The 221,814-nt window shown below is 42.9% G+C and overlaps 3 protein-coding genes and 1 pseudogene across 3 annotated transcripts; all 4 read right to left on the bottom strand.

The window, feature by feature from the left end:
* Positions 1–204: 204 nt before the first annotated feature.
* On the bottom strand, positions 205–162,480 carry LOC115110616 (diacylglycerol kinase gamma-like). The gene is made up of 25 exons (XM_029636431.2): positions 161,918–162,480; positions 130,838–131,291; positions 119,801–119,877; positions 109,613–109,763; positions 105,152–105,415; positions 103,469–103,609; positions 102,017–102,066; positions 88,549–88,623; positions 88,254–88,373; positions 87,731–87,848; positions 87,291–87,379; positions 86,243–86,359; positions 83,560–83,658; positions 83,079–83,186; positions 82,870–82,943; positions 81,139–81,213; positions 63,127–63,212; positions 62,941–63,030; positions 60,759–60,919; positions 53,258–53,322; positions 33,618–33,708; positions 30,118–30,319; positions 7,480–7,600; positions 6,587–6,647; positions 205–5,884 (listed from the first exon to the last, which is right to left on the bottom strand). Exons 2-25 carry the CDS (start codon positions 130,911–130,913, stop codon positions 5,780–5,782), a joined length of 2,616 nt encoding a protein of 871 aa, XP_029492291.1. The 5' UTR covers positions 130,914–131,291; positions 161,918–162,480; the 3' UTR covers positions 205–5,779.
* A 43,910-nt stretch (positions 162,481–206,390) lies between these two features.
* LOC115115712 (gamma-crystallin M2-like) lies at positions 206,391–208,210 on the bottom strand (annotated as a pseudogene).
* Positions 208,211–210,814: 2,604 nt separating this feature from the next.
* On the bottom strand, positions 210,815–211,713 carry LOC115115703 (gamma-crystallin S-1-like). Its single transcript, XM_029644193.2, has 3 exons — positions 211,677–211,713; positions 211,308–211,550; positions 210,815–211,146 (listed from the first exon to the last, which is right to left on the bottom strand). The coding sequence occupies exons 1-3, from the start codon at positions 211,683–211,685 to the stop codon at positions 210,865–210,867; spliced, it is 534 nt and encodes a 177-aa protein (XP_029500053.2). The 5' UTR covers positions 211,686–211,713; the 3' UTR covers positions 210,815–210,864.
* A 6,029-nt stretch (positions 211,714–217,742) lies between these two features.
* On the bottom strand, positions 217,743–219,386 carry LOC115115693 (gamma-crystallin M2-like). The gene is made up of 3 exons (XM_029644184.1): positions 219,331–219,386; positions 218,798–219,040; positions 217,743–218,154 (listed from the first exon to the last, which is right to left on the bottom strand). The coding sequence occupies exons 1-3, from the start codon at positions 219,337–219,339 to the stop codon at positions 217,879–217,881; spliced, it is 528 nt and encodes a 175-aa protein (XP_029500044.1). The 5' UTR covers positions 219,340–219,386; the 3' UTR covers positions 217,743–217,878.
* Positions 219,387–221,814: the final 2,428 nt, after the last annotated feature.

Here is a 221,814-nt window from a genome sequence, read left to right as displayed (position 1 = left end):
AGTAGTCCTTATCGTCAACATAACAGCTCTACAATATCTGATTACATTTAAATCCAATACATTTAAGTAGAAGACAGAGCCAGTGTGTGTGTGTGTGTGTGTGTGTGTGTGTGTGTGTACGTGTGTGTGTGTGTGTGTGTGTGGAAATAAAACAAATATCTCATTGGACCATATCACCAAAACAAAACCCAACAGAGTACATAGCATATTCAACCTCTGTTTATTTGATACATCTTTTGTCCATCAAAATGGAGGATGCCAACATACAGCTAACAAACATTCCGGCGAGGAAGAATGACAGACAGTAGACACAGCTAGGGCACAAGATGAGAATATTGATTCACAGTCCTCTTTTTGTCCAATCACAGAGAGGGAGTGGGTGGGGGGGGGCTACTGTCACTGTCTGCCCTTGATCCTCATTGGGTGCTACAGGCGTATGGATAGCTACATACCACACTGACCCTGAGGGGGTAAACACCACAGAACTAGAATAAGTAGAACGGGCCTCCCCATTCAAGTCAATGATGCAATAATGGGAGCATTGGCAGCAATTTTGAGTGTACCCATGAATTTAGCAGTCAAATTGCTATTGTCAAATGTTCTAAGCCCTTTCTATTAATGATATTTCTATGGTAAACACAACAGCCCTATGGGTTTATGCATACATGTAGAACATCACACTCAGGAATGAAATGGACTGTATGCATGGATCTACTGCATGTGTCCTGGCCGCTAGTGTCACTCAATACTGTTAGTTAATCTGCCCATGCCTAAGAATAGGATTGCACCAACGACAGTGACAGTACGATACACCTCACTGCCTATGTGAGTCTCTGAAGGTGGAAATAAAACAAGGTCGGAAGCGGGAGCGACAGTGGAAACAAGGGGATAATAGTTACACATGGGGAGGATGGTGATGAAGACTGTCTTTGGCTCCATTCCAATAATCCCAACTGAAATACTATTTAAAATGCAGCAACGTATTGGCCATATTCTAAATGGTATGCTTGCGTGGATATGGGAGACTTTTTTGTGCCCGGTTGTCTCAATTCAGTGGAAGAATGTAGATATTAGTGATATTAGATATTAACTACACAATCCTAATTGTAATAGACTGTGTACACTATCATCATAATTGGTTTATTTGATATACCACAAACACCCCCTTTAACCACCACTCAAACTCCCTCCTCTAGGTCACCTCAGAGGTAGCCTCTGCCGAGTTCCCAACAACTGGATGTTCCGGTTTTCAGTGGAAATGAAAAGACAACCTGTGACTCGATTTCCGCTTTTGGACATTAGCAAGGTGACACTCCATCTTAACTCCTCCTCCACATTTACTGGATTGGTTGAACAGTGCAGAAGAGAACCTCCCCTGACAGTTTTTTCTTCTTCTTCTTGTCAAGACCAGTATGTCGGGGATCTTTTACACCTCCTACATTAGGTTACCTCAGAGGCAGCGTGGTTTCAACAAGTCACATCACATCATGTACATCAACAAAGACAGTGGCCACGGCCACACACTATGGCTATGTTTATAACAGTGGATGTGGTGCAGTACATAGAAATTCCTGCTGCATCACGGTGGAAAACTTACTGGTGTCGTCCCAAACGGCAGCCTTTTCCAGCACCCGCCAAGGGACACTCTGTCAACAAGAAAACAGATGTTTTCACACCGGCCCTCCTACTTTTTAAAATGATGAGAGGCCACATTCTACAGACGTCGTTGACAACCTGGGCTAAACCAAATCCTCTTAGAAGTGGATGTAGTTGGAAGTGGAAGTGGACTAACACCATAGGCAGTGATGGTACAGACCAGGCGGGTAGTTGGTGATGGCAGTTATTGCAACACAGAGTAAGAGGAGATCATCACCATCATTCTTTGACTTGTTTCTATTTTTTTTTTTACTCCTTCTAAGTCGGTGGCTTGTATTGCAATTGTGCTGTTGTTGTGTCCTGGCAGAGAAAGCAAGAGAAAGCCGCTCCTTTTGTTTGTTTGTTGGTTAAGGATATTGGTCATTTCTGATGACCGGAATTGGAGATGAGTGGTAACTGGTGAATGACACAAACATTGAAGATTGATATAGCGTCTGATAGGATTAAGTTCTGTGGTTGTGATGTCGTGTCGGTGTCTCTCTTCCATCTCTTGATGATGAAACACAAAATGGCCGCTTGGCAATGGTGTACATTTCTCCTGGAAAGTCTCTCTATTTGACCAAGACAAGCCATCACTGTCCTTTTCTTGCACAGAAGTATCAACATGTTATGTTAGCTACCAACAGGGAAAGACAAAGTAAATACACAAGATCATGGGTTTTTAAGCAAAGGATTGGTTGAGGGGGTTGAATAGCTAATATCACCCGACAGCAGGACAGGTCCTAGCTTGAGGGAGAGGGTTGCAACAATCAGCGTGGTCTCTCCTCAAGCAGACAGACATTTCTTTCTGTCTCCTTTGTTTCAACAGGCATGCGGTGGTGAGATAAAATATATAATCAAGTATCTATTTACACATAATTAAAACGGTTTCAATTTAAAATCATCCTTTTCCCATTAATGAAAAGTAAACTGTAAACATGCACACTTTTTACTGAGTCGCCTCGATCCAGGCTCCGTAAGGACTACACACAAAAAATGTGTCCAATGACCGTCGACCAATGATGCTATGTTATGATTGTAGAGGTGATGTGGTCATTGAAATGTTTCCCATACGTACTAGTTAGAGGTGTTGCAGGGTCAGACAGACCCTGTGGTCCACAGAGATAAAGGTTGTGTCCCAAATGGCACCCTATTCCCTATATAGTGCACTACTTTTGATAGGATTTTGGTCAAAAGCAGTAAACTATATTAGGATTAGGGTGCCTTGGGACTAAACCAATGTTTTACCTCTACCCCATGGTCATTGGACATGTGTCTCTGTTTAGTGGGGCCTGGACACGAGAGTCTCGGCTCAGTGTGGTTTTAAAGGGAACTCGGGGCGAAGACATCAAAGCCTCGCCCCATGAGTGGTGCTCTGGTGAGTCCTAATGGCACCTAATGGAATAGGGTGCCATTTGGGACAAACACTCAGTGTACCATGGAGGCTCACTGCCCCCACCCCCCTGGGCCCTGCACCCTAACCCCTACATCCTAGGGTATGAGGGTGCTCGACACCAAAGGGAATGTGTTGTGAACCAGCCCCAGACAGTTATTCAAGTGACCCACTGAAGAACACTGATCTGTATGTACTCTTCTAAACTATCCCACTGGGCACAGATGTCAATTCGATGTCTATTCTACGTTGGTTTAACGTGGAACAGATATGGAAACAACATTGATTCAATCAGTGTTTGCCCAGTGGGATGCCTCAAAGCTCTACACTAATAATATATTATAATATATTATTAAAAACACAAAAACTAAATCTGTCATTCTGCCCCTGAACAAGGCAGTTAACCCACTGTTCCTAGGCCGTCATTGTAAATAAGAATTTGTTCTTAACTGACTTGCCTAGTTAAATAAAGGTTCAATAAAATAAAATAAAAATGTATGTGTAATACACATCTTCCAGAATATACAAATACTGTATCTGCACATATATAGTTGGCCACTATAGTTGGGACAGTAATATTTTCATACGGGTAGTGGTATATCTTAGTAGATGGATACCACATTCATACGGGTAGTGGTATATCTTAGTAGATGGATACCACATTCATACGGGTAGTGGTATATCTTAGTAGATGGATACCACATTCATACGGGTAGTGGTATATCTTAGTAGATGGATACCACATTCTGCCACACGGGTGTCTTGCCTGTTCAGCTTTTGCCGTTAGGTTTGACTCCTATGTGTGATTTTCAGTTCAGCCCATTTCAATTGATATGTTGTTGCTTCAATGGTGCCATCCAGCAACAAACATGATTTGAATAACACCCACCATTTTACAGCCAGCGAGCCCTCATCCCTGGCCTCCTAGTTTTGCACTCTTGGACACTTCACATTGCGAGCTAATGTTTTTACACTGTAATTAGGAATAGTGTTTCACAGGATAGATCCTCCCGAAATAGCAGGTTAAATTTAGTTCCTGTCCACGCTATGGTAAATCAGACCCCTAAGGCCTGGGGCAGTCAGGGCAGGCTGTTATATACCAGCACTAGCTAGCTGAATCCATTTCAATCTCTAAAAGTCTTCTGGGACATCTGTAGCTGGATGAGGCTTGTTGATTCAACCTATGGATGAGGCTTGTTGATTCAACCTTTAGATATCCTACTAGGCAGCAGGTACTAATGCTTATTCAACCTAAAGCTATCGTAGTGGGCACTTCTGATCGGGACTTCTCTCATCTCTACGGTGATACATGTAACATTACAGTAAGGACCTACCCTCCTTCAGTCTCCTCTTCCTCTACACTGAACTCTGCTCTTACAGAGGTCCTACTGGGCTCTTCTGATTGGGCAACAGACTTATCTCACATTCTCTAGTGATATATATCTAGTCCACTCCTCACTCCTCACCCCAAACTCCTTTGGTCTTCTCTACACTGGGTTTCTTTCTTCAACCTATAGCTGATCCTACTCGGCACTTCTGAGGGGGACATGGGACTCCGCTCTCATCTCACGTCGCTACAGTGATACATATAAGTAAGGTCCACGTCTCTCTCCAACCTCTTTTGGCCTCCCCTGTACACTGGGCTCTGTTCCACTGATCTGGCTCGAAGGACCAATGGCCTTGCCATTTGGAGGAGAACAATAAAACCAGTCTAAGTTGAGGACCTGTGTGACTGAGTCTCAGAGGGGTTTATACACTTACTAAGATGGTGGGTGACCTGTCTACAGTATGTGAATAAGCCACGTGAAGATAAACAGACAAACCTCCAGTCCTTGCCATCTGTTTGACCTGACACCAGATCAGCTATTGATATTCTACAAAACTAGGCTAAAGATGGTTGTTGTGAGCAAATATGCTGGGGGGCAAAAATCGCTGCATGTTAGTTTGAGTTTCCCATGCTTCCCAGGCCATTGTTACTGTGTGTTTTGCCCTGCTGCCACCGTCAAGCGTAAACGAAGCAGTCAATAATAGATGATCTCTTTCCGTTTCATCTCTCAGGCAGTGCAGTGTTCTGTGCCATGGAGAGACACTGGAGTGAATACTCTACAAGCTCTGATCCATTATTCAACAGGCTCCTCAAAGAGAGAGGAGAACTTGCACACACGCACACACATACGCACACATGCACACACACACACGCACACACACGCGCGCACACACACACACACACACACGCACACGCACGCACACAACACAGCCATACTACTTTCATCTGCTGTATGTCAATCATCCCATCCCTTGCTCTCGCTCTTTTGCACTCTTTCTTTTCTTCTACTCTTCTCTTCCCATTCCCCTTCTGCTGCTTCTCTCTTTGTCTCTCTCTCTCTTTATGTGTTTCCTTATCACTCCATCTCTCTATCCCTCCATTTGAGAACCAAGGCAGTATCCTAGATGAACCTATATGCTGCTGGCACTGTGTTTTGCCAAGGCAGTGTGGCATTACTGAGTCTGGAGCTGAGGTTGACTGAGCTAGTGTGCCAGTGGCAGGGTCAGAGTTCAGAGTTCACAGGAAGTTCTAGAAGCTAGAACATGGATACACAGGAAGTGGTCATTACACTGAGAGGAAGTCAGTTCATTCTGAAGTGGTACTGTAGGTCCAAGGGGCAATGCCTTGGTCTGTGGGACCTATTGAGTTGTCCCGAGGGGTTGGTGAATGTGTTTGTGAAGAGGGGGGAGTTTGAAGTGTCGTCCTCACTCATAGTCCCGACTTCTGTTGCGTCTCTTGAAGAACAAGAAGGGGGTCTTCTGAGGAGGGCCCAGTAGCATGGGAACCTGGTTCTTATGTGTGATCTTGATCTGTAAGGGGAGGAGGGACAAGATTAAACGATATTCAGCAACTCTTGTAGGACAATGGAAGTTTGCTTCAGAAACCAATGTGCCTTCATCCATAGGAGGGACAAGAGGACATTTGACCAGGAAGTGTCCAGAAGTCTGGTCCTTCTTTTCTATTTCTAAATCCTTAACATATAATGTTATGTTATTTTACCATCATTTCCTGCTAAAGAAATAGCCAGCTTTTCATGCTAACCCACAGATAGAAGATTCACTTTTCAGAGCAACTATCTGACCTTGAAATTCAAATAACCAACAAAGTACAGAACATCGAACACTGTGCCTCAGCTCAGCCTGACATCCCCGCAGGTTCAACTGCATAAAGGAGGATGGGGCGCTGAGGTTTAGGGTGACACACTTATTTTCTCAACACTATTTAAATTGAATTGTTCTATATATAGCAGAGGGCATTTTGCTGTTGCTACGTGATGTGTGAATGGATTCCAGCGAGCATTTCCTCCTCCTCTAATGACATAACCAGTCAGTGGTCCGCTGTGACAAAACACTGTTTCAATTAACACAGCTGTCACAGTGAAGGTGGGGAGTGTGATGGAGAGGGATGGAGGGAAGAGAGAAGGAGAGAAGGAAATTGAAAAGGCATAGGGAGCAGGAAGGGAGGCAGGTGGAGGTGTAGCGTGGGTGTAGGGTGTGTGGTGAGTCTCTGACCGTGCATGGGGGCTGCATCCAAGGCTCCCCATCAATCTGCATGGGCAGCAGCCGGGATGTCCTGTGAGTAGAGAGATAGGGGGTCAGAGTCAGATCACATGCACCTCTGAGGCTCGATTTTCCCATTCATACTGTCCATACCATCCCAGGACCAGAGTCAAACACTGCTGTCTTTGTTCCCACGAGTACTTTTCCCAGAACAGGCCCCCACTCTAAACAAACTCACAGACCCCCAGACCCCCCCCCCCCACACACACACAAAGATAGTTTAAGCCTTTCATGTATGCCTCACCAGCTAGGGAAACTCAGTATGGGAGAATGACTGATGAATGTTATTTTAATTCTGTTTTCGGAAAATATTAAGGGTAGGCTGAAACAGGTGAGGGGAAAGCTTTGACTGAGTCCACTATAAACTGTACTTTAACTGGCCTTACTGTGAATGTTTAATGGAGCGGGAACTGCTAGAGCAACAACAACATGTGAACTAATTCCACTTTTCTAAAACAGATTGGTTGGTTGGCATATCCAAAAGTGGCCTGAGTGCCCTCAGACGTGTGAAAAAGCTCATCTGTCAGGCCATGATGGCCAGACTCTCTGTGGCTGTAATGAGTGAGTCAGCAGGTCAATGTTCTGTTTACTGGACACAGAGGTTCAGAAGAAACTTCTGTTTTAAAGAGTGTGAAGTGAGGAAGAGAAGGGAGCAGGAGACACTTCTGTTTTAAAGAGTGTGAAGTGAGGAAGAGAAGGGAGCAGGAGACACTTCTGTCTGCGGGACTCAGCTCTGGTTTTGGTGACAGAGACACAATGGGATGGAAGTGGGGAGGAGAAGGGAGGAAGAGGGGTGGAGGGATGGATGGAGAGACAGAGGGGATAGTTGCAGAAAGAGTCCTGACCTGATGGTGACGTTGGCACATTGGGCCAGTCTGCGGCCAGCACTCTTCAGGCCTGAGTAGATCTTCCCCATCTCCATGGCACCCTCCAGACCCACCACCTCTAGCAACTGGTCGCTCAGGTCTGGGAGAGGGAGAGGGAGATCAGTTAATACTTTCTGAGCAAAGAAAGAACAAAGGAAATGGAGAATGGTAAAGTGCATTAACAAGTTTTGAAGAGTTTTAGTTTAGGTCATAGAAGGGCACTAGAACAGCTGACAGGCTGTAGTACTTTTTGATTGTGGCCCCTATTTTGTAAATAAATCAAATCAAATGTTATTGGTCACATACAGATATAAATCAGATGTTATTGCGGGTGTAGTGAAATGCTTGTGTTCCTAGCTCCAACATTGCAGTAGTATCTAACAATACGCACAAATCTAAAAGTAAAAGAATGGAATTAAGAAATATATAAATACTGGATCGACCAATGTCGGAGTGGCATTGACTAAAATGCAGTAGAATAGAATACAGTATATACAAATGAAATGAGTAAAGCTGTATGTAAACATTATTAAAGTGACTAATGTTCCATTATTAAAGTGACCAGTGATTCCAAGTCTATGTACAGTAGGGCAGCAGCCTCTAAGGTGCAGGGTAGCATAACCAGTGGAAGGTGGCTAGTGATGGCTATTTAACAATCTGATGGCCTTGAGATAGAAGCTGTTTTTCAGTCTCTCTGTCCCAGATTTGATGCACCTGTTGAGGAACTTGAAGCTTTCCACCTTCTCAACTGCTGTCCCGTTGATGTGGATAGGGGCGTGCTCCCTCTGCTGTTTCCTGAAGTCCACGATCAGCTCCTTTGTTTTGTTGACATTGAGTGAGAGGTTATTTTCGCTGTCTCGTCATTGTTGGGAATCAGGCCTACTGCTGTTGTGTCGTCTGCAAGCTTGACGATTGAGTTGGACTCGTGCGTGGCCACACCGTCATGGGTGAACAGGGAGTACAAGAGGTGGCTGAGCACCCTTGTGGGGCCCCTGTGTTGAGGAACAGCAAAGTGGAGATGTTGTTTCCGATGTTCACCACCTGGGGGTGGCCCGTCAGGAAGTCCAGGACCGAGTTGCACAGGGCGGGATTCAGAACTAGGGCTCCGAGCTTAATGATGAGCTTGGAGGGTGCTATGGTGTTGAATGCTGAGCTATAGTCAATGAACAGCATTCTTACATAGGTATTCCTCTTGTCCAGAGGGATAGGGCAATGTGCAGCGTGATGTGATTGCATCATCTGTGGATCTTTTGGGGCGGTAAGCAAATTGAAGTGGGTCTAGGTTGTCAAGTAAGCTAGATGTTACATGATCCTTAACTAGCCTCTCAAATCACTTCATGTTGACAGAAGTGAGTGCTACAGGGCGATAGTCATTTAGTTCAGTTTGCTTTCTTGAGTACATGAACAATAGTGGACATCTTGAAGCAAGTGGGAAAGCGGACTGGGATAGGGAGCGTTTAAATCCAGCCAGCTGGTCTGCGCATGCTCTGAGGACGCGGCAAGAGATGCCGTCTGGGCCGGCAGCCTTGTGAGGGTTAACACGCTCAAATGTCTTTCTCACATCGGCCACGGAGAAGGAGAGCCCACAGTCCTTGGTCGGTGGCACTGTGTTATCCTCAAAGAGGGCAAAGAAGGTGTTAAGTTTGTCCGGAAGCAAGACGTTGGTGTTCGCGACGTGGCTGGTTTTCCCTTTGTAGTCCGTGATTGTCTGTAGTGTCACATATGTCTGTGCCGTTGAATTGCGACTCCACTTTATCTCTCTACTGATGTATTTTTATTCATCCTCTCGTTAAGAATACACACATCCTCATATGCTTATGGTTCAGGAACTTTAGATAGCTAAAGAAGGTAATTAATGCCTTCATAAAGCACCCAGGAAATAGATTTTCCGCATACAATTTAAATAGATTCTTCAACTATTCAGGTCTGGTTTCTTCCTCTACTTTCTACCCACTACAATCTCAATGTCTCTCATTTGCTCCCTCTCACTCTCTGTCTAACTTAACCATATCCCCAGTTAATCAGCCATGTCAGTGTGAGCAGATCTCAGGTGCTCCTGAACTGATTAACAGTGCAGGGCCTGTGCTCTGCCAGCTGACCACCTAAAGATATCCTGCCTAGTTTATCCACACAGAGAGAGCTGAGCCTGCCTGTCTGTCTGCGATAGTGAATCACTGGAGCCATCCTCAGCCCAGTGAGGGACATACACACGCAGAGACACGCACAAACACATACACACACAGCACTGATCGGACCATCTCAAAGGGCCCCGTACCTAATTTCACTCCTGTCCCATACAAGCCCTAACATGCAGGGATGCCTGTTTTGACTGACTAGGTTATAGTCGAATTGTGACAGTGTGTTTGTGTGTGTGTGTGTGCAGTCATGCCTGTTTTGACTGACTAGGCTATAGGGGGACTGTGACTGTGTGTGTGTGTGTGTACGGCCCTTGGCAGTTTCACATCGCTGTCACCCGAACCGTTCTGCCTTTATGCAACAAACAGGAAACGGTCGCGTGGCTGCTTTATTTGAGAGGGAGGGAGGAGACGACTGGCTTGGCTTGCACAAGGGATCTGATGCATGCTGAAGCTTGTGTGAGATGAACTGTCATTGGTGGTGAACACTTAGTAATGTACACAAAGGAAATGAGATTACTTCCACAAAAGTCTGTGAGAGGTCAAAGGGGCTACATTGTTCTCGCTAAAATTATCTATATCTCCAGCACAGCTGAGCAGATGAGACAAAATACACACACTAGTGTGAAGTATTGGATTTGTACTTCTTTAGAGTTTATGCTTCTTTTAAGTTAGATTTTGACTACTTAAAGTCTTTATAAACATATTTGCTGTGCTGCATTCTGTGGAATCGCAATACATAAAGTACAGGTCATGTGTGTTCCATTTTTAAGAATTTAGCCATTTCGTGCTTCACGCTAGATGCTGTTAAAGTTCATATGGGAATAAGTAAGTCAGTAAGTCTCTCGCACTCTTAAATATTTTACATGACAATTTTGCAGCAAATGACAGATGAGGGATGGGGTGAACCATTCAAAATCACCAAAGGTAAAACACAAGTAAAGATGCTGGCTCCACAGCATGACACATTACCTATGGGGTTAAAGCAAATACAACTGTAAAGTATCATTAATACACTGGAAACTACAAACACACAGTGTAAGCCTACAGCGAAATCTGATGTTTATGTACTTCTGCTTCGACTTTCGTTTTCAGAGTGAGTCATCCTAAATACATTTTGTGGTCTCAATTTTTTCTACACAACTGAAATGATGCTTGGGCTGAGAAAGCAGTTTTTGACATGCACAGAAAATAACTGATTGCTGTGAGAATAGATCTGCTGGGTTTGAAGAGGGGACAAAACACCCTTGCCATGGGGACAAATGGGAACAAATAGCCCTGTAGCCTCTCCCCTTTACCCCTGTGCCCCGGGTATATGCCCACTCATCAGTTATGGTCACACCGTCCTTAATCAACCAGCGGGGAAACCATCCTAAATCCGTCAGAGCAGGGGAAATCACTCTAAATACAAACATCCCCCATCCCTCTGCCTGCCTGCCTGCCTGCCTGGCCTATGGGGGCCATTTTGTGCTCCTGTGCCCTGGATGCCCACTGACTGATCAGACATGGGACACATCCTAAATACAAACACCCCCATCTTTCTGTTTCCCTGGTCCACTGGGGACATTTAACCCAGGGCGTCCCAGTGGTGGTGGCTATTTTGTCAGCCAATGCCTCGTCCTTCCACAACCCAGGGGACTAGACTGGAGCACCAAGGACGCGTCCTAACTAAACCCTTGGCTTGTGTCCCAGCACCCTATGCCCTAGGTGTCTGGTCAAAAGTAGTGCACTATTTAGGGAATAGGGTGCCATTTGGGATGCAACCTCAGGCTCAGTCCCAGTAGTTTTTCCAAGAAAGAATAATAGGATTGCGATCCATTAAGAGAAAACTGGGCATGAATAGCCCTGGATTAGTGGCGGAGGGACTAGTGACACTATGGACGCTATGCAGCCACTAGTACATACGCAGGTTTCACATGACAGATGGGACTCTACAGGGACTGGACTATCCAGAAACAGCAGAGCTCTTCTTGGTACATGAGATGATTTAATAAGAGCAGAGCTGAGTAAATAAACACATACAGAATATTCAACCTAATAGAACATGTTCTATATCTAATAGCTGGATATATTCATTGCCTAATAATTATATAGCAAAATGTTAGAAATGTTATACAAATGTTAAATATTTACATATTGTATTATGTTACTTTTGTTTATTACATTGATATATTCCTATATCCTTATAATTAAAATTCCTTGGACACACCTACTCATTCAAGGGTTTTTCTTTATTTTGTATATTTTCTACATTGTAGAACAGTGAAGACATCAAAACTATGAAATAACACTTATGGAATCATATAGCAAACAAAAATATTTTAAATTCTTCAAAGTAGCCACCCTTAGCCTTGATGACAGCTTTGCTCATCCCAAAACATCTCAATTTGGTTGAAGCCAGGTGATTGTGGAGACCAGGTCTTCTGATACAGCACTACATCACTCTCCTTCTTGGTAAAATAGCCCTTACACAACCTGAGGTGTGTTTTTCATGTGGAAAAACAAATTATAGTCCCACTAAGCGCAAACCAGATGGGATGGCGTATCACTGCAGAATGCTGTGGTAGCCATGCTGGTTAAGTGTGCCTTGAATTGAAAATAAATCACCAACAGTGCCATCAGCAAAGCACCCCCACACCACCACACCTCCTCCATGCTTTACGGTGGGAACCACGCATGCAGAGATCATCCGTTCACCTACTCGGCGCCTCACAAAGACACGGTGGTTGGAACCAAAAATCTCAAATTTGGACTCATCAGACCAAAGGACAGATTTCCAACAGTCTCATGTCCATTGCTCGTGCTTATTGGCCCAAGCAATTATTTTCTTATTATTGGTGTCTTTTAGTAGAGGTTTCGTTGCAGCAATTCGACCATGAAGGCCTGATTCACGCAGTCTCCTCTCAACAGTTGATGTTGAGATGTCTTACTTGAACTCTGTGAAGCATTTATTTGGGCTGAAATTTCTGAGGCTGGTAACTCTAATGAATTTACCCTCTGCCGCAGAGGTAGGGCTATCTTCTGTTTACCACCCCTACCTTGTCACGACACAACTGATTGACTCAAATGCATTAATGCCAAAAGATGGCGCCGAAGAACATGGCTGACGTTTTACATTCTCCCAACCAATTGTGCTATTTTGTCATTTTCTTTGCGTTTTGTGTAACTTATTTTTTAAACTTATTGTGTACACAATGTTGCTGCTACCGTCTCTTATGACCAAAAATAACTTCTGGACATCAGAAAAGCAATTACTCACTGTGGACTGGAAAAACTTGTTCCTTTAACGAGTCCGACGAGCAGGTTATCCTGCTGTCACTGGAACAGGCCCAGATCCACACCCTTTGCGTGAAGAAAAGACGCCAGAAAAGGGGCCGCAAATCGGGCATCCTTTTGAGAATCCGGAGGCGAGCGAGTAACTTCCACTGCCTTCGATTCTTCTTGCTAACGTGCAATCATTGGAAAATACAATCGATGACCTACGATTAAGATTATTCTACCAACGGGACATTAAAAACTGTAACATCTTATGTTTCACAGAGACGTGGCTGAACGAAGATACGGACAATATAGAGCTAACGGAATTTCCCATGCACCGACAGAACAGAGACGCTACCTCTGGTAAGACAAGGGGTGGGGGTGTGTGTCTTTTTGTCAATAACAGCTGGTGAGCGATGTCTAATATTAAAGAAGTCTCGAGGTGTTGCTTGCCTGAGGTAGAGTACCTTATGATAAGCTGTAGACCACACTATCTACCAAGAGAGTTCTCATCTGTATTATTCGTAGCCGTCTATTTACCACCACAAAATGAGGCTGGCACTAAGACCGCTCTCAACCAGCTCTATAAGGCCATAAGCAAAGAAGAAAATGCTTACCCAGAAGCGGCTCCTAGTGGCCGGGGACTTTAATGCAGGCAAACTTAAATCAGTTTCTCCAAATTTTTACCAGCATGTCACATGTGCAACCAGGGGGGAAAAAATCCTATACCACCTTTACTCCACACACAGAGATGCATACAAAGCTCTCCCCCGCCCTCCATTTGTCAAATCTGACCATAATTCTATCCTCCCGATTCCAGCTTACAAGCAAAAACTAAAGCAGGAAGTGCCAGTGACTCGCTCAATACGGAAGTGGTCAGACGATGTGGATGCTACACTACATGACTGCTTTGCTAGCACAGACTGGAATATGTTTCAGGATTCATCCAATGTCATTGAGGAATACACCACCTCAGTCATCAGCTTCATCAATAAGTGCATCGATGACGTCGTCCCCACAGTGACTGTACGTACATATCCCAACCAGAAGTGTGAAGTGTGAACTGAAGTGTGCACGAGAGCACCAGCTATTCTGGATGACTGTGTGATAATGCTCTCAGTAGCCGATGTGAACAAAACCTTTAAACAGGTCAACATTCACAAAGCTGCTGGGCCAGACGGATTACCAGGACGTGTACTCAAAGCATGCACGGACCAACTGTCAAGTGTCTTCACTGACATTTTCAACCTCTCCCTGACCGAGTCTGTAATACCTACATGTTTGAAGCAGACCACCATAGTCCCTGTGCCCAACGGAAGCTAAGGTAACCTGCCTAAATTATTACTGCCCCGTGTCACTCACGTCAGTAGCCACGAAGTGCTTTGAAAGGCTGGTCATGGCCTACATCAACACCATCATTCTGGACACCCTAGACCTACTCCAATTCGCATACCGCCCCAACAGATCCACAGATGATGCAATCGCAATCCACACTGCTCTTTCCCACCTGGACAAAAGGAACACCTATATGAGAATGCTATTAATTGACCACAGCTCAGCATTCAACACCATAGTGCCCACGAAGCTCATCACTAAGCTAAGGACTCTGGTACTAAACACCTCCCTCTGCAACTTGATCCTGGACTTCCTGATGGGCCGCCCCCAGGTGGTAAGAGTAGGCACCAACACGTCTGCCATGCTGATCCTTAACACTGGGGCTCCCCAGGGGTGTGTACTTAGTCCCATCCTGTATTCCCTGTTCACCCACGACTGCGTGGTCAGGCACGACTCCAACACCATCATTAAGTTTGCTGACAACACAACAGTTGTAGGCCTGATCCCCGACAATGATGAGACGGCCTATAGGGAGGAGGTCAGAGAACTGGCAGTGTGGTGCAAGGACAACAACCTGTCCCTCAATGTGAGCAAGACAAAGGAGCTGATCGTGGACTACAGGCGGGCCCAACAGGCCCCCATTAACATTGACGGGGCTGTAGTGGAGCGGGTCTAGAGTTTCAAGTTCCTTGGTGTCCATATCACCAACGAACTACCATGGTCCAAACATAGCAAGACAGTTGTGAAGAGGGCAAGACAAAAACTTTTCCCCCTCAGGAGACTGAAAAAATTTGTCATGGGTCGAGAGCATCCTGACTGGTTGCATCACTGCCCGATATGGCAACTGCTTGGCATCTGACCGTAAGGCGCTACAGAGGGTAGTGCGACCAGCCTAGTACATCACCAGGGCCCAGCTCCCTGCCATCCAGGACCTATATAATAGGCGGTGTCAGAGGAAAGCCCATAAAATTGTCAGAGACTCGAGTCACCCAATTTAGACTGTTTCCTCTGCTCCCGCACGGTTAGCGGTACCGGAGCGCCAAGTCTAGGACCAAAAGGCTACTCAACAGCTTCTACCCCCAAGCCATAAGATTGCTGACCAATTCATAAAATTACCACCGGACAATTTCAATTGACCCCCCTCCCTTTTGTACAGTGCTTCTACTTGCTGTTTGTTTATTATCTATGCATAGTCACTTCGCCCCAACCTCAACTAGCCTATACCCCTGACTCTGTACCGGTACCCCCTGTATATAGCCTCGTTATTGTTATTGTTATTGTGTTACTTTTTATTTTAGTCTACTTGGTAAATATTTTCTTCTTCTTGAATTGCACTGTTGGTTAAGGGCTTGTAAGTAAGCATTTCATGGTAAAGTCTACACTTGTTGTATTCGGCGCATGTGACAAATAATGTTTGATTTGATTTTGAATGAACTTTAACACAGCACAACTGTTAAATACATTCCAGGTGACTACCTCATGAAGCTGGTTCAGAGAATGCCAAGACTGTGCGAAGTTGTGATCAAGGCAAAGGGTGGCTACATTGAAGAATCTCAAATAAAAAAATATATATTAGATTTGTTTAACACTATTTCATAGTTTTGATGTCTTCACTATTATTTTACAATGTAGAAAATCGTTTTAAAAAATAAAGAAAAACCCTGGAATGAGTAGCTGTGTCCAAACTTTTTACTGCTACTGTATATATCTCAATCAATTCACAACTTCTGTGCATTTACTAATGACACAAAACTGGGAATTATTCTGGGTGAGGAAGAAATCACAAATGTTCCTGCCAGATATGTATATGATTGCCATAGCCTGAGGTACATCCCATGAACATTAAGTCCCTGAAGTATTTACATTGTATATAACTTACAAGGGATACACAGTGTAACCATCATCCATGTACATTTTGTTTTTTATTGTTTCATTTTTTCATAATCATATTTGTGTTGAATTAAATGTATCAACTAAAGATTACACAATACAACAGCAGTAGTGTTGTACCTGTATACATGATTATTATAAACTGGATTTCATTATCCTCATTGCATTTACTGAAATGCTGTACCACTATACAGCTTTGGCAATATCTACAAATTGTATTTCAAGCCAATAAAGCAATATGAGAGAGAGAGAGAGAGAGAGAGAGAGAGAGAGAGAGAGAGAGAGAGAGAGAGAGAGAGAGAGAGAATCACCATGATACTTTTTTCTCTCCTCTCCAATGTTTCCCGCTCCATCAGATCTGAGCTGCTGTACTGCAGCGCTTCGACAATGAGGTAGAACTAATAATAGAGCAGAATAGAGCTCTTACATAACCCAGAAACCCAGTGCATTGTGGGATGGATGGCGGGTAGCTGGCCAAACGACTTTTGCTCCTGCCGTGCCACGGGCAAACCCACGCTGGGTATAGTACAGAGATGCTCAACAATTAGGTTAAGACTAATGTGATGCAGTGAAACATACTGTTCACAAAACAGTTCAAAGGACTACATTTTTGAATGGGATGTGTTTGTGAGAGAGAGGAGAAAAGGAGAAATATGAAACAGTTCTACAAAATAATGTTTGAGGATTGTGATCAGTCCTTTGCAACCAGTCCTGCTATTCTCCACACCAGTTCAATAGATTTCATAATGAACCACTTGGATACAATTGCTTTGATGATACTATATGTAGATGTGAACCCCCTGAGAACAACCAGAACAGCCCCCAAGTACAGTACTTGTTCCAATAATTGCTCTGGTATTTATTTATAAACTAGTGTTTGTTGTTGTTTCCTTCCTCTGTCCCCTAGCTCCTGGCTCAGTCCGGATGTCATTGTCTCGGGGTGGCCGCAGTGGAGGCCGGAGTGAGGACAGATGGTCAAGAGGAACTAGACCCCACCATGAAACTGTTACTCCGGTAAAGTAAAGGTGCGTGGGCAGTAAAGGTGTGTGGGCAGGTGTGGCCTGCTTGGCCTGCTGACAGTATACAGGAATGATACACATACCCATTATTAGCTCCTCTCCTCTCACTAACCTTTCCTACATCTTCCTTTCTCACATGCTGTATATTTATACACGTTCTGTTCACATAACACATGCTATCTAATATAACAATAATATTCACATACTCTTTAGCTGTCTATGCATCTCTTGTTAAGATGCTCCAAACTATGTTCTAATGTCATTCCTAAACGACACTGATCTTTTAGGACTCAGTTCTCAAGGGAAAAAAACGAATTGAACTTCAAACTCTTCAGATATGAGGGACACTTCTGAAAAGGCTCCTATTATCCCATAAGAAAGCCTGGCTCATTGAACCAGAATTTCTAGACTGTTGTAAGTATGTGCCAGGAAGCAATAGCTCTTCCCACAATCCTCTCTGGGTGGGTAGTTTTATTATATTTGTATCTATTTCTGTCATGGCAAACAACACAGGAGGGAAATGAAAAATTAACCCTTCTGTTTTCGCTGTGTGAGAGAGAGCAATAACAATAACCTGTATGGCAGAGCCCTGAAATAGCCCACACTATTGCAATGGGGGGACTTAAACTAGGAGCTGTTCAGGGGGAGGGTGGGTGGAGATGAGTCCTGCAGGGGAGAGGTTGTGGGAACCTGGCCAGGCTTTAACCTGCAATGGCACACCTTTTACAACACACACAGAGAGAGAGCGGGAGAGAGAAAGCGAGAGAGAGAGAGAGAGAGAGAGAGAGAGAGAGAGAGAGAGAGAGAGACCCAGGACAACAGCACAATTAGACCCAATCAAATCATGAGAAAACAAAAAGATAATTACTTGACACATTGGAAAGAATTAACAAAAAAAACAGAGCAAACTAGAATGCTATTTGGCCTTAAACAGTGGCGGAATACCTGACCACTGTGACTGACCCAAACTTAAGGAAAGATTTGACTATGTACAGACTCAGTGAGCATAGCCTTGCTATTGAGAAAGGCCGCCGTAGGCAGACATGGCTCTCAAGAGAAGACAGGCTATGTGCTCACTGCCCACAAAATGAGGTGGAAACTGAGCTACACTTCCTAATCTCCTGCCCAATGTATGACCATATTAGAGAGACATAAACCAATTTTGATAAACTCCCATATCTACTGGGTGAAATTCCACAGTGTGCCATCACAGCAGCAAGATTTGTGACCTGTTGCCACAAGAAAAGGGCAACCAGTGAAGAACAAACACCATTGTAAATACAACCCATATTTATGCTTATTTATTTTCCCTTGTGTACTTTAACCATTTGTACATTGTTACAACACTGTATATTATATAATATGTCTTTATTGTTTTGAAACTTCTGTATGTGTAATGTTTACTGTTCATTTTTGTTGTTTATTTCACTTTGTATATTATCTACCTCACCTTGCTTTGGCAATGTTATCACATGTTTCCCATGCCAATAAAGCCCCTTGAATTGAATTGAATTGAGAGAGACAGACAGAGAGAGAGAGACAGAGAGAGACTGAAGAGATAGAGTTGGGGAGAAGGAGGGTGGTAACAAGGGTGCTTCCTGCCCTGTCCCGGTCACTAAAGGACCCGTCAGCACCTCCTCTCAAGTGTTCCCCTCCTCTGACCATTATCCATTTCCTCCCCATCAACAGCAGTAAATAACCCCTGACTTAATCTATAGACAGACAGTATTTTACACTCACCACTTTCCTTCCTTGCTCTGTAACTCGAGCTGGCTTGACTCTAGCTATCTCCTGTTCCCAGTTGTGTGACACTTCCATAGGGTGAACCTTCTAGTTGTAGGATATTTGTAGGAGGTGAATCAGAAATTTGAGGTGTCAGTCTGGAGAATCAGGCCAGCAGGGTTTTCACTCTGTGGTAAACTGACTGATTGTATTATCTGTAGAGCACAGCTTAAAAAAGAATGATCTTATTGCTGCAGATTAAACAAGTGTCATCAACAATTAGTCATAAGCTGTACACACACACGTACATGCACACAGCTGTGTTTTCTGGAAATGTCTGGATTTGTAAGGGTTGTAAAAATGCTATCACCATTAAAAATCCGATGTTCCCTTACCCCTAAACCTAACCCTTAACCTAAACCTAACCCTTAACCTAAACCTAACCCTTAACCTAAACCTTTAAGCTTAAAATAGAATTGGAACAAATTCAGGACCTGATAAAAACCCTCTTTTCCAAACAGTTTTTGTTTTCCAACCTTTTCAGGACATTAAGGTGAAATGTTAGGACATTGGGGCCCTGATAATGTAGGAAAACAAGTACAAACACACTCACACACACTCCTTTCCCTCTGCCTCTCGAAGAGACGTCCTTCTCCGCCCTTCTCTGCATTCTGTTTCCCAGAAGTTAATTTAATAAAGGTTCAACTCTGTGGGATGTAGCTAGACTAAAGCACAACATTCCCTCACATGCACATGCACACACAAACACGCATACACACGTGCACAAGAAAGACACACAAACACAGTGCTGAAGAGTAAATGACAATAACCATTCAATTGCAAATGCCTAGAAAACATTCAAAATGCAAAAACTCCTCACCCACTCACACACATACTGACACAGACACTCATACACATACTGACACACAGACACTCATATACATACTGACACGTGGAACTCATACACATACTGACACACATACACTCATACATATACTGACACACATACTGACACACAGACACTCATACACATACTGAAACACAGACACTCAAACACATACTGACACACAGACACTCATACACATACTGAAACACAGACACTCATACACATATTGACACACATACTGACACACAGACACTCATACACATACTGAAACACAGACACTCATACACATACTGACACACATACGGACACACAGACACTCATATACATACTGATACACAGCCACTCATACACATACTGACACACATACGGACACACATACACTCATATACATACTGACACACATACTGATACACAGACACTCATATAAATACTGATACACAGCCACTCATATACATACTGACACACATACTGACACACAGACACTCATATACATACTGATACACAGCCACTCATATACATACTGACACACATACGGACACACATACACTCATATTCATACTGATACACAGCCACTCATATACATACTGACACACATACTGATACACAGCCACTCATATACATACGGACACATGGAACTCATACACATACTGACACACATACACTCATACATATACTGACACACATACTGACACACAGACACTCATACACATACTGAAACACAGACACTCAAACACATACTGACACACATACTGACACACAGACACTCATACACATACTGAAAAACAGACACTCATACACATACTGACACACATACTGACACACAGACACTCATACACATACTGAAACACAGACACTCATACACATACTGACACACATACTGACACACAGAAACTCATACAAATACTGAAACACAGACACTCATACACATATTGACACACATACTGACACACAGACACTCATACACATACACATACTGATACACAGACACTCATATACATACTGATACACAGCCACTCATACACATACTGACACACATACTGACACACATACACTCATATACATACTGACACACATACTGACACACATACTGACACACAGACACTCATACACATACACATACTGATACACAGACACTCATACACATACTGATACACAGCCACTCATATACATACTGACACACATACGGACACACATACACTCATATACATACTGATACACAGCCACTCATATACATACTGACACACATACTGACACACATACTGATACACAGCCACTCATATACATACTGACACACATACTGACACACAGACACTCATACACATACTGACACACATACTGACACACATACACTCATACACATACTGACACACAGACACTCATATACATACTGACACACATACACTCATATACATACTGATACACAGCCACTCATATACATACTGACACACATACTGATACACAGACACTCATATACATACTGACACACATACTGACACATACATTCATATACATACTGATACACAGCCACTCATATACATACTGACACACAGACACTCATATACATACTGACACACATACACTCATATACATACTGATACACAGCCACTCATACACATACTGACACACAGACACTCATATACATACTGACACACATACACTCATATACATACTGATACACAGCCACTCATACACATACTGATACACAGCCACTCACACAGACACTCATATACATACTGACACACATACACTCATATACATACTGATACACAGCCACTCATATACATACTGACACACATACTGACACACAGACACTCATATACATACTGACACACATACTGACACACATACACTCATATACATACTGATACACAGCCACTCATATACATACTGACACGCATACTGACACACAGACACTCATATACATACTGACACACAGACACTCATACACATACTGACACACATACACTCATATACATACTGACACACATACACTCATACACATACTGACACACAGACACTCATATACATACTGACACACATACACTCATATACATACTGATACACAGCCACTCATATACATACTGACACACATACTGACACACATACTGACACACAGACACTCATATACATACTGACACACATACTGACACACATACTGACACACAGACACTCATATACATACTGACACACATACTGACACACATACTGACACACAGACACTCATATACATACTGACACACATACACTCATATACATACTGATACACAGCCACTCATACACATACTGACACACAGACACTCATATACATACTGACACACATACACTCATATACATACTGATACACAGCCACTCATATACATACTGACACACATACTGACACACAGACACTCATATACATACTGACACACATACTGACACACATACACTCATATACATACTGATACACAGCCACTCATATACATACTGACACACATACTGACACACAGACACTCATATACATACTGACACACAGACACTCATACACATACTGACACACATACACTCATATACATACTGACACACATACACTCATACACATACTGACACACAGACACTCATATACATACTGACACACATACACTCATATACATACTGATACACAGCCACTCATACACATACTGACACACAGACACTCATATACATACTGACACACATACACTCATATACATACTGATACACAGCCACTCATATACATACTGACACACATACTGACACACAGACACTCATATACATACTGACACACATACTGACACACATACACTCATATACATACTGATACACAGCCACTCATATACATACTGACACACATACTGACACACAGACACTCATATACATACTGACACACAGACACTCATACACATACTGACACACATACACTCATATACATACTGACACACATACACTCATACACATACTGACACACAGACACTCATATACATACTGACACACATACACTCATATACATACTGATACACAGCCACTCATATACATACTGACACACATACTGACACACATACTGACACACAGACACTCATATACATACTGACACACATACTGACACACATACTGACACACAGACACTCATATACATACTGACACACATACTGACACACATACTGACACACAGACACTCATATACATACTGACACACATACACTCATATACATACTGATACACAGCCACTCATACACATACTGACACACAGACACTCATATACATACTGACACACATACACTCATATACATACTGATACACAGCCACTCATATACATACTGACACACATACTGACACACAGACACTCATATACATACTGACACACATACTGACACACATACACTCATATACATACTGATACACAGCCACTCATATACATACTGACACACATACTGACACACAGACACTCATATACATACTGACACACAGACACTCATACACATACTGACACACATACACTCATATACATACTGACACACATACACTCATACACATACTGACACACAGACACTCATATACATACTGACACACATACACTCATATACATACTGATACACAGCCACTCATATACATACTGACACACATACTGACACACATACTGACACACAGACACTCATATACATACTGACACACATACTGACACACATACTGACACACAGACACTCATATACATACTGACACACATACTGACACACATACTGACACACAGACACTCATACACATACTGACACACATACTGACACACAGAAACTCATACAAATACTGAAACACAGACACTCATACACATATTGACACACATACTGACACACAGACACTCATACACATACTGATACACAGACACTCATATACATACTGATACACAGCCACTCATACACATACTGACACACATACTGACACACATACACTCATATACATACTGACACACATACTGACACACAGACACTCATACACATACTGATACACAGCCACTCATATACATACTGACACACATACGGACACACATACACTCATATACATACTGATACACAGCCACTCATATACATACTGACACACATACTGACACACATACTGATACACAGCCACTCATATACATACTGACACACATACTGACACACAGACACTCATACACATACTGACACACATACTGACACACATACACTCATACACATACTGACACACAGACACTCATATACATACTGACACACATACACTCATATACATACTGATACACAGCCACTCATATACATACTGACACACATACTGATACACAGACACTCATATACATACTGACACACATACTGACACACATACACTCATATACATACTGATACACAGCCACTCATATACATACTGACACACAGACACTCATATACATACTGACACACATACACTCATATACATACTGATACACAGCCACTCATACACATACTGACACACAGACACTCATATACATACTGACACACATACACTCATATACATACTGATACACAGCCACTCATACACATACTGACACACAGACACTCATATACATACTGACACACATACACTCATATACATACTGATACACAGCCACTCATATACATACTGACACACATACTGACACACAGACACTCATATACATACTGACACACATACTGACACACATACACTCATATACATACTGATACACAGCCACTCATATACATACTGACACACATACTGACACACAGACACTCATATACATACTGACACACAGACACTCATACACATACTGACACACATACACTCATATACATACTGACACACATACACTCATATACATACTGATACACAGCCACTCATATACATACTGACACACATACTGACACACAGACACTCATACACATACTGACACACATACTTACACACAGACACTCATATACATACTGATACACAGCCACTCATATACATACTGACACACATACTGACACACAGACACTCATATACATACTGACACACATACGGACACACATACACTCACATACATACTGACACACATACTGACACACATACTGACACACAGACACTCATATACATACTGACACACATACTGACACACATACACTCATATACATACTGATACACAGCCACTCATATACATACTGACACACATACTGACACACAGACACTCATATACATACTGACACACAGACACTCATATACATACTGATACACAGACACTCATACACATACTGACACACAGACACTCATATACATACTGATACACAGACACTCATACACATACTGACACACAGACACTCATATACATACTGATACACAGCCACTCATATACATACTGACACACATACTGACACACAGCCACTCATATACATACTGATACACAGCCACTCATATACATACTGATACACAGACACTCATATACATACTGACACACAGACACTCATATACATACTGACACACAGACACTCATATACATACTGATACACAGCCACTCATATACATACTGACACACATACTGACACACAGCCACTCATATACATACGGATACACAGACACTCATACACATACTGACACACAGACACTCATACACATACTGACACACATACGGACACACAGACACTCATATACATACTGACACACAGACACTCATACACATACTGACACACATACGGACACACATACACTCATATACATACTGATACACAGCCACTCATATACATACTGACACACATACTGACACACAGCCACTCATATACATACTGACACACAGCCACTCATATACATACTGACACACAGCCACTCATATACATACTGATACACAGCCACTCATATACATACTGATACACATACTGATACACAGACACTCATATACATACTGACACACATACTGACACACATACACTCATATACATACTGACACTCATACTGACACACAGACACTCATATACATACTGATACACAGCCACTCATATACATACTGACACACATACACTCATATACATACTGCCACACATACTGACACACAGACACTCATACACATACTGACACACATACACTCATATACATACTGACACACAGACACTCATACACATACTGACACACAGACACTCATATACATACTGACACACAGACACTCATATACATACTGACACACAGACACTCATACACATACTGACACACAGACACTCATATACATACTGACACACAGACACTCATACACATACTGACACACATACACTCATACACATACTGACACACATACTGACACACATACTGACACACAGACACTCATACACATACTGACACACATACTGACACACAGACACTCATATACATACTGACACACAGCCACTCATATACATACTGACACACAGACACTCATACACATACTGACACACAGACACTCATACACATACTGACACACAGACACTCATACACATACTGACACACAGACACTCATACACATACTGACACACAGACACTCATATACATACTGACACACAGACACTCATACACATACTGACACACAGCCACTCATATACATACTGACACACAGACACTCATACACATACTGACACACAGACACTCATGCAAAACAAAAAGTCGTAAAACACAGTGCTGTGAGCTTAGTGCAAATAGCAAGCAAGGCAGATCGTTTAAAGGTAAGTCATGACCTGACAGCTTAAAAGCACCGTTAATCAGTGTGCCTGAGGCAAACAAACATTGCTTGACATTTGATGATATTGATTTTTCATTGACCTGAAAAGGGCCAGGAATGCCAGACTGTAATTAGGCTAGTAGTAGGAGTAGTAGTAGGAGTAGTAGTAGGAGTAGTAGTAGGAGTAGTAGTAGGAGTAGTAGTAGGAGCCATGACAGTTCACTGTTGCGGTGTTCAGGAGTCAGAAATGCAGATGGGGCAACACCACTGATAAGATGCAATGGACATAGTCTCATGTCAGTTGACGTCACATTGAGTGTGTGAACAGGAGTTGTTAGCATCCCCGCCTTTTGTTTCATATGGATTGATTTGAGACTGGTTCAGACACTTAGTTAGATCATTTTCATGCACATTTCAAATTTCATAAATACTGATTCTACCATCACAAAACACCTTAGCTAAATGTAGAATTAGGTAATGAATACTTTCTCATTAAAAACCGTTCATATTAGATACAGGTTTATAGTTTTTTGGTGAGATTAACTCTGACACTTTTTTTGACTGAGGATGAAAGAGGGTTCAGTGGACGATGGCACCTTTGTGACATTTTTGAATGTTAGGACAGGATATTGTATGAGTGTTTGCGAGTTATCAGGCAGATCAGTGTAGACGGCTATCTGACATGAGACAATGATGTTATGGAACTTCACAAGTTACAAAACAGACTATTTGAGAATGAAATTAAAGAATGAAATGTCTTCATGTCTCAGTTAACTGGTCAATTACCAAAGTTATTGCCAAAACACGTTCACACCATAGTCCACAAAACACGTTCACACCATAGTCCACAAAACACGTTCACACCATAGTCCACAAAACACGTTCACACCATAGTCCACAAAACACGTTCACACCATAGTCCACAAAACACGTTCACACCATAGTCCACAAAACACGTTCACACCATAGTCCACAAAACAACAACAAAAGCTACTGTGCTCACAGCCAATATGACATTGTGTGAGATGCATTGATGTACACTCTGTTTGTGTGTATGCATCTGAGAGGGGACAGGAGGGGACAGGGTTGTCACTCAGTAATCTCTTGAGAGAGAGAGAGAGAGAGAGAGAGAGGCTGGGGCGTTGGCCTCGGAGGGAGCGTGTTTAGGTGGTCAGGTGAGAGGCCGGGGGGGAGGGTGACAACGTGAGAGCGTACTGTACAGTATGTTACAGTACGGTAGTGCTGAAGGGCAGGTCATAGAGGCTCAACTGTTGCTAAGGCAGCAAGCAGTTGAGCCCGGTGAAGGCTGCCTGGAGGGCAGTTAAAGATTAATGATATGAGTCACACAGCTGGCAGCAGCCTCCTTGTTTGCTCTCTCTCTCTCTCTCTCTCTCTCTTATTCACTTACTCTTTCTCACTTCTCTCTAGCTTACTCTCTCTCTCTCTCTCTCTCTCTCTCTCTCTCTCTCTCTCTCTTATTCACTTACTCTGTCTCCCTTCTCTCTAGCTTACTCTCTCTTCCTCTCTCTAGCTTTCTGTCTTTCCCTCTCTCCACCCCTCTCTCATTTCTCTCTCAGTCTCTGGCTTCCCCTCTCTCTCCAGCTTTCTCTGTCTTTCCCTCTCTCCACCCCTTTCTCATTTCTCTCTGTCTCTTTCTGCCTCTCTCTCTGGTTCAGTGGAGCCGAGGGTCTCCATGGAAACAGGATTCAAACTAGTTCAGTCAGGAACGAGAAGCACAGATGCGGGGTGGTTAAGGAAGAGAGAGATAGAGGATGAATGAAAGAGGAAGAGCGAGGAGGAAGAGTGAGAGTGTCATAGACAGGAAGTGATGTAACAAATAGAGGACAAAGAATCTGCCTTTTCACTGCAAGGAATCTGCCATCATCATCATCATCATCCTCACTGCCATCGTCATCATCATCATCATCACTGCCATTATTATCATCATCATCATCACTGCCATTATCATCATCATCATCCTTAATACCATCATCATCCTCCTCACTGCCAACCTCATCATCATCATAACCACTACCATCATCATCATCATCATCCTTAATACCATCATCATCCTCCTCACTGCCAACCTCATCATCATCATAACCACTACCATCATCATCCTCACTGCCATCGTCATCATCATCATAACCACTACCATCATCATCATCCTCACTGCCATCGTCGTCATCATCATCACTGCCATTATCATGATCCTTAATACCACCATCATCATCATCATCATCCTCTCTGTCATCGTCATCATCATCATAATCACTACCATCATCATCATCCTCACTACCATCGTCCTCACTACCATATGTCTGTCTGCTTACACACAGGGCATGTTTTGGGACAGTAATAATGAGGCCAGAGAAGACTGTAGGCACAAGAGAAAGAGAGATGGACAGATAGAGGGGGTGCGGGGCAGTTAAATAAGGGGAAAGGGAGCTTCTGTTTCCCTCTCTCCTTCCTTCCCTCCTCTCCTCCCCTCTTTCCTTTCCTCTTCTCCCCTCCTCTCCTCTTTCCTCCTCTCCCCTTCTCTCCTCTCTCTCCTATTTCCTCCCCTTCTCTATCTTTCCCTCCCCTCCTCTCCTCTTTCCTCCTCTCCCCTTCTCTCCTCTATCTTTCCCTCTCCTCCCCTCCTCTCCCCTCTTATCCTCTCCTCTCCTCCTCTCAGCAGAGTGAAACAGACCCGCTAGCCCAGCATCCAGCAGCCCAGCCTCTGAGGAAGTGTTCAGTGTTCTAGGTTAATTCATGGCATCCGAAAACAGCTGCTTGTCACCGACTTTGGCCAGTGTGCGCCAGGTCCTGCAAGCACAGCTCGTCCCCAATGTGTGTGTGTGTTAGCGGCTCGGTGCAGCTCGTACCCAATGTCCTCTGGGACAGATGTTCATGGGGGCCACAGCATCACGCGGGTGGCGCAGCGGTCTAAGGCACTGCATCTCAGTGCAAGAGGTGTCACTACAGTCCCTGGTTCAAATCCAGGCTGTATCACATCCGGACGTGATTGGGAGTCCCATAGGGCGGCACACAATTGGCTCAGCGTTGTCCAGGTTTGACCGGGGTAGGCCGTCATTGTAAATAGTAATTAGTTCTTAACTGACTTAAATAAAGGTCAAATTAAAAAGTAAATTAAAAAAGAGCTGACATTCTACTGGTTGCTGGCTGGTGGGTGAAATTGTGACAGTATGAACACTTACAAAATGACACTAGAACTGTTTAGTGATCCCTCCCAGTCTCTCACAGACAAACTTCAACAGAAAGTGCAGGCTAACTCGTTCCATATGACAAGCCTGGGCTACGGAGCAGAGGGAAGGGAATACAACACTTCCCTAAGTGTGGAAATGACATAGTGTTTGTCAAACAACTACGAGGCTTATGTGGTCAAGAAATGGCAGGCCAATCAGACACAATGGATCCTTTGACACCCATTGAACCACATTACACTAAATCCTAATGGCTGAAATCAAGAACATTATATAGTGGTATGAAGAGGCCAGAACTGGTCCCACTTCCCAACTTAGGCCTTTTCCCACTACTGAGCCGAGGCAAGCCAAGCTGAACCAAACTGTAGTGAGCTGGCCTGGTTATGCATCCACATTAGTTACTGGAACTGTTCTGAAAAGGACACGGAAAAGATCAGGATAGTGTGAAAAGGGTACATCACACTGGTGTTGCTGAGGGCGAGTTTAGTTGACTCACCCTGAACACAGAATTTGAGCTCCTTTATATCGGTGACGGTACTGGTGGGCATCCTGTCTGGAACCTTCTTGCTCATGCGGCTGTAGTTCCTCCTCTTCTTGGTCTCGCCCCACAGGTTGGAGCCGCCATGCATGCTGGGTATGTTGAGGACGGCGATTCCTTCCAACGACGTGCTGCTGAGGTCCAGGATGATACCATCACACTGAGGGAGAAAGAGAGAGGGGAAGTGATGGAGGATGGTAGAGTGAGGGAGAGAGGGGGAGGGAAGGAGAGAAAGAGAGAAATAAATAAATAGAGGAGGAGAGGGAGATAAAGAGAGAGAGAGGGAGAACGAGAGAAAGAGAGAGGGAGAGATAAAGAGAGAGGTAGAAAGAGTGAAAGAGACAGAGGGGAGATGAGAGAGAGAGATCATGAACAAATACTTGAAACAATGGCTGAGACAGAACTGTGGACCCTAATAGATAGCCTAGAATATCTTCAAGGAGGCTTCGCAGCGCTGCTACTTGCTAATTACAGGCGCAGCGGTCTAAGGCACTGCATCTCAGTGCTAGAGGCGTCACTACAGACAACCTGGTTCGAATCCAGGCTGTATCCCAACCGGCCGTGATTGGGAGTCCCATAAGGCGGCGCACAATTGGCCCAGCGTCGTCCGGGTTTGGCCAGTTTAGGCCGTCATTCTAAATAAGAATTTGATCTTAATTGACTACCTAGTTCAATTTAAAAAACAGTGTCAAAAAGGGCTCCTCTTCAAAAGGTACTTAGAGATAATTGTCTTTTCTGCACATCCATTCAAGGCAAGAACTATAGAGATTACATCCTTGTGTTTTCATTGAAGCTATGCTAACGATTGGTGTCACCTGACAGTATGTTTCATGTGAACCACAGACAGTATAAGGCTATCTGATACATATTGAAAATCAAAGAGGCCTTCCACTGTGATGGAGAATAATAGAATATTGTTTATAACAGTATCCATGTGTGGATATTGGGAGGAGCAATGGTATACAATGAATCATTTTTACAGTAGCATCACAGTGCATGTTTGTATCAATACATTACATAATGTTGCCTTTGAGCGTTCTACCAGACTGTGTGTCAAAATTCTAGAAGAAAACAACCTCTGTGTCCCAGCTAGTGATTAACTAGAAAATGTACACATTCTTTGTGTACACTTCGATATTGTCGGTCCAAGTGTGCACTTTTCCATAAAGTCCCTATCAACAAATGTGTTCAAATAAGCTAAAAAAAAGAAAACACATTCACAATATTCAGCGACCACCCTCGGTGAAAGCAAATGATGTTTGAATGTACCTCAACCCACAAGTGCTGTCAGAGCAAAGAAATATTTAGGTTTGAGTGCCCATGAAAAACAGTTTCAGGAACACACACAGAATATGACTCACACATACTCTCACGCGCATACGCACGCACGCACACACGCACACACGCACACACAGTCTAGAAAGTGCTTTCATTGTCAGTCTACTCTGTGAAGCTTTTAATAGCCCAGTTTAATTACATCTTGCAGGGCGATATAACTTCAGTGGTGAATCCTGCTACACCACATTTCACCACCCATCACTCTGTTCTCTGCTTCAAGGCATTAAACCGGTGATTTGACTGCTTGGCAGACTGTCTGTCTGTCTGTCGGGTCTGTCTGTGTGTGTGTCTGTTACACACTGAAAATAGTGGAGGCTCCTCAGTGAATTTCATAAAAATAAAAAGTGAAACATTAAAGGTATCCTTTTTGAATGCAACTATACTAAATATATTCACATCACCAAATAATTGATTAAAACACACTGTTTTGGAATGAAGGTCTACAGTAGCCTCACAGCACTCTGTAGGGTAGCACCAAGGTGTAGCCGGAGGACAGCTAGCTTCCGTCCTCCTCTGGGTACATTAACTTCAATGCAAAACCTAGGAGGCTCATGGTTCACACCCCCTTCCATAGACTTATATAGTAATTTTTACAACTTCCAGAGGATGTCCTCCAACCTATCAGAGCTCTTGCAGCATGAACTGACATGTTGCCTACCCAATCAAAAGATCAGAGAATTAATCTAATACTAAAAGTGTAAGCTACAGCTAGTTAGCACTGCAGTGCATAAAATGTGGTGAGTAGTTGACTTAAGGAGAGAGAAAGACAATAGTTAAACAGTTTTGAACAATTTAATTTATTCCAAAATTAAGGAGAAGCGAGAGAGAGAGAGAGCTAGCTATATTTGGTTGTATTGTTTTTGCCTACTCAAACACCTGGCTCAAACAGAGAGGGATGCTATGTTAGCTAGCAGGCTATCCAACACCGGAACTCTTCCAATTCAAGGTAATCTTTTGATTTTTATTAATTTATTGCCACTGGGGCCCGCCGGTGTAATTGCTAAACTACTTTCTGACTGTACACGGTACTTGTGTTAGTTCTAGTAGATACAGTATGTTGACTATGACGTGACAACGATGTAGGCTGTGTGTAGTGGTTAGCGGTCATTATATGAACGTTTTTTCACCTGGTCACAAACAGCTGATGTGTTGTGCACTGAAGTCCACAAGCGAAGGAAAAAAGTGAGAGGAGGAGAGCGTGTAGATAGTGGCTGCTATGAAAGTGAACTGTGTTTGCGTGTGATCAGGGGTGTATAGATGCAGTGTGCAAGGCGGTATTGAATGTGTCACTGTCTGTCACCTTGATTACAAAACATTATATCGACCTGTGCACCTACGTTGTAGCAACCTCATGATGGGTACAGGGAAAATTTGAGTATAATGTAGTAGCCTAAACCTATAGATGTCACATTAAGCTGGGTGAATGGAATATGAATGACAGTCATCCAATTTGCTGCAATAGAAATAAGGCCATGCTCACAAAAACAGGATCATCCTCCCTAATCTTACTGTTGTGTGTGAGTGTCTCATGCAGTACAGAGTCAGTTACCTGACAGACTGGCATGATGAAGCTTTCGCTGAGAGATAAGAATAGCTAGCTACCTTCCCCATGGGATTAAAATAATTTGTTTTAATTTCACTTTGATGTCTTTTAAGATGTCTTTTTTTGTTTGCAGGTTAAAGTCTGTCATTTAAAAGAAAATTAAAACAACAGCGGTGAACTGTTTAAAGAGAGAGACAGAGAGAGAGAGAGAAAGAGAGAGAGACAGAGAGCGTGAGAGAGAGAGAGCGTGAGAGAGAGAGCGTGAGAGAGAGAGAGAGCGTGAGAGAGAGAGAGAGAGAGAGAGAGAGAGAGAGAGAGAGAGAGACAGAGCGTGAGAGAGAGAGAGAGAGAGAGCGTGAGAGAGAGAGAGAGAGAGCGAGAGAGAGAGAGAGCGAGAGAGAGAGAGAGAGAGAGAGAGAGAGAGAGAGAGAGAGAGAGAGAGACAGAGCGTGAGAGAGAGAGAGAGAGAGAGCGTGAGAGAGAGAGAGAGAGAGCGAGAGAGAGAGAGAGAGAGAGAGAAAATAACATTTTGGTGCTGTCAAAAAAAGTCCAGCTAAAGGGAATACCGGTGACTCACCTCCACTTCGATACACTCGTTGAGTTTCTTGCAAGTGGCGGAGATGGTCTCTGTGGTGCCAAACTCAAAGTACCACAACTTGTTCTTCATTCTGTCAATCAAACAGGAAGGAACATCAAGAGAAAGAGAGGAAGTGTCATCAGGGGTACTACAGTTGCACTGGTTTTTACTGTATTTCCATTATTCATTGATTCTTTGGCAGAATATGTCAACGCATAGGAAGCCTACGGTACATGGAATAAACTGTGTTAATATTCAGCAAACTTAACATGTGTAAATATTTGTATGAACATAACAAGATTCAACAACTGAGACATAAACTGAACAAGTTCCACAGACATGTCACTAACAGAAATGGAATAATGTGTCCCTGAACAAAAGTAACAGTCAGTATCTGGTGTGGCCACCAGCTGCATTAAGTACTGCAGTGCATCTTCTCCTCATGGACTGTACCAGATTTGCCAGATCTTGCTGTGAGATGTTACCCCACTCTTCCACCAAGGCACCTGCAAGTTCCTGGACATTTCTGGGGGGGAATGGCCCTAGCCTTCACTCTCCGATCCAACAGGTCCCAGACGTGCTCAATGGGATTGAGATCCGGGCTCTTCGCTGGCCATGGCAGAACACTGACATTCCTGTTTTGCGGGAAATCACGCACAGAACGAGCAATATGGCTGGTGGCATTGTCATGCTGGAGGGTCATGTCAGGATGAGCCTGCAGGAAGGGTACCACATAAGGGAGGAGGATGTCTTCCCTGTAACGCACAGCATTGGGATTGCCTGCAATGACAACAATCTCATTCCGTTGATGCTGTGACACACTTTCCCAGACCATGACGGAGCCTCCACCTCCACCTCCACCTCCACATCGATCCAGCTTCAGAGTACAGGTCTCGGTGTAACGCTCATTCCTTCAGCGATAAACGCGAATCCGGTCATCACCCCTGGTGAGACAAATCCGTGACTCATCAATGAAGAGCACTTTTTGCCAGTTCTGTCTGGTCCAGCGACAGTGGGTTTGTGCCCATACGCGACGTTGTTGCCGGTGATGTCTGGTGAGGACCTGCCTTACAACAGGCCTACAAGCCCTCAGTCCAGCCTCTCTCAGGCTACTGCGGACAGTCTGAGCACTGATGGAGAGATTGTGCGTTCCTGGTGCAACTCGGGCAGTTGTTGTTGCCATCCTGCACCTGTCCCGTAGGTGTGATGTTTGGATGTACCGATCCTGTGCAGGTGTTGTTACACGTGGTCTGTCACTGCGAGGACAATCAGCTGTCCGTCCTGTCTCCCTCTAGCACTGTCTTAGGCGTCTCATAGTACGGACGTTGCAATGTATTGCCCTGGCCACATCTGCAGTCCTCATGCCTCCTTGCAGCATGCCTAAGGCACATTTACGCAGATGAGCAGGGACCCTGGGTATCTTTCTTTTGGTGTTTGTCAGAGTCAGTAGAAAGTCCTCTTTAGTGTCCTACGTTTTCATAGCTGTGATCTTAATTGCCTACTGTCTGTAAGCTTAACGACCGTTCCACTGGTGCATGTTCATTAATTGTGTATGGTTCACTGAACAAGCATGGGAAACAGTGTTGAAACCCTTTACAAAGAAGATGTGTGAAATTATTTGGATTTTTACGAATTATCTTTGAAAGACAGGGTCCTGAAAAAGCAACGTGTCTTTTTTTGCTGAGTTTAGTTGTCTGCTATCCAAGTCCTGTCAGGGTAGGGAAATTAAACACAACAACTTTTGACAGTTTTCTGTCATGTTTGCTGTCGTGAGGATCAGTTCGAAGCACTGCTAATGCAGCCCAACACTTAAACTCAACTAGGGGACAGCATTTCATTTTCAGAGCAATGAAGCACACAGGACACCTCCACACGGTCATTTTCGCTTCAGCCAAGGCTGGCATGACAACAATGACTTTGGGTGTGGAACAGCGACCAAGCCTACCATAAGATCATGTTTAATGACCCCCCCCCCCCCACCACCCCATTTCAAAAACATACAACAACCTTTAGCCCTACAAAGTTGAAGTTCATGTTTAGTTCTGCCCTGGAGTTTGGCTTGCCAGAGGAGACCTGTGTGGCCTTTTTGTAAATGTAGATGTATCACTTTTTCTGTGATTTACACTAGTAACAAAGATGCATACAGAGGTGATATGCACATCCCAAACTTCAGAAAACCTGTACTGGGCAAAACATACGGTAGATTAAGAAAGGGAAGCCCTACACACTGTCCAATGATTCTCCCTAGTGCTTTAGTCCTGCATCATGATACAACAAAGAATCATGTAACAAAAGACAAAGGATTAATGCTTCTGACTGTCAACACAGCCTGGATTCAAGAGAGAGAGAGAGGAACTGAACAGAGAGGTAAGGAAATTAACTTAACTGCAATTACATTTAACTATAATGAATCATTTTGATTTCCTCCATTTTATGATCAGATTACAACATCCTTGTCCCCAGGGGAAAGAATTGCCTATCTAAATGGATCTGGATTGTAAAGACATGGACTCTACTGTCCTACTGAGCCCTGCTATTTCATCTCTTCTACTGTACCTCCCCAGTCCTGGTGAAAGGTTGATGGGCTACACAAAGAAACCTCAGTGAGACAGCTGTTAGGTGTGGGAACGGAACATCACTGGCTGTGAAGAGAGATTCAAATCCCCAAGGGCAACATGAACCAGTATTGGGAGTGTGTGTGCTGTGTGTGTGCTGTGTGTGTGTGTGTGCTGTGTGTGTGTGTGTGTGTGTGTGTGTGTGTGTGTGTGTGTGTGTGTGTGTGTGTGTGTGTGTGTGTGTGTGTGTGTGTGTGTGACAGACAAACAGACAGACAGACAGACAGTCAGTGTCTCGATACTGATCAATCAGACAGACAAGGCTGTACATCTCAGACTGCAAGAATCAGCCTTCAGTCGTTCACTGCATGGTCCTACACAACACCTCTGTCTGCACCTCATCCTGTACCAGGCCTCAGAACATTTACTGCTTCCCTGAGGACTTGTTCTACTCAACGACTACAGTGAAAGGCACAAGTATTTCACGGTCAGTCTGGTCAAAACAAAAAGTAATGTGTTTGTACTTCTTCTATGCTAACAAGAAATCAGGTCCGTTTTACAGTGTGTTCCAGAAACATGGAAAACACAGGTCTAGCTGTCTTGCTGATATTGACAACATGGTTATTGGGAAAGCGAGCTCTGTTGCCATGTGGGCAAAGCCATGTTACTGTTACACAGTGGTGCAGCAGGGCTCTCTAGACTAGACATCAGTGTATTTCAGTACAGTGGGAATAAACCAAACAAACACAAAGTGTCAATAAGCTTTAGAGGGAGATATACACTACCGGTCCAAAATGTTCTAACACCTACTCATTCAAGGGTTTTTCTTTATTTGGACTATTTTCTACGTTGTAGAATAATAGTGAAGACATCACAACTATGAAATAACACATATGAAATCATGTAATAACCAAAAAAGTGTTAAACAAATCTAAATATATTTTATATTTGAGATTCTTCAAAGTAGCCACCCTTTGCCTTGATGACAGCTTTGCACACTCTTGGCATTCTCTCAACCAGCTTCATGAGGTAGTCACCTGGAATGCATTTCAATTAACAGGTGTTTCTTGTTAAAAGTTCATTTGTTGAATTTCTTTCCTTCTTAGTGTGTTTGAGCCAATCAGTTGTGTTGTGACAAGGTAGGGGTGGTTTACAGAAGACAGCCCTATTTAGTTAAAGACCAAGTCCATAGTATGAGAAGAACAGCTCAAATGAACAAAGAGAAATGACAGTCCATCATTACTTTAAGTCGTGAAGGTCAGTCAATACTGAAAATTTCAAGAACTTTGAAAGTTTCCTCAAGTGCAGTCGCAAAAACCATCAAGCGCTATGATGAAACTGGCTGTCATGAGGACCGGCACAGGAATGGAAGACTCAGAGTTACCTCTGAGGATAAGTTAATTAGAGTTACCAGCCTCAGAAATTGCAGCCCAAAAAATGCTTCACAGAGTTCAAGTAACATACACAACATCAACATCATCACATCAACTATTCTAAGGAGACTGTGTGAATCATGCTTTCATGGTCGAATTGCTGCAAAGAAACCACTACTAAAGGACACCAATAAGAGGAAGAGACTTGCTTGGGCCAAGAAGCAAGAGCAATGGACATTAGACTAGACATTAGAATTCAAGGCACACTTATCCAGCATGGCTACCACAGCATTCTGCAGTGATACGCCATCCCATCTGGTTTGAACTTAGTGGGAATTTCATTTGTTTTTCAACAGGACAATGACCCAACACACCTCCAGGCTGTGTACGGGCTATTTTACCAAGAAGGAGAGTGATGGAGTGCTGCATCAGATGACCTGGCCTCCACAATCCCCCGACCTCAACCAAATTGAGATGGTTTGGGATGATTTGGACTGCAGAGTGAAGGGAAAGCAGTCAACAAATGCTCAGCATATGTGGGAACTCCTTCAAGACTGTTGGAAAAGAATTCCACTTGAAGCTGGTTGAGAGAATGGCAAGAGTGTACAAAGCTGTCATCAAAGCAAAGGGTGCTATTTGAAGAATCTCAAATATAAAAATACACTATTATCCTGCAATGTAGAAAATAGTAAAAATAAAGAAAAACCCTTGAATGAGTAGGTGTTCTAAAACTTTTGACCGGTAGTGTATGCTTTTTACTACATTAGCTAGGTACTTGTAATATACATGTATATCCCTCCAGAGTCTCAAACTGTAAATATAGTTCAAAGCAGCTTGCCACCTCAATAACTACCCCATAATCATCCAGTGTTACTTGAAGACATAGTTCAATGTTCAGTCTTCCTCACACTCACCTCACGGTTCACTAGAAACCTCTGCTCTGTCAATTATAGGATTATGAGCATATTTGAGATCACAATTAGACACGGTTTCAATTCTCAATGAGCCAAACTGCCTAACCTCATTTGCTAGCTTCCACTTGAGAAGCCCTGTAAAAATGCAATTAACTGAAATGTTTTTTTCTCTCTTTTGTACAGAGGAGAGCGCCAGGGAGAGAAAGGTACCTCCACAAGCCCTGCTTGTATCCCCCTGAGTGCTGAGAAAAACCTTCAGAAAATGTACTGAATAAAAGCTGCATTTGGCCTAGGCTCACAGCCTTCTGGCACTAGTGTTTCAGACTCAGAGACCATTTTGTATACTGATGAGAAAAGGGTTTTTCATTCATATGCTTTGAGAGTTCCAGCTCAACATGCAAGGCTGTGCCTGTCTGTATGTAGGGCTGGTGAATGGAAAGGAATGGGTTCACAGGTTCAAACTGGGCTAACTGTGGCCTCAGGAGGCAAAGACTGATCAGTCTTCCTGATTGGAGCTCAGCCAAAAGACACTAGAGAGAGAACCAACGTTGATGGATGGATTGATATTTAATTACGGGAGGGAGGACATTGTGGCTAGCAGCATCTTAAGGATGGGAAAGGGAGGGGGATACAAACGTAGACCTAGATACAGGTGGTATGAAATGACAGTGTTGTGGTTAAAACAGTGGCTTCAGATTCACAGAAGTCCTTGGGGCACTAAACCCCTACGCCCACTCATCCTTCAACCCGCCCCTCCCCCCACCCCCATCCCCACCCCCATCAGAGTGATAACCATCTCTCCTAATCCCCAGTGAGAGCAGTGACCAACTGACCTCCCCTCTGCTTCCTCATCACTCCCTCCCTCCCTTCCTGTATCTCTGGTACAGATCAGTCAAAGCTTACCTCGGCTTGCATGGGCAGCAACAGTAGGGTTGTTCCACGAAAATAAGACATTGTGCACCAATATTTCATTTTCAAATCCTGTTATATTAAATGAAGTGCCCTTTAATATAGACCACATGGCAAATTCAATTAATCTGATTTTTAATATGAATAAAGACATCCGCATTTTGACGTTCCTCTGTTTTAACCCCAACATTTCTCCAAGTTTTCACCATCATTGTAAAGCCCTGGTTATTTTGGTGCTTTGACAGTCATTTCTGAAGATGATGATTTATTTAATGTGATTAGTGATGAATCTAATCATACGAAATGTCTATCCCTCACTTTAAGGTCAACCCTGTTACGTGAACTGAAGTTTCATATAAATGGTGAAACTATTCCTTTTGAAAAAAAATATATCAAAAGAAACATTGAACAACTAACAGTCAAATCGTAGTGGAAAAGCAGGTGACCTGGTTCTGCTCTTTTTGGCCATTTTGTGGGCCTCATTTATCAACCGTGCTACATTTCTTATTAAATTCTGGCATACAATGAGATTCTAGGTCTAGGAGTTTTGTGGGCCACAAATGATTGGGATTTATCAAACTGTCGCACGCAACATACAGTATATACATATTTTCATTGATAAACTAGAGCCATATTATATTTGTGCGGTGGTGAACGAGTGCTACAATACCTCCTGGAAAACGCCCTCCATTCACATTTTATGGTAACAAAAACGCCCTCCACTCACATTTTATGGTAACAAAAACGCCCTCCACTCACATTTTATGGTAACAAAAACGCCCTCCACTCACATTTTATGGTAACAAAAACGCCCTCCATTCACATTTTATGGTAACAAAAACGCCCTCCACTCACATTTTATGGTAACAAAAACGCCCTCCACTCACATTTGATGTTTGCTGTATTATTTTGAGATGTTGGAACTGGGCCATGATAGTTCCTAAAAGAAAGTGCAATGGCAAATTTGATCACATTTCTGTAGAGGTGTGGGCAGAATGTTACAGTGACCCTTCCAAACAACAAAATGCACGCTGCCTAGCGAATGCCAAGCACTGGCCGTGCATTCTGCAGGATTGATTGTCCTTTCAAGCAATTTAAAAGTAAATGCTACACTCCACACTTCCATGCAAATTATGAATGGTTGTTCAATATTTTGTATATAAACACAATCCTATATTGATATCTCCTGGCTTAGTATAGGCTCTGAAATTAAATAGGTTAGGCTACGATTTCACGCTCCTAATCCTATTGCACAGCAATACTGGAGCCTACCCATACTGTCACATAGGATTAGGTCTACTGTCAAGGCTACCTGTCTATTTACTTTCCAGCATGCTTGGCTATTGAATGAGCGATTGATAAATGGTAGCCTGCAATATGATTATGATTTAAGCCTATATAATACAAGTAAAATAAACTTATTAGAGGACATGCAGCTATGCGATCTCCTTACCAATGGAAAATGCATCTGTTTTATCAATAGGCCTACATTTTAATGCTCTTTTTAGCATACCATGATTATGGGAGGTGCATCAAACACCTCCCATTTCCCCCAAACTAACAATAAGCCTATTTGCTTGCAATACAGTTGATCAACCTTCTAGAAGTTGTGTTCAAGCAGGGTTTGAGATTTGCGCGGAGATATGCACACTTTCCCGTCAAGGTCAACATTTAAAAATACCAACCATTGCGAGGAAACAATGATGCATGCAAGGTTACTTTATAGGCACTTACTATGCTTTTATTTAACCTCTAGAGATGGAATTTTTTTATTTTATTAACTTGAACAATTTATGACAGAAAGTTAAAATTAGGTGAAATAAAACTTTGTTGACTGAGGTACACAACCCAAAAGGTACTTATTTGATGGAAGGACCCAGCAGCCTTTATCTGGTTGATCCTGACTGAGATACAGACAGAGGGAGGCTTTGTGTGTATGGCTGTGCCATGGCTTGCACTGTTACACCCAGAGATAGGAGGGGGTGGGAGGCAGAGAGAGGGAGGTGCTGATGATAAAATGGGCATGGGGTGTTTGGTTTGGAAGTGGGAGATGAGGCGAGAGTAGGGTGGGGCTGTGCGTGTGTGAATGCTGGGGAATACTAATCCCAGTAACTAACCCTGTTCTGGGATTTCAGTTAATCCAATCAGAAGACCAGTTTACATCAACCTAAAGACCTGCAGTTGATAAAGGTGCTTATTAAGTAAGAGTGATACAATGGTTATCCCAGTTCCAGATCAACTATACTGATTCGTTGGGAGGAGATTAAGTTATAACTCAGGGAAGCCATGTATGAATAACCATTTAAAATGTTGTGTTGACACAACCCCACCCATGGTTTTATAACCTCTGACCCTGGCTCCTGGCTGTAGACAAGCCCTGATGACCCTCTCCTTTCCCCACTACACTGACAGGTTCTGCCAATGACTGACGAGGTAGCTTGCAGCAGCAGACAGAGAGTCTGTGGGGTGAGGAGAGGAGCCACAGGGTTCATACAGATCTGAGAATAGAAAAGACAGATAGAGTAAGTGACCTGGCTCACCTATTGTATAAAGCTCCCAAACTCAACTCTGTACCTTGAAGCCAGTTCCACTGTATTTTTTCATTGTTCCCCTCTAGTCAAAGACTGAGTTATACCTGGGACACCAGGGGTGTGCAATTAGTTATCAGGTAGAACAATAAACCAGCAGCCTCTGGACCTTGTAGGGTAACAGTTGATATGAAGGGACACACACACACACCAAGAAATCTGACACAGATCCACTAGTTATAAAGGCACATGGTGTATGATCTTTCTTAAGAGTCCTAAAAATAAAAACACCATATGAAACATGCCATATGATCTGAGGAAGCATGTCAGTGGAGAGCTAATGTCTGGCAGCGAGTCAGAGAGTCAGGCAACAGAGAGGACTAGGTATATTTATCCTTTACACCACAGGAACACAACAGCACGACATGACCGGTTTAAACGGTTAAAAGAAACTCTAACACACAGTGTGCTGTACTTATCTGGACACTCAAAACCATACTGTAGGCCAACACATGACCACACACTACATAAACAGAGAGCTGGAGCGCTACCATGGGAGGCAGACAGTAGCAACACGCATGCCCTGCCCACGTGAGGATCTGTCTTTTGCAGCAATCTATTTATTTCCTGTGTTTGAGACATGACAAATCCACTTGTCACTTAAATCTCACTGGATTGATTGCTTTGTTTTAACCCGTTAATGTTACGACCACGGAAATATTTGAAATGACCTGTCAAACACATCCTGGTAATGGCTGAAATGGGCTCAGTGCAATACAGTACATTGTCATTCGGAAAGTATCCAGACCCCTTGACTTTTTCCACATTTTGTTAGGTCACAGCGTTATTCTAATATTGATTAAATAGTTTTTTCCTCTCATCAATCTACACACAATATCCCATAATGACAAAGCAAAAGCACGTTTTTAGAAACGTTAGCAACTTTGAAAAAAACTGAAATATCACATTTACATACAGTTGATGTCGGAAGTTTACAAACACCTTGCCAAATACATTTAAACTCAGTTTTTCACAATTCCTGACATTTAATCCAAGGAAATATTCCCTGTTTTAGGTCAGTTAAGATCACCATTTTATTTTAAGAATGTGAAATGGCTGGGGTGTTTGGTTTGGAAGTGGGAGATCAGGCGAGACTAGGGAGGGGCTGTGCGTGTGTGAATGCTGGGGAATACTAATCCCAGTAACTAACCCTGTTCTGGGATCTCAGTTAATCCAATCAGATGACCAGTTTCCATCAACCTAAAGACCTGCAGTTGATAAAGGTGCTTATTAAGTAAGAGTGATACAATGGTTATCCCAGTTCCAGATCAACTATACTGATTCGTTGGGAGGAGATTATGTTATAACTCAGGGAAGCCATGTATGAATAATAGTGGAGAGAATGATTTATTTCAGCTTTTATTTCTTTCATCACATTCCCAGTGGGTCAGAAGTTTACATACACTCAGTATTTGGTAGCATTGCCTTTAAATTGTTTAGGGTAGCCCTCCACAACCTTCCCACAATAAGTTGGGTGAATTTTGGCCCATTCCTCCTTGCGCGCACACGCTTTTTCAGTTCTTCCCACACATTTTCTATGGGATTGAGGTCAGGGTTTTGTGATGGGCACTCCATTACCTTGACTTTGTTGCCCTTAAGTCATTTTGCCACAACTTTGGACGTATGCTTGGGGTCATTGTCCATTTGGAAGACCCATTTGTGACCGAGCTTCAACTTCCTGACTGATGTCTTGAGATGTTGCTTCAATATATCCACATAATTTTCTCCCTCATGATGCCATCTATTTCTGAAGTGCACCAGTCCCTCCTCCAGCAAAGCACCCCAACAACATGATGCTGCCACCCCCGTGCTTCACGGTTTGGATGGTGTTCTTCGGCTTGCAAGCCTCCCCCTTTCTCCTTCAAACATAACAATGGTCATTATGGCCAAACAGTTCTATTTTTGTTTCATCAGACCAGAGGACATTTCTCCAAAAAGTACGATCTTTGTCCCCATGTGCAGTTGCAAACCGTAGTCTGGCTTTTTTTTAATGGTGGTTTTGGAGCAGTGGCTTCTTCCTTGCTTGAGCGGCCTTTCAGGTTATGTTGATATAGGACTCGTTTTACTGTGGTTATAGGTACTTTTGTACCCGTTTCCTCCAGTATCTTCACAAGGTCCTTTGCTGTTGTTCTGGGATTGATTTGCACTTTTCGCACAAAAGTACATTCATCTCTAGGAGATAGAGCTTCCTGAGTGGTATGACGGCTGCGTGGTCCCATGGTGTTTATACTTGAGTACTATTGTTTGTACAGACATTCAGGGGTTTGAAAATTGCTCCTAAGGATGAACCAAACTTGTGGAGGTCTGCAATTGTTTTCCTGAGGTCTTGGCTGATTTCTTTTCCATTGATGTCATGCAAAGAGGCACTGAGTTTGAAAGTAGGCCTTGAAATACATCCACATGTACACCTTCAATTGACTCAAACAATGTCAATTAGCCTATCAGAAGCTTCTAAAGCAATGACATTATTTTCTGGAATTTTCCAAGCTGTTTAAAGGCACAGTCAACTTAGTGTATGTAAACTTCTGACCCACTGGAATTGTGATACAGTGAGTTATAAGTGAAATAATCTGTAAACAATTGTTGGAAAAATTACTTGTGTCATACACAAAGTAGATGTCCTAACTGACTTGCCAAAACTATAGTTTGTTAACAAGAAATTTGTGGAGTGGTTGAAAAACAAGTTTTAATGACTCCAATCTAAGTGTATGTAAACTTCCGACTTCAACTGTAAGTATTCAGACCTGTAGATTGATGAGGAAAATGTTTTATTTAATCAATTTTAGAATAAGGCTATAACGTCACAAAATGTGGAAAAGGGGAAGGGGTCTGAATACACTGAATGAGTGTCTTCTAAGAAATGTTAGAATAAATTGAATACCTTAATTCTCACAAAAATCCCTGAACTCCATTAATTATTTGTCTGTGCCAGTAAAATGTTTTATGTGCAACAATTCAGTCAATATCTGATGGATATCTGATGGAGTATCTTCATATATTGTCCAAGCATTACATTAATTATATATATATATATTATATTTATATATATAAAACCTATATATATATATGTTGTAAATGTAACAATTTTGATGACCTTGCTATAGACAGTCTCTTTCTGCTCATCACACACAAAGCAAAGCAGATTGCATTGATTGAACTTGATTAATCAATGTGAAAATAATGAAGCAATGCCCCAATTAGCTTGAGAATAATTCATATTGACAGCAGCTGGCACAGCAGCACAGATCCAGGTCAGTGCTCTGTGCTTAGACTGTGAATGCTCTTGGTAGTGCCCAACAAAAGTCTATTGTAGTCTACTACATATTGACTGTAAAGGGATGAATAAAGGAATAAAGATCTTCTCCCCTAGAGAAGGAGGAGCCCCATTAGCCCATTCTGGCCAGGAGTGTTCCATTCTCACATCTAGGTGGGTGTCATTCCCAATTCCTGTCAAAGCCCGTGCCCCCTCCTCTTTCTGTGGTGGCTGAATTGTAAGAGTGAAATATAATATATCATAATGTCAAAGGTGAGGCTCGGTCTTTTGTTACTTTACTTTCTTTGACTAAATACAGCCTAGACGCCCTGCCTCTCTTCTAATCTGCATTGTTACCGCTGGGAAACCATTGGGAAACCGATTGTCCATTGGACTTAACCAAGACCCTACAGTGTCATTGTAATGAGACCAACAAAAGCATCAAGAGATGTTTTACTTTTTTCTCACAGGGCAATCTGACACTGATCTAAAACTTCCTCTCCACCCCTTCCCCCTGGGGCCCGACACACACACGCAAGCACGCACACACGCACACACACGCACGCACGCACGCACCCCATTGCATTGTGCTATGTCTCTGTGGTCATTAGCACCAAGGTTCCATGCTCCCTGTGGTCTGACTATTGGGGCTACTGGAACTACTGGGGCTACTAGGGCTTACACATGCTGATGGCTCCTCCGTTGGCTAAGGTGTCAAATCTCACACAGTGGCGAGAGGGGTCGTGTGTGTGTGTGTGTGTGTGTGTGTGTGTGTGTGTGTGTGTGTGTGTGTGTGTGTGTGTGTGTGTGTGTGTGTGTGTGTGTGTGTGTGTGTGTGTGTGTGTGTGTGTGTGTGTGTGTGTCACATGGAGCACAACAAAGCACTCAGGCATATAGTCCATTAGGCCACTCACTCTCTGAATTCAGCCATGTCAAAGGTCACTCATTGAGTGATATTTTCTCACCAGTCCCCTCTCTCTCTCTGGCTCTCACAGTAATGGGAGACCAAAGTGCCTGGTAGTCTAATCATCTCTAGATATAGAGCCACTGTCCCGCACCAAAAAAGCCCCAGATGTTTTACAAACCAAAGTTGATGTGTTACAGCCTTGTTGCAAACATCCTTGGCCAGCAGTGCTACCATTGTCTCTGTGTCCGGAACACCAGCCAAATGGCACAGACAGAGAGTCAGTCAGTCACAGAGTCAACAGCATCACAGTGTTGATATTCTGGGGAATACTTTCAGAACCCTATGGTCCAAGTAGTGCCCTAGAATAGGGTAGTGCACTAGAATAGGGTGCCAATTGGGATGCCCAGACAGTGTCTATCTTCTGTTAAATAGTTTTACAATGTGACAAAATAACAATCATGATAACCAGCCATTCTGTCAGCAGGTTATCTCCATGGCAACCTCTCTCCTTTTCGTAGGTCCAGTGGCATTTGGGAACAGCATAAATATAATGATTGACTTGGTAACCCACTGACTGGAATTGTAGCAATAATCAAGCCACATGAAATAAAACACAACTCCCCATGCAGAAGTAGATTTTATTTTATTTCTAAAATTAGAATAGAACTGAAATAAAGACTAGAATGTGTCCTCCACATATCTCTTTATCCACTGCTCGTCTCTAGCTCTTGGTCTCAATCTGGAAGGCACCTAAGTGCCAAGACAGCACAACCAGATCTGGGTCCAGGCTATCAATCTGTGGCAGTTCACAACAGTTTTACGACAACATCCTGATTAACCTGAGGTATGCTGTTATATCTCTGCCTGTCTGTTTCAACCATCCTTCTACCTCCTGTTGTTCTGCCACGTGTCTTTGGATGAATGGGGAGAGGAAATCTAGGTCTGAGACTTAAGTCTTGTCTTGCGCATGAATTATTAAGTTTCAAACTGTTAACAAGCTTCCCCCCTCCTTCTTTAGAACTTCCATACATGGACTAGCCTACATATGGCTAATTAGACACAGTGGTAAACAACAACAGAGGCACCCATGTGTGTATGTGTGTGTCATAGATACAACATGAAGAGCTGCAACAGGGAGATAGGACTCTAAATCAGTCACTGTCCCTCTCAGTCACAGACCACCTGCTGACACAGACTTCACTGAACATCACAACAAAGACAAAGTAAAAGAACATCCCCTAGTCACCAAGGTAAAGGTTCAGTGTTGGCCTAGATTAATGGTCCCACATACTGTACCTACCAACTCACCGACAGACACACACACAGGTACACATTAGCACGCACCCACACCCACACACGTTCACTTCCGGTTGTGTAAAGCACCCCACCGAGTGCCTTGTAGATCAGTTCCAAACAGTCTGCCAGGCTCACTGGCAGCAGCAGCAGTAGCAGGCAATAGTTCTCCACTCATCTCTCCTGAACCAGCCACTACACGCAGCCCTCTTTGAACCAGCCGCTGCACGCACGCACGCACGCACGCACGCACGCACGCACGCACGCACGCACACGCACACACACACACACACACACACACACACACACACACACACACACACACACACACAGCGACTGCCATCAAAGAGGAAAGACAGACAGGCCATACACTTCCAACTGCATTCTCAAAAGCCCATCCAGCTTTGGGCTATGTTATGTGTGCTTTTTACTGCGCATCTCAATGGAAGTCATCAGTGAGCAGAGGAGGCATCGGGGGGGGTTAAAGACAAGCAAAGACTGGAAATGAAAGAGATGAACATCAAAGGACTTACGATGCACTGTAAAAGACCACTGGGACGGGGTGGGGGACAATCCAGTTCTGAGAAACATCTTTATTTTAAAAATCCACAAGGTATTTAGTACATACAGTACAGTTCAGTCACACATTGAGACATCATGACATCACTGTTGCTGCCCATTAAGCCCGTCAACCTCCCAAATGATGTTCCTCTTTCCCTCAATTGCTGCAATTTGACACAATGGGACATAATTGAGCTGAGAACTGTGATTTGGTTCTTACACTTTGTTCCCTTTCCTTAAATAGAGATGACAGCTTCAACCTCAGTCAGTCAGGGAGTCTCTCTCTCTCTCTAAGGGGCTTTATTGGCATGGAAAACATGTTTACATTGCCTTTTCTCCCAATAGATATGGGATTTCATAGAAATTGGATTTGTTTTTGAATTCTTTGTGGATCTGTGTAATCTGAGGGAAATATGTGTCTCTAATATGGTCATACACTTGGCAGGAGGTTAGGAAGCGCAGCTCAGTTTCCATCTCATTTTGTGGGCAGTGTGCACATAGCCTGTCTTCTCTTGAGAGCCAGGTCTGCCTATGGCGACCTTTCTCAATAGCAAAGCTATGCTCACTGAGTCTGTACATAATCAAAGCTTTCCTTAATTTTGGGTCAGTCACAGTGGTCTCTCTCATTCTGACGGTTTGGTGCCAGATAAACAACCTCTCCCTCAACGTTAGCAAAACAAAGGAGCTGATTATGGACTTTAGGAGGAACCAGGCTGAACACGCCCCCATCCTCATCAACGGGGCCACCGTGGGAGATGGTCAATCACTTCAAATTCCTCTGCATACACATCTCAGAGAGGCTGAAATGATCTAACCACACGGACACCGTAGTGATAGTCAACTACATTCTTTCTCCTGCTGCTCCCCCCCCCCCCCCCATTCATCACTGTTGCAGTTGTTAATATGTATATCATTACTTTTTTATTACAATTAAAAAAAAAAAATTATGGTCATGCTGCTCCCCCTATGGCCATTCCCCCCACCTCTTCAACAGTCTTTACTCTGTCTCCACCAAATAGACATTAATTTATTCATCACTGCCACAGTTGTTATTTAAATGATAATGCCTGAGAAGCCGGTGTTTGGAGGATATATCGGTATGGGTGTTGTTATTTAAATGATAATGCCTGAGAAGCCGGTGTTTGGAGGATATATCGGTATGGGTGTTGTTATTTAAATGATAATGCCTGAGAAGCCGGTGTTTGGAGGATATATCGGTATGGGTGTTGTTATTTAAATGATAATGCCTGAGAAGCCGGTGTTTGGAGGATATATCGGTATGGGTGTTGTTATTTAAATGATAATGCCTGAGAAGCCGGTGTTTGGAGGATATATCGGTATGGGTGTTGTTAGGCCCGAGACGAAATGGAGGGCTGGCAAACCGTACCAATATATCCCCAAACACCGGTTTTGAGTGCATTATCACTTTTAAACAACTGGTTACCAACATATTCGAATAATGATTGACATGTTTTCATTAAAAACATAATTTTTCTGAATTTATTCATACTATTTCATCCTTCCAAAATATATAGTCCCGACCCAAATCTAGGGTTGCTACCCAAGCAGATCGGTTCGGTTGCCAGAGACGTGTCCCAGTCGTTCATTCTCAATGTTCCACTGTCATACTGGCTGGCAACGTTCTTATCCCTTGCTTGCTAGCTAGCCAACTAAGGGTAACTTACAGTCACATCAAATTGCAGCCAGAATAACAGCAAAGTAGCAGCATTTGCATTTGTTTCAGCTGTTTTCTAGTGACATGTATTTGGATAATGAGCTAATGTGGAGCAATTTCACCTGGAAATCGAAAATGTTTTGTTTGACCTTTTTTCAATTTTCATTTCGTTGTATATATCCATAAAAATTATGTCAGCTGATTCATGATTTCAACTGGCTGATTTCTCAAGGATGATCAAATGGAAACAGGATGCACCTGAGCTCAATTTCAAGTCTCATAGCAAAGGGTCTGAATACTTATGCAAATAAGGTTTATCTGTTTTTTATTTTTAATACATTTGAAAAAAATTCTAAAAACTTGTTTCCACTTTGTCCTTAAGGGGTATTGTGTAAAGATTGATGAGGAATAACATTTATTTAATACATTGTACAATAAAGCTGTAACATAACAAAATGTGGAAAAAGTGAAGGGGTCGGAATACTTTCTGAATGCATTGTATATAGTAATATTTCTATTGTTATTTTTTACGACCATTTTCAATATTTTATTTCACTTAGTCCTGCATATTGGAGCTCAAAGCCTAAGATGTTCACTGTACCCTACAATCACACCTGCAACCCTGTACATGTGACTATTAAACGCTCGGAATCTGAATCTACCTCCGTCATGTGAAGCAAGCCTCCATTGTGTGAACTGACATTGACAGGCAGCATTTAGTCATAATGTCTGTCTGTCGTAAGGAAAATAACCCTTTGATTAAATATAGTATAATGTGAGGTAATCATAAAAAGTTTAAAAAAAACATTATGCAAGGAAAGTTGAAGGCCAGAGCTGGAGCCGGTGTTCTAAATGATTCATGTCATTCATTTGACTGGTAGTAAGAGTTGCGTGGATTCCGGCTGCTTCTAATATAAGCATTTCTATTACACAAGGACTGACTGGCAAGGAATTCAATGGACAATATTCAGTCCCGTCAGGATTTTGTGATTCTGTGAGGACTTGTAAATTTGTCCAATCACTGCACTATTACTGCATAAAACAGTTAAATCAGCAACAAGCTCTCACACTGCAGAATGAGACATTTATCCACATTCCTCCAAATGTCAAACTTCTAAGTGTTTCTGACACCCTGGGTTGACTCCTCCTACTCAGTATTATTCCGTTTCTCCAAAAGTCAAATTTCTAAGTTGCTTCAAACGTCAAATTTAGAAGGTTGAGGGTTAATGTTTTTGGATAGGGTTAAAACATGAAGTTTAGGCACTCATTCCAAATGGTTAAGGTAACGGTTAAGGTTTGGGATAGGGTTAAAACATGAAGTTTAGGCACTCATTCCAAATGGTTAAGGTAACGGTTAAGGTTTGGGATAGGGTTAAAACATGAAGTTTAGGCACTCATTCCAAATGGTTAAGGTAACGGTTAAGGTTTGGGATAGGGTTAAAACATGAAGTTTAGGCACTCATTCCAAATGGTTAAGGTAACGGTTAAGGTTTGGGATAGGGTTAAAACATGAAGTTTAGGCACTCATTCCAAATGGTTAAGGTAACGGTTAAGGTTTGGGATAGGGTTAAAACATGAAGTTTAGGCACTCATTCCAAATGGTTAAGGTAACGGTTAAGGTTTGGGATAGGGTTAAAACATGAAGTTTAGGCACTCATTCCAAATGGTTAAGGTAACGGTTAAGGTTTGGGATAGGGTTAAAACATGAAGTTTAGGCACTCATTCCAAATGGTTAAGGTAACGGTTAAGGTTTGGGATAGGGTTAAAACATGAAGTTTAGGCACTCATTCCAAATGGTTAAGGTAACGGTTAAGGTTTGGGATAAGGTTAAAACATGAAGTTTAAGGCACTCATTCCAAATGGTTAAGGTAACGGTTAAGGTTTGGGATAGGGTTAAAACATGAAGTTTAGGCACTCATTCCAAATGGTTAAGGTAACGGTTAAGGTTTGGGATAGGGTTAAAACATGAAGTTTAGGCACTCATTCCAAATGGTTAAGGTAACGGTTAAGGTTTGGGATAGGGTTAAAACATGAAGTTTAGGCACTCATTCCAAATGGTTAAGGTAACGGTTAAGGTTTGGGATAGGGTTAAAACATGAAGTTTAGGCACTCATTCCAAATGGGGACGGTTAAGGTTTGGGATAAGGTTAAAACATGAAGTTTAAGGCACTCATTCCAAATGGTTAAGGTAACGGTTAAGGTTTGGGATAGGGTTAAAACATGAAGTTTAGGCACTCATTCCAAATGGTTAAGGTAACGGTTAAGGTTTGGGATAGGGTTAAAACATGAAGTTTAGGCACTCATTCCAAATGGTTAAGGTAACGGTTAAGGTTTGGGATAGGGTTAAAACATGAAGTTTAGGCACTCATTCCAAATGGTTATGGTAACGGTTAAGGTTTGGGATAGGGTTAAAACATGAAGTTTAAGGCACTCATTCCAAATGGTTAAGGTAACGGTTAAGGTTTGGGATAGGGTTAAAACATGAAGTTTAGGCACTCATTCCAAATGGTTAAGGTAACGGTTAAGGTTTGGGATAGGGTTAAAACATGAAGTTTAGGCACTCATTCCAAATGGTTAAGGTAACGGTTAAGGTTTGGGATAGGGTTAAAACAAATCACAACAAAAATCTTCCGATCCACATCGCCCTAACAAAACCCAAGCCTACTTGATGGTTATAGAGCTCACTGTTGCCCCTAGTGTCCGGTTTTGAAGGCACTTCCCGCTGAAGCCACTCTTGTGCGATCTGCCTGCAATATTATTGTAAAAATCTGACTGATCACTATAGTACAAACAAAGGGCTTGCCATTTCAACCTATCATCACACATTTAATAAAAAAAACATTTTTAACTAGGCAAGTCAGTTAAGAACCAATTATTATTTAGAATGATGGCCTACCGGGGAACAGTGGAACCGGCCTTGTTCAGGGGCAGAACGACAGATATCTTTGACCTTGTCAGCTCAGCACCGTTCGGGTACTGGCTCAACGCTCTAACCACTAGGCTACCTGGCTCCCCACATTTACTGCATAATATTGTTCAATCAAGCCACAAGTTAACAAATGTTTTCCTTCGTCAGCGAATTTGTGACAAATTGGACAATATCTTTGCATATTACCATATTACCATATTACCAGTAAAATAAAATATTTTTACAAATTGTGTACAAACCGGTGTGCATAACTACTTCCATAAATGTTTGACCCATGTACAAAATTTCACAGCCATTGCATCAGAACAGGACTCAAAATGGTAGTAAGGCCCGGCCAGCCAGCCAGCTTGTCAGTTAGCATAGACACTGTACTTTGGCTGCATGGATCTCTTCTTTATGTCACAAAATCAGTTAGCTAGTTTCCATTACCATCATAGACAGAAGCCAGGCAATGCCAATCTATTGACGTCACTAAGCAGGCAGGGTTTTTCCTGACCATTGATGATTCATTTCTTCTAATATGCTATAGGTTTTCCCAGCATGGAGGGACTCTATCTGGTTGATGGAAGTTGAGAGCAGCTAATGAGTAGTGACCATTCACTGTGTCAGTAGCAGCTTGAGACAATACAGTGACACCAATATACCTTAAGTTAAGTGAAACAAAGTCTATATCAATCTCTCACCTGCTGTTGAATTTCTCTGGGTGCTTCTCTCTCATCAAGTGGAAGCGATGAGCGATAGACGCATCCTATAGTGGGAGACATAGAGCAGTTTTAAGCTACTACTGGGGCATCACCTTTGTGCTTGTGATCCTGTGCCTATGTGATCCTAGGACTGCGCTAGGGATGATAACAGGGTTAAAAAGTCACCACCTATCCCCCTGCCCTGCCTACCCCCTGTGTTGTGTGTTTGACCCCAGCCCTGGATGACCTCTGGGGGTAGGGGGTCAACGTAATCAGTCAAATGGCTCCAACACTAGGAATGACCCCACTTATAAATATGGGGAATGGGTGTGTGTGTTCTCCAGAGCCCGTCTTAGCTCTGCCATGACCTGAGGCCTGAGGGCAGGGTGATCTCACTCAAATTAGTCTTGTGTGGTGGACAGAGCACAGAATGAGAGATGGTGACTTTGTACTGTAGGATAAAAAGCATCACTCTGGATGAATAAGTGATTTTACTAGATGGGGAGGAGAGGTTATCCGATAATGGACAGGCTTAGAAGATGGGGTATGGAGGAAATGGTCAATGCGGCGATGGACGTCATGTCCTGAAAGATTGACAGCTGGCTTCCTACCAGTTGTGGTGATGGTGATGAGGGTGGCTATGAGAATAGTTACTAGACTGCAATGAAGATGGCAATTACTTTTGGCATTTTGATCTGCTCATAGAAATAAATGGACAACGAACCTTTGGAAAGGCCATCAGGTCAAACCTATTCTCAACAATAGAAAAAAGTCTTGGCGACATTGCTGAAATTGAAACTAGAGCACATTCTGCTAACACAAAGAATGATTAAAGCAAAGACAGAATGTCAAAAGAGAGAGAGAGAAGTGGAAGAAGAGAGAGATAGAGAGAGAATGAGATATTGCCAGAGAAAAGACGAGGGAGAGATCCAGAGAGCAATAGAGAGAGAGAGAGCGAGAGAGAAAGCCATAGAGAATGAAGGAGGGAATAATTGACAAATCAGACCTGTCATTGTAACAGATCTGCTCCTATATTTAGACTGGAGGCAGGCAGGCAGTCGAATGCTGACTGGCAGGCAGCTCAACACTACCACATCCTGCAGTCAGCAGGTCTCTCTCTCTCACTCTCCCCTCTCTCCTTCCTTCCCTTTCCTTTCCCACCACATGGGACAGAAGGAGGAAGTGGGACCAGACCCCTGCGTGCCAGCCACTGCCCTAGGGACCAGAGTTCAGGTCGCCATTCAGCCTGGCACAGGTCATGGCACTAATAGGAAACGGACCTGGAGCCCTACAGAGAGACCAACCATCGGTTGTTGGGGCATTGGTTGGTTTCCTGCCCGCCTGTGCAGGTGTTTCAGCGGTCGCCAGAGAGGAGACCGGAAAAGATTGGAAGGTTGGGGGTAAGGCACGCCGCATCACCCTCACCCCGTCACCCTCCCCCCACTATCCTTTGGAGCCTGTGTCATCTCCAGGGCTCTCCCTCCATCAAACTTAACACATGTCCCACAACATCATCAACTAGTGGGTCCCAAAATAGCTCTGCACCTGCCCACTTGGTCAGGCTCTTTGGCTGTGAATATGTGATGCATTTAAACTGGAACCTGGGGGGACAGGTGTTATTGGAGGTCTGGATGAAAACCACACACCATACGCCAAATACTAGGCATAGTGATTAGAACATAGGTGGATGCAGGGAGTTGGTTTGTTGTTAACCTCTGGGCCTTGAGCCATGTCTAAAAAAGGGAGGGAGAGAGGTGGGAAAGAAATCATGACATTTGTTTTTATTGAAGGACTGCATGTCTTGTATCTAGGGCAATACCTTAATGTGACTCGCAGGGTCACAGTATCACAACAGCCTCCGAAAAAACACAACAAATAGCAACTATATGTGACACTGGATTGTGTCCAGTGCTCCTAGAGCAAGCACCGGCCAGTAGCCTATACTGTCCCCAAATACTGTTACTGTAAATATGTGACATTTGCTATCCACCATAGTTGACTCTGTGTGACGAAGGTTGTTTTGATCTTGCCATTTGATGTTTGGCACATGGTGGGGGCGGGGGTGAGGATGGGGACAAACAAACAAATCACTCGCTGGAAAATAAATGTCACCTCAGAACCATTTCTATCACAGCCCCCAGATAGAGGTAGAAATAGGTTGCTTTTTCAACCCATTTTGGTTGGTGCCCTTTCGGGAACATCAAAGTGTGATCTGGGGAAAAGTGGGTGTCACCCCTATCTCCCCCCTCTCAACCCTCACCTCTATCCCCCCTCTCAACCTCTCACCCCTCATCTCCCCCTCTCAACCCTCACCTCTATCCCCCCCTCTCAACCCTCACCCCATCTCCCCCTCTCCCCTATCTCCCCCTCTCAACCCTCACCCCTATCCCCCTCTCAACCCTCACCTCTATCCCCCTCTCAACCCTCACCCCTATCTCCAACCCTCACCTCTATCCCCCCCTGTCAACCCTCACCCCTACCTCCCCCCCTCACCCCTACCCTCACCCCTACCTATCCCCCCGTCAACCCTCACCTCCCCCCTCAATCTCCCCCCTCTCAACCCTCACCCCTATCTCCCCCTGTCAACCCTCACCCCTACCCCTATCTCCCCCTCAACCCTCACCCCTATCTCCCCCTGTCAACCCTCACCCCTACCTCCCCCTGTCAACCCTCACCCCTACCTCCCCCCGTCAACACTCACCCCTACCTCCCCCTGTCAACCCTCACCCCTATCTCCCCCCTGTCAACCCTCACCCCTATCTCCCCCTGTCAACCCTCACCAACCTCACCCCCTCAACCCTCCCACCTCACCCCCCCCGTCAACCCTCACCCCTACCTCCCCCGTCAACCCTCACCCCCCTATCTCCCCCTCTCAACCCTCACCTCTATCCCCCCCTCTCAACCCTCACCTCTACCCCCCCCTCTCAACCCTCACCCCTACCTCCCCCTGTCAACCCTCACCCCTACCTCCCCCGTCAACCCTCACCCCTATCTCCCCCTCTCAACCCTCACCTCTATCCCCCTCTCAACCCTCACCCCTACATCCCCCCGTCAACTCTCACCTCTATCCCCCCCTCTCAACCCTCACCCCTACCTCCCCCGTCAACCCTCACCCCTACCTCCCCCCGTCAACCCTCACCCCATTCTGCAGCACTGGGACATACTTCAAAGCCATCCATCCAGTCCAGTCACCCATTGGTTAGGGGCATCACACTCTGCAATTTGACAAATACAGCTCTACAAAACTGTTATTGGTTGGTTTCCTGGACACAGATTAAGCCAAGGCCTGGACTAAATTCTAAATTGAGATTGAAAATGGCTTTGAATAAGATAAATTAGGATGGTCAAACGGAACCGGAGCTCTAGATCTGAATGCCCATACAGGGTCATAGTGAGCCTATTGTAGCAAGCTGCTGTGCCACTGTGCCTGTGTAGAGTCCATCTGTGCCCCTGTCATCATAGCTGTAGGTAGCAGGTGCTAACGCTAACGCTGGGGACCTGTTCCTGAGAGAATTGTGTTTTTATGTAAGCAATGCATTCTGCTTATATACAGTATCTTTGTGTGTTTGTGTGTGTGTGTGTGTGTGTGTGTGTGTGTGTGTGTGTGTGTGTGTGTGTGTGTGTGTGTGTGTGTGTGTGTGTGTGTGTGTGTGTGTGTGTGTGTGTGTGTGTGTGTGTGCATGTGTGGGTTCATTTTGTAAAAGGGTTTATACTGTATCTTTGTGTATGATGTGGACAGTACCTATGATGTGTATCTGTGTGAGTGCATGTGTGTTCCGACAGACATAGAGAAGAGTACTGGGTGGGGGGGTTGTTTCCCTCTCTATCTTTAAGACCCAGCCAGGTGTCACTCAGCACTGTCATTCATTACCGCGGTAACCTGGTCTGAACCTGGCAGACGCTAACTTCCTGTCACTGATACTTCCCCTGACCTTTGGTGTTGCCAGCACTACTCCTCCCCCTGCACCTCTCTCTATCCCATCTTTATCCCCTCAGTCTAACCTTCACTTCCCTCTACCCTCCCTAGAGGCCTGGCCTGGCTGTCCCCTGAGCAAGCACTACACACCCTGCTGTCAACACACAGGACAGGTCACTGTGGATTGGATCCACAGACCACAGAGTAACACGGTGGGTAAGTAGCAATAGCTAACACATAGCTAGAGAGCCAGAGAGCATTACATGGTAGAAGGGTCAGAGCCAGTCCCATGCAATCTCAACTTCTCATAGCTAGGCATAGAGCCACGCTCGGAGAGCAGCTTGTTGATAGCTCTCATTCTCTCTCCCTGGAGAGATCGGCTTCCTCAAGCTAAGGGGCTGGGGTGAGGAAGGGGTGAGGTGGCTTCTTTAATGGCTGCTGACATGGTGTGATTTCCCTCTCACTAATTCCTCACACAGATTATTTTCAGGGTGAGGGTTGGGAACGGGATCACTCAGGGTGCAGGGATGCAATACATTATAGGAGTATATGGAGTGCCTAATACATACAGTACTGTAAAGGCACGGCAGGGAGGGAAGTCTTGGGGATTTCCGTGGGGATGTGAGACTGAAGTGGGGCTGAATTGTTTGAATTACAGGGGTTTTAAGAGGGCAAGGCAAGGTAGGGAAGGAAGGAAGGAAGTCTTGGAATGCAATATGGGGATGTGGGATTGAAGTGAGGCTCAGGATTTGGGGTTGAAACCAAAGGCGCCTGCCATATGTACATGTAGACTCCTCTCCCATCTGATCAGTGTGTTAGGGTTACAGTAATGACTGAGGGTTAATGTTAATGTAGTGTCTATATGGTGAAATAGATCCAGAATGGCTGACATGAAGCCGTCTTGTCAAAGAGTTGGTTTCCTGTAGACAAGCTTCAGTCATTGTATCCAGACTAAAGTTTGACAGTGACCAGAGAAGGATTTTATATGAAACTCTTCTCAACATGGATTTATGGTTGACTCTTCTTAGGATGTATGTTGTATGATTTTGTTAGATTTGATTTGTTATTTAATATGATCAAGTTTTAGTGTTTTTAGTGCAGAGCACTGATGCCCAAAAGCAATACAAAGTCATCTGAGGCAGGGAACAAATTAGCAATACCACAAAACACATCTTTATCTCTAGCCTAGAGCATTCTCTTAGTGACAGTCAATATGGCTACCACGTCATCCTCAATTAACTCACTGCAACAAGAAACAGATGACAGTTGAGATTCGAAAATTGGCCTTGAGAGCGCCAACGCCATGGCAACCCAATCCCTGTCCCGGGAGGGGAAGGTCTGTGACTGTGATGGCAGGAAGTGATGCCCCAATATGGATATGGACATTGAACCTGATTCGGGGCTGCTAATGATTACATCATGATACGGCGTGAGTCATCGCGCTAGCGCTCGTTTGCTCAGGTGTCATTGGTGCACAGATATGCAGCCATCTGTCCCTGGCAACTGAAGCCATGGAGATGAGATCTGTTGCCCTGTTACAGGGCCATGCCATGCCGCATTAGATCAGGGCAGAGAGCTAGGACTAGCCTACAGCAGACCAAAAGCGCCATCAACAACATGGGAATGGCATTGGGCATAGTGGATTACGTAAACACAGAATCCTTCGAAGGGATCAGTTTGAGCTTAAAAGGTCCTCTCAGGAACACAGAATTGAGATATATTTGAATGTAAATGGACTGTAAATCACTGTTATATCATCAATAACAGTTTTAAATGTAGCCAGCACTTCTTTAGAAATGGTGTACAGCCAGGGTAAATGCTTGACAGTGGCTGCAACCAAAGTTTGGACCATCCTGGCACTGGCACTACCACCCACCCGGCCCACATCTGAATCCCACAGAGAGGGCATTGTCCCCTGGCCACCCCCTAGCCTGCATCCTCTGGCCCTTCTGACACAGGCATTACACAGTGGAGAAAGACCCATTGTCTAGATAGAAAGGTCAGAGGGTTGGTCGTTTGCTAATAACATCCACATTCTAATTAAACCATTTTGTCTTTCCATTCGATCAGCAATATGCTGAAAATTATGAGACAAAGTACTGATCCCAGTCAACTGCTTTCAATATTGTCATTGTTGGCAATACAGGACAAACATACAGTATATGGGTCCAGCAGGCTAGGGTGTACTCATAGCACAGCAGTAACAGGATGGTAGATTCATGTGTTTGGCAGAAACCTGCTGAATATGTGGCAGGCTTGGGACCAGTGGGAGGCCGGGTTGCATAACATCACAATAGTGCCTCATATCCCTGCCAAGTTCGCCCCTTCCTCCCTCATCCTTGTCCTACCTGTGATTGGTACATAATATGTCTGGACCAATCAAACTTCGGCAAAGTCTCACTGTCTACTCCTGGCTGTTTGTGTATTTTTAGGCTTCCCTGCAAAGGAAAATAAAGAGAGGAAAGACCATAAAAGGGATTGCTTTCTCAAATGAGGTGCTGCAGGCACCTTACTGTTAAGCAACCATAGATTTGATAACAGAGATATAAAACATCCATCTGAAGTGTCAGGGGTTGATTGAGAGCGACATCAAGACAACAACTGAGACAGCACCCATTTGACCTTGTCCTTCTGGTCCCTCTAGTCTAATACGTTTGAGGCATGCCCATGGTAATTTGTTTTGAACAGTGGGACCGTGAGGAGAGCGATAAATGGTTGCTAAGCAACAGGGACCAGGCGATGCTGGTTCCTTCCCATTAAAAGGGGAAATACAGTAATTAACCTGCCTGGGAGGCTTAAAAACCTCAGGCGATTCTGCAAATTGTTTAACTCCTGCTGGGATAGGCTATCCCGTACTGTGGCATAGTACTGAGACTATGTCCCAAAAGTGAAATTGCCACGGGGGATGGGGGGACATGTGGACTGGGCATAAGGTAGTCGAAGTCCGACTATAACACAACTCAGTCTTCATCTTTTATGGATTCCTAATACTTGCCTTGAAATACCTTCATAAAAGATGGTGAAGAATTGTCCTTCCACGTATCCTTCCACTTATACTGTGTTTTCAAAATACCCATGTACCCCTCAAAATACCCATGTACCCCTCAAAATACCCCCCCTCAAAATACCCATGTACCCCTCAAAATACCCATGTACCCCTCAAAATAGGCATAATAAGTCATGTCGTACTGTGTAGAATTGTAGGAAATTTGTTTTAAAATGTCAAAGCAATTCTGGGGAAGGACCCACGGAACCCTGTCTACTGTTCCCCCCCGCCCCAATATCTACACCACAATTTGACCATTTCTATGTCCTGCTTATGGTTTGAACTGATTATGGAGAGCCAGGCATGTAGGATTGTGTGTCTGTTTTAAGGATAAGAATTTGAGGGTGAAAATTGGTTCTGCATGTCAACGAACATTTCCTGGTGAAAGAAATAACTAGAGTGTGTGTGTGTGTGTGTGTGTGTGTGTGTGTGTGTGTGTGTGTGTGTGTGTGTGTGTGAGTGTGTGTGTGCATGCATGTATGGATGTCTGTTTATGTGTGTAGCGTGTCTATGTGTAGAGGTGTGTGCTGTTCTCGCACCACTCCGATGGAGAAGTAGTTGTTGACGATGCTGTTGGGGACAGGGTCTCCCTTCTCCTCCTTGTCAACAGGGACGATGTCGATGTTCCATCGGTCCAGAACCATCTCTGTGCTGTGCTCTATGTCCCGCAGGAACTTCAGAAGACTGCCTCCTTCATAACCTACAGGAAAGAGGAGAGAGAGACACTGAGAAGTCAGACATAGGACACAATGAGATAAAGCCATCAAAGCCATCACACACACTAAGGTCACCCACACTCTCAGACCCGGGCTCTCAGACCAACTTTTATAAATGCAAGTAGGTCTAGTATTCATCAAGTTGCATAGTGCTTTCGGTATTCAATTTAATGTGAGGTCAGAGGCCTTCGATTCCTAGAAACAAGCAAAGAGAAAAAGGAAATGGTTTCAAGGGAGTAGATCTGAAAAGACCCACAGCCCTCTCCTCCTGCGTGTCTCCAGAGGACTAAGAAGTCGTCACACAGTGAATGTCAAAACAGCCTAATGGTATAAGTTTACACAGTAAAGTCCTCATTGTGGCCTTATGTCCCAGAGGGGATGAAGAGGAGCAAGTAAGTGAGTCCAATGCCAGGAAATAGATCTCCAACCAACTGACGGGCTTCTCTGAGAGAGTGTTGGTAAACAGTATGAGCCTACACAATAGAGCCATCATTACACTGTGCCATGGGATAGAACCCCACCTCGGGCTCCGGTAACCAGGTCCTCTGTGTCTGAGACCCAGTGGGTCTGAACCACAATGACTCTGATGATGATTGTGCTCAGTGCTGCTGAGAGGTGGGCCGTTAGTGTTATATCACTGGCTGTCATGGGGGTGTGAGCGTATAATGAGGACCCATCACACTGAGAACACCAGGGGGACTCTGGCACTTACGTCCTGAGAGCCGGGGCCAATGTGTGATGACACATGTTCCCCCCTCCTGTGCTACTAACACATGATGACGGAAGGGAAAGGAAAACTATTGCTACCTCCCTCTCTAAACAAGGCGCATGGGGAGCTCCAGGGTTTTGAAGAGGGCGTCACGCTGAAACACGTTCCTTGTAATAATAAAGAAACATCTGAAATCTACTTCTACTATTTGTCCTCCAGGAGAGGCTGAATACTCTCCTATCTCCTATCACCTAGCCAGGGGCCATGTGTGATGACACTTGTTCCCCCTCATGTGATCTCCAACAGTCTGAGCTCACACTTATACCAAATCACAGAGGGAGAAAGCAATGAGGATGTAATGTAAGAAGTCAATTAGCATACTTCATACTCTGAATATTAAACAAACAATTCACAGACTACTTATACTCATTCATGTTTGCAAAAGCATACAAGTATATTCCAATACCCATGACACACACAGGCTAACATACAGCCCAATCCTGCCTCATATAATTACAATAGGCCTATACCATCTGTCAAATAACATCTACCACTTAATAGGAGACCAATAGGAAATTGTATCACCAAACACAATTTAGATGATTGGTTTACTGTGCTAGGAATTAAAAAGCATGTGCAATATGTTTCCACAAAGACCGCTCTCACACACAGCTACCGCTCTCACACACAGTCACTCACAGCTACTGTCTAATACTGTACAGCTGTACATCTGGTCAGAAAAATTCAAAGAATCCAGCTGCTTTTTAAATGATTTTTCCGAGAACATAATGTATTCAACTTGTGCTTGGTCAAAAAGCCCCTGGGAACTATCTGTCTATTTAGTTTACAAGCATCATAACATCATATGCCTGCCGCCCTGGCTAAAGTGCTCTGCTGGCCTCTACAAGCCAGGGTCAGGTCAAGCAGTCAGTCATAATCAGGGTCACAACTATTGGCCCCAAAACAGGCCCAGCCAATAAGCAAACAGGGATTATATAAGAACTCTGCTTTGCATTATATAGCACTTTCATATATGGTCTATGAGGATGGGTTAGGGACCACAAGGACACAACAGGAGCATTGTGAGAATATTGGGGAAAATAATGCTGACTGAAGCTTTCAGTGAGCAGGAAAAAGTAAAACAAGACTCTCACTGCGTTCGATGTACACACACACACACACACACACACACACACACACACACACACACACACACACACACACACACACACACACACACACACACACACACACACACACACACACACACACACACACACACACAGAGCTCCTCACCTCCGCCCCAGCGTAGGCATCTTGCCAGGTCGTTCCCTGTGCCCAGAGGGAGGATGGCCACAGGGGGATCTCTGGTGAAGTTGGCCTTGTCTGCAGATGGACAGATAACAATAAGATAATGATTACAATTCTGATGGATTGCATCACATGAGTACATGAGTTTAATCCAATAGAATTGAGACACACCAATACAGTCTAAGATCCATCCCACTGTCCCATCCCCTCCACATGCCAGCACCCGGAAATCAGGGACATCATGGAAGAAGTTGAGCCTGGAAGACATAAATACATAAATATGTAAATACACACGCACACACACAGTCACAGAGAGAAAGAGAGATAGAAAGAAAGTGAGAAAGTGAGAGACAGATGCATTAATGTGGCTGGTGTCCAGCCTTACAGAGTGTCTGGGTCACCTTCAAAGCAACCTTTAATCTGGGCCAGGACAAAGGTGTTGACGGGGGCTTTCATGTGCCCCCAAATAACAGCTGCAGTGCAAACATCACAAACACCCTGTGTGTGTGTGTGTGTGTGTGTGTGTGTGTGTGTGTGTGTGTGTGTGTGTGTGTGTGTGTGTGTGTGTGTGTGTGTGTGTGCATTAGTGTGCTTCTGTGTCCACAATCATGTGCGGCTTTGTCAAAGTCCACAAAGTGTGCGGCTGTAGTCCACAATCATCTCCAAGACAAAGGAGATGATTGTGGACTACAGGATAAAGAGGACCAAGCACGCCCCCATTCTCATTGACAGGGCTGTAGTGGAACATGTTGAGAGCTTCGCATCACCAACAAACTAACTTGGTCCAAGCACACCAAGACAGTCGTGAAGAGGGTACAACAAAACGTATTCCCCCTCAGAAGACTGAAAAGATTTGGCATGGGTCCTCAGATCCTCAAAAGGTTCTACAGCTGCACCATTGAAAGCATCCTGGTCGCATCAAATCAAATCACTGCCTGCTATGGCAACTGCTCGGCCTTCGACCGCAAGGCACTACAGAGGGTGGGTGTACGGCCCAGTATATCACTGGGGTCAAGCTTCCTGCCAGGTGGTCAGAGGAAAGCCCTAAAGATTGTCAAAGACTCCAGCCTTCCTAGTCATAGACTGTTCTCTCTGCTACCACACAGCAAACCGGAGCGCCAAGTCTAGGTCTAAGAAGCTTCTAAACAGCTTCTTCCCCCAAACTATAAGACTCCTAAACATATAATCAAATGGCTACCCAGACTATTTACATTGCCCCCCCCCCACTCTTTTACACCACTGCTACTCTCTGTTGTTATCATCTATGCATAGTCACTTTAATAACTCTACCTACATGTACATATTACCTCAACTAACCAGTTCCCCTGACTGACTGCCCTCGACCAGCACAAAAACATCCTGTGGCGGACTGCAATAGCATCGAACAGTCCCCGCGATATGCAACTGTTCAGGGAAGTCAGGAACCAATACACGCAGTCAGTCAGGAAAGCTAAGGCCAGCTTCTTCAGGCAGAAGTTTGCATCCTGTAGCTCCAACTCCAAAAAGTTCTGGGACACTGTGAAGTCCATGGAGAACAAGAGCACCTCCTCCCAGCTGCCCACTGCACTGAGGCTAGGGAACACGGTCACCACCGACAAATCCATGATTATCGAAAACTTCAACAAGCAGTACTCAACGGCTGGCCATGCCTTCCGCCTGGCTACTCCTACCTCGGCCAACAGCTCCGGCCCCCCCGCAGCTCCTCGCCCAAGCCTCTCCAGGTTCTCCTTTACCCAAATCCAGATAGCAGATGTTCTGAAAGAGCTGCAAAACCTGGACCCGTATAAATCTGCTGGGCTTGACAATCTGGACCCTCTATTTCTGAAACTATCCGCCGCCATTGTCGCAACCCCTATTACCAGCCTGTTCAACCTCTCTTTCATATCGTCTGAGATCCCCAAGGATTGGAAAGCTGCCGCAGTCATCCCCCTCTTCAAAGGGGGAGACACCCTGGACCCAAACTGTTACAGACCTATATCCATTCTGCCCTGCCTATCTAAGGTCTTCGAAAGCCAAGTCAACAAACAGGTCACTGACCATCTCGAATCCCACCGTACCTTCTCCGCTATGCAATCTGGTTTCCGAGCCGGTCACGGGTGCACCTCAGCCACACTCAAGGTACTAAACGACATCATAACCGCCATCGATAAAAGACAGTACTGTGCAGCCGTCTTCATCGACCTTGCCAAGGCTTTCGACTCTGTCAATCACCATATTCTTATCGGCAGACTCAGTAGCCTCGGCTTTTCGGATGACTGCCTTGCCTGGTTCACCAATTACTTTGCAGACAGAGTTCAGTGTGTCAAATCGGAGGGCATGTTGTCCGGTCCTCTGGCAGTCTCTATGGGGGTGCCACAGGGTTCAATTCTCGGGCCGACTCTTTTCTCTGTGTATATCAATGATGTTGCTCTTGCTCCGGGCGATTCCCTGATCCACCTCTACGCAGACGACACCATTCTATACACTTTCGGCCCGTCATTGGACACTGTGCTATCTAACCTCCAATCGAGCTTCAATGCCATACAACACTCCTTCCGTGGCCTCCAACTGCTCTTAAACGCTAGCAAAACCAAATGAATGCTTTTCAACCGATCGCTGCCTGCACCCGCTTGCCCGACTAGCATCACCACACTGGATGGTTCCGACCTTGAATATGTGGACACCTATAAGTACCTAGGTGTCTGGCTAGACTGCAAACTCTCCTTCCAGACCCATATCAAACATCTCCAATCGAAAATCAAATCAAGAGTCGGCTTTCTATTCCGCAACAAAGCCTCCTTCACTCACGCTGCCAAGCTTACCCTAGTAAAACTGACTATCCTACCGATCCTCGACTTCGGAAATGTCATCTACAAAATGGCTTCCAACACTCTTCTCAGCAAACTGGATGCAGTTTATCACAGTGCCATCCGTTTTGTCACTAAAGCACCTTATACTACCCACCACTGCGACTTGTATGCTCTAGTCGGCTGGCCCTCGCTACATATTCGTCGCCAGACCCACTGGCTCCAGGTCATCTACAAGGCCATGCTAGGCAAAGCTCCGCCTTATCTCAGCTCACTGATCATGATGGCAACACCCATCCGTAGCACGCGCTCCAGCAGGTGTATCTCATTGATCATCCCTAAAGCCAACACCTCATTCGGTCGCCTTTCGTTCCAGTACTCTGCTGCCTGTGACTGGAACGATTTGCAAAAATCGCTGAAGTTGGAGACTTTTATCTCCCTCACCAACTTCAAACATCAGCTATCTGAGCAGCTAACCGATCGCTGCAGCTGTACATAATCTATTGGTAAATAGCCCACCCATTTTCACCTACCTCATCCCCACAGTTTTTATTTATTTACCTTTCTGCTCTTTTGCACACAAATATCTCTACCTGTACATGATCATCTGATCATTTATCACTCCAGTGTTAATCTGCAATATTGTAATTATTCGCCTACCTCCTCATGCCTTTTGCACACATTGTATATAGACTCCCCTTTTTTTTCTCTACTGTGTTATTGACTTGTTAATTGTTTACTCCATGTGTAACTCTGTGTTGTCTGTTCACTCTGCTATGCTTTATCTTGGCCAGGTCGCAGTTGCAAATGAGAACCTGTTCTCAACTAGCCTACCTGGTTAAATAAAGGTGAAATAAAAAAATAAAAATAAAAAACATTGACTCTGTACGGTACCCAACCGTTTATAGTCTCGCTATTGTTATTTTACTGCTACTCTCTGTTGTTATCATCTATACATAGTCACTTTAATAACTCTACCTACATGTACATATTACCTCAACTAACCAGTTCCCCTGCACATTGACTCTGTACCGGTACCCAACCGTTTATAGTCTCGCTATTGTTATTTTACTGCTGCTCTTTAATTACTTGTTGCTTTTATTTCTTATTCATATTTTTTTTAAATGCATTGTTGGTTAGGGGCTCATAAGTAAGCATTTCACTGTAAGGTGAAACAACCTGTTGTATTCGGCACCTGTGACTATTAAAATTGGATTTGATTTGTGTGTATCACTGACATGGTGGTTGACAACAGTGCGACAGACTGCCCTCTCTCCTGGTAGTTGAAGTGAACTGCACTCTCCCTTAGTGACGCACAACACAAGCATGCCAGCACTCCAGGGAAATCTGTAGGTACAGCACCGAGCTGCGTATGTATCACATTTAACAAAACATTTGCACATCAACATTAAACATTAATATCCTTTAACCTCACCGCATGAGGCTTGACAAATCGTGACAATGTTTTATGCATGTGGGCTTAGTTGGAGAAAGCACATCAACAACGGGGCCAAACGACCATCTGCATTAGGATGGAGACATCACTCTTAATCAACACAAAACAACTAATTGTATTCTCTAAACAAATCACTCAGCTTCAATCTGCCACTCGAAAAGCCTGGTGGTGACTGAGCCTGTTGCCATGGAGCCCATGGTAACGACACTGGATAATTTGTCTGGGTCTCTATTAACACTGTGTCTGCTATGCTATATAGCCAGACAACATTAGGCCTGTCTTTGGCTGTACGCATTAAGATATGTATCCATAATGTCCTGACAAACATACATTTGGACAGTGTTTTTACAACTCTACATACAGTATTGAGATATGTATCTATCCACACTGTCCTGACAAATATGCCTTTGTAAGTGATGCAAGGATGACCAACAATGGAGGAGTTATACAGGAGACGAGGAGAGAATGAAGATAGCAACTTATTTGTCATGACATCAGATTGATCCACCACGCTGGCATGTATTGATGACATTAAAAGAAGAGGAAAAGCCTCAAACTCTGGAAGCTCAGACGCAATCATTTATTCAACAGCAAGCTGTCTTCAACACGGGTTTATTGATGACATGACATGTGCTGAGGCCCAGCAGGTAATTACAATAAAGCATGGCTAAACTTCACCCACGACTCCTGTGTGTTCCCTAACAAACCCACGCATAACATTAGCTAACAACAAAATAGGTTAACACATATGATGAGTAAAGCTATCAAGAGCCAGACTAATGGCTAATGGCTAATGGCTAATCCAAATAAAAGTCCTACATAACAATCACACAACAGCAGTCTCACACTATAATATGTTTTCCATGTCAGGATACCCCGTAACCACCCAGACTGCTATGTGAATAGTGGATTATCTTCCTTATAATCTCCAACGCTCATCAATATTAAACTCTCAAAGATTGTTGACATTCATTGGACTGCACCTTACACTCGAATGTCAATAAAACAGCATATGAACAAACAGCATTTAAAGTTATTGATATTTATAGTTTTAGAATCCTATATGACCTATCCTATAGAACTTTATCCTATAAGATTTTATAGAATTCCATAGGACACAAATAAGATTGGTTCCAAAATATGATATGATTGAATCAGCAGCGCAAGATAAATTGAACTTTCAAAACACATTTCCAATATTCTATGTACTTCTATGTGTGCTATTTCTATGCTTCCCAGTCTTAAGTTTTGTTTTTGCGTCCTTTACCTTCAGTTTTGTACAATATTTCTGATTATGGAAAATATATTTCACAGCGGTTCAGATTTTACAATTACTCTCTACACTATGCTCGTTTTCCATGATCCTATTCCACTTTAACTTTGAATGCCAGGGCTCTCATGAAGTGTTTGCATTTGTATTGATGTCAGAGTTATTAGAGGGACAATAGCGCACTGAGTATCGGCCATTAGCGACTGGTAGGCTACTAATGACCATCAGCATTATCAGAGCACAGTTTTGGAGAAGCCTACTTACCAAGATGGAATTTGACTGCAGTCATGACTCCTGACTGCTGGTGTAGCGGTAATAGGGCCACTGTAACAGCCCTACACCCAAGTGATAAAACCTCACAAAGGTGGAGAACTCCAACTCGCTGCAGCACAGATATCACCAATCGTCATGCCCCTGAACAATGCCCAAGAAGCCTCCAGACCCATAGTGGAGTGAACCTTTGTCCTTTGCTGTCATATGTCTCCACAATCCAATGAGAAAGACACTGTTTAGAGAATGCCCTACCCCAAACTGGATTAGAGGAAGAAAAAGTTGTCACAAACTCGGAAATCCTTGGTCCTATCCATATACCTGCGTAATGCGCGCACCGGACACAGGCCATGCAACCTCTGTTGTTCACTGGAAGCAAACCGAGGATGTGAGAAAGGAAACAGCTTGAAAGCCGTGGGACCTATAAGACATAGGCATATCCTTGGGAGCAAAAGCTGCTTTAAGACCTACCGTCACTTTGGAGTTGCCAGGCGCAAACTCCAAACAGGAAGGGTGTACTGATGCGTGGAGATCCCCAACGCGCTTGGGTGATGCCAAAGCCATGAGCAGGACAGTCTTGTAGGAAAATACCTTCAGGTCCACAGAGTCCAATTGTTCAAACGGAGCGTCCAGGACCAAAGCCAGGTCCCAGGTCGGTGCCGTAGGCTTTGACAGTGGTCTGAGCCAACGCATGCCTTTAGGGAACATCACCACCAGAAGATGAGACCCTGGGGTAGAGCTATCAATCCCTACATGACACGTCAAGATGGCTACCATTATAACCTTCAATGTGGAAAAAAAAGGGCCTGTTCAAAAAGCTCTTGCAAGAACATAACAATGTCCACCAAAGAGCTTTGAAAAGGACAAACTCCTTTAACCTGACATCAACCCTCAAACGCATCACTTATATGTGTACAACCCTCTCATATAGGGGGCACATGCTGTCAAAATTCAACCTTTCAGGGACCAAACCCACAGATTCCATATCTGCGTTTGTGGGTGCCAAACTCAATAGATCCCAGCGACACGGAATCCTCCATGAGTCCGGGAACCAGGGTTGTCGGGGCCAACAGGGAGCAACCAGAATAAAAATACCCTGCTGTTGGACCCTCTCCACCGTAGGCTGAATCAGGTCCATCGGAGGAAACTCATAGAGCAGGGCCCACAGACACAGATACGCCAAAGCATTTATTCCCAACCAGACCAAGAAACTGAATGCATTGAGCCGGAGTGAGGCAACTTTTCTTGTTATTCACTATGAACCCCAGAGACTGAATATGGGAAACTAGCATGGCAGTGTGGAGCTCCACCTGTTCTCTCGACTCCGTTACTACCAGCCAATCATTCAGATAGGCCAATACTCTGATCCCCTGGCACGGTGCCAAAGCCGCCTCCACCACCATAGAAAAGGTGCGGTGTCGATAGGGTGAGCCCGAAAGGCAGGACCAGAAACTTGTAGGCCACATCCTCAAAATGAAATCTCAGAAACTTTCTGTGGGGAGGATGTACAGTATAGCCACATCTTTCAGATCTATGGATGTGAACGAATCACTGGGACGCACCGACTGCAATAGCCAGCGAAGTGTCAGCATTTTGAACATGCAAACCTTGAGGTGGTTGCTCTTAGGAAGTAAGAAGTACCAGCTGCACCAACCGCTCTGTACTTCTGACACGGGCACCACCTGAATAGCCTGTTGTTGAAGGAGAGAGGAAATCTCCTCTCTAAAGACAGGCGCTAGGACCTCGGAGACCATTGACGTAATGACACCACGAAAAGGAGGAGGATGAACTGCAGACCGTACCCTTTTGTCACCGTCCTCTTTACCCATGGTGAAACTGTGCATGCCCGCCACTGGACGGAGCACACTGCCAGTCTCCCATACATTATCTCCTGAATGGGCAGAGTGCCACCCTGAGGATTGGGGTAATTCGTTTTTTATGCCATTCTTGTTTTCATATCTACCACTCTTGACAACCGTGTCTGAATGTGAGAAAGGAACTGTGTTTATTTTGGTGTGAAAAGGAGAGCTGATTCCTATTTTTGTTTCTCCTTGAAACGGGCCGGTAAGGATTACATAACAGAGCCAAATAACCTTATCCAAATACAGTGCCTTTGGAAAGTATTCAGACCACTTGATTTTTTCCACATTTTGTTACGTTACAGCCTTATTCTAAAATGTATGATTCCACCCCCCCCCCCGCCATCAATCTACACACATTACCCCATAATGACAAAGCAAAAAACAGATGTTTAGACATTTTTTCTAATTTAAAACAAAAATCGGAAATATAACATTTACATAAGTATTCAAGCTCTGTCAGTTTGTTTGTGGAGGGTCTTGGCACAACTATTTTCACGTCTCTCCAGAGATGTTTCGATCAGGTTCAAGTATGGGCTCTGGCTGGGCCACTCAAGGACATTCATAGACTGGTCCCGAAGCCCCTCCTGCATTGTCTTGGCTGTGTGCTTAGGGTCATTGTACTGTTCCAAGGTGAACCAACCCCCAATCTGAGGTCCTGAGTGCTCTGGAGCAGGTTTTCACCAAGGATCTCTCTGTACTTTGTTCCGTTCATCTTTCCCTCGATCCTGACTAGTCTCCCAGTCCCTGCCTCTGATAAACATCCCCACAGCATGATGCTGCCACCACCATGCTTCACCGTAGGGAAGGTTCCAGGTTTTCTCCAGACGTAACGCTTGGCATTCAGGCCAAGTAGTTCAATCTTGGTTTCATCAGACCAGAGAATCTTGTTTCTCATGGTCTGAGAGTCCTTTAGGTGCCTTTTGGCAAACTCCAAGCGGGCTGCCATGTGCCTTTTACTGAAGAGTGGCTTCTGTCTGGAAACTCTACCATAAAGGCCTGATTGGTGGAGTGCTGCAGAGATGGTTGTCCTTCTGGAAGTTTCTCCCATCTCCACAGAGTAACTCTAGAGCTCTGTCAGAGTGACCATTGGGTTCTTGGTCACCTCCCTGACCAAATCCCTTCTCCCCCGATTGCTCAATTTTGGCCAGGTGGCCAGCTCTAGGAAAAGTCTTGGTGGTTCCAAACGTCTTCCATTTAAGAATGATGGAGGTTCACTGTGTCTTGGGGACCTTCAATGCTGCACCTTCAGAAAGCTTTCACACCCCTTGACTTTTTCCACATTTTGTTGTGTTACAGCCTAAATTTAAAACGGATTTAAATGTAGATTTTGTGTCACTGGCTTACACACAATACCCCATAATGTCATAGTGGAATTCTGTTTTTTGACATTCTTACAAATGAATTGAATATTAAAAGTTGAAATGTCTTGAGTCAATAAGCATTCAACCCTTTGTTTTTGCAAATCTAAATAAATTAATATTTTAAAATGTGCTTAACAAGTCACCTAATAAATTGCATGGACTCTGTGTGCAATCATAGTGTTTTCAATTTTTTTGAATGACTATCTCATCTCTGTACCCACACATACAATTATTTGTAAGGTCCCTCAGTCGTGCAATGAATTTTAAACACAGATTCAACCACAAAGACCAGTAAGGTTTTCCAATGCCTCTCAAAGAAGGGCACCTATTGGAAGATGGATATTTTTTTAAGCAGACATTGACTATCCCTTTGAGCATGGTGAAGTTATTAATTACACTTTGGATGGTGTATCAATACACCCAGTCACTACAAAGATACAGGCGTCCTTCCTAACTCCGTTGCCGGAGAGGAAGGAAACTGCTCAGGGATTTCCCTTTGAGGCCAAAGGTGTCTTTAAGACAGTTACAGAGTTTAATGGCTGTGACAGGAGATGGATCAATCAACACTGTAGTCATTCCAAAATACTAACCTAAATGAAAGAGTAAAAAGAAGGAAGCTTGTAGAGAATAAAAATATTCCAAAACATGCATACTGTTTAACTAAAGTAAAACTGCAAAAACAATGTGGAAAATAAATTATCTTCATGTCCTGAATACAAAGCGTTATGTTTGGCGCAAATCCAACAACAACACATCACTGAATACCACTCTTCATATTTTCAAGCATGATGGTGGCTGCATCATGTAAAGGGTATGTTTGTCCTCGGCAAGTACTATAGAGTTTTTTTTAGGATGAAAAGAAACGGAATAGAGCTAAGGAGTGACCTAGTTACAGTTTAGACTTAAATCGTATTGAAAATGTATGGCAAGACATGAAAATGTCTGTCTAGCAATGGCCAACAACCAACTTGATAGAGCTTAAAGAATAATACAAAAAATTCAAATATTGCACAATCTAGGTGTGCAAAGCTCTTAGAGACTTACCCAAAAAGAATCACAGCTGTAATCACTTCCAAAGGCATGAATTGTCTCAGGGGGTTGAATACTTATGTAGTCAATTCGTTTTATTTTTCATAATTGTTTTCTTCCTCTTTATTTCACTTTGACATTAGAGTATTTTGTGTATATCGTTGACAAAAAATGACAATGAAATCCATATGAATCCCACCTTGTAAGAAAACTAAATGAAAACTTTCTGAAGGCACTGTATATAGCAAGATACGGTAAAGTCCATTCTTCTTCTGAAGAGTACAAATTAGGCTGTTTGAGAAGGTTTGAATTTCAAGCAACCTGCATACACATTGTACAATAGACCGACATAGCTACTGTAGTAGATCCATGTTGTGTACTGGAAAATCTTGGTAGAGCATGGGTGTCGGCATTGTGGTGCTCATGTGGATTTCCTTTCTTTTTCGGCCAATCCCTACTTCTCACTTAAAACATATTTGTTTGTTTTTAATTTCCATGGTTTTTACACCGGAAGGGGATTATACAAAATGATACAACATTTCCACATGCAAAAGGTGTCTTTCGAAAATTTAAGTTGAGCTTCAAATTATGTAAAAATTTTAAAAAAAAAAAAGACAAATAAAAGACGTGTTTAGTCACACATAATTTAATGTCCAAGGCCCAGTTTCCCAAAAATATCTTAAGACAAAGTTCATCGTTAGAACCTTTGTTAAATCTTCAGCTGTTTCCTAAAACCACCGTTACTAAAGTTACTAAACCACATAGCATATCATTACAGCAGTATGTGTATGTTAGCTAGCTACCTAATGTTAGTTGGCTACTAATATATCGAACTTGCCAGTATATTAACTATATTGTATCAAACTAACTACCCAACGTTTATTGACTTGATTATTCCCATCATTCATAGTTTAGCTAAGGTCTATAGTCGTTGGGGCGGCAAGGTAGCCTAGTGGTTAGAGCGTTGGACTAGTAACCGGAAGGTTGCGAGTTCAAACCCCCGAGCTGACAAGGTACAATTCTGTCGTTCTGCCCCTGAACAGGCAGTTAACCCACTGTTCCCAGGCTGTCATTGAAAATAAGAATGTGTTCTTAACTGACTTGCCTGGTTAAATAAAGGTAAAATTAAAAAAAAAAATTAAGTTGTGTGTTTTTAATGGACATTTGGGTACCTTCGGAATTCTCTGGTTGGAACCTTATTGATGATTTATGTTAAAGAAATCCTAAAGATTGACTCCATACATCGTTTGACATGTTTCTAAAGGACTGTAATGGAACTTTTTGACATTTCATCTGCAACTAGTGAATGCGCTTTGTGAGTTTTGATTTGTTTACGAAATGCGCTAACAAAATTTAGCTATTTGGACATAAATGATGGACATTATCGAACAAATCAAACATTTATTGTGGAACTAGGATTCCTGGAAGTGCATTCTGATGAAGATCATCAAAGGCAAGTGAATATTTATAATGTTATTTCTAACTTCTGTTGACTCCAACATGGCGGATATATATAAATGTTTTCTAAGCGCCGTTCTCAGATTATTGCATGGTTTGCTTTTTCCGTAAAGCTTTTTTAAAATCTGACACAGCGGTTGCATTAAGGAGAAGTTTAAATCTATAATTCCATGTCTAACACTTGTATTTTCTTCAACATTTATGATGAGTATTTCTGTAAACTGATGTGGCTATGCAAAATCATTGGATGTTTTTGGAACTACTAAACGTAACGCGTCAATGTAAACTCAGATTTGTTTATATAAATAGGAACTTTATCGAACAAAATATATATGTATTGTGTAACATGAAGTCCTATGAGTCATCTGATGAAGATCATCAAAGGTAAGTGATTCATTTGATCTCTATTTGTGCTTTTTGCGACTCCTATCTTTGACTGGAAAAATGGCTGTGTTTTTCTGTGGCTTGGTGGTGACCTAACATAATCGTTTGTGGAGCTTTCGCTGTAAAGCCTTTTTGATATCAGACACTGTGGCTGGATTAATGAGAATTGTATCTTTAAAATGGTGTAAAATACTTGTATGCTTGAGGAATTTTAATTATGAGATTTTTGTTGTTTTGAATTTGGCGCCCTGCACTTTCACTGGCTGTTGTCATATCGATCCCGTTAACGTAAACATACCAGTTTATGTAAGTGACTCTCAAAGTACTGATAAGTTTGCCGAGTGAGCATTTGGAAAGAAATCCCTGCAAATATCTGTGGGAGTTCCCCCAGAACCCCCTCCAGTTTATTACTTGTTACTTCTCACTAAAGGGACCTACGGAGGATGTCTTTTGGACCTCTTTTTATGGTCCTGTCCGGACCGGCCACCTTTTTTTCCCCGACGTCCACAGACGTGACTCTAAAAACACGTGAGAAGAGCATTTTTTGCTAACCCTAACCCTTTTCCTAACCTAATCCTAACCTGATACCTTAATTATCCTATCCTGCTGCTTAAGTTCTCCTAACCTGCAACGAAAAAGTCGTAGCTCTATCCAAGTGCCGTGTTTTCAGGGAATCTCGTCAGATTTTTGGTCCGATCCGGACCAACATCCGGAATATGCATATTTTCAACGTCCGGAAAATACATATATTTTAAACTTCCTGAAAAGAGGTCTTTTCACCTTTCATTTATAACCTAAAATTAACTGAACTTCAAAAGTCTGTAAAATACATATTTTAAACATAATTGTGCTGACAGGGTTCAGATTTTTGAGAACACACTGAAAAGTAACTTGCCACGGTTGTTCAGTCAGCTCAAATTTGGATTAAAATGTCATGAAGAAAATTGCATTAACAGAGGGCGTGTACTGAATTAATGCATCATAAGGTAAGGGCTGGACTTGTTCTGGATGCTCCAAGAGTGACGTGTTATGTCTCGTATGTTGATCAGGCTAATTGGATCCCCCGATATTAGGGAGAAAAGGGGGTAATTTAAAAAAAAAAGTTTTTTAAAGCTAGCTACGTAGCATGTGTACACTCACTGCAATGCACAGCAGATGTGCATTGGCCATATTTAGATTCAACATAGTTAGCAAAACCATTTGTTTTATAATCTAGTTTGTGTAGTGAGAGGCTGGTCTTGGTTGAGGAAATGTAGGCTAAGTAGCAGTTGTTTGTGCTGAAACTGACATCTGGTTGCAGTTTCCCAAAGTTGTTGACGATGAACTTTACTTAGCTAGCTATGCTTTATGGAAGAATGTAGCTAGCTAGGATATATTGTCAATGTTGAGTTGTGGTCTACGATCTATACAGTTATGCAACAGTCTCGTTGGCTAGTAGCTAACTGGCTAGCTATAATAGCAGCCAAGGACATAGCTATATTTGTGCTCTGGTTTAGTTTACACCAATGACTTCAGTCATATAAAAACCTCTATAGCAAAATATAGCTACCTCCTTTGCTTGTAGCTTGCTTCTCATTCCTACAATGCAGTGCCGTTTTCTGTCCCCAGGAAATATCAGATCTTATTTAGTGTAAAATTTGAATTCCAAAAGGCTTTAAATATAAGGTCAGGTGTCCTTTACCTTAAAAACACCAAAAATATGGATCCTGAAAGGGAATTCTATGTATTTTAAACACTTGACAGTGGATTTAAGCGGTTTTGCCATGTCCCCAGGTGTTAATCATCAACTTCCACAAGAAATATTAGCCATAAAATAATTAAATGATTAAAATCTGTCTTCATTATTTTATAGTCCTAGTTAAAGTCTCTTTCATCAATAACATTTTTTTCTCATGATTATTGCATTTATTATTATTTTATATTTTATGTGTGTCCCCGATATCACTTTCCACACTTTTAGTTTGCTGTAATTCTCCATTTAAGAAAACAACCCTTTCCTACAATGACACCAATTATTATTTGGTGGGAAAACTATGGTGCAAAGCAAAAAATATATATAAACATTCAGTTGTATCTATTTGTCCATGTTTCATGTTTATAGTCTGTATATATATACACACACACTACTGTTCAAAAGTTTGGGGTCACTTAGAAATGTCCTTATTTTTTAAAGAAAAGCACATTTATTGTCGATTAAAATAACATCAGATTGATCAGAAAGACAGTGTAGACAATGTTAATGTTGTAAATGACTATTGTAGCTGGAAACGGCTGAGTGATTTTTAATGGAATATCTACATAGGTGTACAGAGGCCCATTATCAGCAACCATCCCTCCTGTGTTCCAATGGCACATTGTGTTAGCTAATCCAAGTTTATCATTTTAAAAGGCTAATTGGTCATTAGAAAACCCTTTTGCAATTATGTTAGCACAGCTGAAAATAGTTGTCCTGATTAAAGAAGCAATAAAACTGGCCTTCTTTAGACTAGTTGAGTATCTGGAGCGTCAGCATTTGTGGGTTCGATTACAGGCTCAAAATGACCAGAAACAAAGCACTTTCTTCTGAAACTTGTCAGTCTATTGTTGTTCTGAGAAATGAAGGTTATTCCATGCGAGAAATTGCCAAGAAACTGAAGATCTCGTACAACACTGTGTACTACTCCCTTCACAGAACAGCTCAAACTGGCCCTAACCAGAATAGAAAAGAGGAGTGGGAGGTCCCAGTGCACAACTGAGCAAGAGGACAAGTACATTAGAGTGTCTAGTTTGAGAAACAGATGCTTCACAAGTCCTCAACTGGCAGCTTCATTAAATAATACCCGCAAAACACCAGTCTCAACGTCAGCAGTGAATAGGCGACTCTGGGATGCTGGCCTTCTAGGCAGAGTTGCAAAGAAAAAGCTATATCTGGCCAATAAAAAGAAAAGATTGAAATGGGCAAAATAACACAGACACTGACAGAGGAACTCTGCCTAGAATGCCAGCATCCATAAGTCACCTTTTCACTTTTTCCACCACTGACTTCTTCTGATAGAATACTAAAACAATACATTTTTCCCAAAAAGTTTGAGGTCCAAATGGCATTGCATAGTAGGAATGGCCCAGCTAGCTCCTGTTGTGCAGCAATCGAGTTGCTGGTCCGGTTTTAGAACTGAGATTCAGCTGAAAAGATATTAGCATTGTCAGAAATGCTACAAAAAAGTAGCACATCTTTGGTTCTCTATTGGCACATGAGAGCAGTAAATTATACATGTAATTAAAGCTGTTGCCCTTACAAATGTATTCAGTCCGAAAGGTGGCAAGTCTAAGGGTCACTTTATGGATGCTGTAATCTTGTTCTTATCCAACACCTAGATATTGAGCTAGGTCGGGACAAGAAATTGTATTTTTTCTTAATGCTAAAGACCCCGTTAAAAATCTGGTATTTGGTTCTCGGTAATACAAATCAAGTTGATTTTGCCAAGTTATGTCGACATTGGTGTCCTATTGGCTTAAATATGATAGTAGGGAGATTTGAATTTAACATTGAGCTTCAATTAATCCCTACTATATAATGTTACACAGAGTGACCGACTGCACTGTTCCTTGGTGTCTTACTACCCCATACATACACCATCATCAGTTTCATCACTGCTCTCGTTATGACAGGCAGTGCAACTTATCACAAATAATTATACAACTACCACAATAATGGCATTACATCATGTTCATTTAACCTGGACTGTCCTGATGCCCTGTCCATTATCTACTAGTGGTCATCTTCGGGAGAGAAGTGCGTCACTGTAGTCTGTCTCTCCTCCTACAATGGGCTATTGAGAGAGAGAGCAGCCCTAGTCGTGACAGCAGAGGGAGGAGTGGGGGAGGCAGGGATAGAATAGGTTGGCCGCTCTCAGAGAAAGCATTCATGTCTATTGATGTTGTATAGGGCATTTCTCCTGAATGAACTGTTCCATATTGCACAACTCAGGTACAAGGTGTCCCTCTGGCTAGGATGATACGCACATCAGGTGTGTGTTTGTGTGTCAAGTGGGTGAAGTATGCATGTGTGTGTGTGTGTGTGTGTGTGTGTGTGGAGAGGATAGAGGTTGTCTGATGGTGCAGTAGCTTACTGCCAGGGTTGTGTTCAGTAGGGAGAATACACTTTGAAGCCTAGTAAACCTTGGCCTATGTTCTGTTGCACAACCAAGTTTCATCTGGGACAGAACAAAATTCGAAAAATAATAACTTTCTATGGATCCAAGATTTCAACAATTTCAGTATTTCAATCCAAAACGTTTTTTTTTTTTACATGGCACACTTCATTACTTTGCATGTTGTCATGATTTTGGCCTGGGGGGTAGGTTTATGACAGTCATAAATACCTCTTCCCCCCTTTTTCCTCTCTCTACCCTACTGAGGTTACATTTACAAAACCCTTGGTTAACATAGATTCTGGGAATGTCAGAATGTGGGGGGAAATGAACTATATTCTGGTAATCTGACAAATGGAACATATGCGGTGGTACTTACATTTACATTTAAGTCATTTAGCAGACGCTCTTATCCAGAGCGACTTACAAATTGGTGCGTTCACCTTAAGACATCCAGTGGAACAGCCACTTTACAATAGTGCATCTAAATATTTTAAGGGGGGGGTGAGAAGGATTACCCTATCCTATCCTAGGTATTCCTGAAAGAGGTGGGGTTTCAGGTGTCTCCGGAAGGTGGTGATTGACTCCGCTGTCCTGGCGTCGTGAGGGAGTTTGTTCCACCATTGGGGGGCCAGAGCAGCGAACAGTTTTGACTGGGCTGCGCGGGAACTGTACTTCCTCAGTGGTAGGGAGGCGAGCAGGCCAGAGGTGGATGAACGCAGTGCCCTTGTTTGGGTGTAGGGCCTGATCAGAGCCTGGAGGTACTGAGGTGCCGTTCCCCTCACAGCTCCGTAGGCAAGCACCATGGTCTTGTAGCGTACTTAATGAATATGATGTCAGTTCGGTTGTCATCTGAGACATTCTCATCAATGATAAGATGACATAAACTCTACAGTGGAAAGTCTACACATCAGAGTTATCGGATTCACATGGAATTGTTGTTCAATTGAAATGTTTGAATATGAAATTATTCGATGGGATGAAATGTGATCTTAGCTTCTAAAATGTGAGATTTGGGTTTTCATAAGATATGGCTCTGCTCAATCAGTGGCCCGCCCTGTGAAGGGACAAGGGCTGTAAAACTTTTCAAACACGCCCCCCGCTCCCTTCCTATATAAGCCCTTGACGACAATATAACTTTCTGTTCCAATGATGTGAGGACGATGGTCCAATGTCAGAATGATTCAGATAATAACTACAGAACGAAGCCAACATCAGCGTGAGCTTGGTTGCGAATGGTATGAACTTTGAACTCTTATTCATTACAGAACTGATACCTCCTAGACGTTGAGTTAGCAACAGCAGATGCAACGAGGGTTAGGAAGGAACAGACAGAGTATCCCGTCTATCACCCAACAACGTTACTACAACGTATCCAATTGACAACCAGAGACATTCTTCAAAGAACTCGGTTTGGCAACATGGCCTTCCATCTACCACCAACCTACCGAAGCGCAGCTCAGAGCAAATATTTATTGCATTTTCCTTTTCCAAATGGGCGGTAATTTAGAATGCATCAGGTACTGTATTTACGATTGCACAGCTTCGCCTTTGTTCCTGTCTTCCCGCACCTTCACTCAAACCCAGCCCCTTTTCTTTTGTATAACAAGCTGTCATATCTGTTCCGCCCGCTAGGGACGTTTTCCTTTATGATGTCATTTGTAATCAAGTTATGATTTAATTATGTGTATGGGTAATTCTGTGTGATTAGTTAGGTATTTAGTAAATAAATCATTAAACCCAATTTTGTATTGCTGATTAAAATTGTTAGCCAGGGTTCGTGCCGATAACCAAGAATTTACAACTTTCAGATGAGACTGAATTAAGATGAGGATTAATATTGACTGCTATTGATGTAAAATATTACTAGGTCTTTAAGAGTTTATTCGGAAGAGAACAGCTCTATAAATATTATTTGTGGTGCCCGACTCTCTAGTTAATTACATTTACATGATTAGCTCATTCAGGTGATATTAATTACGGAGAAATTATTTTATAGAATAGCATGTCATATCACTTAATCCGGCATAGCCAAAAACACGACCATGTTATAACAAACAAAACAATATTTTTGTATAGATCCAATCATAGAGCAAGTGTTGCCTTGAGAAGTGGCACCATCCATTTTCTGGGCTGTGTCTACAGGTGGGACTTTGAGTGATGAGGATGAGACTTACCCCACCATGGGTCCCTCTCGGTCTAGACTGTACACCTGTCTGGGGTTCAGCAGGTACTGGAACTTTCTCAATACCCTGCAGGAGACATAACAGCAGTATTAGAGTTACTGCACACACACACACACACACAAACTGACAAACTCACAAACTGTCTGTGCACAAATGGAGCCAGAGAGAGAGGGAAAGTGAGAGAGAGAGGTAATACTTCACGGATACAAAGACAGACATATAACATGTAAAGAAGCACCATCCAAATAGTACAAGTTTTACTTAAAAGCACCGTCTACAGTAAATGTTCTGCTCCACAAATGGTCAATATCTCAATAGCTTACTGTGCCCAATGACACAGTAGTTTCCTGTAACCTTGAAAAGCGGGAGATGCATCAGAGGGCTATTCTATTGAAGCCTCCACAGTGTTCTTCATGGAGCCTTACACTGGTAATTGTGTTAGCTTCCGATACCCACACAGCACTTTGGTCAGAGTGAGAACAGAGGATGAAGAGGAGTGGGTAGAGGAGACAACGGAAAACCGACAGCTAGGTTAGAATGTGTCACTATGAACTAACCATTTGTCCTAGAATGCAACTCATACTATGTACAGTAGTGTGGCAGATTACTTGGGCAGTAAACGTGTTAGGATACTGTTATGAATGTGTCATAAAGAACACTTTCATTTAAGTGTTACCAAGTTAACCCATGAAGAGAAAATAGTAGAGATATACTACTTAATTTAAGAGAACTGTATGTCATTTAAAATGCTCATTTACAAAAACAAGACCAATCAGTGACACCAACATTTCCTTATTTACATCAAAGGGAGAAATAAATAGTCTTGCTTTTGGTACTCAGAGAGTAAATGCATATTTTTGTTATGAGAACACATCTATTAATAGAGAATAATTCTACCTTTAAGTGGTATTTAAGACTATGTTGCTATGGTGATGGTGTTTCTGAAGCCAAAATAGTGTCCTCACAGTGCTATGAAAAGCATGGTGGGAGGACAGAGGAGAGAGAACTGAAACAGTGAACACATTCATTTACAGCCAGAATGGCACTTGGGACTTTAGGACTGTGTCGGAACAGCGAAATGACCATAATTATTTACCAAATTTTAAATCCTCTGCAATTACAAAGCCTTAAAATTCTTGAATGTAGTCATTGTTGTTAGCAATGTTAGCTTCACATTATTTAGATAATATGATGAGTAGCTAGCCAAAGGATTAGAACACTTTGGCAGTAGCATTACAGGACTCTATAAAACACATATTGCAGGAGTGTTTCAATCAGAGTGAATAATCTGAGACGTTCTATGTCAGCCATTCTCAACTGGTGGACAGCGCTCAGGATCCGGACCCAGAATGGGGTCAATACGGACCACAGGTCGTGACCAAAAAAATAAATATTATACAGGACCTTCAAAAAGTATTTAGACCCCTTCCCTTTTTCCAAATTCTGTTACGTTACAGCCTTATTCTAAAACGGATTATATAATAATAATGACTAAGCGAAAACAGGTTAAGGGTCTTGTTCAGGGAGGTTCAGATACTATGTCAAAATTGTCGAATTGCAGGAAATTAGCTTTAGAATGGCAATATTTTCTTTGTGCCAACAAGAGGGGAGCGAACAGTTTGGGGTCACATGGGTCACGAGATGGGGGGGTTTGTTACTTTGCCGATAGACAATATCCCTTCGGACCTTTACCACCTAGGAAATGTGTGCTCTGTCACTTACCGCTCCCCTTGTCTCCCACCACTCTTTGGGTTGACCAGGACCAGGAGGGGATGTGTGCCTGGGAGAGGAGTGATCTGGACAAGAGAGCAGAGACAGTCTAATGAGATGATCTTGTATATCCATAGATACACAATCAACATTTTAGCCTGCCATGAGCGAACACAACAGACTCCAAGGCTCTGAAGATGCTCTGGGCTCGATTCACTCACCTGCAGTGCTTGTCCGTCTCCTGTGAATTTGAAGCTTTGACTCGGGTCGTCAGGGCTGGTGCTGGGCGGGGAGTCCCCTTCACCCCGCTTCACAACAGAATGACGGTCCTATAGACAGATAGATAGGCCAGCAGGCATAGAGACACATAAATAGACAGAAATATAAATGTGTTAATGCGTATATGAATTGTGGACCGAGAAATTGGACAAAAGATGTATATCACAGATGGCCGGTGGCACCTTAATTGGGGAGGACGGGTGCATAGTAATGGAATGGAATAAATGTACATCAGATAGATGGTTTCCATGTGTTTGATATCATTCCATTCACCCCATTCCAGCCATTATTATGAACCGTCCACCCCTCAGTATACTTTTGTGGGTCTATAATTATATATTTCAAGGTTTTTTTTCAGCATTGAAAGTATTGGAGATAAAACATTTAGAGATTCAGAGTGTGATTTACGGCATGTGATCTCACCAGGACTACAGGGCAGATGTAGGATGGGAGTAGAGTGTGGTCTCTAAGGGCTCCTCCATCACACTCTGGTTTCATGTTGGACGCACACTTATTATGGAGCTGATCAGGAAGGAGGATGAGGAGGATGGAGGGAGGAAAGGAGCAGAGAAGGAGTAGAAGAAGGAGAATGAGGCGAAGGAGAAGAGTGGAAAAGAAAAACTAAAATAGGTATTTGACACAGTGCCAGATATTGCAGAACAGTACCAGATATAATGTAAAGTACAGTAGCTGCTTCTAAGACTGAGGATGAATACATGCCTGCTGTGATGCTACAGAGATGAGCACATTACTAAACTATATATACAGTATATATATAAATTGACAACCCTAGAAAGATCTTTGAACTCCCCTTACTGGTGGTTTGAGGTAGCACAGTTTGAATTTTCATCTGAGCATTTACCTAATGGGGACATCTAGTGGACATATAAGGTAAAGTAGAAATGAGAAAATAGGTAGATTACAAACTATTCCCGTGAACTTTCTCGGGTTCATTGTTATCAACAGAAGCTCTCTGAGGCATTTGAGGCACTATGAACAGAAACATTGCCCCAATTCTAGGAGTTCTCCAGTAGAAGGGAGTGCGTACAGGGCCATAATCAGGGTTTGAGTTTTAGTGAAGCTTTCACTTTGTATTCGTAGGCATTACTAATCAACCCCCGCACAAACAGACATCAATGGAGCACACAGATGATTGTATTAATCACTTACGATTCTATATTAATATCAGTGATGTGGTAAAAACAAGCTGGGTAATGGGTAAACTATCAACTCCAGTGGGTGATCGAGATTAAGACAAACAACAAACGATATAAATGAAAACGTATGACATTTTTAGAACTGTATTTTTTGCATTTTAATATAGGCCTATGACACGGTCGCCAGTTGTCCGGTGTTTCCTCCGACACATTGGTGTGGCTGGCCTCCGGGTTAAGCGAACAGTCTCCCGACCCCTCCTGTCTCAGCCTCCAGTATTTATGCTGCAATAGTTTATGTGTCGGGGGGCTCGGGACAGTCTGTTATATCTGAAGTATTTCTCCTGTCTCATCCGGTGTCCTGTGTGAATTTAAGATTTAAGAGGACCTGAGCCCTAGGACCATGCCTCAGGACTACCTGGCCTGATGTCTCCTTGCTGTCCCCAGTCCAGCTTGTCGTGCTGCTGCTCCAGTTTCAACTGTTCTGCTTGCGGCTATGGAACCCTGGCCTGTTCACCGGACGTGCTACCTGTCCCAGACCTGCTGTTTTCAACTCTCTAGAGACAGCAGGAGCGGTAGAGATACTCGGCTGATCGGCTATGAAAAGCCAAATGGCATTTACTCCTGAGGTGCTGACCTGTTGCACCCTCTACAACCACTGTGATTACTATTTTCTGACTCTGCTGGTCATCTATGAACATTTGAACATCTTGGCCATGTTCTGTTATAATCTCCACCCAGCACAGTCAGAAGAGGACTGGCCACCCCTAGCCTGGTTCCTCTCTAGGTTTCTTCCTAGGTTCTGGCCTTTCTAGGGAGTTTTTCCTAGCCACCGTGCTTCTACACTTGCATTGCTTGATGTTTGGGGTTTTAGGCTGGGCTTCTGTACAGCACTTTGTTACATCAGCTGATGTAAGAAGGGCTTTATAAATATATTTGATTGATTGTCAAGAAGCAGTGCGGCTTGTCAGGGTCGTGTTTCGGTGGATTTTTTAAATTTTACCTTTACTTAACTAAGCAAGTCAGTTAAGAACAAATTCTTATTTTCAATGACTGCCTAGGATGACAGATTTGTACCATGTCAGCTCGGGGATTTGAACTTGCAACCTTCCGGTTACTAGTCCAACGCTCCCTAACCACTAGGCTACCCTGCCGCCCCAGGATGTGTGGCTCTCGACCTTCGCCTCTCCTGAGTCAGTAAGGGAGTTGCAGCGATGGGACAAGACTGTAACTACCAATGGGATATAATGAAAAAAAGGTAAAAAATAACATTAAAAAAGAAAAAAAACTAGCCAGAGCAATTCAACATTACTGAAATAGAAGTCTCTGCCGGCAGCTAGCCACCCGACTGACTGACACATTTTTAAGCAACTATTTTCCAAGTCATACTCCGAGAGTTGCTTTTTGTTTGTTTGGGGTATGTCTGTAGACGCGACACGAGTTGCGGGCAGTTCTAAAGTGGCCTTTTGTCTGGCATCTGGCAAACACACTGTCAGCAGCTTGCTTGCTTGACCGAGCTGGGGTAGTTCGTTTCATGTCTCAGGCCCTCGGCCTGTGCTGCTAAAAATGCAAATCTGCGAAGCAAATCCAGGGGACGCAGCCGAACATAACGAAAAAAAAAAAAACTGTTCATGATTCCACTAGTTCGCAAAGAGGCAGTCGCGATTAGAACTCAGTCAGATCAAGAATATAAGTGTTCTGAGCTTTGATCAATGCTGGGAGCAATATTTTTATGTTTACTCGTAATTGAGTTTCTTTATTGTGTACAAATATATATATATGTATTATCTAAGGGTCCTCATATGTAGTTATGGCCCTGAGTGTGTACTACTTACAGTAATCTGACACCACACACAGTGTCCTCATATGTAGTTTTGGCCCTGAGTGTGTACTACTTACAGTGATCTGACACCACACACAGTGTCCTCATATGTAGTTATGGCCCTACTTACAGTGATCTGACACCACACACAGTGTAGGCCCGTTAAGCCCTGGTAGCACTTGATACTTCTGTGACAGCGGTCACACTTAGTGGGAGAGTTTCCCTCCATCCACACGTGCTGCATAGCCTGGAGGGAGGGGGGTGGGAGAGAGGGAGAGAAAGAACGAGAAAGATAGAGACAGTAACAATCACCAGGTCATAACATAAATCCAGTGCTAAACATGCTATATTTAGTGCCAGATATCTACAAAATAAAAGGCCTTCTGAAAGGCATCATCTGCTAGTGAACCAGCGAAGTGGAGCTGAAACAGAGTAGACCTCCATCTGGAGAGAGAGAATGGGGGCCTTAGAGGGACAATTTCAAGGTCTGTGAGTTCATTCCAGAAGAGGTCTAATTAAATCAGAGGTTATATATAGAGACCGGTTAACAACATAAGTAGCTCTGCATGATCTCCCTGCTGCCATGATCCTGTGTGTGTGTGTGTGTGTGTGTGTGTGTGTGTGTGTGTGTGTGTGTGTGTGTGTGTGTGTGTGTGTGTGTGTGTGTGTGTGTGTGTGTGTGTGTGTGTGTGTGTGTGTGTGTGTGTGTGTGTGTGTGTGTGTGTGTGTGTGTGTGAGAGAGAGAGAGAGAGTGTGTGTGTGAATCCCTGTTCCCATGATCCTCCTGCTCCTCTCCAGTCTTTAGCACTCGGCTAACTGCCAGAACAGGTTGCTTAGCAACGACAGGGCGTTCTATTCACACAACGTTAGTCAGATGGTGGTTAGGGGTTAGCTGTGGGTTAGCTCTCAGCTTAAGGCATCACACTAAAGAGTCACTTAAGGTAGGATATTGTAGGCCTGAGTCACAGTCAAGCTCACTGACTGAGAGGATTACACTAGAATGAGTAATGCACGCAAGAGAATTGTGAGTCATATAGTAAAGTGTAGACCTACATTTCTCAATATTTGTCACACTTTTTCTAAAACATAGGCACATAATAGATACTGCAATGACACACATGACAATATCATTACTGTCTGTGTTTGTGTGTGTGTTTAGTTGTATGTATAGTACTCACATTAGTGTGTCTGCGGGACTTGGCATAGGTGCTGATGCAGGCAGCGATATCTTTGGACACACAGCGTTCATGGACTGTGTACTTGCATACTGAAACACAGAGGTACACAGAGAGACAGTTAACCAGTGGATGAACACCAAACACCAGACCAACCCTTTCATTGAAACATGTAATAAAATGACCCAGCGATAACATAACATTTGCCTTGATAATAGATAATTAATTAGTCACGCAATCATGTTTGTTATTCACAGAATGGAGGATGGGATAACAGAGTCAGAGAGAAATAGAGACAAGCATCTGGTTGAAAGAGAGAGAGGAACTGAAAGGCACCCAGGAAGCGACAGAACAGAGAGAGTAGAGTAGTGAATGCCAACGAGGGACAGAAATAGGGACTGAAGGAGAGAGAGAGTGGAACTGAGGGCCACACACAGACTCACTAGAGCAGCAGAGGCCCTGCTTGCGGACTCCCAGCAGCATGGTGTGACAGTAGTTACAGTAGGCTGGCTTGTTGAAGTGCTTTAATTTCCACACATGCTGCCCATCCTCTTGCACATTCTACACAGAGAGAGAGAGAGAGAGAGAGAGAGAGAGAGAGAGAGAGAGAGAGAGAGAGAGAGAGAGCGAGTGAGAGAGAGAGAGAGAGAGAGCAAGAGATCAGTGAAGAGAATGGCATGATAGACCAGAGTGCTTAAAAGAGGGCTAATCCATTTTTTGTTAAAGTAATCCATCACCACAAAAAGATCTTTCTGAATTGATTTTTTTGGAACTGCCGCCCCAAACGCACTCACAGAGACACACAAACACTTTCTCTCTCTCCCCACAGGGATCATACACTTACTAAAATGTATGCACTCATGTATGCACTCACTGTACTGCAAGTTGCTTTAGATAAAAACATCTGCTAAATGGCATCCATTATCGTATTATATTACACACACACACACACACAAAGTGCCTCACCGTCTCCATGCCCAGCAGGACCAGCAGAGGGATGGTGGTGAGGCCTCCCCTGATCCACTCCTCCAGGGTGACTGTTCCGTCCCGGTCATAGTCTATCTCTTCCATCATCTCCTTCAGGATCTGGGAGGAGACGGGGAGGAAAGTCCAGTAAAGTCTTGCCAAATTGTAATACTGTAACGTTCCGTTATTTCCTTGTCACTGTAGTTAAGCTAGCCTGTTCAGGTCGACCTACTCCAACGCTGCAATATGTTGGGACCAGGGAAAATAAGACACATAAGGCTGTGTGCATTCTTACTGGTCGCAGCTCTGTAGAGTCCCATTCCAGGTACTCTGCCACGTGGACCATCTGATTGATGATGCGGTCCAGTTCCTACACACACAGGAAGAGGGCAAAACGTTAGACCACAACAACAACAACATTGTGGTAGTCTTCTTGATAATAAATGACCTCATCTACACATAAGGCAAAGAGTGGCTACTTTGAAGAATCTCAAATATAAAATATATTTAGATTTGTTTAACACTTTTTTGGTTACTACATGATTCCATGTGTGTTATTTCATAGTTTTGACGTCTTCACTATTATTCTACAATGTATAAAACAGTAAAAATAAATAAAAACCCTTGAATGAGTAGGTGTGTCCAAACGTTTGACTGGTACTGTATATTGAATTTGTACCTTTAAAACAACGTCACATGATATCCACTATAAGAAGAAGAAAAAAACGGGAGATTTGATCTATCTACAGCTATTAATTCAGTCTCCCATTCAGGGTTTCAACCTAGCCTAGCCCTGCTTAACCTCAAATAGACAATACAGTGCTTTCAGAAAGTATGCATACCCCTTGACTTATTCCGCATTTTGTGGTGTTACAGCCTGAATTCAAAAAGGATTAAATAGATTTTTCCCCACACACATCTACACACAATACCCGATAATAACAAAGTGAAAACACATTTTTAGCACATTTATTGAAAATTAAATACAGAAGTATCTCATTCATGTTAGAATCACCTTTGGCAGCAATTACAGCTGTGTCTTTCTTGGTAAGTCTCTAAGAGCGTTGCACGCTTGGATTGTACAATATCTGAAAATGATTCTTTAAAAAATTCTTCAAGCTCTGTCAAGTTGGCTGTTGATCATTGCTTGACAAGTCTTGCCATAGATTTTCAAGCCAATTTAAGTCAAAACTGTAACTAGGCCACTCAGGAACATTCAATGTCGTCTTGGTAAGCAAATCCAGTGTATATTTGGCCTTGTGTTTTAGGTTACTGTCCTGCTGAAAGGTGAATTTATCTTCCATTGTCTGTAGGAAAGTAGACTGAACCAGGTTTTCCTCTAGGATCTTGCCTGTGATTAACTCTATTCCGCTCTTTCTTATCCTAAAAAAACTCCATAGTTCTTGCTGATGACAAGCACACCAATAACATCATACAGCCACCAACATGCCTGAAAAAATGAAGACTGGTATTCAGTGATGTGTTGTGTTGGATTTGCCCCAAACAAAACATTTCGTATTAAGGACATAAAGTTAATTTCTTTGCCACATTTTCTGCAGTTTTATTTTTATTTTTTTATTTTTTTTATTTCACCTTTATTTAACCAGGTAGGCTAGTTGAGAACAAGTTCTCATTTGCAACTGCGACCTGGCCAAGATAAAGCATAGCAGTGTGAACAGACAACACAGAGTTACACATGGAGTAAGCAATTAACAAGTCAATAACACAGTAGAAAAAAAATGGGCAGTCTATATACAATGTGTGCAAAAGGCATGAGGAGGTAGGCGAATAATACAATTTTGCAGATTAACACTGGGGTGATAAATGATCAGATGGTCATGTACAGGTAGAGATATTGGTGTGCAAAAGAGCAGAAAAGTAAATAAAAAAATAAAAAAAAACAGTATAAAAACAGTATGGGGATGAGGTAGGTGAAAATGGGTGGGCTATTTACCAATAGACTATGTACAGCTGCAGCGATCGGTTAGCTGCTCGGATAGCTGATGTTTGAAGTTGGTGAGGGAGATAAAAGTCTCCAACTTCAGCGATTTTTGCAGTTCATTCCAGTCACAGACAGCAGAGTACTGGAACGAAAGGCGGCCAAATGAGGTGTTGGCTTTAGGGATGATCAGTGAGATACATCTGCTGGAGCGTGTGCTACGGATGGGTGTTGCCATCGTGACCAGTGAACTGAGATAAGGCGGAGCTTTACCTAGCATGGACTTGTAGATGACCTGGAGCCAGTGGGTCTGGCGACGAATATGTAGCGAGGGCCAGCCGACTAGAGCATACAAGTCGCAGTGGTGGGTGGTATAAGGTGCTTTGGTGACAAAACGGATGGCACTATGATAGACTGCATCCAGTTTGCTGAGTAGAGTGTTGGAAGCCATTTTGTAGATGACATCGCCGAAATCGAGGATCGGTAGGATAGTCAGTTTTACTAGGGTAAGCTTGGCGGCGTGAGTGAAGGAGGCTTTGTTGCGGAATAGAAAGCCGACTCTTGATTTGATTTTCGATTGGAGATGTTTGATGTGAGTCTGGAAGGAGAGTTTGCAGTCTAGCCAGACACCTAGGTACTTATAGATGTCCACATATTCAAGGTCGGAACCATCCAGGGTGGTGATGCTAGTCGGGCATGCGGGTGCAGGCAGCGATCGGTTGAAAAGCATGCATTTGGTTTTACTCGCGTTTAAGAGCAGTTGGAGGCCACGGAAGGAGTGCTGTATGGCATTGAAGCTCGTTTGGAGGTTAGATAGCACAGTGTCCAATGACGGGCCGAAAGTATATAGAATGGTGTCGTCTGCGTAGAGGTGGATCAGGGAATCGCCCGCAGCAAGAGCATCATCATTGATATATACAGAGAAAAGAGTCGGCCCGAGAATTGAACCCTGTGGCACCCCCATAGAGACTGCCAGAGGACCGGACAGCATGCCCTCCGATTTGACACACTGAACTCTGTCTGCAAAGTAATTGGTGAACCAGGCAAGGCAGTCATCCGAGAAACCGAGGCTATTGAGTCTGCCGATAAGAATATGGTGATTGACAGAGTCGAAAGCCTTGGCGAGGTCGATGAAGACGGCTGCACAGTACTGTCTTTTATCGATGGCGGTTATGATATCGTTTAGTACCTTCAGCGTGGCTGAGGTGCACCCGTGACCGGCTCGGAAACCAGATTGCACAGCGGAGAAGGTACGGTGGGATTCGAGATGGTCAGTGACCTGTTTGTTGACTTGGCTTTCGAAGACCTTAGATAGGCAGGGCAGGATGGATATAGGTCTATAGCAGTTTGGGTCCAGGGTGTCTCCCCTTTGAAGAGGGGGATGACTGCGGCAGATTTCAATCCTTGGGGATCTCAGACGATATGAAAGAGAGGTTGAACAGGCTGGTAATAGGGGTTGCGACAATGGCGGCAGATAGTTTCAGAAATAGAGGGTCCAGATTGTCAAGCCCAGCTGATTTGTACGGGTCTAGGTTTTGCAGCTCTTTCAGAACATCTGCTATCTGGATTTGGGTAAAGGAGAACCTGGAGAGGCTTGGGCGAGGAGCTGGGGGGGGGCGGAGCTGTTGGCCGAGGTTGGAGTAGCCAGGCGGAAGGCATGGCCAGCCGTTGAGAAGTGCTTATTGAAGCTTTCGATAATCGTGGATTTATCGGTGGAGACCGTGTTACCTAGCCTCAGTGCAGTGGGCAGCTGGGAGGAGGTACTCTTGTTCTCCATGGACTTCACAGTGTCCCAGAACTTTTTGGAGTTGGAGCTACAGGATGCAAACTTCTGCCTGAAGAAGCTGGCCTTAGCTTTCCTGACTGACTCGTGTATTGGTTCCTGACTTCCTGAACAGTTGCATATCATGGGGGCTATTCGATGCTATTGCAGTCCGCCACAGGATGTTTTTGTGCTGGTCGAGGGCAGTCAGGTCTGGAGTGAACCAAGGGCTGTATCTGTTCTTGGTTCTGCATTTTTGAACGGAGCATGCTTATCTAAAATGGTGAGGAAGTTACTTTTAAAGAATGACCAGGCATCCTCAACTGACGGGATGAGGTCAATGTCCTTCCAGGATACCCGGGCCAGGTCGATTAGAAAGGCCTGCTCACAGAAGTGTTTTAGGGAGCGTTTGACAGTGATGAGGGGTGGTCGTTTGACTGCGGCTCCGTGGCGGATACAGGCAATGAGGCAGTGATCGCTGAGATCCTGGTTGAAGACAGCGGAGGTGTATTTGGAGGGCCAGTTGGTCAGGATGACGTCTATGAGGGTGCCCTTGTTTACAGAGTTAGGGTTGTACCTGGTGGGTTCCTTGATGATTTGAGTGAGATTGAGGGCATCTAGCTTACATTGTAGGACTGCCGGGGTGTTAAGCATATCCCAGTTTAGGTCACCTAACAGAACAAACTCTGAAGCTAGATGGGGGCGATCAATTCACAAATGGTGTCCAGGGCACAGCTGGGAGCTGAGGGTGGCCGGTAGCAGGCGGCAACAGTGAGAGACTTATTTCTGGAGAGGGTAATTTTCAAAATTAGTAGTTCGAACTGTTTGGGTATGGACCTGGAAAGTATGACATTACTTTGCAGGCTATCTCTGCAGTAGACTGCAACTCCGCCCCTTTGGTAGTTCTATCTTGACGGAAGATGTTATAGTTGGGTATGGAAATCTCTGAATTTTTGGTGGCCTTCCTGAGCCAGGATTCAGACACGGCAAGGACATCAGGGTTAGCAGAGTGTGCTAAAGCAGTGAGTAAAACAAGCTTAGGGAGGAGGCTTCTGATGTTGACATGCATAAAACCAAGGCTTTTTCGATCACAGAAGTCAACAAATGAGGGTACCTGGGGACATGCAGGGCCTGGGTTTACCTCCACATCACCCGCGGAACAGAGAAGGAGTAGTATGAGGGTGCGGCTAAAGGCTATCAAAACTGGTCGCCTAGAGCGTTGGGGGCAGAGGATAAGAGGAGCAGGTTTCTGGGCATGGTAGAATATATTCAGGGCATAATGCACAGACAGGGGTATGGTGGGGTGCGGGTACAGCGGAGGTAAGCCCAGGCACTGGGTGATGATGAGACAGGTTGTATCTCTGGACATGCTGGTTGTAATGGGTGAGGTCACCGCATGTGTGGGAGGTGGGACAAAGGAGGTAACAGGGGTATGCAGAGTGGGTCTAGGGCACATATGTCAGAGTCAAGGCCCGCGGGCCACATCCGGCCCGCAAGAAGGTTTTTACGGCCCCTGGGATGATCTTGATTTATTATTAGAACCGGCCCGCAGCAAGCCGGCAGCCCGCAGATCTTTTACACGCACCAATACTACATTTCCCACAATGCAAAGGTGACGCACCGAGCAGTAGGCTGCTTCATTTCAATATTTATTGGCACAGCAGTCGTCAGCATCACAGTAAAATTAACTTTCAGATACCCATCAAAAATGGCAAAACGGAAGGTGGATACTGAGAACCGGGGGTTTCAAACAAGGTGGGAGTCGGAGTATATGTTCACGAAGGTAGCTGGAAAACCTGTGTGTCTTCTGTGTGGAGAAAGTGTGGCGGTACTGAAAGAGTATAATCTGAGACGACATTATGAAACGAAACACGCGGACAAAAACAAGAATATGGACATGGAACAAAGGCTACAAAAGGCAGAGGAATTAAAACGAGGCCTCAAATCTCGACAGGCTCTGTTCAAAAAAGCCAAATCACAAGGCCAGGCTGCTGTCAAGGCCAGTTTTATTTTGGCAGAAGAGATCGCTAAATCAGCCCGGCCATTTACGGAGGGGGATTTCATCAAAAACTGCATGATTAAAGTTTGTGACGAAGTTTGCCCAGAAAAAAGGCAACTCTTTTTAAATGTGAGTCTGAGCAGAAACACCATTGCCGAGAGAGTAGACCAGTTGTCCATCAATCTAAAAGAGCAGCTTGTGAAAAAGGGAAAAGATTTTATTGCATATTCCTTGGCTGTGGATGAGAGCACCGACATTTCTGACATTGCCCAGTTGTCAATTTTCATCCGCGGAGTGGACTCCAACCTAAGCGTGACAGAGGAGTTTTTGGCTTTACGTCCTATGCATGGCACAACTACGGGGCATGATTTGTATGAAGAGGTGTCAAGATGTGTAAATGAGATGGAGCTGCCTTGGGAAAAACTCGTGGGTTTGACAACCGACGGAGCACCTGCGATGTGTGGACACAGGAGCGGACTGGTGGCGAAGATACGGGAAAAGATGCAAGAGGAAAACGCGACAGGTGAGCTGACAGCTTATCATTGTATCATACACCAGGAAGCGTTGTGCGGTAAAGCCTTGAAAATGGAGCATGTAATGAGCATCATCACGCGCACAGTTAACTTTATCAGAGCCAAAGGTTTGAATCACCGCCAGTTCAAGGCATTTCTGACGGAGTTAGAAACGGAGCATGGTGATTTGCCTTATCACACAGAGGTGCGATGGCTAAGCCAGGGAAAGGTGCTTCAAAGATGTTTCGAGCTTCGTGAGGAGATTTGTCTGTTCTTGGACAGCAAAGGGAAAGACACAACACAACTCCGAGACGAAATGTTTCTGTGTGAAATGGCTTTTCTGTGTGACATTACGAGTCATCTGAATGCAATAAACTTGCAGCTGCAGGGTCGGGATCGTGTCATCTCTGATATGTACAGTACAGTGAAGGCATTTAAAACCAAACTGACTCTGTGGGAGACGCAGATGCGGAAAGAAAATTTGAGCCACTTTCCCAGCTGCCAGACCATGAAAGAGAAGCTCTCTACCAGTGCGTTCCCGAGCACACAGTTGGCTGATAAAATAGGTATGCTTGCCGCTGACTTTCGACGCCGATTTGCTGACTTTGAAGCACAAAAAGCAGGTTGGAACTGCTCGGTAACCCATCATTTGCTGTTGACGTGGAAAGCTCACCACCAAACCTCCAAATGGAGTTGATTGACCTCCAATGCAATGATGCACTGAGGGCAAAATATGCGGCAGTGGGTGCTGCGGAGTTCGCCCGTTTCCTCCCGGCACAATGCCCCAGCTGCGCATCCAGGCTGCTCAAACGTTGTCTATGTTTGGCAGCACATACCTGTGTGAACAACTGTTTTCTTTGATGAACCTGAACAAAACATCACACAGAAGTCGACTTACTGCTGAACACCTCCACTCAATTCTGAGGATTTCTTCAGCTCAGAGCCTTACCCCGAACATTGATGAACTTGTGGAAAAGATGGGACACCACCAAGTATCACCTCAACCTCAAACAAGTGAACATTACTGTGCAATCACATATTTAGAGTTTTTACTCAGTTCAAGTTTAAAAGTTAAAATTTAATATTTGTTTTCACTGCATGTTACTTCTCCTTAAACAAAGTGTTGTTTTTGATTAATAGATTTTTGCAGTTTATTTTTTTGTATTTCAATCCAATTATATTTTAAAAATATTTCAGTTGAGTGGATGATAGAAAATTGCTATTATTGTTTTTTCTTTGAAGTAAATTTAGCCCACTTTTGCTAAAATAGAAAATATAGTCTACTGATGGTGCCTTGAATACCGGTTTCTTTCATTTAATGTTCATGTTATGGGGATATTTATATAAAGGAAATTTGTCTTTTGTGTCTGTTGAAAATTAAAGATTACTGACAGAGCCATAAGAAAATATTGCTTTATTTATCTGATCATATTGTAATATATTTGTTAGGTTTTCAGTAGGTTCAATTAGGTTCACTAGACTATATGCGTCATTTAAAAAATTTTCAATGAACATTCGAACAGTCCGGCCCTCGTCTTGTAGCTGATTTTTTTATTTGGCCCTCCGTCCATTTGACTTTGACACCCCTGGTCTAGGGGCTCCATTGTGAACTAAAACAATTATAACTAACCTGAACAACAGTATACAAGGCATATTGACATCTGAGAGAGACATACAGCGAGGCATACAGTAATCACAGGTGTTGAATTTGGAAAGCTAGCTAAAAACAGTAGGGGGAGGCTAATCCGCTAGCACAACAAACAGCAGGTAAAATGGCGTTGACTAGGCAACGGGGCCGACAGGTAAGACAAACAAGCAGAAAGGAGTACCGTGATTAATGGACAGTCCAGCGTGCGTCAGCTATGTAGCCAAGAGATCAGTGTCCAGGGGGCAGCGGTGGATGGGCAGGGGGGCTGGCGAGTGTTATCCAGTTTTTTTTTAATTTTTTTTATTTTTATATTTTTTTTAAACTAACAATGACTAACTAGCTTGTAGCTAGTTAGCTGGTTAGCGTCTGGAGGTTCTTGAGTGTGTCATAAAAATAAAAATAAGAGTAAAAGTAATAGCGATTCCGTATCACATTGGGTGAGGCAGGTTTCCGGAAGGTATAAACAAATTAAAAATCAAAAAGAGATAGAAAGTAAATGGGGTCAGAGAGTGATTGGGACGCGGTGGTACAGACGGTTAGCAGGCCTGTGCTAACAAGCTAACAGTTCGTAGGCCCGAGCTAGACAAGGTAGCAGTTAGCGGACCGGAGCTTGACAAGCTAGCCGTTAGCAGGCCGAATTAGCAAGCAGGGAGATAGCGAGGGCTAGAGAGTTAACCTTTGGGGGACGTCGCGATGGGGTGAGTCTGTTTATTTATTCCTCTTCATGCGGTGAGCTGGAGATACAGCGATTCAGAAAGCTCGCGGGCCTTGGCCAGCAGATGGATCTTTGGCGATGTCGCAGCGGAAAAGCCTGTTGAAACCCCCTCGGACGATTATGTCGGCGGACCAGTCGTGATGGATCGGCGGGGCTCCGTGTCGGCAGTAGAGGGTCAGTAGAGGGTCCAGGCCAATTGGCAAATTAGGTATTTTTGGACCTCTTCGGGTAGTCGGGAGATGGGCTTAGCTCGAGGCTAGCTCCAGGCTAACTGGTGCTTGCTCTGGGACAGAGACGTTAGCCAGGAGTAGCCACTCGGATTGCAGCTAGCTATTTACGATGATCCGGTATAAAGCTTCAGAGCTTGCGGTAGGAATCCGGAGATGTGGTAGAGAAAAAGCAGTCTGATATGCTTTGGGTAGATGTCGCGCTGGTGTCCTAGTTAGCGTTGAAGACCGCTAGCAGTGGCTAGCTAGTAGCTAGTTAGCGGCTAGCTTCTGATGAGGGTTCCGATTCTAAAGCATAGAAAAAGCAGATCCGTACCACATTGGGTGATGCGGGTTGCAGGAGAGTATATTCAGCCTGTGGTTGGGAAGTGAGATTAAAATATGTACGAAATATATACAGAAAAAAAAGAGGAAAAAAACTATATTTACACTATACAGGACGGGACAAGACAAAACACACGTCCGACTGCTACGCCATCTTGGATCAAGAAATCCCTAATGGCTTATTGCAAACAGGATGCATGTTTTGGAATATTTGTTTTCTGTACAGGCGTCCTTCTTTTCACTCCATCATTTAGGTTAGTATTGTGGAGTAACAACAATGTTGTTGATACATCCTCAGTTTTCTCCTATCACAGCCATTGGTGAAATCCCTGAGCGGTTTCCTTTCTCTCTGGCAACTGTGTTAGGAAGGACGTGTCACGCCCTGACCTTAGTTATCTTTGTTTTCTAGTCATATTGCGTCACTGTTTGTTTTGTTATTTTGTATAGTTTTGTTCAGTGTTGCATTCGTTTAATAAAATAGAATGTACGCTTATCACGCTGCAGTTTGGTCTCCTCCATACAACGACCGTGACAGAATAACCCACCAAACCAGGACCAAGCAGCGTGAAAAGGAGGAACAGCGCTTAATGGGGAAATGAACCTGGGAGGAGATATTAGATGGAGCAGGACCCTGGACACAGCCGGGGGAATATCGCCGTCCTAAGGAGGAGTTAGAGACAGCGAAAGCGGAACGGCGATACTACGAGGAGAAATACCGGAGAATAGAGGAACAGCGACGATATGAAGATACACGGCTAGCACGGAAGCCCGATAGGCAGCCCCAATAAAAAAAAATTGGGGGGCACAGGAGGAGATTGCATGAGTCAGGTCGGAGACGTGAGCCTACTCCTCGTGCTTAATGTGGGGAACGTGTTACTGGTCAGGCACCGTGTTATGCGGTATTCTTGCCCGGTGCGCTCTCTTTCAGCTCCTCGTATTGGCCGGGCTAGAATGGGCATCCAGCCAGGAAGGAGGGTGCCGGCTCAGCGCTCCTGGTCTCCAGTATACCTCTTTGGCGCCGGCTCTGCGTACTGTGTCTCCGGTGAGTCTGCACAGCCCAGTGCGTCCTGTGGCAGCGCCCTGCATTTGCAGGGCGAAAATAAACATCCAGCCAGGACGGGTTGTGTCAGCTCTACACTCCAGACTTCCAGTGCGCCTCCACAGTCCAGTCCGTCCTGTGCCTGCTCCCCGCACTCGCGTCCGACGACAGTACCCAGTCCAGAGCGTCCGGTGACAGTACACAGACCGGAACCTCCAACGACGGACCACAGTCCGGAACCTCCAACGACGGACCACAGTCCGGAACCTCCAACGACGGGCCACAGTCCAGAACCTCCAACGACGGGCCACAGTCCGGAACCTCCAACGACGGGCCACAGTCTGGAACCTCCAACGACGGACCACAACAGTATTGGGGGTGATCTTGGAGGGCTGGTGGCCTGGCAGTTGGGAGCTTGGGCCTGTGGCTGATAGTTCACTGAGATCTGTCTACATGCCCTTGAGCAGGGCGTTGACCCTGGTTGCTTCTGTGGGTCGCCCTGGATGTTAGATGACTGAATTTAATGTAAATGCTGAGTGGCTTCACTGCAAGTTACATCATATGTTTTAATATTCAATACACATTTTACAAAAAATTTAAACAAACTGGAATTAAAGCTACACAGATGGAACTATCAATGCAGAATATACATCTTCAAATGTTGATATTCTGTTGCTTTGACAACCAAACACAATGCAATGTAACTAAATATCATTACATTTGAAATCAACCAGAGCTTGAAACCCTCCAAGATCACCCCCCCCAGTTTCTAGAGAGCTGCCCCTCAGCCATCCGAGACCCACCCCCACAGTCCCCCCCCTCAAAAAATGATTCAGAATAAACCAATTCCGCATCCCAACCCTCAGCTTCCCTTAGTCCATCCCACCTATCTCTGCTGACCACCCTCTTCGGATTTCTATGCATCATATATCTTTCAACTATGCTGTGATGTTTAACATACAATTTGTATCTATCTAATCGAATGGAATCCACAGATTGCGAGATAAAGATTTATAATTTAAGATGAAAGCATGAATTCTTGAATCTTGCTTCGTTTTATATATCAACTCATACATGCTCTACCATAGAATTGGTCCATCAAATCTCTTCTCAAGTATTTTGTAATCTGCATGGCACAGCTGTCAACATCCTGGTCCTCAAATGAAACTGGTATACTTTCCTATTTATGCTATTTTTATTCCTCCCGCTGCCACCTGCCTCCATTTTTTAGGTAATGCTGTAATCAATTGGTTGTAATCTTGGATTGAGCAGACCTTTCCAACAATAAAGATAACTGCATGAAAGACATAACTCTAACGTTCCAATGTACAATATATCTTCTTTTGTTATTCCCTTTTCAAACATCTTTTCCATAAATACAGGTATTTGAGTTCAGACATAGTATTTGTTGTAACATTTGTTCTATTTTTCAGGGAGATGAAATTGAAATTGCAACCAACTCTGCAATGCTGGTTTGGAAAAGAGAGAGACTTTGAAAAAGGTTTCATTTTCAATTAATTGAAAATGAGACATGGGAATCTGCACAAAAAGCCATTTTTAAACAATGAATGAGCTTTTCTCAATAATCTACTTGAGAACCATTCAATTAAAACTTTTTTTTATTTTTTTACTAGGCAAGTCAGTTAAGAACAAATTCTTATTTTCAATGACGGCCTAGGAACAGTGGGTTAACTGCCTGTTCAGGGGCAGAACGACAGATCTGTACCTTGTCAGCTCGGGGATGCGAACTTGCAACCTTCCGGTTACTAGTCCAACGCACTAACAACTAGGCTACCCTGCCGCCCCATAAGTATAAGTGAAACTTTTAGAGAGGTTTAGTGTTTTAATATTTAATCATCTCAACCCACCCAGTTCATTTTCATTATATAGATATGCACGTTTAATCTTGTCTGGTTTAGCATCCCAGATAAAGCTAAATATTTTTTGCTCATATGATTTGAAAAACGAATAGTCATAAGTAGGCAGAGCCATAAGTGAGTAAACTGAGATATGACTAAGGAGTTAATCAGTGTCATTTCTTCATAAATAGACAGGCATTTACCTCTCCATGGTTGCAGGATCTTGTCCATTTTTACTTGTTTTCTATTGAAATTGATTGTGGAGAGTTCATTTATGTCTTTAGTGATATGAATGCCAAGTATGTCTACTTCACCGTCAGCCCATTTTATAGGTAAACTGCAAAGTCATGTAAAATGTGTATTTTTTTAAGATCCAATACGTAATATTGTACACTTACCATAATTAGGTTTTAGTCCAGAGAATCCAGAAGTTATCTAGATCTTCAATGAGACATTGCAGGAATATAGCTTTCGGACTTAAGATAAAACTTGAGTCATCAGCATACATGGACACCTTTGTTTTTAAGCCTTGGATTTCTAATCCTCTAATGTTGTTATTTGATCTGATAGCTTGCATTTCAATGGCCACAATGAATATATATGGTGACAGTGGACACCCATGTTTAACTCCTTGACAAATCAAAACTCTCTGAGAAGTAACTGCTATTTGCTATTTTACACCTGGGGTTGCTATACATAACTTTTTCCTATTTTATAAGAGACTCATTGTAATTGAAAAAAATCCAGGTATTTATAACTAGAATCGAGTCTTATTTCATCAAAATCCGCTATAAATACCAGGCATGGCTTCTTAGATGTTTCATGTTGTTCTATTATTTCTAGTAGTTGTCGATGTAAAAAAAACCCTGTCTGATCAGGATGAACAATACATGGTAAAACCTTTTTAATTCTGAGTGCTATGCATTTCCCTGGTATTTTTGCATCACAACATTGAAGTATAAGAGTCCTCCAGTTTTTTAGATAAACTAGATCTTTCAAATTAATAATTGATATGTTGGATTCACATCTCCATCTCAACCAACAATCTATGCTAAAGAATAGGACTAAATCAAATGAAACTTTATTTAAAACGTGCATTTAAAGTTTGATTTGATAGATTTTTGGTTGAAATGGAGAAGTTACTGTAACTATAAATGTATTTTTATGTAATCATATAAAGCGTGAATGTTCAAGATAGCAGACGTAGGTTGTCGCAAGTCTGTGGAGATCTTCACAATTGCTATAATAATCTGTGCAGAATCTCAAACGGCATTGATCACTTGCACCATGTACTTTTAATGTAATCTCAACTACAATCCAGGTCATTTGGTTCTGCTATTAGATGAAGCACATTGATAAGTAACACATTAATCTGTTGTATAAATTAACAAGATATGTGACATTGTATTCCCACTTGAAATGTGCTGTGATTTTAAATGGTTGAAAGTGTGTGAGACATTTGGGTGACAACTAAACAAAAAATCTGATAGTTTATTCTTTGGAATTTGGTTGTGCTTTTAGATGGTTGAAAGCCTAGTGGTAACACATTTGAAATTCAACTAACTTTTGGCGCTTCTTGACTGGGTGAATAAAGGTTGTAATCTCATTGATCAACGTCTCAGCCAAATATTACCCACGTTGAAATTACGTGGTGTGCCCAGTGGGAAGGTTGGTATGTAATTGGACTAGAAAGGGGAGAGAAGAGGAGATGAGAAAAGAGGAGAGAGGGCCAGACTTACCGAGCTGTCCAGTACTCCATTGCCATCTGTGTCGTACAGCCGGAACATGACTAGAGGGGAAAGAGAGAAAAGAGACCCCATGATTCAGCTATAATGAGTTCTTGTTAGCACCGCTAACATCCCCAGTCAGACCCCCCTCTGGAGAGCAGGGGAAATATTAGAGCGCTACACGACACCACTCCTGTGTTGAAGCAGGGGGAGGTAATAGAGCGTGACATGTACTTCTGTGTTGTTGAGATGTCGGAATCGGTTAGCTGAGATTAGCTGTGTCAGGGTGTGCAGATATAGCTCCCGATGCTAAAGAAGACTATTAGACACACCACGGCTTAGGATGTCAAGGGGCTAACAAGGACAGGTGCTGAGATAATCCCCAGGGGAGCCCTGCTCCTGATTTACTGCTAGCAACCAGTCACTCCCTTACACTGTACTGCTGAGTGTTGAGGCCACTGCAGGTGTGTGTGTGTGTGTGTGTGTGTGTGTGTGTGTGTGTGTGTGTGTGTGTGTGTGTGTGTGTGTGTGTGTGTGTGTGTGTGCGTGTACGCGTGCGTGTGTGTGTGTGTGTGTGCCTGTGTGAGAGCTCGACTGTATTTGGCCACATAAATATGGCTGTAAACATGATTTGCTTAAATAATTAAATGTATGATCTAAAAAAATGGTGTGTTTTTTGGATGTGACCCAACTGCTGGTTTGCAGGCATTGGGTCACTTAGTTGGGTGGTTTTCTTTAAAAAGAGTGAGGTTGGGTTGTTGATGCTGGGTTATTGAAATATGACCCAGTGGGTCAGATCAGAAGACTGGAGGTGTGGCTTAGTAGGGTGTAGCTTTCAGATAGTTATTTTTGGTCACCCGCAAGAGTAAATGTCATTCTGGTTTATCTGTCTGTTGTATTGTTATCACATGATAAAGTTGAACACTGACACTTTTGTAGCTTTAATGAGGCTTACACATATGAGTTCCTCAAGAGCGTATGCATATCCCAATGTTGTAATTTTATTCTAAAATATGTAATATGCAAAAATATGAATGTGCAGTGTACAAACAACCTGAGCAGGAATTACATTTGCACTCACATGTGGCTCCATAAAACGATCTGAAGGCCACGCCCCTAATAACCTATTCCATTAAAAAAAGACCCAGCTGTTGGGTCAACCCAGTATGAAAGTGAATTAAAACCCAACTGAAAACCCAACCTGTTGTGTTATTCACAAAATCACCCAGCTGTCCAATATTTACCCAGTGCTGGGTTACCAAATAACCAAAATTGGGTTGTTTAAAACCCAGGATTTCTTTTGAGTGTATTACCTGAATTAATTAATTAGACTAATCCTCGCAAATTATGGTAGGATGTCTTTCTGAGTGGTTTAGGGACAGACCTTTTGACTCCACATGACCCTCTTGGTCTTTCAACCACAAGTCATTGCATTCTTGCCTCCAACCAACCCCTATAACTCACATTCCAACTTGTCCTCTGGTGTGCCCCTCTCCAGCAGGGACAGGTAACACACAATGTCCTTCAGAAACACCACCTGGGGGGAGAGTAAAGGGGAGCCCTTCTGGGGTGATGGACTCCTCCTCTTCTCCGCTCTGATCCTCTCTATGGATGTAATGTAACAAGAGATCAATGGATGATGGGGATGTCATACAGCAATGACCATGAGCATGACTAAGCAACATGGCAGATTGAAATGTGATATGGCATGGTGATATGATGTGATAGGCACATAAATCAAATCCAATAAATACCATAGCCTGTGTAAAGCTGGTAAAGCTTAGGTAGCTACCAATACACATGCCCTACATTGCCATGCAAAGTATTGAGCTAACAGAAACCAATGGCCACAGCTCAGACAATATTAACCAGCACACTTTATCAAACTGCTAGCTAAAATGCCTTGCTGTGAGTGATAATCAGTACAAAAGTATGTGGACAACCCTTCAAATGAGTGGATTCGGCTATATCAGCCACATCCGTAGCTGACAGGTGTATAAAATTGAGCACACAGCCATGCAATCTCCATAGACAAACATTGACAGTAGAATGTCCTTACTGAAGAGCTCAGTGACATTCATTGTCATAGGATGCCACCTTTCCAATAAGTCAGTTTGTCAAATTGCTGCCCTGCTAGTGTTGCCCCGGTCAACTGTAAGTGCTGTTATTGTGAAGTAGAAACGTTTAGGTGAAACAACTCCTCAGCTGCAAAGTAGTTGTCCACACAAGCTCACAGAATGGGTCCCCCGAGTGCTGAACGGGAATGTCGAGAGCTTCATGAAATGTGTTTCCATGGCTGAGCAGCCGCATACAAGCCTAAGATCACCATGCACAATGCCAAGTGTTGGCTTGAGCAGTGTAAAGCTTGTCGCCTTTAGACTCTGGAGCAGTGGAAACGCATTCTCTGGAGTAATGAATCACACTTCACCATCTGGCAGTCCAACAGACGAATCTGGGTTTGGCGGATGCCAGGAGAACCCTACCTGCCTGAATGCATAGTGCCAATTGTAAAGTTTGGTGGAGGAGGTATAATGGTCTGGGGCTGTTTTTCATGGTTCGTGCTCAGCTCCTTGGTTCCATTGAAGATAAATCTAGACGATTCTGTGCTTCCAACTTGAAACAATTTGAGGAAAGCTCTTTCCTGTTTCAGCATGCCAATGCCCCCGTTCACAAAGTGAGGTCAATACAAAAATGGTTTGTTGAGATTGGTGTCAAAGAACTTGACTGGCCTAAACGGAGCCCTGACCTCAACACCATCGAACACCTTTGGGATTAATTGGAACTCTGACTGCGAGCCAGGCCTAATCGGCCAACATCAATGCCTGACCTCACTAGTGCTTTTACGTGGATTCGGCTAGTGGAAAGCCTTCTCAGAAGAGTGGAGGCTGTTATAGCAGCATAGGAGGTACCAACTCCATATGAATGATTCTGGAATGAGATATTCGAGGAGCAGGTGTCCACATTCTTTTGGTCATGTAGTGTATTTTAGTGCTGTGGCATTAGTAATGTTCCAGGTACAACATTTCTCTAACATTGATGTCATTGGAATTCATTGTTTACGGCAATACCATAGTCTAATACAGCATGCGTCACAACTTTTCCAGGAAAACAGTGTAATTGCCTACAGCACCTGAACAAGGTATTTACCTGGGGAGAGGCGAGGGGAGGCTGGGGACTTGGCTGGGGTGGGGGTCAGAGCATTACTACTGCTACCTGTGGAGAGTTTGGCTTGGGTGCAGGCAGGTGAGTGGTAGGAACCCCCGGGTGTGTGGGCCCCTGTCCCAGAGTGCTGTGAGGAGGAACGGGAGGAGCAGGGAGAGGTAGACACGGCACCTGAACATGTGGCCATCACAACGGAATGCTCTGGTGTGTGCCGGCCCATTGCTGTCAGGATGCTCTTCCCATTCATTCCTAGAAGACAGATAAGGGGGAAAGATGAGGAAGGATAAAGCAAGATAGGTAGGCAGTGGACTCATTCATTTGCAAACAGTTGTGTTTACAGAAGCAGACCTTGAGCATTGAGGATTAAGCCTACACAACAAAATACACAAAGTAAAGATACCTCACTTTCCAACCATGGGTCATGAAGAGAGATTCAAAATGACAAATAGAAAAAGTTTCAGCATTTCACAACAACCAAAAACCGGACATTTAAAAAAAAAAATCACAACAATAACAAGGATGGTACAGATGAAACAAGAAAGGTCAGGTGAGATATACTCCACACACACAAAACAACCATTTACAACAAACGAAATTCCACTGAGCCATGGTACAGACTACTATCATGTCACCTGCTCCAAAACACAGATCACAAGTCACTTTATAACAGCAGTCAAACACTGTTGACAGACAGTAGCTGGACCATGAGTCTTAGTAGGGTTATCTAAACATTGCCCTGTTGTCCTGCAGTGGTACCTGTTATGGGGGCACAGGCCACTTCAGTCTGTATAGAGATGCCTGCATCAATGGAACGTGGCTCTGCAGACACATCAGGGCAAGAAAAGCAAGACAGAGAAAGTGAGAGGATGTGAAATAGAGGAAGGGAGAGAAATGAATGTGATATAGGCTGTGTTAAAGGGGAAGGAGAAGGAGTGTGATATAGGCTGTGTTAAACGGGAAGCAGAGGGAGTCTGATATAGGCTGTGTTAAAGGGGAAGGAGAAGGAGTGTGATATAGGCTGTGTTAAAGGGGAAACAGAAGGAGTGTGATATAGGCTGTGTTAAAGGGGAAACAGAAGGAGTGTGATATAGGCTGTGTTAAAGGGGAAAAAGAAGGAATGTGATATAGGCTGTGTTAAAGGGGAAGGGGAAGGAGAAGGAGTGTGATATAGGCTGTGTTAAAGGGGAAGCAGTAGGAGTGTAGCATTGGATAGAAAACACTCTGAAGTTTCTAAAACTGTTAAAAATAATGTCTGTGAGTTTAACAGAACTGATATTGCAGGTGAAAACCAGAGGAAAATCCATCCAGAAGTTGTTTGTTGTTGAGCTCACTGTTCATTACAATGATTGTCTATGGGATATACAAATAAATAGCTTCCAGATTGCAGTTCCTATGGCTTCCACTAGATGTCAACAGTCTTTAGAAAGGGTTTCAGCCTTGTTTTCTGAAAAATAAATAGCAGTTGTAGTTTTTCAAGGTGGCTCTCATTCTGACTGTAGTCTTGTGGCGCGCGTGGATGAGGGTGTGCACCTCGTTATTCTCTCCGATATTGAACATACTACATTTTGTCTGAAATTTGATCATTTATCTACATATTAGGGTACCTGAGGATTGAATAGAAGCGTTGTTTGACTTCTTTGGACTAAGTTTATTGGTAACTTTTGGGATTCCTTTGTACGCATGTTGAACTAGTGGAACGGGTGGATTACTGAATCAAACGCGACAACTAAACTGACTTTTTTGGGATATAAAGAAGGACTTTATCTAACAAAACAACCGGTTGTTGTGTAGCTGGGACCCTTGGGATTGCAAACAGAGGAAGATCTTCAAAGGTAAGTGATTTATTTCTGACTTTTGTGAGGCCTCTGTTGGTTTGGAAAATGTTTATAATGCTTTTGTATGCGGGGCGCTGTCCTCAGATATTCGCATAGTATGCTTTCACCGTAAAGCCTTTTTGAAATCTGACAACGCGATTGGATTAACAAGAAGTTAAGCTTTTAAATGACGTAGGGCCCTTGTATGTTCATGAATGTTTAATATTACAATTTTGTCATTTGAATTTGGCACGCTCCAGCTTCACCGGATGTTGTCCATTTTGATCCCATTAACAGGATCCGTGCGCCAAGAGGTTTTTAAAGGGGAAGGAGAAGGAGTGTGATATATGCTGTGTTAAATGGGAAACAGAAGGAGTGTGATATAGGCTGTGTTAAAGGGGAAGGAGAAGGAGTCAGATATATATAGAAATGTCTGGCAATATGAGGGTGGATTCTATTTATAGCCAAGGCAAAATTCAAAACATTTCCAATTCAATAAAACCCTATAATAAAATACAGTAAAAATGTATCTGGTGACATTTTAAAGAGAAGAGAAAGCTATATAAAAAGGCAAAGCAGATTAGAGGTTGCAGTAGTCTAAAGGAGCGGACTAGTGCTTCAATGACTATTGACAAATTATGGGACCTTGTCTATAGTCAAACAACAAACATTCTTATAACCAGTGCATTGCTAGGGTCATGAGGATCATTAATGAAGCAGGTTCCTATTGGCCCATATAGTAAAATCCTCTACTGGTGCTGTAGGCAAAGAAGGACATGACAGGAAGTCACGAAAGTCATAAAAGAAAGACAGATCGTCTGTTTGGCCCTGAGAGGAAAGCAGAATATCAACCTATTAGAGAACTGTGGCCCCTGCCTGCCCAACACACAACAAAAGAGACCTTCTATCAAGACAGAGGAGTGAATAATAATGTCAACAACACACTAAAAATACTTATTTCTCCCTGTCTCTTTTTGTTGGGGACTGGGAGATTGATTCAGGCAAGGAAACGCAAGCATCTCTGGTCCTGAATGATAAAACAATGAATGGACTGACAGAGGGAGAGCAAGAGAGAGAGAGAGAAAGAGAGGACAGGAGAGAGAGAGAGAGAGAGAGACAGAGAGAGAGAGACAGACACAGACAGACACAGAGAGAGAGAGAGAGAGAGAGAGAGAGAGAGAGAGACAGGGAGAGACAGAGAGACAGAGAGAGAGAGAGAGAGAGAGAGAGAGAGACAGCGAGAGAGAGAGAGAGAGAGACAGACAGACAGACAGACAGACAGACAGACAGACAGACAGACAGACAGACAGACAGACAGACAGACAGACAGACAGACAGACAGACAGACAGACAGACAGACAGACAGACAGACAGACAGACAGACAGACAGACAGACAGACAGACAGAGAGACAGAGACAGACAGACAGAGACAGAGAGACATAGACAGAGACAGAGACAACCACAGAGACAGAGACAGAGACAGAGACAGAGAGAAGAGAGACAGAGACAGAGACAGAGACAGAGACAGAGAGACAGAGAGATAGAGACAGAGACAGACAGAGAGACAGAGAGAAAGAGAGACACAGAGAGAGAGAGACAGAGAGAGACAGAGACAGAGAGAGACAGAGACAGAGACAGAGACAGAGAGACAGAGACAGAGACAGAGACAGACAGACAGAGACAGACAGACAGACAGACAGACAGAGACAGACAGACAGACAGACAGACAGACAGACAGACAGACATATTAGGAAAACAAGAGAAGGACAGACACTAGCTGGGTAAATGTGTATCTATCTATCTGATCCTCTCATTTCTGCACACCCACGGAGGTTAGTAGAGAGATCAAACACCAGATGGCAGTGTAGGCTGTGTCCTTTTTCTTCTTCTCCACATCTGATCAAATGAAGAGGCTCAGGAGTAACACCCCCCTCTCTATCGTTCCATCTCTCCATCTCAGATGATTGGGTGGGCTCGCATGCAAATCCCTCCATCTTTCCATTTGGAGAGGGGTTAGATTACTCCCATCTGTCCCCTAGTGTTCAGCTGTTCAGCAGTGAGGGACAGCCAGGCAGGCTGATAGAGACCACATATAAACCCATATGGTGGAGGAGGACACACAGTTTACAAGCTGTCCAGGTGCAGTGGAAGTAATGAACCTAAACCACTCCATAGCTGTCATTGTTTGTGTCCACTCCAGCACCACTTTACGCTTAAACAGTTCAATCAAATGGTACATGAACATGTGTGCGTGTGTGTATTCCTGAGGGATCTGCCATGGCAAGTAAAGCAGCAGTGTTTGCATTGTGTGTTTTTTTGGAAAGTGTTTTGAGGAATTTGTGAGTGCAGACTACAACTAACTCCATTGACTACCATCTGTAGCGAGGGACACTCTCCCTGAGACAGGCATTAACCTGCGAGGGAATCTCATTTGGGAGAAACTCCAAAAAACTTTTGAGGGCCAGGAAAGACACTGTTGATATCTACCAGGGTCATGTTCAGTAGGGAGAAAACTTCTCCAATAACACAAAAAATAAAAAGAAACCCTACTGCCCTACTGAACACAACCCAGGTTTTCACCAGTCCCAGCCAGAGTAAATCACCACCCGGTTGAAGGAGGCCACTACTCACCCAGCAGTCCTGCTCCAGCACGGGGCACCTCAGGAGAGCAGCCCCCTGTCTTGCTCTTGAAGGAGGTGAACAGGTGCTGACACAGCTCCTCAGGGATGTCGTTCTCCAGGTATGTGGTCATGAAGAGCTGGAAACCCTCATAGTCTATGGGCTGCTCACACGGATGGATGGAGAGATAGAGAAAAAAAAGAGTCAGATACCTTGGATATAAATATTGTAAACAACAGAGTCTGGGCAGCAAAAAAGTACACAATGGTGACATTGAGTAAAAGGCTATCATCATACGTCCCTAATTTGTTTATGTGGGAAGGCAACACCTGTGACGTGTTGTAAAACCACATACTTCTGCAGTAGAAATAATCTGTTTCAGTATATAAAAGGAATGAATCCTTTAGAAAAGTTGTTTGCCTGTATGCTGGAAGTTCTATTGATGGTCTGCAGTATTGTGTTTTAGATAAGTATGTCGTATTCAATCATCTCTCTACAACACAGACAGAGCATGATGATAACACTTATCGCTTTGGGCCTTTTTTGAAAAAAGCTTTACGGATTGGAGGAGACTGGAAATGGCCAATTTGGAGAAAACATAAATCAGTTGATTTCATGGTTTTCAGACAGGGTGGTGGTGCGCTGGCTGTGGTTTTAGCCGTTAAAAGTGTAATATTAGTATAAACCTTCAAACTTAAAAGGCATACAGACAGTACACAGAAACAATCCTGACTCACTTTCTCAGCAAGCAGAGAGAGTAAAATAATTGACAGAGATTACTCAGGGCAGATACCTTTACAGAAACAACATGAGGTTGTCTGAACTGGCTTTCAGACAGTGATCAGTGCCATTAGTCTTGCGGTTGAAAAACAAATGAAAAAGAAAGAGAAAAAAACGGCACATCAACATTCCTCTGTTATGGGAAACACTGTTGATACATGTTGGTAAATTGAGCGTCACAAAGACACATAGCTGGCAAACTGAAGCACTTCACCTGACCCCTTTGACCTCTGACTGTGGGAGAGCATTATGAGTACTGTAGTACAGCATGCTATAGGTGTCTGATGGGATAAGGTTATGTGCTGTATACTACATGCATTCTGTAGTGTTAGACACTGAAACCACAGGTTTCTGACCCCTGACCTTTGACCTTTGCCTAGGTGCCTCTGATGATGTAAGGTTAAGTATGTTACATGTTACATGCAGTCTGTAGCGTACATGTATACACAGAAACCACAGATCATGCAGACCCCCAGCAGTGGGTGTGGCTTACTTGGTTGAGAACGTCTTGCTTCTGTTTGACAGAGGGAACAGGAAGAGGTAAGAAGGAGACATAGGGGTTACTTTATAGTGGTCTGGCAGCAGTAGTAAAGGGTGTGGAAGCAGTTAGAGCTAGGGTTAGCCAGGGGTGAGGCCACACCCTCTTTTGGAAGCTAGTCCTCGTTCCCTTCCACACACGCATGCATGCAGCAATATCTGCCATAGTTAACCTCAAAAATGTATCAAATGAATTAACTTCAAGATAAATTCAAGATAAAAACGACGAACAAGCTATGCTGTGCCTATGGCAAGTTTGTGGGACATAATGCATCTATTCAGGTTACCTATCAACCCTTTGTATCAGTGTACTACCTACAGTATGCCAGTACCAGTGTGCTACCTTGCACTATGTACACATCCACAAAACACTGTATATGCACTGTATATATTCGCCACAGCAGCATCCCTCCCTCTGCTTATATAGTGGCTGCCCACGACTCCAACACCATCATTAAGTTTGCTGATGACATGCCGGTGGTAGGCCTGATCACCGACGATGACGAGACCGAGAACAGCTTCTAACCCCTAAGTCATAAGTACAGGACTCTAATTTCCCGGCTGCATCGACGGCCATAATGCCTGCTACAAAAAAATAATGCCTTACGGCCACTTTGGCCATTGTGCCCTTGGGCTGAATATAATAATTAGAATTCCCTTCTCCCGGCTGCAATACGCCGTGATCCGAAGCACCTCTCACTCACATTTGATTCCGAGGGGCATGTTGAAGATCTGTCCACATTTACTTTTCATCAACCAACAAAAGATGTGTAACGAACAGAAAAAGCACTAGCCAATCCACTATGTCAATCTAATATCACCAATAGTACAAAAGTTGACCTATTCTATTAAATTAAATATTCCAAACATACTCTGGGACAGTTGTGGAACGCGATAGATCCCAAATTAATACAATCCCTGTACATAAAACAAATATTTTAATACCAAGTAGGCTGATGCAACAGATAAGAACGTTTAGCTTATATGTTGATAAACTATTAAGCTGTTTCTTCGCATTAAAAGTGCAGCACTGTGCACATGGCAGTAGGATATAATGTCCCAAAATACAATGAGCTGGAAAACCCTGTTGTCAAAAGTGCACCGCAAATGTGAGTGTTTTTTAATGACAGCGATGAAAATATAGTTCAAAAATGTAGATTTTTTTTATTTTACTAGGCAAGTCAGTTAAGAACAAATTCTTATTTTCAATGACGGCCTAGGAACAGTGGGTTAACTGCCTGTTCAGGGGCAGAACGACAGATTTGGACCTTGTCAGGTCGGGGATTCAAACTTGCAACCTTTCGGTTACTAGTCCAACACTCTAACCACTAGGCTACCCTGAAAGAGGGAAGATCTAAAGATGCAACAACAAGTGTGGGTTGTTAATAGGACTAGGAGTGTGTCTTTGGCTGCTGGACATCAAAGAAAGTTCAGAACATAAGATAAATACTGGTTTCAATGGCATATGAGGAAGTCTTTATAAAACAATCCCCTTAACATTCCTACGATTGGAACAAGGTGAGACATACCTCATAAAATGACCCAAAAATTATCCAGGTTTTAAACAATTAAGTTGATGTTTAAATAGTTTGAAAATGTTGTCTGCCTCCGCTCAGATTGTAAAGTGGGTGATGTTTAAATAGTTTGAAAATGTTTTCTGCCTCCGCTCAGATTGTAATGTGGGTGATGTTTAAATAGTTTGAAAATGTTGTCTGCCTCCGCTCAGATTGTAAGGTGGGTGATGGTTTAAATAGTTTGAAAATGTTGTCTGCCTCCGTTCAGATTGTAAGGTGGGTGATGTTTAAATAGTTTGAACTTTACAGTTGGCACTATGCATTCGGGCAGGTAGCATGCTCCTGGCATCCGCCAAACCCAGATTTGTCCGTCAAACTGCCAGATGGTGAAGTGTGACTCATCACTCCAGAGAATGCGTTTCCACTGCGCCACAGTCCAATGGCGGCGAGCTTTACACCACTCCAGACGACGCTTGGCATTGCACATGGTGATCTTAGGCTTGTATGCAGATGCTCAGCCATGGAAACACATTTTATGAAGCACCCGACGAACAGTTCTTGTGCTGACGTTGCTTCCAGAGGCAGTTTGGAACTCGGAAGTGAGTGTTGTAACCAAGAACAGAGTGAAGCTACACGCTTCAGCACTCGGTGGTCCCGTTCTGTGAGCTTGTGTGGCCTACCACTTCACGGCTGAGCCGTTGTTGCTCCTAGATGTTTCCACTTCACAATAACAGCACTTACAGTTGACCGGGGCAGCTCTAGCAGGGCAGAAATTTGACAAACTGACTTGTTGGAAAGATGGCATCCTATGACGGTGCCAAGTCTAAAGTTACTGAGCTCTTCAGTAAGGCCATTCTACGGCCAATGTTTGTGTATGGAGATTGCATGGCTGTGTGCTCGATTTGAAACACCTGCCAGCAACAGAATCCACTAATTTGAAGGCGTGTCCACATACCTTTGTATATATATAATGTATATCTCCTCAGTAAATTGTATATTCCCACTGTAATCAGCCTATACTTCAGAGTTGTATGTTTTATGTTTACTGTTCCAATACTGTATATTCTTTATGATGTCTATGTGTCTTTATTGTTTTTGTATATTTTCTATTGCTGGCAGCACTTTCTCACTAAGGCAAATTCCGGATATGTGTAATTGTACTTGGTAAATAAAGGTGATTCTGAATCTGATTATATCTTATTAATGTGTTGTATGATTGACGGACCTCACAGCAGTGGTTCTGTGCTGTTGATCTAACCCAAACAGAGAGACAGAGAGCACTGGGCTGGCAGGCCAGACCCGCTGAACCATCATTCATATCCTCTCCTCTCCTCTCCTCTCCTCTCCTCTCCTCTCCTCTCCTCTCTCTCCTCCTCTCCTCTCCTCTCCTCTCCTCTCCTCTCCTCTCCTCTCCTCTCCTATTTGGTGAAGCTTTACTTTGCATCATGTAACAGCAGATTTTGAGAAAAATGCACACACAAACATGCACACAAGTTCCAAAAACGTATCCAAAAAAAGAAAAAAAGATGGAGCCATAAGGTCACATATCATAAGACAGACAAGCTTGTCTGCAATAAGAACACCCAGAGTGATTTGATAGGCATTTCTGGAAGGTCTCCATCCAGCTGTCTCCATCTCCCTTTTAGCATTGATGGCCTCGAGAAATCAATCAAATCCATTCTGGAAGCCATGCGAACACAACAGGTAAAAAAAGAATGTGCATACGCTAGCTAGGTGTGTCATCATACTCGCCCTTCGGATATATTTATGATTAAAATTGGAGGGCACATGCAGTCTTGACAGAGAGAGGTTATGATGGGGGTAAAGGGTAAGGATAAGGAGACGCCATGCTATCTGAGCCAAGAAAGCCATGAGAAAGAAGTAAAAACTGCAGAATGTTGCATAAAAAACTCAAGTATAGACCTATCACCAGAGCACAAGTCAAACCACCACACTATGGCAGCACAGCAAACCCTGTCTCTCCACCCTGCCTGTGCTCTCAATACATATTAACGGAACACTTGTTCTTGTCACTCCTCGGGTCCTCGTCACTAAAGTGGCATACAGTGGCAAGAAAAAGTATGTGAACCCTTTGGAATTAACTGTTTTTCTGCATAAATTGGTCATTAAATTTGATCTGATCTTCGTCTAGGTCACAACAACAGAGAAACAGTGTGCTTAAACTAATAACACAAATTATTGTATTTTTCTTGTCTTTATTGAATACATCATTTAAACATTCATAGTGTAGGTTGGAAAAAGTATGTGAACCCCTAGGCTAATGACTTCTCCAAAAGCTAATTTGAGTCAGGAGTCAACAAACCTGGAGTCTAATCAGTGAGACGAGATTGGAGATGTTGGTTAGAGCTGCCTTGCCCTATAAAAAACCCTCACAAAATTTGAGTTTGCTATTCACAAGCAGCATTGCCTGATGTGAACCATGCCTCTAACAAAAGAGAGCTCAGAAGACACCAGGACTTGTTGACTTGCATAAAGCTGGAAAGGGTTACAAAAGTATCTCTAAAAGCCTTGATGTTCATCAGTCCACGGTAAGACTAATTCTATAAATGGAGAACGTTCAGTACTGTTGCTACTCTCCCTAGGAGTGGCCGCCCTGTAAAGATCACTGCAAGAGCACAGCGCAGAATCCTCAATGAGGTTAAGAAGAATCCTAGTGTCAGCTAAAGACTAACAGAAATCTCTGGAACATGCCAACATCTCTGCATAAAACGCTGAACAAGAATGGTGTTCATGGGAGGACACCACAGAAGAAGCCACTGCTGTCCAAAATAACCATTGCTGCACGTCTGAAGTTTGCAAAAGTGCACCTGGATGTTCCACAGCGCTACTGGCAAAATATTCTGTGGACAGATGAAACTAAAGTTGTGTTGTTTGCAAGGAAGGAACACACAACACTATGAGATGTAATTGTCCTCCAATTAAAGCTCAACAGAAGTTAGGTGATGCAACAGGACAACGACACAAAACACAGAAGTAAATCAACAACAGAAGAAAATACGCCTTCTGGAGTGGCCCAGTCAGAGTCCTGACCTCAACCCGATTTGAGATGCTGTGGCATGACGTCAAGAGAGCAGTTCACAGACATCCCAAAAATATTGCTGAATTTAAACAGTTTTGCAAAGAGGAATGGTCCAAAATTCCTCCTGACCGTTTTGCAAGTCTGATCCACAACTACAGAAAATGTTTGGTTGGGGTTATTGCTGCTAAAAGGAGGGTCAACCAGTTATTAAATCAAAGGATTCACATACTTGTTCCACCCTGCACTGTGAATGTTTACATGGTGTGTTCAATAAAGACATGAAAACATATCATTGTTTGTGTGCTATTAGTTTAAGCAAACTGTTTCTGTGTGTGTGTGTGTGTGTGTGTGTGTGTGTGTGTGTGTGTGTGTGTGTGTGTGTGTGTGTGGAAACCCATCCACCCTTAGTTTACAGTCCCCTGTCTGCCTTATCGCTCATCCATCACGGAGAAATACAGTCGGAGATGGGGAAGGCGAGGCCATTGATGGTGTGTCACTGGCGTTTAGGGCAGCTTCCAGGACAGGCGAGAATTGGTGAGTCACCAAGTGCACGAATAATTGATGACACGAGTACAACTCACTGGGCACACCATGTCATTTCAACGTGGAGAACTGGGTAATATTTGGTAGATACGTTGATCAATGAGATTCTAACCTATTTTCACCCACTCAAAAAGACAGCCACAAGTTTGTTGAATTCCCAATATGTTATCACTATGCTTTCAACTATCTAAAAGTACATCAAAGTTCAAATGGGAACAAGATGTCAGATCTTTTGTTTATTTACACAGCAACTTAATGTGTTATCACTGTGCTTGATCTAATAGCACAACCAAATGACCTGGATTGCAGTTAGTTGAGATTACATGGTACAAGTGATCAATGCCGTTTGAGATTCTGTGCAGATTATTATAGCAATTGTGAAGATCTCCACAGACCTGTGACCCTGAACACGCACGCTTTCATAAGACATGTATTGTTACAGTAAACTCAAAATGTGGCCATGGATGTGTTACTCATTTTAAGGTTGAGTAAATACTGTTACATTAGTTTGGAGGACAGCCTTAACATTAGGCTATTTACTGTCTTACAAAAGTAGTACATTGTTAATGTTGTAAATGAGTATTGTAGCTGGAAACGGCAGATTTTTTATGGAATATCTACATAGGCGTACAGAGGCCCATTATCAGCAACCATCACTCCTGTGTTCCAATGGCACGTTGTGTTAGCTAATCCAACTTTATCATTTAAAAGGCTAATTGATCATTAGAAAACCCTTTTGCAATTATGTTTGCACAGCTGATAACGGTTGTCCTGATTAAAGAAGCAATAAAACTGGCCTTCTTTAGACTAGTTGAGTATCTGGAGTGTCAGCATTTGTGGGTTCGATTACAGGGTCAAAATGGCCAGAAATAAATAACTTTCTTCTGAAACTTATCAGTCTATTCTTGTTCTGAGAAATGAAGGCTATTCCATGCCAGAAATTGATTTGGAAAGGCACACACCCGTCTATATAAGGTCCCACAGTTGACAGTGCATGTCAGAGCAAAAACCAAGCCATGAGGTCGAAGGGATTGTCTGTAGAGCACCGAGACAGGATTGTGTCGAGGCCGAGATCTGGGGAAGGGTACCAAAAAATGTCTGCAGCATTGAAGGTCCCCAAGAACACAGTGGCCTCCATCAACCTTAAATAGAAGAAGTTTGGAACCACCAAGAGCTGGCTGCCTGGTCAAACTGAGCAATCGGGGGAGAAGGGCCTTGGTCAGGGAGGTAACCAAGAACCTGATGGTCACTCTGAGACAGAACTCCAAAGTTCCTCTGTGGAGATGGGAGAACCTTCCAGAAGGACAACCATCACTGCAGCACTCCACCAATCAGGCCTTTATGGTAGAGTGGCCAGACGGAAGCCACTCCTCAGTAAAAAGCACATGAAAGCCTGCTTGAAGTTTGCCCAAAGGCCCCTAAAGGACTCGCAGACCATGAGAAACAAGATTCTCTGGTCTGATGAAACCAATATTGAACTCTTTGCCCTGAATGCCAAGTGTCACATCTGGAGGAAGCCTGACACCATCCCTACGGTGAACTGTGGTGGTGGCAGCATCATGATGTTTTTCAGCGGCAGGGACTGGGAGACTAGTCAGGCTTGAGGGAAAGATGAACAGAGCAAAGTACAGAGAGATCCTTGATGAAAACCTGCTCTAGAGCGCCCAGGATCACAGACTGGGGTGAAGGTTCACCTTCCAACAGGACAACGACCCTAAGCACACAGCCAAAACAACACAGGAGTGGCTTCGGGACAAGTCCCTGAATGTCCTTGAGTGGCCCAGCCAGAGCCCAGACTTGAACCCGATCTAACATCTCTGAAGAGACCTGAAAATAGCTGTGCAGTGATGCTCCTCATCCAACCTGACAGAGCTTGAGAGGATCTGCAGAGAAGAATGGGAGAACATCCCCAAATACAGGTGTGCCAAGCTTGTAGCGTCATACCCAAGAAGACTTGAGGCTGTAATCGCTGCCAAAGATGCTTCAACAAAGTACTGAGTAAATGGTGTGAATACTTTTGTAAAGGTGATATTTCAGTGTTTTTTAGTTTTTTTTATACATTTGCTTAAATTCCAGGGGTCTGAATAGTTTCTGAATGCACTGTATCTACAGCTTGGATAGTTCCATCTGAGCCACTGTCTTAATCTTAATCCTATACTTTAACTTTTAGTTTTGGTTGAGATGGAGATCCAGTCCAACCTATCATTTGTTTGTCTTCTGCATGGATAGCTCCATCTGTGCCACTGAGTCTGGCTTTATTTCCAGTTGGTCTAGAAATGAATAATGTGTGTGTTGGATTCACTTATCCATTTGAACCAAAAATCTAAGGTAAAGAATAGGACTAAATGTAGTCTTTAAATGCACTTTAAATACAGTTTGATTTGATTTAAATCCTCTTCTTCAACTTTTGTTTTTGGTTGAGATGGAGACGTGAATCCAACATATTTATTATTAAGTTGTAGATTCCATTTGAAATCAACCCAAACTTTAAACCCTAGGCCAATATGTATTGTCTATGTTGAGTTTAATCCTGGGCTGAATTGAAACAATAGCTGTTGATGACTTCCCAAATGCTATATAGGCCTAAATAGCATCATTGATGATATAGGATTGCTATAGTATGGTTACATTTCATTTGCTTTGTTGAACCTACTTTGATAGCAACAGTGAATCTATTAAGTGGAGATTTCTAAGCAATCATTCTCACGATAGCACATTGGTAGTAGTCAGTGACAGATAGAAAAGCTAAGCAGGACTGGGCTTGGTTAAAACCCTAGATGGTAGACTGAATTAATAGCTGTAGATAGATCAACTCTCCAAGAGGAGGTGCTGCTCTGCCTATTGTTTTTTTCTTATAGTGGATATTATGTTGAAGATCTGACATCTGACGTTGTTTCAAAGGTATAAATTCAACATATTTTATACAAGGTTTGTCAATGTTAAAAATTGGTTACCATGGTGACATAATCCTGTGGTTGAAATCTTACCCTCAAAACAACAGTATGTTGATTACTTTTTTCAAATCCAATGTATTTTCCACGTAGATTCCATGTCACAATACTTTGACAAATTATGTTGAAACAATGTTGATTCAACCAGTTTGTTCCCAGTGGGAAGAGTCACCTCGCTCGTTCCCACACAGTGCAGAAAATACCACCGGCCTGGCGCCTGCACTTGCTGGCTTTGGTGATCACACCACAGGCCACATGATGTCTGAATCCAACAGGGCTCTGATGGCGCCAACCAGCCTCTGTGAGGCTGTTACTCATATCACAGTGCTGAGTTATAAGGAGGAAGAAGGGATGCACCCTGGCTGGGAGAGGAGTAGGGTGGTGGGGTGGGGTGGGGGGGTAGGGGGAGTGGGGCGGTGACCCATTCAGACAGACCATAATAAAAATGTCAGCTCCACTTGTCCTTCATAACTCGTCGGCCCTCTGTCGTCACTTCGAAGTTAAAGGGCGTCAGTTGGACGTTGATGGTGAGTGCGAGGGAGGGAGGAAGTGTTGCTCACCTTACTACTGTCTAAACACAGCGGATGACTTAGCGTATCAGTGATGGAGCAGGGACTGAGTCAGGGGATTGCCAGGGTCTTAACAAAAAATAATGATGATCTCACTCAGGAAGGGGAGGAAAAGAGAGGAGGGGAGGAGAGGAGAATAGAGGAATGGATAAGAATGACAGTGAGGAGAGGAAGGGAAAGGAGAGGGAAAAAATGAAGGGAAAAAGGAGAAGAGAAGAGTGGAGAGGTGGGAGGGAGAGAAGGGTTGAGGTAGTGACGTACTGTACCTGCTCGGGATTGTACTTGGAGAGGACTCCTTCACCGTGAAACTCCTCCAGAACATCCTTGAGCTTCTTGGTGGAATCTGAGAATGAGACAGGGATGAGAGAGGCTTTATAAACCTCATCATTTAGTCATTTTGGCACCAGGCGATGATTGTCTTTTGGGCGCTAGCTGTATCTGAGAGGAACATCCGGGTAGATCATGAGGCAAACATTTCACAGAGGTGAAAATAAGTTTAGCTAATTAATTAAACAAATAGACCAATTAAGCCAGGACATTTCCTTGGAATACAAAAAACCCTCAGAGCAAACATTATCTGAATGTATCAACTCTGTGGAGTTAGACTGGACACCCCACTCTCTCTTCTCTTTCTAATACAAGAAATAGCACATTAAATAAGAAATATAGACCCCAGAAATATAATAGGTTGGATAAACACTCCACTCTCTCTCTATTCTCTCTAGTACAAAATACCTTAAAATATATGGAATAATCTCTGGAGTTGGGTATAGAATTAGATCTATGGTTTGCATGCCTCACTCTTTCTCTCTAATATGCAGCAGTCCAGTTCGTGTTAGGTGAGCTGAGTAGTTTAGATTTGGAAAAAACATAGCATACCTTATCTAAGTAAATCATCTTTGTGGAGTGAGGCTGGACCCGCTCTCTCCTCTCTCTAAAACAAAGGCCAACGAGGTGTTGGGAGATCTGAGGAGACTGACTGACCAGGCAGGGTGTGAGTCACAGGGACCAGGGTAGGGTGTGTTCCTACCGGCCATGGGTAATGGTGATTTACACCCAGAGATGCTAATCTCTCTCAGGGCTGAAAGACGCTACAGGAGGCTTCCCCCAACAGACCCAGAGATAAACTGTCCTCCTCCCAACGCCAGTTACGTCATACTGAGGCAAGGCAGGGATGCAGGGAATGCAGTGTTAAACCCTTATCTAACCAGGTGAGTCGACTTAACGGCGTCCACATGCTTCCCATCGAAAAATGTTCGAAACAGGTCATGCATATGTTATGACGACATTTTGGGAAGATTTTCTCGAGGCAAGCTGAAGTCTACACCCCTTCATCGGTGATTGGCCAACAGTAGGGATCATTTGAGCTAAAATGTCAAGTTTACACAAGTCACACAAGTAGAACAAAGCCTGTAAAGTCTGTGGCACACAGCTCTTCTCAACGTTCCCAGCACTGGATGTTCAAATAGAATGCATTGAAACATCTTGTATTTAGATGAAGAAACATAGCTATTTCTGCACACAAACATAAACCTTTATTATGCATATGGTCTCAATGTAAACCACAATTCAAAAGTCTCTGCTAAGAACATACATGTAAATAGCAGGTGTCAATTAAATATAATTAGTGTCAGAGTGTAGATACAAATATTCCTGAACAATAGTACAAATGTGTCTGAAAAACAGATCTATACAACATTTTTGTTGTTTACAATAAAATGAAAGTGTCTAGTGTCTGACTCCTGGGATGTCTGAACAACAACAGAACAAGTTGTTAATTTTACTGTGGTCCCAGTTGTTCGGTCCATGTCCTCTTCTTGAAGGTCATGCCCTGCGTACCCGGTTGGTAATTCGACCATGATAACTACAAGTTTAGATAGCTGGGTCCACAAAATGAGTGCCTTTGGTGTCATTCTGATATTTTAAGTAATGCAAATTTGTGCATCAAATATTGAATTTTAAAAGCCTGACAATTTAATGAAGAGACCTTTAATATAGACCACATGGAGAATTCAATAAATCTGATTTGTAATATGGTAAAGACTTCCGAAAGTGCGAAAATTCAGCATTTTGACATGTTCCTGTCACGTCCTGACCATAGAGAGTCCTTATTTTCTATGGTGGAGTAGGTCAGGGCGTGACTGGGGGGTTAGTCTAGGTTATTATGTCTATGTGGGGTTCTAGTTTTGTTTTTCTATGTTGGTGATTTTGTATGATTCCCAATTAGAGGCAGCTGGTAATCATTGTCTCTAATTGGGGATCATATTTAGGTAGCCTTTTTTTTCTCCACCTGTGGGCTGTGGGATATTGTTTATGTGTTTTGTGCATGTGCACCACTTAGTCACGGTTCGTTGTTTCTTTATTGTTTTGTTTTGCTTAAGTTTCACTTAGAAATAAAGATGTGGAACTCAACCTCCCCTGCGCCTTGGTCCGCCTCTACACACGATCGTGACAGTTCCTCTGTGCATCCTCTGAGACATCCAGTAATATTTCAACCCCATTAACCCCAACATTTCCCCAAGTTTTCACCATCATTGTAGAGCCCTAGTTATTTTGGTTGCTTTCACAGTCATTTCTGAAAATGATGATTTATTCTGTATAAGGTCATTAAGGTCAACCCTGTTATGTGAGCTGAACTCTCATTTTAATAAGGTGAAACTTTTAATTAACATTTAAACAAATAAACATTGAACATCTAATAGTCAGATCATAGTGTGGTTCTACTCTTTTTGGCAATTTTCTGGTGTTTTGTTTTGGGAAACTGAGTGAGTAGAGCATATATACCTGCTGGAGCACGTGCTACAGGTGTGTGTTGCTATGGCGTCCAGTGAGCTGAGATAAGGCAGAGACTTATAGATGACCTGGAGCCAGTGGGTTTGGTGACGAATATGTAGCGAGGGCCAGCCAACGAGAGCATACAGGTCGCAGTGGTGGGTAGTATATGGTGCTTTGGTGACAAAACGGATGGCACTGTGATAGACTGCATCCAATTTGCTGAGTAGAGTGTTGGAGGGTATTTTGTAAATGACATCGCCAAAGTCAAGGATCGGTAGGATAGTCAGTTTTACAAGGGTATGTTTGGCAGCATGAGTGAAGGAGGCTTTATTGCAAAATAGGAAGCTGATTCTAGATTTAATTTTGGATTGTAGATGCTTAATATGAGTCTAGAAGGAGAGTTTACAGTCTAATCAGACACCTAGGTATTTGTAGTTGTCCACATATTCTAAGTCAGAACCGTCCAGAGTAGTGATGCTAGTCGGGCAGGCGGATGCGGGCAGCAATCGGTTGAAGAGCATGCATTTAGTTTTACTAGCATTTCAAATCAGTTGGAGGCCACGTAAGGAGTGTTGTATGACATTGAAGCTCGCTTGGAGGTTTGTTTACACAGTGTCAAAAGAAGGGCCAGATGTGGATCAGAGAATCACCAGCAGCAAGAGCGACATCATTGATATACTGTATACAGAGAAACGAGTCGGCACAAGAATTGAACCCTGTGGCACCTGTCGTGACGTTGTATTAGTTAATGTGACGACGAATGATTAAAGTTTCTAACTGCGTGATTAACTGAATCAAGCAATTATTTAACTCATTAACCTGGGGCACCATGGGAAAAGTAGTTTTTATTGAGTTTCTATTTCCCAAATGAACTCAAAGAATATCAGAATATCGATTTTACCACAGCCGCTAATTAACCAGTTGCCTCTACCAATCTCGTTCTGAAAGTCGTATAGCCCGTGAATCTGCACGGACCCGGGTCTCACCAATGAGTTCGTAAAACACCAATCTCTAGGTTGATATCGCGCTGTGAAGACTGGCAGGTATCGACCGAGCTGAAGCTGGCTGGTGTCAGAGTTAACGGTGAAGTCCGCTAGCAGTGGCTAACTGACTACTAGCTAGTAGCTAGTTAGCTGGCTTGCTTTTGATGGGGGTTCCGATTCTAAAGTATAAAAATAGCAGATCCATACCACATTGGGTGAGGAGGGTTGCAGGAAAGTATATTCGGTTCGTAGATGGAAATTGAGATTAAAATATATACTAAGTATATACAAAAAAAACAGAGGAAATTACTGTACACGGGACAAGATAAACACATGTCCGATTGCTACGCCATCTTGGGGGAAAAAAAGTGATTGACGTAACAGGAGAAAAACTTGTACAACCAAATTTAGAAATTGCACTTAAAAAACTAAATTCTGTTTAGTTTTTTGCCCTAGCACTAGAACGCTGATTCAGATAATCAAAGCTTGATGATGAGTTGGTTATTTGAATCAGCTGTGTAGTCCTTGGGTAAAAACAAAACGTGGGGTGCAGAACCGAGTTTGGTAAACCCTGCCCTAAGCGGTCGCTTATGTCGCTCAGTGGCTAGGGCCGGCTCTGGAGAAGGCATTCTCATTCACTAAATTGCTCAAACACATCTATGCATGCAGGTATAAGTGTATGCAAAGCACAGGTACACGCACCGAGGCAAATCTCTGATCTGAGCAATCATAAAGTATTTGCTCGCTGAATCAGTTATTAATAGATCATGAACTGAGACAACATATGCTACAGTATGTCCAGTGTATTTACCATAACAGCATCCATTAACCAGATCAGACAGCTAACTAGACTGTAGCTGTAGCTAGTTTCATTTGTTTTCTTTGTTGTCACTACAACTCTGGATAAGAGCATCTACTGAATGACCAACATTTTGATGTAAATGTAAGCCAGACTCTCATTGAATTACAACAGAACAGAAGCCAGTAGGCTAAATGCAGTGGGGACTGAAGAATCACAGCCAATAGCTAGAAGGTTAACAGTAAATCAGCATCGTACGTCACCAGCATTCCTTTGCCTTCAACTTCATTTCCTTTATTAATTCTTTATAGAAGAGAAAAACAGCACTGAGCCAATTAGTATGTAACGCAAGGGGAAGATAAGACCAGAACACTCAGTAAAAGAATGGCTGCATCTCAAACGGCACCCTATTCTCAATACAGTGCAGTACATTACGCAAGACTACTGTGGGGGAATAGGGTGCCATTTGGGACGAAGCAAGCTTTTCAGTGTAGTGCAGCTGGGCTCATTGAACTGACATGTGGCTTTGTAATGGACACTAACCTTTCACCTCACATATTATATCTCTCCTTTATTAACCCATATTGGAAACAGACACATGTCATGTATATAGTAACATGAACACAGACATGGTCATCCATCCAACACACCAGACCTGGGTTCAAATAGTATTTGCATTCTTTCAAATACTTCATATGCACTTGACTGAGCTTGTCTCGCACAATGGAACAAATGGAATAGTCCCAAAAGTGCAAATCCCACCTACCGGGTCACTCAAGGCAGGCTCAATAAAACACAAAAAGTATTTAAAAGATAAACAAGTACTTAATTAACTCCAATCTGCTGTACGGTATAACAGACACTGCCACCCACCCACCCATCTACCCACCCACTCAGCCACCGCCAGCATTGTGGTCCCTGACAGCAGGTCCCAGACACATCTCCATCACCATCACCAGGGGTCTAGGTGCTACAGTACATGTGACTGAGGGCCCATTAGCAACCCAGCATAAATAGATATAAAATATCCTCCTCTCATTAGCACAGCAGCATCAAAATAAACAAGCCCTTTATCACTCTGCTCTGCGGAGAGGGGATGTTCAGCCAGGGATAGAAAACAGGCCTTAGAATGTGAATGGAAGAGCTGGGATCTTTTTCACCTCAGAGTGGAGCTCTGGATAAATAATACATATACAGTGCCTTCGGAAAGTATTCAGACTCCTTCTTCCACATTTTCTTACGTTACAGCCTTAATCTAAAATGGATTATAATAGAAAAAAAATCCTCATCAATCTACACATAATACCTCGTAATGACAGAGCAAAAACAGGTTTTTAGAATTTGTTAGAAATGTATTAAAACAAAAAACAGAGGTGGAGGTAACCAAGAACCTGATGGTCACTCTGAGACAGAACTCCAAAGTTCCTCTGTGGAGATGGGAGAACCTTCCAGAAGGACAACCATCTTTGCAGCACTCCACCAATCAGGCCATTATGGTAAAGTGGCCAGACGGAAGCCCCTCCTCAGTAAAAGGCACATGACAGCCCACTTGGAGTTTGCCAAAAGGCACCTAAGACTCTCAAATCATGAGAAACAAGATTCTCTGGTCTGATGAAACCAAGAATTAACTATTTGGCCTTAATGTCAAACTTCACATCTGGAGGACACCTGGCATCATCCCTACGGTGAAGCATGGTGGTGGCAGCATCATGCTGTGGGGATGTTTATCAGCGGCAGGGACTGGGAGACTAGTCAGGATCGAGGCAAAGATGACTTGAGCAAAGCATAGAGAGATCCTTAATGAAAACCTGCTCCAGAGCGCTCAGGACCTCAGACTGGGGCGAAGGTTCACCTTCCAACAGGAAAACGACCCTAAGCACACAGCCAAGACAACATATGAGTGACTTCTGAACATGTCTCTGAATGTCCTTGAGTGGCCCAGTGATACGCCAGTGAATTAATACTGGGTGATATTTAGCATCCACACAAACGCACCTACGGAGTGTGTACCTTTCACCTGTTTCAACGCAGGAGTGTACAGTGCCACTTAAGTGGTTTAGTTGACTGTAGAGATTGACTGTTCACCATGGACACATATGGAGTCACCTACAGTGCCGCTTACTTCCAGCTCGTCTGGATCGCAATATAGGCCTATGTTACTGAGCCAAACTGAGCCAAAAATAAACCAAAACAAACAAGTGTTTCTGGATAGAGAGAATGAAAAAGAAAGAGCCAGGAGTAGTATTGTTAGCTGTGGCTGTCAATAAATTACACAGATGAACAAGGCAAAGATATACAACAGCAATTTGTCCTTACTAGAGGTGATGTAATCTAACACAGAACCGTTTATTTGTTAGACTTTGTATTTAATCCATTCTGTTTCAATGACAAGCTCACTCAACACTTGAGTATATCCCTAGACAACAGATGTACTGCATATGTCCAAGGAATATAAGTACTGTGTTCTTAGGTACAGTAGGTCTATGCATATAGGAATCCTCAGATAGAAAAACTAGGTTTCTCTCAGACACCACAATCTATTTAGTTGTTGTGTAGCTTTGTATCTGCTCAATAGGTTGTAAGGACGTGAAAAACGAAACCTAATCTATTACAGGAAAAGCCAGACTAGTGATGTATTCTCTTTTGACTAGCAAATGTCTGTGGTGGGAAGACTGCTGATACGGATGAGTCACCTCATTAAAGGAAAAATCAAGCAAAATAGTGTAATGCTAGAAACAGTCAATTGGGAGGGGAAAAATACTAGTCTGCATGAATCACTTAACTTCAAGCACAAAGAAAAACAACAGCCTAAGGTATAGCACCTAGGCAAATGGGTAGGAAGTTAGGCTTCAAAGGGGGAGCTGCATTGCTTTGGTCTCTCCTTACTCGGAATAGCCATGGTTATTCGAATATTTCTTTCTTCTCTTTCTTTGTTCTCAGGCAGGCCAAGTCTGAATATTTTGTCTGTTACCACTGATAACCTGAATGACCCTAGAAAGTTTTGGAAGGCTATTAAGTCTATGTCTGGTAACAGTAATGTTAATGAATTACCGTTATGTGTTTTGATGGACTCTGTTGCTGTATATGACAAAACTGAAATGCTGAATTGTTTCAATGAGCACTTTGTATCATCTGGTAGGCTGTTTGATTCAGTGTCCTCTGTCTCTGTACAACCCTGTGTGGATGAACCAGTGAGAGCTGGTCAAACCTTTGGCTTTTCTCAGTGCAGGTGGTACATAAAGCCCTGAAATCCTTAGATCAGAGAAAGCCTGCAGGTCCTGATCTTTTGGATCCCTGCTTTTTAAATCTGGCAGCTGATTTCATAGCTGAACCACTTACATATCTGTTCAATCTAACCCTGGAATAATCTAACCCTACCACTTTTAAAAGGGGGAGATCAACTCTTTTAAATTATTATAGGCCAATCTCAAAGCTGTCACCCCTGGTGAAAATACTTGAAACGCTTGTGAACAGCTAAAATAGTTTTTATTTACCTAACTCTATTTTATTAATGTACCAATCAGGCTTCAGTAAGAAGCAGAGCACAATTACAGCAGCCATGAAGGTTTTAAATGATATCACTGAAGCCCTTGATAAAAAAAACAGCACTGTGTCTCACTTTTTATTGATCTCTCTAAGGCTTTTGATACAGTTGGTCATGCTATACTAAGGCAGAGATTGTCGAGTGTAGGTCTTTCAGAGCATGCAGTTGCATGGTTTGCTAACTATCTGTCTGATAGAACTCAGTGCACTCAATTTGATGGTCTTATGTCTGTTAAATTGTCTGTCTTTAATGGTGTGCCCCAAGGCTCTGTACTTGGTCCTCTCTTATTCACTATTTATATGAATGATTTAGACAAACATATCCAAATGCAAAATTTCATTTTTATGCTGATGATGCTGTTATTTACTGTTGTGCCTCGTCTCTTACAAAAGCTTTCCAGAACATGCAAACTGCTTTTTATACTATTCAACATTGTCACGCCCTGGTCTAAGTATTTTGTGTTTTCTTCATGTATTGGGTCAGGCCAGGGTGTGGCATAGAGTTTTTGTATTGTGGTGTGTTTTGTCTTGGGATTTTGGAATGTGTGTATAGTGGGATTGTAGCTTAGTGGGGTGTTCTAGGAGAGTCTATGGCTGTCTAAAGTGGTTCTCAATCAGAGGCAGGTGTTTACCGTTGTCTCTGATTGGGAACCATATTTAGGCAGCCATATTCTTTGGTTGTATTGTGGGTGAGTGTCCTGTGTGTCTTGATGTCCTGGTTAGAGGTTAGTAGACACTTGTATAGGCTGTTTTCGGTTTTTGTTTTTTAGTGTTTTGTTGTGTGTTACGTTGGTTTATTAAAGATGAATCAAAATAGACACGCTGCAGTTTGGTCCGACTCTCCTTCACCATTAGAAAGCCGTTACAAACATACCTTGTGTCAATTGAAGCTCATCCTCAATACTGACAAAACTAAGCTAATGGTGTTTTCTAAAGCAAGAAATAGACCTCTGAACCTTTCACCTCTTACTACCCGTCAGGGCAAGGAGATTGAATATCTTGGATGTCACGACTTCTGCCGAAGTCGTTGCCTCTCCTTGTTCGGGCGGTGCTCGGCGTTCGACGTCACCGGTCTTCTAGCCATCATTGATCCATTTTTCATTTCCCATTCATTACCTGTTGTGTATTTAACCCTCTGTTTCCCCTCATGTCTTTGTCAGAGATTGTTTATTGTCAGTGTAGTGTTTTTTGTATAGGTGCGTGACGGGTCTTCGTACCCATATTTGTTTATATTCATTTTTCTATTTAGTGTTATAGAGCATGTTACTTGGACATTTATTAAAAGACTCCATTTTACACTCCGTTTGACTCTCCTGCGCCTGACTTCCCTGCCACCTATACACATATATCTGACATTGGAATTTTAATTGATGATGGCCTCTCTTTTAAATTGCATATTCAACCACCTACAAAAAAAATGAAGCTGAAATTGGGATTTTATTTGAGAAATAAGGCCTGTTTTTCTTTTGAAGCCAGAAGAAGGCTAGTATCAGCTACATTTATGCCTTTACTAGACTATGAGGATATTTTATATATTTGAATATTCCCGCTCAGTGTTTGAGATCAATTGACACCCTTTACCATGGCACTTTGAGATTTATTTTAAACTGCAAAACCCTTATGCACCACTGCACTTTGTATACCAGGGTTGGCTGGCCTTCTCTAGTCACTCGTAGGCTCAGGCACTGGTATAGTTTTATTTACAAAGCCATTTGGGGGGTTTACTACCTTTTTATTTGGGCATTTTTATTGTTCAGAAATGTGGTGGGTACTCTTCGTTCGCTGGACTTTATCCTGCTAACTGTTCCAGATGTCCAAACTGAATTTGGTAAAAGGGCTTTTATGTACTCTGCGTGTTCTTGGAATGCCTTACAAAATACTTTTAAACTGTAAGAACTTGTCCCGATTAGTATTTTTAAATCACTGATGAATGATCTTGAGACTGATTCCCTGACCTGTCAATGTTTTTAATTTGCTGTTTTTGATTTTGTTATACTCTTGTGAATTCTATGGTTTTTAATAGATTCCTTGTAGTTTTTCATGTTTAATGACTTGGTGCAGCCTATCTTGGCCAGGGCGCTCTTGAAAAAGCCATTTTAAATCCCAATGAGCCCTTCCTGGTTAAATAAATTAAATATTAAAATATCAGAACGGATGTTAGTATTTGATCACTTACTTGATTACATGATCCATGTGACATTGCTACACACAATGATATAACATGACATTTCAAGCTCTTAATTTGATGAAACACACTTTTGAATGTAGTTTTTATGACGTTCGCCCCATAAGACAGTGCAGCCCACACAGGTTTCACTTGTGAAAGTTGTTATTGTCAGCCAATCAAAGTGGCACTGCAGTCAGAGACTCCATTCGAATCCATGCAAATTGGAATTAAAATTACATAATGAAGTTAGCTAAATGTTCCTTTTAATTTGACCCTTTTTTAACTTGGCAGGTCAGTCAAGAACAAATTCTTATTTTTAATGATGGTTGTATGACAGATTTCTACCTTGTTTGCTCAGGGATTTGATCTTGCAACCTTCCGGTTACTAGTCCAACGCTCTAACCACTAGGCTACCTGCCACCGCTGTTCAAAGGCCATCATTGAAAATAAGAATTTGTTCTTAACTGACTTGCCTAGTTAAATAAAGGTAAAATTAAAATAAATTTAAAAAATAAAAATGAGAAGGAGTAGGCTACAACGAGCAACTGACAGGTAGGCTGATGTTTATTCTGAATGGAGTTGCTGTAGACAAGAACGGGGAGTACACCAAAATATCCCAAGCCTCTGCCTCCCCCTCCCCAGCCCCGCTGCAACAGCAGCAAGCCACTCTCCCCTGTGTTTCGCAGCTTCAGCAGCATGCAAGTACCCCAGTATAAACAACTTTTATTTTTAAACACATGTATTTCGACTATCCGGCTATCCCCTCCAAAAATCTGGATATTATTCGAATAGTGAAATTATTTCAAATTTCCATCCCTACTCCTTGCACAACCTGGCAATTGACTCTCATGCTGGTTACCTAAGGGTATCACAGGTATCCGACCTGGGTCAAATACATTGATTTAGTTTGCACTTTTGGCGAAAATTAACTCAAGATCAGTGTTTGAATGTGCAGTATTTGACCCAGGTCTGACAAAGGTATTGGCATTTTTAGCTCAATTTACCTATGGGTATAACAGGTATTGCTAGTACTCACACTCGCTGTACTGCTGCAGCTGTCCAAACTCAGACGGACTCAAACACTCCCAGTTCCCAACTCCATCTCCCATCATGATGCCAGCTGGGGGAGGTGAGGGAGGATGGTAGTGTGCCTCTCAGGGTACAGAGGTTCTAGTGCTGGTTATCCCTGGGTGGTGAAGAGGAGTGAGGTAGAGCTGAGGAGGTTAACTGTCATCCCAAATCCTTCCCAGTGAGTGGAGGTGGTGGTAGAAACAGATGCCAGAGATTGTGGGGTGGGGGAAGGGGGATAAGGACGGGCAGTATGTGATATGGAGGTCCAGCTAGAGGCAGGTCTCTAGGTCTTTCCCGCTCTCTGACGTCAGACTCAAGCTGTTCCCCTCATCTCTGGTAGGAAGTGATATGTCCACAGCCCACAGTCAGTCCACACAGGGTCCCTTAGCAGGTCTGCTGCACCAATGTCCTATAATGACCTAGATAAATAGGGGAGGGGGGGGGATAGAGAGAATGTGCAGCTTAGCTTTTATCAAACCATCTTTCACCATTTAATAACACAGAGTACATACATAGAATACAAACACAAAGGTTATACCCCTGTTGTTTATCCCGTCCTGGATAAACAAAAACCACATACAGTACGTAGAGTTAAAAAGTGTGGCTCCTAAATGGAGCCAGCTCTGCTCTGTGGAGGAGAAATCAATACATCTCTCTGGGTGGACATCCTCACAGGGATGCAGCCAGATGGAAAATGCACAGCAGTTTACCAGTTCATAGACACACACACACACACACACACTCACACATGCACACACACAAATGCGCACATGTTTGCGCACACACACACACTCACACAAAATGTACCCGTTCAAGGACAGGGAGGAGGGTGGGGAGAAAGATTCAAGCATCAAACATCTGTAAGGTGTAAATCAGGCGTGTCAAACTCATTCCACGGAGGGCCGAGTGTCTGCAGGTTTTTGACTTTTCCTCTTAATTAAGACCTAGACAACCCAGTGAGGGGAGCTCCTTACCAATTTGTGACATTCATTTATCAATCAAATGTATCAATCAAGAGGGGAAAGAAAACCCACAGGCACTCAGCCCACCATGGAATGAGTTTGACACTTGGTGTAAATGCAACAGAAGGAGAAACAGCAACACAGGGGAAGGATCGGGGAGAGGACCTATAACTGAGGCCAAGGTTGTGTGATGATAGCTGCCCTACCCTCAGTGAGAGTTAGGTGATGATGTTAGCCATGGGAGCTCATCACAGAGGTGTAGATTGGACTCCTGGGGTTGGTGTGGAGAGATCAAAATTGAATCTCGTCAACCACATATATACTAACACAAACACACACACACACACACACACACACACACACACACGCGTATACAGATGCACAAACGCAGACACACACACATTCATGTTCACATACATGCATGCAACATGTACAAGAATACTGAATAGACACACACTGTGATTTGCAACTGAACCAATTCTATGAGAGTTTTTCTGATGCATTCTCTTCCTAGAAGTTGTAAAGATGAAATGACTTCTAGGTAAAACTACAATATTTAACAGTACTGTGGCATGGGATGACTTTATTGGCAGAAAGAGGGGAGGGAAATTACAAGAGAGATTTACAGTGCCTTGCGAAAGTATTCGCCCCCTTGAACTTTGCGACCTTTTGCCACATTTCAGGCTTCAAACATAAAGATATAAAACTGTATTTTTTTGTGAAGAATCAACAACAAGTGGGACACAATCATGAAGTGGAACGACATTTATTGGATATTTCAAACTTTTTTAACAAATTAAAAACTGAAAAATTGGGCATGCAAAATTATTCAGCCCCTTTACTTTCAGTGCAGCAAACTCTCTCCAGAAGTTCAGTGAGGATCTCTGATTTTTTTTTTTTTTTTTTTTTTTTTAATATTTTTTTTAGACAACACTAGTTGAATCATCATTGTTTCCACTTCATTTCAATGAAATTATGTTGAACCAATGTGGAATAGACATTGAATTGACGTCTATGCCCAGTGGGTTGTTTCTAGGAAACCAGATACAAAATGAATTATGTGGCAAATAATTAGGAAGAGATCGTCATTTCATGGAGGAGATGAAGGAAGAAACCACATGGAAAAAGTGGTTTACAAGTTAGGTAGAGAAAAATGACTTTCCAGACAGGTCTCATAGACTAGATGTAACATAGCACATGAAAATCCAGGACACGCAAAGACAGAAGGTTACTTCACAAAAATGAAAGGAGGGTGGTTTGTCAGGGTGTATGGGTAGGTGTATGAAGCGAACAACTAGCAACCCAAACGTTGCGTGTTCAAATCTTATCATGGACAAGTTTAGCGTTTTAGAAACTATGCAATTAATTACTACTGTTAGTTATTTTGCAACTACTTTGCATGTTAGCTAACCCTTCCCCTAACCATAATCTTAACCCTTTAACCTAATTCCTAACCCTAACCCCTAGCCTAGCTAATCTTAGCCACCTAGATAACATTAGCATTAGTCACATAGCAACCTAACTAACGTTAGCCACAACAAATTGTCATTCATACAAAATGGATGATGGAGATCCACAAATTAATACATACCATAAAACGTTACATATCAGACTATATTGAGTTTCCCCAGATGTAATTTTACTATGTTATGTCTACCCCTGAGTCCAGGTTAGATTTTCACAAAGTCAAATGAATGTATTGTGTTATAGGTTTCATGATGCTTGTATCTAAACCAAAGTTGAATGTTTTAAGATTGTTTTGTACAGCATTTGAGGTTCCAAACCTAGCTTTTTTTAATATAATATAGTCAGAATACTTGCCTTGTGGTATGTTGAGCCAATAGCCAACATACAAATGATTATAACATGTTGCCAGTTTAATGCACAATGTGGTTGCAATGTGTCATGCATATGAACTCAGGATAGTGCATTGTTATAGAGCAGATATCATCATGCCCTGTGTTCACAGACGTAAAACAAGCAGGGGTCTGGCCCCTTCAGGTTCTTGAGCGAGCAGGCAAGGAAGTGAGAGAAGGGAAGAAGTCCATTCGAGCAGCATCAAGGGATGAAAAAATCAACTGAATGGCACTGAAGAGGTACAGTACATGAACAAAACAGAAAACAAACATGTACCTGTTTCGAAGGAGAGGCAATGATACAGTAGCAGAGGCACACAAGGTCTTTTCTGACTACATGAAGGCTGAGCTTGCTAATTATATTAAGAATCTTGTGGACCAGTTTCATGGGCTTAGTAGCCTCAAATGCAGAGAACTTGTCCACGAATTGGCACATTGAAACAACATCCCCGTCCCAGACAACTGGTCAAGAATTGGAAGGGTAAGTGATATTTAACAGAGAGATCTATATCTAAATATAGGCATACATTTAAGATATGCAATATACCACATCCCCATGAATTAAACCTTGACCTACCAGCACCATCACCCACTGTCACAGGACACCACCACCCACTTACCCCAAGGCGGCTCAACTTACCCTGTCCCTATGCCAAGAGACCACATTTTTGGAAAAGCTTTGTTTTCAAAACTGTGATGTTTACATGAATTCCAAGAATACACAACATCCTGAAATATACACTGAGTGTACAAAACATTGCACCCTCTTTTGCCCTCAGAACAGCCTCAATTAATTGGGGCATGGACTCAACAAGATGTTGAAAGCGTTCAACAGGGATGCTTACCCATGTTGACTCCAATGCTACCCACAGTTGTGTGAAGTTGGCTGGATGTCCTTTGGGTGGTGGAACATTCTTAATACACATGGGAATTTTTTTAGCGTGAAATACCCTGCAGCGTTGCAGGTCTTGACACTCAAACCGGTGCGTACCCCATTCAAAGGCACATAAATATTTTGTCTTGCCCATTCACCCTCTGAATGGCACACAGATACACAATCCATGTCTGAATTGTCTCAAGGCTTAAACATCCTTCTTTAACCTGTCTCCTCCCCTTCATCCACATTGATTGAAGTGGATTTAACAAGTGACATCAATAAGGGATCTAAGCTTCCACCTGGATTCACCTGGTCAGTATATGTCATGGAAAAAGCAGGTGTTCTTAATGTTTTGTAGACTCAGTGCATGTAAATATCTTTGTTAGAAGGAATATTATATTTCCCTTAACTTCTATCAAGTTAAAGTAGTGATGCTCAGCATACCCCATTCTCTCCTACTTTACTGAAGAGGTGGTCAGACAATATGGAGGATCCACTACTCTAATGGCATTAGAAAACATAAAGAGACCTTTGTCTGTACATAGACATATGGGGCAGCATCTAGGCCTATTTTCAGTACCTATTCTCAATACAACCTAACACAGATGGTCTGATCTCTATGAGTATGGTCTGTATTTGTCCATGTTCCTGTCAAATCATCCAGTTCCTTGAACGTCATTTGAGAGCAGATTGTCTGAGCTTGTGTGTGTGCTCATCCAATATTTTCTTACTATTTGAGGGAGCCTGGCAGGGAGCCAGGTGGGTGTTAGTGTCCTGATATAATTAAAGTGCCCAGTTGGTGTTTGATTTGGGCAGTACTTTGCCAGCACTGGGCCAGGTTACATCTGTCAAGCTAGCCTGGCACAGCTTTATCAAACCTGAGGTACAATATCTTCTTTCCTGTTCATTTTGATCATTAGTGTGATCCAGAGTTTCATAACATCATTTTTCAGTTTGTCCATTAATCATGGCTGGTGTTATTTCTGTTACTCTCCCATGACAGCAATAAATATGAATATGTTTCCCCACAGGAACAGTTTACTTCCAACTCGGAGTCCCCAAAAAATAGAATATTATCATATTCCTTTGAGAGTACCAAGCTAGTGGAATATATGGTAATCATCATATTTGGAGCTAGCGAGGTCACGTCTCAGTTTTCCTGCCTATCGGTTCTTAACAAATGACTCGATTAATCAATCAATATCCATTGCTCAAGTTCTATAAGTATGACTTTTGCTCAGGTCGACACCTGGTTATGCCATTACTTCACAAATTGCTGAGTGGACTATCCTGACTAAATATAGATTAATTGATTGAATACACTTAGACTAATGGAGATTTGAGTTTGTGTAGGCCTATCTCAAGGGTGAATGGATGTAAAAACCCAACTGTGAAGTACCACAGTGTCACTTTCAGACAGTGACATTTCTTGGCATTTTCCCAGACACGGCCATACTGTTTCTGTAAACAGATGAGTTGACTAAAGGTGCTATGGGTTTGAGAATGAAGGAAGGCAAAAAAAAAGAGAGAAAAAAAAAGAAAGTATGAATCCCAATTATTGGATAATCAAGCCTGGAAGGAAGTCTAAAAACAGAAATGTGTTCAAAACTGGTCAGCCTGCGGTCATGTACTTTGTAAATATGCTAAAATAGACTAAACAAGCATTCTCCATGTGTAGCCTATCAGTCTCCCCTTTCTCTCCTCTGTCTCACAGCCAGTCACAGGCTGTAATGAGTGCGTACTGGCGGCAGAAAAGTCAGATGCAGGAGAGCAAAGACTGTGTTACAACGGCGCAGTTTAACAATAAAAATCACCGTGAACAAAAACAATATATACAATGGGACAAAACCCCTTCGCACGCCAGACATAACATGCACAAACACTTACAATAAATAATCCCGGACAAGGACATGGGGGAAACAGAGGGTTAAATAACCAACATGTAATTATGGAATTGGAACCAGGTGTGTGGGAAGACAAGACAAAACAAATGGAAAATGAAAGGTGGATCAGCGATGGCTAGGAGGCCGGCGACGCGGACCGAACAAGGAGAGGGACCGACTTCGGCGGAAGTCGTGACACAGGCAGACAGGGAGAAAAAGATGTTGTTCCAAAATGAAAGTTCTGTCGTACCTGATAACTTTCCACGTCCAAACAACGTTCAAGGGTGGCATGTGATAATGGGGCAGAAGCACAGCATGCATGCTTGGATATTGGAGACGTACAGTGGAGGTGGAGGACAGAGAGAGGAGTGGAGCTGGTTGTCTGTGTGTGTGTGTGTGTGTGTGTGTGTGTGTGTGTGTGTGTGTGTCTGTGTGTGTGTGTGTGTGTGTGTGCGTGCGTGTGTGCGTGTGCGTGTGTGCGTGTGTGTCAAATTTGATCTTGTTACTTACTTGGAGTTCCCCGAAAAATCCTAGAATGACTATGATGCATGTGTATATGTGAAATGCAAACCATGATGCCTTCACTGCACGTCATCAGAGTATGTGGGAAGACAGAGCATACTATGAGCTCAATTATACAGACTAGGAATCGGGGCGTTTGTCAACCTCCCCAGTCTGCAGGACAATGATCTTGTTAGGGCTTCTATTTTTAAGTTTTTCCACAGGAAGAAGAGTCAGGTCTTGTGGTCCCTCCTGATGATTGAATGAATCATGCAATGAGCAACATGTATATGTGAAATGCAAACCATGATGCCCACACAGACACAGACAGAGAGAATCAATCTAACCATCCTTTTGCCAGATCTCCTCTCTCTATTTAGTGTTCTAATGGACTGCGTGCAGTAAGTTGTTCAGCCATTTAGACTGTTGATTTTGCGAAGAAAAAAGAGAGGAAAGGAGAGTGGATATTACCACCTCTAAGTTTATACTCAGCCTCCCATCTCTCAGCTCTGTAGAGCACTACCACTACTACACTGTGATAATGAGGCTGCAGCAAGGCTAGTTCAGATGTAGAGCATGCATGCTTGGAGATTGGAGATGTACAGTGGAGGTGGAGGACAGAGAGAGGAGTGGAGCTGGTTGTGTGTGTGTGTGTGTGTGTGTGTGTGTGTGTGTGTGTGTGTGTGTGTGTGTGTGCATGAATCCGGGGGAAGGAGAGAGGGTAGGGTAGGGGAAATGAGGGGAGGGGCCGAGGGGGAGGCAGAGGCACTTTCCGATCAACGGGATGGGACTTCCCCTCTGTGCAGAGGGATTCTGTTTGCTCACAAGGTTGCCTAGCAACTCTGACGTCATACAGTAAGTGTGCACACAACAAGCACAATAGGAGGAGGGGGAGGTAGGGGGAGGTTCAGCAGCAGAGTGGCACCTTGTGGATCAGTACTCTCGACAGTTTATATGTCTAGAAAGGTACAGTACCAGGCCAGTCTGGCTGTATTTTTACTTCTGATACTAAGATGCTCTGTCTGTTGCAGATCATCATTCTCCCAAGTCGTCCTATAATAACCTGGCAGGCCCCGTTTTTCAGGAAAGCTTAAGGTGCGCTCTGCCTCCTCTCCAATCCAAGCAGCTTTTCCACACACCTAGAACCTAATGCTTCAATATAGTCAAAATATTTGTTGTTTAACTTTTCAAATGTGTTACATTTTATATGTGGCATAATCACAACCAGTCACAGTGTCTTAATCTGATTAGGCTACTGAAAAAGTCTCCTGTAAGCATGCACACGTTCGTCCAAAATATAATTCCACTATCATCAACATGGCCTGACATTAACCTGGTTTCCAACCAACCTTTTTATGTGAGTAAAGTACATGTCGGATAAAAAGGTCACAACATCATGGGAAAGCGTGCAATATATTAGGCTAGATTAAACAAATGATTATGAACTTCACAGGGTGGTGAAAGTGCATGTTGATGAGCTTGATGCTCCTTTCAATAAATACTGAGGGTCTTATTCTGGTGACATGATAATCGATGCTTGGCTGCCGTTTGACAAAAAACCCCCACTTTTTTCCATAATTATCTCATCATGTAGTAGGCTATACCTGCATTGTATCTGCGAGCTGTTCGCTGGAGCACATGTGTAGTACCAGAGTGGGCACACTCGCTGTACCTACGCAACATTTCTTTGTGACAAAACCATCAGCCTAGAGATTAAAATGCGATGGAAACCCATTTAACTTGTATTTTTTATTCGGTAGCTGGGAATTTATGCGATAAAGTTATTTTTATGTGCACTACATATTTACTCACAGAGTTTTATCCACAGGTCAATTTGATGGAAACAAATCTGATGGGAAAATGCGCATATTGTTTTTATGCAGATTTTAGAATATTCACATGGAAATCTGGCTCCAATTGGATGGAAACCTATAGACACCCTAAAGACAAGTGTTCTAGTCCAGTGTCACTTTGATTAGTCCTGCACATCGTGGTTCACCAGCAGCCCTAAACATCTAAACAATAAGCTACAGACCAGCCAAAACAAGAATTGTAAACTCCCCTCTCATTCTCTTCTGGAGTTTGAGCATTTTAAGCGGCTAGGCTGTCTATCTGTGGGAAAAAAGTAGTATTTATTCAACTTTTTTTCTTGTTGTTGTAATTATTACGCTCCCCAATTGATTCAACTTGGTCTGGTCCACAGACTTATCACGGACTCAGCCCCCAGGTACTTAACTATTTTTCATTTGTTAGAGATGTACACCAGCGTATTACCAGAGCCAGAGACTCTAATATTCACTGTTTTAAATCATAAATGAACTAGCCTATTTATTGTGGTGCTGAAAATGCAAGCCATGATATTGAAGCATCCAAAGTCAGTGTGCTTTGTTTATTGCATTGTCACAAAAACCTGTTGGTGGAACATTTGTTGCATGTAATTTATATAATTATAAATATGGCATCTTCATTTGGAAAATCAGATTTCCCACTAGCTGATCATTGTCTGATGCCGGCTTTGGTCATAGTGTAAGCCTAATGAAACAGGCAGGGAGAGGGTGCTTGTCCGCAGTGGTCGGCAAACCCTCAACCTTCTGTCCCGTAGCCCTGCGTGACATCGACTGTGCCACAAAAGCATGCTGAAGTTGCAAAGTTAATACCACGTTTATAAACACAGGGTCGCTACAGTTATTGTTATGTGTGGTCGTAAACATTATTCTTAGTTAATTCTATGATGGGGAGGGTGTGCAAAAAACATTTCAGTACAAAAGAAGTGCTGTCCTAATGAGCTGCAGTGAGTCAATCAGCCATTCAGACTGTTGATGTGGGGAGGAAAAGAAAGAGGAAAAGAGAGTGGATATTACCACCTTTAAGTTCATACTCAGCCTGTCGTTCCTGCAGAGCACTACCACTACTACACTGTGATAATGAGGTTGCAGAAGTACAGACGTAGAGCATGCATGCTTGGAGATTGCAGACCTACAGTAGAGGTAGAGGACAAAGAGAGGAGTGGAGCTGGTTGTCTGTGTCTGTGTGTCTGTGTGTGTGTGTGTGTGTGTGTGTGTGTGTGTGTGTGTGTGTGTGTGTGTGTGTGTGTGTGTGTGTGTGTGTGTGTGTGTGTGTGTGTGTGTGTGTGTGTGTGTGTGTGTGTGTGTGTGTGTGTGTGTGTGTGTGTGTGTGTGTGCGTGTGGGGCCGAATGGGAGACAGAAGCACTTGCCAATCAATAGGATAGGACCTCCCCTCTGTGCAGAGAGGGATTCTGGCTTGCTCACAAGGTTGCCTAGCAACTCTGACATCATACAGTAAGTGTGCACACAACAAGGAGATGTACAATAGGAGGAGGGGGAGGTAGGGGGAGGTTCAGCAGCAGAGTGGCACCTTATGGATCCGTTTCTGTCTTAGTGTGGAGTATGTGTGCATGGGCATGTGAATACACACAAAACATGATCGTTTGCAGTGCAAGTCAACCTGTGACGCCCACACACGATGTGGAAGGACCAATCCACTATCACAAATTATCGTGAAATAGACACAAATTACTTTTGCTAAATTCGTAATAGAAAAACGAAAAGAAAAAATGGTGTCCACCAGACTTATTTTTATACAGTGCATTTCAATCACAGATGAAGGTAGTAAGTTATTAAGGCAGAAACAATAGGAGGAAGGTTGGTTGGGGAGGATGGGTAGGTGAATACGCAGCCAAAATGTTGTGTGTTTGAACCACATGATAGACAAATTTAACATTTTAGCTAATTACCAACTTTGCAACTACTTACTACTTTTTAACTACTTAGCTAGCATGTTACCTAACCATAATCCCTACCACTAACACTCATACCTAACCATAACCCCTAATTCTAACCTTAAGCCCTAACCTAGCTAATGTTCGACACAACAAGAAAAATGTGAATTGGGCACGAATGCTTTATGAAGAAAATTTTGTGGTGGACACAAAAAAACTTTGTGTGCCTGTCACAAATTTCAAACAAGTAATTTGTGTTTATTTAATGATAATCTGTGATAGTGGGTTGAAAGGACAGAGTGTACTGAATTAACTCAATTACAGTGCATTCGGAAAATATTCAGACCCATTTGACTTTTTTCACATTAAATTACAGCCTTATTCTAAAATGTATTAAAATGTTGTTTTCCCTCATCAATCTACATACCATACCCCATAATGACAAAGCAAAAACCAGTTTATACACATTTTTGCTAATAAAAAACAACAACAACAGAAATCACATTTACAGTACTTTGTTGAAGCAACTTTGGCAGTGATTACAGCTTGATTACAGTGATTACAAGTCTTCTTGGGTATGACGCTACAGGCTTGGCACACCTGTATTTGGGAATTTCTCCCATTCCTCTCTGCAGATCCTCTCAAGATCTGTCACATTGGATGGGGAGCGTCGCTGCACAGCTATTTCCAGGTCTCTCCAGAGATGTTCAATCAGGTTCAAGTCCGGGCTCTGGCTGGGCCACTCAATGACATTCAGAGACTTGTCCCAAAGCCACTCCTGCATTGTCTTGGCTCAGGATCGTTGTCCTGCTGGAGCAGGTTTTCATCAATGGATCTCTCTGCTCCATTTATCTTTCCATCGATACCGACTAGTCTCCCATTCTCTGCCACTGAAAAACATCCCCACAGCATGATGCTGCCACCACCATGCTTCACCGTAGGGAGGGTGCCAGGTTTCCTCCAGATGTGATGTTTGGCATTCAGGCCAAAGAGTTCAATCTTGGTTCCATCAGACCAGAGAATATTGTTTCTCATGGTCTGAGAGTCCTTTAGGTGCCTTTTGGCAAACTCCAAGAGGGCTGTCATGTACGTTTTACTGAAGAGTGGCTTCCGTCTGGCCACTCCACCATAAAGGCCTGATTGGTAGAGCGCTGCAGAGATGGTTGTCCTTCTAGAAGTTTCTCCCATCTCCACATAGGAACTCTGGAGCTCTGTCATAGGGACCATCGGGTTCTTGGTCACCTCCCTGACCAAGGCCCTTTCCCCCGATTGAACAGTTTGGCCGGGCGGCCAGCTCTAGGAAGTGTCTTGGTGGTTCCAAACTTCTTTCATTTAACAATGATGGAAGTCACTGTGTTCTTGGGGACCTTCAATGCTACAGAAATTTGTTGGTATCCTTCCCCAGATCTGGTCTCGGAGCTCTACGTACAATTCCTTCGACCTCGTGGCTTGGTTTTTGCTCTGACATGCACTGTCAACTGTGGGACCTTATATAGACAGGTGTGTGCCTTTCCAAATCATGTCCAATTAATTGAATTTAACACAGGTGGACTCCAATCAAGTTGTAGAAAAATCTCAAGGATGATCAATGGAATCAGGATGCACCTGAGCTCAATTTCGAGTCTCATAGCAAAGGATCTGAATACTGATGTAAAAAAAGAATACATTTGCTAACATTTCTAAAAAACAGATTTTGCTTTATCATTATAGTGTATTATGTGTAGATTGATGTGGGCAAAAAATATTGTATCCATTTTAGAATAAGGCTGTAATGTAACAAAATGTGAAAAAAGTCAAGGGTTCTGAATACTTTCCGAATGCACTGTATACAAAATGTTAAACGGCACTTGAATCTCCTTCCTGACAAAACAAGGTCTATGAGTGGTGTAAAGCTTCTATATTTCTGTAATTTCACGAGAAAAGGAGATATTGTTAATTGGAGTTCCCCGAAAAATTATAGATTTAATATGATGCATGTATACGAAATGCACAACATGGTGCCTTCACTGTCATCAGAGTACGTGGGAAGACAGAGCATTCTTTATGAGCACAATTATACAGAATAGGAATCGGGGAATCCTTGCATACACACCTCCCCCAGTCTGCATAACAAATTACAAAACATGGCCTGTGAGTGGTATGAGTAAGGCTTCTATTTTTAAGTCGTTGCACAGGAAGAAGAGTCATGGAATGAGCAACGTGCAACCCTTTTATTTATGAATCAGAAACTTGCCAAAATGAAATGAGAAAACAGCTCACACAGACTTCCTCTCTCTGTTCAGTGTTCTAATGGACTGCAGTGAGTTTTTCAGCCATTCAGACTGTTGATTTTGTGATGAAAAGAGAGGAAAGGAAAGTGGATATTGACGACTTTGTGATCATACTCAGCCTCTTGTCTTTTTTTTGTCTCCCAGCTCTGCAGAGCACTTCCACTACTACACAGATTAGGCAAGGTTTTCTCCACTCAACATGCTCTATCTGTTCCCTGGTAAAAGTCGGCTTTTGGTCGATAAAAAAAACATAACATAACATAAATGCACAACTTGAAACATAAATGCACAACTTGAAACATAAATGCACAACTTGCACTGGAGTGAGCCGTTTATGGATGGAGCATAAAAAAAAATGAAAAGCCGCTAAGTAAAACTGCTGTCTCTGAGAATTTTTTTTTTTTGTCTATTCATTGATGTAAATACCAGTCGATGTAAATACATTTCACTGGTCATGTTTATCGGTCCATAGGTTAATTTGCACAATTTAGTGGAATTTATAGGTTAATTTGCATAATTTAGTGGAATTTATAGGTTAATTTGCACAATTTAGTGGAATTTATAGGTTAATTTGCATAATTTTAAGGTTTTGTTTTATTAAACGTTTCACCTGCTTCCGACTCACAGTTCCATTATTACAATAATGTAGCCTAGGTCTAGTGGTTGTATGAATTTGGGATCTATTGTCCTACAACTGCCCCAAAGGTTGTTTGGAATAGACAATTTCTTTCTCGCACAGAACGACAAGATGACCAATATAATAAGTTAACTTTTCTACTATGGGAGATATTAGTTTGACATAGGCTAGTGATTTTGCTGTTCCTTACTCGTCTTGTTGGCTGATGAAAAGTAAATGTAGCAGTTTTTTAAAGATCTTTAAAGTGCCCATCGGAATTAGGTAAGAAGGATGCACGCTGATTCCTTGAGTTGCATTTTCTGTTAAGATGAATAACCATAATCAAAATTTGATTTCTGTCATTCTGAGCACCATGGGTGGTTACGCACCCAATGCATATGGGTCTGCTAAATTCCTCAAATGTCCGTTAAATTAAAATGATGCCAGTCAACCCCTGACCTGTCTGGTACTGTATAGACAATGGTGACTCAGAGGTTTTCTATGTCCTCAAGCCATATGCAGTGTCGTCAGACAGTACACCGAATACTACTCTCTCCAGACTCACTGACCACTGTTTCTTCCTCTACTGTAAGCTTTAATATTTCATTCGGCTGAGGTTTTTGAAAGCTCTATATCTTGCAATAATGTGTTGATGTGATTTAAAAACAAAATTGAAAGGAACATATTTACATGTATATACTGTAAGTTGATTCTACCTCTCTCTCTTACACACACTCACCTACAGTCTTTCTTTTGAACACAGCAATCAAAATAACACTCACACTTTCCTCTTCCACCTGTGTGTGTCCAAATTCTGAGAGCACAATCAGCCACCTACTGATCAGCATCTGAATCGTATTCCTCTCCAAGGGTAGCCTAGTCCCAGATCTGTTTGTGATGTCTTGCCAGTATTCAAGGTCAAGACAGCGCAGTCTGATCCCGGATCTGTTTATCTTTACACTGCCAAGGGAAACAAACTTTACCGTCCCTCCCTTGTTCTATTACGACCAGGGCAAATGTTTACCGGTTCTCTCCCATTTCAGGAAACAGACATGCAAAATGTGTTAAGAACGACCTGCAAAACGTGTAAAGAAAAATCACGGTAGGACTAAAGGGAGTGAGCGTGCACTCCACCTCGAGTGTACTCTACCTCGCTAGTACCTACTGAAACATAAATGCACAACTTGCACTGGAGTGAGCCGTTTATCTCGCCTGACTGGCTGGAGCATGTTAGAGAGACAGCACTGCCAAATTAGGACACTGATCACCACGACGATAAAAGAGGAATGGAGGTGCAAGACATCACCTTCCCTAGAGAGAGAGAACGAGGGAGAAGGGGAGAGAGGGGAGGAGGAAGAAAGGAGAGAGGCAGAGAAAGAGGGGGAGCGAGAGAGGGGGAGAGAGGTAGTGGGAGAGCGAGATAAGGAAATACATGGAGTGAGGGGTAGTTTGAAAGAGCATAATCAGTCAAAGGTAATGAGAAGACAGCCAATGCCAGACAGGCACAGCTAGGACTCAAATCCACAAGCATCTCAGTACTGATCTAGTATCAATTTAGATCATAGTGAATAAGATTATATAGACGGGGGGGCTGATCCTAGGTCAGCACTCCTGCTCTGAGACTCTTGATACACGCATGTTTCACCCAGTATTCAGTTCATCTTCCATTCAGATAACACGGGCTAGCCTAAACCAGTCCAACATGAGCTAGCCTACACTAGCCCAGCACAGGCTAGCTCACATCAGCCCAACAAGGCACTAGCCCATATTAAGCCCACCACAGGCTAACCCACACGAAGTTCATACCAGTCACAGGCTAGAGGACACCAGCCCAACATGGGCTAGCCCACACCAAGCCCAGCACGGGCTAGCCCATACCAAGCCCAGTTACTTCATAATGTAGAGATGGGTGCTCATTAAAATATTTGAGGGCGTGGTTTGCAAATTACCCAATGTTTATTAAAAATTGCTGACATCATTCAAACCAATGAGTGTTCTGAACTTTAAAACCAATTATCTTGGAAACATATTTTTTCAGATAGAACCTTATAGTTCTAAGGTCACTAGTTATTTTTGTGCAACCATTACTGAGAGTGCCATTCCAGTTTAAACGTTCCTTGGTGTAAAATCCTCAAAAAATGAAATTTGTACACTGCCAATAATAAAGTACATGTGACATATGAGAAACATCTCAATTATAGAAATATATTCGATAGCAACACATTGTGCCAATGTGGACATGCTTGCTGGCAGGAAGCAACAATGGAATGCAGGATCCCCTCTTCAGAAAGTGACTGTGGTACTCATGATAAAAGCATCACAATGTCTCCTCATCAGTCAGTATAGGCCCTGACCCTCTATCGGCTGTCAGCTTGAAGTGACTTGTTTGTATGAGTGTGGGGATGTGGCAAGGCTTGCAAACTATCACAAATTATAAAGGGAAACCCAGCCGTGAGATGTCCAGTGATGCTAGCCTACCAGACTAGCTAAAATCCTTCTATATTTGCTTTGAGGCAAGCAACACGGAACCATGTCTGAGAGTACCTCACATCAACACCATCATCCCAGACACCCTGGACCCACTTCAATTTGCATACCACATCAACAGATCCACAGATGATGCAATATCTATTGCACTCCACACTGCCCTCTCCCACCTGGACAAAAGGAAAACATATTTGAGAATGCTGTTCATTGACTATAGCTCAGTGTTCAACACCATAGTGAGCTACAAGCTCATCACTAAGCTCAGGACCCTGAGACTGAACATTTCCCTCTGCAACTGTATCCTGGACTTCCTGATGGGCTGGCCCCAGGTGGTGAGGGTAGGCAACAATACATCCTCCACGGTGACTGTCAATACGGGGGCCCCTCAGGGGTGTGTGCTTAGTCCCCTCCTGTACTCGCTGTTCACCCATGACTGTGTGGCAGCCCACGACTCCAGCACCATTATTAAGTTTTCTGACAACACAACAGTGGTTGGCTTGATCACCGACGACAATGAGACATTATATAGGGAGGAAGTCAGTGACCTGGCAGTCCCACAACCTCAGTAAAGGAGCTGATCATGGACTACAGGAAACGGAGTGCCAAGCACATCCCCATCCACATAGGCTGTAGTGGAGGGGGTCGAGATTTTCAAGTTCCTCTGTGTCCACATCACCAAGGAATTATCATGGTCCACACACACCAACTCAGTCGTGAAGAATGCACTACTAACGCCTCTTTCCCATCAGGAGCCTGAAAAGATTTGGCATGGGCCCTCAGATCGTCAAAAAGTTCTACAGCTGCACCATTGAGAGCATCTTGACTGGCTGCATCATCATTTGGTATCGCAACTGCTTGGCATTCGACCACAAAGCGCTACAGAGTGTAGTGCGCATGGCCCAGTACATCATTGGGGCTGAGCTGACATCCATGACTTCTATACAAGGTGGTGTCAGAGGAAGGCCCTAAAAATTGTCAAAGACTCCAGCCACCCAAGTCATAGACTGTTCTCTCTGCTACCGCACGGCAAGCGGTACCGATGTACCAAGTCTGAAACTTAACAGCTTCTACCCCCAAGCCATAAGGCTGCTAAATACTAAATGCTACTGTTTATTATCTATCCTGTTGCATAGTCACTTTATCCCTACCAAAAAATATATGAATAAGTGTTTTTATTGTCACATTCACTTAATGTACAAAACATTAGGAACACATTCCTAATATTGAGTTGCACCGCCTTTTGCCCTCAGAACATCCTCAATTAATTTGGGGCATGGACTCTACAAGGTGTTGAAAGTGTTCCACAGGGATGCTGGCCCGTGTTGACTCCAATGCTTTCCACAGATGTGGCAAGTTGTCTGGATGGGGGTGACGGAACATTCTTGATACACACAGGAAACTGTTGAGAGTGAAAAACCCAGCAGCGTTGCATTTTTTGACAGACTCAAACCAATGTGCCTGGCACCTTCTACCTACTACCGTTCAAAGGCACTTAAGCCTTTTGTCTTGCCCGTTCACCCTCTGAATGGCACACATACAAGATCCATGTCTCAATTGTCTCAAGGCTTAAAAATCCTTCTTTAACCTGTCTCCTCCCCTTCATCTACTCTGATTGAAGTGAATTTAACAGGTGACTTCAATAAGGGGTCATAGCTTTCACCTGGTTGGTCTATGTCATGTAAAGAGCAGGTGTTCCTAATGTTTTGTACACCAGATAGGTGCAGTGAAATGTGTTGTTTTACAGGGTCAGCCATAGTAGTATGGTGCCACTGGAGCAAATTGGGGTTAAGTACCTTGCTCAAAGGAACATCAACAGGTTTCCACCTTGTCGGCTGGGGTATTTAAACCATCGACCCTTCGGTTACTGGCCCAATGCTCTAATCATTAATGACCTCGTATCCCTGCCAGTCGACTCGGCACTGGTACCTTGTGTATACTGTATAGCCAAGTTATCGTCACTCACTGTCTATTTATTCCACTTTGTATTATGTGCCTGTGTGTGTGTAGGGAAGAGAGATGAGATGGGGACAGAAATAGGAATAACTGCTGGTCTGGAAAAAACATAACCAATTTACTGGGTAACAAAAGAAAACCATGTCAACAGTGGGGCACTCAGGAAAGAGGACAAGCTGATGTTGAACCGAAGTGTCACTGTGTCAAAGGCTTCCGACTGTAACCAGGGTAAGGGTCAAATTAATTTCAATTCAGCCAATTCAATAAATACACTGAATGAGGAAAACTCTTCCTGACTTGACTGAATGGAATTGACATGAACCCTTTCCATAACCCCAATGGCCTCAGTGTGTGAGAGGGCAATCGAGGAAAGAAAATTACAGATGGTTGAGGAAGGAATTTTGACTGGCAGTTGTCATGGCAGTTGCACCTAAAATCTAAAGACAGTTTCTGTTTACAGACAAGCTGGAGGTCCAGATGACTTTCTGGGCAATTAACTGAATCCAAACAACTGAATACTAAATACTAAACTGCAATTGTGTAGTCCACTTAGTGTTAAAAGCAATGCAAAGAAGGAATAAAGATCAACTTTTTCAAATTATTTTTTTCATTATGAATGCTGAGCCTCAACCAGCTACTCACCAAAAAATCAATGCCCTAAAGAAAAATGTCAGTGATTCTTTCATAGCTTGCAAAATACATTTTCAGGTATCATAGCTAAAGATCACTAGCACGCAATTATCTCTGATATGCACTGACCCTGAACCTATAAGGTCACTATGAACATCCATCCGTAAGGAATGGGCCTGACCTGCGCACACCTGCAATCCCCCTACTGTTTATTTGGGTGCCACCTGCTTTGCATGTGTGTTCTTCATCATTGTGAAGACCACATAGGCAACACCTTAAAATATGTCATATATTAGCTTATTCTCAAACGTTCACAGTCATTGATCTAGGATCAGTTCCATGAAGCTCTATGAACTGCCTTGCCATAACTCAATTTGAATGGGACTAATAGTACATTTGAATGACACACACACTCGGATTAATACACAGAGGAAAAAGCATCATGCCTTATTAATTGAGCATCCAGCAGCCCACTGAGGTCTAGTAGGGGATACAGGTCAGTCTAAAATGGATTGAACCACTTGAGCCCTGCTCTTTGATCGTCCTTCCTGACTCAGCCAGGCTCATTATCAGCTACAGTATAGCAGCTCATCACTCTTGTGCTGATAACTGTGGATTGGAGGACTGAATTTCATTAGATGTTCTGACAGGACATGAGGAAAGGGGTACAGACCAAAGGCAAAGTTCAAGTCAAATCTTTCATCTCCTGTTAGTTTAGTGAGAGAACTGGAGCATAGTCAACCTTAGGGCCTTGGACCGAGGGAGCTTGGACTTTGCCCATAAATGGTATTTGTCCATGATTTGCTCTGTCGGTACGTCAGACAGGATGCTGAAACAGTCCAACACACACATGCACGCATGCGCACACACACACACACACACACACACACACACACACACACACACACACACACACACACACACACACACACACACACACACACACACACACACACACACACACACACATACACACACACACACACACACACACAATCCTTCTTCTTGATCTGAGACAAACACAGAATTAGCACCTCTCATCCATGTAATCACGACTCATCTTCGTTATCTTTCTAAATAGGATCTTGTCCTTAGTGCCTCCCCTAACTCCTCATCACACAAAATGTAGCTTGACTGTTTTTATTCAGCTTTCTCCCCCCTGTGCACCTCCTTAGCTGAGAAAGCATCAGAGCTCAGCAGCCAGGCTGTTAGGGCTCTCTATTCTCTTGAGGGCGGGGGGAGGCTCAGAAATACCCCAAGTATTTATGGAGGGGCTGCTGGGTGTCATGGCAACAGGGGGATTGGTATGAAATTGTGGAACTGTGTCTGTTGTGGTAGTGGTGAAGCCAAGCTACAGTATACTGTACTAGATACTAAAGGCCATGCATGGGCAAGCAAGACCAGGCCTGTTCACATCCCAGACTCAGGTTGTTCCTTATCCCTTCTGACCAGCTCCAGCATTGGGAGGGCTGGTTCTGAAGAGGCCTGGGGCTGGGAGACAACCAGACTGAGAGGCAAACATTTATATGATGAAAATGAACACCTGTACATCAGAGGTAAGAGGGTTTTTTATGGAACATGAAAACATATTTTAGATTTAGTCATGTAGAGTATCTTACTACGGGCTCTGAATATAAAAATTCACAGGATGGGTTATTCATTACAAAAGCAATAACTAACTCGATAATTCAGCACGACTCCACATTAGATCGAGTACCCAAGAGAAACATGTATAAACCACAAGTTACAACTATTGTGTCCAATTACACTTGACTTTTTTGACAAATCAAATCAAATGTTATTTGTCACATGCGCCGAATACAACAGGTATTTCACCTTACAGTGAAATTCTTACTTACAAGCAAACCAACAATTCAGTTTAAAAATATATATTTTAAAAAGTAAGAGGTAAGAATAACAAATAATTAAAAAGCAGCAGTAAATAACAATAGCGGGGCGAAATACAGAGGGTGTCGAAGTAATTGAGGTAATATTTACATGTAGGTAGAGTTAAAGGGACAATGCATAGATAATTACAGAGAGTAGAAGCAGCGTTGGGGGGGATGCAAATAGTCTGGGTAGCCATTTGATTAGATGTTCAGGAGTCTTAAGGCTTGGAAGTAGAAGCTGTTTAGAAGCCTCGTGGACCTAGACTTGGCGCACTGGGACCGCTTGCCTTGCGGTAGCAGAGAGAGCAGTCTATGACTAGGGTGGCTGGAGTCTGACAGTTTTTAGGACCTTCCTCTGACACCGCCTGGTATAGAGGTCCTGAATGGCAGGAAGCTTGGCCATGGTGATGTACTGGGCCGTACGCACTACCCTCTGTAGTGCCTTGCGGTCGGAGGCCGAGCAGTTACCATACCAGGCAGTGATGCAACCCGTCAGGATGCTCTCGATGGTGCAGCTGTAAAACCTATTGACGATCTGAGGACCCATGCCAAATCTTTTCAGTCTCCTGTGCAGGAATGGGTTTTGTCGTGCCCTCTTCACGACTGTCTTGGTGTGCTTGACCATGTTAGTTTGTTGGTGATGTGGAAACGAAGAAACTTGAAGCTCTCAACCTGCTCCATTACGGCCCCGTCGATGAGAATGGGGGCATGTTCGGTTCTCTTTTTCCTGTAGTCCACAATCATCTCCTTTTTCTTGATCACGTTGAGGGAGAGGTTGTTGTCCTGGCACCACACACGGTCAGGTCTATGACCTCCTCCCTATAGGCTGTCTCAAACATTGTCAGTGTTGTGTCATCAGCAAACTTAACGATGGTGTTGGAGTCGTGCCTGGCCGTGCAGTCATGAGTGAACAGGGAGTACAGGAGGGGACTGAGCACGCATCCCTGAGGGGCCCCCGTGTTGAGGATCAGGGTGTTGGATGTGTTGTTACCTACCCTTACCACCTGTGGGCGGCCCGTCAGGAAGTCCAGGATCCAGTTGCAGGGGGATATGTTTAGTCCCAGGGTCCTTTGCTTAGTGATGAGCTTTAAGGGCACTATGGTGTTGAACGCTGAGCTGTAGTCAATGAACAGTATTCTTACGTAGGTGTTCCTTTTGTCCAGGTGTGAAAGGGAAGTGTGGAGTGCAATAGATATTGCATCATCTGTGGATCTGTTGGTGCAGTATGCACATTGGAGTGGGTCTAGGGTTTCTTGGATAATGGGGTTGATGTGAGCCATGACCAGCCTTTCAAAGCATTTCATGGCTACAGACATGAGTGCTACGGGTCGGTAGTAATTTAGGCAGGTTATCTTAGTGTTCTTGGGGACAGGGACCATGGTGGTCTGCTTGAAACATGTTGGTATTACAGTCTTAGACAGGGAGAGGTTGAAAATGTCAGTGAAGACACTTGGCAGTTGGTCAGCGCATGCTCGGAGTACACATCCTGGTAATCCGTCTGGCCCTGTGGCCTTGTGAATGTTGACCTGTTTAATGGTCTTACTCACATCGTCTGCAGAAAGCATGATCACACGGTCGTCTGGAACAGCTGATGCTCCCATGCATGTTTGATTGTTAATTGCCTCGCTGTGAGCATAGAAGTTATTTAGCTCCTCTGGTAGGCTCGTGTCACTGGGCAGCTCTCGGCCGTGCTTCCCTTTGTAGTCTGTAATAGTTTGAAATGAAATCACTATTATCTACCATTGTAATGAAATCCCTATTATCAGACTATTGATCAACTTCCCAAGAGAGAAAGCAACAACATGTTAATCAATCACCACCTTCCGGAGACACCTGAAACCCCACCTCTTTAAGGAATACCTAGGATAGGATAAAGTAATCCTTCTCCCCCTCCCCCCTTAAAAGACCTAGATGCACTATTGTAAAGTGGCTGTTCCACTGGATGTCATAAGGTGAAAGCACCAATTTGTAAGTCGCTCTGGATAAGAGCGTCTGCTAAATGACTTAAATGTAAATGTAAATGTTACCCAACATTAGTTACAGCCGTAGAATTAGAATGAGTAAAACAAGATTCCCCATTCAATGGCAAAAATGATAAGCGGAAACCACACACGTAGAACCTCTCATTCTAATAATATGGTTACAGATGGGCATCTTTTCCTTTTCTGATAATTGGGCTTAACAGATGTCTTTGTTTGAATCCCAAATGGCACCCTATTTACTACGCAGTGCACTAAGCAAATATAGTGCACTACATAAGAAGTAGCCATTTGGGATGCAATTTTCTGTTTGTAATCAATCACCTGGAGACATCCTATGAGATTGGTCATGTTAATCACATGGAACCACTGGAGGAATATTCTTACTCACTTATTGATTCTTTTTCACTCCATGTCACAAAACAGGAGCTGTCCACAACGGCTACAGTGGGACGTCACTGTCAATGTCCCCCATCTTTTCACTTCCTTAACCACTACCTGCTATTACAAACCTAACCTAACCCTGACAACCTCCCTTTATCGTGGATGATTGTAAACAGTAATCTAAGTGGCACCACAGACCCTCCTACAGTATAAGCACACATAACAAACACACTTACACTCACCTACGCAGGCACACACACTACGCATGCACACACAGGCATGCGCACCCTCTGATTTCCCAGAGGTCTCTATCTCTCTGAACAGATTCCAGATGCCGACCCAAAATAAAGCCGTTGGAGAAGAGGGTGCCGGAACAGTCTTCTAGTGAGGCTTCGGATGCGTGCACACCACCCACCGCTTCCACGTATATTACTCGCTAATGTCCAGTCCCTAGGTAACAAAGTCAACGAAATTAAGGCAAGAGTTGTTTTCTAAAGAGATATCCGGGATTGTAACATACTCTGTTTCATGTAGACATGGCTAGCTGGGGACATGCTGTTGGAGTCATTACAGCCAACAGGATTTTCAGTGCATCACGCTGACAGGAACAAACATCTCTCCGGTAAGAAGAAGGGCGGGGGTGTATGTTTCATGATTAACAACTCATGGTGTAATTGTACAAGAACTCAAGTCCTTTTGTTCACCTGACCTAGAATTCCTCACAATCAAATAGGCAGAATCTAAAACAGGAAGGGTAGCTTCAGACAATAACATTGATGTATACGCTGACTCGGTGAGCGAGTTTATAAGGAAGTGTATAAGAGATGTTGTACCCACTGTGACTTCCCTAACCAGAAACCGTGGATTGATGGCAGCATTTGCGCAAAACTGAAAGCATGTACCACCACATTTAATCATGGCAAGGCAACTGGAAACATGGCCGAATACAAACAGCGTAGTTATTCCCTCCGTAAGGCAATCTAACAAGCAAAGTATCAGTATAGAGACAAAGTGGAGTCGCAAATCAGTGGCTCAAACGCGAGACGTGTGTCTCAGGGTCTACAGACAATCACGGATTACAAAAAGAAAACCAGCCCCGTCGCGGACATCGACATCTTGCTCCCAGACAAATTAAAACAACTTCTTTGCGCGCTTTGAGGACAATACAGTGCCACCAACAAGGCCCACTCCCAAAGACTGTGGGTTCTCCTTTTCCATGGCCGATGTGAGTAAAACATTTAAACGTGTTAACCCTAGCAAGGCTGCCGGCCCAGATGGCATCCCTAGCCACGTCCTCAGAGCATGCGCAAACCAGCTGGCTGGTGTGTTCACGGACATATTCAATCAATCCCTATCTCAGTCTGCTGTTCCCACATAATTCAAGATGACCACCATTGTTCCTGTTCCCAAGAAAGCTAAGGTAACTGAACTAAATGACTATCGCCCCATAGCACTCACTTCTGTCATCATGTAGTCCTTTGAGAGACTAGTCAAGGATCATATCACCTCCACCCTACCTGTCACCCTAGACCAACTCCAATTTGCTTACCGCCCCAATAGGTCCACAGACGATGCAATCGCCACCACACTGCACACTGCCCTATCCCACCTGGACTAGAGGAATACCTATGTAAGAATGCTGTTCATTGACTACAGCTCAGCATTCAACACCATATTACCCTCCAAACTCATCATTAAGCTTGAGACCCTCGGTCTCGACCCCGCCCTGTGCAACTGGGTCCTGGACTTCCTGATGGACCGCCCCCAGGTGGTGAAGGAAGGAAATAACATCTCCACTCCGCTGATCCTCAACACTGGGGCACCACAAGGGTGCGTTCTCAGCCCCCACCTGTACTCCCTGTTCACCCACTACTGTGTGGCCATGCACGCCTCCAACTCCATCATCAAGTTTGCAGACACCATTACAGTGGTAGACTTGATTACTAACAATGACGAGACAGCCTACAGGGAGGAGGTGAGGGCCCTCGGAGTGTGGTGTCAAGAAAATAACCTCTCACTCAATGTCAGCAAAACAAAAGAGATGATCGTGGACTTCAGGAAACAGAAAAGGGAGCACCCCCCTATCCACATCGATGGGACAGCAGTGGAGAAGGTGGAAAGTTTTAAGTTCCTCGGTGTACATATCACCGACAAACCGAAATTGTTCACGCACACACACAGTGTGGTGAAGAAGGCGCAACAGTGCCTCTTCAACCTCAGGAGCCTGGAAAAATGTGGCTTGTCCCTGAAAACCCTCCTTAACTTTTACAGCTGCACAATTGAGAGCATCCTGTCGGGCTGTATCACCACCTGGTACGGCAACTGCACTGCTCACAACCGCAGGGTTCTCCAGAGGGTGGTGCGGTCTGCACAACGCATCCCCGGGGGTAAACTACCTGCCCTCCAGGGCACCTACAACACCCAATGTCACAGGAAAGCAAAAAAGATTATCAAGGACAAACAGCTTCTATCTCAAGACCATCAGATTGTTAAACTGCCAGCACTAGCACAGAGAGGCGGCTCCCTATCTACAGACATTCGCAGGATGGGTTATTCATTACAAAAGCAATAACTAACTTGATAATTCAGCACGACTCCACATTAGATCGAATACCCAAGAGAAAAGTGTATAAACCACGGGTTACGACTATTTTGTCCAATTGCACTTGACTTGTTTGACAAATGAAATCACTATTAACTACCATTGTAATGAAATCACTATTATCAGACATTGCATTATCTTAATTTTACCTATGACTATTGATTAACTTCTCAAGAGAGAAAGCAACAACATGTCACCCAACATTAGTTACAGCCATAGAATTAGAATGAGTAGAACAGGATTCTCCATTCAAAGGCAAAGATGATAAGCTGTAACCACACAATTAGAAATGAATAGAATGGACATAGAACCTCTCATTCTAATAATATGGTTACAGATGGGCATCTTTGCCTTTTCTGATAACTAGGCTTAACATATGTCTTTGGTTGAATCCCAAATGGCAGTGCACTACTTCTGTATGGCTCCAAGCAAATATAGTGCACCACATAGAAAATAGCCATTTGGGATGCAATTATCTGTTGGCCACTTTAATAAATGGAAACCTAGCCACTTTATTAATGTCACTTTAAGAATGTTTACATATCTCGCATTACTCATCGCCTATGTATATACTGTATGTACTTCCGGCGCCGACAGAGATGGCCGCCTCGCTTCGCGTTCCTAGGAAACTATGCAGTTTTATTTCTTACCTTAGTACCCCAGGTCATCTTAGGTTTCATTACATACAGTCGAGAAGAACTACTGAATATAAGATCAGCGTCAACTCACCATCAGTACGACCAAGAATATGATTTTCACGACGCGGATCCTGTGTTCTGCCTTTCAACCAGGACAACGGAATGGATCCCATGCGGCGACCCAAAAAAACGACTCCGTAAAAGAGGGAAACGAGGCGGTCTTCTGGTCAGACTCCGGAGACGGGCACATCGTGCACCACTCCCTAGCATTCTTCTCGCCAATGTCCAGTCTCTTGACAACAAGGTTGATGAAATCCGACCAAGGGTAGCATTCCAGAGGGACATCAGAGACTGTAACGTTCTTTGCTTCACGGAAACATGGCTCACTGGAGAGACGCTATTGGAGGCGGTGCAGCCAGCGGGTTTCTCCACGCATCGCGCCGACAGAAACAAACATCTTTCTGGTAAGAAGAGGGGCGGGGGAGTATGCCTTATGGCTAACGAGACGTGGTGTGATCAAAGAAACATACAGAAACTCAAATCCTTCTGTTCACCTGATTTAGAATTCCTCACAATCAAATGTCAACCGCATTATCTACCAAGAGAATTCTCTTCGATTATAATCACAGCCGTATATATTCCCCCCCAAGCAGACACATCGATGGCTCGGAACGAACTTTATTTGACTCTTTGCAAACTGGAATCCATACATCCTGAGGCTGCATTCATTGTAGCAGGGGATTTTAACAAGGCTAATCTGAAAACAAGACTCCCTAAAATGTATCAGCATATCGATTGCGCAACCAGGGCCGGAAAAACCTTGGATCATTGTTACTCTAACTTCCGCGACGCATATAAGGCCCTGCCCCGCCCTCCTTTCGGAAAAGCTGACCACGACTCCATTTTGTTGATCCCTGCCTACAGACAGAAACTAAAACGGGAGGCTCCCACGCTGAGGTCTGTCCAACGCTGGTCCGACCAAGCTGATTCCACACTCCAAGACTGCTTCCATCACGTGGACTGGGATATGTTTCGTATTGCGTCAGATAACAACATTGACGAATACGCTGATTCAGTGTGCGAGTTCATTAGAACGTGCGTTGAAGATGTCGTTCCCATAGCAACGATTAAAACATTCCCTAACCAGAAACCGTGGATTGATGGCAGCATCCGCGTGAAACTGAAAGCGCGAACCATTGCTTTTAATCAGGGCAAGGTGACTGGTAACATGACCGAATACAAACAGTGCAGCTATTCCCTCCGCAAGGCTATCAAACAAGCTAAGCGTCAGTATAGAGACAAAGTAGAATCTCAATTCAACGGCTCTGACACAAGAGGTATGTGGCAGGGTCTACAGTCAATCACGGACTACAAGAAGAAAACCAGCCCAGTCACGGACCAGGATGTCTTGCTCCCAGGCAGACGAAATAACTTTTTTGCCCGCTTTGAGGACAATACAGTGCCACTGACACTGGCCTGCAACGAAAACATGCGGACTCTCCTTCACTGCAGCCGAGGTGAGTAAAACATTTAAACGTGTTAACCCTCGCAAGGCTGCAGGCCCAGACGGCATCCCCAGCCGCGCCCTCAGAGCATGCGCAGACCAGCTGGCCGGTGTGTTTACGGACATATTCAATCAATCCCTATACCAGTCTGCTGTTCCCACATGCTTCAAGAGGGCCACCATTGTTCCTGTTCCCAAGAAAGCTAAGGTAACTGAGCTTAACGACTACCGCCCCGTAGCACTCACTTCCGTCATCATGAAGTGCTTTGAGAGACTAGTCAAGGACCATATCACCTCCACCCTACCTGACACCCTAGACCCACTCCAATTTGCTTACCGCCCAAATAGGTCCACAGACGATGCAATCTCAACCACACTGCACACTGCCCTAACCCACCTGGACAAGAGGAATACCTATGTGAGAATGCTGTTCATCGACTACAGCTCGTCATTCAACACCATAGTACCCTCCAAGCTCGTTCTCAAGCTCGAGACCCTGGGTCTCGACCCCGCCCTGTGCAACTGGGTACTGGACTTCCTGATGGGCCGCCCCCAGGTGGTGAGGGTAGACAACAACATCTCCACCCCGCTGATCCTCAACACTGGGGCCCCACAAGGGTGCGTTCTGAGCCCTCTCCTGTACTCCATGTTCACCCACGACTGCGTGGCCACGCACGCCTCCAACTCAATCATCAAGTTTGCGGACGACACAACAGTGGTAGGCTTGATTACCAACAACGACGAGACGGCCTACAGGGAGGAGGTGAGGGCCCTCGGAGTGTGGTGTCAGGAAAATAACCTCACACTCAACGTCAACAAAACTAAGGAGATGATTGTGGACTTCAGGAAACAGCAGAGGGAACACCCCCCTATCCACATCGATGGAACAGTAGTGGAGAGGGTAGTAAGTTTTAAGTTCCTCGGCATACACATCACAGACAAACTGAATTGGTCCACTCACACAGACAGCATCGTGAAGAAGGCGCAGCAGCGCCTCTTCAACCTCAGGAGGCTGAAGAAATTCGGCTTGTCACCAAAAGCACTCACAAACTTCTACAGATGCACAATCGAGAGCATCCTGGCGGGCTGTATCACCGCCTGGTACGGCAACTGCTCCGCCCACAACCGTAAGGCTCTCCAGAGGGTAGTGAGGTCTGCACAACACATCACCGGGGGCAAACTACCTGCCCTCCAGGACACCAACACCACCCGATGTTACAGGAAGGCCATAAAGATCATCAAGGACAACAACCACCCGAGCCACTGCCTGTTCACCCCGCTATCATCCAGAAGGCGAGGTCAGTACAGGTGCATCAAAGCTGGGACCGAGAGACTGAAAAACAGCTTCTATCTCAAGGCCATCAGACTGTTAAATAGCCACCACTAACATTGAGTGGCTGCTGCCAACACACTGACACTGACTCAACTCCAGCCACTTTAATAATGGGAATTGATGGGAAATGATGTAAAATATATCACTAGCCACTTTAAACAATGCTACCTAATATAATGTTTACATACCCTACATTATTCATCTCATATGCATATGCATACGTATATACTGTACTCTATATCATCTACTGCATCCTTATGTAATACATGTATCACTAGCCACTTTAACTATGCCACTTTGTTTACATACTCATCTCATATGTATATACTGTACTCGATACCATCTACTGTATCTTGCCTATGCTGCTCTGTACCATCACTCATTCATATATCTTTATGTACATATTCTTTATCCCCTTACACTGTGTATAAGACAGTAGTTTTGGAATTGTTTGTTAGATTACTTGTTGGTTATTACTGCATTGTCGGAACTAGAAGCACAAGCATTTCGCTACACTCGCATTAACATCTGCTAACCATGTGTATGTGACAAATACAATTTGATTTGATTTGATTTGGTATACTGTATCCTTCACTATCTATTCTTTACCATCTATTGCATCTTAGCTGCTCTGTCACTGCTCATCCATATATTTTATACTTATATATTCTCATCCCATTCCTTTACCAGATTGTGTGTATCAGGATTTGTTGTGGAATTGTTAGATATTACCTGTTAGATATTGCTGCACTGTCAGATCTAGAAGCATAAGCATTTCGCTACCCTCACAATAACATCTGCTAACCATGTGTATGTGACCAATAACATTTGATTTGATTTGTTTTGAGCTCAGAGAACGTGATCAGCATAGTCAATTAGTGGTGGTGGTGGTGAATGAGACTCGTTCCTCCTCATTCTCTGTAGGCAGGCAGGTCTTCACTCGGTGTATCATGCAAGAACAGAAGCATCCTACATTGTTTATTACCCAGCCTGCGATTCAGGCATCCGGTCCGGGCGTGAATAACCATTGCTTTCAGTAATTGGATGATGAGGCGTAATTAAGAGTGCTGATTCGATTTGATCAAAGTCTGGCGCCTGAATCACATGGTACAGAGAGAGAGAGAGAGAGAGAGAGAGAGAGAGAGAGAGAGAGAGAGAGAGAGCAAAGCTTGAGGTAAACGGTGACAGCCTTGACAAACAGAGGTGAGGACTGGAAATCTGTGACAGCTATCACTCGACTCGTCCCACAGCAGCACAGTCAAAAATGTGCTGCATGTTTTTTAATGTGTGAAAATGTGCAACATTAGAATCTATTTATGAGAATGCAACTCTTCTGACAACACAAGTTCTTGTGAGAAATAAACCATGACAAAAAGGGGGTAAGTTGAGCCACCCTTTTTTCTGGCAAACCATACACAAAACGGATCATTTGACAAAATATTTAGTCTGTAAAAGAAGAAACCACTTGGAAAAAGTGATAAGCAAATGAATGTATCATGTCAGAGGTTTCCTGGTTGTTCTAAACATCAGTTAGGGGGATGCAATATAAGCGTGAATATGAAGTCCCTTAACCTAACAAGAAAATGCATCCTTATAGCTGTATGGGCTAATATTATCAACATGTTTGCCTTTGGGTAAGTTGAACCAATGGTCATGAGGTAGGTTGAGCCAATGGTTGAACCAATGGCCATGAGGTAGGTTGAGCCAATGGTTGAACCAATGGCAAGTTGAGCAAGTGGTTTCTTCCCAGGCGTATTGCAAGGCATTATCGCCTGAATATGAGGCAACAATAGAGCCTGTGTTAAAAGTGTTTAAAAAAATAACAAAGATGTTTTAGGTGTTAAGCCTGTTTTCAAATATGCTTAAAAGGATTAAAAGACGAAAACGTGATTGGGATTGTCTTGAACTGTGTTTGGGAAATAAAGATCTAGAGGCGAAAGAAACGCACACCTATTTAGGCGAGGTGCTGGCTAGCGGAGTGGAACACAAAAATAAATAAAAGAGAGCCACACACTCTAGGAGCTCAGATGCAAAAATATTTATGCCCAACGTTTCGACAGGCAATCTGTCTACATCAGTGTATAAAGATAAAATAAATAAAGATGGACATGGTTTAAAAAAGGTAGTGGTAATATTTAATTCAGTACAGAAAATTTTAGACGGCTTAACTTACCCTGAGCTGTGGCTCAATTTACCTAAGTAAAAGTTGTGCCAAGAGACCACTTATTTTGGACAATACATTTTTTCAAAACTGTTTTGTTTACAATAATTCTGATTATTTCCATACACAACATCCTAACATATATGTAGATATCTTTGATAGAAAGAACACTATATTTCCCTTGACGGAGTGATGCTGAATGTAAAAAATATCTCAACTTACCCCACTCTCCCCTACTGTTCATCCACATTTTTGTGTATGTAGACATTCTACAAATATGTCCAAAACATGACTATCCGTCTTAGACATCATCCAACATGGCTAAATATAAGAAATAAAATCCTGCTTGATGTGTCTGAGAGAAAGGACAGTAGGGTGAGTTCAGTGGAATGACAGAGTAACTGTGTTTCTTTATGGCTCCACCACAACAACCAATATATCAACACACACTGTTACTTAGGACAAAACAGAATGAGTGAAAGTGAAAGGCACTTGGCAAGATGGAAGGACAAATAAACGCACACACACTCACACAGACACACACACACGCACACACACACACACACACATTCCAGCGAAACAGGGACAGATGCGAGAGCGAGAAAGCGGTCAAGGGCTGGTCAGAAAGTAATAATCAATGGACAATGATTGTCCGCGAAAAGAGATGGAGAGAAACATGGAGTTAAACAGAGAATGAGAGAAACATGGAGATAAACAGAGAAACAGAGAGAGAAACACAGTGACAGAGAAAGAGATAGAGAATCACAGCTTGTCCCATACCTCTGCCCATCCCAGTAGTTTTGCTGTCTGTGTGTGTGTTCCTTCCTTCAGTATGGGTTGATAGGCAGTCCGTGCTCTCCCTTCCCCCGTGAGCAGAGCAGCGAGCCCCTCACAACACAAACCGGCAGCTACAGCTACAAAGAGCAGAGCCACAGCTACACAACACAGCTCCAGCTACACAGAGAGGCACAGCAAAGGCACTGGAGCCCCGGCAGAGGTAGCAACATCCCTCCCTCCCATTCAGCCTGAATTAATTAAGCTTTTTTCCTCTCTCTCCCTTTTGCTTAGTTCCTCTCCTTCGCTCTGTTGCTATATAGCTTCCTCTCTCTCTGTCTCTCTCTCGCTCTCTGTCTCACTCACTGTCACCGACTCTCTCTGTTCAGTTCCGTCACTCTCTCTCTCTTCTCTCTGTTTCTCTCTCTGCCCTAGTGAGTGCTGCTTTGCAGATCCTATGTGATTATTTTCCCAGCCTTAGCAGGCTGAAAATGTCCCTGCACTTTCTTTTCTGACACCCTGTTTACATAGAGCTGTTCACTCTCCCGCTCTCTCCATCAATATCTCTCTTTATCTCTCTCGCTCTCTCTCTCGCTCTCTTATCGACACTGCTTTGCCAAAGCGCCTCCAGCCCCCCTACCCTGTAAACCACTAGAGCTCGTGCCTCTCTCTCTCCCTCTCCCCCTCCCCTTCATCCTCTCCCTCCCCATCTCCCTCCCTCCCTCACACACTCACAGTGCATCCTGTGTGTTGGTAGTATATCTCAGAGAATTCCAAATATATAATTTCAATATATTGGCCTATTGCGCAGGCCATTTCTTAGAAAAAAACAAAAACAACCAACATCACAAACATGCACAGCAACACACACTGCCGTGACTTCCACCGAAGGTGGTTCCTCTCCCTGTTCGGGGGATGCTCGGCGGTCGGTGTCACCGGCCTACTAGCCATCACCAATCCATTTTTCCTTTTCCGTTTGTTTTGTCTTTGTTTCTTTCACACCGGGTTTCATTTGCTTTCATTTCTGTGTGTATAATTACCCCTGTTGCCTGCCTAGGTTAGTGCGGGATTATTCGTGTCATGTTGCTCGTTAAGGTTGTGCCTTATTTATTTTCACGTATTATACCGAGTGTGTATAAGTTTAGGAGCGTAGTTTTTCCTCTTTCCGTGAGTAACTGGTTTCTCTTTTGTCGAGGGCGTTATTTTGGTATTGTACCTGACCTATATGTTTGTGGACTTGCCTAGTAAAAAACGCTACTCGGACATCTCTGCTCTCCTGCTCTTCACCTACCTCTAAACACAATCACGTAACACACACACACAAGTTGATGTTAATTTGACAGAAATCCTGCATTATTTCCTGGCAAATGTGAGCTAAATAGGGATAATGTATAGTCAGAGAAACAGGAGAGAGCATGCCCTTTCTCTCTCTCTCAGTCTTTTCTATCTCTTCTGTTGTCTCTCACTACCTCACCTCTGTTTGTTTGCCAATTAATCTTACACTGAACTTATTTCAGCTTCATTAAAGTAGCTGTCCAGTGAAAATCTTTATTTTACAAGTTAATATTCTGTTAACTCATACCCAAATAATGTTGTTGACTCGTCTTCTACTTGTATTTGTGCCCAAACCATACAAACCAAAACACTTTTAAAAAAACACCTCAAACTTGCTATTTCCTCATAGAGAATTATGTCATTGTGCTGGCTGAGTTTGCGAATCAGCAGTCTACTCATGTGAATATTTTTATGACCGATATACACCCACTCATACTTAGAAAAGTACGTATTTCACTCATATTGTAATTAATTATAGGTCATATTTCATAGAAATCTGGAAACACTGGACAGTTACTTTAAATAAATAAACTCAATACATTTGTAACTATTAAAAGAGTTATGGCTATTTCTATGACACAACTAAAAGGACATCAGCCAAACAAAACAAGAACTAAAGTGATACAAGTAGCCATGCACACTTAGAAAAAAGGGTTCCAAAGGGTTATTTGGCTGTCCCCATAGGACAACCATTTTTGGTTCCAGGTACAACCCTTTTTAGTTACAGGTAGAACCATTTTGGGTTCCATGTAAAACCCTATGTTCTACATGGAACACAAAATGGTTCTACTTGGAACCAACAGGGTTCTACCTGGAACCAACAAGGTTTATTTAGGTTCTAGATAGCACCTTCTTTCTAATAACGTGGGTAGGCAGGGGGCATAATGCCAAGCACCTAGAAGGGTGGTAGTATACAGAGAGAACAGCCCTATACCATGAGTGCTCTGTAGAAGGACATACACAAAGCCCTAAGAAAGCCTCGTCCCAAACAGAACGAGCCCCTGGACAGGCAACAGTCACAATACACTAGGGGGGTGAATACGTACTCAAAGGAACATTACTTTTGTTGATTTCCTCCACAGTGCCAGTAAAATGCTTTAGCATCAGAAAAAAACAACTTTTATCTAAAGTCTTTTCCACTTTCTAAAGAATGTTTTGATATTCAGTGAGACGTTCAGAAGATTCTAGGCTGTTAAAATGTCATGAGGGATGATGCAACTTAACTTAAAGGTCAGATTGGGAGGATAACAATAAGGGTTTTCTTACCCTCCTGGACATCAGCCAAATAATGTTCTTATCAGCTCAAATATTAGCTATGTTTTTACCACTCTGAATAACAGACAAAGCTATATGTTCTTATCACCCGAATCTCAGCCAGCCTAAAGTTTATCAAAGTGCAAGGGGCTTTAGTAATACCAGTAATGCTAGTAATGCTTTATTTGAGTGGCAGACAAAGGGATAAAAATAGGTCCAGAGTGCTCCGCCCCTCCTGCCTGATCAAAAGCAGACTGTTTTAATCTGGCTTGTTCTTTCTTTCTTTTTTGGCAAAGCCGCAATTACAGTACAGCTCTACTCTTAGAGAACTTTATTTAGCTCAAGTCCTTCATGTTGGTAGACAACCTGTAGTCAACGCTCCATGATGCAACAACTGTCAAGGAAAGTAGAAGAAAGGTTACTGCTTCAGTTACAACCTCACATCTTCTTGTTCTGTGGAACAGTTTACCAAGCTACCAGAAAACTGTCATAAGAGTATAACTGTAATATGTCAATGAGAAATAACATGGTGATTTGATTAGGGGTATTCTTTTACGAGGTGACTCTTAAACGGGCTCTGGGCTGTTGATATGGCTGTAAATTGTAAATATTTTTAATTGGTGCTACTGTTGTTGTTTTTGATTGAATTGAGTGTAAAGTGTCCATCTTGCCCACCTGCCACCTTGCTGCCAAAGAGGACAATGGAAATAAGCTTCCAGTCTTTATTGTGTTTTTATTTACATTTACATTTAAGTCATTTAGCAGACGCTCTTATCCAGAGCGACTTACAAATTGGTGCGTTCACCTTAAGACATCCAGTGGAACAGCCACTTTACAATAGTGCATCTAAATCTTTTAAGGGGGTGAGAAGGATTACTTTATCCTATCCTAGGTATTCCTGAAAGAGGTGGGGTTTCAGGTGTCTCCGGAAGGTGGTGATTGACTCCGCTGTCCTGGCGTCGTGAGGGAGTTTGTTCCACCATTGGGGGGCCAGAGCAGCGAACAGTTTTGACTGGGCTGCGCGGGAACTGTACTTCCTCAGTGGTAGGGAGGCGAGCAGGCCAGAGGTGGATGAACGCAGTGCCCTTGTATGGGTGTAGGGCCTGATCAGAGCCTGGAGGTACTGAGGTGCCGTTCCCCTCACAGCTCCGTAGGCAAGCACCATGGTCTTGTAGCGGATGCGAGCTTCAACTGGAAGCCAGTGGAGAGAGCGGAGGAGCGGGGTGACGTGAGAGAACTTGGGAAGGTTGAACACCAGACGGGCTGCGGCGTTCTGGATGAGTTGTAGGGGTTTAATGGCACAGGCAGGGAGCCCAGCCAACAGCGAGTTGCAGTAATCCAGACGGGAGATGACAAGTGCCTGGATTAGGACCTGCGCTGCTTCCTGTGTGAGGCAGGGTCGTACTCTGCGGATGTTGTAGAGCATGAACCTACAAGAACGGGCCACCGCCTTGATGTTAGTTGAGAACGACAGGGTGTTGTCCAGGATCACGCCAAGGTTCTTAGCGCTCTGGGAGGAGGACACAATGGAGTTGTCAACCGTGATGGCGAGATCATGGAATGGGCAGTCCTTCCCCGGGAGGAAGAGCAGCTCCGTCTTGCCGAGGTTCAGCTTGAGGTGGTGATCCGTCATCCACACTGATATGTCTGCCAGACATGCAGAGATGCGATTCGCCACCTGGTCATCAGAAGGGGGAAATTTATTTAAATAAATTAAATTTATCCTCGATAATTTTGTATGTAAATGGTGTCTCCGGTTGGAGATGCCTACTACTTTTATTTATCTAATCAATTCAAATCAATCAATTCTGATTCACTGCAGTGCTGTTCACGACTCTCTCACGACTCCACTTGCACACTATCCTCCCTCAGCCTCAGACATTAAGTTCAAGTTGGCTAATAAGGGTGGGGGCACTGGGCACGTGTGGACTCTGTCGTTGATGACCTTTAAGTGTCTAACCGTCTTGGGAAGGTTTGGGAGGCGTGCCTGATAGGGTGGTTTTCTCTGAATGTTACAGAAGTGTCACCGCACTAAATAGAGATGGCCTGCCTCCCACGCAACACCCACTAAACATCACAACAATACAGTTCCTCTGGAGAGCTTACAGTGGCTTCAGAAGGTATTCGTACCCCTTGAATTATTCCACATTTCATTGTGTTACAACCTGAATTCAAAATGGATTATTTTTGTGTTTGTTTGCCCATGTACACACTATTCCCATAATGACCATTTTCAGGTCTTGCATAGATTTTCAAGTAGATTTAGGTCAAAACTGTAACTTGGCCACTCAGGAACATTCACTGTCTTCTTGGTAAGCAACTCCAGTGTAGATTTGGCTTTGTGTTTAAGGTTATTGTTCTGCTGAAATTCTTCCAGTATCTGGTGGAAAGCAGACCGAACAAGGTTATCCTGTAGGATTAGCTCCATTCCGTTTCTTTTTTATCCTGAAAAACCCCCAGGTCCTTAACGATTACAAGCATACCCATAACATGATGCAGCCACCACTATGCTTGAAAATATGGAGTGTGGTACTCAGTAATGTGTTCATTTAGATTTTCCCCAAACACAACACTTTGAATTCAAGAAAGAAAGCTGTCAATTAAGTTAGTATTATGGAACAACCACAGTGTTGTTGATATAGCCTTAGTTTTCTCCTATAACAGCCATTAAAATCTGTAACTGTCTTAAAGTCACCATTGGCCTCATGGGGAAATCCCTGAGCGGTTACCTTCCTATCTGGCAACTGAGTTAGGAAGGACGCATGTATCTTTGTAGTGACTGGGTGTATTGATACACCATCCAAAGTGTAATTAATAACTTCACCATGCTCAAAGGGATATTTAATGCCTGCTTTTTTATTTTTACCCATCTACCAATAGATGCCCTTCTTTTCAAGGCATTGGAAAACCTCCCTGGTCTTTGTGGTTGAATTTGTTTGAAATTCACTGCTCGGCTGAAGGACCTTCCAGATAATTTTATGTGTGGGGTACAGAGATGAGGTAGTCATTCAAAACGCATTATTGCACACAAAGTGAGCCCATTACGTGACTCATTACGTGACTTGTTAGGCACATTTTTACTCCTGAAGTTATTTAGGCTTGCCATAACAAAGGGGTTGAATACTTATTGACTCAAGACATTTCAGCTTTTCATTTTTTATTAATAAAAAAAAAAATGTTGATTCCAACATGGGTTATTGTGTGTAGGCCAGTGACCCCCCAAAAAATCTGAATTTAATCCCCTTTTAAATTCAGGCTGTAACACATCAAAATGTGGAAGAAGTCAAGGGGTGTGAATACTTTTTGAAGGTACTGCATGTGTGTTGTGTCCTAAATGGCACCCTATTCTGTACTTAGTCACTATATAGGGAATAGGGTGACAAAACCAACTACTGTATGGGTTTCAGAGTCCAGAACAAGAACCTGATAAACAACTGTATATAACATATGAGAAATTGAATATACTGTAAAAGAATATATACAAAAATGTACATAATACTGTCTACGTAATACAATAGAAACATTGAGTTATAAACTACAAGAGTGAAGGACAGCACTTAACGCACACTGTCAACAAATGCTCTAAAGGGCATGCCAAGGTGTGTGTGTGTCATTGTGTATGGGAGGTGTATGTGTAATATTGTGGTGTGCTGTTTCACTTCCTGCCATGTTCCTATTCTCATGTGTCTGTTCTTTTTCAAATGAGTATCACCGATAGCATCACAAACCAGAAACCACACACAGTTTTAGTTTACAATCAAAATTGTATCACATACACATGCATTTCCACATACGAACACACACAGGGGTTGAGGGGGGGGATGACTGAGGTGAGGGGTTGATTGTCGTGGGGAGAACCTGCTGCTATTGTAACAGCGATTGTGTGACCCTACGTTCCCTATACATCCCTATGTACGTTGATCTACGGCCTCTTACTTCCTCCTACGTCTTACGTGGTGGCTGTAACATCCTGTGTGTGGGTGTGCATGTGTTATCATATGTGCATGCATACAGTATGGGCGTGCATGGTACATACGTACATGTGCATGCGTGTGCATCCCTGCAGTGCGGGGGGTTTGACTGTGACTGAAACCTCTAGTAATCCCAGTAACACATGGTAGAGCAACGTGGTTCCCTGGCACCTCAGACTGGACCACAGAGAGAGCAGAGAGAGCAGACCTGGAAGACAAGGGTTCAATCAGACAGTTAAGGGTAGGTGATCTGAACTGAACCCCCATGGATTGGTACAGCAAGTGTGCACAGGGAGAAATTGGATGCTTTTGTTTGTTTGTGGGTTTGTTGAGAGGAAAAACAGAAGAACAATGTATTTGTTTACTATAAGACATTGGAGTGTAAATATTTGACCCGCTGAGTAGTGTGTTGGATGCCTTTGAGATCTTCGGTTTAGTTTCACAGGATTAGTTTCACAGGATGATTATGTCTAAACTTCACTCAAGCCATTATATTCATCAATGTAGGCAAGGAACAAAAATGTAAGAACACACCATCTCAATAATGCTTACCAGTAATATAGGTGGGAGAAGGTACTATAATAACTACCAGCTTTCTAATGCCAAATTACAATTTACTGGTTGACAGATTAGATAGAAAATAGATTTGATATTGATATTTTAAAAATATAATTACACAATCCAGTACAAAATACAACCACTTTGGCCACTTAGTCCCAATACATCCATCCCTGTCACAACTCCCGCCGAAGTTGGCTCCCCCGCCTGTTCGGGAGGTGCTCGGTGGTCATCGTCACCGGCCTACTAGCCGCCACCGATCCCTTTTTCTTTTCGGTTAGTTTTGTCTCATTTGTTACACCTGTTCCCATTTTGTGTGTGTTTGATTTGCTTCCCTATTTAGCGTGTGGAACCCGCCCCTTTGTTGTGTGGGATTATTTTCATGTTCACGTTGTGTCGTTGGTGTTGTTTGTGCTCTGGACCGTGTTACCCGTTGTTTTGGGTTGGTCAGTGTTTTGGCGCCCTGCGTGTTTGGGCATTTACTTTTGGTGCCGCATTAAAGTGCATCTTTCCCCTGGACCTCTCTGCTCTCTGCACCTGATTCCTCTCTACACACCTAGACAGCCGTGACAATCCCTCACCAGAGTAGGACCATGGCTCTACCTATGATAATGTATGAGTCTCCCAGCTGGGTGATAGCCAGTCTGAGCCCAGCCATGCAGATACATTACACTGCAGCCAATAATCAGATCCATATCCGGCACATCGAGCAGCCAGTGGCCCGTGACGCCCCACGGGAACAGGGCAGGGGGAGAGACAGGAAGCTAGGTCATCAAACTGTTTGTACATCTGTGTGTTTGTGTGTGGACTACCCACACAGACTGTGTGGCGAAGAAGGCGCAACAGAGCCTCTTCAACCTCAGGAGGCTTGTCACCTAAAACCCTCACAAACTTTTACAGCTGCACAATTGAAAGCATCCTGTCGGGCCGTATCACCACCTGGTACGGCAACTGCACCCCCCGTAACCGCAAGGCTCTCCAGAGGGTAGTGCGGTCTGCCCAACGCATCACCGTGGGCAAACTACCCTCCCTCCAGGGCACCTACAGCACCCGATGGCACAGGAAGGCCAAAAATGTCATCAAGGAAATCAACAACCCGAGCCACTGCCTGTTCACCCCATTATCATCCAGAAGGCAAGGTCAGTACAGGTGCATCAAAGCGCGGATCGAGAGACTGAAAAACAGCTTCTGTCTCAAGGCCATCAGACTGTTAAACAGCCATCACTATCACATTAGAGGCTGCTGCCTATAGGCATACACTAGAAATCTCTGGCCTCTTTAAGGAATAGAACACTAGTCACTTTAATAATGTTTACATATCTCATCTCGTATGTATATATTGTTTTCTATATGTTGGAGGAAATTATGGTTGAAATGACTAATTATGTATACATTCCAATCAGAACTGACTAGTCCAAATGCTATAATGTACTGTACATATATGCATTTTCTCTCTTGCTCCCATTCCCAATTGTATATAATATAGTCAGGAGTTTAGTAACAATGACGGTCTGTTCCTTGTACAAATGAATGTACTATCTCCAGATGGCAGGGACGGACTATCTCCAGACTGTCTAGAATGCTGATTTATACTGACTGACCTTGACTTCAGGCGTGGAGCGAAGGCTCGAGAACTATAGGGCCTCTCTACCGGTGTCATGAAAGAGATAGAACATTTAGAAAACGCTGATGTCATTTTCAGTTAACGCTGACGTCATTTTCAGTTTATAACCTGTGGAAAAATGTGTATGTGGCAGTATGCTCTTGTAATAAACGCTGTTACCTGACTTTTAAGACTGGTCTCGATCTATTTCATGCATAATTAATGAATTTACAACTCATTAATGAAATAGAGAGAGTGCGAATTTGGTTTTGGCTACAAAACATATAGGAATTTAGAATTCCTCTAACACTATACTATTCTACTGTATCTTAGTCCGTTCCGCTCTGACATCGCCCGTCCATATGTATATAGTCTTAATTAATTCCTACTTAGATTTGTGTGTATTGGGTATATGTTGTGTAATTTGTTAGATATTACTGAACTGTTGGAGCTAGAAGCACAAGCATTTCCCTACACCCACAATAACATCTGCTAATCACATCTATGTGACCAATACAATTTGATTTGATTTGATGTGTGTGTGTGTGCAAACTAGAAACAACCTAGACAGCAAAGGAGGAACTGAACTCACAATTCACATTCATGACAATCGATTGGATTTCAAGTGTCACATTAGGTGAAATTAGATAAAGAGTTACTGAGTACTGTCAAATCCTCACATGGTCTCTCCTATCATTGCTATACGGAAAAATAATGTGGGCATTGAGAGACACAAGTGATCGTTCAGCGCGCAGAGTTGCTTGCAATCACATACTCACATTTGTTGATATTCCTTGCTAGTGAGTGAGTTATTTGCCCAGTTATATAAATGTTTTTGTCAGCAAACAGGTTTCGTATGCTCATGAAACGAGCGGGCTGTGGCTTGAGGAGAGAGAGAGACACTGCAGCAGCAGGTAGAGTATCCTATAAAATATATAATGATAGATATGCAACAGACTAACTAGATAGCCAATTCAACTCAGTAGTTAACTATTTAGCTACTAGCACGTATTAATGCCATTGTCATGTACTATGTTCTGTATCTGCCCTGCCCCTGTTTCACTGCCAGCTCTCACTCCCTCTCCTCGCACAAGCAAACAAAGCTTGAGCAAGATTTCACAATGTACTTGAGGGAAAAAAAGTTTTGAAACATCTACTGTTACTGTTGTACTGTAAGCTTTATGTGAGTATAACAATTATTTCACAACACTCAGTTTTGAGGAAATACCACCACTTCACAAACAGAGCAAGTCATTGAGATTATGCGCACCATTTGCGGTGAATATGCCTACATCAATTAGCCTATATAAACCTACCAATAGCCAGGGCAAAGCCATTTGTACCTGATTAAGTACAATCCCATTGGAAATTAATGTTGAAAGTTCTATTCATATTCCTAAAACTGGTGCTGTCACTGCTCCTGTTGACAACACATATTAATAAATAGCCCAAAGTCAAAACATAGTTTTAAAGTGTCTAAATCAATAACCAATATGCAGAAACAGTTTGTGATATATTGAAAACCTAAACGTAAAATCTAATATCTACACATACATGTGCAACATCATAAAATGCAATAAAATGCAAATGAATTACTTAAAAATCATACAATGTGATTTTCTGGATTTTTGTTTTAGATTCCGTCTCTCACAGTTGAAGTGTACCTATGATAAGAATTACAGACCTCTACATACTTTGTAAGTAGGAAAACCTGCAAAATCGGCAGTGTATCAAATACTTGTTCTCCCCACTGTATTTATTGGATAATGGCACAACCATTTGGGCTTTTTTGGGCTTGGGCTCATTATATTTCGTTAATGTATTTAATATATGACTTATCAGGCTCCGGTAGCATCAGATTTGAATTTATAATGCTTTTGAATGTTTTAGCGGGAAAATACTGTGTTACCCGCGAAAAAGGGATTTATTCTCGGGATGGAACATTTGTAAAATACTGGGAAAATATTCGACCCTAGTCCAAAGGGACGTTTGATGTCCCTACTACCAATGGGAGGTTTGTGTTGGACATAGCCATGTTATTGATCTACAATGGCTTGCAAAAGTATTCCCCCCCCTTGGCATTTTTCCTATTTTGTTGCCTTACAACCTGGAATTAAAATATTTTTGGGGGGGTTGTATCATTTGATTTACACAACATGCCTACCACTTTGAAGATGCAAAATATTTTTTCTTGTGAATCAAACAAGAAATAAGACAAAAAGACTGAAAATTTGAGCTTGCATAACTATTCACCCCCTCAAAGTCAAAACCTTTTGCAGCAATTACAGCTGCAAGTCTCTTGGGGTATGTCTCTATAAGCTTGGCACATCTAGCCACAGCAATCTTTAAGTCATACCACAGATTCTCAATTGTATTAAGGTATGGGCTTTGACTGAGCCATTCCAAGACATTTAAATGTTTCCCCTTAAACACTTGAGTGTTGCTTTAGCAGTATGCTTAGGGTCATTGTCCTGCTGGAAGGTGAACCTCCGTCCCAGTCTCAAATCTCTGGAAGACTGAAACAGGTTTCCCTCAATAATGTCCCTGTATTTAGTACCATCCATCTTTCCTTCAATTCTGACCAGTTTCCGAGTCCCTGCAGATAAAAAATATGGTGTTCTCGGGGTGATGAGAGGTGTTGGGTTTGCACCAGACATAGTGTTTTCCTTGATGGCCAAAAAGCTTGTCTCATCTGACCAGAGTACCTTCTTCCATATGTTTGGGGAGTCACCCACATGCCTTTTGGTGAACACCAAACGTGTTTGCTTATATTTTTCTTTAAGCAATGGCTTTTTTCTGGCCACTCTTCTGTAAAGCCCAGCTCTGTGGAGTGTATGTCTAAAGTGGTCCTATGGACAGATACTCCAATCTCCGCTGTGGAGCTTTGTAGCTCCTTCAGGGTTATCTTTGGTGTCTTTGTTTCCTCTCTGATTAATGCCCTCCATGCCTGGTCTGTGAGTTTTGGTGCGCAGCCCTCTCTTGGCAGGTTTGTTGTGGTGTCATATTCTTTCCGTTTTTTTTATAATGAATTTAATGGTGCTCTGTGGGATGTTTGTGGGATATTTTTTTATAACCCAACCCTGATCTGTACTTCTCCACGACTTTGTCCCTGACCAGTTTGGAGAGCTCATTGGTCTTCATGATGCCGCTTTCTTGGGGGTGCCCCTTGCTTAGTGGTGTTCCAGGCTCTGGGGCCTTTCAGAACAGGTGTATATATACTGAGATCATGTGACAGATCATGTGACACTTAGATTGCACACAGGTGGACTTTATTTTACTAATTATGTGACTTCTGAAGGTAATTGGTTGCAACAGATCTTATTTAGGGGCTTCATAGCAAAGGGGGTGAATACATATGCATGTTTTTTTATTTTCTGAAACAAGTCAAGTCAAAATTTCACTTTAACAATTTGGACTATTTTGTGTATGTTCATTAGATGAAATCCAAATAAAAATCTATTTAAATTACAGGTTGTAATCCAACAAAATAGGAAAAACGGGGATGGGGGGGGATGAATACTTTTGCAAGCCACTGTAACAGTAATTTATATCTATTAACAATATCATATATTCTATCAGTGGTGGAAAAAGTACCCAAAGTCATACTTGAGTAAAATTAAAGATACCTTATTAATAGAAAAAGTGAAACTCACTCAGTAAAATACTACTTGAGTAAAATTCTAAAAGTATTTGGTTTCAAACATTCACTACCATTCAAAAGTTTGGGATCACTTAGAAATTTCCTAGGTTTTGAAAGAAAAGCACATTATTTTTGTCCAATTAACATAACATCAAAATTGATCAGAAATGCAGTGTAGACATTGTTGATGTTGTAAATTACTATTGTATCTCGAAAAGGCTGATTTTTTTAATGGAATATCTACATACGCGTACAAAGGCCCATTCTCAGCAACTATCACTCCTGTGTTCCAATGGCACACTGTGTCAGCTAATCCAAGTTTATAATAAGGCTAATTGATCAACAAAAAAACTTTTTGCAATTATGTTAAGAAAATGTTATTGCTAAAATATACTTAATTATCAAAAGTGAAAGTAAAATAACAAATAATAAAAAAAATCCTTATATTAAGAAAACTAGATGGCAAAATGTTCTTGTTTTTAATTTATTTATGGAAAGCCAGGGGCACACTCTAATGCACAGACATAATTTACATATGAAACATGTGTGTTTAGTGAGTCTGCCAGATCAGGGGAAGTAGGGATGACCAGGGATGTTCTCTTGATAAGCGCGTGAATTTGACCATTTTCCTGTCCTGCTAAGCATTCAAAATGTAACAGTACTTTTGGGTGTGAGGAAAATTGTATGGAGTGAATGTAGTGAAGTAAAAGTAAAAGTTGTCCAAAATATAAAGAGTCAAGTACAGATACCCCAAAACTACTTAAGTAGTACTTTAAAGTATTTTTACTTAACTGCTTTACACGATTGTATTTAAGGTTAGCAATCTAGATAATATGTTTTGCGTTCCCACTCCCTGAAATACAGTATGTAGCATGGGGCCTATAGCTTAGGCAACCATGCACCAAAAATATTAAAGAAAAGGTATCTCTTCAGACCCCAAAATAAATCTGATCATTCTGGATCCTATTTTGACAAAATATCCATCATGCATTCCCTGAACATGTTAGTTAAATAGCTAAATTATTTCATGTCCGACTTGGCACTGGATAAAGTACTGTATGTCTACTTTTCTGCCACTAATGGAAAGTAACTGTGCATTTAAAAGTTAATGAGCTCAATGGGTAAATGTATCATGATATGACTTTTTGGCCCTATTGCCCAGCTCTAGGCAGAGGGCAGCCTACATGTTGTCTGATTCTCGGTAGGGTACCGTAATAATAATAATAATAATTAACTTTATTAAAGTGCTCCTTGCATCATACAGCACAATTTTCAGTCCATGGCGTTACAGACCAGTCTATTTTTAGTGACGTGAGCTTTCAGACAAGAAAAACATCAGTCCTACCGAAAGATAAGTGGCTAAAAAAGTTTATGGCAAGCCCTGCTAATGTATTCAAACCTATAAAACTACCCATAAATGGTAGTGCTCAATCTCTTTACATACAACTACACATCTGACAGGAAACCCATCTGTACATTTAAGTATTGGCTCCACCCAGGCGATCAATAAAGCCAAGGCAGCATATTGATGAATGGTTTTATGAATTATGTTTTCCATCCACTATTCTTTAATATTGTCCAACCCAAAGGCTTTATTGGGAAACCTTGACCTTTGTCTCTGGAGGTGAGGAGGTGTGTGTGTGAGTGGATCTAGTTGACACTAAGTTTAGAGGCTATAGGGAATCCCGTGTCCCTGGAGAGGATGGTCACCCGGTGACATACACACACACGCAGACAACCTACACTAATGAGGAGACTTCCAAGTATAAGTAGCATGCAGGACTCTCCAGGAAGAACAGGCCTTGTCAAGCCTTGTCTCCTTCCCCATAACAACTCCTATTGAGAATGTATTCCTTCTAATTTATTTTACCTTCATTTAATTAGGCAAGTCAGTTAAGAACAAATTCTTACTTTCAATTACATCTCAGGAACAGTGGGTTAACTGCCTTGTTCAGAGGCAGAATGACAGATTTGTACCTTGTCAGCTCAGGGATTCGATCTTGTAACCTTTCGGTTAGTAGTCCAATGCTCTAACCACTAGGCTACCTGCTCTAACCACTAGGCTACCTGCCTCTAACCACTAGGCTACCTGCTCTAACCACTAGGCTATCTGCCTCTAACCACTAGGCTACCTGCTCTAACCACTAGGCTACCTGCTCTAACCACTAGGCTACCTGCTCTAACCACTAGGCTACCTGCTCTAACCACTAGGCTACCTGCCTCTAACCACTAGGCTACCTGCTCTAACCACTAGGCTACCTGCTCTAACCACTAGGCTACCTGCCTCTAACCACTAGGCTACCTGCTCTAACCACTAGGCTATCTGCCTCTAACCACTAGGCTACCTGCTCTAACCACTAGGCTACCTGCTCTAACCACTAGGCTACCTGCTCTAACCACTAGGCTACCTGCTCTAACCACTAGGCTACCTGCCTCTAACCACTAGGCTACCTGCTCTAACCACTAGGCTATCTGCCTCTAACCACTAGGCTACCTGCCGCCCCGTTGCTGCCAGCGTCCTTATTATGGATCACTGGCCCTATCCTTCAAACCTTGGCTTCCTGAACACCTCTTAATAATTCAACACCCAAGTTTCAATTATTCAATCTTTAATTTTTTTAAAAATGCAGAAATTGCATAAAAACATTCAAGTGCATTAGACCCCTCAAGCAAAGGATGTTTCGATAGTGCAGAGGTTTTCAAGACTCAAGATAAAGCACGTGGGGAGCAACTCTAAAGCTTTATCATTGGTTGAATTGGTGCTTCTGACTCTTGGTTGACAACTTCATAACTTGCATAACAAAACATCACCCGTAATAAACTGTCAAGTAACACCCACATTTGCGCAAGGCACTCCTTATCCATTTGGTGATATCGCCCATTCTGCTTCAGATTATCGCTGTGTGTGTGTGGGTAGACCAACGGAAAAATAACCCAATGAGGTTTTTCCATTTACAGTTCCATAGATAACCATTGTTTAGCTGGTAATGTAATAAAACATAGTGTTGGGCCGTGATTAGTTACAGTAGGCTATATCATTTAACTGCTTTTTCCACAGTTCCTCATATTGTTTTTACTGTCACCTTGGCTGCAACAGCAGCTGAGAGTCAATCCAGCCCAGTGAGTGTGTTTGCTACTCTCGTAATCATATCTTTTGGGGGTTTGTGTGTATTTGCATGGAACGACTGAACTGAAGATGCTGCTGTTTATTGAGAGGCCGCTGTGGTCGTGGTGGAAAGATAAACAGTGTTGAGTGTAACAGGGGGAGGGGTAGGGAAAGGACAGAGGGAGAGGGAGAGGCAGGGGAGGGGAGGGGAGGGGAATGAGAGAACAGAGGGAGGGGTATGTGGAGGTGACGGGAGGGGTAGGGAGAGAACAGAGGAGAGGTAAGGGATGCGAGGGGAGGGGTAGGGAGAGGACAGAGGGAGAGGTAAGGGATGCGAGGGGAGGGGAGGGGTAGGGAGAGGACAGAGGGAGAGGTAAGGGATGTGAGGGGAGGGGTAGGGAGAGGACAGAGGGAGAGGTAAGGGATGCGAGGGGGGGGGTAGGGGAGAGGACAGAGGGAGAGGTAAGGGATGCGAGGGGAGGGAGGTGTAGGGGAGAGGACAGAGGGAGAGATAGGGGATGCGAGGGGAGGGGTAGGGAGAGGACAGAGGGAGAGGTAAGGGATGCGAGGGGAGGGGAGGGGTAGGGAGAGGACAGAGGGAGAGGTAAGGGATGTGAGGGGAGGGGTAGCGAGAGGACAGAGGGAGAGGTAAGGGATGCGAGGGGAGGGGGGGTAGGGAGAGGACAGAGGGAGAGGTAAGGGATGCGAGGGGAGGGGAGGTGTAGGGAGAGGACAGAGGGAGAGATAGGGGCATTCTTTATGCAGTCTTGTAGTATTTAATAAACCGTTTTTTCTGCTCTCCTGAAACACACTTTCAAAGCCATTCAAAGTAGTCTACATGATGAATTATTGAGTTAGGCTGCACCTGGCTATTCAAGGACAAAACGGAACAGGGCAGTCCTGCACCAGGGCTTGACTGGGAGTCCCTTCACGTTCACAGGGACAATGGCCCCATGTGGCACAGATAGCCTACCTCTATTCAAACATTGAAATGTCACGACGATGGGTACTTCCTCAAATTTGCCATTCAAATCAGACCAATGGCATTTTCAAACCAGGTACATGCACACAATGCAGAACACACCAGTTCACCAGGGCAACCTGCATCATAGATAGATGACTCTTTGATTAACTTATGGTCGATCCTTACCACACCCACTATCTTCGTTGACCATTTCCTGGACATGAGAGACATAGAGAGAGAGACATAGAGAGAGAGACATAGAGAGATAGAGAGAGAGACATAGATAGAGAGAGAGAGAGAGAGAGAGAGAGAGAGAGAGAGAGAGAGAGATTGCTGTACTTGGTCCATTGAGTTTGCTCTGTAATGACTACAGTGGGGCCTACCCAATAACTTAAGTCACAGCGACTCACATTTTAGTTTGCTGCCTCTCTCTGTCTTATTACAGTGTGTAGCCTGTCAATGGCAACAACACTGCCATCATAAGACACACCAGGACTGGAATTGCAGGAAGAAAAAAAATACATTAAGCCCTAATGGACAATTAGCTGCCCGGTTTAATGTCCAAATTAATGGGAACCAAATACACTTGGTTAGAAAGACATCCTAGGAACATTTCCTTGCATTTCCGCTCACGATTATTGATGTGTTCCAGCTGCACCCTAGTAAATATACACCCTGTCTGTCCAGCCTGACCCTCCCATGCCAGTAAATATGGCTGTAATGTGATTACCATGCTTCCAACCATCGTTATGAAGGGGACTTGATTACCAATCTGAGGGGGGGGGGGGATGTAGGAAATGTACCCAAAAGAACCACCTTGTTTCGTTTTTCCAATTATTCACTTCGAAAATTAGTCATGTGAAAAGAGACATTTAGAGAATGATCTCGTTTTAATCACCTTACTCTTCATCAATGATGTTGTAACCAACCCATCAATGATGTTTTGGTTTCCTCAATTTCCTCACTGGAGAAGGGGAGGGAAAGAAGGGAAGACGGGAGGGGGGAAAGAAGAGAGGGAGGGAGGGGGAGAGAGGGGGAAGCACACTGCCCACCTTTGTCCAACCTGACGAACTGGCCGAATTACATCAGCAGCTTTCCGTAACCATAACAACGGTAATCTCCCTGGATTTGGCCGTGCAGAGATGGAGGAGGCCAACGCGCTGGAAAACATCTCAATGGACACGTGCATAACGATGCAATTTATTGGAAAACCATGATGAACACTAATCATACAGCACAGTAGATGAATGGATGGACATGTTAACATCATAGAGGTACCATGCACATAACATACTATAATAACCACAATATACACAAACATGCTTTATGGTATAGGACAGGTTTATAGAGGAATAACATCTTCGTGATAAAACAGAATGCTTCATAATGTTAGAGGTTGGGCCACATGCTCCAACTTCTCTAACAGGCAACGTGGCTGTGGATGGCCTGTCTGACAGAAGAAACACATGCAGTGAAGTTACAGTGTAATTTCTCTGTCCTTTTATGAGCCATCTGGTCAGCCTAAGGACAACAAAGTCAAGGTATTGAGTGGTCATCACAAAGCCCTGACCTCAATCCTATAGAACATTTGTGGGCAGAACTGAAAAAGCGTGTGCGAGTAAGGAGGCCTACAAACCTGACTCAGTTACACCAGCTCAGTCAGGAGGAATGGGACAAAATTCACCCAACTTATTGTGGGAAGCTTGTGGAAGGCTACCCAAAACGTTTGACCCAACTTAAACAATTTAAAGGCAATGCTACCAAATACTAATTGAGTGTATGTAAACTTCTGACCCACTGGGAATGTGATGAAAGAAATACAAGCTGAAATAAATCATTCTCTTTACTATTATTCTGACATTTCACATTCTTAAAATAAAGTGGTGATCCTAACTGACCAAGACAGGGAATTGTTACTCGGATTAAATGTCAGGAATTGTGAAAACTGAGTTTAAATGTATTTGGCTAAGGTGTATGTAAACTTCCAACTTCAACTATATATATATATATATATATACAGTGGGGCAAAAAAGTATTTAGTCTGCCACCAATTGTGCAAGTTCTCCCACTTAAAGATGAGAGAAGCCTGTAATTTTCATCATCATCATCATCATTTCATCACTTCAACTATGACAGACAAAATGCGAGAAAAAAAATCCAGAAAATCACATTGTAGGATTTTTAATGAATTTATTTGCAAATTATGGTGGAAAAAAGTATTTGGTCACCTACAAACAAGCAAGATTTCTGGCTCTCACAGACCTGTAACTTCTTCTTTAAAGGCTCCTCTGTCCTCCACTCGTTAACTGTATTAATGGTACCTGTTTGAACTTGTTATCAGTATAAAAGACACCTGTCCACAACCTTTGGCCAAGACCAAAGAGCTGTCAAAGGACACCAGAAACAAAATTGTAGACCTGCACCAGGCTGGGAAGACTGAATCTGCAATAGGTAAGCAGCTTGGTTTGAAGAAATAAACTGTGGGAGCAATTATTAGGAAATGGAAGACATACAAGACCACTGATAATCTCCCTCGATCTGGGGCTCCACGCAAGATCTCACCCCGTGGGGTCAAAATTATCACAAGAACGGTGAGCAAAAATACCAGAACCACACGGGGGGACCTAGTGAATGACCTGCAGAGAGCTGCAGAGAGCTGGGACCAAAGTAACAAAGCCTACCATCAGTAACACACTACGCCGCCAGTGCCAGACGTGTCCCCCTGCTTAAGCCAGTACATGTCCAGGCCCGTCTGAAGTTTGCTAGCGAGCATTTGAATGATCCAGAAGAAGATTGGGAGAATGTCATATGGTCAGATGAAACCAAAATATAATTTTTGGGTAAAAACTCAACTCGTCGTGTTTGGAGGACAAAGAATGCTGAGTTGCATCCAAAGAACACCATACCTACTGTGAAGCATGGGGGTGGAAACATCATGCTTTGGGGCTGTTTTTCTGCAAAGGGACCAGGACGACTGATCCGTGTAAAGGAAAGAATGAATGGGGCCATGTATCGTGAGATTTTGAGTGAAAACCTCGTTCCATCAGCAAGGGCATTGAAGATGAAACGTGGCTGGGCCTTTCAGCATGACAATGATCCCAAACACACCGCCTGGGCAACGAAGGAGTAGCTTCGTAAGAAGCATTTCAAGGTCCTGTAGTGGCCTAGCCAGTCTCCAGATTTCAACCCCATAGAAAATCTTTGGAGGGAGTTGAATGTCCGTGTTGCCCAGCAACAGCCCCAAAACATCACTGCTCTAGAAGAGATCTGCATGGAGGAATGGGCCAAAATACCAGCAACGGTGTGTGAAAACCTTGTGAAGACTTACAGAAAACGTTTGACCTCTGTCATTGCCAGCAAAGGGTATATAACAAAGTATTGAGATAAACTTTTGTTATTGAAAATAAAAGAAAGCCGCACACTCTTGGAGCTCAGATGCAAAAATGTAATACCAACGTTTCGACAGCCAAGCTGTCTTCATCAGGGTATAATCCCAAACACTGCGGGATGACTCGTTTATATAGTGTCAAAAGACACAGGTGTCTGTAATCATGGCCAGGAGTGGCCTAATATCATTGGTTAATAATCAAATATTAAAATGTCATACAAAGAACAGCATACAAACAAATGGATAGCATACGATCATAGATTAATTTGACTATACAAGTTTACACACAATTACAATGGCAAAGTCACAATAATCACAAGAATGGCTTCAGATCAAAGTCTACGTTGAGACCGAAGGGCGCAAGGGTCTTTAAATTAAAGATCCAGGCAGCCTCTCGTTTTAACAATAAATTATCAAGGTCACCCCCTCTCCTAGGGAGGGTGACATGTTCGATGCCAATATAACGCAGAGACGAAATCGAGTGGCCTGCCTCCAAGAAGTGTTATTGACCAAATACTTATTTTCCACCATAATTTGCAAATAAATTCATTAAAAATCCTACAATGTGATTTTCTGGATTTTTTTCCCCTAATTTTGTCTGTCATAGTTGAAGTGTACCTATGATGAAAATTACAGGCCTCTCTCATCTTTTTAAGTGGGAGAACTTGCAGAATTGGTGGCTGACTAAATACTTTTTTGCCCCACTGTATATATATATAATTATTTTATTTTTTATATACTTGTTTATTTTGTTACGTATTGAAAATCATAGCATTGGTATTTGGAAAAAAACCTGAATACGGTATAAACTGTATATCACCCAAGCCTAGTGTGTAGGCTAGGCTATGTGTGGGAGACCTTGGCACTGCTCTGCCAGCCTGTCTTCATCCTGGTTCACTGTGTCTCAGCAGTTTTTAAAAAATTAAAACGCTCCATTTGTACCAACTACCCACGCTTGGCAGGGAGAATACACCAGAATATATTAGTGTATTCATCTCCAGACAGCTGACTTTGTCCTGTGGTTTCACCACAGTGCATTAGAAACAATACCATCCCGGTCCTTTAAATACTTTGTGGGTTTGTTATACCGTTATTGACTGGAACTAAGACTGATTGTCCATTTAAGAATAAGGAGGAAATAAGCTATTTCATTTTTGACTTACTGGCCCGTTCTCAAAATGTACTGAAGATATATAGTATGAATAGAAAATAACATAATTCTCTTAAAACAATGAAGAAAAGCGCAAAGTAGAAAGCACCCATTGTGGGGATGCATCAGTTTTAAATGTCGGATTTGCAAATCGTCACACACTACCATGACATGATGAACATTCCCCTGAAATATGAATCAATCTACTAAAGAAGCAGGCTCTTCACAACGTAATCCCTCAGCCCTTCCAAAACACACACGCACGCATGCACATGCACGCACACACACTTAAACACACTTGTGATCCATACTTACTGAGTAGATTCATTTGATGATTAAATCCTGCGCTGGCCTGATATGAATCTCCTCTACTGGGATCTTGTCACAACCAATGTAAATCATTTTTCTCTCTGTGATTGGAGTGCTCTCTTCTCACATGGTCATTTTCCTCTCCCTCGGTTTGGCAGAGGATGTTCTATACGTCAAACACATTGTTACACTTATTATCTGATCTGATGGACCACGCCCTGGTGCGGCAGGGTAGCCTAGTGGTTGAAGTGTTGGACTAGTAACCGGAGGGTTGCAAGTTCAAACCCCCGAGCTGACAAGGTACAAATCTGTCGTTCTGCCCCTGAACAGGCAGTTAACCCACTGTTCCTAGGCCTTAATTGAAAATAAGAATTTGTTCTTAACTGACTTGCCTAGTTAAATAAAGGTCAAATAAAAATAAATAAAATTGCCTTCAGAGTATTATTGTCTGGAAATAGATTAAGGTTCCCTACATTTCTTTCCAATTTCCACTTGAACCTAATGACCATACAATTCTATAATGAGGGGAGTGGATACCGGTTGGATGGATTTCCAAAAACAAGTTATCATATTTCCTAGATGATCATTCCAACCCCTAATCAAATTTGCCCCAATGCAATCTCCCAGCGAATGCTCCATTCGTACCCTAATAAATCATAAAGCCAAAAGAGAATGCACACGGGAGATGGATAAGATACACAGGGATGGGATAAAAGAAGAAGAAAAATAAGAGATATGTCATGCCATAGAGAGGCTTTTATTCTCTATTTTGGGTAGGCCAGGGTGTGACTAGGGTGGGCATTCTAGTTGATTTATTTCTATGTTTTGGCCGGGTATGGTTCTCAATCAGGGACAGCTGTTTATCGTTGTCTCTAAAAGGGAATCATACATAGGCAGCCTTTTTTCCTTTGTAATTTGTGGGTAGTTGACCACTACTTTGTTAGTGGCACTATAGCCCTAGTAAGCTTCACGGTCATTTCTTTGTTTCTTGTTTTGTTGGCGACATTTACATAAAGGAAAATGTATGCTCACCACGCAGCACCTCGGTCCGGTCATTTCCACGATGACGTCCGTGACAACATACTACACTAACTCCCCTCTTCCCAACCTCCAGTCTGCAACAGCAACCACAACTTCATAACAAGCCCTCTGTTTTTCCAACAAGCCAGAGACTGAACAGGGGACAATCATTATTTTCTTGTCCGTAAAACATAATGTATGATGGTCCTGTGTTTGGTGTCTCTGAACTCTGTTTGAACTGTTAGTTCATGTGTACTGAACAAAAATATAAACACAACATGTAAAGTGTTGGTCCCATGTTTCATGAGCTGAAATAAAAGATCCACGAAATGTTCCATGCGCAGAAAAAGCTTATTTCTTTCCGATTTTGTGCACACATATGTTTACATCCCTGTTAGTGGGCATTTCTCCTTTGCCAAGATCCATCCACCTGAACCATGTGGCATATCAAGAAGCTGATTTAACGGCATGATCATTACCAGGGGTGTAACTTTGGTTTTAGAAGTGGGGGGGACATATATACACTACCGTTCAAAAGTTTGGGGTCACTTAGAAATGACCTTGTTTTTGAAAGAAAGGCACATTTTTTGACCATTAAAATAACATCAAATTGATCAGAAATACAGTGTTGTAAATGGCTATTGTAGCTGGAAACGGCAGATTTTTTATGGAATATCTACATAGGCATACAGAGGCCCATTATCAGCAACCATCACTCCTGTGTTCCAATGGCACATTATGTTAGCTAATCAGAGTTTGTTATTTTAAAAGGCTAATTGATCATTAGAAAACCCTTTTAGAATTATGTTAGCACGGCTGAAAACTGTTGGCCTGATTAAAGAAGCAATAAAACTGGCCATCTTTAGACTAGTTGAGTATCTGGAGCATCAGCATTTGTGGGTTCAATTACAGGCTCAAAATGGCCAGAAACAAAGACCTTTCTTCTGAATCTCTGAGTCTATTCTTGTTCTGATAAATGAAGGCTTTTCCTTATAAAAAATTGCCAAGAAACTGAAGATCTCGTACAACGCTGTGTACTACTCCCTTCACTGAGCAGCACAAACTGGCCCTAACCAGAACAGAAAGAGGAGTGGGACACCCCGGTGCACAACTGAGAAAGAGGACAAGTACATTAGAGTGTCTCGTTTGAGAAACAGTGTCTAGAGTCCTCAACTGGCAGCTTCATTAAATCGTACCCGCAAAACACCAGTCTCAACGTCAACAGTGAAGAGGCAACTCCGGGATGCTGGCCTTCTAGGCAGAGTTCCTCTGTTCAGTGTCTGTGTTCTTTTGCCCATCTTAATCTTAATCATTTATTTTTGTTGGCCAGTCTGAGATATGGCTTTTTCTTTGCAACTCTGCCTAGAAGGCCAGCATGGTGGCGGTGGGGTTATGGTATGGGCAGACATAAGTTACGGACAATGAACACAATTGCATTTTTATCAATGGCAATTTGAATGCACAGAGACACCGTACCAAGCTGAAAATGTCTCAGTTCTTCAATAGCCTGCATACCCAGACATGTCACCCATTGCTCATATTTGGGAGGCTCTGGATTGACGTGTACAACAGTGTGTCCAGTTCTCGCCAAAATCCAGCAACTTTGCACAGCCATTGAAGAGGATTGGGACAACATTCCACAGGCCGCAATAAGCAGCCTGATCAACTCTATGCAAAGGAGGAATGTTTGAGGCAAATGGTGGTCACACCAGATACAAACTGTTTTTTTTAATCCACGCTCCTACCATTTTTTATGGTATCTGTGACCAATAGATACCATCTGTATTCCCAGTCATGTGAAATCCATAGATTAGGGCCTAATTGATTTATTTCAATTGACTGATTTCCTTATATGAACTGTAACTCAGTTACTACATTCCTCATTTCACTTTTTCACTTTTGTCACTAAAAGCAGCCTCCCGCGCACGCACACGCACACACACACACACACACACACACACACACACACACACACACACACACACACACACACACACACACACAAGCTCACAGAAATAAAGAAAAAATACATACACATACACAGAAGTAAAGACAAACACACACACACCTCCCTACCCTGTTCAGAAATACTTTATCTCTCCCTCCTTTCCTATGTGTTTTTCACCCACGGTGTTCTCCCCAGCCACTCCAGGCCATTATAACAATAATGCTGCTAACACTGTCCTAAAATTATCCTCTTCTGTACCAGCCTCGTTGCCTGCTGTACCTGGGGAGCCAACTTCTGTCATTATCTTTGTCCCAAATGGCAACCCATTACCTAGTGTATGTAGTGTACTACTTTTGACCAGGGCTCATAGGGCTCATCAGAAGTAGTGCCCTATATAGGGAGCCATTTGGGACGCAAATATTATCTCCTGTCAGATAAACATCACTACACGGGAGCCATATCTGCCTGCGCTCAGCCCCACCCGCTCTGGCGACCCTCACCTTGTCAGCGATGTCAGAGTAACTGCAACTACTTAAGAGAGAGACGCTCTGTAGTGTCCCACACGATTACCCCTGTCTCCAATCTCTTTAGAACACACCATCAATCGTCCTCTGTGTCTATTGTGTGTGTGTGTGTGTGTGTGTGTGTGTGTGTGTGTGTGTGTGTGTGTGTGTGTGTGTGTGTGTGTGTGTGTGTGTGTGTGTGTGTGTGTGTGTGTGTGTGTGTGTGTGTGTGTGTGGAGTGCAGGTTGTTTCACATAGCGTTTCTACTCTAGCCACCAATGTACAGTTTAATGAATGTATATGAGAGAAGCTGTTTTGGCTAGTAAGGCTGATTAACATTGTTTAGATAGATAACAAGCCATATTATGTGGCTGAGCAATTTAACCAGCTGTACTGTACACTTTAATTTAGGCTTTATGCTTCTTTTCGACCATAGAGGCAGGGACTATTGATTCCAGAGAAGCCAGGCACTGGCATTATACTGCGAAATCCCACTTTTTAAAAAATCTTATTTTATTTGTGGGCTCCTTCTCTTTGGTGAAACTGACTCATCTGCCCTAACCTCCTCTGTTATTCCATGTTGTAAATCAAATTCACACACATTCAAACAAGACGAGCGCAGCTGTATTTAGGAGGATGATGGATGATGACCTTAACCAGGCTCTTCTTTTCTCTGTCTTCTCATCACAGCTATATGTATACCAATAAAGGAGAACAATTGGACTTTAAATGATCGCCTGACGGTGTTATTGGCTGAGTGAATCCAAGTCACATTTACAAAGACTAAAACAACACTATCCTTTGAAATCACTAACCAGGTTTCCATCCAACCTTTTTTATGCAAGTAAAGTGCAAGTCCGATAAAACATTTCATGACAGGCCTGATGGAAACAGCAACGTTTTCTGTAAACATTCCAAATTTCGACAAAACTAAGTACGCTAGACAACGTGGGATCTTTTCGTGTCTGCAAAATGAATATATATGACCAATTACAGTGGAAACGCCTTCATGTGCAAATATTGATTTAATAACCATCATATCAAAGCAAACTTGGAGTCATGCGATGATGTGCTGTGAGGTCCTCCCACTATGACTTGGGAATGACTCAGGAAAGCATGCAGTTTGTTATGCTACAAATTAAATACAGTATGTTATGATGAACTTCACAGGGTGGTGAAAGTGCACGGTCATGAGCTAGATGCTCCTTTCCAATAAATACATCTAACTTATTCTGGTGACATGATGACCGATGCTTGTCTGCCGTTTGTGACAAATAATCTAGTTATTTTGGGATATAATGAGACAATGAAAAACAAGGTGTTGAAAGAGTGATGAGGTTGGTGGTGGGGGAGAGAAGGTGAGAAAAATGACGACTAAAATATATCAACTTTCTTTTAACCTGCCTGTGGTTTCACTCAAACAGCCACATAACATCCAGCAGGATATTCTTCAGTCAAGAGCCTTGGCAAGATTGCCCAGCGACCTCGGCACTCTCATCACATGATGGAAAATCTCAGTGTGTGCCTCCCAAACGGCAGCGTATTCCATATATAGTGCGCTATGGGTCCTGGTTAAAGGTAGTGCACTATATAGGCAATAGGGTGCCATCGGGGATGCAGACAAGGTGTTTTGAAGGTGTAATGTGTCTATTTAGCTTTCACTGCAGGGACTTTCTAGCCCATCTAGCCTAGTCCTCATGAGGACATTGTTTTCACAGAGAGTGTCAGCTATATTATAACTGTCCCTGCTTTCTACCCTGTGATGCAACCTGCCACGAGCCACAGACAAATACGTGCTGCTGAATCCTGAGGCATTTCGGGAGGTCGGACTTGTCTGTAAACTCAATTTAGGTTACTGAGAATAGTTCTGCTTGGTAACGCTTCTTGTTATAAATCCTTCCAGTTTAAATGAAGACTTCAGATAGAACAAAAGCATCCAGTTAAAAGACCTGGACAAACAGAACAGAGGGCAATAGTGACAGGAGCAGAGGTTCAAAACACACCACTCTTAATGATCAAATAGATATCTGTTCTCTTCCCTCAGACCAGAGGTCTAACAATAGGCCTCGACTGAGGGAACTTTGTTTCCATTATCTGCTTGTTTTGCCATTTATCTCCATGGTGATTCCTTCAGGACATGTTATAGCTTCACTTTAAATACATCCAAAAATACACACACAGAGGATGGACTGACTGGCAAGGCCAGGGAGGTATTGGTTAGATTCTTATTTCATGAGTATTCTCTCATGCTCCAATGGCCCTCCATAAGGGGTTGAGGTGTGTGTGTGTTTAATGTTTCTAATTACAGTCAAGGGCCTTAACCAGCATACATCTATATACCAGAGCTGAGGGATATACTACATACAAAGCAATATCAATAAGTTAACCAGCTAACTTTGACAAACAACCAGAAATAACTATTGATTTTCAGGTTAATTAAGAAAGCTAAACTTAGATATGTATTTTTGGTTGTTGAGTAGACCATGCCCATCTCAAAAGTATCTTTCAAAAAATAAAAAGTTATTTCATAATATTTAGGCATGTTAGCTGGCTAACTAATTTATCCTGCTTTGTATCCTACCCATCTGGTCACAACCTCAGAAAGGGAAGATTAGCCTACTCTTGTCTTGTGATTATGTTATGAAGTGTATTGTTTAAAAATGATATATGAAGGGGTTATTACGTCATTTTAAAAATCATAAAGAGCAGAAAGAGCACTTTACCGTCTGTTGTGGCAACCTGAGGAGAAACACTGGCTGGGCAGCCAGAGTGTCACTGAATGCATTACACAAGACTGCACTACATGAAGCTGTCTGCCATCCTTCACAATAAACCCTAACACTGCTTGGGGTTCCAATGTGTCGCTCTACAAGACACACAATAACATAGCTTGTTCTACTGTAGTAGTTGTTCAACAGATACAATTCGAACACCATTACATCATCCTGATTGTGTGATGCACTTTCACTCTCAACGCAGCATAAATAAACAGTGAGGAAACAACATGCAACAAAATAACAAGGGAAAGAAAATGAAAGGGACCAAAGAGTGGTTCTTAATTCCCATCCCATCCCCTCCTCAGCTAGCTCATTCCATGGATTTACAACCATCATCAACGTTGCTATAGAGAGAGAAGGGGCCCCCCTTTGCAGATGGAGTTGTTTCACAGCTGACACACACACACACACACACACACACACACACACACACACACACACACACACACACACACACACACACACACACACACACACACACACACACACACACACACACACACACACAACACACACGCGACCTTACAGAAATAGTTGTTTTATAGCTGCCATCCAGATTCAGCTGTCATATTCATTAGAATGCAGCCCGGGGCTCCCTCCCACCATCCCTTCCTTCCACGCTGCCAGAGCAGAGAGGTATGATGAAAGCAGAGCTAAAAATAGCAGCCTCCTAGGAGTCCCCCCCTCACACTATAAACACTCTGAGCCAGCCCAGCGACAGCAGGCAGCATCACTGCACAGGCAGACACTCTGCAGCCCTACAGCCTGGGCTGCTCTGCTCCTCATCCCATTTAAACCAATGTTTAGATTGGCAGGCAATGTATAATCAAGCGGGAAAGCGAGGACGAGGTAGGATACAATGAAAGCCATCTGTGGTGTTACTTAAACAGGCTCTGAGGCATTTACTGTACAATCAATGTTACTACAATCACTACAACAACATATGTCTAACCAGTATAAATAAAGGTTAAATTTAGATAATTCAAGACGTGTAATGCTGATGCATTTCATCATCTCAATTGAATTAAAGAAAAATACAAAATGAAAGTGAAAAGCAAGATTGCCAGTCATCGGTTGATTATGGTAGGAGGATCTCAGATGAATTTACTAGGCTCATATAAAGATGATATCAAGCCTTTTAATGACTGGAGCTGGACAAGCCCTGTTATCTTATTGATGTAGTTTTTATGGCTCAGTTCAGGTGGTTTGAAAAACAACAATATTAATCTACCCTAAAATCTGGGACACCTTGGCTCTGATACAGCACATCACAGTAATGTCAAAGGAAAGTTGAGCAAAGGTTATCTTCTTCATGTAGACTAGGCTATGTGTTGAATGGGAGTAAATTCATTTGATACTAAACTTGCAGATGTTGGAGTCACTGCCAAGCATGTACTGTATGAAGAGAACTGGTCTTCTGTTCTTCTTGATGTTTTGAAACCCCTATGGACAGGATATTTACATGTAATCATTTCATATTTGTTTGTACTGGTCCCCCGTGGGAATCGAACCCACAACACTGGCATTGTGAGGTCCATGCTCTACCAACAGAACAAAACATATAAGATCTCCTAAGCATGTGTTAACCTACCTCAGACCTTATTTTCGGTGTTTATCCCATAGAGCTCGCCAGCTTGTAGTCCTAAAAAACGGAAATTAGTTGAGTTGGTAGAGCATGGACCTCACAATGCCAGTGTTGTGGGTTCGATTCCCACGGGGGACCAGTACAAACAAATATGAAAATATGCGCACTCTCTACTGTAAGTTGCTCTGGATAAGATATGACTAGAATGAATGACCTTTTGAATTATGAATACTTTATGTGCTTTTTTTGATGACATAAATCCTTAAAAATGAACCAAAAGTGATGTTAGCTGATGAAGATTAAATAATAGAGCAAAACATATAAGATCTCGTAAGCCTTAACCCTGGTTTCTCCTGTGGGTCGCTCTGGATGGGAGTGTCTGCCAGATGACTGACTGTAAATGTTTGAGCGTCTTCACTGAAGGTAGATTGTATGTTTTAAAATTGAATAAAGTAAAGATCTCATTAGCCTGTGTTTTACCATGGACATTGTCATTGAGGCCTTCCACCATTTTAAAGTAGTCAATGTAGACAACTGGGTGTGGATTCCTATGGGTTGTAGCCTCAATGGCGCTGCCCATGCTGTCACAGATGCTTAAAGGCACATTATTTACTGATGAGTCTTCTATCTATCTCTATGTATCACGTTTCAGGTAAAACCCAAATGTAGACTGTGTTGAAGTAACAATGTTTATTGCAGCAACAGGGGCAGGCAAGCGACAGGTTAAGGCAGGCAGGGGTCGATAAACCAGAGCAGTGGGGCCAAGGTACAGGACAGCAGACAGGCTCAGGTTGGGCAGAGAGGTCAGGCAGAGAGGTCAGGCAGAGAGGTCAGGCAGAGTGGTCAGGCAGAGTGGTCAGGCAGAGTGGTCAGGCAGAGAGGTCAGGCACGCGGGCTCAGGGTCAGGGTCAAAACCAGTAGGGCAGAAAAGAGAGAGTGGGAAAAAGCAGGAGCAGATACAAACCACTGGTTGACTTGCACAAACAAGACGAACTGGCAACAGACAAACAGACAAACAGAAAACACAGGTATAAGTACCCAGGGGATAATGGGGAAGATGGGCGATACCTGGAGGGAGGTGGAGACAAGCACAAGGACATGTGAAACAGATCAGGACGTGACACTATGGTGCCTACAAAAAGACGCCATTACTATTGTTCTCTATAGATGGGTTGTCTGACAACTTCATGGAAATGATGCTCATGCATTGATGTGGCCGGAAGGCGTGAGTTGTTATGATTCTGAACATTCAGAGAGCCAGCAACAATGACAAGATGCTGCCATGTTGGGAATCGCAGGTGGCTCATTTCATGGTGCTGAAAAGAACTAGGTCAAATCATGATGGCTGTGATCTTCAGGTCGGCAAGACAGTACTCTAGAAAGAGGCCAGAGTTCCCATCTTGGAATTCCGAGTTGGAAGACCGGTGAAAACAAATTTTCACATTCGGAGCTTATTTTTTTGCGAGTTCCCAGTTGTCAAGAACGTGGCATTCATCCTTCAGGTAACAAACGCACAACATTTGAAGAAATTCAACCCCTTCGTTGACTGTTTGAAATGTCCTGCTGTGTCTGGTTGACTATCTGTGTAGAGTTAGTCTCAATCATTTTCCCGCAAAGTGAGTCCCAGGTATGGAGATATTTCAGTGCCAACAGAAACTGTACTTGAATTTCATCATTTAGAATTTGTATTAGGATGTTGAATTTAATATTTTTGAATTTGTAATGCACAAATTGTATCATTGAATGCGTATTTCATGATTTGAAATTGAATTAATATTGCATTCAGTTTTCAAATGAATGTTCTTTCTAATTGAATATTCAAAATCGATATTTACATATTCAGTTTCAATATGGTAGATATTAACAAACTATAATTTAAAGTTGAATAGTTTCATATATTCAACTTCTCGGATGCATTCAGATTCAGTTTTCAAATTCAGTCATTTAAATTCATATTCAAAACCAGAGACAAAATCCTGGTACTTTGCCAGCCAGAAAAGGTAGCACAGATCAACAGAAGCATTCTGGTGGTTTCTGAAGCCAATGTGGCATGTTGAATTTAGTTTCTTGCTATGAATTTGGCTCTAGCGTTTGGACCGTTTTGGCTATAAGCTGTTATGACCCCATTCCTGAAAGCTTAGACTCTCTGGAACATGATTAACTTGTCTGAGACCTGAAAAGTTTGGCGCACAGGATACCTGGGTTAGAACCCCATCAGTCAAACTAACACGTTTATCAGGTCTCAGGCAAGGTTGCTCATCACATGCATGGATAACCAAACCACCTCTGTTGCGCTCTCATTAAATGGGGCGCACAAATCTGTCTGCTTCGGTTTGCCACAAAAAGTGTTGCTGTTCTGCCATAGGCCTAATTTCAAGCCCAGTTAGTTATATTGGTGCTGTTATTTCTGAGTATGAGGTCAAGGAATGGTGCGGTGGGGGGACTTGAAAGCTAAAGCCTATAGGTATGAGTTCAGGAAGCTATGTGGGCTAACAGAGTCTGGTGACATGCAGGAGACCTGGTTTTAACCCAGTCTGTCGCAAGATTAAATAGGGAGTGGAAAGTCCTCAGAAGGGCTATGACAGTACTATTTAACTAAATTCTTATGGGGCCAAATTGCGTTTTGTGACACCTCTTATAGGTTGGAGATCCGAGACCTGGCAGAGTGGTGCCAGGACAACAACCTCTCCCTCAATGTGAGCAATGCAAAGAAGCTGATTGTGAACTACAGGAAAAGGAGGGCCGAACACGCCTCCATTCACATCAAGGGGGCTGTAGTGGAGCGGGTCGAGAGCTTCCTGCCATCTAGGACCGCCACGCTAGGCGGTGTCAGAGGAATGCACAAAACATTGTCAAAGACTCCAGCCACCCAAATCATATACTTTTTTGTTTGCTACCACAAGGCAAGAGGTACCGGAGAACCAAGTCTAGGTCCAAAAGGCTCCTTAACAGCTCCCACTCCCAAGTCATAAGACTGCTGAACAATTAAGCAAATGGATACCCGGACTATTTACATTGACTATGCATAGTCACCCCCTGTGTATATATAGCCTTGTTGTTATTTTATTGTTACTTTTATTCTACTTTAGTTTATTTAGTAAATATTTTCTTATTGTCATGCTGGAGGGTCATGTCAAGATGAGCCTGCAGGAAGGGTACCACATGAGGGAGGAGGATGTCTTCCCTGTAACACACAGCGTTGAGATTGCCTGCAATGACACAATCTCAGTCCGATGATGCTGTGACACACCGCCCCAGACCATGACGGACCCTCCACCTCCAAATGGATCCCACTCCAGAGTACAGGCGTCGGTGTAACGCTCACTCCTTCGACGATAAACGCAAATCCGACCATCACCCCTGGTGAGACAAAACCACGACTCGTCAGTGAAGACCACTTTTTGCCAGTCCTGTCTGGTCCAGCAACAATGGGTTTGTGCCCATAGGCGACATTGTTGCCGGTGATGTCTGGTGAGGACTTGCCTTACAACTCGCCTACAAGCCCTCAGTCCAGCCTCTCTCAGCCTATTGCGGACAGTCTCAGCACTGATGGCTGGATAGTGTGTTCCTGGTGTAATTCGGGCAGTTGTTGTTGTCATCATGTACCTGTCCCAAGTCGGTACTCTAGAAAGAGGCCGGAGTTCCCATCTTGGAATTCCGAGTTGGATAAATCAAATCAAATCAAATGTATTTATAAAGCCCTTCGTACATCAGCTGATAACTCAAAGTGCTGTACAGAAACCCAGCCTAAAACCCCAAACAGCAAGCAATGCAGGTGTAGAAGCATGGTGGCTAGGAAAAACTACCTAGAAAGGCCAGAACCTAGGAAGAAACCTAGAGAGGAACCAGGCTATGAGGGGTGGCCAGTCCTCTTCTGGCTGTGCCAGGTGGAGATTATAACAGAACATGGCCAAGATGTTCAAATGTTCATAGATGACCAGCAGGGTCAAATAATAATAATCACAGTGGTTGTCGAGGGTGCAACAGGTCAGCACCTCAGGAGTAAAAGTCAGTTGGCTTTTCATAGCCGATTTAAGAGTATCTCTACCGCTGCTGCTGTCTCCAGAGAGTTTGAAACAGCAGGTCTGGGACAGGTAGCACGTCCGGATAACCGTTCAAAACAACTTTTCACATTCTGAGATTATTTCTTTGCGAGTTCCCAGTTGTCTAGAACGTGGCATTCATCCTTCAGGTAACAAACGCACAACATTTGAAGAAATTCAACCCCTTCGTTGACTGTTTGAAATGTCCTGCTGTGTCTGGTTGACTATCTGTGTAGAGTTAGTCTCGATCATTTTCCCGCAAAGTGAGTCCCAGGTATGGAGATATTTCAGTGCCAACAGAAACTGTACTTGAATACCATAATTTTGAATTTGTATTAGGATGTTGAATTTAATATTTTTGAATTTGTAATGCACAAATTGTTGTTGCCATCCTGTACCTGTCCCGCAGGTGTGATGTTCAGATGTACCGATCCTCTGCAGGTGTTGTTACACGTTGTCTGCCACTGCGAGGACGATCAGCTGTCCGTCCTGTCTTCCTGTAGTGCTGTCTTAGGTGTCTCACAGTACAGACATCGCAATTTATTTCCCTGGCCACATCTGCAGTCCTCATGCCTCCTTGCAGCATGCCTAAGGCACATTCACGCAGATAAGCAGGGACCCTGAGCATCTTTCTTTTGGTGTTTTTCAGAGTCAGTAGAAAGGCCTCTTTAGTGTCCTAAGTTTTCAGAACTGTGACCTTAATTGCCTACCATCTGTAAGCTGTTAGTGTCTTAACGACCGTTCCACAGGTGCATGTTCACTAATTGTTTATGGTTCATCGAACAAGCATGGGAAACAGTGTTAAACCCTTTATAATGAAGATATGTGAAGTTCTTTTGTAATTTTACAAAATATCTTTGAAGGACAGGGTCCTTTTTTTGCTGAGTTTAGTTAAAATGGTCCCAGCTCTAGAGACAAATTCATAGGAAGAATAAATTCAACATGCCACATTGTCTTCATAACCTGCCAGAAGTGACGTTTACTACAGAGAGAGCATTTGGTTATATCTGTTCTCCTCTATCTTTCCTGGCTGGCAAAATACCAGGATGTTGTCTCTGGCTTTTAATCTGAATTTAGAGAGCTGAATTGGAAAAATGAATCTGAGGAAATTGAATATGAAACTTAGATCAACTTGAAATTACAGTTTCTAAACGTAATACACAGAAAATGTATGCAATATCTAATCAAATCGAATACAGTGCATTCAGAAAGTTTTCACACCCCTTGACTTTCCCCACATTTTGATGTGTTACAGGTTGAATTTTAAAAATCTATTAAATTGAGATTTTGAGGCCTTCACACAATACCTCATAAGTGGAATTATGTTTTAAAAATAAAATAAAAATGAATATCCCTTTGAGCGTGGTGAAGTTATTAATTACACTTTGGATGGTGTATCAATACATCCAGTCACTACAAAGATACAGAAGTTATTCCTAACTCAGTTGCTGGAGAGGAAGGGAAGCGCTCAGGGATTTCACCATGAGGCCAATGGTGTATTTAAAACAGTTACAGAGTTTAATGAGTATGATAGGAGAAAACTGTCAAAGCAAACTTTTTGTTTTGAATACAAAGTAATATGTTTGGGGCAAATCCAATACAACACATTACTGAGTACTACTCTATATTTTTAAGCGTAGTGGTGGCTGCATACATCACATCAAGAAATTGATCATCATCATGCTATGGGCATGCTTGTAATTAAGGACTGGGGAGTTTTTCAGGATAAAAAAGAAATGGAATGGAGCTATAAGCTCAAGAAAGTTTCTAGAGGAAACCCTGGTTCAGTCTGCTTTCCACTAGATACTGGTAGATGAATTCACCTTTCAGCAGGACAATAACCTAAAAGACAAGGCCAAATATACACTGGAGTTGCTTACCAAGAAGGCAGTGAATGTTCCTGAGTGGCCTGGTTACAGTTTTGACTTACATTGGCTTGAAAATCTATGGCAAGACTTGAAAATGGCTGTCTACAAATGCTCAACAACCATCAGACTTACCTAGAAAGACTCACAGCTGTAATCGCTTCGAAAGTTGATTTTAACATGTATTGACTTAGGGGTGTGAATACCTACAGGATGTAAATGAGATATTTCTGTATTTCATTTTCAGTCAATTTAAAATGTCTAAAACCATGATTAAAATGTTTCATTATGGGGTGCTTTGTGTGTAGATGGTTGAGAAAAAGTAAATATTTAATACATTTTGAATTTAGGCTGTATCACAACAAAATGTGGAATAACTTAAGGGGTATGAATACTTTCTGAAGGCACTGTATACAACTATTAACTTGATATTGATTTTTTTTAACTGAATGCAATATTCATACAATTCAGTTTTAAATCATGAAATACAAGTTCAATTTATGAATTCAATGATTCAATTTGTGCATTACAAATTCAAAAGTATTACATTCAAATTCAATAACCTAATACAAATGAAGAATTATTGCCACTAAAATCGCTCCATACCCAAGGTGATGCAGTCACAGTGAATGTTGCAAAATGTTGTTCTGAAATTGGTCGTACATTTATAAAATAAAGAGCAATATTTCAGATTTATTTTGGCATGATAATATGTTGTACTGAATTTTAGGGGTAAGCATTTTTGTGAGAGGTCACCATGTTGCAACATTGTACAATTAATTTTTTAGAGGGCCTTTTAAAAGTCGAATGTCCATTCAACATACAAATCAAGTTTTTTTCTGACATTATAAATGTGACGTGTAGGCTAGGTCTAGTACTCGCTAATCAATACACCATTCCCTACAGTCTGTGTAGGGCCTGTAACAACAAATCTAAACACAATGTTTTGCTGCAAGTCAGTCATGTATAAAGCAAACTAACAAATAGCCTTAAGCATAAGTAGGACTGTGTCAAATAGACCTACACGCCATACGAACATGTGAATAAATTATTACTGGTAAGTGGTAAGGGAGAGAAACCTTAATAATTGATGTTTGTAAGCATGTACTAGGCCTACATCATGCATGTAAGAAAATGTGATCAATTTCTTGATGTGATGTATGTGTTGAAAATAGTCTGATGTCATAGGAGTACTGCATTCATGCCTGAAGATCCAGCAGGATGGGGAAAAGGAGGAGGGAGATGGGTTTCCATGGCAATCCTTTTATTCAGGTTTGTTGACGTCACATCTGCCTCTGGTAAATCCTTTGCACAAAGGTTAGTGTGTGTGTGTGTGTGTGTGTGTGTGTGTGTGTGTGTGTGTGTGTGTGTGTGTGTGTGTGTGTGTGTGTGCGTGCGCGTGACTGAGAGATATAGAGAGAGGATGGAAAGCATGTGTAGGATCGATAGCTAGAGGAAGATGACAGTAATTTGAGTTGTCTATTGACTGCCTTGATCAAGGACAAAGTCAGACAGTCATATTGCTGTTTCTGCGTAATTATAGGCTAGACCTCACCCTTGTTTCAGTTTGGTTGTGTTGTATGGCTTGATAAGGACATTATAAATCAGCAACTCTACTGTAAAATGGAGCTACAGGACACCAACCTGATACAGTACAGATATGACACATACAGTATTGACAGGGATACATCTTAACTCTGCTGACTTGAACACTGAGCAATGTCACAACTGTATATAAAATGGTAAGACTACTATGCAAAAATGATGCTTTGAAGGTGCCCAGTTTGGACAGACGTCATAATGTGTTCATGTTCAAAGTCAACCAACAGTCAAGGATTGTAATGAGCAATGCTGCCACCTATTGGTGACAAAATAACATTGTAAATAGTGTACCATTAGACAAAGCTTGACCTTAAAGAGCTCTACCACAGATCGAACAATGAGACAGATGTTTCACTGGATGTTTAAATGTGAAGCATCCACTTGGCATTTCCAGAGGAAGCCAACTGGCAGGTAGTGGGAGAAGACGGAACGAGGTGAATTTTGGCCGACATTCTGCAAACTTTCTCATTGATGAAACATTTGATCTCAATAGAGTTTTCTTTTCCCAAAACTAAAATCTGTTATGAACAGAGTGGACTAAGGTTTGTAACCTAACCCTTTGCAAAAGTATTTTTTTAAATGCATTATTTAGAATTTAGTTATTGCACGTGCGCACTTCTCTAACGGAAATATGCAGATAATGCTAGAACGTGCCAATTGGACCTTGAATATTTTTCCCCATTAGAAACGACAGGCTGTGTTCTATCTTGGTTTATTTCTACAAATCTTTGGCTCTACTGCACACATGACAACCGACAACGTGCAATGTGTATCCAATACTATCTATCACTGATGTGGACTAGATTATTCTAGTGTTGTGGACAAATCCCCTTTTGTTACTAGCCACATGCTTATAATCGTAAACCGTGACTCCTAATCATCCCACTCTCCATCTGCACTGTCAGAGAGTGGTGCTTGTGTCCAACAGGTCCGAGAGAGAGAGATGCGTATTGACTTACTGACAGGTTCAGTATAGGACCAGTGGGACGTCCTCCCTGCTTGGCCCAGGGGCCCTAATTAATATCCCAGCATGCCTTTGTGTGGCGGGCAGGGAGGTTGTTGTCACTGCCAGCTGGGAGTATGATGGGCAGACAATCCACAGCACACTGACCTAACGTGACCTCAACCACATGGCCTCCAAAACACTGAATCAATTCTAGAATGATTGATGCATCCTCACTCTATGGTTCTTACACTAGATACAACTAGTTTAGATGGCAGTTGTCTGCTTGCATGTCCAGAAATACAGTAAGTCAGCGTGGCCGCTCCTCTCTTACTAACAGAAAGACTGAGAGCGAGAGATGGAGGGAGAGTGGCACTGTCAGATGATCAATTCATGAGCACTTGCTGAGAGAAAATCATTAAGACCGATGCACCTCTGTTCACCCTAATGGACTGAGGATTACTTTAAGAACACTATCAGCAGAAAGCTGAATATTAATTAGGGCTGTGTGACCCTTGTTTGCTTTTTAGGGAGAATATTTTGATCACAAGCCATAGCAGACAAATGACGCAACTATATATCTATCTTCCCATCCCTAATCGTTCCAAAGTCATTCCCCATAATGCTTTTGTCAGTCTCTCGGGATGATAGATGCCGGTTTTAAAATGGATCTTGTAATTGAGTTCGTAAATTGTGAATGTTTCAAGACATTAGTCCGACAAATTAAAACATTTATTTATTTGATTTATTTATGCTGTTTACAAAAGCACTTTCATGGCTCCCATTATTACATCTTTGTTAAACAACGTGTGAGGAAAAGGTTACTTCTGTTTCGTCTCTTTCTGCACCCGTCCAAAGAAGGGTTTGTGAGTGACATGACACTAATGAAAAGCTTTCATGAGCAACAATGTTTGTTTTAATTAAATCTCCGGACCTGATTGCTGAAATGTGGATGTGGTTTAGATGTTTGGATTTTCCAATGAACTGCAAAAAGCTCAGCTGAAAAAGGGACACTGCCATAAAAAAACATCATGTCATAAAACATTGACACTTCAAAAACTATCACCCCACACTAAATATTGCAGTATGTATATACATTATGTATGGCTATTTATAGCCAAGATCATTTTTTATCAAAGCATCATTTTGGATCAGAGACATTCTAGTAACACTGGACCTCATCGTCTTAAATCCGTTTGAGCTGAGTCAAATATGGCTTTAATTTGATCCCCTTGTGTTACGTGCCTAGATGGTCATCATTTATTGAACAGTCTTTTAAGAGTATTGCAGAGAGAACTGATCATGAGAATAGCCGATGTCGGGTTAGGCTTGGCATCGGGTTTGGTGTGCAAAACCCTCGCTATAAGAGGTACCTCAGCGTGTCAACCTCTTAGACAGACCTCTGGGGGAGCCAGGGGAAGGATTTCATCACAGCTTCTGGCTGTTAACTGTATTGTATTGGCAGCATTGTTAACTTCTTAGTGTAATATAATAATGTTGTCAGGTATTAAACCTGGTGCAATTTTATCCCAAGGAGATATATAACACTGTTGTGTTGGTCGTACTCAGTCAACCTACAGAGATGGTTCGGCCCTTGTCAAGGAGTCACCTCACCACCTCTCACTTCTCTTTCTCTTTTGCTTCTCTCCTGGTTTTTTCTTGTCATTTTTTATTTTCAGATTCTCTTTCTCTCTCTCTCTTTCTCTCTCTCTCTTTCTCTCTCTCTCTTTCTCTCTCTCTCTCTCTTTCTCGCCCTCCCTCTCTTTCTCTCTCTCTTTCTCTCTCTCTCTCTTTCTCTCTCTCTCTCTCTTTCTCTCTCTCTCTTTCTCTCTCTCTTTCTCTCTCTCTCTCTTTCTCTCTCTCTCTCTCTTTCTCTCTCTCTCTTTCTCTCTCTCTTTCTCTCTCTCTCTCTTTCTCTCTCTCTCTCTTTCTCTCTCTCTCTCTCTTTCTCTCTCTCTCTTTCTCTCTCTCTTTCTCTCTCTCTCTCTTTCTCGCTCTCCCTCTCTTTCTCTCTCTCTCTTTCTCTCTCTCTCTCTCTCTTTCTCTCTTTCTCTCTCTCTCTCTCTTTCTCTCTCTCTCTCTTTCTCTCTCTCTTTCTCTCTCTCTCTCTTTCTCGCTCTCCCTCTCTTTCTCTCTCTCTCTTTCTCTCTCTCTCTCTCTCTTTCTCGCTCTCCCTCTCTTTCTCGCTCTCCCTCTCTTTCTCGAGCTAAGTTCCTTTATTTTCCCTTTCATCCATCACAGCCATACATGGCAACTCTCTGGTCTGGAAAGTTTATTTTCACATTCTTTCCAATAGGATTCAAGTAATTCATTTCAGCTGTGGGGCCCTATCACTGACCCCAACATAAATAAATAGCTCAGAGAGGATGGGGGATGTTGGCCTGAATCTTGGATGGAGGAAAGAGGTTTGGGGCCATAAGCATGTAGGTGTGGTCCAGCTCACAAACCACAAACATGACCATCGCAGTTGTCTAAAGTACTTAAGTAAAAATACTTTTTTGGGGGGTATCTGTACATAATTTACTATTTTATTTTTTGATAACTTCTACTTTTACTTCACTATAGTCCGTAAATAAAATAATGTACTTTTTACTTCATACATTTTCCCTGACACCCAAAAGTAATCGTCACATTTTGAATGCTTAACAGGACAGGAAAATTGTCCAATTGACGCCCTTATCAAGTTAACATCCCCGTTCATGCCTACTGCCTCTGTTCTGGCAGATTGACTAAATGCTTCATTTGTAAATTATGTCTGAGTGTTGGAGTGTGCCCCCGACTATCCGTAAGTAAAAGAAAAGAAAAAAAGAAAATTGTGCTGTCTCGTTTGCCTAACATAAGGAATTTGAAATGATTTATATGTTTACTTTTGATACTTAAGTATATATTTTTAATTACATTTACTTTTGATACTTAAGTATATTTCAAATCAAATACTTTTAGACTTTTACTCAAGTAGTATTTTAATGGGTGACTTTCACTTTTACATGAGTCATTTTCTATTAAGGTGTCTTAAATTTTACTCAAGTATGGAAATTGGGTACTTTTTCCACCACTGCCGTATCGGAGAGGGACATGTTTGTTTATCTCTCCATGACTTTGACAGTATATATCCTCTATAGTGCATCTCTGTATTATATTGCTTGGTAGTTTTTCCTTCTGTGTCAGTTGTCATTCCCTGCGCCCCAGCGGAAGATGAGTAACAGCAAGGCTCTGAAGAGTAGCCTAATTCCCCAAGCTGTGATCTTATGGTGGCAACCTGCTACGTCTCTGTGTCAGATGTCTCCATTGGACACAGAGATGCTCCATTGGTATGAGATGCAGTGGCAGATCCCACAGGTACCAGGTAATTGGCCTGGTGGCATGGCTTTGGCTTGATACATCTTCCTGGAAGGTATTCTTATCCATGCCCAAAGTCAAAACATTGAAACATTCCTTGTATTGGCAATTCAAGTGTGTTCCCTCCCAGTTGTTGACCAGGGCAAGCATGGCTGGCTGGCTGGCATTCCCCATCTGGATGGAGGCCATTATGCTATGACCAAATTACCCTGGTGTGACACACCAAACCAAACAGCAGGGGGCACTGTATAGCCTGTCTGTCTTTCTGAACCTCTACACATGCTAGAAGAGGCCAGTATAGGTTAACAAGGGTACAGTAGAGGTCAGTGACCCAGCTGGGGGAAAGTGCTGGCCTTTGTGTTGATAAGGCCTGTGTTGTTTCAGATAGCCCTGTGCCTGCTCACATCAGCACAAAGCAGGACTGGCATGCTCTGGGCCCTTGTTGGCAAATCCCATGAGTCATCAGCACGGTGGTCTGACCTTTTTGTTAGAAGGTTTAACTGCATGCTGCTTATTGACCACCTTCAATGGTAACAGTGCTGCACTCCTGGCATACCACGTTACACGCTCTGCGGATGCACGTAGGCCTACCCCCTGACCTGACACATCACATACACCCCTCTCTCTCCAACCCTCCCACCTAGTGCCTACAAACAGAGACGATACATAGTCCTACTACCTTTACCACATCATTTTTGGAAAACTTCACAGTCTCCCTACAGTAATTACACTCGATCTCTATCTACAAGATTTAATGCAATTTTTAAAGCGTTATAGTATTTCATGTTACTGACAGAAAACATTTGTATTGATCAGAAGTCAAGTAATTTCCCCCTGGCCTCCCGAGTGGCACTGCACCACAGTGCTAGCTGTGCCACTAGGCTCGAGTCCAGGCTCTGTTACAGCCAGCCGCGACCGGGAGACCTATGGGGCGGCACACAATTGGCCCAGCATCGTCCGGGTTAGGGGAGGGTTTGGCTGGCAGGGATGTTCTTGTCCCATTGCGCTCTAGCGACTCCTGTGGCGGGCCCGGGCACAATGCACGCTGACACGGTCACCAGGTGTATGGTGTTTCCTCCGACACATTGGTGCAGCTGGCTTCCGGGTTAAGTGGGCATTGTGTCAAGAAGCAGTGCGGCTCGGCTGGGTTGTATTTCAGAGGACGCACGGCTCTCGACCTTCGCCTCTCCCGAGTCCATACGGGAGTTGCAGCAATGGGACAAGACTGTAACTACCAATTGGATACCATGAAATTGGGGAGAAAACGGGTAATAAAATAACAATTAAAAAATTATTTCCCCACAAAATTCTGTAATGAAAGTTTTTTTTGAGCATTTCCAGTAGAGGGGAGTATTGCATGATTGAGGGAAAGCTTCACTTTGACAACCAGGCTGGGAGGCAATGTACAGTAGATGCTGGCTCAATGAGAGAATAGAGCGTCAGGAAACAAAGAAGAGTGAAATGCTTTGGCAAACATTGACAGTATGATTCTGCAAAATATATTGATAGTCTCCAATAGATTTTCATAGTCTCCAATACGACTTGATAGTCTCCAATACGTCTTGATAGTCTCCAATATGCCTTGATAGTCTCCTGATAGTCTCCAATACGTCTTGATAGTCTCCAATACGTCTTGATAGTCTCCAAAATGTCTTGATAGTCTCCAATACGTCTTGATAATCTCCAATATGTCCTGATAGTCTCCAATACGTCTTGATAGTCTCCAATATGTCTTGATATACTCCAATATGTCTTGATAGTCTCCAATACGGCTTGATAGTCTCCAATACGTCTTGATAGTCTCAAATACGTCTTGATAGTCTCCAATATGGCTTGATATACTCCAATATGTCTTGATAGTCTCCAATATGGCTTGATAGTCTCCAATACGTCTTGATAGTCTCAAATACGTCTTGATAGTCTCCAATACGTCTTGATAGTCTCCAATATGTCTTGTTAGTCTTGATAGTCTCCAATACGTCTTGATAGTCTCCAATAAGTATTGATAGTCTCCAATACATATTGATCGTCTCCAATACATCTTGATAATCTCAAATACGTCTTGATAGTCTCCACTACGTCTTGAATGTCTCCAATATGTCTTGAATGTCTCCAATACGTCTTGATAGTCTTTTTATTTATTTTTATTTGATTTTTTAACCCCTTTTTCTCCCCAATTTCGTGGTATCCAATTGTTGTAGTAGCTACTATCTTGTCTCAATGCTACAACTCCCGTACGGGCTCGGGAGAGACGAAGGTTGAAAGTCATGCGTCCTCCGATACACAACCCAACCAAGCCGCACTGCTTCTTAACACAGCGCGCATCCAACTCGGAAGCCAGCCGCACCAATGTGTCGGAGGAAACACTGTGCACCTGGCAACCTTGGTTAGCGCGCACTGCGCCCGGCCCTCCACAGGAGTCGCTGGTGCGCGATGAGACTAGGACATCCCTACCGACCAATCCCTCCCTAACCCGGACGACGCTAGGCCAATTGTGCGTTGCCCCACGGACCTCCCGGTCGTGGCCGGTTACGACAGAGCCTGGGCGCGAAGGGCGCGAACCCAGGGACTCTGATGGCACAGCTGGTGCTGCAGTACAGCGCCCTTAACCACTGCACCACCTGGGAGGCTCTGTAGTCTTGATAGTCTTGATAGTCTCCAATACGTCTTGATAGTCTCCAATACATCTTGATAGTCTCCAATATGTCTTGATTGTCTCCAATACGTCTTGATAGTCTCCAATATGTCTTGATAGTCTCCAATACGTCTTGATAGTCTCCAATACATCTTGATAGTCTCCAATACGTCTTGATAGTCTACGATACATTTTTTGTAGTCTGCAATAAGTCTTGACAGTCTGTAACAAATATTGCTAGTCTGCATTAAATCTTGATGGTCTGCAAAAAGTATTGTTGGACTGCAATAAGTATTGATAGTCTGCTATACGTCTTTATCATCTGCAAGGAGTTTACTTTGCAATAAGTCTTGATAGTCTGACTGCAATAAGTCTTGATAGTCTGACTGCAATAAGTCTTGATAGTCTGACTGCAATAAGTCTTGATAGCTGCGGCATCCAAACTTTTCATGGCTGAAGTTAATTGAAGTGACTACTTTTTATCCGTTAAAGTAATTTAAATTAATGAAATATACCCCTTGTTTTAGAAACCACCAGTATAGAGGGGTCTCAGTTTACAGTAAAATATAACACCGGAGTTTGACGATAGTTTGTGATATCACAGGTGTTTTAAGTTAATTTGTCAAGTCAAGCTTACTTTTCCTCTGATGATAGGTCAATCTCCATGTAAAAGAATGCGCTGTTTTCTAAATGATCATTCTTGGGTGTAGTAGTGAAAGCAGTGATCAATCAATCAATCAAATCTATTTATAAAGTCCTTCTTACGTCAGCTGATGTCACAAAGTGCTGTACAGAAACCCATCCTAAAACCCCAAACAGCAAGCAATGCAGGTGTAGAAGCACCATTAGGGGTGGGGACATTCAGGTGTCAGATGAAAGAACAGAAAGAGCCATCTCTCATTTGAGCACAACGTTATAATTTTATTAATACATGTGCAAATAACAGTTCTGATTATAAACATGCATGTTGTGAGGCAGCTCTAAAGGTTCTGAACGCGGCGAATGGACCCCACGTTGGACCTCCAGTCGTTGAAGTGGCGGTACTCGCCCCTCTCCAGTAGGTGCTGGTGGCCGCGGTAGTTGGGGAGCTCGTAGAACACCCAGGCGCCATCCATCACATTGCAAGAGTGCACCTCGGGGTGACGCCAGTGCTCGGGGAGGTTAGGGTTGTCTTCGCTGAACTCCATCATCTGACCTGCAAAGTCGGGACGCTCGTAGAGGCGGATCCTGAACTTGCCAGATGTCTGGGGGAGGGTGGGTGGTAGGGGGGGAACACCCAATAGGATTTGTATTTAGGATATGCATGTACACATTATACATATATTGTGTCGTTTCATATTTGCATACCCATGCTCATAACTTTTGAACTGTTTTAAGGCATTGCATATCTGATTACAGATTTGTGCTGTGAAATTGCACTTTAGGATTCATGTAATCAACTAGTCTAACACTCAATTACAGCTTGAAAAAGATACACCTGCATATTAGTATGTTTGTTATATTTTCTTTGCTTATTATGAATACCTGGTCACTGGTTTTGATTGAATACACTACAGAATATTCACGTCATATGGCTGTACAGTATGATTGATGAGACCATGGGAAGAGCTATTGGGAAAGCTATTGGGAAAAATGCTGGGTGGAGATATGCAACGTTTGGTCCCACATGACGTGGCTCCTGAGCGGTGGCAGTAATTTAACACAGAAAAATATATGTTGGAAGACATTTGACTCCTTCTCCAAGAAGCATCCTCCACTGCTCTAGGTTTTGAGTTGTTACAGCTTGACTGCAACATTTTTCTTATCTACTATTTTTGTGTTCTTTTCTGTCTCCTCAGAAGCCTGCCTTTAGCCTGCACAGGACATATGTTGTAACATGCAGGTTTGTGTGTGCCAACCTGTATGTATACATTGAGAGAGAGGTAGAGAGAGAGGTATAGAGAAAGAGAGAGAGATGGGGAGAAATATAAAGGAGATAATTGTATTCTCGATCAGCATTAACCCAAACTAATACTGCCCGGCATGGCCCCCAATCTTCAAGCCAAACCCTTTGCCTTCTTGATAGGACTCACCTGATGCTGTCATTGTAGCCCATCCAGCGCTGCTAGTCGGGGTACTCTCCGCTGGTCAAAATGTACTGAGTGCCCAGGTAGTTGGGCCTCTCGTACAACACCCAGTTCCCATTCTCCACACGGATGGAGTTGCAGCGGCTAAAGTGGGAACTCAGCTCAGGGCAATCGCTACAGCATTCAAAGTGGCGACCCTGGAAGTTTTTGTCCACATAGAAGATGATCTGTGGATTAAAAATAGGGGAGGTGGGTCAGTAGCGTTGTGAAACCAGACTGATCTCACAGTAGCCCACATTTTCTTTAACTGGAAGTCAAACTAAATGTGAGCACAGCGGTCACTTTGCTTGACCAGGCAAGTAGGTGGGAGGATGCAAGGTACATTAGGTGGTTGCAAATTTCCTGAGACTTTCACAAAGTTCATGATATTCAGAAATCCTGGTTGGAGGATTCCAAATTGGATAATTCTTTCTCTGCTCATTCCCTCCTGATTCCGAGGATCATCCAACCAGGATTTCTGAAAAAACAGGCCACTTTTGGAAAGTTTCTGGACTTTTGCAGCCCAATTAGGTGCGAATATAGAGACGGGTCAAAAAGGAAAATGACTGTTAAATGACCTACCTTTCCAATGCGATCCATGATTGGGGCTTATCTCTGACTTTTTTGATAACTCAATATTTATGCCTCCTTTCACATACAGTGGTATCGCCATGGGCCAGATTTATATATGCGGGACATTGAAATGCAATGCCAGGGGAATCATTGTCATTTGGATAGCCTCGACATTTATATCGGCACAATAGCTGATGCAGCAATTGTTTTAAAAGTGTGCCCGTTTTATACAATGTTTACCCAGTGATTGTATACAGGTTGACCTTTTGATCTTACAATGCCTGATTCCAGAAACTGATTTATTGATGTTATTAAATTGTTTCCAGGCTGCTGGTTGTGCGATGGCCTCCATGAAGTTGGCTTCTGGCCAAACTGCTCTGTTCTGTAAGCTTTAACATCTGCAATGGAACTGACAGGTGCATTTCCAACACCCATCATGCCCTACCCTCCATCTAGGCTACTGTACACAGCACACCACCACATTTGCTGTAGAAAGAGTCGACCAACATCGAGTTACCCAGAAAGAATAGATGGATTATTGTCTCTGATCAGTATTTATGAAGTCTTGAATGTCCTTACAGTTCAATACACCTCAAGATTCCAACACCAATACCCCACCCTTCATCTACCACATTTAGAGTTGGAGTTGGCTAACATTGTAGTGCCTCTTAAATATTAGCCCCTATTTTTCAAATGTCACCTAAAGTGACATACCCAAATCTAACTGCCTGTAGCTCAGGCCCTGAAGCAAGGATATTCATATTCTTGGTACCATTTGAAAGGAAACACTTTGAAGTTTATGGAAATGTGAAAGGAATATAGTATAATATAACACAATAGATCTGGTAAAAGATAATACAAAAAAACAACAACGTTATTTTGTATTTCTTTTGTACCATCATCTTTGAAATGCAAGAGAAAGGCCATCATGTATTATTCCAGCCCAATGCAATTTACATTTTGGCCACTAGATGGCATTAGTGTATGTCAAAAACATTAGACTGATCCAATGAACCATTGCATTTCTGTTCAAAATTTTGAATCAAGACTGCCCAAATGTGCCTAATTTGTTTATTAATAACTTTTCATGTTCAAAATTGTGCACTCTCCTCAAACAATAGCATGGTATTACTTCACTGTAATATCTATTGTAAATTGGACAGTGCAGTTAGATTAACAAGAATTTAAGCTTTCTGCCAATGTCAGATATGTCTATGTCCTGGGAAATGTTCTTGTTACTTGCAACCTCATGCTAATCGCATTAGCCTACGTTAGCTCAACTGTCCCGTGGAAGGGACACCGATCCCGAAGAAGTTTTAACTCAGATACAGTAGATGGATTGTAATTTCTGATCACTCTTCTTGAAGTCAGTAACACTAAATGCCTTCACACCTCAGAAAAAGGGTCATGACTCTGACCACGTATAAGCTCGGGTCATGGTTCTGACCACGTATAAGCTCAGCTTTGGGCAAGCATCCAAAGGACAATCACACAATGCAAATAGGGGGTGCTTATATTTGTCCCGTTTCACACAAGTGTGTAACCTGTACAAGTGTGTGGTGTGAAATGGAAATGTATTTTTTTTACATATCCCACTCCCCCTGAGACACCTTCGGAGAGTGGGGTCACAACCAGGGATCCACCATTATTTATCATTTAACACTTTTAAAGGGTTTTCTTGTAAAAGTGTGTGTTATAAAGGTTAATGCAACATTGTGGTATATTGTTTTATGTATCTTCCAATTTCTTAGTTAGCCATTTATGCCCAACTTCAAATTTGCTTGGACTTAATAATAATTTCTACCCATGCGTACTGCATATTTCTATCAGGATTTAAAACTCTCTCAAACAAAGTGCTTGGATACCTAAATGGATGTTGTGGATTCCAAAGGCAACACAGCTAGTGTCTTTTTACAAAGAGAGCCCTTGGTTGTCAAAGTAGTCAAATATAACAGAAAGAGTGCCACCCTGTGAATTTAGCATGAATTTCTTGTCAGAAGCTACCCACTTATTTTATAGAACTAAAATCTACAACCCACAAAGGCAAGCACAATATTTTATATATATATTAGCCTACCTCGTTGTTTGCATGAACTGTTTACTTTTTTGAGTGTAAGCTGGGAATATGTTTAAATGCTGTGCCTGTAGATGTGGTCAAGAGATCCAAGTCAACTAGGCTAAGTAAAAATCAGTATTATGCAGATATACTTGAGTCACTTGTTACAGCTGATAGAAGAGCATGTGACAACAGATTTGCCAGTCATATAGGCCGTTATAAATATCTTCATAACATCTTATGCCATTGTTCATATCGTTAATAACGGCCTATGACAGATTTGATCATTTCTTATGTAGTAGTTATGAAGGCTTTATGAATAAGTACAGTACATAAAGTGCTTACAGTGAAGTATTACCTATTCTTCCAAATCAAGGATATTTCATTCATTGAAATAACTGGAAAACTGACACACTGTGGCTTTATTCTCAGAGCAATGTTCTGTGTTTTTACTTCTTGGATTCCTTAAATACACCTTTCATGGTATACAGTAACTGTTATTATACAAATCTATTTATATTTACTAAGATATTGACCACTGTGTTTTATAATATATGCCTTTTGATATAAAAGTTCCATGTTCTTCTATAACTTCCATCATCCATCACCTCAATCATACTCAGAAACAAGCTCATGTTTATCACCAGGAAACTTTATTTGAATCTCACCATGCGACTACAATCATCTCTCTCCAGTGACTATGATGTGACGGATGGAGCCCACGGTGGCATGCAGAGCTCCCCACTCGGTGTAGCGACGGTACTCCCCCCTCTCTAGCAGGTACTGGCGGCCGCGGAAGTTGGGGTGCTCGAAGAGGACCCAGGAACCCTCCTGGACCTTGCAGGAGTGGATCTCGCGGCTGTGGAAACGTTCCTGGACAGAGGGCAGGTTCTCAGTCACCTCCAGGGACTGACCATCGAAGTTGGGCCTCTCGAACAGCCTCAGCTTGTAGGGGCCAGTGGTCTGGGAAAAAGTTGATCAAACATCGAAGAATGTGTCATTATTGGCTGTTTATGAAGTTCTGAAAGGTGTGGGCCTACCTAAGTTCTGATAGATCCTGAATAAGGCCATGATCATGTTTCTCTATATAAAAAAATGTTGGTCTCCTAGTTTACATGACTTACTTTTTTGATGACCCGACAGGATCTGATGCAATCGTTGAACCCCATCCAGTGCTGGTAGTCTGCATACTCCCCGGGTCCTATGATGTACTGGTAACCCATGTAGTTGGGGCGCTCATAGAGGACCCACCAGCCGCCCTCCACCCGACAAGAGTTGCATCGAGCGAAAAAGTCATGCAGGTCAGCGGAGTCTCCTTTGCAGTCGTAGGACCGCCCCTGGAAGTTCTTGTCCTCATAAAACACAATCTGTTGGAAGAGAAGAGACAGCGTGTGACATTTCTGAATTCCATATAGTTCAAAAAATTACAGAACTATGAGACTTTGGAACAGGTGCTCATTCATTATATGAATCTCCACCGGAACACAACTCACCTTCTCCATCTCTTCAGAGTTCAGAATACCAGGCACAGTAAATGACACTAAAGCTCAGGGCCTGCAAGTATACTCTTTATAGATGGCAGAGACAATAACACCAAGCACATGGTTAGCACAAAGTGAATCAGATATTTCAATCAGCTATTCAAATATTTATCTAGGCTCAACGCATTGTTCTAAAGCACTGAATCACTGATCCACACACAATAGCAGGTAGAAAGTGCCACATTTCAGTCAGTTCATGTGGGATCCAAAACAATCCAGGGCCGCCAAGGGCAGCTTGAGATAAACATTAAACAAATAAATCTAATGGGAAATCTCACTGTATGTTTTAACCCATGAAAATCCATGTCATGATACATTTAGGCCAGGACTTCACAAGCTCTTAACAGGCTGTCTGTATCGAATGGACAAACAACTAAATGTTACAACTGTACTACTCAGTTTCAGTATCCCTTATTCTAGATAATCCCTTATCTTCACATCAAAATGAAAATAAAATATTGAAACTATTGTATTGTGTCATTCTAATATGTTGTTAAAATCATTTTTTTTAAAGTCCAGCAGTGATACATTGTAATAACTTTGTAATGAATGAAATACATGATTCTGTCTTTATGGGAATACAAATGCCCTTTTGTCTATGTATTCATTATGATATGTGCAACCTTTCCTTATAGAGGAAGGGAGGAAGTAGTTGCTGGGCCACTCTTACAGAACCCAGAAGTAAAAGTCTTAAACGCAAAGTCTTAAAAAGGCCAAATATGATTCTATATGCAGTTCATACAGTTCATGCAAATGCAGTCCTGTATTATCAGCATACCACTTTCAATGCCAACTGCTAGCTTTCATGCCGTTGTTGATGAAACCCTCAATTCTTTTGTGCAGAGGTCCTCCATATACGTAGCTCAGTTTCAAACAGCCCACTAGCACAACTCCAAGACAGATTTCTAACAACTTTTGTAAGTCAATATAGTTTTATGGTCCTGATTGTAGCTTATCTCAAATGAATAGGACACATTTTTGTTAGAATTGTTTTTGCTCTGATTCACAAAATGTATACAGACAGATCCAGGAATAAACAGTTCAATTACAATCCAGGATCGATATACTATGGCTACAGTGCCTTCAGAAAGTGTTCACACCCCTTGACCTTTTCCATATTTTGTTGTTTTACAAAATGTATTAAATTGAGATTGTGTGTGGCCTACACACAATACACCATAATGTAATTGTATATATATTATTTTTTTTACAAATGAAGGAGGTTTTCCAATGCCTCGCAAAGGTCACCTATTGGTAGAAGGGTAAAATAAGGACATTGAATATCCCTTTGAGCATGGTGAGGTTAGTAATTACACTATGGACGGTGTATCTATACACCCAGTCACTACAAGAATAGAGGTATCCTTCTTAACATTCCTTCTTAAGAGGAAGGAAACCGCTCAGGGATTTAACCAAGAGGCCAATGGTGACTTTAAAACAGTTACAGAGTTGAATGGCTGTGAAAGGAGAAAACTGAGGATGGATCAACAACATTGTAGTTACTCCACAATACTAACCTAATTAACAGAGTGAAAAGCCTGTACATGCATCCTGTTTGCAATAAGGCACAAAGTAAAACTTTTCTTTAAATGTGTCAAAGAAATTAACTTTATCTCCTGAAAAGAAAGTGTTATGTTTGGGGTATATCCAACACATCACTGAGTACCATTCTTCATATTTTCAAGCATGGTGGTGGCTGCATCATGTTATGGGTGTGCTTGGCATCGGCAAGGACTATGGAGTTTTTTGTTGTTGATAAAAATACACGGAATAGAGCTAAGCACAGGCAACATCCTAGAGGAAAATCTGGTTCAGTCTGCTTTCCAACATACATTGGGAAACAGTAGGACAAAAACTTAAAACACAATGCCAAATAGACACTGAAGTTGGCTACCACGACAACATTGAATATTCATAATGGTCTAGTAACAGTTATGACTTAAAACGGATTGAAATATATGCCAAGTCTTGAAAATGTCTGTCTAGGAATGATTAACAACCAACTTGACAGAGTTTGAATAAGGCACAAAGCTCCTTTCCTGAGGACGGCTCACCTCTCACAGTTCTGGGCGACTTTAACCTCCCCACGTCTACCTTTGACTCATTCCTCTCTGCCTCCTTCTTTCCACTCCTCTCCTCTTTTGACCTCACCCTCTCACCTTCCCCCTCTACTCACAAGGCAGGCAATACGCTCGACCTCATCTTTACTAGATGCTGTTCTTCCACTAACCTCATTGCAACTCCCCTCCAAGTCTCCGACCACTACCTTGTATCCTTTTCCCTCTCGCTCTCATCCAACACTTCCCACACTGCTCCTACTCGGATGGTATCGCGCCGTCCCAACCTTCGCTCTCTCTCCCCCGCTACTCTCTCCTCTTCCATCCTATCATCTCTTCCCTCTGCTCAAACCTTCTCCAACCTATCTCCTGATTCTGCCTCCTCAACCCTCCTCTCCTCCCTTTCTGCATCCTTTGACTCTCTATGTCCCCTATCCTCCAGGCCGGCACGGTCCTCCCCTCCCGCTCCGTGGCTCAACGACTCATTGCGAGCTCACAGAACAGGGCTCCGGGCAGCCGAGCGGAAATGGAGGAAAACTCGCCTCCCTGCGGACCTGGCATCCTTTCACTCCCTCCTCTCTACATTTTCCTCTTCTCTCTCTGCTGCTAAAGCCACTTTCTACCACTCTAAATTCCAAGCATCTGCCTCTAACCCTAGGAAGCTCTTTGCCACCTTCTCCTCCCTCCTGAATCCTCCTCCCCCTGCCCCTCCTCCCTCTCTGCAGATGACTTCGTCAACCATTTTGAAAAGAAGGTCGACGACATCCGATCCTCGTTTGCTAAGTCAAACGACACCGCTGGTTCTGCTCACACTGCCCTACCCTGTGCTCTGACCTCTTTCTCCCCTCTCTCTCCAGATGAAATCTCGCGTCTTGTGACGGCCGGCCGCCCAACAACCTGCCCGCTTGACCCTATCCCCTCCTCTCTTCTCCAGACCATTTCCGGAGACCTTCTCCCTTACCTCACCTCGCTCATCAACTCATCCCTGACCGCTGGCTACGTCCCTTCCGTCTTCAAGAGAGCGAGAGTTGCACCCCTTCTGAAAAAACCTACACTCGATCCCTCCGATGTCAACAACTACAGACCAGAATCCCTTCTTTCTTTTCTCTCCAAAACTCTTGAACGTGCCGTCCTTGGCCAGCTCTCCTGCTATCTCGCTCAGAATGACCTTCTTGATCCATATCAGTCAGGTTTCAAGACTAGTCATTCAACTGAGACTGCTCTTCTCTGTATCACGGAGGCGCTCCGCACTGCTAAAGCTAACTCTCTCTCCTCTGCTCTCATCCTTCTAGACCTATCGGCTGCCTTCGATACTGTGAACCATCAGATCCTCCTCTCCACCCTCTCCGAGTTGGGCATCTCCGGCGCGGCCCACGCTTGGATTGCGTCCTACCTGAAAGGTCGCTCCTACCAGGTGGCGTGGCGAGAATCCGTCTCCACACCACGTGCTCTCACCACTGGTGTCCCCCAGGGCTCTGTTCTAGGCCCTCTCCTATTCTCGCTATACACCATGTCACTTGGCTCTGTCATAACCTCACATGGTCTCTCCTATCATTGCTATGCAGACGACACACAATTAATCTTCTCCTTTCCCCCTTCTGATGACCAGGTGGCGAATCGCATCTCTGCATGTCTGGCAGACATATCAGTGTGGATGACGGATCACCACCTCAAGCTGAACCTCGGCAAGACGGAGCTGCTCTTCCTCCCGGGGAAGGACTGCCCGTTCCATGATCTCGCCATCACGGTTGACAACTCCACTGTGTCCTCCTCCCCTCCTCCTAAGAACCTTGGCGTGATCCTGGACAACACCCTGTCGTTCTCAACTAACATCAAGGCGGTGGCCCGTTCCTGTAGGTTCATGCTCTACAACCTCCGCAGAGTACGACCCTGCCTCACACAGGAAGCGGCGCAGGTCCTAATCCAGGCACTTGTCATCTCCCGTCTGGATTACTGCAACTCGCTGTTGGCTGGGCTCCCTGCCTGTGCCATTAAACCCCTACAACTCATCCAGAACGCCGCAGCCCGTCTGGTGTTCAACCTTCCCAAGTTCTCTCACGTCACCCCGCTCCTCCGCTCTCTCCACTGGCTTCCAGTTGAAGCTCGCATCCGCTACAAGACCATGGTGCTTGCCTACGGAGCTGTGAGGGGAACGGCACCTCAGTACCTCCAGGCTCTGATCAGGCCCTACACCCAAACAAGGGCACTGCGTTCATCCACCTCTGGCCTGCTCGCCTCCCTACCACTGAGGAAGTACAGTTCCCGCTCAGCCCAGTCAAAACTGTTCGCTGCTCTGGCCCCCCAATGGTGGAACAAACTCCCTCACGACGCCAGGACAGCGGAGTCAATCACCACCTTCCGGAGACACCTGAAACCCCACCTCTTTAAGGAATACCTAGGATAGGATAAAATAATCCCTCTCACCCCCTTAAAAGATTTAGATGCACTACTGTTCCACTGGATGTCATAAGGTGAATGCACCAATTTGTAAGTCGCTCTGGATAAGAGCGTCTGCTAAATGACTTAAATGTAAAATGTAAATGAATAATTTAAAAAGAATAATATGCAAATATTGTACAATCCAAGTGTGCAAAGCTCTTAGAGACTTACTCAGAAAGAATCACAGCTGTAACTGCCGCCAAATGTGATTTTAACATGTATCGACTCAGGGGGTTGAATACAGGATAAACATAATTCAATTACGATCCAGGATCAACACAGCTAAATGACGATGCAGGTGTAACATCAAAGTGAACATGTTTCACAGTCAGAACATTTGAATATTATCCTGGATAAAGATGTTGTGGTACATCACATGTAATATGCAAACTGTCACAGTGACAAGGGATTATGTTGACATGGGCCGTTGTACTGAATATCCCTTGTTCCTAAACTTAAATATTAGCTGGGTAGTGCGTGCATTGCTCAGAGAAATACCTTTTTAATCCTACTCTTGATGAGTTGTGTTGTGTGCTGAGATGTGATGGTATGCTAGTATTTTATTTACAAGTCTTTGAGTGGTAAAGTAATGCAAAATTGCATACAATCTGATTCATTGTAATGCATCTTGAATTTAAACATGTAAGTGTCGATCATCCAACTTTTAACTCAGAATTGTATTTGTCTGCTGTGCGTGCTATTACTGGCTTTGGGTTTTCTCTCCACTTTGAGGTTGGTTACCTTGTTAAAATGGGTTTACACCTGAGCTGGCCCAGAGAGTGATCGCGTTAGTGAGGATGTGTTTCACCAGTGCTGGCCCAGCTGGTATTTAAGACCTGCTAGCCCAGTACATCTGCTGGAAAAGGAGATGTTGGGAGAGTTACGCCTCACATTAGCGCTTCCACTTTAGGTAGCCAAACAAAGCCGTAATCTTAATCCCCTTTAGGTTTGGTCTACATTTTTTGTAACTCCCTATCCTAAGTTTTTGTCCGTTTTTTATTTTAGTTTGTCTTTTATGAGGAATTTATGAGGAATTCAAGTGGGCATCCATAGGGGTTGTCTTTTAGGTCCCTTTCTAGTTGCTTTGCCAACATTCAGTGGACACCCTCATGGGTTTCTTTCAGAACCCGTCTGAAACACTTTCTGTTTTGATTTGGTTGTCAAAGTGACTACTTTGTTAGTTCCCTTTTCTGTTGAGCGATGACATCTAGGGTTGTCTTTACGGAATGTAACGCTGCCCCTTAGACTGTACGTGTTTAACTGGCTTTTTATTGTGTGACACTGTACCGTGTTACAAACTATTTGTGTGTTCATTTGTATGGGTTTCTTCTATAGGATTGTGTAAAGACTTTGTTCCTTGGAAGGCAATACAGGATTGTATTGTATTCTGTTCCATTCTATTTTAGTGTTGTTGATATGGTTGCAAAGATGACTAAAGAAACAGTGTGAGTAGATCTACTGGTGTTGACATACAGTATTTGTGCCCGGTGATTCCCATGTCAAATTAATGAAGACAATGGGGTATGTGGGAATCAGACAGAGTTTTATTTGTTAGACTGCAACACTCTCACACAGAGGTGGGTGTCATAAGGCACTGCAGAGAGGTTTCTGGGAAAGGGGTCATCGTAGGGCTCTAGAACTCTAGAGGTTGTAAGGTTCTAGAACTCTGTGATCCTGCGGAAGGAGCCCACGACAGGGGAGGTGGCGCCCCAGTCCGTGAAGTTATGGTACTCTTTGCGCTCCAGGAAGTACTGGCGCCCCCTGTAGTTGGGCAGCTCGTAGAATGCCCAGGCACCGTCCATCACCACAGCAGAGTGGAACTCATGGAACTTGAATGCTTCGTGGACCAATGGGCAGTCCTCACTCCACTCTGCCATATGGCCAGCAAAATCTGGCCTGTCATAGCATCTGATCTTGTAGGAATTTCCATAGACCTGCAAAATAAATACAACCAAAAATATATAAATGCCAGTATCCTTAATTAATCATATTAAAGTAATCATGTTAATTATTTGAATTGTCATTCATCTAGTATGCAAAATATGATATTAGAAATGTGGGATGGCTCTTTAAATTGGTTTATTGGCTGTTGTCCTGGTTTCCTTCAACAACTGATGTAGATGGGCCTGGACATGAGGCAAACTGCTGCCAAAACATGAGCCTTTTATCTATCCTTATTGTCTGTTGGCTTTTGACTGATCATTGCCTGGTTGGTGCACCCTGGGGCATTCCATTCAAGTTGGGCATTGCCCTGCATCCAAATCTGGTCAGACACATTTTAACATCCTAATTGCCAAAACCCAAATATACAAGCATAAAATAAATAAAAACAAGTTAGTGATGTCTGTCTGATGTAAAATGGGTACATTTAAGATCGAGAAAACATCTGTCAAAAAGCTAAATAAATGCTAGAAGTAATGCAAATCAATAAACTGTTTCCTGGGGACTTTGAGCAATGATTATGAACTTCTTGCCTCAAGTTGTCAGTATCTATCTACTGACACAAATAAACGTCAGACTCGTCAGTCCCATCTTCAAACTAGGCTTACAGTTTGTACTTTTGGTAGGTAGGCTTACGTTTTTGATAGATCGACAGGATCTGATGCTGTCGTTGAAGCCCATCCACTGCTGGTGGTCAGGGTACTCCCCAGGGGTCAGGATGTACTGGTAGCCTGCATAGCTGGGGCGCTCGTACAGAACCCAGCAGCCGCTCTCCACCCTGATAGAGTTACAGCGGCTGAAGAAGGAGTGCAGGTCTGGGCTGTCACTGCTGCATTCATAACTACCACCTTGGAAATTCTTATCCTCAAAGAATACAATCTGGAAGAGAGATAGAGACAGAAAAGCCTGGTAAGATACAAGCCATACCTTTTATACAGTACTTCTTCCAATATGTGGCTGTAATGATTGCTCCTCTGCCAAGCTGCAATACCTACAATGCTGCTTGAAGTTACAGAAGTGACAAAAAATCGAATCAAAGTCAGTAGTCAAATCAAGGCAGATTAACATAACTAAAAGTATAAGCACTTTTTCTGTCGAGCAAAGTTTCTCATACACATTTTACATATATTCTATGATATTATCTATATAATCTAAAGACTCCTTCTTACCTTCCCCATTTTGTATTGTTATTGCTCACCTCCCACTCACCAGCTGTACTGCTGAGGTTTATATCGAAATGCAGAATGTGCCGACAAGGGAAAGCCTTTGTTAAGCAAATTAGCCTGATTTGCATATCAGCTAAATGGTCTGTTCAAGTTTAATTTCCCTTTGTACCAATGCAATGGCTCCGTATCAAAGAATTGACAGAACTGTGATGTGAAAGTTCTAAAGGCCAACTCTCCCAGCCTATCCCCTAAATGCATTATATGGATTGTTTTCAAGCAGTCTGCTATCATGGAATCTTTATTGGTTTCTTTTGGCATCTAGTATTGTTCGATCTAAAATAAATAAAAATTGTGATTTTATTTTGTCTTTAGCATCATGTTCAGGAACTGTCTCGTTTTGCAACTGTGTTGTCTCATCGTGCAAGTCTGAAGTTGTAGAAGCTATAATGACTGAACTTTCATCCCAATAGTCAATATCGAGTCAGAATTTAGTAGTCGCTGGTGGGATCCCCTTGTGGCTTTTGATGTGCTCTTAATTTACTGTGGAGACAGAGGAAAGAGCATGGCAATGCATTGTAAAGAAAGATGTTAAATGATTGACACAACGTAAACTCTGAACCAGAACAAGGATATTTTCTCATTTTGAAAGTGTGACCACCATGAATTACTTTCTTCAATCCTTCAATTTATGTCTCATTCAGATCGGGAAAAAGTATTGAGATAGTTCAAGAATGACAAAGTGTGTACGGAACTCCTCTGTGGGCTATGTGCAGTCAGAGTAGGGAGTTCTTGGATGACTATAGGGTCTTTGTGACTCTATAACAAACAAATCTGAAACCACAGATTAGAGATATTAACCCTCAATCTAAAGCTGTATTATGCCATCATTTGATTTTGTTGTAATTTTGGTATTTGTTAACAAGAGAAAAAAAGAAAGAAAAGAAGAAACCCGCACGCTGCTCTTGCTAATATCACTGCTTTTTAATAAACTTTACTTATCGGCCTAAAGGCCTTCTTCAGAGCTTTTAGTATTTGTTAACAAACAATGTATAGCCTCAAAATGTTTAAAACTTTCCTGGTAATCTCTTGGACCATGTTTTCTTGCATCCATATCTCTGTCCATGAATTGGAGTGGTTATTTTATCTCCTTTACATGATTACAAATATTTTAAACACTTAACACCAGTGCAAAGTGATTACAACAAATATTTTAAACACTTAACACCAGTGCAAAGTGATTACAACAAATATTTTAAACACTTAACACCAGTGCAAAGTGATTACAACAAATATTGTTGGCCAGTGACAGAAGCAGTAACGTTAACTCTGTGTGGTATGGCACTATATAGACACTTTTGAGTGTTACATTGAACACTTTGTGTTGATTTAATACTTGTGATTTTGCTATGTGTGTCCCCTGTAAACCGGTGTTACTTCAGGGAGCTTAGTGAAGTCTTTATGTCTCAGGCAAAAATACATGATCGTACTTTATTGAAGCACCTCCGATCCACTTCAACCTCCTTCACAAAGAGACCCATCTGGGATCAAACCTGGGTCTGCTGACCCTCACAGGAGTGTATAAACTTGCTGAGCTAAAGCCTACATCCTTCAATACATTCATTTACAAAAACAATTTTGTAAAGGCTGAGCCCCTTAATCTCGAACTACTGTTATTGGTACTTTGAAGCATGCCCTTGATTGAAGCCACAATCCTGAGTTTGTTTCAGCACAATGGCAATTCCACCACTTGGCTTTGTATGGGGGATGGGGCTGGGGAAACGTAACAACAGAGCTATGGATGCAAGGATTGACTGTCCATGAGATTGAAATGATAGCTTTGAACGTTTTTAAACTATACTTTGTTTGTTTTACAAAGACACACATGACAACACAATCATATACAATGGAGTTAATCAGAGATTAACAGAGATTATGACAGTTGCATTATGACAGTTCCCACCAATTAGGGTTACTTATTGTGGGAAATGGGACTGACAAATGTATTTTATAGACAAGTCTCTCTCTTGAAAAAGAGAACAATAAATTCAGTGTGATATTGACGGTTCAATGTTTAAACTCGCTTTCCCGAAATTAGCCGATTATTAACATAATATTTCATAAATACCATAATTGTGTGCATCTGTACAGCATTCAAAAACGGTAGACTCCTAAACATGCAAGTAACTGTCCAGTTTCCAGGTTTAAATGAAATATGACCTACAGCATAGTTTTCCTTCCCAAGTATGTTAAAATGCAGCTTTTCTATGTTGGAATGTTGTGGGCGTTCCCCAACAACAGAATGGTGCAGGAGTATATCAGTCATAAAAAATATTCATGCAAGTAGACCGCTGATTGGCCAGCTCATCCTCCTCTAGACCACTAATTAGCCAGCACACAATGAGGAAATAGCAAGAAATAGCAAGCATTTTTTTAAATGGTCTGTTTGAAATACAAGTTTGAGGTGGGATTTTATTTTTTCTCCAATGC

This window comes from Oncorhynchus nerka, linkage group LG3 (genome assembly GCF_034236695.1).
Source record: "Oncorhynchus nerka isolate Pitt River linkage group LG3, Oner_Uvic_2.0, whole genome shotgun sequence".
Lineage (NCBI taxonomy): Eukaryota > Metazoa > Chordata > Actinopteri > Salmoniformes > Salmonidae > Oncorhynchus > Oncorhynchus nerka.
Note: the sequence above shows the minus strand (reverse complement) of the source record. Positions and strands in the feature narration are given on the sequence as shown.

Excerpts from the sequence above, each read along its gene's own strand:
- LOC115110616 (XM_029636431.2), bottom strand. The coding sequence starts at position 130,913 with ATGATGGGAGATGGAGTTGGGAACTGGGAGTGTTTGAGTCCGTCTGAG. Across the intron at positions 63,031-63,126 it reads ATGGATCTTAGACTGTATTG|ACAAGGCCAACTTCACCAGA; the intron begins GTGTGTCTCAAT and ends GTCCATCTGCAG. Across the intron at positions 5,885-6,586 it reads GGATGCAGCCCCCATGCACG|ATCAAGATCACACATAAGAA; the intron begins GTCAGAGACTCA and ends CTCCCCTTACAG.
- LOC115115703 (XM_029644193.2), bottom strand. Across the intron at positions 211,147-211,307 it reads CCTGTCGGGTCATCAAAAAA|ACCACTGGCCCCTACAAGCT; the intron begins GTAAGTCATGTA and ends ACTTTTTCCCAG.
- LOC115115693 (XM_029644184.1), bottom strand. Across the intron at positions 218,155-218,797 it reads CCTGTCGATCTATCAAAAAC|GTCTATGGAAATTCCTACAA; the intron begins GTAAGCCTACCT and ends TTTATTTTGCAG.